At 37.3% G+C, this 219,143-nt stretch overlaps 3 protein-coding genes across 4 annotated transcripts in view; 2 read left to right on the forward strand and 1 right to left on the reverse strand.

Annotated features, from left to right (window-relative positions):
- METTL14 (methyltransferase 14, N6-adenosine-methyltransferase non-catalytic subunit) overlaps window positions 1-6,237 on the forward strand; it is a 17,698-nt gene extending 11,461 nt beyond the window's left edge. For both annotated transcript variants that reach the window (XM_070948402.1, XM_070948403.1), the window contains exons 10-11: window positions 3,340-3,550; window positions 5,732-6,237. In XM_070948402.1, coding sequence (XP_070804503.1) covers window positions 3,340-3,550; window positions 5,732-6,036 — 516 coding nt within the window. In that variant the 3' untranslated portion in view covers window positions 6,037-6,237. The remainder of the gene's footprint in view (window positions 1-3,339; window positions 3,551-5,731) is intronic.
- A 1,283-nt stretch (window positions 6,238-7,520) lies between these two features.
- Window positions 7,521-62,572, reverse strand: SEC24D (SEC24 homolog D, COPII coat complex component). Its single transcript, XM_070948218.1, has 22 exons — window positions 62,410-62,572; window positions 61,804-61,933; window positions 57,087-57,211; window positions 54,776-55,042; window positions 52,933-53,054; window positions 51,624-51,735; window positions 50,797-50,924; window positions 35,409-35,547; window positions 31,618-31,733; window positions 28,081-28,205; window positions 26,638-26,826; window positions 26,272-26,365; window positions 21,940-22,056; window positions 19,311-19,481; window positions 16,923-17,019; window positions 16,180-16,325; window positions 14,422-14,560; window positions 13,788-13,906; window positions 11,521-11,700; window positions 10,368-10,559; window positions 8,800-8,889; window positions 7,521-8,641 (listed from the first exon to the last, which is right to left on the reverse strand). The coding sequence occupies exons 1-22, from the start codon at window positions 62,558-62,560 to the stop codon at window positions 8,501-8,503; spliced, it is 3,090 nt and encodes a 1,029-aa protein (XP_070804319.1). The 5' UTR covers window positions 62,561-62,572; the 3' UTR covers window positions 7,521-8,500.
- Window positions 62,573-79,627: 17,055 nt separating this feature from the next.
- SYNPO2 (synaptopodin 2) lies at window positions 79,628-178,873 on the forward strand. Its single transcript, XM_070949219.1, has 5 exons — window positions 79,628-79,747; window positions 152,830-152,981; window positions 158,384-159,162; window positions 164,508-166,744; window positions 178,171-178,873. The coding sequence occupies exons 1-5, from the start codon at window positions 79,643-79,645 to the stop codon at window positions 178,741-178,743; spliced, it is 3,846 nt and encodes a 1,281-aa protein (XP_070805320.1). The 5' UTR covers window positions 79,628-79,642; the 3' UTR covers window positions 178,744-178,873.
- Window positions 178,874-219,143: the final 40,270 nt, after the last annotated feature.

Here is a 219,143-nt window from a genome sequence, read left to right on the forward strand (position 1 = left end):
CTAAACTGCCTCCTAAAATACCTCTTCCCTAGAGGAAAAAAGAAAAATTAGGTTCCTGAAATACTCAGTATCATTTGTTGGTAATAGTAAATTCTATGTCACTAAACAAAATGTAACATTTTTAAATATATCATCATTCTCATAGAAATTAAAAAAAAAATATTCCATAGTGATGAATAATGACTATGTCTTAAAATTATTTGTTACTATTATGGTTTTTTAAGAGATTGCAAGTCTCAAAGCATAAAGAAAAAGTAATCACTAGATATTTATTTTATTTTTATTTATTTATTTTATTGAATTTCTATACCACCCTACTCCCGAAGGACTCAGGGCGGTGCACAGCCATGAAATAAAACACATAGATATACAAAATTTAAAATCGAATAAAATGAATTAAATAAATTTGGCTGAATTAATAGCCATAATTTAAAATACCCATATTTTAAAATCCATTAAAAATTTAGAATTTACACTTAAAAGGGAAAAGATTTAGGCGAGGCCAGCTTGATGAAATAAAAGCGTCTTCAACTCGCGGCGGAAGGTGCGCAGATCCGGAATCCTCCGTATCTCTGGGGGGAGCTCATTCCAGATCGTCGGTGCCCCCACAGAGAAGGCTCTCCCCCTAAGGGCCGACAGCCGACATTTGGCCGACGGCACCTGGAGGAGCCCCTCTCTGTGGGAGCGTACTGGTTGGTGGGAGGCTGTTGATGGTAGTAGGCGGTCCCGTAAATAACCAGGTCCCAAGCCATGGAGCGCTTTAAAGGTGGTAACCAAAACCTTGAAGCGCACCCGGAAGACCACCGGGAGCCAGTGCAGCTCGCGCAGGAGAGGTGTTACATGGGAGCTCCATGTTGCTCCCATAACCACCCGCGCGGCCGCACTCTGCGCCAGTTGGAGCCTCCGGGTGCACCTCAAGGGGAGCCCCATGTAGAGAGCATTACAATAGCTCATATTTATGAGCTGTATTCTTTTTTTCTTAATCAGTTACTTCCACAGTGGTTTAGTCTTTTTTTTAAAATCAAGGTCTAGAAATATTAGCACTGACATACAGTATCAACGTTCTTTAAATTGGTGATTCCAAATGTATTACCATAATGTTTAGGGATTATGGGAATTGAAGTTCAATCCATCTAGAAGTTGCCAGGTGAGAAAAAGTTGGTTTAAGACAGACTTGCCTAATCCAAGTAGTGTGCTTGCCAGAGATAGTAAAAGTGAACCGTTTTCTATATCTGAAGGGACATCTTCCCTTACCTGGTTTTTCAGAATTTGGAACTTACACAGCTTTTGGGAGAGTTCTGGAAATTGTTATTCATCTTCACTCATAATTTTGTAAAAACCATCTGGTGGCTTCAGTAAAGCAACATTTAATAATTTGTGGAAAATTGGCCTTTTGGATCATTTTTCTGAAACGAGATAAATCTATCCACCCCAAAGGTAACTATGTAGACTTTCCACATAGAGGCCTCTTATACAATTGCATTCCAATATTATCTTTAAAAAGAAGATACACAATGTCATTGTCTGTTTCTTTTCCTTTTTATGGGTGGGGGGGAGGAGGTGTTAAAACCAGTTTGTTCAAACTTCATGTTTTTTTATTTATTTATTTATTTATTTTCAATTTATATACCGCCCTTCTCCCTGAGGACTCAGGGCGGTGCACAGCCAGAATTAAAAACATGAAATACAAATATTAAAAACAATTAAAATCTATATAAATTTGGCCCAAAATTTAAAAACCCACAAACCAATTAAACATTTAAAAATTTAAAAAATTTCTTCTTAAGCCAGCCCGGCTTGCTGGAAAAAGTGGGTTTTAAGGGCACGGTGGAAGGCACTGAGGTCTTGGATTCTCCTTATCTCTGGGGGCAGCTGATTCCAGAGGGTAGGTGCCCCCACAGAGAAGGCTCTCCCCCTGTGGGTCACCAGCCTACATTGTTTGGCTGATGGCACCCTGAGGAGGCCCTCTCTGTGGGAGCGCACGGGTCGCTGGGAGGTCGTCCGTAGCAGCAGGCGGTCTCGAAGATAGCTAGGCCCTATGCCATGGAGCGCTTTAAAGGTGATAACCAACACCTTGAAGCGCACCTGGAAGACCACCGGGAGCCAGTGCAGCTCGCGCAGGAGGGTGTTACATGGGAGCGCCATGCTGCTCCCATCACTATCCGCGCTGCTGCGTTCTGGACCAGCTGGAGCCTCCGGGTGCCCCTCAAGGGGAGCCCCATGTAGAGAGCATTGCAGTAGTCAAGGCGAGAGGTGATGAGGGCGTGAGTGACTGTGCACAGGGAATCCCGATCAAGAAAGGGCCGCAACTGGCGAATCAGGCGAACCTGATAAAAGGTCCCCCTGGTTACAGCCGTCAGATGTTCCTCCAAGGATAGCTGCATATCCAGGAGGACTCCCAGATTGTGAGCCCTTTCTGTGGGGGCCATGTTGTATCCGTGTTGTGTTCTATAAAACACAATCATACTTCTGGGGATGTTTTAGACTCTGAATGTTGACTTCCCTTAAATTGTGATTTATGAGTCTATACAAGGAATATGCAGAGCTTTGAAAATAGCTTATAAGAAAGTATTAATTAGTTTCAAAAGCCTATTTGCAAATCAGTATATCAGCATGGAACTGTATTGAATAAGATGGGTTTGAAGTAGCTCATAAAACATTTTGCAGATTTAATGTGTTTTCTATTGCTTCTGGGGTTGTTAGAGATAATATATACTACACTGAAATTTATATAGACACACACACACACACAAAATGCTGAGTATGGGTTGAGTAATGTGATGGGTTCTTTGACAGATACGAGTAATTTGATCAATAAAATTTACCATAGCATTTAACTCAACTCTATTTGGGGCAATAATTTGGGTGGTAAAACAAGCATTACTTTGGGTCAATCATTTTCTCTTAACCTGCCACATAGGTTTGTGGTTGTGGGGAAAAATTGTAGAAGTGCGGTGTATACTTTCTTGAGCTTTGGAGAAAAGGCAAAATATGTATCTTCCTTAATAACATCAATGTAATGTAGTTTATTGTAGACTTCTTTCTTACCTTGCAGTGTGGCATTACTGGTTTTATAGCAAATATTTTTATTTCAGAACATTTTTTTAGGGTAATACTTTTTAGATAGGGATTTTCATGTTCTTACTGCTGCTGAATGATTTTAATTGTTTTAATATTTTATGGAGGTGTAAGAAAGCCATAGAACATCTTGGCCCATGATGATTTTTGATGAATTACATAATTGAACTTACAAAAAAGTCACATTCTCTTTCAATTTCTCCTACCCCTCCCATCCTTTTTGATACAAAAGAAAAAAATGTTTCTTCTTTTTTTTTTTAGGAACATTGCCTTATGGGCATTAAAGGAACTGTCCGCCGTAGTACAGATGGGGATTTTATCCATGCTAATGTTGACATTGATTTAATTATTACAGAAGAGCCAGAAATTGGTAACATAGAAAAACCTGTGGAAATATTTCACATTATTGAACATTTTTGTCTTGGAAGAAGGCGGCTTCATCTTTTTGGACGTGACAGCACCATTCGTCCAGGTTATTCTCAGTCTTGCTTTGTATTAAATCATTTCAAAAGCTTTATAGTAAATATGAAAATTTCATAAAATTAATTTGTGTGCTTTAGGAAAATGTAGATTTTAGAGGAGTAGTTATGGCTTCCAGTGCAGTATAGTGGTCCAGTTGCGCATAAAGGACAATTTTACCAAGCTCATTTTCTTACTAAATAACTGCAGATGTAATGAGGATATATGCATTCAGCAGACAGGCACAATTTTTTTTTCCCCTCAGAATGTTGCTGAGTGTTCCAAACGTTCTAGAATTTTGCTCTATCCTCAACTGTGTCGTTTTATATAGTAGTAGTTCAGGCATTCTAATCATAGAATACTTGAAACTAGCCACCCAGAGCTGTTTCATTCAGAACACCAAGCAAAACTAATTTCCCATTTGAATATTTGAATATTACAGTATTTAGATCTTAAGGCAGAAATACGGGTATTGACATCTAAGTTGAAATAAACATGAAAGGCAGAAATAAATGTATCACTTCTGGGCGTGATACCTGATTTTCAATAATTTTATTAATAATTAGTGATTACCGTATTTTCCGGCGTATAAGACGACTGGGCGTATAAGAAGACCCCCGAATTTTCCTGTTAAAATATAGGGTTTGGGCTATACTCGCGGTATAAGACTACCCCTCTTCCAACGCACACCAAATAAAAATTAAAAAACATCAAATGGCTCACCCACAATGTAAAAGCAGCTGTGTTAGACCCAAAATGGCCCCTGAAACACGCAGGAACTTCACACAGCCACAAAAAGCCCCAAAAAACAATTTTCACACTTTACACACACACAACACAACACAACTGGCTCACCCACAATGTAAAAGCAGATGTGCTAGACCCTAAATGGCCCCTGAAACAAGCAGGAACCTCACACAGCCACAAAAAGCCCAAAAACCCAACTTTCACACTTTACACACACAAAATTCCACATACAGCTTTGTGAGATTTTGTGTGTTTGTGTAGTTAGAGTGAAACACTACAAAAGCATACTAAATCTCAGAAAGCTGCACAAATATTATTTTATTTTATTTTTATTTTTATATGAAAGCTAAATTTAAAACTTCCTAAACTTTAAATGGCTAGGTCTAAAAAAGGACAACTAAAAAAAACCCCAATTAACTATTTTTTTTAAAGATCCCAAAGGAGAAAAAAAACTTACCCAATAGAACAGGGGTCTCCAACCTTGGCAACTTTAAGACTTGTAGACTTCAACTGCCAGAATTCCTCAGCCAGCTTTGTTTTGCTGGCTGAGGAATTCTGGCAGTTGAAGTCCACAACTCCCTGCCTGCTTGATTGCAGGCAGGGAGTTGCTTGCTGATGGAATGGATTTAGGCAAGCGAAGCAAGGCAAGCGAAGCAAGGTAAGCAAGCTGGAGGGGGCAAACTTTTTTTCTTCTCCATGGCTCTGGCGATCCCAACTGAGTTGCCTGATTAGCAGATCATCAGAGCTTGGATCGTCAGAGCCATGTGAAAGGAGAAAACTTTTTTCCTTCTCCATGGCTCTGGCGATCCCAACTGAGTTGCCTGATTAGCAGATCATCAGGGCTTGGATCGTCAGAGCCATGTGAAAAGAGAAAAGTTTTTCCCTTCTCCATGTTTCTGGCGATCCCAACTGAGTTGCCTGATTAGCAGATCGTCAGGGCTTGGATCGTCAGAGCCATGTGAAAAGAGAAAAGTTTTTCCCTTCTCCATGGCTCTGGCGATCCCAACTGAGTTGCCTATTAGCAGATCGTCAGGGCTTGGATCGTCAGAGCCTTTCGGGCTGGTCTGCCTGGTTACAGGAGAATGACACCCGGAGTATAAGACGACCCCTGATTTTTGAGAAGATTTTCATGTGTTAAAAAGTCATCTTATACACTGGAAAATACGGTATGTGTTTTTAAAATGTCTTAATAGCAAGCTAAAGAGGGAATGTCTCATATCATTGAAATACTGTCCTAGTGGATAAATATTAAGCATCTGTGGTTTTCAAAAATGACATTCAGCTACATCATGTAGAGTTTTATTGCTAATTCTACTTGCTCTTATTTTATGGGAATAGTTGCTTCTGCTAAATTTAAGTAGTATTAAAGAACCAATGAAGAAAGGATTAAGGGGTACAATTTTGTATGTGGCTCACTCTTCCCTTTTGTTCCCTTCCCTCCCCTTAGGCTGGTTAACTGTTGGACCCACACTCACAAATAGTAACTTCAATGCCGAAACATATACATCATATTTCACAGCTCCCAACTCCCACCTGACTGGTTGTACAGAAGAGATTGAGAGACTCAGACCAAAATCACCACCACCAAAAGATCGAGGAGGTGGTGCACCAAGGGGTGGAGGAAGAGGCGGGACTTCAGCTGGTCGAGGAGAAAGAGGCAGAGAGAGAAACCGAACTAATTTCAGAGGGGAAAGAGGTGGATTCAGAGGGGGACGGGGAGGTACTCACCGGGGTGGCTTTCCCCCTCGCTGAGCAATGAGAATCTTCATCTTTTTTCCTGCCTTTATCCTACTGAGTTTTTGTTTAAAAAGTACAGCCTTAGTTCTCCAGTTACCTTTATTAGCAGCTCACTCTAGAGCTGCTCACCAAAATATTTTTGTACCTATTATGAACCAGTCTTGTATAATAATCCAGATCTTACAATAAAGCACATTTACAGTGGAATTCTCTGAACTTGGTTGTTTTGTTGCAGTTGTTTCATTACCCACTGGTAGCATCATGAGTGTATTTACTATTAAGCACATTTACTATCAGAATCGACTTTGAACATGACAGCTTTAGTTTTAATTTTAATCATATGCTTTATCTTCCAATTTTTTTTAAACCCTCTTAATTGGATATTAATAATTCTAGGATAAATTTCTAAGACAAATATTTCTCTTTCTGTTACTTTTCAGATGATTGAATTATATTGCAACTTAGGTTCCAATAATAGAAAATTAGTGCTCCTATTAAGGGAAATCTCAAATATATATTAGTCTCCTAGTTAGTAATATTCCAAAACCACAAAAAATGCAAAAAAACCAAACCCCACACACATGTTGTATGTATGTATAAAACATTAAGTAAATCAGATCAATTTCAGTAATGTTATTAAGAGAACATAGGGTTTTTTTAAAAAAAACAAAAACAAAAAACAGGGCTTTAAGTAAAGTACTTTTGTTTTAAAATGGATATTATACTGTAATGCTATATTGCTTGTTGTCCAAGAAACTTATGGTACAAAACCAGAAACCTAGATATGAGATAGATAAAAACATTTAAAATCCTTTAAGCCAGAATTTTAGTCATGATTGATTGAAAGCCCATCCTAATAGATACCCAATATTAAACTGAAAACCAACCAGGGACATATGGGACCACCAGGTAATCCTTGATCGATGACTACAATTAAGCCCAAAATTTCCATTGCTAAGAAAGATAGCTGTTAAGTGAGTTTTGCCCCTTTTACAATCTTTCTTGCCACAGTTGTTAAGGGAATCAAATTAGTAACATGTTTGTTAACGTGGTGGTGGCTTCGCCATTGACTGTGCTTGTCAGAAAGTTGCAAAAGGTGATCACATGACCCCAGGATACTGCAATAGTCATAAATACATGTCAGTTGCCAAGCATCTGAATTTTGATCACATGACCAGGGGAATGCTACAATGGTGGTATGTAAGTGTAACTAAAAAACAGTGTCACTTTTTTCATAACTTCCAGCAGTCACTAAACAAATGGTTGTAAATCAAAACACTATATAATGGCTTAATAAAATGTGAACGCAGCATTAATCCCCAGATCACGTGATTCCCAAAATGACAGTATAAAACCTGAAAAAAACTGGTCTAATAATTCTAAAGCCGTTAAAAGAGTTGTATATAAACATGTGGTTTTAGTCAAATAAAGAACTTTTATTTTAGGAATAAAGTTAACAATAGTATCTTTCAAGTAATAGTAAATTTTCCAGGTCTGGGAAGTTAATATGTTGAACAGGTTTAAATGTTAATTTACTGCAATAATTATCCTTTAGGTAAATTCCAGTAATAGCAATTGCTACTTTACTTTTTGCAAGGCATTAAATTTTGCTATGACCTAAACAAAACTATTCCAAATTCCTTAATACTGTCTCATAGAGAAAGTGTTACAATTCAGTTGTGACTCATGTACAGTAACAGGAGTTTGGAGTATGTTAAACAAATCTTCGGCAGAAAGGCCATGTGAATATGTTGAGATTGCATCTGGACATGGTCAACACAAAAATATTTTTTTTGTCCTAAATACAAATTGCATGTAAAAGAATTAAATCCCCCCCACCCCCACAAATGACTTCATTCCTCTTTCCCCTTATCAACCCAAGAAATAATTAGTTTTAAAAATATTTACAAAATCAACAGGGGATTGGGAGGCACAGATAGGCCAGCTATTTCCGGAGAGCCACAATTTCCATGGCCCCAATCTTTGGATGTTTTGCTGGGGCTGAATAGTCCACTATTTTGAACTGTCACCGCACCACAGCATGCAAAATAATAAAAAGTACATTAAATTAAATGTAAGCTAGGAGGGAAAAAAGTTATTGGGTCAAAATGTACAGTAAAAAGGACCAAAAATTATATGAGTAATACAAATCATATATAACAGGGCTTAATGCTTTGCAGTTTATTAAAATGTGTGAAATGAGAATTGCATGTTTTACACAGATTCCAGGATTTCAAACCTTGCCATTAGAAAACTTCCTTTTAAAGAAGGATAAAGGCTCTCCCATAGGAGTTATACCTGAGCAAATATTTGCCTACTTTACATAATTATAGATGGCTACATTATTATGAAACAAAGCACTAATCTACAAAATTAGAAACTGTACAATAAGGTAGCAATATAAAGCACCTTGTGATGGTGGTTGGCCATTCTTGAATAGGTTCCGAACAAATGCACAGAGAACAAACATCAAAATCCATTAGTTGAGAAGCTGACATATTTCTTTATGAACGCAACATAAGAAGTCCACATAAGAAGCTCCTCCGTAGATGTTCTTGTCTTCAATTAAAAACTGCTTGAAAATCATCTCTGGTTGCTCTCGTTGCTTCACAATCAGAATCTTTAAAAAATAGTTTAAGAATTAACGAAACGTACAAATGCTGCTTTGAATCTTATTTCTCAGCTTAATTAAAGAGCAAAAAATGTTAAGGTTATTAAAATGTTTTCAAAGGAGGGAATTAGGCAATCATAAGAGCAACGTTTTAAGTAATCTTTTACCTTCATGGAATAAGGCGTTCTGCTTTGGAGCTGATCTATTATGGACCTCAGTTTTGAAGAATAGGGATTATCCAGTTCTGGAAGACGTGACTACATGTAATGAATAAATACACATACAGACTTAGCACACATGAAAATTGCTATTCTGGAAAAACAAAGATTGTATGCCGTATGGATATTTGCAATGGATTTGAAAGGCTAAAAGTTGTTGACTTGTACAATGAAACAAGCAAATTATTTGGTACAGAAAAAATGTCCTTAAAATTCTCTGTGAATGTAATTTCATTGACAAATTCATCAAGATGATTGATAAATATTTTATTCGTGATCAAAGATGAAATAAATTACAAGGAAGATTTGGAAGCTAAAATAGAATTTCATCAAAACAACTATTCAATAGGATCTATTGGCTGATAGGACAATATTCGCATACAATTTGACACAGCCATTAATAAAGGTATTATTAGATCAATGTGCCAGGCCAGATAAAAAGGCAAATATAAGACAGATGTCAACAAACAGAAGCAAGTTCAGTGGAAGGTTACCAAGATAATGAAGGAACTGGAAACCAAGTCCTATGAGCATCGTTAAAGGGTTGTTTATCATGCAGATAAGAAGGCTAAGAGAAGATATGATAGCTGTCTTCAGATATCTAAAGAGTCACACAGAGAACTGAATGGCTTTGTTCCCTTTACCTAGGATGCAGCTGTTTGAAATATACAGGGGATTTGTTTCAGGTTAGTTATAAGCAATTTCCTCACATTAATAGATGTCAACCAGTAGGACAAATATCCTTATGAAGTGATATACTTCCCTTTGCTGGAATATTCAGAGGTTGGATACTAGCTATCTGTCTAGAATGTTTCAGCAGCTCTTGCAATAAGCAGGTGATAGGACTAGGCAATCTTTGAGGTCCCTTCCAACCCTTATGATTCTATAAAACTTTTTTAAAAATGGAATGATAATGATATGCATCCAATTCACATTACTTTCAGCACTGTAATTTGTGTGCTTTATTCTGAAAACTTACCTATACATTAATCAATCCTGGCATATTGCATCTTTGCAATTCAGACTAGTTTCAGGGAGAAGGTAGTAGAGGCTTTGTTTTTGGAAATCAATAGACTTGCAAAATAACTTAGGTATAGAAACCTACCCACTTTTTCTGTGCCTGTTTCTACACATCTGCATTTTCATCTTTATAAAGGAGCAATGTGCTCGGCCTTATTATTATTTTGGGGCATGTGGAACAAGATGGGGCTCCTCTTGCTGTCTTACCTGATTTCCAGCTCCATTGTGTTTCTTGCCATTGTGTGCAGGGAAACAAGTTGTACCATAAAAAAACACTTCTCACGAGTTCAATCAATTAATTCCAACTTCTTGAATTTCCACCCCTTCACTAGGTCTTATTTTCGCGGGGGGGGGGAGGGGGGGGCTTATTTTAGCACATGCACTCAAAAGCCCGGTTGGGCTTATTATCCAGGGAGGTCTTATTTTTGGAGAAGCAGGGTACATATTAAAAATAAGCATTCAACTGCTCTTTCTCAAATACATAAGATTATACTCACAGCCTCTGTGTTGACGTGTGCAAAGGAAGGCACATTAAATATCCCTTGGATAAGATCTGGTGGGGCACTGACTCCAAGCCATAGAAACACATGTAGAGAATTTGCCAATAGGAATACTCCTCCTTCAGAGAGACGTTCTTCTGAGCAGCGAACAGCAGGAGGAATTGTGTCTTTACTTACATCCATGGAATGCTGTGGAATAAAATTTAAGTTCTTAAGATTCACTGCATGTTTTTTTTTAAAAAAAATCTGAATAACTATGAGAGTAAATTTGATGTGATTTAAAGCATGAGGGTCAAAAACAGGAAACCATGAGTTCTAATCCTGCCTTATACACAGAACTGGCTGGATGCCTTTAGGCCACTTAATCTCTCAGCCCTAGGAAGCAGGCAATGGCACACCAATTACATTCTATGGACTTGTCCAGATAGTTCATTGAACTGAACTTTCCTTTTCCTAATAAGCTTGGATACATAGATTCTGAATCAAAGAAATGATGACTATACCTCTATGAATTTAGGAGACAGTGTTTCTAAAGTTTCTGCATTTTCAAATTCCACATTATGACCACAATGCCAGATGACTATTCCTACATTGGCATATTCTACATCTACATATTATGTGGTATATACAAAGAGTAATGCTTTAGGCACAAAAATAAGTGCAATATTCTTAAGATTAACAAATTTTGCAAAATAATTTATTTTTAGATGAAAATATACCTGCAATTATCAGTTTCAGGTTTATGCAAGGGGACCAATTGGAAAAGTTGCTCTGATTTTTCTCTACTCAACAGTCCTGGACAATATTACACTACTATTGTCTGTCTGTTTTTGCCACTGGTAGGGGGTGGGAGGGTCACCAACTACTTGCCTATTGGCAATAGCTTCAAATTAATTCAGAGGAAAGTGTGATTGGCAACATGAACTGTGCTTCATCAGTACCATGATGCTATCTTACTTATATTGGCTTTTTACAATCTCTGCGGGCTGAAGGAATTTAATGGTAGAACCACTAACTCAGACCAGATGGACTGACTAGTATCCGCAAGACTATGTTAGAGGTAGCCTTGTGCCCTAGCCTACCATATTCTCCATGTCGCAGCAACTGCCCTGTGATATTGCCCAATAGCTGCTGATAGCAAAATACTTACAATTGGCAAAAGCTGTGGGTAGAATAAAAGTTGGGTGTTAGCAACATCCATTGACATGACCAGCTGTCTATGAAAAGTTCTTTCATCCGTGGGAATCTCTGACTTGCCCAACAGCACACAGCTTTTCAGAAGGCTATTCATGTAGACAGGAAGTACCTTCATTGAATCAGGAAGAATAAGCTGAAAAAGAAGAAAAGGCATCAGCTAAAATATCTTGCCATTCATGTACTCCAAGTTTTCTCCAGCAGAATTTGCTTCTGATTAGTTCCACAATCAACTGCTTTTGTCTGACAGATTTCTATAAACAAATGGAAGTTTAATTTAAATGGTTTTCCTGTCTTCAAATGTCACAACTTGGTTTATACTTCAATCCATAAATCAGTGTTATGAGAAAAAGTATATTCAATAATTAAAATAAAACAAATACGAAAACCTCTGAAAATATATACAATTTCTGATTTGTTTTCTCCTAAATATTCTTATTTTGTATCTATAATATAAAGGTGATATCTGCTTTTTGGTATCATATGCATACATTACAAATCAGGGATCACATGATTTAGGACTTGATCTAGCCTGCCCAATCAAAACTGCTCTTATGATCCGATCTTGGTAATTACAAAAGGATAAATTTATCAAGTGATTTGAGCCTGAATCTTTCTAATTTTCAAAAGTTGTACTTTTTTAAAAATACAGAAGTATAAGCTAAAAATTGAAGTTCAGTTATAAGACAATAAAATATTTTTATTTTATGAAAGAACATTATGTTAGCCATATGCCATACAAAGCAAAAATTGTTCTGAGATTTATATACTAAATTGCATGTAGTTAAAAACTGCATTGCATTATTTATAGCACAATGACATTTAGAGATTATCTTATCCTGCACATACAGAGATGCCAAGACTGTTGAAGGCCAAGATTTTAAGCAAGCAGTTCCTACAAAATCCAATGAAAATGCAGCACAACTGTGTAGCACATACGGGAATGATAAATCAACATTTAGATCTTTCCTCATAGTCAGCCTGGGTTAATAATGACCATAAAAGGTGCTAGCTAAAGCTGGAAAATAAAGCTTTAACGCTAAATTCTTTGCTGTGCTTCTTCACTGAATAATTAGGCTTTAGGCAAGTACTATTTTTGTATTGTGGTTTATATTACATAATTTACAGTCCTGGCCACAAAAATAATAATTAAGTGAAAATGTGAGCGAGGAAAGATGTTTATTTCAAATTGCAATTTATGTCTTTGCAAGCTTATTAAAAATCAGCATAAGCAAGCATAAATTAACTGTAAATTAGTTAACATCTGGAGAAAACAAAGCACAAAATCTTACAATCTTGACTTAGATTCTAAACATTTTGTTCTTTCAATTGAAAAAAAAAATCCATGAAACACAAACCATCCATATCTACTAGTTTAAAATCAATAACCAGAATAGAGAGGCTCTGGAGGCTGGGGACAGCAAAAAACATCACTTCTTGTCCAATTGGCAGTTGGGAAATGGGCCATTTCAGGCCTCCAGAGGGCCTCCGAGGGGGTGGGGAAGGCTGTTTTCACCTTCCCCAGATGCATAGACAGGATCTGGAGCCAGGTGAGAAAGAGAAATGAACCTACTGGGCCACTGCAAACCAGGAGCAGGGTGGGGGGCTTGCGCACGCATGCGCAGGGTGGGGCGCATAGAATTATGGGTATGGGCACATGTGCACGTGAACCTCCCCCGCCCCCCCTCCTGGCATGCGATGGCAAAAAGGTTAGCCATTACTGCTATAGTCCATCACATCACTTCCCTCTTTGTAGACACATTCCAACATACGTAGCTATCCTATTTAAGACCAAAGAATGAAAATCCTAGAACTAAGAGATCCAAGGATCTGCTAATACTTGGTCTTGCTAGTGTTAAGCCTGAGCCCATTTTCCTCCATTCCAGACCTCAACAGCCTCTTTATTTGCTGAGACAAGACTTGACAGTATCATTCTGAAAATTTAGCACCAGATTCTTAAAATAGAGTTTATATTCTATAATAGATTTCTGCAGCATATCGGCTTACAGTCTCTAAACCAATTTAACTATAGGAAGTGTGGCAGAAGGCTCACTAATGTTCACAAACACCTAGTCTACTTAAAGGAAAAAATAAAATTTGCATATTAAACCCTATGGAGATGCAATATTTCTGAATTTGGTATCACATATTTTTGCTTATATGTTAAAATAAATACCCAAATAATGCTCAAATAAAACTTCTAAAGCTGGAAATATAAAATACCTGGCTCACTGAAGATGGACTAGCACAGTTCTTTCTGTAACATGCCAACATGCGAGCTGTTTGATTCACCAGGATCTCACGAACAGTCTTTAAGGGCTGGCTGAGAATGGCTTTATAAGCTATCATTATATAAAGAAGTGATAAAATATGTTATGTTAACCATTATATCTTTTCACAGGAGAAAAAAAAAATCAGACTTCAGATATTAAAAAAAGTTTCATCTAATTTACCCTTTCTAAACAGAGTATAAAACTTCATATATTAGATTTAAATTATAAACTCTGTGAAAATTATTCACCTTGCATCCATAGTCAACCACAACAAAAAATGCCCAATATTCTTGTTCCAATGCTATCATAGTGACTTAACAATAGTGCTCTATTAATATCACTATGATACATAGAAATTCTGAAGTATGAACTTCATGTATCCAGGAACTTAAATTAGATATATTAAAAGCATTCAGCAACTATTGCCAATTTACATCACTGTCTTGTGACAATTTCTTATATATATATTTGACAGGAATTGATTATTTTGGATTTTTAATACCGTGTGTTTTATCAGATTTTAAATGTCCACTGTCACTTTCCAGCCTCCCTCCCCACTCCCAAATCATGTATTATAAGCTGACCTGATTTTGCAAAGAAGTTTACTAGTGCATCAGTCTCACAGCTCTTGTAGATATCAGCTAACTGGGAACTACAACTGAGTCCAATGTTATGTATGCGCAGTCTTCTTTGACCAGTCATGGATGTGTAAAGGACTGCACACTGCAATGACAAAGTCAAGATGATAGATAACTTAAAATGGTTAAGTTACTTGCATTTTCTACAAAAGTATTTCAACTTGTTTTTAAAACAGTAATTTGAGACACTGACTCAAAAAGTGTAATTTATTTATTTATTATATTTATTTATGCAGCCACCTATCTCACCATTGCAAATTCAAATGGCACACACAAGGTTAAAACCTAGGTTGGCACTGTAACAGAGTAAGATGTGAAATATTACAAGTAGAAAAATTCAGGTAGAGTTTTTTCTTTTGAATATGAGTCCAGATGAACCAAAATAATAGTAACATATTATAATGAGATGGACCAAGAACCATTTTAAGGCAGCATTGCTTAAACTGACTTCCAAGGTACCTCACAGAGGTCTTCTCTAGCCCTACAATTTGACATGCCAGGGACTTACCTATTTCCTTATTCACAAGTACTTTATACTTAAAATTATGTAACTAAAGCCTATGAATTGCAATATTTGTTCATTGATTTTTTGTCATGTAATACGTTTTCCCAGACTTAGAAAATTAAATGTCTCTTTAAAAATTATTATAGATTTTTCTTGACTTACACTCTCTTTCATTTAGTGTACCTGACTCTGTCCTTTATTCCAAAGAAAGGCACTAATCACTTTGGTATGTTGGAGCTTGACATAAGGGCATATTGTACTAAGGAATGGGGCTTTCTTTGCCTAGAATCACTGTTTACCACCCTTACATGAGGATTTCTGATATTTCAAGGTATGTGAATAACTATAATAGTAGCAAAATGTTGAAATAACTTTAGAAATCGCTTATAACCGGCAGGAAAAAAGAAAAGCAGCAGTCTTGACAAATAAGTCTTCATTACCAATTAAGGTTTAGGGTTTAGCTAAATTTTAAAGTAAAGGATGTCTTCATCACTTTTAAAATAAAAAAGCCCATAAACCATAACTATAAAAAAGGCCCACTTACATTTGCTTTCAATGCTGCTGTGTTCCCCTACTATGACAGCAGCTGAAGCAGCAAGTATTGTAAAGATACTAAGAAATAAGCTAAGACAACATGTGCTCATCTGAAGCAGGAGTTTATTGAAGGTGAGTGGGAGTTTCTCTATTGTGATAAAGATTCATAGTCCTGTCGTAAGCAGCTAAGCTTCAGGAAAACAGAAGAGCACTGCATGAACAAAACAGCTAGTTGTGTTAACTGTTGTCAGCAACCCACAATGATCCAATGAAAATTCCAATGCTACATTTGGCATATGTCAATTATGGTAAAGCAGTGGTGGGTTGCTCCCGGTTCAGATCGGTTCTATAGAACCGGTAGTAAAACCGGCAGGAGACTCCGCCCACTGACCCAGATGTCATCAGAAGCAATCTGCGCATGCACAGAAGAGCGCGCGGGCATGATGCGAACCGGTAGTAAAGGTAAGTAGAACCCACCCCTGCAGTAAAGGTAGCCAGAATGATGGCATTTTCGCTGAGGTAAATCACTGCTCATATGTTAGGGAAGTCATATGGCAGCGCAGGTTGTGCAATACTGCCTGTATGTACCAATTATGCATAACGGATCTACAGTAATGGTCATCCAGAAAGACACCAAAGAGGCATGTGACCTAGGAACTTCTTACCTGGATTAAAGCCCCACTATCTTCACTCAATTTATCATCATGCTTGAACTCCACAGTCACAGCTTTGTCACAATCTATTGCTGCCAGTTCAACATCTGTGGTATTGTTCATGTAAATAGCTCCCAGGAAATCTGTTGCTCTAAAACCTAAGTCAGGATTAGAAAAGAGTAAGTTGTACAGTTAATAAAAGCAACCAGCATCATTTTTGTAATAGGTAAAATAGCTGATAGCTTTAAAGGACATATTCCCCTACTCACCCACCCAGTGCCATTCTTAGTACCAGTCTCTATCCTCTTTAATGTGAGAAGTTGATTTGTTAAAAAATAAATACTACAGTCACCTTACTCATAAGAAAATTAACCTGGAACCAGCAAAAAGTCTCATTATTCGTAGCTGAAGCAGCAATCTGGAACCTTACTTTCAAAAAGAAAAGTGTGCTTGAAATAAAGACTGCTGATCATGACGTTTTTTTCAAATGATCCACTATAATTATGCCAACAGTGATGGATTTATTCTGTGCTGTGTAATTGAATGTTTCAGGAAGAAACCTGGGTGGTTTCTCATCTAAAAAACCAAGCCAAATCCAGAATGCATTTGGAAAGATTTGACAGATTTGACAGCGAGGTTTACTAATTCCCAATGCTTCACATTTTGTTCCAGGGGGGGAAAAAAAGACATATTAAAACTATCTCTTAAACAGAGTAAAACAAGCAAATAAAAACCTCTATAGTAATCATTATTACCTGTGCTGGTTCGGACTCTCATAATAGCATCAAAACCCACTTTTTTTTCTATATCCTTTCTCAGGTCATTGAGAAATTGATGGCTGTCAGAATGTATCTAAACAAAAAGAAGAGATTTGGAAAAACTTGACTAAATAATGACTACCACTGGATGGCAGCAGCACAACATAAATTGTTTAAGGATATAGTGCATATGTTAGGAATGAATAGCACTAAATCACTCCTAAATAAATAATTTATTTAGTTAATACTTGCAGGCCTTTCACATTCTCACATGGTCATGCAGATTAAGAGAAAAATCAAACTGCTTGTTATACATAGAGAAAAAAAATACACTATTAGTAAAGAAAACCTATTCTTTTAAAATAGATTGATGAAAATAACATATATTTATTATTATTAAATTATTATTATTATTAAAAAAAACAAGTCAACATTAGAGTAAGCATGTATTTTATGTTAGAAATTTGCTGCATATTATATTCCCAGTTTAATAAAATAATTGTAATTTTTTCATAATTTTACAAGATTATGTTGCGCATTGTCATCATAAACCTAGGGAATGTATAGGAATGCAAAAAAAAAAAAAAAAGGTGTAATATATAATTATTTAACATCAGGAAAAGGACAGAAATGCCAGTAAACATAAATGGTTCCTGGAGGAGTCTAGCACTAATAAGCAAGAGGGACATAATCCATATATTTCTTTATCCTATTTGGAATGGAGAAGAAAATCAGATTAAAATTTTAGTTCCAGTCGTACAGAAGGCTGCAAGACAAAAATTTTATTCACTACTTATAGAAATATGTATTGCATTCTTCTTTATTTGTTCCTATAAGTGCTTGAAATTTCTCCTATTTTTCCACACAACATTGTGAAATAGTTTGGGCACTGACTATGTCCTGTCAAATTTTCAACCCTAATCCTCTGACTGCAGATGAATCTGGACCTTTATCACGTTGGTCCTTGTTCAACACCTTAATTACTGCATCACATTTTCAGAGGTCTTATCATAAGATTTCCCAATGCCCAAACACCACTTTACATTTATCCTACTGTAGGTGAGTTGCTCTCTTGGTAATCTGTACGTCCCATAAGAGTTAGCTTAAATGGTCAGTGCCAAGGACTGTCAGAAGTTAAATAATTCTGCAGCATCTTCATATAGAGGAATTTCAAAGGAAATTGGTAAGCATTTGGGGGAGGGGAGGAAATCCCTTCACTAACAAGATAATTTTATTTTACAAGATTTACATTCTATAGGCCCTAAACCCTTGCCTTTTCAAATTAATAACCTGATGCCAGAATTATTATTGTTTTGTTAGATAGCCCTAATTCTACAATATATTTTGAATATAATAATACTGGAATCTGTGTTTAATCTACATGTAGTTAATTAATTTAGTTCAGTTAACTGGATGGAAGTTATCCCCTGCAGTTATAAAAATTCAGGACAAAGTGGGTGGGCTGTGATTGGGAGTGGGATATGAAGGCTATTATCCTGTGGGAAGCTTTCCAGAACAATATTTTAAGAAGGATTTTAGGACGTCCCCAGCATATTTCTGTGCCTATTGAAGGTGGAAGTTGCATAACCTGCAATCTTGAGCAGAGAATTTGTACTGTATTTTTAAAAAATAGAAACTGATTTCCTATGTATAGATCACTGGGACTACCACATAAGCTTGCTGTTGGCAAATTGTCATCAGGTGACACAATAGTGCTTATGACTCTTTTATCTACTATGCATGCATTTCATTTTCATACATACCATACATACCACCGTACATACATATATACATACAGTACATACAGTTAAAATGCATTGAAATCTTGAAAACCTGGCAAAATCTAATGACATTGCAAGAAAAAATCAGTTTTTGCTACTTACATTTTTTACTTTATTTTTGCAGCTGTTACATAAACCAGATGGTCAAGGCTGACTCCTAATGTAACTCTACTTGCAACTTGACAATAGAAATGAAGGGAAGGGGGAGGAGAATGCTTGAAATATATTGGCAGCTGGGAGGGAGGTGAGGAATTTATGTGAGCTGTTGGCAGCCTGAGAAGCTCCTGATACTTCAAGGCCGTGCGATGGGAACCTTCTGAAGGTGTAGACTGTTTTCCAAAAATAAAAAAAATGTGGACAATGGGTGGACCAAATGGGGAAAAGGGCTGTTTTTTGCACGAAAATCTAACTAACTAACTTCACTTCTTCTGTGCCTATATGAATCTATTGATAAAGTTATACTCTTGGTAAAATAATGTTCCAGGAGTTTCTTTTGCTGCATATGCCAATGGGACGATTGGCTCCATCTACAATATCATCTGAGTGATCTACAGACCTCAGGTTGCAAACTACTGAGACAAAAAAGGAAGCTTTTGTCAGTTACCTGAAAATTATTGTACTTGTACAATGTTCCTCCAGTATGAAAAGTCACAAAGCCCATGGAAGCAATATCTGCATACTGGATTGGGAAAAGAAACAGATTTACACAGCAACCGCTGGCAACACAGTCTTTGGCCAAGGCCTCATAAATATTTGTCTGGGCCTGAAACAGCGTCTGGGGAATATAGAAGAATATAAAATAATTAAGCATTCTAAGTAACCAGCAAACAAAAAAACAAGATGTTGCGAAAAATAAGGAGGCAAACAAAAATATATATGAAATTAAAATATAGTTTTAAGAGCTAAACAATTTTAACAAGCATAAGCATTAACCAAAAAGGCAGTTGCAGGTTTTCTTGACAAGAATATACTATCTATTTCAGATGCTAATCAAATATCTAAATGTATTAAGAAAAATTTAAGTACTTTGCACACAACTATGTTCATTAACGGGAATAAGTAGTCTTCGCTTACCAATGGTTACTAATTCGCTTCGCTTACTAATTTTGTTAACTCTGTTGCTAAGCAATGAGATCGTAAAGTACAATGTTATGTGACTGCAATGATTTACGACTGCAGTTTGGACAGTCCAAGTTGCCATCATAAAGTGAATCCCATGCAGTCACAGCATTCTGCAATCACACAATCGCCATTTGCAACTTCCGGCCAGTTTCTCTATTAACTTTGCTTGTTGGAAGCTGGCAAATGGCAGTTACATGACTGTGAGATGCTGCACTGTTGTAATTGTGAGCTGGTTACCAAGAACCTGAACTGCAACCTAATGACTGCTAGGATGCTGTGACGGGTACAACAATGAGGATCTGTCATAAATCTCCCTCATTCGGTGCCATTGTCACTTTCTTTGCTGAAATGAGTGGATTGTTAAGCGAATATTACCTGTATATATGACTGACACAAATTAATCATTTGAAACAATTTTTTTGTGACACTCAAATGCAACTGAAACTCTTCTGTGAGCAGAAGATGCTGCTGGCTAAGCCCAGAGAAGGTTGAAAGTTCTGCTAAGGTTCCCCATCTCCTAGTAAACTCCTTATTGCCTTCTTGATGAATTCTCCCAGAGAATTCTTAGTATCCCTAAACAACTAACCCTTGCCCTATCTCAAAGGAGGGCAATCATTTTTAATTGAGATAGCTCAGGCAAATGATCCAAACCTTTATATTACTCATTTTACAGTAGGAGTTTTCCACCCAATATTTACTTTCTTCTGCCTCCCAAGCAAAGGTAATTTAAAAAAAGAGAACCTTACATATCAGTGTCCAAACCGACATGGAGATATTGGTTAAAGAATAGATCTTTAAACTGGTTGATTAGGAAAAAAACCCACTTTCCAAGTCAAAAAAATACCAGTCAATGAGTTAGAGGCAATCCCTAAGAAGGGCCTATTCTGGTGCAAGAATTGAACTGTTAGAATCCATGGCCTAATATGGGAGTTTCCCTCATTTGCCATATTATGAAAGGATCTATATATGTTTCCATGTTTTATTTGATCATTAATTGTATGCTACTTTTGGAGTTAGATATCTAAAATTCCTACTACAATGAATAGCTCACTAGGATCTGAATCATAGATTCTTCTATTTCCTCTTAGACTCTAATATATATGCTGTTAGCAGAACTGCAAAGTTGATAGACAAAGCAGTGGAGCTAAGAATTTGTTATATTGAAGGTCATGGTATAATGTAAAGGCGATATATTTATTCGAACATTAATTCTTTGTATTTAACCAGATATGTATTTAATTATTGTATTTTCTTTTATCTATTTTATAAATAGGATTTACATTTTATTTTAAATATGGTTATAAACTAATCAATTATCTATCTCTGTAATTCTCTGTCCGTCCATTTCTCTCTCTCTCTCTCTCTCTCTCTCTCTCTCTCTCTCTCTCTCTCTCGTTATCTAGCTACCTACCTACCTAGCTATCTAGCTATCATCATAGTAAACAGCATACATATAACCTCCTATGCCCAAATAAATAATCCACACTATATCTTAACCTGATAGCCTAGTTCATAAAATGTTGGCCAATGGCTAAATTAATATGACATGCTGAACCACAAATTACTCATCTGCATTTTAATCTACCATAATATTCCCAGCTAAATGAAAAAGCCCAGCACCACCGTAGGAAGTTCTCCAAAATTCTCTTCTTTTTGCTTTTGAAATAATTTCTGCAACTAATTTTATTTGATCAAACTAAATGAAAACTAGTAGAAAAACAATGCAAATTAATTTATATACTTGACAGCAATACATCCTAAAACAGAGTTCAAAAATATTAACAATGCTGGAGGTTCATATCACAGTTGTTAAGCTTTATATTTATTACTACTACCTAACTACTACAGTACAATGCAACATTTATCCAGAGCTATTTTCATAGTTTGTTATCATTGCTAACTGGATGAATTGAATACCTTGGAAGCTTCCCTTGGAGTTTGTGTCAGTGCTATTGAGTCAGAATTCAATAGTGAAACCATCTTGATTGCAACTGTCTCTGCTATACTGAGAATTAAACTGACTATATTATGCTAAATTCTATTTGTATGATTTGTATGATGAAATGCAGAAACACGTTTACTCTTTTATACAGCAAGTTGTAGAATTATACCTTCTCTTTTTCTGTATTGACCAATTTCCTATCATCTCTGTTCTTCAGCTTCCCTGGTGCCTCTGCAGTTGGCAATGAAGAGTGGAAGATAAACAGTTTTCCAGCGCACTCTGCTGCCTGTAACAAAAATAGAAAAAAAGTAAGAAACAAAAATGACCTTTATTCTCCTGCAGATATAAACTTCTGAGATAGAGCCTTATACAGTTCTGTTATTTCAGTATAAACTCTCAGCGACTTTATAAACTAAATAGTCCATTTGTTTATAGTTTGAACTTCATTTGATACCCTAAAACTTCACCTCTACTACCACAAGAAAAAAAAGAAAGAAAAGAAAAGAAAAGATCTAGTATTCACAAAAAATCAACATAGTAGTATCTGGGACATGGATGCAGTTAAAATGTTCTCTCTCTGTGCATCTGTGTGTAGATACATGTGTCTATACATTAACAGGCACACCAGGAAAGCCGAGACTGTCCAGATGCAAAATTTAATTCAGTTAAACTTGAGTGCCTTAGAATGCACTGATGATACTACCTAGTTTGGGTAATGAAACCAGGAGTGGGTTCTAAATTTTTTTTACTGCCAGTTCTGTGGGCGTGGCTTATTTTGTGGGCGAGGCTTGATGGTCATGTGACAATTATTTAGGATTTAGCAGAGATACTGGTCTACCAGGCTTTTAACTGCTTGCAGAGCTGTACCGATCTACACATTTATTTTTTGCAGGCACTGGTCTACCCATTTATTTTTGCAGGCACTGATCTACTCATTTATTTTTGCAGGCACTGGTCTACTCATTTGTTTTCTTTTAACACTGATCAGCTGTAGGGCGGCCCTTTGAAGTCCCACGGCAAGAGTATAAACAGTTTTTTTCCCTCTACCCATCAGCTGGGACTCAGGAGGCAGCAATAGATTAGGGGTGGGGCCAAATAAAAGGTAAGAATAATGCGGGGGTGGGGGGGCACAGGGGGGTGCAGGGGCAAAACCGGTTCGGTGATGTCATATCGTCACCGCTACCGGCTTGGGAGAACCGGGCCGAACCGGAAGGAACCCACCACTGAATGAAACGTCTGCAAAAAAACAACCAACCTCAGAGAGGCCCCAAAGATCTGTCATTTCAACCCTGTGCTGCAAATATTTTCCTTTATTGATTCAGTATAGAACACAGGGTTTACTTGAGCCTGCAAAACCAGTGTGGGTTTATCTTAAAACTGTTAGAGTGGATGTACCAGTTTAAACATCTTTATAATGAAATTAGCTGATGTACATTGCTGTAATAAGTTTATTCAACTGCACTTTACGGGTGCCTGTACAGGCCAGATCAGGGAAGAAAATTAACAAGAGTTAGTGAGACTCTATTGTTGTAAATGTAATAAAAAGTATCTTGAAAGCTTTCCCAATTTTTCCTGTCTTCTCAGTCTTCCTCTGAGTAGTAACTCAGAATTACAGACTTTAAATCAGTTTCTATGCTTCCTACTTTTCCAGGGCTAAGATTTCTTGTACAGTCTCTTTTATCAGTTAATAGCTCTTGAGTTTCTTCACCAATGTTAACTCTGACTCTCTCTACAGATTGCCACACTTGGATTAAATAAAGAAGCAAAATAAATTCACAACATTTGTTTTACTTCAGAAATATTTTCCTAAAGTATCTGGAATACATAGACATATACTATCCATCACTGATTATTAGGGTTTACTTGGTTTTTTCATGTTATTCACAGAGCAATGAAGAAGCCTGTACTTAAAGAAATCTGTATTTATTTAAACATAAATGTCCACTGAATCTTATCAAGGACTGAAATATTGATTGTTTAAATATGAAAAATCCAAAAAATGTATGATGTCATATTTTTGCCTAAATCATGATTACATTCTACTGAGTGTGAATGCAATCTTTCAAAGTACATGGTTCATTGGCTGTCCTTTATAAGTAAATTACATACCAAATAATTATTGGGAATCAAGTTAAATTAGCATTAAAAATACTAAGATTTCATAATCGTTTTACCATAGCACCCAAATCATTCACAATGAAATAGTGAACCACACATGATCCCTAGCGTGAAGATGTATAAAGCATGAAAATGTATAAAGTATAAAGTAATAAAAATGTTTCACGTCAGAAAAACAAAGAAAAAGAGCTATCATGAAATATATATGATCATATATGGGAAAGAAAGCAGTTAAATTTGCATCAATCCTTCTCATATTTGTTAGATTCAATCCTGCATTTGTCACAGAAGAAGTATGATTATTGTGTGTGTTTGTATACACACAGACCATTAATTTATCCACCCGCACATGAATTTCAATAATTTCTTATGAGAGGAAGCCTATCTGATACTTAGTATTTTTATAAGAAGTTTAAATTGTAATTTTTCATTCGACCACCACACCTTTTCAAACAGACCTTATTATTATTATTCAAACATCAATTTCCTCTTCCTGGGAAGATGGTGAAATACAAAAATGCTTGATCATTTGATTTATGTAGCAAAGCATGTGTTACAGAATTTGTTCACAGTTGGCATTGTGAGCAAAAAAACAAAAGAAAATAAATCGAGAGACTAGAAGTCTGCTGAGCCATTGATATCACTTTCATGGTAAATATATACACATACACACCATTCCAGATGGATCCCCTTTGAAGTTATGATGTATTCAGTGTATGGAATTTGGTTTTAATTATCTTGTGTATAAGCATGTTTTGAAAATGGGTGAAGAGAGCTAAACAAGAGATCTGCATACAAATGGCATTAAAAATAAAAGTGATGAGATAAAGTGGAATATAACTGAAGAGAATGCTAGATGGAATATTTTATAGACTCCCTCTTCTTTGTGGCAACCCCTGAGATATTGGAACACTGCTATCATGTCTCCCCTAGTCCTTCTCTTCATTTAATTAGACATACCCAGTTCCTGGGTCACACTTGGAATACTGCATCCAATTTTGGTCGCCACATATAAAAAAGATGTGTGGACTAAAAAGAGTGCAGAGAAGAGCAACAAAGATGCTTAGGGGACTGGAGGCTAAAACATATAAAGAACAGTTGCTGTAACTGGGTATGTCTAGTCTGATGAAAAGAAAGACTAGGGGTGACATGATAGCAGTGTTCCAATATCTCAGGGGCTGCCACAGAAAAGAGGGAGTCAAGCTATTCTTCAAAGCACCTGAGGGTAGAACAAGAAGCAACGGGAGGAAACTAATCAAGGAGAGAAGCAATTTAGAACTAAGGAGAAATTTCCTGACAGTTAAAACAATTAATCAGTGGAACAACTTGCCTGCAGAAGTTGTGAATGCACCAACACTGGAAATTTTTAAGAAGATGTTGGATAACCATTTGTCTGAAGTGGTGTAGGGTTTCCTGCCTGGGCAGGGGGTTGGACTAGAAGACCTCCAAGGTCCCTTCCAACTCTGTTATTCTATTCTATTCTATTCTATTCTATTCTATTCTATTCTATTCTATTCTATTCATTGAGTAAAAAATAATATTTCCTTTTGTTTCTCCTGATTCTTTCAGGATTTCATTGGCTGATTTCTGATTCTAGTATTTTGAGAAAGGGAAAATAGCTTCTTCTTGTCTCTTTATCCACATCATGCATAATTTTTATACACTCAGTCACATTTCCTCTTATTTGGTTCTTTCCTAGACTAAAAAGTTCCAAATTTTACAAACTTTCCTCTTAGGGAAATTACTCCAGCCCTTTTCATCATCTTAGTTGCTGTCCTCTGAATCTTCCTCACGTCTGCTATATCCTTTTTGAGGTGTGGCAACTAGAAGTACATGTGTAAAAAGTATCTTGCCATATCATATGCATTGGAATGCTGAGAATGGTAATGTATATGTGTAAGTGAAACAATTATGGTTTTCTATAGTAGTTTGTCCAGCTATGTGGCAATGCCTAGCCAGCTTTGACTAATCTTGAAAAGCTAATCACGGTCAGACCTGGTTGGTACCTCAGTGGAAGACCACCAGAAAATATCAGGATTGTAGGCTAGACTGAACAGTTGAAGGAAATCTGAATAATTATCTTGACAGGAAATCAATTTCTGTGATCATCAAGAAATACTACAGGGATGAATCCATGAAGTCGCTAGAAACTGTGCTCAACTCAAATGAAATTTTACCCCTTTTCAAATAAATTTTAAACATTTACTTATGTTTACTTTTTGGCTTTGGCTTCTATTAGGAAAAATAGCATGCGTGTAGCAGCACCCAGGTATAGTACAAAATTCTATTGACAGAAAACAGCAGTAGGTTTTATGGTGATCAATATTTTTCAAGGAGAGTTTTTCATAGCTTAGTGAGGCTCTATGGTGAAAAGGAGTCTAACCTTGAGTGCTTCCATGCCTGCTTGAATCACAGGAGCAAAGACAGTCTCACTCTCATTTGTATCTCCAAACATCTCAGGAATCTGGTCCAGCAAGCTAGAGAAAGGAAGAAAAAACTTGTTGTTCAAAAGACTGGACTAGACAGAAGAAACAATCATTCTCCAGGTCTGGTGCTCTTAAACTATAACTCAAATAATAAAAATGTGGCTTGTCTATTATGGGACTTATTTTCAATTAACGTGTTTATGAAATTATGAACATCCATTTTTTCCCATTATCAGTCTTCAAAACTAGTGCATGGGTTTTTTTACAAATATAATCCCTGCTTAGATATTAATATGAGAAAAATGTATAAAATATTTCCTTACTTATTTATAACAGATTGTGATTCTTGGAAGTTGACAAGGAAGCCATCCAACAAAGGTACAAATACTTCACTGACGTCAGTGACTACCATCATTTGAGGTTGTGCAAGAGTACTTTTTACATTGAAGAAGTGAAGGATTTTATTGTAAGTGACAAATCCAACCCGAATTGTTGAAACGTCTTGCTCCTCTCTTGAAGAGAAATAGTTTTAGAAAATACAGTTGCAGAAAATTTTTTACCCCTTTATTATGTCATTTTACCCTAACATTTGGATTTTATCTGAACATATAAGATAAAAGACTACATCCACACATATGCATAGAATCTTTCAGTGAATCCATTTCTAGACAGTTTCGAGACATGAGGTAAAATCTGGGTCTGAGTTAAGAAAGAATAAACAAACAAACTATGGAGAAAACTGACCAACCTTTAAAGCAAGCATTGGGTTGCAGACACCCAATGTTTTTGTTTTCTAAGGGTAACTATATAAATCATGTATACCTCAGAAGTATTTTTAATTATTTTGTTTTAATTAAAGCTATCTTTAAAAAACTAAGTTAGATTGGATAAATAGCCTGGTGGACACCAAAGAGATAAACGCTGGTACCGCTAGGAACTATTCTGGATCGCTGTTATAATAATTCCAAGGCACTTCTTTCTTCAACCCACTTATCTTACTACCTTCTAAACAATACTCCTATTCAGTAGAATCTCCTTAATTCAGACTCAAACCCCTGATGGCTTTATGGGGAGGGCCATGCTACTTTCTTGCTCATAATAAGAGCCTTGATAGTACAATGGTCTAAGCACCCTGTTATTAACACAGCTGCCTGCAATTACTGCTGGTTCGAATCTCTCCAAGGCTCAAGGTTGACTCAGCCTTCCATCCTTTCTAAGGTAGGTGAAATGAGGACCCAGTTTGTGGGGGCAATAAGCTGACTTTGTATAAATATACAAAAGTATGAAGGCTATTGCTTAATGCATTGTAAGCCGCCCTGAGTCTCCGGAGAAGGGCGGCATATAAATCAAATTAAAATAATAATAATAATAATATGGAAGTTATTTGCTTTTAGACCTGGACTTTACTGCTACCTTCCCACCCAAACTATATTCAGGTGCAATTCTGCTTTGCTTTTGGGGTTTGGCAAAGGTGAACTTGATCCTCTTAAATTGGCTTAAGAAAGAGAGAGAGAAGAAGGGGGACAGAATCCAAACAAATTGTAAACGTGGCAGTTTTGGTCTTTTTTATTACATTAAATATCTTCTTAAAACTGAGGGCAGGGGGTTGAAGATGACAACATGATGTGCATCATTATGCGTCATTACAGAAATGAAAGCAGAAAGAAAGCAAACAGATAATCCATCCATTGATCAAGACCTTTATCCCTTTTCTAAATTAAAAATATCACTAGTTTTGCTGAATATTTATTATACTTTTTTCTTACTTTGGAAGTCTGTTCAGTACAGTTTTTAGTTCTTCACAAATGAGCTTAACAAGACCACTTTTTATGTTATTGTATGACACATCAATCATAAAAATATAGGCTGGTGGCTGAGGCGGCTTGTTGTTCTATGAAGAAGAAGGGGGAAAAACCAATATTAATATGACAAATTAGATTATTTTTCCAAGGCTCTCAAACCAACCATGAAATACTACATTACTACTACTATACTATTACTACTACTATTACTATTATATACAGTATTTATAGCTAATTTAAGACTCAATCTCTTTTGGTATTAAGATTCATTTCAGTGAAAGTATTGCAAAATTATAAAATCCAAGCACTACTAATTTTCTACTAATTTTCTACTAATAATCTATCTTTTATTTATTATTCTGTTTTCACACTCTTCTTTGGCATGAAATTTATAATTATGCAGCTAGTGCATGAAATTATGGTCTAACCATATAACATGATGTAGTCATTTCAAACTGTAGTGTGACATCATTAAAAGTCAGGCATATCCTTTGACTGCCAAGTGCCTAATGCAGAAGAAAAAGGAGTGGGAGATTTTCATCAAGATGATGGTGCAAAGTGAAAAGATATAAACACTACGCTGTGTAACATGGGGATGCAGAATACGTGCTTGCTTAAAAAGGGATGTAATTTTCTCTGCATCCCTTCTGTACTTCCCTAATAACATCTTGTTTAAGCTACAAGTCACAAGGGACTGAAGGGTGAAAAATACATTTATAATAATCTCCTGTTCCTCCTCCTACATCTGGAATGTTCTCATATATTTATTCACTTTTATATGTTCTATATGTGCATGTATATATGTTCCCTACATTCTGGAGTTGTGAAATGTTCTCATGTTCCACAATTTTACTTCACTCTGACAGCAGAATGATCAGGTATCTTATGAATTTCAGGTAGTAATAATATTTATCAATAATTTAAGCTGGCAAAAATGTTCGTCAGATCTCCTCTGAAGAAAATACTCAGCATTAAGGCAATTTATAAGAATACTCTTGAGGATATCCGCTATCCACTGCAAGCACTTATAAGTCATCTTTGCTCCAGAAACATAAAAATGATTAACCACTTTCCCTCTACTCCAATCCAACATAGACTATCCCTTGAAGTCAAATATAAAGTTAGAAAAGACTCCCTTATTTCCTCTTTCAAATAATGAGCCTGAACTCTTAGCAGGAGTAGAATGCTTTACGAAAACAATTTCCTGTGCCATAAGTAACTCATAAAGCTCCTCTTTACATTCATAGGTTAATTGCTGAAAACAAACAACAAGGCAATTAGGAATGCAACGCCAAGTAATTGTAGTATAAGCCATTATGTTAACAATAATGACCGTTTCTTCTTCTTTCAGTTGTAGAGGAAAAAATGTCAGCACATCCCTCAGAGAAATAAGGGAACTGCAGAAATTTAGGAGGAGGTCTGAGTTTTTAAAAGTTTTCTAATCAATCCCCAAATACTACCACAAAACACATATCCGTATATTAAATTCTATCTAAATATTTATCATTGTGGTTAATATTTCTACATATTTAGCATCAATAAACACAATAGAAAGTTCTCTTTTCCTCAGATATTGAGGTGGAAAATTCAAACATCTTCTTGCAAATTATAAATGCTCTACACTAGTGCGAAAGTTTCAACACGAATGTCAGTTATAAAAGAAGCATGGACAGTCGGTCATTTAGCTTAATTATGAACATTTTACAAACTGGACAGAAAAAAAAGCAATCCTACAACACTTTATCCATGAGGATTATCTAGAAATTCATGCAAGGTCAAGAAGAACACATACTGTAAAAGTATAGTTGAAGAGAATTTAGAGGTCATCTGATCCACTCATTGCTTAGTGGAGGATTCATTACAGCATCTCTAAGAGAAAACTACCCAGACTTTATTTGAAGACTTCTGGCAAATGATAACATTCCACTTCATGTGACAGCCTGTTCCACTGACTGACACTTCTATATTTCGGAATTTCCTGCTGATGTACTTCCTTGTACCTTTAACCCACTGATTCAAGTCCTGGTCCTGATCTTGGTCCAGTTTCAGCTATCTGGCGCAACAGAGAAAATGCTTATTCTCTCTTTCATGTGATGGGAATTTGAAAGGATTTGAAGATTGCTATTGTATCTCTCTTCAGTTTCTCTTTTATAGGTTAAATATATCCACATCCTTTAACTGTTCCTAATGGGCTGGGCTGGTTTTAGGCAAAGGCTAAGGACCATAGGCACTGGCTCAGGATTATAAAACTTGGGAGAGGGGCAATGCCATCCCTTCTTCCAAATCATTCTAAAAATCCAAATCTTCACATCAGTGCAAGGTGGCATTATCAAACAATATGGCTATTGCCCTGTACTTTTGAATTGATCTTGTTTAATGGCTTTTTCCCCCTAGAGCAGGGGTGTCAAGATTTCATTGAGGGCCGCATCAGGGTTGTGTTTGACCTCGGGGGGGGGGGGGGCAGGATGGGGGGGGTGTGGTCCTCTGCCAACGAAAATGGAGTTTTCGGCCAGGACAGCTTCCTGAAGCCCTCTGCCAGTGAAAACAAGATAAAAAGAATCTGTTTTCTCTTACACAGGGCTGCAGGAAGCTGTCCCAGCTTAGAATGGAGTCTGGGAGGGCCGCACACGGCCCTCCTGAGCTCAGTTTTCATTGGCAGAGGCACTGCGGGCCGGTCCTTCACTGTTTCCAGGGCAGTCCCATGGGCCAGATCTAAGCATCTCGCAGGCCAGATCTGGTCCCTAGGCCTTGAGTTTGATACCCCTGCCCTAGAGTCTTCACTATCTTAGTAGCCACAGTCATCTAGCCACAGTCCTATTTGAATTGAGGTGCCCAGAACTGAAAACTGAGCAGAGCGGAACAATCAGTTATATTGAACTTGATTGTATGGTCCTGTTTAAGGCACCCAACATAGCATTTGGCTCTTAGCAGCCACATCACACAGGTGGTTCATACTAACTTTTTGACTCATGTGGTCAAAAAGAAGAGCCAGACCCTTTACAGATGTGCTTTGAAACATCAGAGATTCCAAGTCAAATCAAAGGGGGAACTGAGCTTACTAGGTTATCACGTTGCAGGTATGGTGGCTATATTTAATTTTAAAAATGGATAAACCTGGTTAGTTTCAAGCCCAATTAATTTTATGAGACTTAGTGTATTCTGTGAAGTGAGACAACTTACAATAGTATTCTGTGCAAATATAAAAAAAACAAAAGAACCAATTTGGCAATCATATTAAGTATGTAACATGAGCAGATGAATTATACAACTGTAAAAACTAAATATATATATATATTTTCTCAAAAGAAATTTCTTAGGGGAAAAATAGGAAAATTGTATTATATTAATATAATTTACCATATATTTATTTGGATTATATTTCATATTGCTCTGGGTGTAGATTTTAATTTTAAACAAACAGATAAATCTGCACTCTTTCTACAATCTGTAAATCTCTGATTTAGCATGTGTTACAAGTTTTTCCATGCTGATCAGACTTACCTTGCAATAATCTAAAGTAGCAACATACTCATATGATCCAAGTGATAGCTCTGGTCTTTCATAGTGGTCTAATCTTCTACCAATGTGATCCAGATGTTGAAAATAAAATGGAGGAACTAAAAAAAGAGAGGGGATTACTTTCTCCTTTTGTTCAACAGAAATAACCACATAAACTCTCAGGATATTGTTCTGAAAGTGATAATACCTGATATGCAATAGATTTTACATGAAAGGAACAGTGTTGCAAGGGATGGAACTCTTTGTATTGGTTTTGCTTTACAACAATTGTTGACAAAGATGAAACCACTTGTAACATTAAGTTCACATTTCTGACCAAATATATCCACCTTAAAGAGACTTCTTTTACTTGTCTCATCCCTATTCTTTCTGACAATCTAATCACACATCTTTCAGTTTTAGGATTTAAGAGAGTTTCAGTCTGTTGATATGCTGCCTGTCCAGTGAGGTACACATCATACAAGCAAATCTTTAACTTTGATGTTACTTCTCTTCATACTGTTTTTCCTCTGACCACTTACATGAAGTTTCTTACTGGTTACTCCAGTATTTGCATGTTATTGCAGTATTGCACTTGCAATAGCCATTGCAGAGCTTTCAATATGGTAAGTGCATTTCCTTTAAAGGTAAAGGTAAAGGTTCCCCTCGCACATATGTACTAGTTGTTCCCGACTCTAGGGGGCGGTGCTCATCTCCGTTTCAAAGCCAAAGAGCCAGCACTGTCCGAAGACATCTTCGTGGTCATGTGGACAGCATGACTAAATGCCAAAGGCGCACGGAATGCTGATATCTTCCCACCAAAGGTGGTCCCAATTTTTCTACTTGCATTTTTTACATGCTTTTGAACTGCTAGGTTGGCAGAAGCTGGGACAAGTAATGGGAGCTCACCCCATTATGAGGCATTAGGGATTCGAACCACTGAACTGCCGACTTTTCGATTGACAACCTCAGAGTCTTAGCCACTGAGCCATCACATCCCTGCATTTCCTTTAGTGTATGCTAAAATGCAAAGGGAGGCAAGAAGAAAAGAACTGGGTAGGGCTTGGGTTGCCTCTAAAAGTATTGGAAAAGGACTGATCCTGCACCTCAAAAGAGCCCAAGAGATTTTTGTTCTCTGTGGGAAAAGCAAAGAGGGGCTGCCTCTACATTTTTGCTTATCTGGTGCAATTAGAGTTTAAGAATTTGAAAAGAAAAAGGGCTTTCCTTAGATCTGTCCTTGAGGAAAAGCAGCTTGCTGGCAATAGACAGCAATTGAAAAAAAAAATCAGCACACCAGCCAAGATGCAAAAAATATACTGGAACAATATATCTTACACTGCATTATTTCATATGTGTAAATAACATAGATAAATAATGGCTGTGAAAATGCAGCAGCTCTCAGATCTCAAACAACTGTTCACTGTGGGAACATCTGACCTCTTCTAACATTCAAACAATACATATTAGTGCACAATCTATCTTTCTGTTATGAACCCAGCAAACATTTTGCACATGCAAAGTTTCAGTTTTAACCATACTTTAGACTACAAATACAAATGTATCACCTGTATCACACTTCTTAGCTGCTGAGTGGGAGGCTACTGTGAACCTGGAACTAAAATCACTATTATTTTACTATGGCCATCATTTTCTCCACAAGATTGGACATTGTTCTCCTGCTTATGATGAAAATCAGAGTGCAAAAAAATAAATAAAAAAAATAGCACAATAAAAAGAATATTGCAGGAATGCAAACAAATGTTTGTAAATGGCAATATCAGTCTAAATGTTTGATAGTTCACTGCTACATACATTTGTGAGAACTTTCTGCTGAATAAACAGTCCCAGCAGCCAACTGCCTTCTCTTTCTTTCCACAGATTAAGCTTTGAGGCAAATAAGAGTTGGCATAAGTCTTTTAAGGTTCATGTTTCACAGCTGAAAAGATTACTGTATTAGGGAAAGCTCTGTGACACTTTGATCCAGCTGAGGAAATCCAACTAGATGCAAGCATCTTGAAAAAGACATTCTGGCAAAGCTTTGGGACTCAGCCAGAAGTTTAGGAACTTGTATTTATGAGTCACATGCAGTTATACTTGGACAAATATGGCATGGCATCTACTGTTCAAAGCAACTCCAAGCCTAGTAAAATTAATGGATGTTTTAACCATGGTAGTCCTCTGACATAAAGTAAGGCAAAGGCCTTAATATTTATTCTTTTCTAAGTGGTTCAAAAATGTATTTAAATCTATATACTGTAGAAAACAGTTTGATTTAATTATAATATCTTTCCTTCCCTGCTTGCCTATTTTACACAGTATAAAATTCACAGCTATTATTTAAGGAAGTGGTTTTACAGAAAAATTCAAGTATTTTTCTAAAGAAAGATTAACTGTTCTTATACAAAAAACAACAGATAAACGTTTTGTCTTTTCAATATGAAATATTTCCACATAATTCCTAAAGCAAAGATTGAGCGACTATTGCACATTTTCAACTGCCAGAATAATACAAGGCTTTGAGAAGTCTACTTTCAATCAGGCAATGCATGAAGGAGCACGCTGGAATCTTTTCAATGGACAAATTCAAAATTTCAGTTCATATGAAGTAAAATGTTTAAGCAAAATACCAATTCATCCTGGCCAGATGCAGATTCTTATTTCAAGATTGCAATTTTATACCTACATGTCTTGTGGTAATCCACAAAAAATACACATTTGAAAATCAGGCATAAGATTTGACTGTAATGTGAATTTTCATATTAGAATAGAAATAAAAAGATGCTGAGAAGAGAATAGGGCAGAGATTGAAGAAAGTTCAGCAGAGTTTTCCAATGGCTCTTACATGAGTAGAAGATTAGCATAATCATCTAATCTTCATTTCCTTTGGTCTTTTTAAATTGATCATTCCTTCATTCTCTGGAACAGGGGTATCAATCTCAATTTCATTGAGGGCCACTTCAGGGTTGTGGTTGACCTCGGAGGGCTGGGCAGGCGTGGCTGATTGGGTGGGCATGGCCAGCTTGACACCAGTCACTGGGCGTGGCCAACTGGGTGAGCATGGCCAGCTTGACGCCAGTCACTGGGCGTGGCCAACTGGGTGGGCATGGCCAGCTTGACACCACTCCCCAAACTGCTGGCATGTTTCCTCTTTGCATTGGGTAGACCAGGCCGTAGCAATGTGGGTAGATTGGGCCAAAGCAACGCAGGATGGCCCCTTACACTTTCCAGGGCGGCCCCATGGGCTGGATCCGACCACATCGTGGGCCAGATTTAACCCGCAGGCCTTGAGTTTGACACACCTGGTCTGGAACCATAGAGTTGGAAAGGGACTATTATGTCATCATGTCCAACCCTGTACTCAATTCATGAATCCAAATTAAGAATCCCTGAAATATATTGTCCAGCCTATATTTGAACAAATAATAAATGCAAATCAATTCTTTGGTCAGGAATGCTCCATTTTAACAACTATTGCAAAACTCAGAAATAGTCATAATTTACAAGCAATAGCTTTATTCAAAAGACAAGAACTGCATTAAAATATATTTTACCTTCTTTGCTCTTCAGCATTGTCTCTGGAAACAGAACTGAGATACATACATTCATCTACACTACTAGATGAAATTTCCACATAAGTGACACATTTTCTAAGAAACAGTATTTCCAGTTGGAATAAAGTGAAAGAAAAAGGTTCTAGGTTTTTTTTTTTTAAATTAACTCAACTATTTTAAAATTTCTTTGGAGAATGAGTTTTCTATCATTTCAAAAACAACCAGAAAAGCAATGCTACTTACCATCATTCACACAGTTACAAAAGCCACACTGAAATTTTCTTCCTCCCTCAATGAACTGCATGAAAGGACACATGTAAGCTTTGCATCGATTGCATCGAATTGGTCCATTTTCCCCATGGTTTACCAAATAAAGTGGTGTCTGCAGAGATTTAAAAAAAATAGTGATGCAACTTGAATACGTCAGTGCCTAGCTAGAGATAGTTACACCTGAAAGATCACTTGTTTCCCATTGATATGAGGAGCTTTTAAACTACCAATGTTCTTAATGAATTTGAATCCTGTGGGCCTTCTTTCGCATAATACTTTTAATATTTTGTAATTTACCGTATTGTTCTTGCTGATTAATTGAATCAATATGAAATATAACTGCATGCATCAATATTTCACAATGTAAAAGTAGCTTTTAAAAATTACATTATCCTTAACTAACACAAACTAGTTTACTAATCATATATCACTCAAGCTTTTCTTATGGGAGAGTTCAGTACAAATCTTTCCCACTAAAGTGAATGGGATTTGAAAGTACTTAATTTTGGGCTGAATCTATCCACTGTAAACAAAAATTAGAGCAACTAATTGTATATAATTGCATAGTATAGCATAGTGACATTTATTCGGAAATAATTACCATTGTAATGACAAGGTTTCTACTAAGAATGTGCAATGTATTTATGAATATATAAATAGCAATAGCCATTGCACTTACATTTATATACCACTTCATAAGAGTTTTACAACACTCTCTGAGAAGTTTACAAATCTCAGCATATTGTCCCCACAAATTTGGGTCTTTTTACCGACCTTGGAAGGATGGAAAGCTGAGTCAACCTTGAACCAGTCAGGATTGAACTCCTGGCAGTGGGCAGAGTTAGCCTGCAATACTGCATTCTAACCACTGTATCACAATGGCTCCTAAATATTTTGTCAATATGAACTTTAGTACATTACATGGACAAGGAACACTAAAAAATTTACTTCAATAGATTAATTTGAGTCAGCCAAGGGGTGGATTATTAAAATTCATTTTCTCCCTCATTTAGACTGTTAATCACTAGACATACAACACATTTCTGTATGAAGGAGATGTGTGTCTCTCTCACAACTGAGTTGATCACAATAGATAACTGATGCAACTACAAGTTATTATCTCAAAGCAGGAGATATAAAGTTAAATTTTAAATTGGTTTGAATAGTCAATTTTGAACGTTTTCCACTTCAAAATCTATACCATTTAATAAAAGAGATAAATATGCATAATTCCTTCTACTGAAACTCACAGGGTAAGGAATAAAGTCTTCTAAACTCAGCAAGAATTATTTTGAATAAAAATACATGAAACTGGACTGTTTGAGCTGGATTGTGTCTAATAAGCCAGTAGTTTGGTCACAGCATATTAAATGGTGTTGTCATTAACACAATTATTTATTTGCTTTGATTTATGAACATTGTATTATTTAATCTACCTTTTCTTTCAATGAAATTGTTTTGCATTGAAACATGGCTATGTTAAGAAAAATAATTTGTGAACAATTTATCTTCCATGAATTATTTCTTCAAATCAGCAAGTTCAAAAGAAATGCTCATAAAAGTCATTGGTTGAGGTTAGCAGGCTGCAGATATATTAATCTGCTTGCTTTTATCTAATATGCCACTAGAGACAGACTGAATAAATCAAAACAAAATAGATTTTTCTAATGATTTCTTATTAGAAGTGGAAAGGTTATCTTTATACTTATTCTGATGCCCATAAAAAACTCAAATTAGCAACATAACGTTTTGGTTTTACACTGAATGTTTTTAAGAATGGTCTTGCCTTTTTAATTGTCAGCAGTACTGAATTTAAATACAGTTATTGCAAAGAAATATTACAACTGAAATATAATTAAAACTAATACTTTGGGGGGAGCCTCTTACATTATCAGAACTATCAGAACTACTTCATCAACTATTTTATTTACTTTATATATACAAATTACCTAAAATACGAAAAATTGCAGAAATCATCTATTTATCCCAAGAACAATAAATTTCAAAGGAAATACGTGTTGTTGCATACTGCTTCCTCTGGAATTCTCCTATTCATATCAAATCCACATTCTTCAAAAAATTACTATAGTTGTTAGAGAAAATTCTTGTTGCCTGAAATGTCATTCCTTTCTAAAAAAAATTTCCAGTGCCTCTATAATTTTAAATTAGCACTGTTTACTATAATTTTTCCAACAATTTCACTTATTTATATTTATGGCCATTCATTTTCTAAACATGCTTATTAATTCATTTCAAAGTGAAAACAACACAGAGCTTGGGGTTTTTTCTTACCTGGTCTAACATTATATGCACTAAATTTATTATTTTTAAGTGCAATATTTTATTTCATTTATTTAAAATAAAACTGAGAAGTTCACATAAGTATGATTTCATCTATAATTGCCTACAATAAGAAAGGACAATGAAGAGACTTCCGGTTTGGTGTCGCGGCGAGACAGCCGGGGAATTAGCGGGCTCCGATGAACTCCGTGAAAACCCCGGCTGACGAACCGCCGCCGATGGGTCTGCAGACCAGAACCATCCTGTAGGGACGGGGAAGAAAGAGAGGCACCTCAGACAACCAAGAGGTACAGGCAAGTTCCTCGAAGGTCGGAGGGAACTCTGTGACTCGGCGGCAGGGGATGGCAGCCATGGCGGCTGCCATGAAGCTGAGACAACCGGACTAAGTATAGAGCTGGAGAGAAGAGAGGAACGGAACGGAGTCTTTTTGAAGCCGGGTGAGTGGCAGCCAACCCAGACTTGAAATAACAACAAGGGAATCATCTTTCAATTATAAGACCCCTAATGAGGAAATAGTGGCTAAGGAGCACGGGGGCAAAAAAGATTTTGAAATGTAACTTTAAAGAGATAAAAACCCGATAGAAAAGTGATTTCTGAACAAACTATTTGGAAACTTTAAACAACTAGATATGGTCAAAGGATTGGAAAGAAATAAAGAGATCCTTTTTTTTCCCCTTTCTTTTTTAAATTTCAAGAAAAACAAAGAGAATGGACAATAAGCTTTAAAAAAGAAGTGGTGTATAAATAAAGAAAAAAAGGGGGGAAAGAAGTGAGAAGAGCTATTTAAATTTGGACTGGACTTTAAATACGATTTGATACTTTTAAAACTAAAAAGAAAAAGAGAAGCTAAGTAAGAATGTTATGTAATTGAAACAAAATGGATACTTGTTAAACAATTGGAAATTGTGGATTACAGAGAGACACCTTCCTAAAAAGGAATATTGCAACTTGGTTTTTGTTTTGGAAAATTGTGAACTTCACAGATAACAACCGTGAGAGCTTTGGAGGGAAAAAAATTAGAAAGAAGGGAACACAATGGAACTCTTATAATTGGAATAATATTAACTTAAAAAGAAAAATGGCGCAGGAATTAGAGAAGGAACAAATTGACTTGGAAAATGGAAATAAGAGAATTAATTATAAATGTTGCACAGAGGACAAAAATTTGAGGATACAGAAGCTGAAAAGGAGTACATGCAAGCGGACAAGAAAATGAAGATGGAGAAATAAGACACAGAGATGGAAAATAAAGAAGATAAAAACAATGTGATTAAAATATGAATAAGTAACTGAATATGTGAATAGTAATAATAAAAAGGAGGTTTATATAGATTCTATTGAGATTAACAATAATATAATGATGATTACATTGGGATTAACAGTGATATGAAAAGAATAAAGGTTGGAAAATATTAAGGAAAATAAAAAAGTCCAGGACTTGGATTTATAAAATAACTATATTGAGATTAACAATGGTAATAGAAATGTGAGAAGAAATATGTTACAGATACTTAGAAATGAAATATGGATTGAAGCTAATAACATATGAGAAATAGACTATGTTAAAAGAAAATATACCAATGGACATAATGAATCAATTTTTATTAAGATGTTAGATGGTATTACTTGAGAAAATTGATGATATTGTTTATATACTTATAATAATTGTAATAATTTGAACATTTTCTACTTAAGCAAAAAAGAAAAGAAAATTGAAACAATATATGATTATGATTTACAAACAAGAATTATTTAATTGGTGTTTATATAAATGATATGGTTAAATAGATAGAATTTAGGGAAATAATTGGGAAATTGTATTATGTAGCATTATTTGAATTAAGAACTATGTTTAAATGATAAATTGCTATATTTTTAAGATTAGAGATAAGATTTAAATTTGATAAAGTAATAATGGAATAAAGATTCAATGAACATTATATGAAGTAATAAATAAATGTAAGGGAGTTTTTAGAAATGGAAATAATTTTGAAATATAACCATGTTTGAACTGTATTGTTAATAATGAGGATTTAGGGTAAGAATTATGAAATTATGAGGTATTAATTGAATTAAGATTTAAGGTGGGTTAATAGAAGGGTAATTGTTTTGATTAGGTAAATATGAGTAAACTTTTTCTAAGATGGTATTAGTTGAGATATGTGATTTAAGATTAAGAAATAAGTGTTATGGCAAAATAGAATGTATAAAATTTTGTTAAAGATGACAAAAAATTGAACAAATTGATGACCGGATCAAAGCTCTGTTCCTAAAAGATGTATTTGTGTGTTTGGAAAAAAAATAAAAAAACTTTTTTACAAAAAAAGAAAAGAAAGGACAATGAGTTAGCTGAGCAAAACCTTATTTGTGCTCTGTGCTATCTGTAGAGGTCACTGTGCCCCAAAGAGATACAATACCCATAATAAGCAACAGATTTGTGCTGATTACAGTACCAGAACAATTGCCATAAATCCAATGAGACTGAGAAAGATCAAACAAATGTTATTCATTTGCCTTATGATAAAATAATGTGCTAAGGTTAATAACTGAAAAACACATTCAGTATGAACATTAATTAATTCAAATTTGTTCCTAATGAAGACCAAAACTACTAACAAAGCAACTGGCAAATAAATGCTATGATATATAATGTTGCTATCCCAGATTTTCCATGTTGACCATATTGTGATTTCTCTAGACTGTTTTTAGAGAGAAAGTGTTTAGAGAGAAGGTGATGTCGGTGTTTCATGAAGTTATTTAGTATATCGTTTACAATGTTGACACATTAATTAGAATGATCTAGTGGAAGCAAATATTTTGTTAACTCTGGGGCAAATAAGCAGTGTTTGACTCTTGGCAGACCAAGATCTGAGCTGCTTTTTGATGCATTATTTATCAAATATCATTCTTTTGATAGAGTTGTTACCAGATTATGGGAATTTAAGATATCTTCTGTGGCTTTGCAGCAGTTGAATAAACAGAATAAGTATCTTATTAGTGTGATATATATTAAGCAAATCAAATGAGATTTGTGAAAATTGTATCAGGAATCAGGTACTATATGTAGCACATAATATATATGTGTGTTATATACAATATATATATATGATACGTACAGTATATATCTATGTGTCTGTGTGTGTATTAAGACCAGTGATAATGTTATACATTATTAAACAAATTTTTTCCTATGAATAGTATATGTTCGCTCTCTGCTTTTGTATCATTCAACAAGTAACAAGGTACAAACCAGGGAAGTCAATACATTTGCAGTTGTCAAGGAGTGCAACATTTACCGACATATCATAAAATCAGAAAGGTAGAAAAAACAGGTTCAAAAGCCACACAACAAAGCCAAATCAATCAAGACATTAGCCATTAACTAAAATGAAACTTTTATACATTCCATTACCAGTTAACACTATTTTGACTGTAGTTACCTGCTATTAATTGCTACAAATTAATGCTAGAGGAACAAAATACACCTGTGAATGTGAATGTATTGACAGTCACTTTCAGCAGTGGTCCATTTGTAGTACTCTGCCTAAATAGGTAACCCACCCAATATCATAAAGGGGATGCACAGCATAGAAATTAGACAGACAGACAGACAGGCAGATGATAGATAGATAGATAGATAGATAGATAGATAGTTAGATAGATAGATAGATAGATAGATAATAACAACGCCATTATTTTTTAAGATTTTCACTGTAAAATACCAAATTCTGAATTCAGCAAGTTCTAGATAATAGAGCCAAATAATAGAGTTAAGTAATTAATGGCTGCTTTATTTTGTGACAAAGCAAGGAAGGTGCTTGGTTCTAGTCAATAGCAATACTCTTATATCACAAGGCTGGTCTTTATTGGTAGATTGCTAATGCGCAGTATATTTACATGACCAAAAATTATATTGGCATTGTTAATTTAGCTAACAAAATTTGTGGCATGAAACAGATAATACTAAAGCATGATCACAACTAACCTTAGTTAGTTAATCTAAAACTAACTTAGTTAGTTTAATCTAAACTTAAAAATAAAAGTCCAGCCCTGCCCCTGCATGGATTATCTGGCCTCTGAGATTCTGAAAGACTACATTGCCTACTTCTGTCTTTTCTAGAACTCCTCTCCGCAAATCATGATGGCCAAAGAATTCTACAAATTGCATGTAGCTTGTTTACCTTGTAGGGAAGATGGACACATAGACATTTAATAAATAAATAATAAAGTTCATTTTCAACTATTATCCTGACATCTTATAGGGATTCATTAATTTCAAGAGTACTAGTTCTAGTTCCAGTCTCCTTCAGCCAAAGTATGACATATTCAGAGTCCCACCCATTCTAATCACTGTAGTAACTAAGCAAGGTGGGCTCATATTAGAATACCAATGACTTTCTTTACTCTGAAAGTGTTGGTTGTTATATGGAAGTTGGGTAGTGCTGTTTATCAAGGGAAGGTCAGTAGTCAGGATTAACCAATGATAAAAACACAAATATCAAAATCAGAACACATCATGGTAATCAAAAGCCTCTACTAGACAATGGATCTCCAAAATGTCAGGGAGCAGAAGCAATCAGAACAAAGGAAATGGAAAGAAAAAATTAACAAGCTAATATGCAAAATATATGGTAAATTGCCATAACATCAGAACAGCAGTTTCAACTTTGTTGCTAGAAGGTCATGAAAATAATTGACTGCAAAGTGCTTTTTTTCATGCTAGTCTTCTGCCTTTCATAGCTTTCACTTAGCACTGAACTGACATTTGGATTATTTGACATTTAGAAGACCATACATAGAGATAGTATCTGATGTGTCTGGGCATTGCTTCTTTTATAAACTGCTCTTGTGAGCCCTGGAAAATAAGTATTTAGTTTCTGCTGAATGCACCATATTGGTTAATTTCCAAGAATGAAAGAAGAGAAAAGGGAAACTTTTATGTGCTTCATTGATCCATTCTAGAAATCATAGTAGTAATCATCTAGTATCATTTTTAGACTACAAAACTTTAAAATTCTACAATCATATTTTCCTTTGTTCCTTGTTAGTAAAAAGAGGACAGTAATATGATTTATGGAAGATGATTAAGATTTATCCAAGTCAAGCTGACAAGTTAACTAAGAAGTGAGGGAAAATCTGTGATTTACTGCCAAGCTCCAATGAGGAACCTAACAGTGACATGTTGTGAATTGCATTTTCTGCCCAAAAATAAAGAGCAGATGCAATGTATTTTGCCCTCACTGGAAATGTAAATACTATTATTTTTACTAATAACAATGCCAATTTAGTGATGTAATAGAGTAACAGAATCGGAAGGAACCTTGGAGGTCTTCTAGTCCAAATGATAGAGACCCTCTATCATTTCAGATAATTGGTTAGTTCATACACATTATAAATTTCTATGGCAAGATGACACTTAATAGAGCATCAAGACATGCTAAGGACTGCATGAGACTTGTGAAATGCCCAATCCTGGCATAACAGGAAGGAATCAATTTTCTTAAAAATTATTGGTTTTTTTAAAAAGTATCACTTCCACAGAATCAGTTTAAGTTTTATAGAAATTCATTAAATGGCTTTTAAAGCCAAACTATTGAAATAGCGAGAGTTAATTTAAAATTTTAATGTATACACAGTATAGACAGTTTTCCTTTATTAAAACATTGTCGTCTTGATTTCTCAAAAAATCAAAACATTCAATTTTATTCAAACTCAATGAACTCTACTTAAGAAATTGTATCACATCCCTTAAGGTTGTAAGTCAAAGTTTGCACTGTGCCATGTTCTTGAATTCGTAACAATTATGATTACTGGATTTTGGCAACTAGAAAATGATATGCTGCTCCATTTCCACAGAAAGAAGCCAAGTTCTCTCCTGTTGACAGTTGCTACGAGGCAATCAATAGAATTTCTTGCCAAGTCGCTTGGAAATTCCCCACAGCAAACTATCCAGATCCATGAGATGCCTGGTACAGACTATCCTAATTAAGTGTCTATTGGACAGTTACTGTCTTTTAAAAGTGCTTACCAGAGTTGCAAGATGGCTAATCTCATTGTTTCTGGTGCTTAAACTTGACAAAAACTATAGTCTTGCATCTCCTCATGGTAGCACCATCTGAGCACCTGTGTGTGTGATCTCCCATTCTCTCCCTTTCCAGAGCGGTTCCCAGGAACCAGTCTGCTCACCAGTTCCATGGTCTTGGCTGAGGCTATTGGCTCCACTTTTGCAGAGCCAATTTTAGTTTGTCATACTTCCATCAGAAGTCTGCACTGTTCATCTAAAATGTAAGGCTAAGGTCACCAGCAACTTGACAATAAGGATGCAGGGTTGGATCCACCACATGGAAATAGGAACTGACAGTATAATATTGAGCCTCCTTTCCCTAGAACAGTCTGCCTGGTATCCCACACTGTGTCAACTCTGACCCATAATAACAGTGATCTGTCCAGTTTCCCCAGTTAGATGGAAACTATCTCAAAAGGCTTCTCAATTGCTATTATAATTCTCAATAATATTAATTCTTCTTGCCAACCAAATCTAGCCAACCCAAAAAACCTCCCATTGTCTAACATATTTAGAACAAAACATAACCCATTTAAAACCAGGTATTTCTACTACATGTATTTAACTTTTCATTTTTTCAGTGGGAAATTTGACAGTTCCTTGCCAGTTCCCACTGAAAAAAAGTTAAAAGTTAACAATGGCTGCACACCTCCAACTGCAACCATATTCTTACTATAGCCACATTTTTAAAGAGGCTTTTAAAAATCAAGCATCTGCTTAAATTTTCTACAATCAGTATTAGTAATTTTTAGAACTATTAGAGTATTACAATATATATATATTAATTTACTATAGAACACTTATTGAAATAACCTAATTTCTTTTAGACACTGCAAAGATTAAAAAGATGGAAAAGACAGGGAAACTTCTAAAGCTATAAAAAGAGATCATATATCCAAGATAATAATAACAAGCAGCATTAAATGTTAAACAAAGATCACCTAGTTTATCCAACTCTGGCTATTATTAATACATTCTAAAAAGCAACGTGCAAAGTGCTTGGACAAACATGTTAGCTGTTGGCTTTTGTTTCTATGATCTGTTGCTAAAGCAATAGTTTGCTAAAAATATATTCTGTCAAACAATTACATTGCTTTAAGGAGAGGAGAGGGGAAGGAAGGGAAGGGAAGGGAAGGGAAGGGAAGGGAAGGGAAGGGAAGGGAAGGGAAGGAAAGGAAAGGAAAGGAAAGGAAAGGAAAGGAAAGGAAAGGAAAGGAAAGGAAAGGAAAGGAAAGGAAAGGAAAGGAAAGGAAAGGAAAGGAAAGGAAAGGAAAGGAAAGGAAAGGAACTTCTGAATATTCCTCCCAGATCACAGAAAAGAAAAACAACTTGAATTGCCAAAATGGAGAAGAAAATCGACAGGGACAAAACAATGAAATATAAAATTACAAACTTCAATTTCTCCCTAGAATTCTATACATTATTTCTACCCAATTCAAGGAAGAGTCTCTACATGCCTGGGTGCACGAATTTATAATGGTACTTGATGACTGTTAGATCACATGTATCTCTTAATATGCATTCTATTGTCTTATGTTTGCTTCGTATTACCAATAAAATTGATTTGTATTTTGTCCTGAACATATCACAACTGAGAGACAGTGCAACTGTTAATACTAAAGGTTTTGATTACTATTTCATGGTTCTGTTGGTATAATATGTTTAAACTAATCAGCCATTATCCTGGTGACAGTTCCTTCTTAGTAGATTCTAGTAACAAACAATTTTGATAACTGCTTTGAAACCTGCTGTTTTGGGGAACAGAATGCTCACTTATTTCCCCCAGGGTATGCATGTATCCTAAAGCCATTGTCCCAAGGTGAGGTTTATTGCATCAGTAGTCAAACAGGCAGCAGAGGGTAAAGCTTGGAAATGCAGTCAACCAACAGGAAAAAGGTGTGTTCATTGGCTACCAGGACTCTACAGTAAATTCTGTAATAGACAGCTTCATTTTTTTTTCAGTTTCCCCTGCTCTTCATAAACTGCCCTATGGTTTCTAGTTAAGCAACATTTAGTTTATTTACAGTGACATATATAAATTGCATCCAATTCTCAGTCTGCTTTTCCTAATTAGAAGGCTGTATTTCACAGCTCTTACTTTCCTTTGTTTAAGACACAAATTATATGTAACCCTCCCCCCCAAAAAAATCTTAATGCTTTCTCTAATGCTCCAATCTCCAATCACCTCTAACAGTATTTGAGCAGCATTATGACCTAATAAATAATATACATAAACTAGTTTCTACAATGTGTAGAGTTTCAGATCATTCTGTTCTAGAATTCACTTGAGAACAATAACTGTTCTAGGGGGTGGAGGTATAACTCAGTCTTAGAATTTTTGTCAGTTGGTTAGCTTATCTCACAACTCATCTCTAGAAGTTCTTGTGGACTAGGCACAAATGTCTTCTATCCCTCAGAATAGTTTCATCCACTTATCGTTTAAATGTTTATTTATATATTTCCATTATTTTTATTCTTGTTCATTGCCTATAGTTCTGGTTTTTAAACCTGCTGGTTCTTGCAATCTATAAATACATGAAAAATACAGCCCATGACAACTAAATAATTACAACCTCCTATATCAAAAACATCAGCTCTAATTATCTTCCAGGTTCTATCTGGCATTGTTGTAATTATCATATTTTTCTTCTGATGAGAAAGTTAGTTTTGTGGGGGAAAAACAAAACCTACTATAATCTGTTCAAGATTTTGACTCATCTATGGCCAAAAACAGATATTCTTGCCCATTCTGTGCCTAAATGAGCTGCCTAAATGATTTCTTTTTCAGTATTTCTTGTTGCATCTCAGCTGGAATAACAACTCTGTTACCATAGAGAATTAGTCCCTGTGATACCATAAATCTTCCCTCTTCAAAGAAACAGTAATAGATTGAGTGTGGTAGGCAAGATGTTTGCATGTGACAGCCAACTAATGTGTATAAAGTTGAACATTGTTTATAGTCCTGGATAAGAAACAATAATGTGTGTACACACTGAAGAAATCTATTAGAAACATGGTAAAGCCTACAATATTTTTTAATGCTTAGTACCTTTCCACTTCTTCTAAAGCAGTGTTTTTCAAACTTTCCACAATCATGGATTACTTAAAAAAACTTTAACAAATGTGGGATTATCCAATTAAACTAACATCTCCACTCCACATGTTTATTTTTAAAAGCATTAAAATTCCTGTTTGTTTTCCTTAGAGCAAATAATATAACTATATTAAATGACAATTATGTGTGCATGCCTTCTCATACCATTTCATTTCAAAAGGTCTTTTTAATATTTCTTAGAAAAAACACATTTATTTAACAATTGTAGTCAGTACTGAATAAATAAATAAGGTTTGATCTAACCAGCTGGTTGATGATGAATGAGAAGAAAAGCAGCTAAGATACTGAGCAGGCACTGAGCAATTAATGTAAGGAGACTCCAGTTCTAAATTTTTGGTGGACTCTGAGGACTACCAGATGCCAGTCTGAAACTTACAATTTTAAGATTAAATGTTTTACCTGGATGATATTAATTGTGAAGGTTGTTTTTAATCATTATATGTCTCTACATTTTATTACTGCATAGTCCAAACTTCTACAATGTTACCTGGAAAGGATGGTTGGTATATTCCCGTTCATTAAGATACTTTCAGAATTGTTTACACACAACACTATACTCTCTAAGAGCTTGGGAATATTATATATCTGGATCTCGGACTATTCTGAAACTGTGAACTATTGGCATCAACATCCCTTCATGATCCTGAAGCAAAACTCTGCCTTTTTTATACTTGCTACCATCAGCAGTCACAACAATATACCATATCACTGACATCACTGGCAGCACCAGTGGTTTGATACTCCTGAAAAATTCTTCTTTAAAAAAAGATTTAAAATAAAAAATAAAAGAGATACAGAATACTACTCAACATGGGATAGGTTTTATCAATGGTTAGACGTAACAGGTAGAGGTTAGAGGTAGAGGTTAGATGAAGAAAGATTATTGTTATGTGCATGTAAAACATGAACTTGTCTATGACTTGTCTATGACTATAAGTATGCTAGTATAATGAACATGACTATAAATAAGCTAATATAACTATTAATATTGCTATAATTATTATTATTATTATTATTATTATTATTATTATTATTATTATTATTACTATATCTATTTTTTTTGGGTAAAATAAAATGTCCGGACAATACACTGTTTTCAAAATATTTATATATAAATAAAGAATTTTTTTTAAAAAAAGACACAAGACCTCTATCAGTTCATAGAATAAAGCTTGTGTTATTCCAAGCCCAAAAAATACCTTTGGTCAACTACAGATTTGAGAAAGTGAATTTCTAAAATAAGCTCCACTGCGGTTGGTTCTGGACTCATTCCACATCCATTTATGGGGGTCCCAAGATATCTGAACTCTTGGAAATAAGAGTCCTTTCTACAGCTAATAGATCTTGAGGCTTGATACCAAACTTTTTTTTCCTACTTGGATTTTCCATCTGTATCTCTTCAATCTCTTCATTCCTTTGGATGACCTTACTATGTGTGGAGTTGTCCCATTAAGGTGCTCTTGTCTTGAATCTGGCTATTGATTAAATTTGTTATCATTCGCATAGCCCCTCCAAAGGTTGAAACCATCTGCATAAGTAACACCTGGGACAAAATCTTGTCCAAAATATCCAGAACTAATCAGTTCCTGTTTTTTTTTCTTCATACACTTATAAAAACCTAGCAGTCCCTAGACTTTTATATCCTTGGATGGAAACAAGCAATATCATAGATCACATTTCCTAAGGGCAAAACAGTTTCCCAAACTACAGAGTTATATATCTTTATGTGTGGCAGCTCTGATGTTGTCATAACATCTTCTCCTAAAAAATTATTTCTGTTTAGCTTGCCTACTCCAACCTATGCTCAAATATTTATCATTAGTTTGTAAACCCACATGTAAAAAGAAAGAGCATTATGTTCACTGATTTCTGTATACACTGAAAATCTTAATATTTCAGTAAAACATTCCTTTTCCGTTTCTTCTGAATGTGAGGATGTTTTAACGGTTATTCAATGCTTATGAATTTTTAATGAATTTATTTCATGCTAAATTGTGATAACTACTTCCAATATAATCCCCAAATATATAACCCTTTGGAATACATTTCACATAACAGTGAAATGATTCTTTAGACCAGTTGTGGATTATGCATGTATCTGCCTAAACTCACAAGGATGTGAATATGAAGAATTTCTGCCAAAACATCCTAACTGTCTCCACTGAAATTAATGGAATAGCATATGCAATCTGGATTTTCTTGAACTCACAACTCCTGCTCACACAGCAGATAGCTGCTGTGGCCAGGAGAATCTTTGCACAACTTTGTATCGTGTGCCAGATTGTGCCCATTCCTGGATTAGGAGGCCCTGCTCATATTCACTCTTATCCTGATCAACTCTTGAATTAATGTAATGCATGGTGCTGCCCTTAGTGAGCATCCAAATGCTGCAACTAGCATAAAATGTGGCAGTGTTGGCATTATGTGTACTCTTTAATCAGTGCACATTACACCTTTGTTCTCATGCTGCATTATCTGTCATTATGCTTCCTGGTTCAGTTCAAGATATTGGTAATATATGGCTTTGTATGATGTGGGACCGATTTATTTGAGGGATCGCTCTTTCCATTTACATCTACTCATTCCATCAAGATAGCCAGGAGACGTTATGGACCCTGTCTATGAAACAGTGGCGGGGGGAGGGGGCAGACATGCAGGAAGTAAGTATTTTCTTCCATGGTACTCATGTAAGATATCATCCCCTTGGCCGTAGATTGGTCCCAACCAGGGGTGGGTTCTATTTACCTTTACTACCGGTTCGCAATGGGGCCGCGCATGCGAGAGAAGCATTTTGATGACGTCGGGGTCAGTGGGCGAAGCCTCCTGCCGGTTTTACTACCGGTTCTATAGAACCGGTGCAAACCGGGGGCAACCCACCACTGGTCCCAACCCTCCCAGCCTTTAGGAACACATGGCTCTCTAGGTGTGCCTGGGGATCTGGCATTTTACAGTTTACAGTTTTTGCAATATTGTGAGACACAATGATGGATTTTGCCACTGATCATGGTTATTTTTGTACAATGTGGATATTGATGATTTTTATATGCTTGTTTAACTTGATCTGATTGTTGTTTTTAATAGCTTTGAGCCACCCAGAATCACTTAGGTGAGATGTGTGTCCATTCAAATTGAATAAATAAAACAACATAACTCATCAAAAATCTTCATGAACATCTGTAGCAACCTAAATACTTATGCACTGTCCAATTTATTAAAAATGGAATTTTAAAAACCTAAAAATTCTATATCTTTGGACTAAAGATATAGAACTTTCATATCATTCTAATAATGTAGACTTTTCTACAAATGATAAACATATTGTATTATTTCACATATGTAAGATTCATGCTGAATATTAATCAGCTAAATAAAAACTTAACGGTTGGTAAAACAGCTCTTTTAGTACATGCCAGATTGATCAGATTATACAAAAGAACCAAGAACTATGCATAAGAGAAGTAACTCTTATGGATGTTCACTCCTTTGCTTTAGTGATTTAATCAGAAAGATAGCTCTCAGTTTTATCCAGTACTTGAAATATATATAAAAATTAGAAAAGAAAGGTTATAGATATAAAGCTTTACTTTAAAGGTTTCTATTCACACAATCAGTATGTTGGAATCCTGAATAGTGAATTAACTTCACAGTCATAATGGGAGAATTCATGAGATTTTCACGAACTCCTGCAGCTGCTCCATGATAATTGAACAATCACTGAACTTGACAACTGATTTTATTGATTCATTCCTGTAACACTGCTTTGCTATGAACAGATGCATTATATTCCGCTCTGCTATAAACAGATGCATACTCTTTACATGTAAAATCACTAAATATGTAATTTATGAACAAATGTATTTTTTGTCAGTTTTCTCACTTACCTCATTTGCTGGAATATTGGCAAAAGGCTTGATGATAGCAGCTAATGGAATTTGAGCCTGTTTTGCTAGGTCTGAAGTTGAAGGAAAGCAATAAGAGGTACATCGAATATAACGAGGACTGGAATTACCTGAATAATTCCAAATAGTGACAATGTTAGTTGATTAAAAACAGATACGTTTTGACCTTAAAATCAGAGAATATTCCTTCACAAAGAATGCAAAATAAATATCTTTTGACTGAGTTCAACCTAATGATAAAACCACATAGGCTCTGTTCCTCTCATTGAAATCTCTAATGCTTCTCTACAAAAAAAAAAAAACCCTAAGAGGGTGAAACTCAGAACTACATAAGTAAAAATTCTTTTTTTTTTTTTTCAGTGTGGTTTCTCCTCCTTTCCAAGCCAGGTACAATTTCTCCCAATAAGCTACAGAAATTTTTCAGTCCCACAGAGAAGATTTGAAATCTCATAGGAATAAAGAATTGCCCAAGAGCTCCTTTCCAAGATAGAAGCAACCAAGAAAATATTAAGTTTTGTACCAAGAAGTTTGGAATCAGTTGCAAAAATATTAAACCCCTAAAGGAATGTAAAAAAAATTGAATTCTTTCCCACTAACGCTTAGTTTTAACTAAGTTACTGTGCAACTACATAAGTTATTTCCAGAAGAAGCTAGATTAACATGAGTTCACCAATAAAAAAAAACCTTTAACATGTTGTACTCCTGTCCTTTTGACTTCTAGATCAATTTAACAAATATTAGAGAAATTAAATATGAATATTCAAATCAATACAAATTGTAATTCAAGTTCACTGATATTATCTATTTACCTTGATCTTGGATCAGACAATCTGTTGTAACAAGAGGAGGGACTTGTCCTCTGATATTGGTAACATAGGTCTGACCTCCTCTGGAAACTTTATCATTTTCAATTACTTGAATCTTATGGATAAAAGTAAATAAACAATATAAGCATTGGAGGCAGACTTTATTTTTTTTTTAAATTAATGTTTACAGACATGTTACCACAGTTCAAAAATCAAGGCAGGTTTTATGGATCAAGAAAGCAATGGGTTTTGATGCTGCTTGGAAGAAATTTTAAAATGCAATTTCAAAAAAATGAAGAACCTTATATACTTCAAAAATGTCTTTAAGCATTATAATAGTACAGTAATTGATTCAAACTCCCACCCATCTTTCACCCATGATACTAACATTCAAGCATATTTTCAAGAACAGTTTTTGTTGTTCTCCTCAGCTCTACAAAGTATGGACAATCTTAGGGATTTTCTGCAGCTAATCATAAAATTACAATAAACAAAATAAAATGAGCAGTTAAATGGCGCAAAAAAATTTAACACAAGCTAAAAGAGGAAAGTTGGAACTTTGTTTTGTTTTTTTTTTGTTTTTTTAAAGGATAATAAGAATTACACTTCCAAGTTTAGAATGAAATAAACCAAGAAAATTCTTTTAGATTAATGCAAACATCTCATCTGAACATTTTAAGTGAGTGGGAGCATGCCAACAGAACAAAACTCCACTATTTTAAATGTCTTATCTCAGAAGCAAAGGAAACTAGTAAAAATGCTTGCTGCTTTATTTTTCATTCATATGTCTTGAAAGTAAATGGGAATTATACCAACCGATTTCCAGAGAAATTTAGCAATGTTTTTTTGTAGTCTGCCTGCATAGTTGTTTGAATTATTCATTCATTCATTCATTCATTCATTCATTCATTCAATTACCCCATGCTTTTTAAAATATAGTCAGTCAGTTGGTAAGTATCAGCACTTAAATTACATTCTGTGGTCCTAGGATTAAAAATAAAACAAGGAAGCAAGAGCTTGTTGAGCAGAATATTCAAAATAATATGGAATTTTGTTTTTCAGCTACTTCGTTTTTACTTTAAGCCACTGTGTCATGCTGCTGTCATGTGATGTTTGGTGACGCTTTTCCCCTTCATGGAGCTTGGGTGGGTGTGGCCTGTGCATGACACATCCAGCCCGCGGGCCGCTAGTTTGGCACCCCTGCTCTAAACACTTCAATGAAAATCTCAGGCTCAGAAGAATTGGGACATGATACAGTGATACAGCTTGCATGCCACATCCAGGGAACCAAAAGGATGAAATTCTTACTCACTGGGCTTGGAATGGAATCTGGATCAAGTTTTCTTTGCTGTGGTCCAGCTAATTGTGCTGGACCTGAGGGAAGGCCACCTGGATAAGACAATTGTGCCCCTGCCATTGGAGGACCATAATTTCCTGCAAAAAAGGTAAAAATGTAATAATCTCATCAATGTTCACAACTGTATTTTATAACCCATGTTTTCTATCTGTTTTGATTTTTATTAGAGAGGTGTTTTTTTTTTAAAAAAAAAAAAAGCAGAAGTGAAAAAGCTATTTCCTGTTTAAAATCCATACTCCAAACAAGACATAACTATTTTCTCTCATATGATGGGGAAGGATAAAGAGTGCTCTCTATAAATAAAGATCTCTTGGGAATATTTCATGGGAAATGGTGAAAAACAAAGGAAAGAATGGTTTAACATATGTAAAATAAAATGCTTTCCAACATTTCTATTGTTTTCTTTAAAAACGGTGAGAAGTAAATGTTATCCAAATATGAAGACATGGGGTAATCCTGCTGACTATTGAATTTTCTATTTCAAAGTTGTTTTCTCTCCTTTGTGCTGGTGAGTGTGTTTGCTGAACATGCATGCTACCTATCAGTAAGCTATCCATCCTATGGAAATCTGATTTAGATAATCCAGCAAACAAAGGTCATTTTCTTAGTGTATGATCAGCAATATTCTGATAATTGGCCAACTGCTATATCCCTAACAATTATTTTTACTGTAATACTGTTAAAATATTATTTTAACCAATTTACACGGGGGTTCATCTTGCAAGAGCAACTCTAGGTGGGTCACGTAAATACAGTAACTGGTAACTGGTGTAAATACAGTAACTGGTAACTGGTAACACATGTAAATGGTGGCATTCAAAGTCAGCATAAATTATTTGCAGATAGCACATCCATTTTACAGACCCAATTTAAACAGTTCTACATGTTCTGTGATGGTCCAGTTAGACCTGGGATACATATACTTATTTTTTTATTCCTCTTCTGCCAGGCCTATAAAAAGGTGAAAAAAAATAATGTCCTATTTTGCATCACTCAAGCATTTTGTCTCTGGGTTCAGAACTCATAAAAGGTTCCAATGTTTCAAGGAGGCCAAGAGAAAAACATCTCAAGTAAAACAGCAATAGGGATGTTTTGTAACAATAAAAGTTGGATCTATAGTGCAGTCTAGTCAACACATTAGGTCTAGAGTTAGTTCTACAGATCATACTGAGCCAATTTCTGTTCACTATGCCACATAAAGCAAGGAATCTATGGACAGAAAAAACCATATTTAAACCTTGTCTGTTCTAAATTACCGCATTAGATGCTTCTCTCATTTCTCATTAGACACTACTCCCTTCTCTATATTCAAAACAGAAATTACAGCCTGCTAATCCTGTGTCAGGGGGATCTGGTGGCTCAATGGCTAAGACACTGAGCTTGTCAATCGAAAGGTAGGCAGTTCAGCAGTTCGAATCCCTAGTGCTGTGTAACGGGGTGAGCTCCTGTTACTTTCCCAGCTTCTGCCAACCTAGCAGTTTGAAAGCACCTAAAAATGCAAGTAGAAAAATAGGGACCACCTTTGATGGGAAGGAAACAGCGTTCCTTGCACCTTTGGCGTTTAGTCATGCCGGCCACCCACATGACCACGGAGACATCTTTGGACAGTGCTGGCTCTTCGGCTTTGAAACGGAGATGAGCACCGCCCCCTAGAGTCGGGAACGACTAGCACATAAGTGCGAGGGGAACCTTTACCTTTACCTTTAATCCTATGCTGCTTAGGTGAGATGGACAGTGTACAAATTTAATAATAAATAAATGAAATGAAATGAAATGAAATGTAGGCATCTACACTTACCATACTGAGGAGGAAACCCAGGACCTGGGGGTTCACCTGCAAATTGCTGTGGCAAGTTGGTGTTCAATGGATTTGGGCCAGGAATCCCCTCCTGCCTGGCCATTGAAGGAGGTAAAGATGAAGTGCAGTGACTATTCAAGTTATTTGGTGGAGAAACAGGAGGACTTGTTGGCAAAGCCATTTGATGTGGCTGAAGCGGTGGACCTTGCAAACGTGATGGTAGGCCCGAAGGTCCAGAAGAAGGTGGATTCTGAGCATTACTGGGACCTATGCAAGAATACAATTATGAAGTATGCATCTAAAACTCAAAATTGTCATGCAGTCACATCTGAGTAATTTAGTCTTCTAGACATTTACAATACATATTTTTGTTAATGATTATATATTACTTTGAAATTACAATAAATTACATACCATACATGTTTGAGTATATTTAAAGTCTACACAGAGGCACGCTGCACCTCAAGTCAAACTAGAGTCCTGATGATTTCATGGACATATTTATATAGTACTGTTGGCAACAATAAAGAAGTGGTTTGCCACTTCTTTCTTCTAGGTTGTTTTTTTTTTCCATCCTTAGACTAGACTTTAGATCCACAGAAGTTATTCAATTATGATTATTTTATTTTCAATAGTTAATCTGCTCCAGACATGATTAGAACTAAATCCAATCCATTAATAATTGTTAGATTTTAAACCAAAATTACCCCACAAGCACACCTATAAAGACATTTACCTAAATTTATTGTTGAAATTTAATACATAAATAAAATTTACTTAAATTTACATAAATTACTTAGATCACATTCCTAGAAGTAATTATTTTATTCCATTTTATGATAAAAAGAAGCATACTTTGGGATATTTAAATACTATGATACAGATGAAAGATGGCAGCTATAAAGATTTTTAATCAATACATTTATTACCTATAGAAAACAGGGCATAAAATATGAGGATCCTTTGCTGAAATGTTAAGCCTAATCCGTAAGTGTCCATGGCATGCATAATATTTCAGAGATCATGTCTGAATACATACAATTTCCAAATTACACGGGAACTCTAGGATAAGCTGATTTTCACATGTCAAATTGTATGCTGTACAATATGTGTGAGCAAATATGGCAATCATTATTTTGTAGATGGCTGCCATTCTTGCATTCTCTTTGATAAAGTCAGATTTATTAAGTCAGAGTTTGTATAAACCAATAATTGTTTGCTTCTTTACACATAAAAGAAAACAGAGGGGAGATATTTTTCTAGTATTATTAACTTTATGAAGTTTGTAAAAATGAACACCCTTCTATCCAATGAATAAATAACCGTGATTTTGACAAAATTGCTTAAAATAGATTTACAATTGATTAAAATTTGCATTAGGAATCTTGTATCAAAGTAAGATTATGAAGGTAACTTTAAAAGTCATGATCCAGGTATTTATTCATTTACTCATACTGCATATCCGATTAGTACTGGGAATTGATATTATTTGGAAGCATCCAGTAAGCTTTCGAACTATCAGGTCTTTGCCTTCACCAAAAATATGTTTAAATGAATAGTACAATCTAGCATTCTAATTCTTTTAAGTATTTTTAAGAAAGGAAAATCTCAGAAAAACTATATTGACTTAAACATACTATATGGTTTGACTCCCTTAGGTATTTTTATACCACCTTTAGATGACATGTATATGATAACCAGTCGATGTGAAGTCTGTGCAATGTAAAATGCTCATTTCCAGGATTCTGATCACAAATTCCCCCATGTTATTATACACTTATCCCATCCCCTTGCTCTAATACTTTTTGTGATGGTGCAAGAATCTCCAATTGAAAGCCCTTAATATAAGCAAAAATCCACTTGGAACAATTGGACCCAATGATTAGATCCAGATTGAATTAACGTTGTTTCTAACCAATTCAATCTGGATCTAACCATTGAGATCTATGGAATTCTATGGAATTTAAATTAGTGTTTCTATGCTAATCTTATTTAAATCCAATTCATATTAAAACAAACCAATGCATAGTTAAAATTCTAATCTGTCAGAAACTATCCAGTGATTTGCAAAATTGATGTTTTAGCAATTTATAAAGGAATAGATTATGCATTCTTATAATGAAATATTGTTATTCACTGAAATGCTAATATAGAACATTTTATATATGTATAAATATAAATAAATATATGTAATGTATGCTTTTTAAAAGTTTTTATTTTATTTTGACTTTCTGCCTTTATTTTTCCTCCTTTTTGTTTTTATACAATAAAAAAGAAAGAAAAGAAAGGAAAAACCTTTAATAGATCATACCATAACTACTTATCTGCATGTTGCCAAGCTGATTTGTCAGCTGTACTGCAGGCAAAGGGGGGCTGTTAGGACCAGATTGTAAAGAATGATGGTAGGAAGGATAAGAAGCTGGAGGACCTGGCAATCTGAAAACAAAAAATAACATTATACAAACTCAGGAAATCATCATACAGTATATTATTTTGTTCATAAAACGTATCAGCCAAGATGCACATGAATCATTCCTGTAGACTCTGCAGAGAAAATACCACACCTAAAATGTCTAGGAAACTAAAAAGAGGCTTTGTCTGTAGCAGGTTTACTCATCACATGCTGTACAGCAACTTCCTGATTAATTATTATTTATAGGGGAACAATTCTAGGTGAGCCATCCTCAGATAAATTATTTATCCCTTGTATTTTTTTTTCAGGCACTTTCAAAGTAAGAGGTTTTCTTCCCCTTCTACTAATAACAGTTTATCATTATGACTAAACCCATATAAACTATGGTTAGCTTTCACTGTGGAAAAAAAATTAGATATAGCCGGGTTGTTTCAATAAAGCACTAATTGACATTAACCAGGTTTTAAAAATCACTTAATACTAAGCTGCAGCTAATCAAATGTCAAAGTTTCCAATCTCTTCTTCATATGACTACTCAGCAGTAATAGAGTTTAAGTCCTAAGTTCACCAAGGCTCATTCTCCTGACAAAAACACAGGCACTGTCAATTGTTAGAATCATTTTGCACAATTGAAATTTCTCTTCTAAAAAAAGGGGCTTCCATTGTGACATTATGCTTTACAAACACAATAGAGATGAGCTGAAATGATTAGAAGTATTTTTATTAGGAGCTCTGTAGGGATTCTCAGTCATCCAAGTCACAGTTGTCCCAAAGGTGCTTCTTCAGGAGGCAACTGGACTTTGTTTTTTTCTTTTGAAGACATTTCGCTTCTCATCCAAGAAGGATTTATATTCTTTGCAGACAGCTGGTAATCTGCATCCTTTTAGAGCAGTGTTTCTCAACCTTGGAAGCTTGAAGATGGGTGGACTTCAACTCCCAGAATCCCCCAGCCAGCGTTGGGATTCTGGGAGTTGAAGTCCACCCATCTTCAAGCTTCCAAGGTTGAGAAACCCTGTTTTAGAGGGTCGCTGAAGTACTTGGAGGTTTATCTGTCTCCTCAGGGTCAATTGATCTTTTTTCACATTGCAAAAAACTTAAGTGGAAAAAGGTGCTTTGCAATTAAATCCAATCTAATACAAATGATCTCAGTTTGCAAAAAGTTTATATTCCCTATGAAACACAACCATGAATTACAAACATTATGAATAATTCTGTATTTAAGTTTTTTTTTTTCTTGCCTTATTCTTTCTGCTCCTTCATTTTTGGTCATCATTTTCCTTTGCAATTTTTTTTCTAATTTATAATGGCAATATAGACAACCCTGTGTATACAGAATGCAGTAGACTGTGCAAAGTGAGAACTATTTCACGTAAGTCAGGCACAATTTGGCTGGTTTGAGACTGGACTAAGCCCTAAGCCCGTGATGGCGAACCTATGGCACACGTGCCAGAAGTGGCACGCAGACCCCTATTTGTGGGCATGTGCGCTATCGCCAGCTACTCTTCTGGTTTCCAGTGTGCACATGTACACTGGCAAGCTGGTCTTTGCACGCGCTGGAGTGCCAATGCGCATGCGCACGCCGGCCACTGGTCTTTAGGTTTCCGGTGCTCCAGCATGCGTGAAGACCAGCTGGCCAGCACACGGGCACACAGACGCATTCCAGTTTGGGCACTCGGTGCTGAAAAGGTTCACCATCACTGCCCTAAGCTATGGTTTGCAAACCACAATGACAGGATTTATAGAATTTGCTAAGATAAGACCAAACATTCACATTTTAACTTTGCATGATGCAGAAGCCCAATATCTGAGTAATCATGAAGAACACTGTGCTTAGCGTGGATTTTACTTTCTAAAAAGTATGACTGAAGTCTAAAAATCTTTCCTTCTATCTTTTAATCCATATTAGCAAACGTGTTTTATTAAGTTCTCTTAATAAAGAGAATTTTCTCTTCCTTTCTCTTCAAATCTTGAAAAAAAATTGCTGAAATAATTAATAATTAACTTGAAGTGATGTGCCGGTGCCTGGAGGCTGTACGGATCTGGATGGGGAGGAACAGACTCAGGCTCAACCCATCCAAGAACGAGTGGCTGTGGTTTCCGACATCCCGATATAGTCAGTTGGTGCCATCACTGACTATTGGGGGCAAGGGCCCGTAACCTGGGGGTCCTCCTGGATTCACAGCTGTCTTTAGAAGAGCACTTGATGGCTGTGGCCAGGAGGGCGTTTTATCAGGTTCGCCTGATTCGCCAGTTGTGTCCCTTTCTGGATCGGGACTCATTAAATACGGTCACTCATGCCCTCGTCACTTCCCGCCTGGACTACTGCAATGCTCTCTACATGGGACTCCCCTTGAGGAGCACCCGGAGGCTCCAGCTGGTCCAGAATGCAGCCACGCAGGTGGTTATGGGAGCGACGGGGCGCTCCCATGTGACCCCCCTCCTGCGCGAGCTGCACTGGCTCCCGGTGGTCTTCCGGGTGCACTGCAAGGTTTTGGTTACCACCTTTAGAGCGCTCCATGGCTTAGGACCGGAATATCTACGAGACCGCCTTCTGCCACCAGTGGCCTCTCACCGACCAGTACGCTCCCATAGAGAGGGGCTCCTCAGGGTGCCATCGGCCAAACAATGTTGACTGGCGGCCCCCAGGGGGAGAGTCTTCTCTGTGGGGGCACCCCTCATCTGGAACGAGCTCCCCCCGGAGATACGGAGGATCCCGGACCTGCGCGCTTTCCGCTGTGCCATCAAAACATTTCTTTTCCAGCAGGCCGGCCTGGCCTAACCTCTCTTTTAAACTTTTTAAACTTTTTAAAATTCTTAAATTTTAAGTTTGTCTTATAAATTGGGGTGTTTTAAATTTCATTTTTTGGGCCAATTATTTAATTGTATTTTAATAGTTTTTTAACATTTATATTATATGTATTTTATTTGGCTGTTCACCACCCTGAGTCCTTCGGGAGTAGGGCGGTATATAAATTCAATTAATAATAATAATAATAATAATAATAATAATAATAATAATAATGAAATGCAACATATCTACTGAGCATATTTTTCCTTAAAACTTAAAACTGGCTTAAATAAAGCAAAACTTAATAGGGTCAGAGAAGAATAATTTCAATTAGTAGGCAGCTCAATTTGAATAATTTTCCCTTATTCAAAAATGATTTCTCAAAGTCATGCATAAGTAATTTAACAACTTTTACAAAATATGACATTATTAATTCTTGCATACACTGCTCATTTAATGACTAAGAAACAAAAAGAAACTGAAATAGATTAAATCTCATCTCATGGCTCACAGACCTTCAGCTTTGATCTTTTAAGTTGGACATAAAGGTCAAAGGCGATTCTCTGCTCACAGAATATGTTCTGCATTATGGCTGCTCAAAACATATGGATTAAATTAGACCTTGGATTCTGATTAAAATAACTGCTTGATACAATAGTAAAAGAATTAGGCTTTTCCTTTTGGTTAATCCAATTTTTAGAGACACTTCTTTATCAATATTCTAGAACTCAGTACAAAAATGATTTATTTTTCAAAAAGACTATGTAACTGTGTGTCCTTAGCATATGCAATATAATAAAAATCTGATTTTAGTAAACTGATTGGGGAGGAGAGTGTCTGTTTTTCCCCCAAAGTCCAGTAAATCAAAGGGTATGTCATTATAGTGATGCAGATTACATTATTCACATTACATTGGCATTATGCAAATGATACCAATTGGCACAAATGTTGTATGTATATTGACTTTACCATATATATATATGTCAGATACCTAATAATATTACACATACAACATAAATTCTGACACAATATGACTGTTATATTCAAATTTCATTGCATTAAAGTTTGTAAAATCAAAGTTTAGTGATACCCAATATAAGTATGCTTCCAATTGACAGAAAGTATTGGTTCCATTGTGTTCTCATTGGTCAGATATCACTTCAAGTGTTCTGTTCCATTTGGGTCATCGTACTTTAAGACTGAGATAAACTGAGCATGGCCTACTGAATTTTCAAAACAAGTTCGTGATAAATATTAACAAAATGCTTTCAGGAATGGATGTATCATAGAACTCCAATATTTTAAAAGTATTTTTGGATCTACCGTGCAAAAACATAAAGCTACCACAAGTCCTCTGAAGGCTTAGTGTATCCTACTCTGCAGCCCAACTACCCCAAAATTTTCTGAGCATGTATGTGTTTGCACAAAAGACATTTCTGGAAGGACAGCTGGCATGAACCAAAACTCTAATGAAGAGCCATCCTGTCGCTTCTGAGCCTGCTTCATGTCACATGAGCAAAGAATTCATCAAAAGGTCTGCGCAGTCCTCAAAAGTATAAAAAATATTCTGAATGTCTATGGAAATTCTGTCATCCAGGTTCATGATTGTCCCAAAGGTGCTTTTTCAAGAGGCAAGTGGACTTTCTTGTTTTTCTTTGAAGATGTTTCGTTTCTCATCCAAGAAACTTCGTCAGTTCAGTACTGAAAAAGCTTCTTGGATGAGAAGTAAAACATCTTCAAAGAAAAACAAGAAAGTCCACTTGTCTCTTGAAAAAGCACCTTTGGGAATATTTCTAATGCTTTATTCTGCTTTGTTTCAAATCTCACCTGTGTGGCTGTTGAGCTGCTGCAGTGCTGGGTCCATTCTGGAAATTACTCTGCTTAGGTGAGTGGAGGTTCTGAGGTGGAGATCCCATGACGGGAGGAACTCCAAAAGGCACATTTGTTTTCAATATACCTAAAGGAAAAGTAAGCATATTGATATCAATGGAAAACCATTACATTTAAAGGAGTACACCATAAAAGTCAAAGCGTAAATAATGTATGTTAAAGAAATACACTAATAAACTAAATTAAATAAATTCCAAATTATTCAGTGTCTTCCATTTATATCAGTATCAGGAAAGAAAAGAAAGCAATAAGCTTTTTAAAACTTTATAGCCATACTAAAAAAGGACAAAGATCTCAGTGAAAGAAGTCCATAAGTAGTGGGTTTTTTTCCCAGGGTTTAAATGCTGAATCACATACAACCTGAGTCCACAGGCCATGATAAACCTTTATTTGTTCTAATTGTAGTTAGTTTTATGATAGTGAACTCTTTTTCCCCAACTCATACGTCCAGAATTCCCCTCAAACATTGTCCTGGCTGAGAATCTGGAAAATACAACCCATTATTTCTAGAAAGAACCAGAATACAACATGAAGTAACTGTACCTGACTGAGATGTAAAAGGTGCTGGATTTGGATCATTATAATGTCCATGCAGAGGTGAAGAAACTGTTTGTCCAAAGCCAGAAGAAAATCCTCCCATTCCTGGCTGGGCCTGGGAATATGGAGGTGCTGCAACATATCCTTGGTGATTCATTTCAGCGGTATTTTTTCCTTATAAAAATGTGAATAAATAGGAAGATTATAATTTTCACCCACTAAAAATGTGAATTGAATTATTACTATTACATTATAATAGTAAGAAACAGAGTCAGCATTTTGGCAGATCAGATCCAAGGAAGTGGTCCATAGTCTGATAATTCTCTTAAGAATGAGGATTTTGATATGGACAAAGCACATGGTAGTTTTTCTATATCAGGGATACAGATGTAAATGGTTTTATCGCATAACTGGATAATATATATTTTCTTTTATAAAATATAGAATTTTGCCAGAACGCCTTCATGGAAGTTCTTTTCAAAATCTACTTTTTCTGGATAAAGTTGAGGAGCAGACATCTCTTTGGTGCCTGGAGATACACATTTTCTTACGAGGGAGAGAAAACAGCAACATTATCTGAAGGAGTAGGAATTAAATTTTCAGTTTTACACTCTCTCTGCAATGGGTTAAAGAAATTGGTAAGTTAAGCCACTGCAGATAATGCACCTTCAAACATGTTTCTTTTGAATATGTAAAACTATGTGACTACAGTTCAGGAGCACAGTCTTAGGATACCCCAAGAGTATAAAGAAAAAGATTGGAGGCCACCTGTTGCTTACAGGACACAAGCGATTCATCTTCACTTAAACTCTACACCTTATTTAAGTAGGACAATCTATGTGCAGCTGAAATAATATCCATTCCTCTTATGACCCATTCCTCAATTTCTTCTGCCCTTCCACTATTTCCTTGTCTCGTTGAAGTGTTAAACCTACTTTTTTATACCTACTTTTGTCAAATGACACAAATATGGTAATTATATATATCATTATATATATATATATAATTTTGTATTCATATAGACATATACCACACGAAAACACTATCTATATCTATATCTCTCTGTACAGTATCTCTATCTCTATAGTGTTGCAACACTATAATTGAAATGCATATCCTTTCCAAGAAGGCAAGAATTCCCCAACGTCCCCTCACCTGCCACAATAGAGGAGCAACAAATAAGTATTTAAACAGCAAAGAAGCTTCCCAAAAAGACCTTAAGATCCAATCACTACTTGCCCTTAACACAGTACTATCATCCCATGAACATAATTTTTACTCTGTTCACCTAATATTATCTCATTCCCACTCCATGAATGAGAAAGACATTAATCATTAGCTGTTCCACTCTAATAGCTTTTTCCACCTTATTCCAATATCATCCCAAGACATCTGCAAGATGAATAAAACATATTATGTTGCTCACCATTACTTTGGAAGCAGTCAGGTGTCCTGATGTGGGGTATTTTGGGAAGTACTGGGAGATGCAGACTTGGCCGCTTCACTCTCTGTTTATAAATCAACCTCCACCTTATTCATTCCCTTCTAGCTTCTGTCCTTCCATTCAAGTTCTTTTTACATCCGCTGTTTTTGACCACAACATCTCTATAGACTTTCAACCAATTCCCAGAATACTGGCTAGGACAGTGATGGCGAACCTTTTAGACACCGAGTGCCCAAACTGCGCGTGTTCATGCCCAAACTGAAAGGTGCACATGCATGCGCATGTGTAGACATACACAGACATGTGTGTTTGTGTGCAAAGACATGCACATGTGCAGACTTGCACATGCACGGAGATGCGCGCATGCGCAGCCGAGACCCGAAGACCAGCTGGCCGGCGGGAGGCGGGGCATCCCAACACTGGCAGTGCGGCAAGAGGTAAGAACTTTTTTTTTGGTGAGCTTCTATTTCGTCGTTTGCAGGGAAACAGAAGCTCACGAAAGAAACGCCGTGGAGATCTGACCTGGGACGATGATGCGCATGCCAGCAGAGAGGGCTCTGCGTGCCACCTCTGGCACACGTGCCATACGTTTGCCATCACGGGGCTAGGACTTCTGGGAGTTGAAATTCAGACACCTTAAAGTTGCAAAGACTGAGAAACATATTCAGCATAAAGAAAGAAAAGCATCCCAATTTTATTTAAGATGAATGCTTATTTGTCCCTTTCCTGGTATTTATCAGTTTCATCCCTAATTTTAGTGTTTCTTGCTTTTAAAATATGAATGCCCAGAGTTGGGTAGCTTCTAAATAAGTCCTCTCAATTCCATGGGGGGAAAAAACCCTAAATTATTTAGCAGCTAGTTTTCTTAGTGCTCCTGCTCTACAAGAACCTCACTAACTGTGAAGGGGTCTGCCTCCGTTCTCTATAAGGTTATTGGTGTACAGCATATTTACATATTTCTGTATTTCATATTCTTTTAATTGGAGGGATGCCCAAATACAGTTGGGCAAAGAAGCAGATAAACCAGTCCAGAGAAGACAAAACCAAAAATGGGAATTCCTCAAATCCTGCTGCAAAGCCCTCACTGGTAGATGTTTTCCCTGCTGCTTGGTGTTATATTGGAAAAGGATGGTATCAAAGCCAGAAGGACACAGCAATCATTTTGCCCAAGCAATGAATGGTGCAAAATAATGCCCAACCAAGTCTTGGAATAATAATAATAATAATAATAATAATAATAATAATAATAATAATAATAATAATAATAATAATAATAATTTTGTTTTGGTAAAACAAAAGCTGAACTGAATTTATTAATTGAAAACACAAAAGAATTCAGCCAAGACATCGGTATGCAGTTTGGAATTGACAAATGTGCAACAATAGCAACCAAAGCAGGCAAGATCATAGAAGAGGATGGAATAGAACTAGAGAATGAAGAAATGATAAAGACAGTAAAATCAGAAGAAGGCTACAAGTACTTGGGGATTTTAGAAGCCTCTGACTTAATGCATAATAAAGTCAAGGAATTAACTTCAGCCAAGTACATTCGGCGAATTCGTAAGATATTAATGTCCAAATTGAGTGGAGGAAACATCATAAAAGCCTCGGCTATACCTGTGATTAGATACTCTGCAGGAATAATTGACTGGACCCAGATGGAGTTAGACAATTTGGACAGAAAAACAAGGAAGCTTATGACAATGAATCATGCCTTGCACCCGAAAAGTGATGTTGACCGATTATATTTACCAAGAGCAGAGGGTGGTCGAGAACTCCTACAAGTAAAGCAGACTGTGGAAGAAGAAAAACACAGCTTGAATGATTACATCCAGAAAAATGAAGAACCAATGATTAAGGAAGTAAATAAAGGAGGCCTTTTAAAGACAACTAAAACAAAAGCAGAATATAAGAAAGAAGTAATTGAGCAGCGAGCTGAAAATTGGAAAAGCAAAACTCTGCATTGCCAATACTTGAAAAGTATTGAAGGCAAAGCTGACCAGAAACTAACTTGGAACTGGTTAAGATCAGGAGTACTGAAAAAAGAAACAGAAAGCTTTATTTTGGCAGCTCAAGAACAAGCCCTAGCCACAAACTGCATGAAGGCAAAAATTCAATATGTTACCACCAACAGCAAATGCCGCCTCTGCAATGAGAAAGATGAGACAGTCGACCACCTGATCAGTGGGTGCAGCAAAATTTCACAAACTGACTACCTACAACGCCATGACCGTGTTGCTAAGATCATTCACTGGAAATTGTGCCAGAAGTTTGGATTTGAATACAGCAAAAACCATTGGGAACATCAGGTTGAGAAAGTTTTAGAGAATGAGAAACTCAAGATCTTGTGGGACTTTAGGATTCAGACTGACAGGCACTTGGTCCACAACACACCTGATATAACAATAGTTGAAAAGAAAAAAGTATGGTTCATTGACATTGCAATACCTGGTGATACACGGATTGAAGATAAGCAGCAAGAAAAAAATCACAAAGTACCGCGACTTGCAAATTGAAGTTGAGCGACTGTGAAAAAAGAAATTGTGTGTTGTCCCAATTGTAATTGGAGCCCTTGGAGCAATACCCAAAGGGCTACCCCGCTATTTAGAAATTCTAAATTTGCTGGACTTGAACATTTTGACTCTACAAAAAACCACCTTACTCGGAACAGCTTACATCCTCCGACGATACCTTAACAGTTCCTAGGTCCTTGGTTAGGACTCGAGCTGCTGAGCTATTAACCAGCCTCAAAGGCTGTGAATCTCACTAAAGATTAAATAATAATAATAATAATAATAATAATAATAATAATAATAATAATAATAAATAGAACTGGTAAGAATTGGTAAAGGAGAAAACAAATGTTATAAGTTTTGTGCCAACTCAAAGGTAGCATTACTTCAACTCATAGATAAGCAAAGACCCTAATTTCTAAGCCACCCAGACTTGCTTAAGAAGGGGGCAGGGGCTTCTAAATTTTTTTAAACAAATAAATAAGTCTCTGACACAGGTAAAATTCACAGGTGTATTTTTCCTATTTGTACAACCAAAATGTCAACTTCTGCAGTTCTATGGCCCACTACTTGCAAGAAAATCCTATTTGCTTGCATCACATTACTTATTCATATTTGATTGGGTTAACACTTATAACTGATGAGGATGTTATTTAAAGTGGCAATTACAGTTGAAAATAATAATTGGGTTCACATTTAGGAACACGTTCTTTGAAAGAGGGAAGTTTCCAATTCACAAGATTTCCCAAATTTCTGTGCAGTATGTTTTTCTGTTTATTAGATTTATAATACCATCCAAATCAAACAATGTGACTTTGGGAGTCATACGACAAACAAAACCACTATATATATCTACCAGTAACATTAAAAGCTATGTGATATAAAAATACAAAACATAAACTACCACCAAGCACCAAAAAAAAAAAAAAAAAAAAAAAAAATCAAGGCTCCACTAATGCCTGGGGGAAAAGCCAAGTCTTAATGGTTTTCCTAAAGTCAAGCAAAATCGGGGCCTATTATACAGCATACGGAGATAGGTTTCATTCCAGAGAACAGAAGCAACTGCAGAAAAGGCACACTTCCTAGGTCCAGAAAATAACAAGAAGCCTTCTGCCGCCCTCTGGGAGCATGTGGGACAGGCAGATGTTCTTGGAAGAAGGTGTCCTTCAAAAAAACTTGGCCCTGTGCCATGTAAGGCTTTAAAGGCAATAAGCAGCACCTTGAATCACATCCAGAAGTCTAACGGAAGCCAGTGCATTCTGGACCAACTCTATAGCAGTGTTACAGGACTTATTGAAGTGCACCCATAGCACTGTATTCTGGACCAACTGAACCTTTCCTATGCTCTCTGAGGGCAGCCCCACACAGAGTGTGTCGCAGTGGTACAATTAGGAGGTGACTAGGTGTGAGCAAACATGAGCTGCTACTTGTAGGGGAACAATTATTGCACAAGAAATAGTTGTAAAGAGCCCCTCTGGCTACAGCTGCCACCTGTTCTTCAAGCAGAAAGTGTGAGTCCAGGAGAGACAACTAGAATGAAAGGGAAAAGATAAAAATTAGTATCTACCACTCTACCTTCACAAATGCAACTTTGGATTCTATAAAAGTTTACCGAGAAGCAAGCCCCACAAATTTCAAAGAGGCTAATGCCTAAGTAAATATGTACAAAAATGCAGTCAAAGGATCAGCTGTCTCAAAATTTCTTCCAATCACTTCTCAACTTTTCAGTGCCAAATCAAAACAACAGGAGAAAGAAAGTAAGTACTTAGGATGAAGTGAAAGAAAAAATTACAGTAGACCTGGTCAATTATAATAATTACAAGTTTTTCTTTCTTTACCATTAATTGGTATGTGCAAAATTACTAAGGAAAGGCTCACATAGACCTTACTCTTTTCTCTGACAGACCACTGTGGGCCCTACATCACCATGTCTAACAAAATAGTATATTTGTAGTTTGCAATAAGTGGATGTACTAAATAAAGTTATCAAATTTCTAGACATGAATTTATGCAAAAATATGAAATGCATCAAAGGTATATAAAAATCAAACAAATTGTATACCTTGTATGTCATAAGAACAAACATGGATTACATACACACACACACGCACACAAAAACCCCATAAGCTTTGTTGATTACAATGACATTTATAGAGAAGGAAAGGTATTCATGGCTATTTACTCACAACTTATTGCTTACTAAAACTGTAGGCACTGAAAAAATAATAACCAATCAGCAGTATTTTAAATTATGAATGCCAACATGTACATCTGATCTGTATCGTTAATTGATTTTCCTGTTATTTCCTTTCATATTTTGAAGACAAATATTTTTGTAACTTAGAACTTTTAAAATTGTGATTTTTCAAGTGCCATGCACATAAAATGAAAAAAATTGTTTTTGGTGAGGTGGCACTAGTTAATTAAATACATTCTATGAAAGAATCAGATTGCTGCCAGTGATTACCGTCTCCCCCCCAAAACAGACTCATAATTCTTTTTTCTTTCAGGATAGAAACGTGGCAGTTTAGAGCTGTAATCATCTCAACAGGTGCATTTAACTGCTTGATAAGCCATGCTGATAGTCACTATAAAGAATTCCATTCTAGCCAGTTACAGTTGATAATATTCTGAGCCAATAAAACTACTTCCTGCACAGTTGAGACAGGAAAAAAATGTGCCACGTCAGAACATCCTAAGCAAACCAAAGGCCAAGAAAGAAATAAAAACATAACTGTGCTTAAATGACTTCAATCTACTTTCAGTTTCATGATAAACAAAGTAACCTAACAAATATGTCTCCCTTCCTTCTTTCCTTCCCTTCCAACAATGTGTACCAACAAGGTGCAAATTAAAACCATTTTATAAATCATCTCAATACTAAGAAGGTAATCCATCAATCATAATTACGTTATACCAAAAAAAAAATTAGCTTTCATAGTAGTAGTTTACATATTAGTTTAAAAACATCCCTGCAATCAGGCTTTCCAACAAGACAACAAAGAAAACATTTTTTTAGGTTAAGAAGCAAAAAAAGTAATTCAGATTTGAAGGCTTAGTTATATAGTTATTAGTTACTACCTACATAGAAAACTATCCAAACAACAGACAAACACTTTCTTAACTAAGTCAGCAGAATGCCTCCCTATTTTTCCTTTTTACACTCTATTATATAGCCAAATCGGATGGTTGATGATAGGTATCAACAGATGGAGGAGGCAGTTTAATTTCTCTAACAGAGCTGATGACTTCCTCTTCTGTCTTGCTATAACCTCTTTGTGTTCCATTATGCAGTACTCTTGACCTCTTCATGTTTAAGGTTCCCATATTAATGATGAAGAGAATCATAACTAACAGTAAATACACACATTTTATGTACCTGGTTATTAAAAACCAAAGAAGATATAAAATATAAATAATGACTAAATTGCACTGAATCGACAGAGAAAGAAAATGCTTCTGTAATGATAGCAGATAAAACAGTATTGAAATGTCAAGTTCCCATATACCTACAGCTGAGAAAATATGTTGCGATTGTCCCATATATTCTTTAATGTAGGAAGACATAAGAGCGTACTCAAAATATACTCAGCTCATAATTAAAGGGTGACTACTGGGATGCAAGTTAAGGACAAAAGATGCATGCCACCACTGCAGCACATATGTCAAAATAACTATTTCCCCATTCTTGTTATACAATATGGCAGGGTCAGTCTCCCGCCCCCACAACACAATGTGGGTTCAGGTAGCTTGTGTATGGTGAAGATTAATCCCAATTGAGAAAGCAATGCCAATATCTTTATTAAATAGCATTTACAGAAAACCCCTTTGAAAATTACTATTTCAACATTAAGTATGTAAAAGCTTGCATGGCATGCAATCAGCCCATTTTTCACAGTTTTTGACTAGGTTACAAATCCTTCAGTCTTGCAATAAAATTAGGGCTAGTTGCACCCAAGCTGGGGGAATGGGGCTTGAATGGGCTTTTTAATTGTTTTGAGTATAACTTTCTAAAAGAATTAAGCCTATTTAGAACCTGAACAGCTTCAAGACAACTGAGCAGGTTGCAGACTAAATCAGCGGATGCCTTGAAAGCAAATCCTGCCAGCCCTCCTAAGGCTAGACAGATTGGCCAGATGTGGATCAGGTACTGCATTCGCAATGTTCCCTATGAGACACCCAATTTGATAACGGAGAGGCTTTTCTGCATCTCTTGCGCTGAGATAAATCTTCTCTCCCTCCTCTTCTATGCAAATTCAGAAGTTTTTCCCCCCAGCCCTAGATGCCCCTTGGTTCAAAGGGATGCTATCATCTCTGACTGCCCTACCGATTGCTTTCAAAGGCACTCTCGGGTCCATACTGCCTGTCCCCAGAGCCTTCTAATTTCTCTTGCCCCCCCCCCCCCCAATATCTGCCCAAGGTCATTCCCCTTACCTGGCCGTCCCCAGCTTTCAATTCGCTACCTCGCCCTGCTTCTAAGCCGGTCCTGCTGCAGGCGCTTGTCAGAGAGCCGCGCGACGAGCCGGCTGCCTTCAGGCTTTCCCTACCCGGGAGCGCTCAGAGAACTGCCACGTGTAACAGTGCTCGCGGGAGCGCGCGCCGAGGCCACAGCTGGCCTCGAAGCGCGCATTGCCGCCGCCACGCAAGCTGTGTTCTGCTCTAAGCTGCCAGTCGGGCTGCGAGCATTACACTCCCCCCCACCCAAAAAAAAAAAAAAAAACACCCGAAAGAGACAGGAAGGAGGAGCGCATGCGTATTGCCTGTGGTGAAGCATTTCGCCCTTAGGTTGCGTTCCAGTAATCGCATCTTGTGAAAATAGCATGCAAGAGAGAAAAAGGTTAAAGCACCTAGGTTTTAACAAGGAAGGAAAGATCGACAGGGAAATTAAACTCCACCATTTGAAGCCAGTAATGGTGGTTGTCTTCATAGTAGTGTTTAACTCACCATGGTTTACCCAATTTTTATGGATTTACATCAGTGGTGAAATCTATTTTTTTTTACTACCGGTTCTGTGGACGTGGCTTGGTGGGCGTGGCCGGGAGAGCATACTGCAAAATCTCTATTCCCACCCCACTCCAGGGGAAGGATACTGCAAAATCCCCATTCCCTCCCCACTCCTGGGGGAAGGATATTGCAAAATATCCATTCCCACTCCACTCTGGGGCCAGCCAGAGGTGGTATTTGCCAGTTCTCTGAACTACTCATAATTTCTGCTACCGGTTCTCCAGAACCTGTCAGAACCTGCTGGATTTCACCCCTGATTTACATGTCACATGGAACTATATCTTAATCACACAGGGTGGATTTGATCAATGTGATCTGTTAAATGTGGTTGAGTGTTTTCTGTTTCAATGGAGTGAACAAATGTACCATCCTTTAGAGAGCATTCAATTGACAAACATTGGACCAAATATTGTCTGCCTTTTTAATAGACTAATGTGTATCTTTGGAGCTTGCTTTGCAGGAGGAATACTTGTTGAATTAGAATGCAGCTAATGAATGGAAATGGGACAGTTGGTACCAGAAAAAGATACAAACACTTAGGATTACTGTCTGATTTACTACGTAATCAAGTAAAATAATACTTGATCCAATTATATAAAATTAGTCTGGTATAGTTTAAAAACAAAATTAAATTCAATTAAAGTTGAAATACTTCAACTTTTCTAATTATTTGATATACTGCAGCTTTCATTGATTGGTCGCAAGCTAGATTGGATATACTAGACAAAATTAGAAATTAAGGCCCATCAATTATGTTTTTTTTAATACTGAAGAAGCAGTTCAAAAGGTCATCTTTGCTAGAAGAAAGGTGGGATGCAATTTCTTCAAATCAAGCAAGCAAGGAAGAGATATAGTCTGAATAGTTATATGAATAGAAATAGAAATAATAGAAATAGAAATAGAACAGAACAGTTGGAAGGGACCTTGGAGATCTTCTAGTCCAACCCCTGCTTAGGCAGGATACCCTAACCACTTCAGACAAAAGGTTATCCAATCTCTTCTTAAAAACTTCCAGTGTTGGAGCATTTACAACTTCTGGAGGCAAGTTGTTCCACTGATTAATTGTTCTAACTGTCAGGAAATTTCTCCTTAGTTCTAAATTGCTTCTTTCCTTGATTAGTTTCCACCCATTGCTTCTTGTCCTGCCCTCAGGTGCTTTGGAGAATAGCTTGATTCCCCCTTCTCTGTGGCAGCCCCTGAGATATTGGAACACTGCTATCATGTCACTCCTAGTCCTTCTTTTCATCAGAATAGACATACCCAGTTCCAGCAATCATTCTTTATATGTTTTAGCCTCCAGTCCCCTAAGCATCTTTGTTGCTCTTCTCTGCACTCCTTCTAGTCTCCACATCTTTTTTACATTGTGGCGACCAAAATTGGATGCAGTATTCCAAGTCACCTTACCAAGGCATTATAAAGGGGTATTAACACTTCACATGATCTTGATTCTATCCCTCTTTTTAAGCAGCATAGAACTGTGTTGGCTTTTTTGGCAGCTGCAGCATACTGCTGGCTCATATTTAAGGATTGTCCACTAGGACTCCAAGATCCCACTCACAGTTACCACTATTGAGCAAGGTACCACATATACTGTACCTGTGCATTTGGTTTTTCTTGCCTAAATTTAGAACCTTATACTTTTTTAGTAGCATCAAAATAATTCATATTTCTACAATGATATTATGAAGATGTTCATGATATTATGTTTCAGATGCCTATCATAGCCATGAACTAAGACTCAAACAACTAAACAATATAATGGCCAATTATGATGTGTGACTTTGGCCGCAGTTCAACTGACAATAAAATCAGGTGTGACTTCATTTTAGTTGTTAAACTTCTATTATGTGGTTCCCAGAAAGCTCTTATATCTCCAATTATTCATGTGTATGGGTTTCATTTGATGTGGGACTTGTTTCTTTCTTGGCGTTTAATCATAATGTGATTTGATAGGTTTTGGCTTAGTGTATTGCTTAAACCTAGCCAGTTCTATCTGATTCAACAAAGCACATTAACTAAACTATAATTTGGTGTAATATGTAAACTCAATCTATATATTTCTACTTCTTTTATTGTTTTGTTTGTTCAATGTTTTAAGTTGCAATACCAAGAAGAGATTTAAAAATGCTGAAAATAAAACCTTCGCACTTACCATACTGGTATTGTTAGGCTGAGCTTTCAGAACCAGAAAAAGAGCAGTACTGGTAAAGTCTGATAATAATAGTAAATGGTGTGCTGAATGCATTGATTGTCAACCCAGTGATTGTATAGAATCCCAAATTAGAATAGAGGTGTAAAGAAGAAGGGGAGGAAAACTGATGGTACCTCTCCTATTATTCAGGCCCTGCAATCTATTATTGATAGCTATAACACTTCTTGGGGAGATATGATGCAGCTGTTAAATATCTTCCTTTGAGAAAAGAAATTGGGATTATAACACAATTGGCATTGGAAGAAATATACTAGGACAAAAGAAAATTTATTAGAAGTCCTACAATAGCTGGGACAAAAACCTTTAAAATGGTCTAGATTCCATCATACAATCCAAAGAGAAGAGAAACTCTGGATACCTTTTGAGTCCGCCTCCTTAAAACTAGAGTTGCCTCTGTGCACCTAGATATTAATAATCAGAAAGACCAGAGAATCTTAGCATCTGTTTTTATAGACCAACCTGCCTGTGACATTAAAAATCATTTTCAGACAGTATCCAACTGGTCATCTTTAGAAATCCCTGAATTATGGAAGATTGTCAACTTTATATATGGCCAAAGAAAAAAAGAAAGAGGAAGAAAGGGGGGGGGGAAGCAGAGAAAGGAATAGGGAGTGAAGGTGAAGGACTCAAAGGAAAGAGGATTTAAAACTATTTGCAGCCCTCCACCAAGACCAAAGGACGTGGGGAGAAAGACGGCACTCTGTTACTTGCTATCAATGTGGGAAGGGAGACATTATAGGCAGAACTGCAGAACTAATTTCCATAGAAAATGCTGCCAAATTCCAAGGGCACCATTAACTTCATTCATTGACAAACAGCATTTAATTAGCTTAATGCTTTAGCCCAGAGGTCGGCAAATTTAAACACTCAAAGAGCCACTTGGACCCGTTTCCCACAGAAAAAAAACACACCGGAGCCACAAAACCTGGGTGAGCGTGGCCAACTCGATATTACTCACTCACCCAGTCACATGACCCTCCCTAGCCACACCTACCCAGCCACAAAACCATTCTGTCTCTCTCCCCCTCTTCCTATCTCTCCCTCTCTCCCCCATGTCTCTCTCCCTCTGTATCTCTCCTTCTCTTTCCCTCTCTCACCTCTCTCTATGTATCACTCTGTATGTGTCTCTATGTCTCTCTCTCTCCCCCCATCTCTCTCTCTCTCTCTGTCTCTCCCCCTCCCTTCGGGTGACCGTCCTCCTTCTCCCCCTCCTCTTGTGATGTCCTGGACGGCTGTGGCTGAGCCAGGAGTGTGTGCATGGGCGGGAAGACCCTCTCCAAACGAGCACCAAAGCACAGCAAAGGCACCCACGGGGTGAGCGGCTGCTCGATTAGGAGGGTCTTAACAGGATGGGACAGGAAGTTCCTCCTGCATCGTTCTAATCCGCTTCGCTAAACTTCCGGTTTCACAGTTCGGCTTCTTGGCGGCAGAGGTAGCTGTAGTAGATGCTTTCTTGGTAGCCTTATTCCGTCTCTTCTTTCTCCACCTCCGTACCTGGGCAAGAGCCCGGCATTTGGCTGAGCGGGAGGGGTCTCGTTACCCCACCATGCCGCTTCTCAAAGGAGCTCTTCAGAGCGCATGGTCCCGGCTGTGGTTGAGGCGGGAGCATGCGCACACGTGGGGAGACCCTCCTTAAGCAAGCTCCTGCCCACCCTGCGTGCACTTTTCCTGAGCTTCAGCGCTCGCTTGAGGTTCTCCCTGCGCGTGCGCACACTCCCGGCTCAGCCACAGCCGACCAAGGCTTCATGAGTGTGGAAGATCCACACTCAAGGGGCCAAAGAGCCGCATGTGGCTCGCAAGCCATGGTTTGCCAACCACTGCTTTAGCCAATTAACAACAAAAGATATTCCTGAGCCTAATAGATACTAACATCAGTGGTGGGTTGCTCCTGGTTCAGTCCGGTTCTATAGAACCGGTAGTAAAACCGGTAGCACGCTTATTTTGATTGCTGTAATTCTCCCTAAAAAGGATATCTGGAGCTTCTCCCACTTTTCTAAATCTTGTTTAATATTTTTGACCAGGAGTACATAATTATCCTCTTTAAGGGCCGAGCACTTTGTTGAAATCCATACTCCCAGATATTTTACCTTCTTAACAACTTGTATCCCCATTGACTCCTCCAACACTTTCTTCTGGTCTTTGGAAACAGGCGCCCAAATTTTGGAAGAACTCGGTAAGTATGGAGAGGTGGCAGGATTCAAACTAAATAAATCTAAAACTAAAATGTTAACCAAAAATATGGTTCTCAACCATTTTTATTTAGATCTTATTTTTATCTGCATCATGACATTTATATCCCCAGCATATTTGTCTAGCTTCCCCTTCAGTATATCCACTGAATTTGTACCCACAGTTTGTACCCATCACTTGTTAGGATGTTTTTTTCTAAAATTTATCAGAATTGCCTACCTGTAACTTGAAACAATTATTTTGTGTCCTCCATTATGAAATAATAGAAGCCAGGTCTTGATTTTCTAATATGACATTTCTTCTTCAGATATTTATATTTTCTCTCTTCTTTTCTCAAGACTGAGAAAGTTTGACATTCCCATTTTTTTCCCTCTGTTTTCACAGGCTTTAGTTTCTGGTTCTGTCATCATCCTCATTACTCTTCTCTGAAACTATTCTACTTTATCTGAAACTTTTTAAAAATTGATGCTGAGAACTGGAGAAAATAACCAAGGTCAGGTTTGACCATTGTAGAATAAAGTGGAAGCATTACTTAATGTGATTTGGAAATTATACTTGTGTTCAAGTTTTTGGAATCAGCTATTCTGCTGATTTGCTGACTTCACAACCCCACAAGTATTCCAAGACTTTTTCAGGAATATATACCTAGCCAGGATCAGGATCCCCACTCCCATTCTATATCTATGAATTTCATTTTATTGCTTTTGTTCCTCTTAAATACCTTTGTCTTATTTCTTAATCAAGATTGGGGTTTTTTTTAATCTTCTAAGGTATTGTCTATCTTATCCAATGTTGTGTCATTGGCAGATTTGGTAAATAGTCCATCTCTTGATTCATGCCATTAATAAAAATAGTGAAGAGCAGAAGATTTAGGATTTAGCTTGCAGGGCCTACTCAGCTTCTCCATTTAATATGGAACCACTGATATCTTTATATGATTCTTGAGCCAACTACATAGCAATTTCATGGTTATGCCATCCAGGCTTTTTATTTTGAACATAGAACTTTTTGTAACTGTTTTCAGTCTCTGCCATTCTGAGCTTTTCTTACACCATATTTGTTGTTCTTCATTAACTGTATAGGGTAATATGTCCACCTTTTCAAGTTACATGTGTGCCTGGAGGCCGTGTGGATCTGGATGGGGAGAAACAGACTCAGGCTCAACCCGTCCAAGACCGAGTGGCTGTGGTTTCCGGCATCCCGATATAGTCAGTTGGTGCCATCACTGACTATTGGGGGCGAGTCATTGGCCCCCACGGAGAGGGCTCACAACTTGGGTGTCCTCCTGGATACACGGCTGTCTTTAGAAGAGCATCTGATGGCTGTGGCCAGGGGGACTTTCTATCAGGTTCGCCTGATTCACCAGTTGCATCCTTTTCTGGATCGGGACTCCTTATGCACGGCACTCACGCCCTCGTCACTTCCTGCCTGGACTACTATAATTCTCTCTACATGGGGCTCCCCTTGAGGAACACCCGGAAACTCCAACTGGTCCAGAATGCGGCCATGCAGGTGGTTATGGGAGTGACATAGCGTTCCCATGTAACACCTCTCCTGCCCGAGCTGCACTGGCTCCCAGTGCTGTTCAAGGTATTGGTTACCACCTTTAGAGTGCTCCATGGCTTAGGACCTGGGTACTTACGAGACCGCCTTCTGCCACCGGTAGCCTCTCACCGGCCAGTACGCTCCCACAGAAAGGGGCTCCTCAGGGTGCCATCGGCCAAACAGTGTCGACTGGCGGCCCCCAGGGAGAGAGCCTTCTCTGTGGGGGCACCTGCCCTTTGGAACGAGCTCCCCCCCCCAGAGATATGGAGGATCCCGGATTTACGCACTTTCTGCCGTGGCCTCAAGACTTTTTTATTCCAACAAGCGGGGCTGACCTAACTCTTTTTAATTGTTTAATTTTAATTTTAATTTGTTTTTTAAAAACAGGGGTGTTTTAATTAGTATGGGCCAAATTTATTTAATATGTTTTTAAATTATTTTTTAAATTTTATATTGTATCTGTTTTATCTTTGGCTGTTTACTGCCCTGAATCCTTCGGGAGTAGGGCGGTATATAAATCTAAATAAACTCAAACTCAAACTCAAACTTTTAAAAATAAGTATTTTAAAAAAGATCTTCGTTTTAATTTTCCAACCATATTGGTTTTTCCTGTTGTTTTCCACCTTTTCTTTCATTCAGTTTGTTTACAGTTGTAGTTTTAGCATCTCTATCTCTTCTTCCTCCTCATCCCCCACCATTTTTTGCAATTTATTCATCTTGACCAGGACTTCAACTGATTTGTGGACTTCAACTCCCAGAATTCATAGCTGGCTGGAGAATTCTGGGAGTTGAAGTCCACAAGTCTTAAAGCTGCCAAGTTTGAAGATCTCTGATCTTGACCTTCTTTTTACATTCTTTTTAGCATTACATAACAAGTTTCTTACAAAATTCCTGCTACTTTTACTTCCTCAACGAAGTCTTTGCTATTGATTATTATCAAATCAAGTGATTCCCCTGTTACTTCCTTTTTCCTCCAAAGGAAAAAACTTGTCAGTAACATAAGTTAAGAATTTCCTGGCATGATCATGCTTGGCCGTTTGTCTTCCAATAAATATTGAAGCAATTCAAGTCTCCAAAAATAAATGTCCATTAGTAACTGTGTTTTTTTAAAAAAACACAAAATGTGCATGGTGACATCACAGTTTATGTATTTGTATCAGGTGGGAATATGGACTTGCCACAAGAATTGAGGAATGGGTATAAATTCCTGTCCATTAATCTTAATTTCAATCTTGAGGTTCCCCCAGATTTTATTTCATCCTTATTAAATTCTGAACCAACATTTCCAGCATAATTCACCATTTCTACTTCTCTCTCATGCTGCTGTGAGTGGCAGATCTGAATGGCCATAGGTATGATCTTCAGTCATTTGAATCATTACCTCCTTTAATATGAAAGTGATCTTCCTCCATTTGCATTAAAATGTAAAAGTTAAGTCTTGCTGTTTGCTTTTTATTTTTTTTTAAGGGAGCAAATACAAAATGTAGCTTTTACACATAACAATGGGAAAAAGAACATATACGCCCGACTCTTACAACATACTGCTTTGGTTTTGATTTACTAGATTGAACTGAGTTTTGTAAAACATGAGTTATTGTTTAGTTCATAGTTCAAAACCAGCCAATCGCTTGAACATACCATGGCTTAACATGTGGGGTGTGAATCCAGGCACTGGAAAATTTATGCCAGAAAGAACCAGGCATATGTCAAAAACTCAGGCTATCATTTGATAATTGTAAACATCCTATCACAGCGGGTCTGTGGGTAATTCTCAGTGGGATGCTTCATGCTAGTATCTGATGAAGAACTGGGGAGGAAGACAACTTTTTTCCTCTTCTCCTCCTACACTTTGTTTGGGTTATAAGAACACAGAATGTGTTGCAACTATAGCTTAACAAGTCTGGTACCACTTACAAAAGTAAACTCTCTGTCTTAAATCATTGCAGGGAGATTAACAAGTCCTTTGACCTGGCTGTTTTGATTTAGCTGTCACAGGCAAATGCTCGTAGATTTAAATATAGCCTTTTTTTGCCTCACAGCCGAGTGCTTTTCATTTGTGTTCCTCTGACATTACCACGAAGGTGGGCTGAACACAGCAAATCTGACGAAAAAGTGGGCTGATCCCTTGGACTGGGAGCGCTTCCTTGCTCTCAGTCAATGATTGTGTTAACCAAGTGCAGAACGCAGGCAGTGCCAACAGCAGTGATCCTGTCTCTCCTCTCTAACACCATCTAGAAGGCAAAGTCCAGCTGCAAATCTCCAGCTGCAGGATTTTTTAGAGATACGTTTTTTTTTTTTTAATGAACATTGACTGATTTTCCCAGAAAGATAATGGGTGTACAGGATTATATTTGCATCACTATGACTGGAGGGGCACCTTGGGGTTTCAGACTTCAGGGTGGCAAAGAAGAAAAGCAGCCTTTGAAGATTGCCAAGGTAAGAAAATAAGAGTATCTCCCTTTCTGTTTTAATCAGAGTATGTATTTGTACATGTGTGTAGAGAAAGAGAAGGAAATAAAAGTTAAGTTTAGTATATTTGAGAGAACAGTTGGAGTACTTACAGAACTTCCTCAAATGTATTATCAGATGCAGTTTTTAAGAAAATTATCATTTTAAAATATTCCTACCTTGATACCTTGGAAAGTACAAAGAGATTCCCCTTATATGTGTGTGTGTATATCTTGTGAAATGATGATTAATTTTAACTTCTGTTGAACTTGTTGAATGGCATTGAAAGGACACTCTGCAGTAAGCACTAGGTTTTGAATGAGCAGAACCTCATTTGATGAGAGATTTGTGATACTTTTTCTTCCAGTTTTGGCAAAGAAGTAAACTTACGGCTGCAAGGGGAAAATTGCACCTAACCTTTCACTTAGTTTAGACAACTCAGTCATGAGGCTATTGTCTCATTTTATGCAAACTGACAATGTTAAAATATTGTTGATGACAAATTGGTATGTATTTTATAGGTGAAAGCAAAATAATAAGTATATGAGTATTCTAACTAATTGCTTTAAAATCCTCCAATAGCATAACCAAAACCAATATTATTGTTTTTTTAAAAAAATATTGACAATAAGTAGTTAATGAAATCAGTGTACTAATATCAAAAGAATGGAACAACAACAGATTTTAATGAATATCTTAGCTTTCTAAAATATAACCTTTGCAAAGCTTTTGAGGTGTGACTAACATTGGATATGTCAAGTCTAGGTCATAATGCAGGATCATTCTACATTTAAAAAAAGCCATAATTTTGAATTTAGGAATCAACAGCTCTGCATTTTGCACAACCAAGTAAAACTCAGCATATTAGTTCTGCATATTCAAGCAAAAGATGCATATATCTCCTGTGCATATATACAGATCCAAATACTTTGATTCGGTGAAATTTATTTTTATTATACAGCTTGCTTTTATTAAGAAACAAATAAGGAATAAGGAGATGTTTTCATTGTCTTTTCAATGATTCATGAATATGATATATTATAGTAGTTGGAGGACTGCCAAAGTTTACTGTAATATTTTGTTGAACCATTTTATATCAGTATTTAGTATTGAAAATAAAATAAAATAAAATAAAGTTTATAGCAACTACCTTTTTTCAATCAAGGACCAGTTGTCTTTCATGTTCTTCCTCTATCTTTAAAGACCAACAGCAAATTCTGTTGGTACTTTGACAATAAGTGGTTAATGAAATCAATATCAAAAGAATGTTATCATTAATTATTTCATACTCTGGAAGTAAATTTTCTTTTGAAAAACCAATATAAAAGAGCTTTCTATTTTGAATGTAATTATAGTTTGAACACAGCTGTGATAATGGAATTCTGCCACCTAGTGACACAGGAAAATGCACTATAGAAATTAACAGAATGAGCACAGTTGTAGGACGAAAGCAATGCAAAGCTGATAGCGTGCATTAAAAGTATTGAAAGACATTGCTGGCTGAAATCCAGTGGATTAAAAAAAAGAAAAAGCAATGTCTCTTTCAACATGGATTTAATGATGCATTCTTATCAGAGTGGAAGCTACATTCATTGTATGCAAAGATTAGGGATGGTTGGTTAGTAGATATCTATAGTCGATATCGCTGCAAATATAAAAACTGTCCTGCTGACTCAAACTGAATCTATATAGTCCAGCAGGACATAAGGAGTTGCCTATCATTTATGTTCTTTCTTTTTCTTTTTTTCCTTTTTTTTTATTTTTAATGATATAGTGCCTCTGCATATGGTGGTTCCTTTTAAGTCTCACATCAGCTTCCTTTGTTAGCCCTTTCTTGCTTTCATTGATTGTTCAGTAATATTTCACCTTTCCTCCAAGAGCTCCTATACAGTTATCATTGCTTCTTTCAGTTTTATCTGCACAAGAGCACATGTGGTGTTCAAGCTAAGAAACTGGACAGTGAATTTTTGTGACAGAAGGTAGACTTGAAGTTGAGGTTCTTGATAGAACCTCATAACCCTTCCATCACACCAGTTTCATGAACTCAAGTAATCGTTTAACAGCAATCATGATCATTTCTGACAAAGTATCAGCAGGATTAGCAGAAGGAGAACTGAGAATCTGAAATCCACAAGAGGCTGATGAGTAGGAAATGTATTCAAATGTGTAAAACAAAGGATTAGTTAAAGGACTGCATAACACAAGTAGAAAGAACAAAAAAATATGTACAGCAACTTCAAGCAAATAGCTAGTCACTGAACAGAGTTAGTTATAATTCATATAATTGCATTTTCTTCCCAAATTATTAATGATGATGCTTTCAAATGAATAACTGCTTATGTAGTGATCTGATAATATTCAAGTTCTTGGTGCTGAGTCTACTGAACAAACTGCTGAAATGAATGTTTCAATGCTTATCTATGGTGGCTATTTGAAGTGAAAATGGAGACATAAAGTTGGGGATGAAGGAAATCCTATTCCATGAAAATGTAGGCAATTATTATTTTCTGTCAGTCTGTAAGATATCTCAAGATTCTGTAATTTTTGGAAGAATGGTTATAAAAACAAAGAGCAAAAAGCACAATAAAATAGCTGTTTTTGATAAAGTCTAATGCCTGTTCCAGTAACTTTCCTTCTGCTTAATGTGAAACGTTACTTACTATAATATATTTACTTTTGCATGGATGAGAAAAAACTGGAGTAAGATATTTTCAATTTTTTTATTTAAAGATAGCAAGCTTTGAAACAAATCCTTATAAAACTTTTCATGACAGTCATGGGACTGCATCTGCTTAGAATCTTTCCCAGCACACTGTTGGCCTGTGTGAGAAGGAAAGTTGCCAAATCTCCAGCATGTTCTCTTATCTAAATTTCCCAAGAGAACTGGTGATTCAGCAGATCTCCTAAGCATCCTGCTTGGACATCTATGCTCTCTGAAAAAATCTGGGGTTTCAGGCATGACTGGTACTGAAAGCTTCTTGAACTACTTCTATCTATTTTGCTCTGCAGTTTTAAACTTAGATTGATGTGACTATTCTCCATTTATTTTGGGAATGTGACCCCCGAAGCTTGTTATAGCCTTTGATCTGTATAAGACGTTCCCTATGAATGTATATTTAAGAGCCTGCCAGTATCCAATGGGATACTGACTAATCTGCTTAGACGCTTTCAGGTGGTTTTCCACTTCTGCTATCAAACCCTGTTGAAGAAGAAGTATAGTTGAGATTATATTGCCAGGCCTAAGTTTCTATTGGCTGGATTCACACACTGTGGGAAGTTATGCTTTCTTTTAGACATAATTAGGGTTATAATCCCAACTGACTGAATTTATGCATTAAACTAAGCGATACACAATCATTTTATGCTTGCCTTCACATAATCAAACAAACTACATAGCATTTGTCACAGTCTGTGAATCCAATAATTTATTATAACTGAGAGAGTTACTTATATATATAAAATCTCTATGTATAAAGATACTATATATAGGATTAAGGATCCAAATTCTTGATCCTGGATATGAAAAATATGGTATTGCAATATTGGCGTACCAGTTGAAAAACTCTTCTGCTGTCTTCAGACTAAACATTGCTGAATAGACATTGTTGCAGTGGACAACGTAGTTACCTGCTACAAAAAGATCACACGGACTGACTACAAGTAAGGGCATGTCAAAGTATCAACAATGGTACATTGAAATATCAGCAAGCAAGAACTGATAGGATTATAAATTACACAAAAGTAATAGACAATGAAAAGCGCTCTGGGACTTTAGAATTCAGACGGATAAGCACCTGGAACATTACACCCCAGACTTAACGATTGCCAATAAGAAACATAAAGAAGTTTGGATAGTGGACATTGCAGTTCCTGGAGAAAGCAGAATAAAAGAAAAAGAGAAACAGAAAATACAATGACCTGCAAATAGAAATGGAACAACTGTGGCAAGGGAAAGCGCTGTGTGTGGGTGTGTGGGTGTGGGTGTGTAACATACACATTATATATATCCACAAACACATATACACACATATGCATAAACATACATATGTGCCTTGGCTGCAATCTCATAACATCTGCAACACTTCTTGAACACCATCAGCAATGACAAAATCACCATGAGTCAATTGCAAAAGGCAGCTTTACTTGCAACAGCTTACACCCTTGACAATATCTTTAACACTATCAGACAATATATGCTTATCCCGGGTTGATAGATGGATAAAAATGCCAGATCGAATCAAAACATCTGGCTGCCCATGCAACCAAAAATCACTTCACTTAATATGGATAACTCAGTCATGAGGCCATATTATACAAACTAACAGTTTTAAAATACAGTTATTTTTGAATGTCTACTGAAGTAAGCTAAAGGACTAGAAGAGGGAATATGGGAGTGTATGAGTTAAATGTCTTGTGTTTTAGTTTAACATTTCCTGTCTGAATATTTTTGCCAAATATTTTCTGTTTGCTACACTCTTGTGAACAAAAAATTATACAATAGGAATAAGGCAGATCTGAACACATGGTGTGAACTTCTGAACTTGTTTTCTTAATGATATCATGACATATAAACCACAACAGAAAGAAATTATCAATAAAACATTTCAAGAAAGATCCTGTAAAGTATTTAGATATGAAGAGCAAAAAAACACTTTGATCCAGACTTAGAATAAACAACTGAACTTCAATTAACTATGACTCTTCTAAGTCCATTAATTTTAATAAACCCACTCTAAAGATATTAAGTTGCATCAAATCCATTGCTTAGACATTTTCATTTTGTCAAAGATTTTGATGTTTTCATCACTTTTTTTTCAGTTACTAAAAGAACTTTATTTTCATCATTTTTAGCAAATCAATATTTAAAATTATTAAGACCATAAGAGGCTGCCTTAAAGATAAGACAGGATTTTATTTTATTATAGAAAATATGAAAAAATCATCCAACAAATAACTGTGAAGGAATTATATATTTGTATTCAAGTAGAGAAGAAGGTGGTGAGCCTATGGATTTCTTAACATCTAAAAACATAGCACTATTAACATTTAGAAACATAGCACTATTACAACTTTTTCATATTCACAAGATGAAAATGCTAGAATCATTTTTCACAGCAAATGTGACCACAGATTTGAAATATAAGGATTCCTATTCTTTTCCATAGGAAAACCCATTGTTCACACAGCAGACATGTATTGAGGTTCCATTTTAATAAATGGTTTCACTGCATATTTATGTTCTATTTAGTAATACTTGGCTGATGCAACTATTATGATTTGTGATTTCCTTTAACACTGAATACTAGATATTCTTTGTGATTTCAAAATCTTTGTTTGTTGGCCAAACAAATATATATGGCTGCCCCTCTACCAAGGAAACTTTGAGTAGCAAACAGGGGGAAAAAATTAAAAGACCAAGTCAAAGCACCATAAAAATTTCATACCCATAGCTCAAATAACTTCCTGACTACAATGCTCAGGCAAAAAGCCAGGTCTTCACTATGTTCATGAAAGCAATAAGATTGGGATCATCTGTATCTCTGGAGGGGGGCTGCTCCATGAGGTAGGTGCTATGAAAGAGAGCACTTTCAGAAGATGCTATGAAAGAGAATTCACACTTTTGAGGCCCCATCAGGTGTCACTGTTTCACTAAGGAAACTCAGACTATGCCCATGCTGCCAGACATAGTAGGGTATGCAGAAATCACCAGAACTTAGTGGTGCTGCAAATAACTTTGCTCTACACCATGGGTCAGCAACCTGTGGCTCTGGAACCACATGTGGCTCTTTCACCCCTCTGCTGCGGCTCCCTGTCACTCAAAATATGCGTCACAATCACCAATGTTCAATACCTGCCAGTACATGATTTATTGAGTTTTTCAACCTCCAGTAGGCCAACCATGGATAAATCCAAGAAAAGAAAAGTTTCAGAAGAAAACAGAATGTTTAATTCAACTACATATGCTAGTTTTGTGGCCGCTCAAGAAATAGTCAGGCACGGGAAGGGTTTTGTGGCTCCCGGTGTTTTCTTTTCTGTGGGAAATGGGTACAAATGGCTCTTTGAGTGTTTAAGGTTGCAGACCCCTGCTCTACACCATGTGATGACCAGTATCTTGATTTGCACTAGGAAGCCTACTGTAAGTCAGTGCAATTCATATAGCAATGATGTTATAATGGGTATATTGTAAAGCACCCATCACTGCATTCTGGACCAGCTGAAGCTTCAAGGGCAGCTCCAAGTGGAGGTCATTGCAGTTATCCAATTGTGACTAACCTATGAACGAGAGCAGTGACTCCTAATCTAGGAATGGGTGCAACCAATGTATATTTTGCAAGGGCTTTCTTGCCTGCAGCTGCAAACTTGAGCAGGAGTTGAGAGTCTAGGAGGAACCAAGATTGTTCACAAACTCTGCTGGGGAAGTATAATTGCAGCCAGAACTAAAGCTGGCAAATCATTAGGTGAGGGTAACCCTAAAATTTACAGCCCCTTAGTCTTGTCAGCAGGTTCTTACCCATCCAGATCATCTAGTTTTCAGACACTGAACAAGCACCTCGACACCATCATTTGGGCCACCCAAGACAGAGATGTAAAACTGAGTATCACCATTATGTTGATGATAATTAACCCTGTGCAGATAGATGACCTCAGTCAGGGGTTTCATATAAACATGGATGCTAAATAGGAGTAGGAAGAGAGCGACTCCTATGACATCTTGGAAAATGGAGATTACTACAGCACCAGTAATATTTCAAAACATTTAGAACATGTCAATTGGAGACTATCCATTTTCTATTGCAGTTATCTATTATTAAAGACAGAAAGAGAGATTACTTTTTTACTCTCTTATATTTTGACAGAAATATGTAAATCATTGCTTAAACATAAATCTGAAACATTGTTAAAGATGAGCAATGTGTAGAAATGTTCTACATTTGTTTTACAAGGTTCGCTGAAGATACTTTCTCAGGCATTTGGGCAATTCAGCCCAAAACGTAAAGACAGTTTAGTCACTGTCATGGCCAGATAATACAGAACTGTAAATAACCAATTGGAACAGGAATGTAGGCAGTTTTGCCTACTCTCAAAGAGAATTATTTTCAAAAATAGCACTAAATGGATTTTATTCATATTTTCTCTCTCTCTCTCTCCCCCTCTCTCTCTCCCTCCCTCCCTCCCTCTCTCTCCATATGACAAAGATGTACCAACTAAACTCAATGTTGAACATCATTTCACTATGTAGTTTGTTTAAATGGTTATTTCAAACATCTTTATGTATAAAGTTGGCATGGTTGAAACCATCTGTATTTACAAGAAAGTAAAATAAGAGTAATTTACTAGACCATGGGTATCCAATTCTGACAACTTTAAGATTTGTGGACTTGAACCCCCAGAATTCCCCAGCCAGCCTATTCTGGGAATTGAAGTCCACAAGTCTTCAAGTTACCAAGGCTAGACATCCCTGCCCTAAACAATAGACAAAGGGAACATAGTATGAGAAACATGACTACATAGAAGTATGATATGAAATATGGTTTGGAGAGTTTTTTATGTGCTAATAATTTTAGAGAAATAAATTCTGAGAAGAGTCAGGGCCAATAAATGGAACCATCTCTTTAATAACTGACTGTGGAATTTGCTGGCGTTCAGTATGGGTGAGGGCTATTGTTCATAATGAGGGACAGGAAACATTTATAAATATCAGTGGCTACTAACTTTAATAACTATTTGGTACTTTCCAGTATCATAGATGAAATAATGGAAGCCAAATAGAAAAGAATTATGCTCTCCCACCTATTTTTATGAAGTTTCTGAATGTATCTTCTTGATCATTGTATGAAAATAGTAGACTGTATAAAGACCATTTGCCTGAACCACCAGAACTCTTCCTCTCTTCTAATGGAGGCAGGGCACAGAGATTTTAGTGTAGAGCTACTTTACCGGAGTATCTTTTTCTAAATGATTCACTGTAATGAGCCATCTCTAAAATAAGAACCATTTTGAACAGATAACTTTCTCTCTGTGATAGTTCTCATCCCATGTTCTCAACATTCTAAATGTGCCCATTTATTCTATAGGACAGTTATAGCCTTGAGAATATGTTATTGCAGGAAGAAGAACCATCTCCTTGGCGAAGAGTCAGGACATATCATAAAAATTATATAGTGAAAATCTTATTCATATGGAAATATCTCCTAATCTGTGAAATTAATAGAGAACTAGTTTGGTATAGTGATTAAGGCATCAGATCAGAAATGGGAGACTGTGAGTCCTAGTCCCGCCTTAGGCACAAAGCCAGCTGGACTTACTCTTAGACCTAGGAAAAATGGCAAACTACTTCTGAAAAACACTTTTGACACATTTTTGAATTAATTTTTTTGCAAACATTTTATACGTATTATAAGACCAATGTAACATATTACTGATATAAGACATAAATCTTATTAAATGTTATCAATTATATTGTAATTTACAGTTTTTAACCATTACTATGTGGTTACATAATTACCTTTTATGTCAACTTGCCAAGACAGCTTTGAAAAAGGAGTATTGGTTCTCCAGGCTCCAAATTTAAAATAATTGCATCTATGCTGTGATATTTTAGGAAATATGTAAGATAATCCATGTCTATGTTTCATTACTCTCATAGTATCCCAATAAAATTGATATTGACCTTGCCCTTTTTTTGATACTATTGTGTTTTTCATGTTGTTCCAAAGTTCTCTTTACTTGGTCTGTTCTGTGTGCATTTTGGAATGAGAGAGATCTCCACTCTCTCTGTGTTTGCATAGCATATCACTGTATTAATTCAAGGCAGGTATACAATGAATTACCATATTTTTCCATCTATAAGACGCCTCCATGTATAGGATGCCATGTTTCATGTAGAGTAAGTAAGCACACTACAAACCATCACTGTGCAGAAACCAACTTATTAGAGACTGAGTACTAATTTTTTTCCTTTTAACTTTTTAAATTGTAAATTTTAAATTTGTCTTAGGTATTGGGGGTGTTTTAATTTGTCCCGGGCCAAATTATCTAATGTGGTTTTATACTGTCTTTTAAATTTTGTAATCTATGTGTTTTTATTTTTTGGCTGTTCACCGCCCTGAGTCCTTCGGGAGTAGGGCGGTATATAAATTTAATAAAATAAATAAATAAAATAAATAAAATAAATAAATAATACAAGAACACGAAATGCATCACAGGAACAATAGAGATGAAACCTAAAGTGGCAATGTGATACAGGAAACAACTACAATAGAGAAGAATGATAGAGCTGCATACAGTCAGGTCCAGAAATATTGGGACATCGACACAATTCTAACATCTTTGGCTCTATACACCACCACAATGGAGTTGGAATGAAACAAACACAATATGCATTAACTGCAGACTGTCAGCTTTAATTTGAGGGTATGTACATCCAACTCAGGTGAACGGTGTAGGACTTACAACAGTTTGTATATGTGCCTCCCACTTGTTAAGGGACCAAAAGTAATGGGACAATTGGCTTCTCAGCTGTTCCATGGCCAGGTGTGTGATATTCCCTCATTACCCCAATTACAATGTGCAGATAAAAGGCCCAGAGTTCATTTCAAGTGTGCTATTTGCATTTGGAATCTGTTGCTGTCAACTCTCAAGATGAGATCCAAAGAGCTGTCACTATCAGTGAAGCAAGCCATCATTAGGCTGAAGAAACAAAACAAACCCATCAGAGAGATAGCAAGAACATTAGGCGTGGCCAAAACAACTGTTTGAAACATTCTCAAAAAGAAGGAATGCACCGGTGAGCTCAGCAACACCAAAAGACCTGGGAGACCATGGAAAACAAGTGTGGTGGATGACCAAAGAATTCTTTCCCTGGTGAAGAAAACACCCTTCACAACAGTTGGCCAGATCAAGAACACTCTACAGGAGGTAGGTGTATGTGTGTCAAAGTCAACAATCAAGAGAAGACTTCACCAGAATGAATACAGAGGGTTCACCACAAGATGTAAACCATTGGTGAGCTTCAAAAACAGGAAGGCCAGATTATAGTTTGCCAAACAACATCTAACAAAGCCTTCACAGTTCTGGAACAAGATCCTATGGACAGATGAGACCAAGATCAACTTGTACCAGAGTGATGGGAAGAGAAGAGTATGGAGAAGGAAAAGAATTGCTCATGATCCTAAGCATATCACCTCATCAGTGAAGCATGGTGATGGTAGTGTCATGGCGTGGGCATGTACGGCTGCCAATGGAACTGGTTCTCTTGTATTTATTGATGATGTGACTGCTGACAAAAGCAGCAGGATGAATTCTGAAGTGTTTTGGGCAATATTATCTGCTCACATTCAGCCAAATGCTGCAGAACTCATTGGATGGCACTTCACAGTGCAGATGGACAATGACCCAAAGCATACTGCAAAAGCAACCAAAGAGTTTTTGAAGGGACAGAAGTGGAATGTTATGCAATGGCCAAGTCAATCACCTGACCTGAATCCCATTGAGCATGCATTTCACTTGCTGAAGACAAAACTGAAGGGAAAATGCCCCAAGAACAAGCAGGAACTGAAGACAGTTGCAGTAGAGGCTTGGCAGAGCATCACCAGGGATGAAACCCACTGTCTGGTGATGTCTATGCGTTCCAGACTTCAGGCTGTGATTGACTGCAAAGGATTTGCAACCAAGTATTAAGAAGGGAAAGTTTGATTTATGATTATTATTCTGTCCCATTACTTTTGGTCCCTTAACAAGTGGGAGGCACATATGCAAACTGCTATAAGTCCTACACCGTTCACCTGAGTTGGATGTACATACCCTCAAATTAAAGCTGACAGTCTGCAGTTAACGCACATTGTATTTGTTTCATTCCAACTCCATTGTTGTGGTGTATAGAGCCAAAGATGTTAGAATTGTGTTGATGTCCCAATATTTCTGGACCTGACTGTATAAGGAAGAGGCTCATCCGGCAGAACTGGAGGAAGGGGATGGGCCGCGCCTTCTCCTCTCGGCCTCCTGTGTATAAGATGCCCCTCCATTTTTAAGTACATATTTTAAAGAAAGAGTAGTGTCGTATACACGGAAAAATACGGTATATGTAGTCTTGTGGCTCCAGAATAAATGAGAATTTGCCAAGATGGGGAAAATTTTCCCAAGAAAAATGGATAATTTAAATTTTACTTTTGGACCCACATGGAATCTTCATCCTGCCCCACTTTTAATGCACAGCTCTTGAACTTCTGGGTAAAGCATGGTGATTTCTGGAGCTATCAGAAATTCTACACCCTTGATGTAAGCAGCGGTGTCATGTTAGTGTTTGCAGAGCAGCATTTGTGTTGGGAAACACTGAACTGAAATGAAACTGTGGTGTATTTTTCATTAATTATTTTTTATTGACTTCAAAGACTGGAAGCCAGAGTTAACTGGTTCATTTACATAGAAAATCATATAGAAATGCAAAATTAATAAATTGATAATGAGAGTAAAATACTGGCAACTAAGTAACATTTAATTTAGTTCTCTGTGTAGCTGATTACACAAAAAAATTTGGAAGATTGGTACAAATAACTCATTTTAGACAAATATTATGTGAGAATAAATGCATTAAGCAAGCTATAATCATTCTATAGTTCATGTATAAACTAAGGTAACAATGAATCAGGATCGTGATTTATTTTCCATAATAGAATTATTCTGAAAAATGAACAAAGTGCTTAATGGAGTTCTATCTTCAATTTGTTCAGATCACAGTATCTACTTTAAAAGTCACTTTGGATAGTGAGATGGCCACATATAAATTTTATAAATAAATAAAATAAACTATTGATGGTTAAGCTTTGAATGTAAATTCTTATTAAATTATCCCCTTAAAGATAATAAAACACAGTTGCATCACTTTACTTACATTTCAGAATAAAATACTGTAATGAATTATCTGTATCAGACTAATACGGACATTTTTCAGTTTGACTGTTCAAATGCTTAGTGTTTAATTAATTTTCAACAGTAGGCAAAGAAAGTAACTAGAATACCCTCAGGATAATGTATGTTTCAGAATCTTGTGAGAACAATTTTGGCTAAAAGATCAATCTGAAATTCAGACTTCAATTTATCTACAATAAATTTCCTTTCTTGTGATAATGGTTAAAACCATTCTGAGTGAAGAAATTAATAGCATTATTGAATGTGAACTGATAGAATCTTTACTAGAATGCATAAACCTGTTATTAAGTTCTAGATTCTGGGAAGGCTATCACCTTTAGCCTTAAAAAATACAGGAATAAACACAGCACTGAAATATTCACCAAGAAACAACATATATTCATGCATATATGAATATGGGCATATATCAGTGGTGTGTTGCTCTTGGTTCTGTCTGGTTCTTGCGAACTGGTAGTAAAAGTGGCAGGAGGCTCTGCCCACCTGCCCAGATGTCATAATGGATGATCTGTGCATGCGAACCGGTAGTAAAGGTAAGTAGAACCCACCCCTGGCATATATGATTATAGAGGAGAAAGGTGGCATAACAATTTAATATTAATATAATTAATGTATTAATTTTTAATAATAATTTAAATAACATCTTTTGTTTGCTCTTTCATCAGCTGTTTTCATCAGCTTTTGCTTTGCCTATCTGCTTTAGAAAAAGTTCCAGTGATCACACTGAACAAAAACATACTGGCAATACCATTTGAGGAAACTTAAAATACATTTCAGTAAACTGTTTAAATTAGACCAAGACATTTGGATTTCAGGATTGTTACTTAGCCAGACTGGATGAAAGAAAGATGAGAGACCTGGGCACAACTGAAACTGTGACAGGATTTGGCTAGGAAAACATAAGCAGCTTTAGGTAAATCTTTGTCATTTTAGAAAAACAACATGATGTTTTATGAAGCATCTGTATTTGTAGAATAGTAACTGGGCATATAGCCTATAAAGAAGAGAACAAGACAAAAATAAATTCTATGCTACATAAAAAGTTAATGATGAGATAAACCCACAATTGTCCATATAACTTTGAAGTGAGACCTAAATAAAAATAGGACAGATAGAATTTAAATACTTGTCCATTCTTAAACCTTAACCATTTTTAAGTGACCTCAATTTTCACAATTCAGTAGTTTACACATGTGTAAAACAGGTTATTTATTATAAGCAGCCTTTTAGGCATATCCATTAAATTTTTTTTGTTTATTTGCTGTGCATGCATATATACTATGTTGGTGTAAGTAACTTCCTGCAAAGTGCAGAAAAGGAATAGGCATTAACAAGTCAAACAAATTAAGAACATGAGGCAATAAAAAGAATGTGAATATAGCTAACTACAATTTATACCAACACTATTCATGTTATGTCTCCACATCTCTCTATCTTTATAAACCATCCTTATCTCTACTATGTGGAAACATTTCATACACCAATTCATATGTTGACCTTTAAAAAAAAAAAAAAAAGTTTGGTGTCTTTCAGAATGTTGGAGTCAGGCAGTACCTAAATTTAATGAAATGAAGAAATAAACAAGTCAGCACTTATTAAAAATCTGCCATTCATCCGTAGTTTCTTTTGGCTTTTTCTTTTACTCTGAGCTCATTTTTTCCCAAGCAACCATTTTGGCAATACCAAATAATAGTTTGTCCCACATTCAGAATATTTCATCACTTTCTGTCTTTCATAGATTAGCATTCCCTATTTATATTAAGGTCAGAACTGCTCTTGCCAGGAGAAAATCTTTCTGTGTGGTTGCTAATGGTTATGACTGACTTGCTGGTACATAAACAGTCAAAGAGGATAGGATAGGATAGGATAGGATAGGATAGGATAGGATAGGATAGGATAGGATAGGATAGGATAGGATAGGATAGGATAGCATAGCATAGCATAGCATAGCATAGCATAGCATAGCATAGCTTGGCATAGCATAACCTTTATTGTCACTTTTTTCTGTGAATAGATTGGCACACATTAAAAAGGAAATTCTGATACCTGCTCTCAAAAGAAAATGAATATATACCCATACCCATATACAAAGATTGATATTATATGGTACAAAGCTATTACAGAATCTAGTTGTTCTGCTTTGGATACCACGAAGCCTGCTTCCAGAAGGCATCAATGAAAACCGGTCATGGAGAGGATGTGTAGCTTCCCTGCCAATACTGTGGACCTTGGTCAAGGGTTATGGTTTATATGCCATGTCCTGAATAGAAAGTGAGCATCCAATAATCTTTTCTGCTCTCTTTTCTGCACAACCTTCCTGTCCAAAACAGAAATACTTCCAAACCAGGGGTGAAATCCAGCAGGTTCTGACAGGTTCTGGAGAACTGGTAGCGGAAATTTTGAGCAGTTCGGAGAACTGGCAAATACCTCCTCTGGCTGGCCCCAGAGTGGGGTGGGAATGGAGATTTTGCAGTATCCTTCTCCTGCCACGGCCACTACATCATGGCCACCAAGCCACACCACGGCCACCAAGCCACGGCCACAGAACTGGTAGTAAAAAAATTTGGATTTCACCACTGTTCCAAACCAAACATCAATACAAAACAAAAGGATGCTTTCAATCATTCCTCTATGGAAAGTGGTAAGGACAGGGGAATAATAATACTAATCTATTAATTAATTAATTAATTTGGTTTAATTATATGGCAAAAACATATGGAATGTTTTTGCCATATTTCTGAGTATATCCCAAGTCCAATCAAGACCAGTTTTTTCCACAAGGATGTTCCTATGCTTTTTTTAAGATAGGATCTCTAATCAACGAACTATTTTGAAAGCCAATATATTGAGGCATACATCCTACTGACATACATATTTATCAATTTATTTTAAATTGGAACTAACTGGGAATTCAAAAAGATTGACATTAACTATTGAGAGGAAAATATTGGGGGGGGGGATTCCTAATTTCAGTGTAAAGCTCAGAGAACCTCTAGTGAAAAATCAAAAGGAATGGTTTCCTTATGTGCTAATTCTCACCTGTAAATATATCCCCCTACATTAGTTTTGCTTTGCTTTGTTTTCGTTTTCTGAAACAGATGTGTAGAATCAGAAGTAATACCAGTCATGGAAATGGGGGAAGAAAGAAGAATGAATTTGTCAGTGTAGAGCAGTGATGGAAAAGGCTAACCTTTTCTGGACCGAGTTGTCAAAGCAAGCGTGCGTGTATGCGAATGTGCGCATGCACGCCTGAAATCCCAAAATGCAATGCACATGTGGCCCCCTGCATGCGCCCTGCCCCCGTGCATGTGTGCGCCCCTGCATGCACCCCACCCCCACGCATGCACCCTGCACCCCCGCATCCCCGCGCATGCTTGCATGCCCCCACACATGCACGGCAGAGATCCAAAGACCAGCTGGCCAGCAGGATGCATGCGCATGTGCAGCGGAGCTGAACTGGGGCAATGGCTCACATGCCATAGGTTCCCCATTATGGGTGTAGAGGAAAGGCAACTATTTCTCCTAATGAATATTCCTTCTCAATATTTATGTTACTTTTGCAAACTTGAATTCAGGAATGTGTAGGTCCTAATTTCTTTTCTAGGGAGAAAATAATATATTAGTTTTAAATCTATTAAATGCAGCATAGAATACAATAAAATCAAGTGAATTCATTGTCCCATTCTAGTCTACCTTGGTCAAACCCCAATTGCAATAGTGTACCCAATGTTGGCCGCTCCAATATAAAAGGGTGATCACAAAATGGAATATATTCAGAAAAGAAATATTACAAAAGTCAGGGTATTATAAATTAAGTCCTATGATGAACATTTAAAAGAGATGGATCTATTTAGTTTGCAAACAAGAATAACAGAAGCCTTGTCATACAGTGAAAGGAATAGACAGCACCAAACATATTGAAACTCAGGAAAACCAGATAATAGAGGTCAACAAAATGCTTTGTGTTCACTGTATTGTCATCTAACCACAGTGCTTTACACCAAGCAGAGCTCTGGATTATATGACCTCTGAAGCCACTTCCAACTCTGTAGTTCTTTTTACTTTGACAGTTATAAAAGTCCAAACCAAACAGTTTATATCAAATCTTCTGTATGTAATCAAGAAAAGTAAAAATAGAAACTGGAAGTTTGAGATATCCCTATTCATAAAAAATGGAAAGATTACAAGAATTAGATAGAATTGACATTGTAGAAACAGAAACTTTGGGGTGGAATTCTCTTTTTAACATTAATTCCATACAGATCCCTTAGGTACAGGTAGATTTCAGCTCAGAATTATAAAAGAAACAGGAAACAGCATACATTTTAACTTTTTATCATCATTTACAATGGCAATTACTTCTGACCTTTGTTTAAAGACTTTCCAGCCCTTTAAAGGTGTTTTATGGAAAAAACGTGAACTATGGTTTTTTTTTTTTTTTTTTTTTGTAGTTTATACAGTTTATACAGTTATAGTTAACTGTAATAGAAAGGTTTTTTTTCTTAGAATTTAATTAATTAAAATGATATCATATTATGTGGCTTGATAATTTAAGAAATAAAAGTGATATAATGAGTTAAACTCTTACTTGGAAATAGTATCCAAATAACTTTATTGCAATAAACTGGAAATTGGTAAATAAACTGTATTTTATTTGTATAGCTGAAAATTAGCTTTGTCAAATATATTCTTTAACAAATAATTTGTCAAATATGAGTTTCAACAAATAATGCTGTCATAATCATGGCTTATTAAGAAATGTTTTTGCAAGGGCGGGGGCAGAGGAAATAATTCTTCTGAAGAATCATACTTGAAATGGCCTCCATTAAATTTCTGTTGCAATCAATTTATTTCATAGTTCCAAAATGATAGGAGATTAGTACATGGCAATGTAAGCAGTGGCAGTTGTGGTAACACTGAAGAATATGTATTAGGATTCTTAAATTCTCATTCATTCATTCATTCATTCATTCATTCATTCTCTAAATCTCTGACTTTTGAACCCTGATACCTTCAGCATCTGCAAATTGGTTGATATCAGATACACATAGATAAGGATATAATTATGATATTGCAACTACCATATTTTCTGTTTTGTTCTTCCTCCCCCCACTTCTGATACAAAAGAACTTGATAGATGAGTCAAACAGACGCCTTCAGGAATGTGTACAAAATTATAGTGATTTGGTATAATCTTAGTCCAGTGACTATAATCATGTCATATAGTGCCACTGATATTAGCCTTGTGAGAATGAGGACAACTTCCACGTCAAGATGAAGCAAAGCTTTTTTAAAAAAAAATCTAACCTGCACATATAATTTGAACTGCATTTTCTATTCATTAATTGATATTGTGTGTTCTGTTCATTGATGAATACAATCACAATATTGAAGCCACCTGCTCCAGTTAATAACTTTATACACATATTGACAAACTATTTCCCCATCTCATCATGTACATTTTTAATAGATGACATAGCAGAAATTTTTGACAGGTCTCTTTGAAAATTATTTCAGGCAAGGAAGAGAGACACTAATCATTACACTTTTTATATTACTTTAAATCAGGGTGGATAAAAATCAATGATTTTTTTAAAAAAATCAAAAAAATCGGATTTTTTTTTATTTAAATCGGATTTTTTTATTCAAATCAGATTTTTTTGATTTTTATTGAATTTATTTTAATAAAAACCTTTTGGGGTAAAAATCTATCGTAAGATAGTTTTCTATTTAAGATACATAAATAATTTAGTTTATTCAGCATGAAATGGAGCTTAGTTATGTAGCACAAGGCTGTATATTCTGCAACACTGGGACTATCGGTGAGTCAACAGCGGGTCAAAGGAGTAGCAGAGATGACAGTTGCTCTTTAAAAATTATATAATTTTTAAATTAAATTTATATAATTTAAAAATTATGATTTAAATCGAGTTGATTTAAATCAAGTCTTTTTACTAGTGATTTAATCACTAGTAAATCAACTCCATTTAAATCAAATCCACCCTGCTTTAAATTAAAGAAAGCAGAAACAAAAGTGGCCTGTTTCCATTGCAAATATTGAAATGAATGATAAATATAAAAATCAGTATGGGACAAAGGAAGAGATCTCTCAGCTTGAGGAGTCTGAGATTCAGCAGCATGGAGATTTCCAACAGTGCCATTTTGGTTTTCCTAGATATAAATGCACCTTCTTTATTTTCACTGGAACTATGCCCAAACCAGATGAATGCTAATGTTGACTATTAACTGGATATGCATCCACCCACCGGGATCAGGGCAGAAAAATTAAAAGCAGTTATAGAGTTCCTTTGTGAGCACTGAAGTTATAAGAAGACTCTTGGTAGAAACCCCCTGCTGGATCCCTGAAATTTATCAAAGCAGCAATGGAGAAAGCCTGAAGAGAAAAATTAGCTACAGGAACCAAAAGTATATAGTGCTAAAGGGGAAGCTCCAGTTCAAATCCATCCTCACTCATCAAAACTCACTGGGTTTCTCTTGAACCAGTCATTCTCTCTTCTGTCATACTACCATTTATGTGAATTAAAATTGGAAGAGGAATATCATCTTGAAGTACTGAGATAAAGAGAGAACTTACATTTTAAGAATATATAAATATTTGTCGAGTGCCAATTAAAGCCAGAGACAGCACAGAGGATGATTCTTAAGGAACACCAGAAATTAAAAGAAAAAGACAATTTATTAAGGAATACAATGGGCTTTGTAACTGCTATGCAACAAACTTGGTAAGAACACTGTTTAATATAAGTTGTTACTTATTCTTTCCTGAGCAGAAGAAAGTCAAATGAAATTGTGATATTAATATCCCCAGACTCATTGTGTATTTTATATTAGGAACCACAAACATTCTGGGAAGGCCATAATGAAGAGGACTAGAGATTACATATCAGATTGGTCTAGTGCAGCTATGCTGGCTGGAGAATTCTGGGAGTTGAAGTCCACAAGTCTTAAAGCTGCCAAGTGTGAAGACCTCTGGTCTACTGTTTAAGGCACTAGGCTAGACACCAGGAGGCCTTGAGATCTAGCCCTGCCTTAGCCATGAAAGCCAACTTGGTGACCTTAGGTCAGTCACTGTCTCTCAGCCCAACTCATCTCACTGGGTTGTTGTGGGGAAACTAGGAGGAACAAGGAGTATAATTTACTGCATTTACTGCATTGAGTTGTTTATAATAATAATAAAGGTGGGATATAAATAAGATAATAAATAAATAATATTTTGTAATACTTCTTAGAGTATATGGCGCTTTCCCAAAAAAATTGATATTTATTTATTTATTATTTATTTTGATGTCAGCAACAGCTGACCTTCAGTTTTCCTTGGATGCTGTGTTTACTTTCCCTGAAGGCTATGTGCATATACCTATATTTCTTGGAATTGCAATGAAACACCATGATCTTGATCCAAATGTTGACGGAGTTGCACCTAATATTTAAAGTTGATGGTGGAATCTAAATGAACAATAGGTTGGATCAAGTGATATACTTGCAACCTGTAACACTGTTCTGCCCCTTTCATAAGTGTAAAGAAGACAAAAACTAAATTTTAAAAAGTTACCTGTCTAAAAGTATTTGCAGAGATTAACCATGAGAACTGTTATAATTGTAACAGTTTGCAAAAAGCTTCTCACAGACTTCTATGCACTAGGGCTTGGCAATTCTTCTTCTTCCAAGTCACAACTATTTGAATCCAGCCTTTGAGTAACAAACTCATAAGTGCAGATAGCTTGTCACATAGTTTTATAGAACAACATTGCATGCTTATATAAACTAAATATGGGATAATAGAAAACTTAAGACATCTCTAGATAATAATCTAATTTTACCAAAGGAAAAAAAACATAAAATTCCATTACAAAGCAAACATGTGTAAGTCATTGCATATACAAATTGAAAAATACTGTAAATCTGTTAAATAAAGTACTATTCTTCTATATCTATATACCTTCCAAATAAAAGTTATATTTTTATCAGTCTTAATTCATAGGCTATGGAGAATGTCTTCAAATAGGACTGGAAAGAAGTTATCACAGCAAACAGATCTGATTCCCTTAAAAGGAAGCAGCTCCGTTTTTCTTCTGCCTCTCTGGAGAACTGGCTACAAACTGGGAATTGTTATTGTATGACTCACTGGAGGACCATAGCTACACAAAGTTCAGATAGGATTTTAATAAAACAGACCCCACATTTCTTAAGGAGGAAACTTTCAAAAGGTTTTAAGGCAACACAGTAAATTAAACTTTCTGGACAAGAAGCAATAGAGTTAAATTTCAAATATTGGTGTTGACTGCGCTGCAAAAATTCTGCTTCTTGTGAAACAAATGTGATGGCCATGTTTTAAAGTTTTGCAAACCACAAAGAATACTGTAAACTGTATTGCATTTAGTAGTGAGCCAACAGTTTAAAGATGCTACAGTTGCTGTTACTGTAATTTCCTTTGCTTGCAATGTTCTTAAGAATATTAGGAGGAGAAGGAGGAGTATCAGCATATTTTTTTCATCCCAAAGCAATGTACAAAATGAACAATTAAACAATATTATATAAAACACTTATGAAAAAAATAATAAAATTCATCTAAAACAGACAATAAAAGCCTAGTTTCTTTTTTTTTAAGTCAGCCTCAAAGAGAAGCTAGTCTTGGAACAATTGTTACTTTGCAAGTGCCTAAGTGTCGTACACTTTAAGGACTTCAAAAAGTTTCACAGCATTGAATCAACAAAAATAGTAGATTGAATTAGGCTATTGCATCATTTCAACTTTGCTCATGCAGAATTCAGGGATAATTAGTTCATGAGCAAAATCACAAATTGTATGATTCCTAAGAGTGATTGAATATCTTCTCCAGGGGCCAATTTTGCAGTAGGAAAAGAAATAAGTGTCCTTAATAGCTAAATTTATTTTCTTGATGCCACTAGATTAGGGAAACCAGATTTAGATTGTAAAAAAATCAGAGCATCTTTAGATAACAGCACAGAACTGCAGAAAACTCTTTGAACTTTGCAGCTCAGATCTAATAATCTTATTTTAAATAAATTTGTGGTTAGCTGAAAACAACCTATACAATTGAATCAATTTCTCCTACACCCTCTTTTTTATTGAAAAGCCCCATTTTTCAGAAAGGTGAGAGCTTGAAAACAAGAGTGGTGATCATTTAATTGGACAAAGGCGAATAATTAAGTGATTGTATTTTCTGTTTTGCAGAGGACAATCTTCTTATTGATAGTCTAACTTAACAGAATCCAATTAAGAGAGAGAGAGTCAAAAGAAAAAGAGTAAAATTGTTCACAAGAATTAGCAACTGGGCAACAGATTCAGATGGCACCAAAATCATCTGCCAGTTTTCCCTGCTATACTAAAATATATGCTTATTTAAATTATGTCTATTATTTTAAAATGTGTGAATATACTGTATATGAATGAGATTATAAATTATGATCATTATTCTGATTTCAATTCTTCTTCGGTACTGTATAACAAACCAAATTATGCATACATTTAGAATTATCTAACATACTATGAATTCAGCATCTTTGAATCTGTAGTGTGTTAGATGTATTAGAGAGAGAGAATGGAGACTCATATTTTGGCCATTGGAAAAGACAGATATAATTAACCTGTTGTAATTTATTTGCAAGATATTGACTGTAATTATAACTCATTTAAACCGCCAACTTACCAACATTTTAACCTAATATGTATAAACCAGTGGTGGGTTTCTACCAGTTCACCCCGGTTCAGGCAAACAGTGGCAGTGGTGGGAGGCTCCGCCCACCCACCCGGACGTCATCACGGACGCTCTGCGCATGCACAGAAGTGCCGCACGCGAGTGAAGCGAACACGAGCACACTCATAGTTCCGAACCGGTAGCGAAGGTAAGTGGAACCCACTACTGGTATAAACCTAGCCAGTCTGCTTAGCTTATCTACTATAGTTAAATTAATTAATGGTGTGTCACACAAACACAGACACAATGTATAGAGAAAATTGGTTGCATCTGTTGTGATTTGAATTTCAATTTGTGGAATTGGTTTGGGACTTTAGATGGACCACAGGCAATGGACACTGATGTTATAATTGCCAAGCGGTGGAGCAGTCATCTGAAAAGAAATATAGTGTATTGAAAAAAAATCTACTTTATAGAAACAGCTTGCAAAGCAAAGGTGAAGAGATATATGGTATATAACTTGCTTAACTTTTGCTATGCGTTCCGATCTATATGTAGTGTTTGTACATTTAAAAATGTGCTTTTGAAATGATTAGTCTGAGTAGAGGTATAAAGTCTGTACTGATGCTTACAGCCAGAAAACCAACCTGCACAAAACCTGGAGAAGAAAATGCTTAATCCTTCATTTAACCAAACCAAGCTGTCCTTTCCACATTGTTATGGATTAAGAATAGGAACATGATGCAAGGGCAATCACTCCATCCTACTACAACCCCCCAGCAGTAATTAAAGTTGTGAGCAAGGCATTTAAATTAAGAAGATATGATCAGTTGACCTCTGTTTGGTGTGTTAACATACTTCAGCTTTAAAGAGGGAGTTGTGTTATTATCTGAAAAAGCAGTCCTGAGGAGGGTTTCTCATGTTTCCTATGAGGGATGGAATGATTCTATTAACTGTACTTGCATAAATGTTTGCTTTTTAAAAAAATTGCAAGCTATTCTGAAGACATTTTCAAATTTTTAAGTTATTATCCACAAGCAAGTAGAAAAGAATCTCATCTATTTGTATTATTCAACTTCACTAGAGACCTAGCTGCATAAAGAAGACCATGTTGTTCCTATTTGAGATGAAACAACCTTATTATTTGTTTGTTGTAGCTGCTTGTTTCACAATAGAGTGACCTAGATAGCAAACTATCATAAAACAACCAAAATAAATAAAATAAACATGAACTTAAAGTGAAGTCTAAGAACATCTCCAGTCTAATCCAAAGATTGAGACCGAACAGATCAGATCAAAAAGCTCAAAAGGGAGTTGTTTGTATTTTGCTTCATTTCTCTTTCTTCCTCTCATTTCTTCTCTCATTTTCTTTTGTATGCTTGCAAATTACATAGATATATGAGTCTAATAATTTATCCCATTGTTACTTCTGAATTGATAAAATTCTTAGCAACATTTTCTCTCAACATGATTTGTCCTCCCTTTCTGTCCATTACATATACAGGTATTCCTTGACTTATGACTACAATTGAAATCAGAATTTCCATTGCTAAGCAAAGCGATTGTTACATGGTCACACCTGATGTTATAACATTTTGTCACAGTTGTTAAGCAAATCACTACAGTTAAGTGAATCACATGGTTGCTAAGTGAATCTGGCTTCCCCCACTGACTTTGTCTGTCAAAAGCTGCCTCAGAAAGTCACAAATTATGATCATACAGCCCCATGATGCTACAACCATTGTAAATATATGCCAGTTGCCAAGTGCTAGGATTTTGATCAGTGGTGAAATCCAAATTTTTTTACTACCGGTTCTGTGGGCATGGCTTGGTGGGTATGGTGTGGTTTGGTGGGCATGGCTTGGTGGGCATGGCAGGGGAAGGATACTGTAAAATCTCCATTCCCATCCAAGTCCAGGGAAAGGATATTGCAAAATCTCCATTCCCACCCCACTCTGGGGCCAGCCAGAAGTAGTATTTCCCGGTTCTCCAAACTACTCAAAATTTCCGCTACCAGTTCTCCAAACTACTCAAAATTTCTGCTACTGGTTCTCCAGAACCTGTCAGAACCTGCTGGATTTCATTCCTGGTTTTGATCATGTGACCATAGGGATACAATAGTGGTCATACTGTAAATGTGAGGACTTATTGTAAGTCACTTTTTTTTCTGCGCTATTGTCACTAAATGAATGGTTGTAAATCGAAGACTACCTGTATCAACAGAAATCTGTGGAAAAGGCCATGGGTATTTATCAATGTAATTATTTCAGTCATGTAAAAACAGGTCCCAAAAATGGTTTTCTGTCCTGGAAGATTCCAAAACCTGTAACAATAATTCTTAATTATTTGAAATAACTGGATCTTTTTGATAATTTGATAAGAAAAATTGTTCTTCAATTCCTGCCTGCTTTATGTGATAGTCAATTCATGTTTTTTACCAAAAAGGATTTTTTTCCCCAAAGTTTATCCACAATCAGGCATGATGAATGTATATTGGACAGATATCTGGGATAGCAATTTCTGTGAGGAAATCTCTGCCTACAGATATATTACTAGAGGATAATTTTTCAATAATTTCAATCAGGGATACAGATCCTTATGAAGGCCAGTTCATTATTGTATGGGTACTAAAGGTTTTTGCTACGGTAATACTGTGTTCCCCTGAAAATATGACCTATCCTGAAAATAAGCCCCAGCTTGATTTTTACACATGCACCCAATATAAGACCTACCCCCCAAATAAGCCCTAGTTAAGACTCCACCCACTCCATTGCACCTGGTTGCATGGGGTGGGGTGAGGCACATGGGTAAAAATCAAGCTAGGGTGGGAATGGGGGTGGAGCTGCTTACCTCGGACAGTTGCAGCCAGACCTTATACACCTGACTCGCCTTGCCGGCCCACTTGTGCTCATCGCCCCTGGCCTCTATTTCGCTGTCAGAGGCCTTCAGGAAAGGCCTCTGCAGCTGAGAAATGAGCTCTGGATTGGCGGACATGGCACCCCCCAACCTCCATTTCACCAGGTGCTGTCAGAGCTCAGCTGTAGAGGCCTTTCCTGAAGGCATCTGATGGCAAAACAAGGCCCGGGGACACCCTGTGCATCAATCCGGAGCTCGTTTCTTGGTCACAGAGGCCTTTCCTGAAGGCCTCTGATGGCGAAACAGAGGCTGGGGCGCCTCACGCGAGTGACGGCAAGTGGCTGCAGAAGTAGTGTGCCAGCAGTGGCTACATGGGCTCCTGCTGGGTGGGGCTGTTGGTGCCACCACTGTAAGGTGAGACAGTGGAAAACCTCCCCTGAAAATAAGACCTGGTTCCTCTTTTGGAGGCAAAAAAAAGGAAAAGAAGACCAAGTCTTATTTTTGGAGAAACATGCAATTGATATTTTTTTAACAGTGAATTTTGTTTTAAAATGTTTTATGGTTTTAATATGTAAGCCACCTAGAGTCTTGATAAGTAGATGGCATGCCAATTATTTTAAAAAAGGAAATGATGAATGAAATGAAGAATATCACAGCTGGTCATTAAACCTAGATTTATTAAAACAATACTGTGAAAAAGAGCTATTTTATCACTATTTCATTATGGTTCCTTATGTGGCAGCATTTCTTATTTTCCAGAACATTATTTGGTTTTATTGTTGAAAACATTGAACTCTTGAACCTAATCCTCTGAAACCAGACAGACTTTATCCCCTCAGAAGGGATAACATTCACAGAAACTCATTTCAAATTCTGCCTCCAAATCAAAATGTTATTTGTAGTTCTTTAAAAAAGACATAAATTGGCATGTATTCTTCTCACAAGAGGGAATATTTTCTGTAGATACAGCTCAATTCCAGATTTCATTTATGGCTCCTGTTATACAAAATGGGAAAACATGGAGGTTTGACGATTTGCACCAAGTTTAAGATTTTTGCTAAGACTCACCCAGCTGGTGTGATTGTCACTGGATGAAATCAGCCAACTTGGAGCAAAAACTGGAACAAGCCCTGCCCCTTGGGGATACATGTGTGGGAGTAATTTAGTGCCAGGAAGAAAGTAACTAGTTGTGCTAATCTCCCATATCCATGCACAGATTCTGAGTGATGGGCAAGGAGGATGAGGAGCTTCTTCTCCTTGGCACAATATAGCTTTCTGGGGTCACATCAGAAGGCCTTCCATCTTCCCGCCTCTTGGCACAGTAAAATTTGCTCCTCTCCCAGCCAGATGTGTTGGTGTTTGCTGAGAGGCATTGCACCTTAACTGCTTCCTGCTTCTGCCTCTGTTCTTGCTGATTTCTTATGCCCTAAGTAATAATACAGAGCCAAAGCAACTCTGAGTACTGCCAATTTCACTTTGTTTATCCATATGGCTGTGTCGAGGGAGGCCTCTGAGCATAAGGAAACCTCTAATAGTGAAAAGTGGCAGTGGAAGCTGGCATTCCCATTTGCCTGCTGCCTGGCACTTTTAAATTCCAAATAATATCTGGAAAGGTAAGAGGAGATAAATGTAAATAACAAAGTGATATGCATTTAACTGAACACAGGAAGAGATCCAGTTTGATCTAGTGGTTAAAGCATCAGGCTAGAGATCAGGAGAGACTGTGAGTTCTGGTCTTGCCTTAATCATAAAAGCAAATTGGGTGACTTTGAGCCAGTCACTCTCTCTCAGTCCACAATGTCAGGCTCAGGTGACAAGCCAATTCATTAATTCCTGTCACAATGGATCAACACTCAATTGATTTGAAAAAAGGCCTGCATTTGTGAGAAAATGCTAGGACGAAAAAAAAAATTAATTGAAAACAGAAGAGGTCATGAAAGTGCAGTTGCTTCCATATCTTACATTCATTTATTTATTTATTGTGATTATGAAATTTCAGTGCATTTCGCCATAAAGAAGTTCTTCAGATCCAAGTCCCCAAGTCCCCTCTGAATGTACTGAGTTAATGCTGCTTTAAACCCCAGAGAGCATAGCCCATAGCTAGGATTATGAAAGCTCTAAGTCCAAAACATATGAATACCCCAACTTCCTTAACTCTGTTCAAATCACTTTCATTTGTAGTGTGAATATTCAGAAGACACATACAATACCTCTTTACGATGAACAGAGCAATAAACTATGTCGAACAATATAAGATTAAGATACTGGAGACTCTTAGATGATAAATCATACATTTTAATGTAGTTGGCAACAGTCCCAAACCACCAGGTGCAGAGTGTGTTCATTTGAGAGGCAGTTTCTCCAGGAGGCCTTGCTTTGAGTCTTTTAATGTAGTCAGTTTTAAGTTGAAGATCATCTATGACTTCATGTTTTAACTGTTTATTTCTGTTTAAACATAGCTATTATCTGAATGGAGAATCCCTCGGGAAACCATAAATTGGTTCAGTTTGCATTTTAAGATGAATATAGTTAATTTTGCAGTTTCAGAGTAATACACAATCCGAAACTCAAATATCCCTTCTAATGTTCATCATACCAAATGTCATGGATCAATTCTCCAATCAAAACATATATTCTCAAAATTTGTAATAGTTAAATAATTGGAATTACCCTTCATTAGGAAAATTGCTCAGGAAAATTCGATGCTAAGCAAATTAATGTACATTTTACAATGTAGACATTCCAAAAAAAGGGAACAGAATATTTTTTTCTACTACAAATGTGAATGATTTTTAATCGTGGCTAGATGTAAAAAGTAAATAGAAAAAAATGCCCCAGACACAACTTTGAATTCCATACTAGACAAAAAGTAAGAAATAAATAATTTAACTACTGTATATTATAAAATGTTACTATGGTTGATTGCAAGCCTCAAACAATATCATCTTTTTAAAGATTTCATTTTAAGGATAGTAGAGAACCCCATATTGCCTTTAAGTTGTATGATTTGTCAGGTAACTAAATCCATTGGTTGGGCAAGTAGAAAACAATAACTACAGTACATATTTGCAAGTCACCATAACATCTGGAAAATATGGAAAGGTTAACCCATTACAACCAAATATCTGCTCAAGATATTGTGCCACTGTTTGCTTTTACAACATTTTCAACTTCCAATTATTTTCAAAAAAGCACAATGGGCTCAGTTATCATCTGAGAGCATTATTTTGTTAAAACCAGCTGCACAATTCTTACTGAATTTTTACTTGAGGGCAGAGGTGGGGGTGGGACATTTCTGAGGCATGGCTTTGAATATTTAAATAAGTGGCCACATTTTAAACCAAAAAGTAACTACAGGGAGACAAGATTATTGATTTCTGAGAATGAATTATCTGTGATTGTATTCTGGACAGCATTTGCACTAAAATGTGCTTACTTTGATTTATAGTCATTAAATCCGTTAGGAGCTTGAATGTTTTTAACTAGAAAAGCAGAACAAAATTTTAATATATAATTGTGTTTGGTACTGTTGGCATACTTAATACCTTCATTGCCTAGATGAATCCTTAATTAAAGCAACATGTCTCCTCAAAATCCTGTAGGTTCCTTTCATGGCCATGCTATGACTTATTTGGGCAAAGATTTTGAGATTAGACAGGGTTATTATTAGTGTCTATGAGTTCTCTGAACCCTATGGGTTACTCTCCTTGGTGATTTGTGTTTCCACTCTGATGTATTCAAGATTTCAAAAATAAACCTGTGTGCCTACATTTGGTGATAGCCAGGATTGCATTTCTCTGTTTTTGAAGATGCATTCATATTGAGCTTTAGTATCTGAGTCCCTTATTAATGCTTTTGTTGACTGATCTATGTCTAGGGCCAGTTCAAAACTTCTTAAATCAAACTGCTAATTATATATACATATTCATGTTCCTGGCAACAAAACTGAGCTTTTTGCTATTGTCTTTTCCTGGATTTGTTTTCAACTACAGCACTGAAATCCCTTCCTTCCTTCCTTCCTTCCTTCCTTCCTTCCTTCCTTCCTTCCTCCCTCCCTCCCTCCCTCCCTCTTTCCTTCCTTTCTTCCTTCCTCCCAATGGACAAGCTTTGTTTTGGGTCCTGCTATCAGCTGTAACATTTTATAATTTGTAATAAAGCCCTATCTGTGTCAGCTGCTTTGTTTTAGTGAACTAAAACTAATAATAAATTATTAATAAATCAAACCCCAATTTTGAACCATAGGGAGATGAATCATACTGAGAGCAGGACAGGTAAATATTTAACAAGCTTTATCCATATGAAAAATCTTGAGTGTTTCTCTTTTCCACATTACTTTAGCAACAACAAAAGAAACTCTAAACCATGCGACAGCTGGTTCCTTTAAAATCAAATAAATGTTCCTCCTATCAGATAGGAAAAACATTGTTCTAGGTTCCTTGCATATTGTCCAACAACACTCACATCACTAAGGAAACGTCTGGGTAGACCCACAAATGAGAGTCAACAGATGCAATTTATAATCATTCGTTTTCCAACTACCAAAAATACGAGTGCCAACATTGACTAAGAATGGGAGATTTCATTCTCCAAAAATAATATGACTAATTTTGAAGCATGAAGACATTTACCCACCATTTATAAATGGTACAGATGCTGGTCCTCCAGTTCAGGTCATGGCATTTTAAAAATGGTTTGTCTCACAGCAATGTGCATATGTTTATGCGCAGACATACACATTTACCACACAAACTAAGATCACTGTCAAAATGCAAAAAACAAACAAACAAATAATGTACATTTCTAGCCTGAAAGAGCACGGCTGATCTGAGCAAGACTCATGTTTTGTCCTATTTAGGACATTTTTATTTTGTGCTCATGTTGCATTGAATTTAGCATGAAAAGCGTTGAAAAAATAAACAGCAACAAGTTTTATTCATTACACGAAGAAGCAGACTTTCTCTGTTTAGCTAGATTCAGACTGTCCAGATTTTTGAAAGGAGGTTCTGCGGGCATCAACAGTTTGCTAGTTTTAAACATACATTTTTGCTTCCTTCTTATGGAATGTAGTGATCAAAAATTTAAAAAGGCAGCTGAAGATTGCTACCTGGTCTGTTAATTATGGACAAAACTAAAGGCAAGATACAAGTTATAAAACAGACACGTGACTTAAAGAAAAGAGCCTGTGAGAGGCCGAAAGTACGATCCAGGGGGGAAAAACATTTAACCTGTCTTATACTACAGGTAGTCCTCAACCTACGACCACAATTGAGCCCAACATTTCTGTTGTTAAGTGAGACATTTGTTAAGAGAGTTTTACATTTTACAACCTTTCTTGAGAAGACAATAAACTACAAAAAACTAAGAACGTTCAGCTAGAACTGTTTCCAGCAGAAAGTCAGTAACTAAAGTTTTTAATTAGGAAAAAGTAAGAATAAATTTAAAAAGCAATGGAATCAAAAATCAGCATGTCATTTGTAAATTTCTAGTTATTACTAATGGAAGCACAATATAGGCATCATCATTCAATGAAAAATTATGAACAGCAGTAATCTTTCCTCCTAGAACAGTGATGGCGAACCTATGGCACGCGTGCCACAGGTGGCACGCCGAGCCATATCTGTGGGCATTGCCCTAGATCAGCTCCAGCCTGCATGCTTGCACTGGCCAGCTGACTTTTGGGCCTTTCAGGCCCACTGGAAGTGAGGAAACAGGCCGTTTCTGGTCTCCAGAGGGCCTCCAGGGGAGTGGGCAAGGCCTAGAAAGCCTCTGGAGCCTGGGGAGGGCAAAAAATGGGCCTACCGGGCCTACTGTACCATCATCTGCCAAAAGCGGGGTGGCACGGGGGGGGTCGCATGTGCATGCAAGGGGGCGGGGCACATTGAATTATAGGTGTGGGCACGTGAACGCTTGACCCCCCCCATGCTCCCCATTGCTTTTGGCACGCGATGGCAAAAAGGTTAGCCACCACTGTCCTAGAGCCATTCTCACAAAGAGTACTGTAACAAAAAGATCCCAATATTCTAGTCTGTCCCTTTTCCTTCTTTTAAAGCAAATATAGTGTTAAAGAGCAGCATCTGTAACTCATAAACTATATTAATGGTCTATATTTCCAGTTCATATAAAGTAGCATGCAGTCCTAGTCCTGGTTGGTGATTAATCCAAAATAATGATGGACTGCCAACACTTCCATATCTTTCATTTAGTGCATATGAATAAGCTCCCTAGATATGCTTCGGGGAAGCTGAAGCTGGGATATCTGCTCTGCAGAAGCCAAGATATAGTTGAAGGAATTCATTTCTATACCTAAAGCAGTTTCCCAAAACTACCAAAAAAAAAAAAATCACATACTCTTGGTGACATTTTTAGAATCTGCTCCCAGCCCCCTTCCCAGCCTTCTCTCCATCTCTTTAGTTTCATGTGTCACTGATGGACTGAGCCTCTTTCATGCTGACATCTCGAACCCTAAATGCAATCCAAGGTTGTAATGTCTAAGGAATTTGCTAAATCATTTTCAGGTGCTTTTAGACCTGTGTGGCCTCCGCAGTGAAACTGAGCACAGGAAAGACGTGTAGGGTTACTGTTGGGTTTTGTCATAAAGAGCCAATCTTTTCTTCCTCGTAGCTTCTCGCCTGCCCTATGGGTTGCTACCCCCAGGAATCTGAATTTAAGGAAGACCAGCTGCACATGCACAGTCACCTTAGGGATCCTTCTTCCCACTAGTTCTTGGGTTCCCCCCCCCCATAGGGCGAGGGGAGAAGAAAAGCAAAAAAGAATGATGTTAGAACATATGGGTATTTTTACTTTAAAAATATTTGGCTTAGAGAATGATTGGCAGATGTGTGTTTAAGCATCTTTGCTTCATGTCACATCAAGAATTGATGCTGCACATGCTTCGTTTGAGGAACATTTGAGCAAAAAGAAATAACCATAACATTCACATTCCCATAAACATAGAAGAGGCAGAGACTTGTTTTCAGGTTGTAATTATTCCATGGAGAGGCATTGTTTTTTAAAAAAGCAAGATTTATCTTCTGCTTGGACTAAATTAGGTTCCAAAAACCAAAAAAGACACATTGGTATTCATTTAAGCAGTTTTCTTTATTGTTTCTCAACTATAGACTAAAGTCTTGCCAAACTAAAGCAAGCTACTGGCACCGTAAATATATATACTCTGGGAACTATTAGGGAGGCCCTGTCTTCACTTTCTTTCTCTCACACAAACTATCCGGTGGTGGTTCTTAAGAAGGCAGATTACAGATTAACAGAGTTGGAAGGGACCTTGTAGGTCATCTAGTCTAACCCCCTGCCCAAGCAGGAGACCCTACACGATTTCTGACAAACGGCAGTCCAATCTCTTCTTGAAAGTGATGAACTGCATTGTCTCTTGCTTCTCTGGAATGCACTTCCTCCCTCCTGGGAATCTGAATAATATTCCAGCACACAAGAAAGACGACTGAAACTGGAGAAAAGGCTAGATTACATATGCATTTTAATGAGCAAGGATGGAAATGTCATTCTTTCCTTGATTGGAATGGTTCATTTCTCTTTTAGACAGAAATTGGTATTAATTGGTATTAATCTCCTCCCAAAAATAAATCAAATATGAGTTTAATACTTTTTTTTTCAGGACAGCAACAGGAAAGGGAAGGGAATTGATATAACTGGGTTCCCAGAAAATTACGAGAAAATATCCAAGCCTAAGGCAGTAGCAATAGCAATAAAACATATTCAAGTCGTGTGGAGTTTGCTGCCTATTTATATGCAGTAGCTTGTCCTGCCAGTGCTTGTGGACATGTGGCTTCCTCCTTGGTAGAGCATTGAGAACAATGTTTTCTGCCTGTTTGTCTGGTGTTGATCTCAGAAAGAAGCTCCATAGTTTAACCCAGAGCTATATACAGGTAGTCCTTGACCTATGACCACAGTTGAGCCCAAAATTTGTGTTGCTCGGTGAGACAGTTGTTATATGAACTTTGCTCCATTTTATAACCTTTCTTGCCACAGTTGTTAAGTGAATTACTGCAGTTGTTAAGTTAGTAATACGGTTGTTAAGTGTACCTGGCATCCCTATTGACTTTGCTTGTCAGAAAGTTGCACTCGCAATAGGTATAACCCTCAGACACTGCAACCATCATAAATATGAATAAGTTGCCAAGTATCTGAATTTTGATCATGTGACCATAAGGATGCAGCAATACTCGTAAGCAGGGGTGGGCTGCTGGGGGTTCGCAGGGGTTCAGGAGAACCTCTAGCTAAGATTCTGTGCAGTTTGGAGAACCCCCAAATCCCACTCCTGGTTGGCCCCGCCTACCCCTCCCCGCCCCTCTCAAGGAGTCCCCAAGCGGCCTGTTTTGGATGCAGGTAAGTGCAGGATGTGCACAGAGGTTCGGGGAGGGCAAAAAACGGGCCTACTGGAAGTTCGGGAAGGCAAGAAACGGGCCCATTTCCAGGTTCCAGAGGGCCTCCAGAGACTGGGGAGGCTATTTTCGCCTTCCCGGGGGCTCGAGGAAAGCCTCCAGAGCCCTTGGAGGGCAAAACTCTCCCCCCACCACCACCATGGTGCAGGAGGCCGACTAAGCCATGCCTACCATGGCCATGCCCACCCAGCAACTGGGCAGAGAACCCCTTGCTAAAATTTTTGAAGCCCACCCCTGGTTGTAAGTATGAAAAACAGTCATGAGTTACTTGTTAATTACCGTTTTAACTTTGAACAGTCACTAAATGAACTGTTGTAAGTAGAGGACCACCTGTATATATATTATCTTCTATGACACTCCCTTTCTCCTTCTCTGATCCTCTTGTCTTGAGAATGGAAAACTAAAATATGAAAAGGAATCTTCTAAATTACAAACCTCATGACTGCAATGTATAGAATTATATGACAGACACACACAGATTCCTTCTACCATCCACGGCCTTTTCATAACTCTTGTTTGATGAAGATATAACTTGAGTAAAGAGAGAATAATATCAGCATGACATTTCCTATCCCCATTGGTGATCCCTATCCTCCTTCTACTGCCTCCATTTCAAGGCACTCGAATGTTCCTGTAACAAAGCCTAACAGATTTTATTCAAATTAAAGTAGCCTTTTTTAAAACAATGGAATAAAAGTCGAAGTGCCCCCTTAATACTGATTCAGCAAAGGTTAACCTAAGCCTCCACTCATGGGCTGGAGTTAGGGTGAAAGTTACAGCAAAAATTTAAAAAAAGGTTTTGCTAGGACATTGTTATGTCATGATATGAACGAGTCAGGAAGGAAACCCAATAAGAAGAGGGAGAGGGAGATAATTTGTTTCTTTTTTATATTGTATAACAAATATACAGGATGTACTTTTTGTATAAGGTAAATATAAATAATCCCTTGAAGCAAACCTAATGAGATAGGAATATCCATGAATTTTTAAAAGCAATAATGAAGAGTTTTGCCACTGCCTTTTTATTTTTGTTTTATTTCCTGCTCTAGATTACAATCCTGGGATTTCTTAGTAATCTCCAAGGTCCATCCAGATCCTGTTTTGTTTTCTTTTTTTGTTTGTTTTTTTAGATGAAATAACATCCACAAGATGCTGCCAGTTGGCTGGGCTTTTACATCAAATGCCTATGGCAGTTTTACAGAGGCCATGGCGCTAAAAAATAACCGTTTCCTCTTACAGTAACACATGTGCTTATCAAGAATAAACACGATGGATAAGCAGCCTTTCAGATGGTTTGGATTACAACTCCCATAATCTATAGGCAGACAGAAACAAAATCTGAGAAAAAACTTTATTGGGAACTATAGTCCAAAACTTTAGAGAGCATCAGATTGCTTATCTTGTCAAAAAGTTGTAGGCACCGTTTATGAATCACCTTTTATGGCAAAGTTACTGAAGAGTGAGATTTATCAAGACAGGAGGTTTAAAATACCAAAAAGGGTTTTGTTAATTCCCATTAAAGTAAAGGATAGACATAGCAGGAGGACAATGTGTACTTTTGACCTGGCAACAATGATACACTCATAATGGAAGTTAAAATAACTTGTTCTAATCTGCAGTTTCTTGACAACCAGTAAAGAGATAGGTAGCACAATGTTCACAAAAACATTGTGAATGAATGTTCTACATCTAAATCAGAAGTCTTCAAACTTGGCAGCTTTAAGACTTGTGGACTTCAACTCCCAGAATTCATAGCTGGCTGGAGAATTCTGGGAGTTGAAGTCCACAAGTCTTAAAGCTGTCAATTTGAAGACCTCTGATCTAAGTGTTCTAGTTTAATATTCTATTTTGTAATAACCCCAAAATATCTATATATCTCTGTATATAAAATAGTCCACAATATTCTACGTATTTCCTAATCTGAGGGTTAACACCACTAAATAAAACAGCTCTGGGTTAGTGCTATTAGTTAATTGAACTGTTAGACCAATAAATTAAATATGTTTGTATGCCAAAAGAATTACCTAGGCAGCAGATTCTTAACATTATTATAAATGTTATAATACAGTTTGTATAACTGTAATTATACAGTTATCAAAACTGTAGTTTGAAAACATGATCTTTAAAATAGGCTTTGTATTTTGTAAAGATAGTCCATTCTTAGCAACCACTTGAAGTTTCAATAGACCTACCTGGTCTCGCGACCATCCATCTGTCTATGTTTTGACAGTCAGAAACACCCTCCCGGCAGTCACATACTCACACTTTGGGCATCAATAACCTGACCACATTTATGGTTGTTTACAGCATCTAATAGTCACATGACTGCACTTTATGACAGTTTTGCCAAAAACTGGCATTGTCATGCCCCCATCGGAACCTGGAGGAGGATGGGCTGGGGCCAATGGAAGTCAAGGGGGTGGTCTCATTGGCTTCGGAGGAACACGGGGAGGAGCAGGATCAGGCAGCCCCAGGTCCCTTGGACTTGGGATGGTTTCCAGCAGGGAGGAATAAGGGCAGAACAACCAAGAGAGGGCAGGCAGTGGAGATGAAGAGCAATGAAGCTCAGGCGATGAGCAAGGACCGCCCCCTCCTGATCCCTGAGCACAGAAAATGGAATGAAGTGGGAAGAGCGCAGGCCGACCCAACAGCTCAGGACGAGAGCAACCTGCCTCTCTTTACAAGGCACACTTGGGGACTGAGACTTAAGGAGACGCTGTGGGGAGGGGTGTTTGTCAAGAACAAATGCTGAATTTGTGGAGTTTGGTGTGCCGTTGCCAACATCTGGAGTTTGCAGGACTTCTTGCCTTGTTCCTTGCTTCATGGACTCATTGTCTTGTTCCGTCCTTCATGGACTCTTTGCCTTAATTCTTGGTTCATGGACTTTGTCTTGTTTTTTTGCCTCGCTGGACTTCTTGCTTTGAAGCCATCGTGCTAACAGTGTTTTGCTGGACTCCTTGCAGCCAGAGGCTGCTGTATGTGTGTGTAAGCTCTTTGCTCCGGGACTTGCCAGAAATGTGGGATACATGCTTGAAAAAATAAATAAAATAAATAAATAAATAATAAAATAAAGAGAACTTTTGAACTATCAGTTGGCTGTGTTGCTTTTGTGCCTGGTCCCATGTCGTCACAGGCATTTACTTCTGGTTTTTGGTAAAACTGCACCCACATAAGCCATTGATTTGCTTAACAACCAACACAATAAAAGTAATAAAATCAGATTGGTTACATGATCAACCATTTAATGACTGCCACAGGTTACAACTGTGATGGTCAAGCTCCATTATGGTCATACCCCAAGAATTACCGGTATAAGAAACAGGCTCTTCGTCCTTAAATGGACACTTCCTGTCTTCAAATGAAAAACCATATTTCAGAAGACGAGATGGGGAATCCATGGCACTGAAGACACTCTTGGACACAGAATTCAACATTCCCAGGCCTACTTTCTTAGGGTAATCCCACTGAAATGAATGGGATTCATTTTAGAAGAGACATGCACAGGTGAGATTTTAAATGTAATTTTCAATATACAGTATGTTGGTGCATGTTTACAATAATTCAGTCAAGTTCATTGGGCCTCATGTTGTGTATGTATCTATTTTGTGCGGGAAATTCAAATGCATAGTGAATCCTGACTGGTTATTGGTCACCTCTGGAAAGTATATAAAGAGGGCTGTTGCCTGTGAGTTTTTGCTGAAGTCTCACCCTGAATTAAAGAGCTGTTGTAACTAGCCTGCTTGTGCCTCTCGTTATTCCCGCGCTACAACATTGGCGACGAAGGTGGGATAGAGGCCACAAGAGGCAAATCGAAAAGAGCTTGGAGTTTCAGCCAGGGTGACTGGCGAACACGGAGATGCGGCATGTCTGCCTACGTTCCACCAAAACCCTTCGACCCGACCCGAGAGAAGTGGGGATCATATCTGACAAGGTTCGAGTGCTCTTTGGAAGCGAGCAAAATGCAAGGGCTCTCCGCAAACAGAAAACGGGCTCTGTTCTTAAGCCACTGCGGGCCAGATGTATTTGAGATGGCAGAATCCCTCTGCGAGCCAACCCCAGTCCAGACGGTCCCCTGGGATGTCCTTCAAGCCAACCTGAAGGCTCACTATGCTCCAGTTCCGTCCAAATTCATCCAGCGCTACGAACTCTGGCAAAGAGTTCGAAAAGAAGGAGAGCCGGTCAGTGCTTATGTGGCCGCGCTTCGAAAAGCCGCTACGCATTGTGACTACAGAGACTTAGACAATGCATCGCTTGAACAACTGATTTGCAGGGTTCGTGATACCCGGTTACAAAGGCATCTTCTAGCCAAGCCAGACCTAACGCTAGCCGGCACGCTAGACGAAGCCCGAGCACACGAGACATCAATAAAGGCGTCGGAAGCGCTGCAGCGTCCCAATTCAAGCAAGGACGGGCCGAAAACAGCCCCCGTCCACAGAGAAGAGGTGCGAACCAGCACAGAGGAAGAGTCAGACGAGGACGTCTTCCATACAGAAAAGAGATCAAGTGAACAAAGCCGCCGCCACGAGAACTGCCCCAGCTGTGGCGGGGATCACGAGAGACAGTTGTGTAAATACAGAGAAGCCATCTGCAGGCGTTGCAATAGGAAAGGCCATCTAGCACGAGTTTGCAGAGCTCAACTTCCGCGTAGTCGAAAACCACATGACTACCGCGACCAACCAGAATCGGCTCGTTCAAAACAGCCAATCAAAGATGACGGCGCGAGAAAATGGCGCAAACCTCAAAAGCGGGAAACCTACAGCACGACAATCGGCCAAGCCAGCACACCTGACGACGAGAAAGTCTACACGAAAGTAGAAATCGATGGCAAATCGTGCGAAATGGAGATCGACACCGGGTCTACGCTATCGATCATGTCCTGGTCGACACTCAAGGCACTCCTGCCCAAGCTTCAGAAAAGCCAGCTATCCCGACAGAAAATCCGCCTACTCGACTACCAGGGAAACCGAGTTCCCGTTGAAGGAGTGGGCACGTTCCGGGTCACCTACAGCAAGTTTCAGAAAGAGCTGCCTCTGACCGTCATCAGCAAGCCCCTTCCAAGTCTACTGGGCATGAAATGGTTCCGAGCCCTCGGCATGGGCTTCACGGGCATCCACAACATCAACGGATCATCACTGAAAGAAACACTGCTTCACGAGTTTTGGGACGTTTTCGAAGAGACTCTAGGCAAATACGTGGGGACCCCTATTTCTTTCAATTTAGACCCCAACGTAGCACCAATTAGACTGAAGGCGAGGCGAGTTCCCTTTGCCTTAAAACCCAAGATCGATGCGGAGCTCGACAAGCTCATTAAACAAGGGGTGCTAGTTCCTGTATATCACGCTAAGTGGGAAACCCCAATAGTTACTCCAGTTAAAGCAGATGGCTCAATTAGAATTTGCGCCGACTATAAGTGTTCAATCAACAAGGCGTTGCAGCAGAGCGCCTATCCGGTTACTATAGTCCACCATCTACTACACTCCCTGGGCCCTGGCAAGCTATTCGCGAAGCTAGACCTTGCGCAGGCGTACCAGCAACTGCCAGTAGATGACGCTATGGCAGAATCACAGACTATAGTAACCCACAGAGGTGCCTTCAAATGCACCAGGCTTCAGTTTGTCAGCATCACCCCAGGACTTTTTCAAAGTACCATGGAGTGCCTTCTACAAGGCCTTCCAGGCGTCGTCCCCTATTTCGACAACGTTTTGATTAGTGGCCAGGACGAAGTGCAGTTGGGCCAAAGGGTTAGACAAGTCCTGACCAGATTCAGAGAAGCGGGACTCAAGCTTAAACAAAATAAATGCAGGATAGCAGTGCCATCAGTGGAATTCTTAGGCTACAGAATCGATGGCTCAGGCATTCACCCCACAGAGAGCAAAGTGAGGGCCATCCAAAGCGCCCCCCCCCCCACAAGTCAAAAGCTGAGCTGCAGGCCTTCTTGGGCCTACTCAATTTCTATACGATGTTTTTGAAACAAAAAGCCACCATTGCGGAGTCTCTGCACAGGCTCCTTGGGAAAAACGTTCCGTGGGTTTGGGGCAAGCGAGAAGCGACCGCTTTCAACGCAGTAAAGAGACTTTTATCTGAGGACAGTTTCCTCATTCAGTACAATGCTGAACTACCTCTGATGTTAGTCTGTGATGCTTCCCCCTTTGGCGTTGGTGCAGTTTTAGGCCATAGACTGCCGAATGGGTTAGAGGCGCCCATCGCCTATTACTCTCGCACTCTGTCTAGTGCTGAACGGAACTATAGTCAGCTAGATAGGGAGGCACTAGCGGCTGTAGCGGGGGTCAAAAAATTTCACGAGTACTTGTTTGGCTGCACTTTTGAACTCATTACAGACCACCAGCCTCTTTTGGGACTTTTGGCTGGAGATAAACTGACCCCGGCAGCTCTCTCCCCCCGGATGACCAGATGGTCCATATTTTTAGCCGCATACTTGTACAAACTGCTCCACCAACCAGGCAAAACCTTAGGACATGCTGACGCCCTCAGCCGATGTCCTCTACCAGAACTATTGGACAACCCGACCCCGAAGCCCCGGTTTTACTGCTAGACATTGTTTCCCCGGGCCCCATTTCTTCAAACGAGGTGGCGAGGGCTTCTGCCAGAGACTCTGTGTTGTGCACAGTAATGGGCTGGGTGACGAGGGGTTGGCCTACCAAGGTGGACGGTGGTGATTTCCAATTGTACTTCAACAAGAAAAATGAACTGCCAATGTTGGGGGGTTGCTTGTTGTGGGGTGACAGGGTGGTCATTCCTTCGCGATTGAGGCACAGGGTCCTAGAAATGTTGCACGAGGGTCACCCTGGGGTTGTTCGCATGAAAGGCCTAGCTCGTAGCTATGTTTGGTGGCCTCATCTTGACCAAGATGTCACTGAGTGGGTAGGGAAGTGTAGGCCCTGCCAGGAGTCCCGCCCAGATCCCCCCATTGCGCCCGTTCGGGAGTGGGAGAAACCAAAAGGACTGTGGGGGAGGATTCACATAGATTTTGCTGGCCCATTCCATGGCCAAAACTTTTTAATAATTGTAGATGCATATTCTAAGTGGCTCGAAATTGCCCTAATGCCATCGACCACTTCTGAGGCAGTAATCAAAGTACTCAGAAAACTTTTCGCAACACACGGGTTGCCGGACACACTGGTGTCTGACAATGGGTCCCAATTCACGGCAACGCAATTCGAAGGCTACCTAGCTGAACTAGGCATTAGACACGCACTATCCGCTCCTTTTCATCCGGCTTCTAATGGCCTTGCTGAACGATTTGTAAGAACGGCCAAAGAAGCCCTCTCCCGATTCGATGCTAGGGACTGGCAGGCTAGAATAGACGAGTTCCTAGCAGTGCAGCATGCCACCCCCTGCCCCACTTCGGGCCGCAGTCCGGCCAAACTTTTAATGGGCCAAAAGCTACGATGCGTTCTAGACAGACTGCATCCAAACTACTCCTCTGATAGTTTCACCGGGGAAGGGGGAGGACTAAGACACTTCGAAGTAGGTTCACTAGTCTTTGCTAGAAGCTACACTAATGGACCACTATGGCTAGAAGGAACCATCGTAGGAATTACTGGTCCAAAGTCATACGCAGTAGATATTGGGCATTGTAAAATCTGGAGGAGACATATCGATCAATTACGAAAACGTTTACCTAACGAAACACCATGTCCTAACTACCCAAGTCTCTCCGACACAGCTACCTCAAGCCCGAGTAAGCCGGAATACTTATCTGGCAACCCTGAGTTCCAACGCCGTCCCAGCGAGCTGACACTCCCAGCCAGAGATCGCCACACCTCCGGAGAAATCCAGGAGGTTCCATTGGCGGAGCCGGGAGAGACGGGAGGTCCCTCCGACCAGCTTGACGCCTCGCCAACAACTGAACTGCGCAGGTCAACCAGGATTAAGACACGCCCTGGTCACCTGCGTGATTTTGTATGTAAATAGATAGAATAAGTGCCTTCTGGGAAGGGAGGGGTGTTGTGTATGTATTTTGCGCGGGAAATTCAAATGCATAGTGAATCCTGATTGGTTATTGGTCACCTCTGGAAAGTATATAAAGAGGGCTGTTGCCTGTGAGTTTTTGCTGAAGTCTCACCCTGAATTAAAGAGCTGTTGTTACTAGCCTGCTTGTGCCTCTCGTTATTCCCGCGCTACAACACCTCACTCTGGAGAAATCCATTGTAGGAGAGGACCAGGCTGTGCCCTAAGGCTGGGTCAAATGGACCATCAGTTTGGAGTTACTATGCACAAGAGATCGAAGTACAGCCCCCTGTGAATTCTGTTCATTCTTTGCCAATTTGCAATGACCATTAGTAGCATGCACGCATAAATAGCATGAAATAAACTTATGATACTTTTGAACTCTATGCTGGCTCCTGGTTTTTTGTGCCTGACATTAGTTTTTCTATCCACAATGCAATTCCTCTACATTCTGAGCAAAGAAATCCAAATGTTCTTCTTTTATAATCAAAAGCATATGCATTACAATGAAGGAAACAGAAAATGACGTTAAGTTAAATAAAAGTACAGTTTTAGCCAAAAACTTTCTCCCTGTCATTATTTTTTCAATTCTCTGTGTTATCTGTAATGAAGATTTCCTTCACAGGCTTAGTTTTGAGCTAGAGAACAGGGGAAAAACTTTATTTTCCGTTTAAATCCAAATGTATGAAAAACAATTTTCCCCTAGTAATGAACATGCAGTTAAGACAAATTTCATCATACAGTCTAAAAATGCACTGGATCTAATTCAGGCAAGTTAGTCAGTTTGGTCTAGTGGATAAGGCATCAGGCTAGAAACTAGGAGACTATGAGTTGTAGTCCTGGTTAGGCATGAAAGTTGCCTAGTAATCTTTTTTTCTGCCCACAGTGTCAGGTCAGGTTATAAGACAGTTAGTCAATTAATTTTGTAACCAATGAATCAATACTTTGTAGATCTGGGAAAAAAGTAGACACTGAATTTACGAAAAAAAATGTTAGGATCAAATAAAAATTCTGAATCAGGAAATATCACGATCAGTAGCGGGATTCAAATCCCGGCGTTACCAGTTTGCTATCGGTATCATGCAAGGGTGTGGTGCTTCTGTGCATGTACAGAAGCTTCTGTGCATGTGCAGAGTGTTTTTGATGACATCTGGGCAGGTGGGCGGAGCCTCCCACTACCGCCACTACCGGTTCACTCCGGTTCGGGGAGCAACCACCACTGATCATGATTTTGGTAATGAGATACAGACCTTCTAATCTAAACCACCTTCTTGGGGTTTTTTTTTTGTTTTTTGGTGATGGAAAAGTGGTGTATTCCTGCATCTTCTCCATCCTGATCTGTTTAGATATAGTTAAGATACAACTCCTAGAATCCCCAGCCAGCACAGTCAACTGTATCATCAGTGAGAACGCTGGGATCTATAATCTAAACACAACTGGAATATATCATGTTGGGAAAAGTTACATTAAAGGGTAATATAAATGTGTGTATTAAAACAACCCGTCATTAGTTAGATGTCTTAAAACAGTGACTTGATTTAATTCAGATACCTTTTTTTTTTTTCATTTTTGTACATCTGAATCATTCTAGCACTTTTTCTTTTTTTTTTCCAAGAGAAAAACCAGCTTGGGACACTTTTCATTCCAATCAAAGCTCTCTCTCAAACACAGAGCAAATCGTCTGTTTCTTCTTCACAACACTAGCTTGGATGTCAATTGGATGATTTCATTAAAGGGGGAGAAAGATGATAGAGACACATGGGAAGAAATGCTCTGCCAAAAATGTTGAACTGAATCATGCAGGGTGGGGGCTTATCTATTTATTCATTTATGCATATCTCAGCTAGCTGAAATGCTCCATCATGTGCCTAAGTAAACTTAAAGGAATTAAATCAGTAGGGAATTGCATTCTTTTCCAATTTCTGCAAGAACTCATAAAGCTAGAAAGCACTACTCATATTCAAAAGGGCAATAAATCTGAAATATTAGACAAGACCAAGGGGTACCCGTTGTATAGAAATATTAGTTGCCTAGGCAGTAACATTTACAAGAAGACATGGGGTTATTGTAGCTAATGAACTGAACATGGATCAAGAGTATAATGCTGACAAATGACACATTAGATACATTAGGACATAGATTTCATCCAAGTCCTAGGAAGTAGTGCTTGATTAAGATCAGGAAAGCCATGTTAGGCTTATAGTTTACAACTATAAGAAGCAGTAATACAGATAGACAGCAGAAAGCAGTAAGCAGAAAGAGTAGCAATGGTGCCATTTACTCATATATAGGCTATAAAACAATTGGCTTATATTTACAAGGAAATTTGAAGGTGATTTCTGCTTTTTCTAGCTCTTAATTATGTCATTGCCATTCAAATAGTTAGGAAACTCCATATTTATCCCTACACAATACTTTATTTAATCTGATTTAATCTCAGACAGTGAATTCATGTTGGGTAGACATTTTGGAAATTACAAACCTAATAGAGGTAGTTCTCAACTTATGACCACAATTGAGCCCAAAATTTCTGTTGCTGAATGAGGCAGTTGTTGACTTTTGCCCAGTGGTGGAATTCAAGTAATTTAACAACTGGTTCTCTGCCCTAATGATTTCTTCCAACAACCAGTTTGCCAAACTGCTCAGAAAGTTAACAACCGGTTCTCCCGAAGTGGTGCAAACTGGCTGAATCCCACCACTGCTTTTGCCTCATTTTACAATCCTTCTTGACACAGTTGTTAAGTGAATCACTTAACTGCAGCTATTAAGTTGGTAACGTTGTTAAGTGAATCTGGCTTCCCCATTGACTTTGCTCCTCAGAAGGTTGCTAAAGGTGATCACAGGACCCTGGGATACTGCCACCATCATAAATATGAATCAGTTGCCAAGCATCCAAATTTTGATCAGGTGAGCATAGGGATGCTGCAACGGTTGTAAGTGTGAAAAACAGACATTTTTTCCAGTGCTGTTGTAACTTTGAACAATCACTAAATGAACTGTTGTAAATCGAGGACTATATGTACACAAACAGAAGGCAACTGGTTGATAGAAGCTGGTCTAGATGGAAAAAGAATTTGTTCTTGTTAAAGTCTGATTTCTATATTTTTCTTTCATGAGTGAAAAATACATGAAACATCTTAAAAAGAAGGTATTTTAAACATAACAAAACATTATGTAAATGTTCATTAATTACTACATTTGTTGTTTCCTTACTTAAGAGTGCCACCAATGCACCTGAATACCCTTTAAATCAGTTCTGCTTTATTTTTAAAAGATCAGGCTGATTCCACTGGAAAGCCTGTATATTACTCTTCCTTGATGTTTGCCTCTGATTAAGAGTTGTAATTAGAAGTTTCAGTGGAACTCATACTTTTGAGATTCTTTGACTAATCAGGTTGCTGGTAACTCAAAGTCTATCCAGTTTTCTAAACCAGCCTCCTTAAAGCACAACCCCAGTATTTGGCAGGCTGAGTCATACTCCCACACATCTGGAGACCACCAGGTTGGAAAATGATGGTCTAATCCTTTTCAAAATTACCCAGATTGAACTTTATAAATATCTGCTAAAAAATAAACCTGTGGAATTTAATGAGATTTATTGCGTATCAAGTTTCTTCATTATTGTAACCTTAGGTGAATTTGTGGCATTCACTGTATCTTGTGCTGCTCATAAGTTCCAGAAATCAGTTGTGCATTGTTGGTGGATGTACTAACCAGTGGTGGGTTGCCCCCAGTTCAGACCGATTCTATAGAACCAGTAGTAAAACCAGAGGGAGGCTCCGCCCACTGCCTTGATGTCATCAGAATGCTTCTGCGCATGCGCAGAAGAGCGTGCGCGCTTGCTTTTCTTGCGTGCGCGCAGCCCCATTGTAAACCGGTAGTAAGGGTAAGTAGAACCCACCCCTGGTACTAACTTATGAAATGTGGCCTACTCAGAACCATCCTTTGAGCTGAACTATACGCTACAAACAACAAGGGGGAATCTGCTTCAAAATGTTGCATTGTGGACCCACTCCTATTAGGAATTTTAGCCACTATATTCTATGCTATAGAGTGATGGGCTGCAACCGGTGTAATAACTGGTTCAGTGAGTGGGCGCCTAATGCACTTGCGCACAGCATTCAAAATACTGCAATTTGAGGCTCAGCTGCTTACCTTCTAAGGCAGCCCCAGTAAGTAGAACAGCAGAGGCGCAGAAATCAGCTGTGCCGCGTGAATCAGCTGAGCCAGAAAGAAAGAAATATAGGACAGGATAGGGCAGCAGCTGATTGTCAGAACTACCGGTTCGCCCGAACTGGTCCAAACCAGCAGCAGCTCAACATTGACTATATTCCATTTTCCTTCCCTTGTTGCAATTTTTATCTCAGGAGTCCTTTTTTAGGTTATGTGTGGTTCCTATATATGTTTATGTCTTGGAATCTTGGATTTTGCTGAGGGTTTATCCTCATTCTCAGACACATTAAGCAAAGACCCAACTCTCTTGAAAAGGCACTAATGCTGGGAAAGGTGGGAAAGCAAAGAAGAGGATGACCAAAAGCAAGATGGACAGTCTCAATTACAGTGGCAATGAGTGTACTAAGGTTAGGGATAGATCATCAGAGAGAAAATCTACCTATCTAGTTGCTACGAGTTAAAAATGATTTGATGATCATAATAAATCAATAATCCTCATGTTCTTTAATCTTACAGGTGATTTTTCTGTCATAGTGGTGTTGGTGTTGTGTTTGACACCCCTAGCCCGTATACCTGAAGTGGCTAAAATTCATTCTTTGTTGTTTTCCAGTTTTAAAGTAATGTGTTTCATATTCTCCAGCACAATTTCTGCTGTGGATGCAATATGACACACAATTAACTGATCATATAGTTGTTGACACAACCAGGATTGAAATCTGCCCATATGTAGGCTGTTGCAGGCTTCTTTTCCCCAGTCATTGGTATCAGCTCTTCATGGCCATTTTATTCATTTAATTATTTAGAAGTGTGGATGCCTTCCCATTTTATATAGAATAATCCTACGTTCAGCATAATAGTCAAGAAAAGTGAAATAAATTTACCCAACTGAACCCCAGAACAACACTATATATCCCAACAACAGCACTGCAACATTCCATAAACTCTACATTTACACTGCATTCATTGGGCTCACTTCTATCCTAGCCCAATGTCTGGTTGAAGAACTAGATCTTCATAGCTTCCAGAAGGCTAATAGGATGGGAACCTTTTGAGTCTCATGGGGAAGATTCTGTGTTTCCCCAAAAATAAGACCAGTCTTATTTTTTGGGGACCTCAAAAATAAGCTTATTTAAGGAGGGTGTTATTTATTTATTTTTTTCATATATGGGAGGCTCATTTCTTCTGCTTGCTCGCAGCAGGGCAAGAAGCTGTGCAGCATGCCAGTGCATTCCAGCTTACCTCAGGGGCCCCACAGCCAGGACACTCACGCCCAACAGCTGCCTCACCTCATGGCGGCAGCTCCAGCAGCCCCATCCAGCAGGACCCTGCAAGGCCACCTCACTTCTTCTGCTTGCTTGCGGCTTCAACGGAGCAGAAGGCTAAGCGATGCATCACTGCCCTGACACCTGCCTTGCCTCACGGCCATGGCACCAGCACACCACTCAGCCTCCTGCTCCATTGTGGCCGCAAGCAAGCAGAAGAAGTGGCTTCTGCTGTACATGGCTGCCGGTGCTGCGGCCACAAGGCAGATGTCAAGACATGGATGGCCTGGCTGTGGGAGCCCTGAGATAAGTGGTGTGGGGTGGGTGAGGCAGCTATACCACTCCTCCTCCTCACCTCGTGGCCGCAGAACAATGGGCAACCAGGCGGAATGGGCAGATGGCCAGCTGCGCAAGCCCTTAAGTGTGGCTTATTTTGGGGGTAGGGCTTATATTAGGCACAGACATAAAACATGCTAGGGCTTATTTTCAGTATAGGTCTTATTTTTGGGGAAACAGAGTTGTTCCAAAAGGTAGGTCAGGCAGACATAGAAAAGATGCCTTCCACTAGATGGCAACATATAAGGGAAGAGAGCTGGTGCTTAGACCACCTAGACAAGAAGCAGTCCTGCAAATAACATAGGCCCATAAGATTTAGGGCTTTAAAGGTGATAACACTTGGTAAACAACTGGAAGCTAGTGTAGCTTGAACAATGGTAGCAAAACTCAAAACTCACAGAACTGCATATCCTGCCAAATTCTTGAACAATTGTAACTCCTGGGTGGTCTTCAAGGATAGCCCATGTAGAATGCAATGCATTAATCTAACTAAGAGATAACTAAGTCATAAGGCTTCCCAGTCCAGGAAAGGACACAGTTAGTACATTGGCCATACATTTTGGCTTGGGCTGAAAGAATGATATGGCAACTGATTTCCATAGAGTCATCTTCTCATATAATACCTGGTGGCACCTTCTGAAGTGCTTCTGAGACTACAAATATGGATTTAGAATTCTTTTGGTATTCTGCCACTCTTTTGTTAAATAGAAAGTTGACTTAAATTGGGAAGCTGCATATTCTTATTTCAATTCAATGCAAGCAGTGGCTTTCCTGCTGCTTCCGACATCTTGATTTGATTTCATTACATCATTTGATAAAATACTCCATGACTTGGTGAATAATATGGAAGTTGCATAGCACAAGGGTTAATGATATGCAAGTGATTAAAAGAGCTTTCATAGGAAGATACCAAATCAAATGCCAAAAAGTTTAGACCTGAGTCCTAGAATCATCAATATCTTTATTTATTACTTCCATGAAAAAACAAGAGAAAAAAATTGGAGATGACAAAATTCTGTCAGATAACTATTTATTTATTTATTTATTTATTTATTTATTTATTTATTTATTTATTTATTTATTTATTTATTCCTTCATTCAATTTATATAGCCTATTCTATAATGTATTGTCTAGGACAGGGGTGTCAAACCCATGGGCCGGATGCATCACATGCTGGCCACCCCCACCCCCAATTTAACGAAGGAAGGAAAAGCCACGATATGTCACGTGACAACAACATGACATCGCGAATTTGACATCCCTGATCTAGGATGATCTAATATCATAGGCAACACGAATAAAATTCAAAGTTACGCTGATAGATGAGAGAAGTGGTAAAAATAATCAAATTTAAAAGAAATTTAAACATTTAAAAGAAATAAATGAAAAGTTATGTATTCAGGAAACCAAACTTCAAACCACAGATACCTTGGCAATAGCACTTGTAAGAAAAAAAGTGGAATAATAGTTAATTACATACTGAACATGAGATAGAAGAGTAATGTGCTTGCAAAAAAAGAATTGTATTGACATTTAGATGCAATTTTAGTTGCATCAACAAAAGGATAAACAAGGGAATTATGCTCTGTCCTTCACAGGATAGGTCCAAGTAGAAAATTGACAATTATCTCTTCCTAATGGTTTCATTTGACTCCTGAACAAAGCCTAGAGTCAAACTTAATGATTTGAATGCCCTCTTTCACCACTGGAATTCTATACATTTATCCTACATTTTAAAAGAAAGTACCATATAATTATACTCATTTTTCATCTCATTGCTACCTTTAATTGCTTCTTTGCCAGAACTTTCCATATACCTTCTTGCTTTATTCTTATTCATCAGGTTACTGATGAATAGGAAATCTCAAAATATTTTTCAACAGATCTGGAACAATTATTCAAAGAGTAGTGACTGAATTCAGACAACAACTGAAGTTTCTAACGAGTGATAAAATGAACATTTATTGAATCAAAGCACACTATTCATTGTGGAGTTTCTCTTGAAAAAACATCATTTGAGTCATTTTAGTGATAAAACATACCTTCAGGATGATAAATAGATGCCATATGGTGCACATTCGAGTACATATAGTAAGTAGAACGTAGGCTAATATCCAGCAGTCATCCATATATTTCTTAATATGCTCAATGGTCTGTATATGTTCAGAAACCATGTACTATCCAGGTAACTTTCTGGGCAATTTCCTCAGAGGTGAAACTTGCTAGCCTCTCACTCTCTCTATGGATGGTTTGGGTACTTCTGGGGTACTTCTGCACATGCACAGATCACTGATGATGACATCCGGAGTGGTGGGCAGGGCCTCCCACCAGTTTTACTACCAGTTCTTGTGAACCGATCCAAACTGGGGGCAACCCACCACTGCTCTGCATGCTGACCAGATTGCTCCTCTGCCTTTGTTAGCTGCAAAAAGTATACCCTTGACCCAGGGGTGGGTTCTACTTACCTTTACTACCAGTTTGCAATGGGGCTGGATGTGCATGCATGCGCGGAAGTGTTCTGGTGACGTCGGGGTCAGTGGGCAGAGCCTCCCACCGATTTTACTACCGTTTCTATAGAACCAGTGTGAAGCGGAGGCAACCCACCACTGCCTTGACCGAAGATCAGTACACTCCTTCTACCTGGGATGGTTGTTCTCTTCCACCAAGTGCACAGCTTCGGAAGGGACACACATGAAGTGGTTAGGGATGAAGGGGACAGCCACCTAGCCAGCCAGGTTAGCTGAATCAACCCTGGCGATCAATGGAGTGACAGATGTCGCAGCCAGATCACCCTCACATCCATAGCTGCAAAAAGTAAAATTTCAACTAGAAAAAAAACTGCAGGGAAAAACATTGGGCTCACTTTCTTATTTCTTGCTTGTTCTTAATTCTCTTCTTGTTTCTGCCAATAGAAGGTTCTGAATACTCTTCCTTTCTTCTTTCTCTTCTTTCTTTATTTTTCTTTTGCCCTGTTATTCTACCTTGGCTAGAATAGTATTTTAGTATTATTTCTGAACAAATTCTGCTTATTCTACATCTAACTTTTTCTCTCCCTTCTATTTCTACCTCTGCAGCTACCTCACCTAACAAGTGATCTAACAACAAGGAAAACCTATTTGAATCTTTATTTTCTAAATTCTTAATGTTTTAATCTTTTCCTGGCTTGTATCAACTTTATTCATTCAACAGAGTTGCAAAAATCATCCTGACTGCCAAACAAAAAATATACCATCTTTCTGTCAATACAGTACAACAAAAGCAAATTAAGAAAAAAAAGGTTGCTGTAATAAAATAGAACTCATCTTTACATTTGATTTTAATAATTAATTGTATGCTACATGATTTCATAAATCTACATGCCAGATAGATAGCAGGAAACAGAGCCTGGCCTACAGTCTCTTTATAATCCCAGGGTAGATTGGTAAAGTCTATCCTCCTATTCACCCAAAATGACACTACTACTGTCAGGCCTGGAAGCCATCTTTTTCGTAGGATCTTCAGGCCTACCACATTTACTACTGTGGGAAACTGGGAGGGGGGATTGTATGGAGCATGGTTGATATATAGTCATAATAACATTCCTTTCTCAGACAGTCAAGGACATCTTGCCCTGCACCTAAAGTGGCGTGACTGGGAGGCATCTCCAGTTGGGGCGGTGCTTTGATTGGACCATGTGAGGGACATGTGGGTGTTGGGCAAGGACTTGAACTTTCCTTTGGGTGAGGAAAACCTGGAAACTTTCAGATTCAGATGCGCCAATATGACATCTCTAATAAAATGGAACTTTAAGGAAACTCAGGGCTTGGAGTTTTCTTTCGTTGTGGGTGTTACTTGGAACCCTGACATTAGTATGGCAAAACTTTGAAATGGTAAAAGCTTTTGAGAGTTTGAAAAATATAATCTCTCCCTCTCCTGGACTTCAGCGCCCATAAATCCTAGCTGGTATTTCTATTAGTTATTTATTATGACACTTATGGGCGTTAAAGTTCAATTTAGATTGTGAACTTTCTCCTCAAGAAACAATTCTTATTCTCATTAGAAAAACAGCTCCAATTTTCTCACATAGGGGGTCCCTGTTCTGGTAGATAAGCTAAAAAAAAAATAGCAAGGCACATTAATTCTATTTCAAGGAAAGCTAATCAACATACTTGAATAGTTTCGCAAAGGAACACAATTTGAAAGCAAAAATCTTGGCTGCTGTCCATGACCTCTATTAAAGCCTTTACTTCTGATAAAAGAAATGTTCACATTGTAATGAGAACCCCCATTAATTAGAAATGCTGGTGGGCTAGAGTCCAAAAGCTTGAAAGGTACATAGAATAAAGTTTTCTTAAATATCCTCTATCTAGGCCAGAAATGGTCATATGGACTGATAAAATAAATATCAATTTGTACCTTATTATTTTACATTTGGAATTGAATTAATGGAGCCATAAAAATGAGAGAAGATAAATATATAAACATCTCTTGACCCATTGAAACAAATAGGATGCCAACTAGTCAGAACAATTTTGTGGTAATTAATTTCAATGGGACTATGACTAAACCTGGATCCAACTCTTTTTTCATACCTGTTTAAACAATAAGATGGAATAGTTGGATACCAGAGAATCCGTAATGATGTAAAACCATCACTTACAAAGCAACTCTAGTTTGGCAGCATCATTAGAAGAAGAAAAAATATTTCTTTACTGTTGCTGCAAGACTTTTAAAGCTGAGGAAGAACGGATTATCTATTTAGGATTTACACAAGCTAAAAGTATATTGATCTAGTAGTGTGATGATGCATGAAGATCTAGTTTAGTAAAGCATAATACAATTAATATATCATCAACATCAAAGCTGTTGATATTTCTACAAGAACTTTGAATCTGGAGAAAAGAGTTAAATTAACCATTTAATGCCTTAGCAGAAAGTACAAGAGAACCAAAATTACAGGTATAATAGAAATTTAGCTGAAATAATATCAGTGTTGCTTTCAACAGTATCACGCTAATATATCTACAGCTATGTAATACAAACTTCTTCAGTTTAGAAGTGCTAGGAATTGCAACTGTTAGAATTCATGACCAGGAACAAGAATGGGAAGGTACAAGAATAGGAAGGCTAATTTATCATTGATATATTCAACACATTTTTAAGGAAGTATAAGCAAAATGATAGTGACAACAGTTCTACCAATAGCATTGATACATGTATACATCTAAACTGTCATGCGCAGATTGTATTACATTATATTATATTACATTATATTCACCCACTAACATTATGTTGCCCATATACTTATAGAAAATAGCAGTTTAAGAGATTTCTTTGCAACTCATTTTAAACAGGATTCTCTTATCTAAAAATCAGTTTTCATATCAGATTATCCAATTAGTTTTAACATGAATCAGAAAACCATATGAATTACTTAAACTGAAACTGAGAAGACCATATTCAATCTAATGCTGGAGTGGCTCACAGATTGTAGAATCAAGATAACATATAAAATCAAGATAACAACATAAAAATGCTGTTCCAAAACATTATCTATATAAAACTGGATGGTTGCCTGCAATTTAATAAAAGCAAATCCAGAAAAACATACAGATTTCTTTACAAATAAATAAGAACAGCATCAAATCGCTACTCACCCACTGAAAATAAGAGCCTATGTATTTATAAATTCAATTGCTCTTAATTCATAAATTTATTTTCTCTAAATGAATAGTTATAGCTTGGATGAGCTAGGGTTTTGTGATCCCCTCCTCCATAAAATTTCTGTATGTAAGGTAGTCCATGACTTATGACCACAATTGAGCCTAAAATTTCTGTTGCTAAGTAAGATATCTGTTAAGTGAATTTTGCCCCATTTTACGATATTTCTTGCCACAGTTTTTAAGTGAATCATTGAAGGTGTTAAGTTAATAACACAGTTGTTAAGTGAATCAGGCTTTCCCATTGACTTTGCTTTTCATAAGGTCGCAAAATGTGAACACATGACCCTGGGACACTGAAACTGTCATAAATATAAGTCAGTTGCCAAGTGTCTGAATAGAGGTGCTGCAACAGTCATAAGTGTAAAAAGTAGTCATAAGTCACTTTTTTCAGTGCCTCTGTCTAACCAATTCAAATAGACTCATTGTTTTTCAGGTCTCATGTTTATATTGAGCCTTCCCCACCTTTGGAACCCTCTTTATATTTTATTTTTATTGATTGATTGATTGATTGATTGATTGATTGATTGATTTGTATCCCACCTTTATTATTTTTACAAACAACTCAAAGTGGCCAACCTTCTTCCTCCTATTTTCCCCACAACAACAAATTTCTGAGGAAGATTGGGCTGAGAGAGAGAGTGATCAGCCCGAGGTTACCCATCTGGCCTCCATGGCTAAAGAAGGACTGAACTCATGGTCTCCTGCTTCCTAGCCTGGTGATCTAACCACTAAACCAAATTTTTATATAGAAATTTTGTCATCTCTGTCCCTACTGGATTTTCAGAATGCTGTCAAGATTTATCCGTAATATCTAGCAGAGGAGGAGGAGGGTCTGATATGATTGTCTGTAACGTTCACAATGGCATGATTTTTGTATTTTCTGTATTTTTTTTATTTTACTTTTTTATTCTGATTTTTTTTTCATGTAAGTATTGGGTTGTATTTTCTTCTACATTTTATTATGAGATTGTTAGCCTCCTGGATCATTTAGGATTGAGCAGCAGGCAAATGAAATAAGTGAATTAGTGAATAAATAGATCCAGATGATTTACTAAAATGTAATACCTTGTTTATGTTAGTAAGTAAATAACATGTAATCTATGTAACCCAATTCCTTTCCTGGATATTTCAATTGCTACATGCATTGCTGCTAACAACAAAGCTAATGCAGTATCCCATAAGCACAAAGTCCAGTTTTATCTCCAGCTAACTTGCCGTTCTATGCAAGTGAATATTTCTAATCTAGAACATGTTTGTATCTCATTAGTTAGGAGGTATATTCAGCATTCGGGATGGTGTTTCATGAAAGGAATCTATAGAAACATAACATTCAAAGAGAACTTCAAATAGAAAGCTTAGCATTCATTGAGAGAGAGGTCTGCAGCAGTGGTGGGTTGCTACCGGCTCGCCCCAGATCGGGCAAACTGGTAGCGGCATGGCAGGGGGCTCCGCTCACCCACCCGGACACTTCTGTGCATGTACAGAAGCTTCGCATGCACACGAGCATGAGCGAACTGGTAGCGACGGGTTTTGAAACCAGCCCCTGGTCTGCAGGCATTTTTGTGTCCATGAGGCGATAATCAGAACTCAAGATGATTGAAACATAACTTTTTTATTGGTTTCCAACACTGTTACTCTATTAATGGCTTAGAATCCTTAGATTCATTTATATGAATCAAATAACAAATGGTAAGGAGCATGAATGAATAAACATGGAATAAAAATAAATGAAGAAGAGATTATTTGTGTGTGTGTGAAACTAAAAGAAAGAAGATTTGTAACAGACTGGAATAAAAGTAATCTGATCCTGAGGATAGGTAGTAATAAATGCTTGTAGGAAATGAAAGTCTATATTTAATAATTACAGGTAGTCCTTGACTTTTAACAGTTTATTTATTGACTGTTCAAAGTTACGACACTGAAAAAAGTGATTTATGACCATTTTTCACACTTAAGACTGTTGCAACATCCTATAGTCACAAGATCAAAATTTAGGTACATAGCAACTGACTCTTATTTATGATGGTTGCAGTGTCCCAGGGTTATGTGATCGAATCTTATGACTTTGTGACAAAGCAAAGTCAATGGGAAGCCAGATTCACTTAAAAATCAGATCACTAACTTAACAATTGCAGGGATTCATTTAACAACAGTGATAAAAAAAGGTAAAATGGGGCAAAATTCACTTAACAGCTATTTCACTTAGCAACATAATTTTGGGCTCAATTGGAATTGTATGTTGAGGACTATCTGAAAAAAAAAGATCAAGAATATTTTAGATTATACCAATTGGTATCTATGTTGTTGTGGGTGCAAATTAAGAATCCATCTGAGTTGTACATTTACACTCCAATGAATAGTGATAATAGAAGAGCTCAACATCTGGAAAATCTCTGCCATTCTGAATGAATTCAGTCCAGTGAAAATTATTCTGCTGATAATATGAATCGATAGCTGAAAACAAAACTAAGATAGTAAAAAAAAAATCTCAGATCACTAATAGGTTGTCTTGGAAGATCATCTCTGTCTCTTTTTTTCTTTCATACTTCTTTTCACACATGTCATCTTCCTTAATGTCAAAGTTGGTGTAAGACCCAAGAGCAAGGGGAACAAATCTCTGCCAGAATTATACTGCCCCACTCACACCAATTTCTTAGTAATGCATGCTACTTTGGGCCACCTCTCATCCATTAGGTGGGATGCATTTTATGGAGCTAAAAGAGTTGACAGAGAGCAATCACGTTTAGTAAAGAAGTGCGACCTAGAACACTTGTTCTGTCAACTAATTTTGAATATGCAGCCTCTCAATATCAGTCATTCTTTCTAGCCTAACATTATTTTAAAAGTCCCATTTTTAATGAGTATCATAGATATCATACTGTTTTCTCAGGAATATGCTCCATGTATTTGATCAAGAGGACTATCATTGTTGAAAGTTGATGAAATAATACATGATTTGGGGTTTACTTTACTTTACTTTTGATTGATTTAAGTTCAAGGCAGTAAGAATATTCCTTTTCCCTTTCCACCCCAGGAGAAAGTTTGAATTGAATGACATTGCCACAGGGTGGCAGTATTGTCTTATTTTAAGATGCTTTGACCTAAATTATAGTTCTGTATTTTAACCTTCATTGTCTCACTTGATGTCTTGCACATGTTAGTGAAGACTGATGGTCCCTTGTGTTATGATATTCAGACCCCTCCCCACTCAGAAAACATAAACTTGAAATAATAAAACTTTGGGAGTGGTGGTGGTAATCTTCAAATCATATTAATGGATTTCAGGTTTTCCCCCCCTTCCAAATAGTTTTTTTTTTTTTTAAAGAAAGGAAGAGTTACTCAATTTGGTAAGATCTGGGTAAGAATGAGAAAGAAGCAAAATATTCGAATTGTATGTATTTCTTTGCTGCAATCTAGTGGCCATCTGGATTTTTGCAGCTTAGGTTTACTAGCCCTAACTTAATGAAAACTTACTGAGAGTTCAGATTGATTGAGGGCCATTTCCTTCATGGTGAAAGAAATTACAACAGCCTGCATTGGGGAAAATCTATGAGATTTTCTGTTTACTGCTGTAATCTCAGTTCAATAAAATTTCTTTCCAACACTCACAGTTGCACTGGTACTCACTAAAATAAAAGAGAACAAGTAAAATTCAGCTTTTATTAGAATGAATTCTGATAATTCATGCTTTAATTTGTTACTATCATTTGTTCAGTTCTTCAATTTCTTAAATCATTTTTGGTTGGTTTTTATTATTCATGTTTGTACAGCACATTAATCCCAATTTATACAGGGGGACTAGTTAATGCAAACGTTGGGTGTGTTTGCCACTAGCATAGTGTAGTATAACTTAAGTATAACCTTCAGTCCAGCTCATGCTTACAATAGAGCAGTGCACAAATCTCTTTTTTATTGTTGTGCTTAGAATAATTGTTAAATCCAGACAAAGGATGTTAAGATATTAGCTGCAGAGTAAAGAAGATACAGGGGGTGTGATAGCTCAGCAGTTAAAGACGCTGCACTTGTCAGCTGGAAAGCTGCCAGCCTGGGTTTGAGACCCGAGCACTGTGCAATGGGGTGAGCTCCCATTACTTGCCCAGATGTTGCCCACTTAACAGTTTGAAAGCATGCAAATGCAAGTAGATTAATAGCTACCACATTGATGGGAAGGTAACAGCGTCCATGCGCCTTTGGCATATAGCCATGCTGGCCACATGACTGTGGAAATCGTCTTCAGACAATGCTGGCTCCCTTAGCCAAGAAACAGAAATAAGCACCACTCCCTAGAGTCAGACATGACTCGACAAGGAAACCTTTACCTGTAAAGATACAATGGACCAAACTAAACTAAGCTAAATAGCACCAATATATATCAATTTGTATGTGTGCATGTTTCAGATCTAATTATACATGCTTGTTCTGGTGCTATGAAGATAAGGAATAAAAATGCTATGCATGGGGTTTAATTCAACCCCAATCTACAATATTCAGTGTCATGGTTTTGGAGCCAAATTTTGACTTCTAGGGGTTTGAAATTTTATACATCCCAGTAACTGCCACTAGGCTTAAAATTATTCTTCTTTTGCCTGTAATTTCTCTGAAGCATCTTCTGATATAACATTCATGGAAAGCATGGAATTTCTATCCTTAATTCAGCCTTCTTATTCTATCTAACTGGAGTGTTGAAGGCCAGAAGTTTTCTGAAGTCTGATTGTGAACTATTGCAGGGGTCTCCAACCTTGGCAACTTTAAGCCTGGTGGACTTCAACTCCCAGAATTCCCCAGCCAGGCAGAGTTGAAGTCCTCCAGGCTTAAAGTTGCCAAGGTTGGAGACCCCTGAACTATTGCTTCTATTGCTGCTGCAAAGGTTTGGGGCTGTTCTCTACCTATGTGCAGTGATTAAAAAGCAATCTTACTCCAAGGGACACGGTGGCTTAGTGGGTAAGATGCTGAGCTTGTTGATTGAAAGGTCGGCAGTTCGGCAGTTCAGCAGTTCAAATCCCTAGTGCCGCGTAATGGGGTGAGCTCCCGTTACTTGTCCCAGCTTCTGCCAACCTAACAGTTTGAAAGCACGTAAAAAAATGCAAATAGAAAAATAGGGACCACCTTTGTTGGGGAGGTAACAGCATTCCGTGCACCTTTGGCATTTAGTCATGCCGGCCACATGACCACGGAAACGTCTTTGGACAGAGCTGGATCTTCGGCTTTGAAACGGAGATGAGCACTGCCCCCTAGAGTTGAGAACGACTAGCACATGTGTGCAAGGGGGACCTTTACCTTTACCTTTTTACTCCTTAAAGATTAAGGCAGACAAAGCATCTGAATCAAGCTCCAGTCCAGATGTATTATATTTTTCAGTGTCAGTGCACTGTATTTTGAGGGAGGGAGGTTTATATCTTTTGCTAGGGCTTATATTATTCAGTACACTGAGAAGTACTTCATTTTGGTAAATATGAAGCTTGGCTCTTGGTGATTACATTTTCATGTCCATGTACTTCTTTTGGTAACAATTTGAATTGGTTTGCCAATGCCATCTTTTTGTTCGACTTTCTAGATACAACCTTGGTATTTTTAAATTGTTTTCTATTAAAATACTAACCAGATCTAGTCTTGCTTAGCTTTTGAGAGATTAGTCAAGATTACTAAACCACTTTAAACTCAATTGTCCTAATTGTGCTTTCTGTAAAATGAACTGAAAAAGCTGTCCCCAGCACAATGCCTTCCAAGTGCATTGATCTCCACAGCTTGCCATCCTTCAAATGGTCATTACAGTTAACCATGCTATTGTCCATTTGGGACAACATTGGGATGACATTTTTGCTTCATAACTTGATAGGATTTTCTATTGAAAACAAGTCATAATTCTAATTCAGTTTCATAGATTATGTTTCTGTATTACCAGAATATAGAATTGTAGCCTCTAAGACACACTTTCAGTAATTTTTTATAAAGCTAAATAAAATACGTGAATAATAGCAAAAAGTCCAGGTCGATTTGCCTGTCAATATCTTTATTTCATCATGTGTCCATAATGTTGCTTTCAGTGCATTATTAGTACATGAACGAAGCAAGCTAAATTATCCTTAGTTGTTCTGGTTTTAAAGCAGTGTTTTTCCAAAGAAGCCATTGGCAACCTGAGATAGTTTTCTTATTTATGAAACCTGGCTATTCTATCATAGTTGTGCTGTGCAATTTGGTCATTTCAGGATGGTGCAGTCATATCCTGTCCTCTTGAATCCTGGAGAATCTCTTCTATTCCCCCCCCCCCTTCTAGGTGGAAAAAAATGATACCCAACTAGTTGATCAATGGCTGGGAGAATTGTAACATGAAGCTGGAAAAATGGCTTTCTAGCCTGCTGAAGATTTGAGATACAGGATGGTTTGGATGGGCTTAAAGTGGGAAATTTGTAGGACCCAACCTGGGAGCTAGGCCCAGAGCTAGAGATTCTCAGGGCTAAAATGTTGGTTATGTCAGCAACCAACAGCTACTTAGTTCTGAGACTGCACAAGGAAAGGGTTCAATTAAGCAGTAGGATAGGCAGGAAAAAGAAATGTCATAACGAAATCACTGCAGGTAAAGGAAGTGGCTTTATTTCATTTGGACAGACAACTGCAATCAACTGCCACATAAGTTTTCATCATGGTATTCAATACAGCAAATATTTTAATCATTGGCTTTGCTTAACATGTCTTCACAGCAGAAATGAGAAGACCAGCAACCCATGTAAAATGGAATAGAAGTTATAAAGACCGGATAGGGATCAGGAATGAGGGCAGCAGCTTTTATGCTGGTTTAGTTTTCTGTTGGCTCAAGTGAGCAGCAGAGAAAGGCCCCAAGTGAGTATTACCTGTTTTCGAAAAATTCTTAGTTTCAGATATTGCAGAATAAAAAAAAATGGAAGACATGCTTATATTAACATTGTTTACTTGTTCCTAGATTTTAAAACAATTAAATAAATCTATGAGAAAAAAATATGTGGCACTAGGAAGATAGGAAGGATACACACAGTCTAAAAGAAACAAATAGGCAAGTGCATTTGTAAGATTAAAACACTATTATAAATGCTAAATTGTATTGACTGATTTGATATTAATACCAGTAACCTCTCCTCTAATTATGTTCTTGTTCCTAGGAAGAAAACCAGTTTTTTTCTCTGTCAAATAGCTGTCGCTTGCATGTATTATACAAAAGCACCAACCGCTCTAGCACAGCCTTATATAGGTGGGTGAATGGGATGCCCGTCTAAAAATAGTGTTCTCTTTGGCTTTGAGTTGACAGACAACATGAAAACTGCTATATTTCATGCTGACATTTGGAACATGTTCCTGGGATTATTTTAATTGTCTGGCAACAGAATAAAATAAACGAGCTAACCCACGAAGCCTTATGAAAATAGGTAACCACAAGTGGAAACATTCTTATTTGGTGTGATTCAACAGGGTATGACTTTGATTTGAGGCTCCTCAAGTTACAATTTTGGAGGTTAAATCTTTTCTTGCGTACAATTCATAATCCCCAGAAGCCACATCAGTGAAGGCACTGAAATGGATTGTATTGGTTATGGATGCAACTTTTAACCCTAACAGGACACTGATTTTATTCATGCAGGGTAATTTAAGAAAAAAGACCAGGCCAAGCCAGACCTGACTAGGCAAGGCAACTTATTCCTGAAGTTTGCCAAGATGGGTTTAACAGCTGCTTCATTCTACAGAAGAGAAATAAAAGAGGATAATCATATTAGCTATGAGAACATTGCCTCAACATTTCTAAAGTTTGGTTTCCAAGTCAGAACAGGTTTTGTATGGATAAAGTAGACATGGATATGAAAATGGATATGAAAATGGATAATGTAAGCAGTTCTGGTAAATTACAAGCAGAGACAGGGCAGGGCAGGGCAGGGCAGGGCAGGGCAGGGCAAAGGCAACCAAAAGAAATAGATTAGAAATACAATCTAGGAATTCTGGATTGAGCTGTTGAGCAATATTCCAGTTCCTTTTCTTTCTTTTTTTTTATAATAAAGGCTGCCTGGAAATATACTAAATGAATAAATACAGGGAATTTCAGCTGAGTTTCCAGTTCAAAGCAGGGGCAAGGTCAAATGTTTGGGAAAGCTGAATCTTACCCGTGGACCTAAACTACTAAAGACTGACAAACAATGTTGAGTCATGAACAGAAGAATAAGTGCTTAATATTTTGAAGAATTTTCTAAGGGAATCCTGTCCTGGGCCTTCTGCCAACTTTAATCTACTCCTGGAAAGTAAATATTGATTCCTTAATGCACCAAACCAGCATTTGTCAAGTCAAAAGTCCAAAAACAAAGAATGCAAAGAGACAAAATTATTGTGAACTAATGGGCATTTTTTTATGTTCCACTAAACAAGTGTAACTTAAGAGAAACATGTGTCAGGTTGGGATGGAACTTGGGGCTCTAATGTCTTGAACTTAAACTAATGTGTTTATCATGCATTTAAAATGAGAGCTATCCTTTTGAAAGATAGTGGGTTTCTTTTTTCTTGATAGCCCCAGGGAATTTAGTAGCATGTTTAGAGTAAAAATATTTCCAACCTGATACTAATAGTATATGGTGATAAAACACCCTACTCCCTTCTCTGTATATTTTATTCTTCTTTGTTAAAAACTTGCCTTTAAGAACAGCAACTATAGGAAGTGTTGCAAGAAGCAGCAGACAGAGACTAAGCCATTCGCCAGAAATCTGAGCACTGTGTTAATTCCTGCTATAACCGCCTTCCTTACAAGCTAGGCACAAACTGGATTTCTGTCTGCTTTGTAGCTCCTGGTGCTAACTGGAAGGCTACTCAAGCAATGAGGCAAGTAGCAAAAAATACCACTTTGAGTGCTCGTTTCAGCATTAACAAGTGACATCACCATGAGTGATAATTGCATACTGACTGAAAAAGATCCTTATAAAATATATTTACTTCTCTTTGTGCTGTTTCCAGTATTCCCTCTGGGCAAAAGGAAGTATGTCTTCCTGGTTTATTTGTGTCACCATGGACAGGAAAGCAATACCCATTGGAAGAAACAGGCCCAGGGGACTGAAGATACAATGAGCAGCTACTCTGAAGCTTATTTCTGCTGTAATTGTGATCAAGCATAATAGATAGTGAACACGTTTCCAACAATTTTGGAACTGATGCTGCATAGAAAGCAAAAATGCATTTAAGTGAAAACAAGCATTTTTGTTTGAGTTGGACAGAGTTCCAGCACTTCCTTATTACAGGAACCTCCTTTGTGTGGAAGGAGTGTACAAAAGTATACTTTTTTGTACAAAGAAAGTTCTTTAATGATCTCCTTAGTCCCAGTCCTATAGTTAGAGGAGAATCCAAGGACAGATTTTCATCATATTTTCTTTTCATTATTTCCCTCTTTAAAACCTGTGTGAAAAAACAGGAAGAAAATAATTCCTTTCCATTAGTACTCCAAAATAATGTTTTTCTAAGAGGTTTATTAAGAAGCATATCTTAGTGCATAGATCCAGCAATAATAAAGGCTGTATAGGTAAGTTGATAGTGGTATCTTAAGAGTAGTACTATCTGTTATTCTTTTCCCAGTCATAAACTCTGAAAGCATTAGCAGGGGAGGTGATGTAAATGTTATTTCTATAGAAGATATTTGAGAGTAGAGAAAACAAGAACAAACGCCATTTAAATAGAAATAGAGACTGGCACAATATCGTCTCTTAAAACATGGAGCTCTAGTGTGATGCATGGTGCTCACTGTTCAGAAATGTGCTGTATCTTCAGTTTGCCAGATAATATTTTGAGGAATATTACTTCATCCCTCCTCAGTTGCTCACCCTGGCCTCCTGCCAAAGAGCATTCATTAACACAATGATAATAAGTACCCATTTAGATATAACATTTGAAACTTAAGCAAATCTTCAAGCAATTGGTTATTTCTTTGCCCTTGTCAAAAAGACCCCTTTTGGCCTATTCTTGAATACTGATCCATATGTTTAGAATCATAGAGAAGGAGACCAGTAAAAGTAATACTATATAACCATGATGGCAAACCTATGGCACGCGTGCCACAGGTGGCACCCATATCAGTGGGCGTGTGCTGGCCAGCTGATTTTTGGGCCTTCTGGGCCCACCAGAAGTAGGGAAACAGGCTGTTTCTTGCCTCCAGAGGGCCTGGGAGGTGGGGAAGGCCCGTTTTTCTTTCTTACCTGGCTCCACATCCTCTCTATGCATCTGTGGAGGGCAAAAACAGCCTTCCCCACTCCCTCGGAGGCCCTCCGGAGGCCTGAAAGGGCCCATTTCCCAACTCCCGGTGGGACAGGAAGTGACCTTTTTTGCTGTCCCCAGCCTCCAGAGACTCGAAAAAGGTCACTTCCTGTCCCACCGGGAGTTGGGAAATGGGCCCTTTCAGGCCTCCGGAGGGCCTCCGAGGGAGTGAGGAAGGCTGTTTTTGCCCTCCACAGATGCATAGAGAGGATCTGGAGCCAAGTGAGAAAGAAAAATGGGCCTACCAGCCATCGCGTGCCAGGAGCAGGGGGGAGGGGGGTTGTGCATGCATGCACAGGGGGGGCGCATAGAAATATGGGTGTGGGCACACGCACACACAAACCTCCCCCACCCACCCCTCTCCTGGCATGCGATGGCAAAAAGGTTAGCCATCACTGCTATATAAAGTACATAGAATAATGAAAAATAAGGTTGCTCAGAAGGCCTAAGAATGCATTCATCCCAGGTAATGTTTCTGCGGGATCCAGAACTATGTCTTACCCCATTTCACTGCCATATATTTAGGTGTGATATTCAGCAATCAGACAGTAATTCATCCTTCAATAGTTATATGGCAGCAATACAATTAAAACCCAGATAAAGAAAAAGGTAGTTAAAGAAACAACATGGCTGTTCAAAATACTAATGAACTTCTGAAATTGGAGATGAAAGAAGAACAAGTCCTGGACTGGAAGGCCTTGCTCATAGTCACCCATGCCTTAGACACCTGCTGTTTAGATTACTGCACTGTACTCTATACATTGTAAGCACATTAATGGAAGGATAGTTACTAAATAATAGGAATTTTTTTAAAAAAAAAATTTGACTCATTCAGTCCCTTTCAGATTCTGGGTACTTCAATTACAATTCAAACTAAATTTATGAAGAGAGAGCAAAGGATCTGGGCATGTTTAGATTTGATTAGACAGCTCATGACCCATTGGGTCATTGCTTCAGAGATATTTTCTTACCAAATTCCATAACTATGGCCTTCAACAATGGGAGAGCTTCTAATGTACTGGAGAAACTCTTAAAAATTCAGGAAGATATTCAGATATTTATCTGCCCTGAAAGTAGCCCATGTTGAACAGTGCAGCACAGTCAAACATTAGCAGTTGACCAAAGGTAACTTTTTATGATATTTTATGTCGTAAAATGTTTTATAAAATTTGCCAAATTTTAATTCCACAGGAGTTCTAGATCCAAGCTTTGGGACACAATCTGTAAATTAGCCCACTTGGTTGAAAATGTTGTGTGCTATGATGCACCATTTTGCCCAACATAAGAGTTTTAGTAACATATAGATAGATCAAAGAATACTTAGGGGAAAAACTCATGTACCTGAAGTTATGTCATATTGATCATTAATCAGTTACCCAGAGAGATGGTGGAGTATATTTCACAGGACCAGCTTATGAAAAGTTGGACCTATATCTGTCTGAAATGCTTTAATTTCTGTCTGCAAAACAGGAACTGAACTCAGTATTTTAAAAAAAAACCTCTTTTGAATTAGTTACTCCCATACTGTAAATTGGGCTTATGGGACTGATGTTGCAGGTGCAACAATGAGTGGATTTTTGTCTTCCAGAATTCCAAACCCATTCATAGTAGTGAAAAATAATCAGAAGTTCAATTCAAATTTCTTTCTTATATTTGAGCCCTGAGATATTATTTTGCATATTGTTTCAGATGTAAAACTGAATTACATGTTTGTTAGAGTTTCCATCACTTTTCACCTGGGACATTAGGGAGAGATCTGTGAGACAAAATTTACAAGGTGATTTTACATTCACTAGCATACTAGAATGATTGCATAGTTTGAGATTTAGCAATTGGTGAGAAGCCAACCATTGCCTTAGCATATTGTGTGAACTAGGCCAGGGGTCTCCAATCTTGGCAACTTTAAGACTTGTGGACTTCAACTCCCAGAATTCCTCAGCCAGCAAAGCTGGCTAGTTGCCAAGGTTGGAGACCTCTGAACTAGGACATTGTGTTAAGACATTATACGGTTTATTTGTTGGAACATAGCATGTTTTATATTTTGTAGCCCCATTTAGAACCCAAAGTAACTGAGTCATCAAGTCACAAACATTTTAATTAAATAAGGAGAGGCAGCTAGAATAGGTGTCAAAAATAACACGTATTAATGTACTATGATAACTGTAGACATGTATATTCAAATTTCCTCCTTTATGATACATTTGCTATGTCACTTCTGCACTGTACTGTTATGTATTAAAGCAAACATCTGTTTTAGCCATAAGCAACTCTCATCTATTCAGGGAACATATAAAAAGTGACCACATTTACAAATATATAGATGGAAGTTTTCACGCAAACTATAATTTGGTATATTATGATGTGAGTTTAATCTCAAGTGATGCCTTCCTAATTCATTACCAAAGTTCTTATTTTCAGGTTAGAAAATAAGTGACTTCGAATCTGCCACTGATCAGATTTAGTGCAGTATTTCCTGAGGCACCTGAGGCATGCATTATTCAATACTGCAAGCAATTTCTGTTATCATTCAGTATGTTATTGTATTAACAGATTGACAGGTTATCTAGGATGACTTCTGCAGTTTTCCAACATAGGTGAAAAAAAATGATAGTTTGTGCTAAAGAAAATATTTATACAATTAAATTCTAGCACAAACTGCCTAGGTTTATTTATCCTTAATTTTATTTTTCAAATGAAATGGATGAGCATTGAAGCATGTAGGCAGAACAATTTAATTGTTCAATATAAATTCATTTCTAAGCATTTATCTGAAAATAAGAAGTAGAATTATTTTCCAAAATAAACATTCTACATGGCCTCAGCATATCAAGTTACTAATGAAAATATACAGAAGAACCAAAGCAAATCCTCAATTTTTTTTCCAAACATCTGTTAGCAGAGCTAGATTTTCATTGTCACTCTAACCCAATGAATTCTTAAATGCTCAAGTCTTACTGCTCTGTTGCTTCAGGTGAATTTTTTATCTTAAATACAATTTAGACCTTTCTACTCAACTGCAAGGCTTTTGGTTAAGAAATTCTTATTTTAAAATATTTATTGATCCTTTGAAAATATTGCAAGTGAGTGTAATATAGAATACTGGTTCTCAATTGATAGCTGGTGTACCATGTGTAGGAAGCAGACAAGATTTAAGTGGTACTCTTGCTAATTGCCCCAGAATTTCTGGATTTTAGTGACAGAGCCATTTGAGAGAATGACTCCTTTAGTTGCGATAAGACAGAAAGCAATCTCCAGCTAGCTAAGTACTTAGGAATGGGCTGAGGGATGAACTGCAAGGCATGATGGGAAGAAGAAAACTGGGCAGACAGGGAAAAGGGAAAGCCTGAGTTCCACTTGCTAATTGTCAATCAGGGAACATATGTGCATTCAGTAGCAACTCTCTGGATTCCCTACTTGGAAATGTGGGAATACGGGGGTGATTACAGTCAGTAACATGTGGAATGGAAGAAAGACATGGAGCATTTTTTGCATGTTTTTTGCATTTGGTCAGTGTTTATTTTTGAAACCCTTAAGACTTGAGATAATGTGTGTTACGAGATGGAGAAGAGAAGTATAAATAACTCTTTTGAGTAATGTTAGTTAAGTTAGAAATTCTTGATAAAAGTGGGAATTTTGTTTCAATCATGATAAAATTCAGATTCTTTGATAGAATGGTTGGTAAGGTGAGATGACAACTGTTGATTTGGAAAGCCTTGTTGGAATGCCTATGAGTCAGTGTTTCAGTTCAGTTTTATAAATAAGAGACACCCACTTAAATTGGAACCGAAAGTGAACTGGGAACCAATGCTAGTAAAGGTATCACAAGAACGTAGCCCATTACTCACATGATTTCTAAGGTCTGCTGGTATATACTATATTTTCTTAGCTTGCAGTTATTGGTCTGTATTTAGCCAAATGCAAAATAGTGTTATGCCTGTTCATAGGTCAGGCTCTGACTATAGGATGGACTACAAAAAGATAGAAAGGTAATCTCAAGAAAGATAGACATTATGTTCCAGAAATTTGGTCTTGGGTTAATGGAACATATTCCTGTGCAATACTCTGTGACTGACCGAAGATGCTTAAAAGAAAACTTTATCTTCTGGTACTCACCTTTCACGGGGAACAACATTCTCTGCAACAGAGGAAAAGAAGGGGAAACCTTTGAGACTTCTAGTAGGCAGACATCAAACTATTGTCTAGACATCAAACATCAGGATATTTTAAGATACGCAAAAAAGTACGCTCTTGTCAGAAGGGATCTAGCATAGAAAGATAATGGTATCTTAAATGAAGGGAAATTGTCTTCTCCAGAATTCTATTTAAAAAGAGGCCAAAACAAAATGTTAATATACTGCACTGTATATTAACTGTATTCCTGGCACAGTTACTGTGATGAATTAAAGATCCTCATCATTATTATGAAAAATTTTGTTTCATCTAGATCCAGAGCCACTGTGGATAAGATATGATATATTTAATAAAAAAATTAAAAAAAATGTTTTAAAAAAGCCTTCTCAAACCTGGTGACCTTCCAGATGTACGTGAGTTCGACTCCCAGAAATCTCAATGATGCTTATGATAGGTGGGAAATTCTGAGAGTCAAAGTTCATAAAACTGGAAGGAAGTCAGTTTGAGGATGTCCTTTTTAAAGCATCTTTTCCAGTGGTGGAATTCATTTTTTTTTTACTACCAGTTCTGTGGGTGTGGCTTGGTGGACGTGGTGGGAGAAGGATACTACAAAATTTTCATTCCCACCCCACTCCAGGGGAAGGAGACTGCAAAATCCCCATTCCCTCCCCACTCCTGGGGGAAGGATATTCCAAAATCTCCATTCCCACCACACTCTCGGGCCAGCCAGAGGTGATATTTGCCAGTTGTTCAAACTACTCAAAATTTCTGCTACTGGTTCTACAGAACCTGTCAGAATCTGTTGAATAGCATCCCTGATCTTTTCATAAATTGCTGTTTTCAGACAACTCTCTTTAAGTGATGCTATCAAATACAAACTATTGGATCAAGGTTTAGTACCCTGAAGTATAAAAGCCATATGAAATTATCCAAATTCTTCCTCCTGAACCTTTGCTTTCTCTGGAGAGACAGTAAGAAGGGATTAAGTGGGAAATAGAGAATTTAGGGCTGTGGGTTTACCTTTTCAATCACAGTAGAATTTTTGTTTCCAGTGTCCTTTTTGCTGAATATCATTGGAAGCTATAATCCACCAGAGAACACAAGGATGGGGAAATTGCCTAAAACCAGCCTTCCATCATAGTCTTTAATTAAATGGGATATGGAAACTTGCATATTCTCCTTACTTTATTTTTATCTCACTTTTATTATTTTTACAAATAAGACAAGGCAGCAAACATATCCAACATATGTTGTTGGTTTGAGCTCCGAGCTTGGCAATTTGGTTGCAAACGTTTCGTCCCCATTCGAGAAGACATCTTCAGTGCGCTTTGGATTGTGTTTATCTGGGAGAGCTCTGGTCTTTAAATACCTTTCTGAGTCCTGTTATGATTTTGGTTGTGTGATTGACTGGATGTAGTTGTTGAGTCATAGACCTTGGTTTTAAGTACCATCTGTGTGATGTAAATTAGTGGTGGTGGTGTTCTTCGGATGTCTTCTGATGATGTCATGGTCTGGTTTCAGGTTGATTTGATCGGCTACGTGTGATGTGGTCTGATTTCTTATGATCTGTCAAGTTATAACTTTGTTTGCAGTGTGACTGTTTGTTGGTCTTTAAATGCTGCTTTTAGGATGATGGTTGATACTGTTCTTTCATTCTAAGTGGTTGGTAGTTTGGGTCAATGTCAGTGTGTCTGTTTATTGATTTATTGGTGGAAACTAGGCTTCCAGCAATTCCCTTTCCCTCCTTGACTTTGCCTGGATTACTGTCGTGCCCCTGTTGGAGCCTGATTCTACGGACGAAAATGAGCTAGAACTGGAGCCGATAGAGATTGAGGGGGCAGCTTTGTTGGCTTTGGAGGAAAATGGGGAGGAGCAGGCTGAGTCAGGCCAGGGCCTTTCAGGATTGGGATGGCTTGTAGGCAGGGAGGAATGGGGGCAGGATGACCAAAATAGGATAAGCAGTGAACATGAGAGACAGAGCTCAGGTGATGAGCAAGAACCACCCCCTCCTGAACCTCGAGCATGGAGAGTGGAGAGAAGGCGGGAACAGTGCAGGCTGACCCAACTACTCGGTAGGAGAGCACCCTGCCCCTCTCCACAAGGCACCCACCTGAGACTTAAGGAGATGCTGTGGGGAAGGGCATTTGTTGGGAACAAACGCTGAATACCTGGAGTGTTGAGTTTGAAGTTTCCTGGATTTCCTGATTTCTTCCTGGCTTCCTGGATTAATTGCCTTGCTCGTTTCCTTCCTGGATTCATTGACTTGCCCTGCTGGATTTCTTGCTTTGCAGCCATTATGCTCACAATGTTGGGCTGGACTACTTGCAGCCAGACGCTGCTGGAGGTGTATGTGTTTGTGTGTGTGGTTTGAACTGCCAACTGCCTCTGTGTCATGCCCCGGATCATCACAGTTACAACTGTGTCCAAGCACTATGACTCAGCAACTATATCCAGCCAATCACAAAACCAGAAATCATACCAGGACTCAGAAAGGTATTTAAAGACCAGTGCTCCCTCAGACAAGCACAATCCAAAGTGCACTGAAGATGTCTCCTTGAAAGGGGAGCAACCAACCAACGTTTGTAACCAAATCGCCAAACTCGGAGCTCAAACCAATAACATTACTACCAACCCAAGCTACTAATATTCAAAGACCTATCCAACATACTTTCTTCCTTTTTTCCCCCAAAACAACTCTGTGAGGTGGGTTGGGCTAAGAGAGAGTGACTGGCCCAAGGTCACCCAGCTAGCTTTCATGCCTAAGGCAGGACTAGAAATCACTGTTTCCTGGTTTATAGCCTGGTGTCTTTAACCACTAGGCCAAACTGGTTCTACATCATTTGTTCCTTCTTTATATCATGTTATAGAGGGAAATATTCCTTTAATATTCATTATTTTATAAAGTATACATACTTCTCTGTTGTAAGAGAACAAATACTAGTACATTTGCACATATCTATTATCACATTACCACATATAAGGTTATTTTAAATCATACTGGAATAGTATACAGTGTCTCCAACTATAGTGGATTTAAGTTCAAATGCTATGCTGGCTAGAAATTATGACAAATACAATGCAATACTACTGAAAGGTGCAAAATGGGAACAAATTGTATTGATGTTCCAAGAAACAACCGTTCTATTTAATAGCAACTGGTATCAAACAATTCCAAAGTTTGCTTTTTCCAAGGCAGCATGAATGTTTATGTATTTCCTCAAGGAAACGCATTCACAGCATACCACACCATATTTGTAAATGTTTATCTTTGATGGAAGGAGCAAAAAGCTACAGAGTGTGCTTTGTTATTGTCCCAATCAATGCCTGGTATTTTATACAATTAAGATGAATGGCCCACAATAATGCCAAGGATTTCTAACTTGAAATTGTTCTCAAGAGACTTATGATTTGCAGTTTCTTTGAAGAATGGATTCATAGGAGCTTAAAGCATGCTTAACCAAGCTTTGGCTGCAAAGCAATATGAAGGTGGTAAAATGGTATGGAGGTGAATTGTAGTTTTTAACAAATTGAAATGGATTAAGTATTGATGTGACTCAGGTGCCACAATTGTCACCAAAGGAAAGTTGCACAGTGGAAACAAAAATCTAACAGAATTCAATGTTCTGGAAAGTATACCTGATATCAAAAAATAAGTGATACAATGAACTCTGTGATAATCTCATTCTTGAACTAATTTATGACTTTTTAGCTTTTTTATGTTCTTCAACATCAAGTTTTTATTTAACCAAATATTATATAGTGTCAGTTTTTGCTGTTGTGATGCTGTTTACAGACTGCAAGGAAAAGAAGAAAATACTAGTATAAAGCTCTTGTTGAAATACCAATTCCATTGGAGAAAACACTTTATTTATGAATTAAGACTGAATCTATACCACATATTGATATTTCTTTTTCTATTATCACTTCATTTAACTTTGTGTGTGGGTGGGTGTGTCTGTGTTCATGTATGTGTGTGTATCAGTGGTGGGTTGCTCCCAGTTCTGCCTGGATCTTTAGAACCGGTAGTAAAAGTGGTGGGAGGCTCCGCCCACCCACACGGACATCATAATTTATGATCTGCACATGCGCAGAAGCGCGCACGGTGTCCCATTGCGAACCGGTAGTAAAGATAAGTAGAACCCACCCCTGGTATGTATGTATGTATGCGTATGCACACACACACACACACACACACACACACACACACACACAGAGAGAGAGAGAGTTGGGACTGGAATTGCAGTCACCAAGCAATATAGTCATAAAGCACTGTGTCACACCACTTAGCAACAGCAGTTTATTAAAGCAGCCCTATCTGATAAAAAAGTTCATCTGGTTGCTTCCTGGAAACAGATATAGTTTTATTATGTCACAGTTAGGTGCTGTATCTACACTTCTGCACATTCAAAAGCATCTCTTTCGTAGAATTCTGAAGCGTTGCATAACCTTCCTGATGAACCTCTTGTGTGAAATCCAATGAGTTTTGACAATAATTGACAGGTCTCACTCTGCAGAATGCAATTATTATATGCTTTATTTTTCATTAAGATAATTATAGTGTAATCAATTAAACATATTCATGCACCCCAGCTCCACCACACATAGTTTCAGATATGCCATTAAGTACAATGTGCAATGCAGAGGTGGGTTCTACTTACCTTACTACCAGTTCGCAAAGGGGCCGCACGTGCACTTGCTTTGCTCGCACGTGCGGTCTTCTGCGCAAGCACAGAAGCTTCTGCACATGCACAGAAGTTTTCTGATGACGTCGAGATCAGTGGGCGGAGCCTCCCGCCAGTTTTACTATAGAACCGGTGCGAACCGGGGGCAACCCACCACTGGTGCAATGCCATAAATTGTGCAAACATTTCCATCTTTCCTCCATTCCTCAATGTTGTTCTCGCTTGCCTATACATTTATCACCAAATATCATTTTCCAAATTTTCAGGACTGCCTGTATTCGTGGAACTGTATGTACAAAAGTTCCTTCCCTATTAATGTTAATGCCTAAAGCATGATTTACTGAGTAAAGCAGCATCACGTATAGGGTATTAAGAGGGCATAGCAATTCAGGGTTCTTTAATTATTGAAACTATTATTTTTATTATGCCTGGGTTACTGCACTACTGGGTGCTCTTCAGACTATTTTCCAAGTCTTTGCAAATATACATGCCCATATTTGATAATATATCTAGTGTTTATGCAACAGCTAGTGTTGCAGCTCATATCAACATTTTATACTATTTTATTATGCAAACATACAAGAACATAGATTTTAATGTTGGCCTTGCAACCCATAAAACATTTTAGGTGTCATTTAAAGATGGAAACGCTTTGATGAAGACTTGTATCTTTTTAATTGTACTAAAATTCCAATCTATGTCTAACCCAGTCTGTGTAGCAGCTGAGTTTCCAATGAGCCAAGAGTTTGGGTTTTAAAGTTATTTTTAATGCAGCTCAGTATGACTCATGCTTAGCGAATCTTGCAGGAATGTTGAATATTGGTAGGGCAGGAGATGTCACATTTGGAAGAAAGATCCCCCCGCCCACTCCTCTAAGGCTCTTAAGTTCACATTAATTCCATTGATACCAAATCAGGCCTACATATGCAACAGGATAAAATAGATTAAAGTAAAATATTGCATTTTATCATTTTAGATTGAAATTTCGGAATATAGAGAGACACATTATATGATTACAGAAAAAAAAAGAAAGTATTTCCTTAAGAAGGAAAACATTTATATATATTCTGCTCTACAAGTTAATGCAGTATTATCAACACTCAAGTACAATTACTGTTGATTTAATGAGCTGCATTTAGAGATAGAAAAAAAAAGCTGGTTGCAGATATTCCCTATTGTATGTTAAAGTGATATTCAAATATTCAGTTATTTCTTTAAATTAACATTTTTATTTCTCTTTAACTTGCAATGGTGAGATTTATATGCTATGTGAATGACTAGTTAGCTTCATAGTCCATCCTCCCAGCCTTCTTATATGTAGCTGAATTTAAATATATACTGAAGTACTATTATACTAATGAACTAATTGAATTATCTGTTCGTTCATACGACAAATCTCTCACTAGCATTTTGAATGCAGGACAAAGCAGAGTCCAGTGCTGAAATAGTTTCTGAGATTCTTGGTTGGTTAAAAAAAAAATCCTGTACAATTATGTATTGCTAAAATCTAAATTTGAAACTGATGTTACAAAAGTATTTTCATGGCTTAAAAATAAATAAGGAATCTATTTCCTCACTATAAAGAAAAATATCAACTTAGATGTTTTGACACATCTATTTTCTCTAAATAAGCCAAACACACTGGTTGATGAATAATGATTTTATTTTTTTTATTTCAAATCTCTTTTAGATTCGAAATAAGAGCAAAGCATCCAAGGCTGGATTATGTGAAGGAGATGAAGTGATATCTATCAATGGCAACCCTTGTGCTGAGTTGACTTATTCTGAAGTTCTTCTTCTGATGGAAGGCCTGACTGACACTCTTCAAATGCTTATCAAAAGGTAAAAGGAATTCAGATTTATTTCTTATCCTGATACGGCCTCAACCATTAGCCTATAAATCACATTCTTTTAATTATTTATTTAATTTTATTTATTATGAAACTTATATGCTATCCATCTTGCCTAGAAGTGATTTTTAGATTGTGAACGTAACAAATCTTAATGCCCAGGAAAGTTTACGTATTTGTAAGCCGATTCCTAAGTAGCTGGTCACAATCATTTTGAACTGAATCCACAAACAAACAAACAAATGTCAGGTTGTGTGTCATTGCAAGTTGAGCAATGATTAATAAGATAATGTTTTTCCATATATTACTGTATGCAACTTTATTCTATGTAATGATATTTCAGAGCTACAGTATATAGAATTTAAATCCCTAAAAATAAAGTTTGTAGAGATAGATGGTATTTCTGTTAGGCAACATTATTAATGCAAATATATTAGCTAATCATAAGGTAATGTATCATGATATGAAGTCTTGCTGGTTTTCTCTTCTAAATTACAATTCTTGAATTCCTTCCTTCCTTCTTCCCTCCCTCCCTCCCTCCCTCCCATTGAAGTATTGACTAAATCAGTTCAATAATTGCATCTCAATTGCACCCATCTTAAGTACTGTTCAGATCAGTGGTGGGTTGTCCCCGGTTCAGACCGGTTCTATAGAACTGGTAGTAAAATCGGTGGGAGGCTCTGCCTACCGCCCCTGACATCATCACAAGTGATCTGCGCATGCGCAGAAGCAAGGCGCGTGTGCGAGCTCGCTTCGCTCGTGCACAGGATCCCATTGCAAACCAATAGTAAAGGTAAGTAGAACCCACCCCTGGTGCAGATACTGTAACTTATATAACAGGGAAGGAGAAATAAGAAGAATCACCCATGTCTTCTTGGCCAATTTAATTCCTACTGCATTGCATAATCAAAGTAATATTAGCAAAATATTAGAACCTATATTATCAGGACAGAGAAAAGGTGCTTAGGGTATCTACACTAAAGTCCTTTCCACAGAACCACTGGCTTTACATAACCTTTTCCAATTCTAAGCAGAGTTTTGTACTATTGCACATTTCTCCTTGTCTTAAAGTATCCAAACAAATTAAAAATGAGCTTCAGGAGAAACCAGAAGTGTCGTGGCAACACTGGCTGGGAAATAGTGAAGCTCCGCCAAGCTTCACAAAAACCCAGGCAGACAAACCACTGTCGGGGGGTCTTCGGACCAGAACCGTCTTGTAGGAACGGGGGAGAGAGAGAGGCGCCTCAGAAGACCAAAGAGGAACAGGCAAGTTCCTCGAACGGTCGGAGACAGCTCTTTGACCCGGCGGTGGGGGAGGCGGACATTACGTCTGCTACAAGCTGGGGCAACCGGACTAAGAAATGTGCAGGAGCGGAGTTTTGAACAGAGTATTGTTACCCGGTGATTAATTGGCCAACTCACTGGTAAAAAGAAAAATACCTTTTAATATCTTAAAGAAATCCCAGCGATAAATTGGCGGCTACTTAGCACAGAGGAATTTAAGCGGAGGGGGGGGAAAAAGAGGAACTTTAAAATCAAACCTAAAGCCCTAAAAGGAACCTTCCACCTGGATTTAAAATTGGATTTCGAAAGAAAAAAAATATAAGACAAGGAAAAAGGAGACAGAAAAGTATTTTTTAAATAACAAAAGGATTTAATTTGGAAAAGAGAAAGTAAGCATTTTTGTGGATTACAAAATGGATATGTTGTTACTAGAAGATTTGTGAATCAGAGAAAGACATCTGCTGGAGGAAAGAGCATGAGAAAGAGACATGGGAGTACATATTTGTGCAGCTGAAGCAAGATTAAACAGAAGTGAAGGATAAAGATTGAAATTGTGTTGGCTCAAGTGAATATTTGAAATGGACATTAAAAAAAAAGGGACATTATATGGACTTTGAAACCTGAAATACATGTAAATGAAAAGAACAAATTTAAAAATCCTAGTCTTTTAAATTGAAAATATGGAGAATTGGGAGGATGAATATGAGATACTGAGGGAGATGTTTCAAAAAATAAGAGAAGCATTTAAGGGAAATAAGAAAGCAGAGGATTGGTTAGAATGCAAAAAAAAAGAGAAAAGATGAATGAGAAGCAAAAGAAACAAGGAGATAACATTGAAAAGGAAACAATTGAAAATAAAGATGATTACACTGAGTTTAACAGTGACAGAATAAAAATAGAGAAAGGAAATTACATCTCAAATATGAAAAGAAGAGAAATAAATGGGGAAAGATTGAGAAGGAAAATTAACAGAGTTAAAATTAAAGAAAAGAGGCTGAAGGGGAGAAATAAGAAAAGGAAAAAGAAGAAGGTAAGGGAATGGGAGAAAGGGAGGAAAGCATCAAGAAATGGAACTGTGGAGAGTCTAAGAGAAAATGGTTAAGAGTCAGTGAAAATGTTAATTGGTTAATAGAGAGAAGAATGTTAGTTGTAGAAATTATATGTGAAAATGCTGTTACTGTAAATGAAAAATATACTAGTAGATGCAATGTGAAAGAAAGAATGATATTGAGGAAGCAAATAGTAACATAAGGATTAATTGAAACTAAGATGGAAAATTGAAAATTGAATGTAAAATTGAATGAAATTGAAATGTTAAAAAATGATTTAAATGTCATACTTGTAAGGGAATGGGAGAAAGGGAGAAAGGGAGAAAAGCATCAAAAAATGGGACTGTGGAGAGTTTAAAAGAAAATGGTTAAGAGTCAGTGAAAATATTAATATGTTAATAAAGAGAAGGATGTTAGTTGTAGAAATTATATGTGAAAATACTGTTTAATGTAAAGTAGTTCGGTAGATGAAATGTGGAAAAAAATGAACTATGTTTTTGATGTTGGAGGAAGCACTAAGTGGAGAGAAATAAAAGCAATAAAAGAATTAATTGAAATTAAGATGGGAATTGAAATTGAAATGTAAAATTTAATGAAAATGAAATGTTAGTAAATGATGTAAATGACAGACTTGTAAGAAGTAAAATGGAAGAAATACATTGTTAAAGGGAAAAAAGCAAGGATTGGAAGATTATTTTAACAAAGGGTTCAAGGAAAAAATGCACTAAGTTGAAATATTTGTTAATAATTAAAAAGAGGAGAGGAATTTCGAGTAATATTTTTAATAAATGAGAATGATTGGGGTTACCTGGACACCATAGTGGAAAATATTAAATTGAAAATGAATACAGCAATAGAGAGAGATGAAAGAGGAGTAGAGAGATGGTAAGAGAAGGGGAGAAGAGAGAGGGATGGAAGAGAGGGGAGGAAGGAAGAGGGGGGAATCAGAGTAGGAGAGAGGGCTAGACAGGGAGGAAGAAAGGAGGAGAAGGAGAAAGGAAGAGGAAGTAGAGAGGAGCAGGAGAGAAGGGGAAAAGAAAGTAAGAAGGAAAGAAGAGAGGGAGATGGCAGGATTGAGAAGAAAGATTGCTGTACAACAAAAAAGATGAAATGGAAGAAAGGCAACCCCGAACATATATAAATAATACTAAGATAAAAAAATGAATGGTTAAAAAATAAAAGAGAATAAATATGAATAAGCAGGAAAATTAGAATTTGAGGGCGAATGAAGATGTTGTTTATATAAGTAAGCAAAGAAATATTGAGATATGATTAAAAAAAGGGAAAAAAGAAAATTGTGGCAAAAATTGTAATTGAGTAAAATGTATTTGAATTTGATAAATTGTATAAGATAAGATATGGCCAATACTCTGTTCAAAAAAGATATGGGTGAATGTGTGTGTGTGGGGGGGGGAACCAATAAAACTTGATTTAAAAAAAAATTAAAAATGAGCTTCTGTGGGGACATCACAACAATGATTTTTCAGGGGAGCCAGAAGGTAATGAGAATGGGGGGGGGAACTGCCCCAGAGCTGCAAAGGAGATCTTGCAAAACTGTTTTCAGCATTTTCTCTGCAGAAGGAGCTGAACTAGTAGATTTAACTGGCTTAATAAATGCCCAGGCCTCACGGAGACACTCACAGGTGATACCAGTTTTGAATTGGTGCAGACTTCATATAAAGAAGGCTCCAGACCAGAGGTGGGTTTCAGCAGGTTCTGACCAGTTCTGGAGAACTAGTAGCGGAAATTTTAAGTAGTTCGGAGAACTGGTAGTAAAAATTCTGACTGGCCCCGCCCCCATCTATTCTCTGCCTCCCAAGTCCCAGCTGATCGGGAGAAAATGGGGATTTTGCAATAACCTTCTGCTGGATTGGGAAGGGAATGGAGATTTTACAGTATCCTTTTCCTGCCATGCCCACCAAGCCACGCCCACCAAGCCATGCCACGCCCACCAAGCCACACCCACAGAACCGGTAGTAAAAATTTTTGAAATCTACCACTGCTTCAGACACTTTGACACAGAGAGAATAACGAGTGTAAAAGAATACTGAAATGATCTCCTGGGTCATCTTTACCAATTAGCAAATATATAATGAATTTGAATTTCTGTCTGTCTCTCGGTCTCTCTCTCCCTCACTTTCCTCTCTCTGTCTCTGTCTTTCTCGCTCTCTGTCTCTCTCTGTCTGTCTCTGTCTCTGTCTCTCTCTCTCTCTTTCTTTCTCTCTCTCTCTCTCTTGACATTTCCCTGCACATATGCAACCTAAGAACCCAAGCTACCAATAAAGATTAACAGTTATCTGGCTTAACCCCAGTCTTCCTTCTTACAAGGAAATGTTTATGAATTTATTGTGTATATGTATGAAGCACAAGCATCGATTATCCAAGTAACACAACGTGATGAAAACCAGCTACAATCACAGGACTTCATAAAGTAATATGTTTGTCTTTATGGCTAGTTCCATAATGTTTGAATAAATGTTATGGATTGGTCCTAAACCAAATTGTATTTCCAGCAACTGGTACATACTAGTTATGAAGTATCACTCAGCAATACATGGTTTTCATTTATCATATATAGCTTTTCGAATGACTGTGCCATGTAATATAATAGCTTTAGACTCTCCAGATTTATAGCCCACTTTTCATTTTATTTTACATTCACCTTTGGCAAAAAAAACTATACGGACAGGTAGAAAATGTGCACATTATTATCCAGAATTTTAGCCTTAGATGTATAGTAAAAATAGTATAGCCTGTAATAGGATTTGCAATGACACTTCTTCGATCAGCCATTCTTGGTGTCCAGTGCTCATTCCCATACCTCATTATAAGGAAGACTATTGCTCTAATTGCTTTTATATTTATATCAATATATCTGCTTTTCCAGATCATATTTATATTAGCCATTGCAGTGCGGCCTCTCAGGTTTAGCCTGACACTTTAACCACTACACCAAACTGGTGATTTTCTATATATGATACTAATACGTAAAATTGCAAGGTCATGAATATAAAATTATGCACACTTTATACAATTTGTTGTGTTACTTGTATACCTGCAGATTCTCCAATGGGACAAATGAAACTTTAAGTCCTGAACTAGAAAATGAAAACCTTGCTGACATTAAAAATAAGGAATATAAAGAAAGCACAACCCTACAAATCAGAACAGCAATGCCAAGTCCCCGTCAGGAATTGCAGATCATAGTTCCAACTGAGGAAACACTCCCAACAAATACAGAGCAAACTATTGTGGATTTTTCTGGAGCAAAGCAAGAAATAATCTCCTGCTACAAAATCCCTCCCAAAGTGATCGAAGCCTCTAAAGTACACTGCACGGAGGCGTCTGCCTTCACTGGAGGCAAGCCTGGCTCTACAGTTGAATTACAGTTGTCCTTTCCACCTGACAGGAATAAAAGCAGCAGCACTGGGTCTGGTCTGACTGTTGTGGAAGTCAAAGAGAGCAAGCCCCTGGAGACAGGATCGGTCCTAACACAAGAAGCGACTAGCTGGGTGAAAGAGCCTTCTGCCCAGTGGACAGGCAAGATAGTCCAGATTGTTGGTGGCAAAGAGATCCAAGGGACTCATGAAGGTGAGAGAAAGGAACCCTCTCTAACTAAGGTTGAAGTGATTCTGGACTGTTCTGACCAGGCAAAAGAAGCATCCAGGTTTCTGTCCGGAAAGGGGTGTGTAGAGTCTCAAGTGGAAGGAGGGCAATCAGAAGCACCTCCTTCTGTAGTCTCCTTTGGAATCTCATCAGAAGGCACAGAGCAGGGGGAAGACGAACAGCCCTCTGAAAAGGAACCCAGCAGACCTCACAAACACCGGGCAAGGCATGCCAGTAAGTACAGCGTAGCTAAACTGGTTGGCAGAGCATGAGGGTTATACTTTGGGAAAGGCAAACTGGCAGAGAACAGTTGCAACTATCTGCTTACTAGCAATAAATATTTCAAAGAGGAATTAACTAAATATGTCTTCTTTTTCGTCTTTCTTCACTCTTCTTTAAACAACTGCCGTTTCTTTGTTTATACTTTGAAACTGTTTTTGCAAATTCCGTTAAAATGAATTATGACAAGCAGGCAATATGCTTTGTAACTCTAACTGCAGAGCACATTTTGTAATAGAAAACCTGTTCGTGTCTGAGATATTAATTACTAACTTTTTCCTTCTGGATATGTTTGTATAAAAAGCCTATTAGATAATTTAAGAAGGGCTTAAAAGTTAACTTTTAAAAAATCCCAGAAGGAAAGGGAAGGGAAGGGAAGGGAAGGGAAGGGAAGGGAAGGAAAGAGAAGGGAAGGAAAGAGAAGGGAAGGAAAGGAAAGGAAAGGAAAGGAAAGTCAAAAGGGAAGGGAACGGAAGGGAAGGGAAGGAGAAAGGGAAGGAAAGGGAAGGGAAGGGAAGGAAAGGAGAAAGGGAAGGGAAGGGAAGGGAAGGGAAGGAAAGGAGAAAGGGAAGGGAAGGGAAGGGAAGGGAAGGGAAGGGAAGGGAAGGGAAGGGAAGGAGAAAGGGAAGGAAAGGGAGGAAAAGGGAAGGAAAGGAGAAAGGGAAGGGAAGGGAAGGGAAGGGAAGGGAAGGGAAGGGAAGGGAAGGAAAGGAAAGGAAAGGAAAGGAAAGGAAAGGAAAGGAAAGGAAAGGAAAGGAAAGGAAAGGAAAGGAAAGGAACGGGAAGGAGAAAGGGAAGGGAAGGGAAGGGAAGGGAAGGGAAGGGAAGGGAAGGGAAGGGAAGGAAAGGAAAGGAAAGGAAAGGAAAGGAAAGGAAAGGAAAGGAAAGGAAAGGAAAGGAAAGGAAAGGAAAGGAAAGGAAAGGAAAGGAAAGGAAAGGAAAGGAAAGGACCAAATAGTGAGGTTTGATGATGCTTGCTGAAAGTTACTTTGACAGACACCAGCATGTGTATTTTTGGCTAGTTATATGATCCTTTCAGTTTTGCAAGGCTTCCCTAGTTTGTAAAGTGAACTTACTATTCCTTCTGCTTCCTATACCTGAAAATGAGTACAAAATCTAGGCAAAGACTGCAATTTGAAGTAACCTAAGGACCAAACAGTAATAAAATTGGAAAAGACTAACTTGAAAAAATATTTTGTCAAAGCATCTGCTTGTTTATTCAATTCTATTGTTGGCATCTGGGCAATCATTTCTGACTATTTCAAGAATTCCATCAAGGGATTTCATTGCAAAATGGCCAAGGCATGATGACATACTCTAGCCCTGAACTATCTTAACAGAGCCTGCCAGGTTAGGCATGTTCGCCCATTGCAAATTCTTCCATGTGCGTATTTTTAGGACAACAGCCATTTGTAGTAATCAGTGGATTAAACTGTTGCTTAGATATAAAGTGTCCATATGTGAGCCACATATTTATATTATATTAAATGATGTATAAAGGAAGAGCACACATCCTTGGCATTTTGGCCCACTTATGCCTGATAGATTACATCATTACTTTAAAGAGAAATGAGTAGAACAAAGCAATCATGCTAATATTTTTCATCTGATACGTGGAGATACTTCAGTTTGAATGCACTTACAAGTCCAAAAACTTAACTTGAAAAGAGAAAAGATAAAGATAGATTTCCATGTCACAAATTAATTTAGGAAGCACTGACAGTTTCAAGGACACCTTGCAAGCGGTTATGAGAGTACACTTATGTGACTATACCTACAACATAGCAAGGTAACAATAGGGATGGTTTATGGAGCCTAAGAGGTAAAATAGCAAACTGAGCCAACTATTAGGATATCTAGGATAACTGGTATTTATTTTTATTTTTGAAGCAACAGCGAATTGTTACCTATAATGTATTATTATTACATTTTCACTACCATGGAAGAGATCTCAAATTCCAAAATAGCCTAACTGGTTGGGATGGAGCTAGTGCCATTTTATACTTCTAAACTTAATCTAACTCTCGAGCAGCTTACAGTTGAATAAAGCAACAGAGCATCTATGTGTTTTGTGGTATAAAATCAAATAAATAACTACCCTACACTTTATCATTCTGACAGAGCTACTTATGACAAAAATGTGTGCAGTTAGATTAACATTTCTCTAACGTCTCTAATATAAGAATTTCATTACAATTATCTGCTTCCTTTATTTTTTGCCAAATATATGGGAATTCTATGAGCCAATCCTATGTATGTGTTCTCAAAAGTATGTTCCTATCCATAGGACTGATCCCCAGGTAGTGCACATAAAATTGCAGCTTAGTTTCTATTTCCTAATATTTGGACAAATATCTTTGCATTTTAGAATGAGTGATACTTGCACTAAAATGTGAAAATGTAATACTGTATAACAGGCAACGTAGATTTAAAAAGGGCAATTTATCTTATGATAAACATAACATTAACAACATCTAGCAGTTGTTTCAAGATAAACCCAAGTTTCTATCCTCTTCAGTTCTTAAAAAAACATTATTAGCAGCCTGATTGTATATAAAATTTATGTTCCTTTTAGATTATAAACTCACACTTTCGTTTAGTATTTTTGTTCCATATTAGTTTAGCTTTAAACTTTCTAAGTCAGGTATATTCCCAATCAACAATCAGATTGCATTCATAAAGCATTTGGCCAGATTTGGGTTCTCGCTTAAAAATAAATGTGTTAGAAAACATGCTAAATATTTGTACAAGTCTCACTTTTAGGGAGCAAAGGGAATCAAAAATAGGTTTTCATAATATTTTAGGATTGTATCTGAAACTGGACTATGGACTCAGTAAGTTACTCTGTTTTATAATGAACTGCTTTTAAAAACAGTTGCAAATACAATTTGTTACATGTTATAAAAAGCTACACAGACTTAAACCCTCTTTGGATGTTCATTCCTACTTGGGCTCCAATAATACATCAACTTATTTTTCACCCTTGGTTTAATTTAAATTACTTTCATGATTACTTTCTGACAGTTTGATAGGAAGATAGCCAATGTTTTCTTGTAGCATGTGCACATCATCAGTAATACATTATATAAGCCAATCTACTTGTTCCCTTTGAATCTGATCTTTTAATTTTAATGAACATCATATCATAACTTGGCCATAATATACATATAGTTTGTAGCCTATATAGTCTATAGCCTGTATCCATGAGACTTTATCCAGCCATCTATATAAATTTGCAACCTGCTTGACCTGAATGCTCAATATGGACAATAATGCATTTCAAACCAGATAGCAATTATTAAATAAAAAAGAGTGGGGTGGGAAATAAAATATATTGCTTATGAAAATAAATAAATTTTATGAAAATAAATTATCAATTCGTTTACATGTCTTCCAGTTCACCATTGTCAATGATCTGGTATTCCAGAATATATTCCTGACAGGGACATACTGTTCATTCTAAGAATATATGTTGGCAAAAATATTCTCTCTAGAGTCTAAAGAAAATGCCAGACTAAATGGCGAAGGATCCATTGCGTGCTGTCATTTCCCTGCTCTAGGAATGGAGACCTCAAAATGTCACCTAGAGACCTAGTATGTAATCTTTGGTGTTAGCAAGCTTCCTTTTCCCTCGTGGCCTTTCAGATGTTTCATACTATTTAAAAATTAAAAGAAGGGAGTATGCAAATATGGCAGTTTCAGAATCATTTGAAGAATGCTTCTATGATATACATCAGGCCCTCAAGAATATTTAAATTGTGGGTGGCCACAGTTCACTCCTTCGTAAAAAAAAAAAAAAAGTAGCACACTATCCAGAAAATGAGGACAAGTAATTGTATTAGGCCTTCAGACCTGCCACAGAGAGGAGGTGACAGGGAACATTTTGATAACCTGGCACCTTGAGGCTGATTATTCTCACATGATTGAATTTTTATGAATGAACAAACATACATATACACACACACACACACCTACCACCCAGTGGTGGGATTCAAATAATTTAACAACCGGTTCTCTGCCCTAATGTTTTCTTCCAACAACCAGTTCATCAAACTGCTCAGAAAGTTAACAACTGGTTCTCCTGAAGTGGTGCGAACTGGCTGAATCCCACCACTGCTACAGCTTCTCCAAATCCTGCACTCGTGTTCTCAAAATTCCAAATAATCAAGGTTTATTTTTATATTTATTGGTTAGGAATGGCATAAAATATTCCTACTTTATTTTCACATACACACACACACACACTTTAAGTCCCACTGCTACCACTTCGAATCTAGATATTGTGGTCTGATCTCATAGTATATTGATGTTATTAACTCTGAAGTCTCTGCCTGGATGTGCATTATCTCAAATACTGAGCTAAAAGATATTTATTATATTCTGCTCACTTTTACTCAGTAATAGATAATAATTAAACAGTGTAATTTCATGGAGAGTACTGTAGGATTCTCCTCCTTAAAAAAGGACTCCAATAAAACACTTCTGGGTGGGTGACCTTGGGCCAGTCCCTCTCTCTCAGCCCTAGGAAGCAGACAATGGCAAACCACAAATAAAAACTTTCATAAAACTGCAGGGGCTTGTCCAGGCAGTTTCTAGGAGTCAAAAAACAACACAAAGGCACAAAATAAATAAAAATTAAAAAAATAACTTACATTTTTAAGTTTAAAAAAATTAAAATTAAAAATCAAATTCTAATACAGCACAGAACAAGAAAAAACTCATTCATTCTAGAACCTACTAAATAAATTACTTAAATGTGATTATTATATTCCAAAAAGTTGTCCATTATATAAATTACATTGCATGTATTTTCATCCAGATAATGTTTCAACAAGAAAATTTCCTGTATGAATTATTTATTATTACAGAAATTAGTTCTGTTTGAATTAGTATATCTAAATCCTAAAACCTCTCAAAGCGCTGCAGATCCAAGTTAATATCCATCATAAAAAATACACCTCAGTTATTTATCTTCTACCTTATTTTGTCCATATATCTACTTCTTTCTGGGTAGATATTATAACACCAAACGTTTGTGTAAGTTGAAATAGCAAAACTGTGAGAAGAAAAGATTAATCAAAGAATGTCACTAATGAAGGAATGCTTGCTATGGAATGGTCATGGTTGCAACTGTGGGAAAAGATTAATCTTAATGCCCTGCCCATACTTCCTTTATAAGGGTGAGGAATCAGACTCTAAAGAAAGAAGGATTTGTATTACAGTCTTATAACCCAAATAGCTATTGTTAAAATTGTTGTCATGTTATCCACTAAAATACGTTCTTTATTCTTTTCCTTCAGGGCTGAGAAGGAGCGAGAGCCTCTCAGAGAAGCAGGTGAAGGAAGCTAAGTCTAAATGTAAAAGTATTGCTCTCTTACTGACAGCAGCTCCAAATCCCAATTCCAAAGGAGTGTTGATGTTTAAGAAGCGTCGCCAAAGGGCCAGAAAATATACGTTAGTTAGCTACGGCACTGGGGAACTAGAACGTTACGAAGACGAAGGTGAAGAAGACGAAAGTGAAGAAGGTGAGAAGGAGAACACTTTTGAAGTAACTTTATTTGGCACAAGTGAGTCAGAAATTGATGAAGATTTCTTCTCTGACCTGGATAAAGAAGAACGGATTGTGACATTTGATTGGGATACTGGACTACTTGAGATTGAAAAAAAAACCAAACGTGGGGACGAGATGTCACAGCTGCTTCCAGAGACCAAGGGCAAAGGGGCACTCATGTTTGCCAAAAGACGTCAAAGGGTAGACCAGGTCACTGCTGAACAAGAAGCAATGAAGATGCAGGGTATGCACAGAATTGAGGCACACCGAGAGGCCACTTCAACAGAAGCCATCCAAAATATGAGTTCTTCCTTTTATCAAGCCAAACAAGAAGAATCTGCCAGAATGCAGAAAAGCCACATAAGCAAAAGCTATATAGAAATGAACCATAGTCCTAGGACAATAGTTCAGCAAAATGGCATCAGGGTTGTCCCAGAGATAAATATGATACATCCACCTCCAGAAGCTTTTAGCTCACCTACTTCAAACAGAACAGCCAAGCCTTTCCCTGGTGTTCAGAACAGAGCAGCAGTTCCATTTTCACCCCCAAGAAGCATGGTTACTCATCCCTCCGAGCTACCTGCCCCACCTCCTTATACTTCAGTTAGCCCACCACCTGAAGCATTATATAGAACTGTTTTGACTCCAGTGGCCACAAGCATCAGTCAGTCAACATTGTGGTCTCCAACAGAATCAACAGAGCAGATTGCATCCAGGGATGAACGGATTGCTGTGCCTGCAATAAGAACTGGAATATTACAGGAGGCCAAGAGAAGAAGCACTGCAAAGCCTATGTTTACATTTAAAGAAGCACCCAAAATGAGTCCAAATCCTGCTCTTTTGTCCCTCGTACAGAATACAGAAGGCAAAAAAACTGCCACTGGTGGCTTTGAATCAGGTCCTGAAGAAGACTACCTCAGCTTGGGAGCAGAGGCCTGCAATTTCATGCATATCCAGGCTGCCAAACAAAAGATCCCACCCCCAGTTGCTCCCAAACCCTCAGTAAAGGTTTCTCCGACTGCCACAACACCTATTTCACCAGTCTGGTCACCTCCAGTGGTGGCTGTTACTCAAGCTCCCATCTTTCCAGTTCCAAAATCTCCAGAAGTAGCAAGCCCAGCAGCCATCAAAGTAGCACAACCAGCTTATCCCCCTCCACAGCCTCCACAACCTCCACAGCCTCCAAGTACTCTTAACCTGGAGTCTTCCTTTAAGGGTGCTCAAGTTTCATCACCCCACCAAAATTATACCCCCAAAACAACACCCATTACTCCATTAGGAAATGCTGTTCTTGCTGGTGGAATGGGGCCAGCTTTTGAGATGCCCCCAGCACTGAGTGGTAAGGGGGCTCAGCTCTTTGCTAAAAGGCAATCACGGATGGAAAAGTATGTAGTAGACTCAGAAACTGTGCAGGCCAATCGGCCCCGGCCTTCATCCCCAACTCCATCATTACCAGCATCTTGGAAATACTCATCAAATGTTCGAGCACCACCCCCTGTGGCTTATAATCCCATCCAGTCTCCATCTTATCCTCTTGCTGCTATCAAATCTCAGTCACAGCATCCTGGAGCTACCAAAACTACTAAGAAAAAATCTAAGAAACAATTAAGCTCCTTGGAAGTGATGAAGCATCAGCCATACCAGCTTAATGCATCTTTATTTACTTTTCAACCTCCGTCTGATACTAAGGAAACTCTCCTTCCCAAACATCCTTCAAAGATTGATTCAGTGTCTGCCTTGAAACAAGCTGTACCATCAAGAGTACTCAATGCTGGTTCTCCCTCTAATGTTCAAGCTTCTTCAGTATATTCTGTACCAGCCTACAGCTCACAACCATTCTTCCCATCGAATGCTTCTAGTCCTGTAATTGAGTCCTACACATCAATGGGCTGCCCTACATTTTTGAAGCAAGAACCAGCAGGATCTCCTGTATTTTCTGTTCCCAAGCCAAAATTCTCAGCCAAGAAAGTTGGTGTCACAGCACAGGTGTGGAAACCGGCAGTCATTGAAGAGTAAAACATAGATACAACTCACTGTTCACTTGCCATGAATTCTTTATAATCATAACCTGACACCCAAAATGATCCTCAACTTACTTAATAATTTTCAAATATATCACATAAAATCGGGGTCCAAAAAAGGCTTAAGCCTGAAAATTTATGCACATTTACCATGATGTAATAAATTCAGTGATAATTACTTCAGGTAACTGTGCATATGTTAATTATTTTACATGAATTAAAATGAATATTAATTTGCAAAAATTGTATGCATTTATGTATACAATAATTTTATTACTATTATCCAAGCAGGCACATAGGATATTCTATAAGTCATGTACTAGTATTAAATGAGTAGTATGTTAGGCGTTAGTGCTTTGATACACACATGCTCAGTGGATTCTGTTCCTGCATTTTATCAATTAGAACATGGTTTTCACCAAGTTTTACTGTTAGGGTAGGAAAATATGCTAATCTAACAGCCTGAGTATAGCCACCCAGTTATTTCCCGAAAATGGCAATATTATCACTCATGAATACAGCTTGTATACAACGCAGATTTGACCCAATTCTGCAACTGAATCCTTATAAAAATTTAAGCCTCCTCATTATAATGGGGTGAGTCCTACTGTTAACTTTTTGTACTGCATCTATAAGAGTGGGACTGTATTTCTTTCTTTTTATGTTCCCACAATCAAAAGTTGAATGTGCAAAATTGTAAAATCAAAGCAGCAATTCCTTGATTCTCAGCTAAGATTACAAACAGGCCAGCAGAAGTACATGATTTTGAGAATATCTCTATGCAAACATTAAGCCTGATGTAGACACTCAGATAATAAGGCTGTGTTTCATATAATTCCTATCCCCATAAGAGGATAATTTGTGTATGTTAAGCACAGATAAGTTGCTCTTTTTTTTTTTTTGTTCAGTTATGATATTTTCACAGAATGGGATCTTCAGCTTAAATATGACACACTGTCATAAATTACCTCTGATCTCCCACTTATTGCAACTATAAGTATCCTTTAAGGAAGATTACAGCAAGTTTTGGAAAAAGAAAGACATTAGGGAAGGAAGCTTAGGCTGTTTCTCTTTTAAAATAATGTTGATCTCTTCAACATTAGCATAGTTCTTTGACTGTCATATTATGTATCATTAGAAAAAAAAACCAATTAGAACTCTTGAAGAGCCAAGAAAATAAGCTGGCTTCTACAGCTTTGGAAATGGTGCAATATGTCGTTGTGAAAGCAGAGAGACTAAAATCTGAAAGGACATATCAGTTTTGCAACCAGAGTAGTGATGTGCCTAAAACATGATTGAAATATGATATGGCTTGACTCCTGACCTCATTGCTGATTTCTGGGGCACATTCTTGTTTTCACTTGGGACTTTCTAATCTTGCTTCTTTCACTTGTATTTCTTTTCACTATATTCTTGTTCTCACTCTGCTTTCAATTAATATGTGGTGGACCAGGAGGATCAAGACACTGTTACCATGCTATCTTTTGTTAAGATTATACCTGCTTATTTCAGTCTGTGGATACAAACGGACAATATTTTTATGTCCAGTAATATTTTGATCCATCAGTGGATATTTACAGATCAATGCACTCAGATGAGTTTAACTTATTTTCACAAGAAGTATCTCATTGATGGACTTTTCCCCTTCTTTCCCTGAATCTGTTTGCTAATAATTACTTAAACTAGTACAACAAACCAATAGCATAGTCCTATGTCTTTTACAAGGTAATTCCTACTATTGCCTGAGGAATTTACTCTCAGAATATTGTCCATAGGATTGTACCTAAATAGTATGAATTAATTTTAAACTACAAAAATTCTATTCTTAGTTTAAGATAAGCCACAAAGATGGTGAAACATCTTGATTAATAACATTTTATGTAAAGGCACTTACTACTGACGGACAAAACATATTGAGGTCTGCTTTGGGAACTGCACAGTACCCATCAAGATTAGTGTTGTCTATTTTGACTCTGAAGCTCAGGGTGAGATCTTTGTCAACACCTCTACTTTGTCCTGTTAATTGGAGATGCCAAGGAGCTCTGCTGTCAATCATCTACTGAAAATTCTTGACTCCTTGGATTTCTTTGAAAATGAAATGAACTTGTGCTCTGCCTGTTACTCTGTTCACAGTAATCATTTGGCTAGGGCAACCCAAAAAAGCGACATATTATAGTAATTTGTCCAACCATTAAAAGAATGCTATGAAATTAATTTCAGAAACTTCTGAATCAATATTACTAAAATATAAATGGTTGTGAATCATATACATGCACCTATTCACCTTTACCAATAATCATAATTAAAATGTCTTTATAAACAATTTATGCCCTGACACACAGAAATAAACCAAAGTATAGTTTACTAGTTTCCATTTCCACCATGGTGGCATGACATCATGGTTAAAAAGAAAAATGTAAGGGAAGCCATAGAATATATTATGTGAACAGATTGCTGGAGACTGTGAAATTATGGACACAAGACAAGTGAGAACAACATTTCCTCTTATAGTATAGATTGGGGGGGGTTGTCTTTGTGAGATTGAAGATTTGGGCATGTTGAAGATCAAATTTAAAAAGGAAAAAGTTGCAAAATGTGCCTTATAGTGTTATGCATTTTGAAGAGATTTAAGATTTTATATATGCAGATCAAGCATTCCTTGACAATACATATCTTTATCTATATTGCATAAACAAACTGCTGGACTAGCACTTTGGCCTTAAATATATTGATCAAGTATTTATCTTAATTACCACAGGACCTATGTCTGGTGTTCCAAGTGCTAGTTGGCTTTAGATAAATTATTTTATCTGAATTAGCCAATACTGGAAGTCAAGGGTGATTGTTTATCTTTTTAAAATGAATCAACATATTCTGCACAGAAATGTATACAGAGGATTCTTTTCAACACAAACTAAGATTATAAAGTACCAATATTTTAATCCTCTTGAGATCTTTCTGTTCATTTTCCAATTGCAACTTGCTGTATTTTTCTCTAACATTAAAATTGTTCCTTTCTTCTTTGTTTTTATTTTTCTTTCATTTCCCAAATATTCATCTGCAATTTTAAAATATTAGCTTTTCTTTCTTCCTTATTTGCTCCCTTCCCTAAAATAACTCAGAATACTGCATTAAAGTAGATCAATAACTCCACTGAATTCATATTCTTGAATCTGAATAAACTGTCACTTAACTATATTACCACTAGCAAACTGGCTCTTGGAGTAACATTATAGTCTTGTGTCTTTCTGCCAAATGCTGGACCAAGGAATTAATCAGAAAAATTTCCCAGTTCTGCTGACCCATAATGTCATTCTGTTTCAGTGGCTTATCCTCCCAAGGGTGGTCATTCTGCTTCTATGTATTTTTTATTATTCTATAATTTCATATTTCTGTTGTTCTTCTCAAGCTCTTCCCTAGAGAATTCCTCAGCTTTGAGTATGGTGAATGGCTCTTATCATATCTGTCAGAATTGGAGTATGAATTGAAACTAATAGGGCGAGATTCTGTGAATATGCACATGGAAATTTTAATGTAGATACATGGATCTGATCTTATTTATTTATTTTAAAAAGGTGTAATGTGTTAGCATGAATTGCTTTCTTATTGAAATCTATGCTTTCTGAAGTAGATTAATGAATGCTTTGAGGCCTGAAAGTGTGACTGAACCAAAAAAGTGAAAACAGCAGTCATGATCTTATAACCAAAGCTCCACTCCTTTCTTGTGTGTGATATGAAGAAATATACAAAAGGATTATGATCACTGTCTTGATTTTTTTTTATCCTGGCTCCCATCTCCCACTGCCCACTGACTGACCAAGTTATTGAGAATTACAATTCTGACATGACTTCATTCATAGCATTCATAACTTAGCATGATTTGTCCACAAAAGAAGTGTGCAAAATAAATTTTGTTTTAACTTGTTGAACATAATTGTTCGAATCAAATATTGCTTCTATATAAAGGTGTCTTTTATAGTAATCTCTCTCCAAGTTTTTCCTAAAAAAGAATATTACACTTACAATTATTAAATGCTCTTTTCAAAATAACCAGCCAAATATTTATTTAAGAAGATATTGTGGATGTGTCACTTCAATGTTTACTTTTAAAGAGCATTTTCTGGAAACACTATTATGGCCTCCTATATATTGCTATGGCCCTGGGAAAGCATGTTCTCTTCCTGAGTTAGAGAGAACTTTAGAATGCTTTTCATATTTTACTTCACAGGGAATGGTTCCCAAAGGGGATTGGTAATAGAATACAGTGCTTCTCACCTCTTGGTCAAATATGGCCTAGGGATAGGAATGACTGAAAGCCATGACCAGCTGCTGAGTAGTGTGAGTGACTTCAATGAATGGTATCTGTTCCTACTGTTTAAATAAACCAATTACTATCACTCCTAACCAGAACTCCAATAAGCATGAACTGGCATTCTTATTGAAAGGCACAGAAGTATCAAGGAAAAATAGAAATCATGACTTAAGGTTTTCTAGAATATTCTCAAACTCTGAATTGTCAAGAAATTGCCATGCTTTGTTTTATTTTTGACGTATCCACGTTTTCACATTTTGGGGCAATTTTGTAATAATTTCACTAGAAAAGAAACAGATTGAGAAACCAGAAAATAAGATAAGGAACAAAAAACTTTGGAGAGTTGTGGAAATTATTAAACTTTGTGGAATTTTGCCACTGTTGCTCTGTCAAAAGTATTCTCTACATAATTTTCAAATCATGATTAAGCTTCAAATCATGATTAAGCTTCAAATGTTAAATGCAGAAATATACAGTATATATTTATCCTACTCTTTCAAAAGCTGGCATGACATAAGGACAACCTGTGAAATCGGAGTTGGATATTATTCTGAATGATAAGAATGAATGTTGTGAAAGGACCTTTATAGTCATAAAGCAGTGAGTGTTTTCCAACTAGAGCTCCTTTAGGTGTCTCTCTTTCCTATTTCCCAATTTTATTACACAAAAAGACCCAATTGGCAGACTGGCCTATAGAAAGTGATTGTGGAGGAAATTAATAATTAACATTTAAGCATGCACACATACCAGATAGCCACTCTCATCAAATTCTTGCAGACCCAACATTCATGTTGCAGTCTCTGACAAATATGAGCTTGTGAAATAAGTGCTTTCTATAGGTTCTCACTAAGGAAGGAGGAAAGCTTTAAAGTAAGAACTGAACTGAAGAAGCTTCTTGTACGAGAAGTGAAACATTTTCAAGGAAAAAAACAAGAAAGTCTAGTTGCCTTTTGAAAAAAACACCTTTGGGTGTAGAGCAAGATATTTTTTCTTGACAACACAAAAAGTAGGAAAATGCTACTGCATTCAGTGACACTGAACTCAGAAAATTCCTTTATGTGTTAGAAACATATTGTTGTCTTTTTTCAAACTACTCTACTGTTCTTTAGCATGTAGCATAGGAGGGGGAGCAATGGCTAACCGCTGAACTTGTCAACTCGAAAGTTGACAGCCCAGGTTCGAGACCTGAGTGCCATGCAACAGGGTGAGCTCCCATTACTTACCCCAGTTCCTGCCCACCTAGCAATTTGAAAGCATGCAAATGAGAGTACATAAATAGGTATCACTTTGGTGGGAAGGTAATAGCATTCCATGCGCCTTGGTGTATAGTCATGTTGACCACATGACCATGGAAATGTCTTTGGACAGTTCTGGCTCCCTCAGCTAAGAAACAGGTGAGCACTGCCCCCTAGAGCCAGAAATGACTGGATAGGGGAAACATTTACCTTTACCTTCTATAGCAGTAGTCCCCAACCCTTCTGACTCCATGGACAGGTGGCAGCAGTAGGGAGGATGGTATTGTACGGTCAACCTAGATCTTGCGTGTGTGCAAATGAAGCTTCACATGCTCACCTGCTGCTTATGTGGCCCAGTTCCCAACCAGTTCATGGACCAAGGGTTGGAGACCCCTGTTCTATAACATATTCATTTTTACAATACAATTAGAATATATTCATGGCACACTTTTCCAAAATAATCCTCTCATCGTAAAAGGATAATGGTAATTAACAGAGAAATTAGAGCAATAGAATTCAGAGGGTATTTTTTGGTGCCCTCATAGTCTTTCATACTTTTCCAATCCCTTTAGGATTACCTAAACTACAGAAATCCTAATATACTTTTCTATTGTGAAAGTATAAACAGTCATGAGATATCTATACCCATAATTCAGAACAATGTCACCACATTTCTAATACTTGTGAGTAAATTCAAGGCTACTATTACCACAAGTATTTAAGACTTCGTTCTCATTAATCCCAACCAAGGGCAATAATTTATGGTGATGTTGACTAAAATATCTGGAGATTGCCAAATATACTTTCCACTAGAAATGAAAGAAGCAAAAGAGAAAAGCATTCTAATTGAAATTACAAAGGTAAATGTGTAGATAGACTTGTTTGTTCAAGGACATTCTTTGAAAGGAGATATAGAAGTGATTTATAAAGAAGAGTGAAGCAAAAGAAGATTGAAGTGACATATTTATTTTATTTATATCATGAAAAGTTATGTGTTAATGTGAAGATATAGAGAATACTAATCTAGATTAGAGTTGCAGCACAGAAAAAAAGGTTAAAATGATCTAATGTGTCATATTAGTGGTGGCGCAGTGGTTAGAATGCAATATTACAGGCTACTTCTGCTGACTGCTGGCTGACTGCAATTTGGCAGTTCAAATCTCACCAGGCTCAAGGTTGACTCAGCCTTCCATCCTTCTGAGGTCAGTAAAATAAGAACCCAAATTGTTGGGAGCAATATGCTGACTCTGTAAACCACTTAGAGAGGGCTGTAAAAGCACAGTGAAGTGGTATATAAGTCTAAGTGCTATTGCTATATTAGGAGTCTAATTCAAATAGGAAGAACGGGAAGCTATATTAGTTATTTAAAATATATAAAATTTCTATCAGTCATCCATCCACTTTCATGATTTATAGAAGAGACTTTTGAAGATAGATAATCAGTGGGAAGACAAATTGAAATAAAGCAAAGGTAAACATTAATTTGTTAAATGGAACAATCAGATATATTCAGCTATGTTACCAAAGAAGCCTACTATTACTTACTAAATATTAAATTATGTAATAAATATATATATATTAATGATCATTTTTTGTGGTTTGGGTTAGGGCAGTGATGGCGAACCTTTTCGGCAACGAGTACCGAAAAGGGAGGATGCGTGCGTGCGCATCAGGGATGCACCCTGGAAGAGAAACTGCCTTGTGGGCATGCGCACCAGGAAATGAACTTCCGGTTTCTGGCACGCGCATGCGCACCGGCCAGCTTGTCTTCTGGTTACTTGCGCGCATGCGCATACAATGATCAGCTGGCCGGTGCGCATGCGCACAACAGAAAATGGAAGACCAGCTCTTCTGGTTTCTGGCACTGCCGAACGTGCAAAAAATAGCTGATCATCGCGCACACATGCACGCCAGAAACCCGGAAGAGGACCGGGCGACACTGCACATGCCAGCGGATATGGCTCCATGCCATTCACAGGGTTAGGGGAATTCAAAATAGTTTACCTTCACAACACATTCTGGTTTTAAATGGTATAGGCAAACATTTAGAAAAGAAATTCCATTGTTCTGAATAAATTAGTTACAGATTGAGATGTGCAAAATGTTAGAAATGCCAAATATTCTTGCACAGCAGTATTTATTTTATCCCCTATGATAGTAGCATTTCTACAGGTGTTTTAGATTTAAATCACTATAATTCCTAGGGGGCACAATAAAATCTAGGAGAAATATAGCTCTTTCTACCTGGTAAGCTATATGTGCTTACTGTATGAACATTTCTCCATCAGGTCTTGTAAATACAATAGTTGTTGTTTGCAAGGTCTCTTTGCAGACAAAGGAGTCTCTTTGCAGGCACAGGGAAAAGCACAACTTTGAAAGAGAAAGATGGCCCTCAGAGAGAATTTCTTCCATACGGTATCCATTCCCATACCCTAATGAGCTCTCTGAATTACAGAGATGCTCAGCTGTTTGGGCCTTTCAAAGAAGAATCTCCCAGTATATTCTAAAAACGTTAGAATGCCAGGATATCAGACAATGGTGCGAGTGCTGGCAAGAATACTGCAAGATCATTTTTCCATGATATGTTTCAAGATTGTTTTATGCAGTCATTAAAAATCATGTAATTCTAAGAAATATGAGACTGACTCTACTCTTTCAGGGTATGGCTGTGTGTCTTGTAAGTCATCATTGCAGAAGATTCTTTTAAAAAATAATAGCGAAAGAATTATGCTAGCCTTAATGTATATATTAATTGACATAATCTGCCAATTAATTTCTGACCAAAAATAATAGTTTCAATAACTGCACTCATTTGCAAAAAAAATCTTTAATATCTTGTCCTAAGTAATTCATTCTTGTGGGATATTATTCTTGGTTTCCAGAGGGTGGCAATGCTGAATGTCTTTTTATTGTACAACCTAGACAGTTACTTATCTTTAAACAACATAATTCAAGTGAGTAATACTGAATTATTATGAAATGCATTTATTACAAGCAGGAAGCTTGTGGTCTTTTAAATTAGTAATGGCATAATTCGATGTAATTCTAGTGTTAATCCATGTTGGGTTTACATGTATAAGCTTCAAGTTTTGTGTTTCCATTTTCTATCTCCTCCTTTCACTATGTCTAAATGTTTACTCCCATTAATTAGACATCTTTTTTTTATTCTATCAACCCCAAGGCTGTGGTTAACCTTAACTATGGATCATAGAGAAAATTCTGAATTATTATTATTATTATTATTATTATTATTATTATTATTATTATTATTATTATTATTATTTTATTTCTATACCGCCCTTCTCCCGAAGGACTCAGGGCAGTGTACAGCCAATTTAAAAAGCACAGGACACAACAATGATTAAAAATTAAAATAATTAAATAAACTTGGCCGGATTAAAACCCCAAAAATTTAAAACACCCCAATTAAAATTATTATGTTGATAGGCCAGCCTGGCGGAACAACAGGGTCTTCAATGCGCAACGAAACACCCGGAGGTCGGAGATCTTACGTATTTCCAGGGGCAGTTCATTCCACAGGGTTGGGGCTCCCACAGAGAAGGCCCTCCCCCTGGGTATCGCCAGCCGACATAACTTGGCTGATGGCACCCTGAGGAGACCCTCTCTGTGGGAGTGGACTGGTCGGTGGGAGGCTATTGGTGGCAGAAGACGGTCTCGAAGGTACCCGGGTCCTATGCCATGGAGCGCTTTAAAGGTGGTAACCAACACCTTGAATCGCACCCGGAAGACCACTGGGAGCCAGTGCAGCTCGCGCAGGAGGGGTGTCACGCGGGCAAAACGGGTTGCGCCCATAACCACCCGCGCGGCCGCATTCTGGACCAGTTGGAGCCTCTGAGTGCTCTTCAAGGAGAGCCCCATATAGAGAGCATTACAATAGTAATAAATCATGGATTGAAATAGATAATTCTTTTTCATTTTATTTAAAAACAGCTTTTGGGTTTGGACTTGATATAGCATTATTATTTTAAGAGAACCATTTTTCAACCATGGAGGAAGAAGCATTGAAAAGCCCAAGATTCTCTCATAGAAAACTACTAAAGTATGGCCACTATTCTATTTTATGACTATGAACTAAACAAAGCTGTGAATGCACAAGCTATCTTAATTGTAATGTATTAGCAATTGCTGTCTTATTTATTTTAATATTCTAAGAATTCATAAGGTTGCCAAATTTTGTCTATTTTGCCTTTTATCATCAGTTTGAACAGGATGAAGAAAGCCATGCAGCTAATTTTTGCAAAACATGCTACTATTTTTGGTTCAGGTGGATACCGCCATGAAAATGTGACTATTCTGGTGCTACGCCTTTGTTTACCCTTTTGATCCTTTGCTGAGATCTCATTCCAATAACCTGATTTACAAGTATTATTGCCATTATTTATAAGACAATTCTTTCTTTCAAGCATCCATTCCCTGCCAAGAAAATTTTCTACAGTTATTAAAAACTAGATCAGCAATGAAGTTGCAAATCTTGGTATGGGTCATCAGACCAGAATGAGAATTGCTTACAGGTTTTCTAAAGCCGGGGTACATTAATAAGCCCGGAGTAAGTGCTTCCATTTCAGGGCTGCTTATATAACAGTGTAGAAACAAAGAACATTAGAACAGATTTTTTAAGGCACTGAGACAAGCACAAAAGGCAAGTTGGATGCAAATTTTTATTTAGAAATAATATATTAGAAAATGATCAGCAGCAGCAGAAAAATACCTAGGAAAATCTTGATATTCTTTTTCAACCTCCTATTGCTCTAGTTTCTTGGTGCTTCTGATTATAAACTGGGTTAACAAGTTACACATTTTGTTTTAAGATCTTATAAACTGTAACTGGCATAATACTGTAGACTTTATTGACCATTTCAGCACAACATCTGCCATTTTCTTAATATTACCTTTAGATCAAGCAATTGTAAAGCCACCCAAGTAAATGTGGGACATTAAAGCAGTCTGGTTAACAATTGTGGTTTTAAGCTGATGCAACAGTGCAACAAAAATATAACATGATATCATCATCTCTTGACATGATGACCTTGGGTTATGATCTGTTGGCAATGTTGCATCAGAACAGTAATGCTTGCGCAATGTTAAATTAGAATGTTAGATTGCAGATAGTGTCTACAATTTATTTTTAGATTTTCATAGCTTGATATTTAAAGCAATGATTTTTACCTTCCAGTATTTTCTTTGCTTCCATAAAAAAGGTCACAGAACCAGACAGTGACAACTCTGTAGTTTGTTACACTAATTCATTAATTCATCTTTATTACAAAGACTAGCATAAGAAATGAAACAAAAATCAAACAACAGAAAACATCAATATTGATTTGTTTCCATATATTGGTATATCGTAGTAGAATATGCCATTCTAAAGTTAGAATATACTACTGTCAGTGCAACTCTGCTCTTCATTTGTTTCCTGACTGAATGTGACACTGCCATGGACTAGATAGTATAAAACCTTAGGCTATCTCCCAAAATGCACTAGTTGTTGACACTGATATTTGGATTTCTTATTTTAATGCTTTCTTGAATTTGTTAATAATAGCTGATCACAGATTCTGGAGATAGTTTCATTAAAAAAGAAAAAAAATATGAAATTATATTTTCCTTTGAACATATTTTTCAACAAAAATGCACCAGCTTTTAAAAATGTTTTACAGAATGCTTAATTTTTATAACACTGAAAAGCTACTTAGGTATTTAAAAAAGCAATCTTACTACTTCAGATAAATACTGTATATATATATGTATATATTTGCTCTACTTTTGGAATCTTTGTCACTAATATTCAAGAATATAATAACTCTAAAATTTTACTGTTTCTAGGAAAGGGCCCATGAACGATCTTTATCAGTTCCTGGATGGCTACCTTCCACTTCTTCCAGATCCATGTCCCCAGTATCTCCTGTGATATTCCAATCCACTCCTGATTATATTACCAAAGCACCAGCAGCAGTTGACAAGCCTGGGAAGAGGCTGACTCCTTGGGAAGCAGCAGCTAAGTCTCCCCTTGGATTTGTGGATGATGCTTTTGGTCCCCAAACCATTCAAGAATCTATAGTTGCAAATGTCATGTCAGCGGCTCGTAGGAAAACATTATCTACACCACCTGATGACTGGAAGAGAAAGGTGGCTTATGAGCATCCAGCTCCAAGTGTCCATGCTAAATTAGCTTCACTTGGAAGGAGCTATTCAGTGGCCACATTACCTGCCAAGATCTCAATGTCTGCTCCTAGCTCCATTGGCCATTATGGTTCCCGTCTTCAGCCTGCATATTGTAGCCAACGTGCCCAAACTGATCCTGGTATGATTTCCATGGAATCCAGGTCTGATTATTGTCTATCAATGTCTGACTCCAACTATAATCCACATCCAAAGGGATGGAGGCGTCAAACATGAAAAGCAAATGAGTCTGCTGTAGTTTTCTTTCTTGAAGGTCTAGAATGAGAATGAGAAGTGTGAATAGATGTTTTCTGGCCTGGTAAAATCAAGATTTATCTAGAATGGGACCCAGTGCTCATGATTTGTCAGTATTATAAAAGACATTGATTCCAGATTTTCTTTGCCTTGTATGTGTTTGTGTGTGTGTGCGTGTGTGTATGTCCCTGAGAGAAACATGCGTAACAGACATAGAATGAAATCTAGTTTATATAAAAGCAAATCACAACATGGTGTTTTGATGTGCTTCCATATGTAAACTTTTAAACTCGGAAGGTTATAATTGTGCAATATCAACACCTGTGAGTTATCCAATTAATCATTATAAAAATGTAATCTTAGGGGACATGAAAACAGTTATTTCCTTTTGTTTCTTATACAAGCCTACTTATGGTTAACTAAGTGTCTATTTGTACCACCGGCTAAGTTGTGATATGTTGTGTTTTGGTCTTTGTTATTGGCTATGCAAATATTATTCCTAACCGAAAGAGTTCAGTTGCATTATTTTTATCTTTCTGAGACTCAACTAGGATTTTTTTTTCTTAACTGGTTAGGGAAAGATACTGTAATAGGGTCTAAAGTTTCATTAGGCTGATACTTTGAAGTTTTCTAGCTTGAGAAACACACTTCAGTAGATGAACACAGATTTTGCTTTCAGAAGCTCCTAGATGAATTCTTAGCATTTCTGGTTAAAAATCTTAGATAGCAGTTGAAGGGAAAGTCTTCTTGCTGAGATTCTGGAAAGAAGCTGTCCTCTGAATAGACAATCTTACCTTCTTGAAGGCCTCTACAAACTCATGTTATGCTCACTCATTCCAAGTTCTTTTTGCTTATATTACCAGCTTGGGGAAACACATCAGCACAAATGTCTTCAGCGTCAGAAAATCATTTTTATGACTAGAGGTATAACAACAAAAGTGCAATTAGAAATGAATAACATATAGCAGATGACAAGAAATGGAAAGACATTATATTTCCCCAATTCAGTTTGTGATCAGTCTTTGGAGCATGAGTGAATCAGAATCAGAATGAGCTAGAAGGGACTTTGGAGATCTTCTAATCCAGCCCCTTTCTCAAGCAGGAGATCCTATGCCATTTCAGATAGGTGACTGTCTGGTCTTTTCTTTAAAACTGCCAGTGATAAAGCACCTATAACTTCTGAAGGCAAACTGTCTGGTTAACTGTCCTCACTGTTATAAAGGTTCTCCTTAATTCCACATTGCTTCTCTCCTTGATTAGTTTCCATCCATTAATTCTTGACTTGCCCTCTGGGGCTTTGGAAAATAAATTGACCCCCTCCTCTTTATGACAGCCTCTAAAATACTGGAATACTGCTATCATAGCCCTCCTAGTCCAACACAAGTCTATTATATAAATATAAGTGGACAACTTGTATCTTCCAAAGAGTGATACATTGCAATCCCAGCTTCTCTCACATTGGTCATGCTAGCTACTCTGAATTATAAATCATCAATCTCTGTAGGATGACAGTTATTTTATCACTGCCTTGGAATATATTATTACTGATTGCACTCTGACTGCAGTACAATATACTACAATCCTGGAAATTTAAATTCATTTCATTTTCTTCTTTGTTTTAGACTTTAGCTATGTTGTTTTTAATTTCTTTCTAAAAAAAATCTAATTAGACATTCCAAAAGCAAATAAAATATGAAGATACCTCTTTTTACATATATTCAAAGGTAAACAAAGCAGATTCTAATATGTTCACTGTTTCCTAAATAAGAGAGGGAGAAATGACTTTAAAAAAAAAAATCCTCGACTTACGACAGGTCAGTTAGTGACCATTCACTACAATGGCACTGACCATTTTTCACACTGACGACCATTGTAGCATCCCCATGATCACATGATTTACATTCAGATGCTTGACAACTGACTCATATTTATGATGGTTGCACTGTCCTGGGGTCATGTGATCACCTTTTGCAACTTTCTGACAAGCAAAGTCAATGGGAAACCAGATTCATTTAACAACTGTGTTACTAATTTAACAACTGCAGCAATTCACTTAACAAATGTGACAAGGAAAGTCATAAAATGGGTCAAAACCCATTAACAAATTAGCAAATTTCTCACTTAACGACATAATTTGGGCTCAATTATGGTCATAAATTGAGGACTACCTATATTAGGTCTTCATTTCTGCAGCTAGAATCTCATGAATGTTAACTCAGGAGCAAATACTATTAAATTCAATGGTACTTTCTAGTAAGGATTAAGGTTACAGCCTATCTTTATACTGTCTGGTATAATTCGTTCCTTTCTAAAGAACAATTCAACTTTTCTAAAAGAAGGAAACTTACATTACTGTAAATTGGTTATGCAGCTTATGTTTTGGTGCCAACATCACTCTTTTTTTCTAGCTCAGTATCTGAAATACTGTTTCAGTTAAGATATTGGCTTTTTAAACTTTAAAAGTAAAGTTTAAAGGATATTGACTTTTTAAACTTTAAGACACTGAATTGGCTAAACAAACATGCCGGGCGCCTGAAAAACGTTATTCTCATAACCAGCACAAAGAAAGATGAAGCATGAGAGAAAAAGACATTCAGGATGTAGATATAAGCAAGGTATATGCCTTAGTGCAGAGGTCTTCAAACTTGGCAGCTTTAAGACTTGTGGATTTCAACTCCCAGAATTCTCCAGCCAGCATAGCGTAGAGTTTCCTACCAGCTTCTGTATGAAGAACCCCAGTTAAATGGGTTTCAAGCCACAATTTGATGAATATATGAAATGGGCTCTTTATCCTGACTAATCAAAATTCTGTCACCATATCAATCCTGAGAGCAACTGCTTTTGGCCTCAAGGCAATCTTGGGTTACCTCAGGTATACAATATAGAATGTGACAGAATGTTATCCAGGATATATAAAGCTCTCCAAATCCTTCTCTGGAACCTCTTTACATTAACTGAATACACAAAGAGGGATTTTGTTTGAAGAAAAATATGCAGTTCAGAATACAGCAATTTCCTTTATTACAGTAAGATATACCATTTAACTTTAACCCAGAGATACGGCAATGAGATGGACAGCTATATAAATTTAATAAATAAATAAATAACAAACAAGACCTCACAATATTCAGAAAGGTAAATAAAAATGTTCTTTTTCATGAAATCAACTGAGTATAAAAACATTTTGCAATGCTTTTAGGGCTAATCTTTCTTTTTATTAGTTTTGTTGTTTTAAATGTGGTTTTATATTCTTTAAGCTGCCTTGAGTCGCCATGGGCGAATAGGCGGCAACATAAATTAAATAAATAAATTAAATAAATAAACTATTGTGACTTACAGTTTCATTTTAATAGCAGAAAAACAGAAATGATCATTTCAAGTGTAAACATGGTAGGCTATTTTCAGAATGCCACCTGTTTAAGAATGGTATGGAAGATTTGGTATATGAAGAAATTATATGTAGTCATATGGAGGGAATGACTTGAGGATGTCCTTGGTAATGTAAGAGGAAAGCAATGGTATGGATTTCAGTAAAATGAGTAGGAGACATATGTTGCAATACTTATGAAATATGCAAGCCCTTTGGTGACTAGGGAAGTTGCAGGCTTTTTGTAAAATACTTATGTTGTAATGCAGTGAACCACATTCTCCTGGGTCCCTAGTACTGTAGATCAGTGTTTGTCATATCCTGATTTTTTTTTATTTTGTTTTGTTTTGTTTTATGAGCAGAGGCTATAGAGCAAGAACGATTTAGCTTATAGGAAATGTGTTTTTGGATAAAAGTAAGTGTTCTGTGGTTTGAGGGTAGCTTAAAGAAACTCATTAGAAAAGCATATATAACTTATGGATTAGTTTAAGCAAAAGATTTGATTTTAGCCATCTGAGTCTCTTTGATATCAAGGCAATCATTTTTTAAGTGACAGTGCGATCCCTAGAATTCTGGTAATTTTTCATAAGAATAGAATAGAATAGAATTCTTTATTGGCCAAATGTGTCTTTGGTGCATATACTCTCAGTGTTCGTAAAAAGAAAAGAACAAAAAAAAATACATTCATCAAGAATCATAAGATACAACACTTAGTGATAGTCATAGGTTACTAATAAGCAATCAAATCATACTAGGAAACAAATAAAACAATATAAATCATAGAGATACGAACAACGAGGTTATAGTCATAAGTGGGAAGATAGAGGTAATAGGAAGGATGAGAAGAAGAATAGTAATGCAGTCTTAGTAAATAGTTTGACAGTGTTGTGGGAATTAGATGTTTAGCAGGGTGATGGCATTCGGGAGAAAAACTATAATAATAATAAAAAAATCAGAAGTTAACATAGAATTTGTGGGATATGTATATCCTAGAGTTTCCAGAAATTTTAATTTGTTTTAATCTGTAATTCTACTTTTACCATATAAGTGATGTGTTACTTTTTTATTGACCTCACTGGAATGTCGTCAAGTCTGATTGCAATGTTTTGCTTTTCTCTTTTCTGCAATCAATTATTTTCTGAAAATAAAAATATTTCTAAATTTAGGTTTCATGGTTCAAAGCACAAAATAATATCTGATCACAACATAGATTACTATGCTTTCTGATTTGAAGGAAGAAGATAATTATTTTCTTTCTTCATCTGAAAGACAGAAGAACTGCCAAAGAATAACAGGTGATGCGGTTTACCTTTCCTAAACTCTCAATTTCTTATTTTTGCTAGGAATTAAAGGATCAATGTAGCCTTTGGTTCTGGAATGAGTTTCCTGTTGTGCCTTAAAGGAACACAATGGTGGCTTTATATTTGTTTGCATATGCATTTGATTATTAGATCCATCATCAGAACAATAATTGTGGGTGTTGAAATTTTAAGCCTACCATGACTATAACAGGCCAAAGAATGTCATGAGATAAGTAGAGGATTGAGTGTTTCTAAGTATCATGTGACAGGATGAGACTGAGGTTTTGCTTCATTTATTCTAATGAAACTACTCTGATTATTCTGTGGTTTGATTGAAATTGTTCTTCTCTTTCTCTAAGACAGTGGTCTCCAAACATGACAATTTTAAGACTTGCGGACTTCAACTCCCAGAATTCCCCTGCCAGCCTTAACAGTTGTCAAGTTTGGAGAGAACTAGCTATATTCTAAGAAGTTAGTCTGACTATTGTCACTATGCTGTGACAGAAAAGCTTGAGACAGGAATAACCCTTATTAAGACAAACTAAAACAAATGTAAAAGTTTTTTTAAAAAAACTTAAATTTCTGGCTGCAGACTAATGCATTTTTTTCATGACAGTTTTGTTTAAAGTTAAAAGAATAAAAAATGAATATCCAAAGAAGATGACAGTACTAAAGCAATATGTAGAAATATGTAGAAATGTACGTAATTATATAAGAGCCCATATATAGAACTAAATAAATTAAAGAGCCGTGGTGGAGCAGTGGTTAGAATGCAGAACTTCAGGCTACTTCTGCTGATCGCTGGTTGCCAGCAGTTCAGCAGTTCAATTCTCACTAGCTCAAGGTTAACTCAGCCTTCATCCTTCCGAGGTCAGTAAAATGAGGACCCAGATTGTTGGGGGCAATATGCTTACTCTGTAAACTGCTTAGAGAGGGCTGTAAAGAACTGTGAAGCGGTATATAAATCTAAGTGCTATTGCTAAATAGAACTCTCTAAGATTGCAGTTCTCAGTGTAATTTAATTCCATGAGGATATGAATATATATATTTCATATAAAAATTCCTACTTTTCGTATTGATAGATTCTTATCATTATTCCAATGCTGGTTTGAGTGTCAATACAGTTCCATTAGCTTTAGAAAAATATTTCTTAGTTTCTTACTAAGTATTTCTGACAGAAAGAGGAAATAATGTCTATTTTTCTTCGTATAAGCGAAAGGTAAATTTGCCTACTTCTGAAAATACAAATAAATGAGATGTAAAAACCAGTTGTCTACCCTCTATCCATTTTACTTTTGTACAGATTGAATATTATCTGTGCCAGTTCTTCTCTTAAGAAAAAAAGTAGTATTTTGAGATTTGCATTGATTTATATTTTACTCCTAAAATGTGTGGTAATACATTTGTATAGCATTCAAACAAAAATATAGAGGCAATTTCTACTCCTGTGCTTTATATCTGAAAAATAAACTGATTTAAATATTCTACTGTAGTAAAAGATCTTACCTAGATCTCATCCATCTACTGACAAATATATAAAAATGCAGCTTGTAAGATTCCTATTGTGATTCAGAAGGAATTCCCATCTAAGAAATCACATTAGTAAAAGTTTAACTTGCTTGCTGAGATTTACTGTATATTTTTGTCTGATTAGGAATAGTAGGCTGGACTGCAAAAAGTTAAGCTACCATTTGGCAGAAATAGAGTTTATTTGGAATTATGGTATAGCTGCCTAGAATTTCATAGTACAGAGCTAGGCGCCCTAGATCTGATCTGATAAATTTACATCCCCTTAAATTTAGTACTTAGCTGAAGAAAAACATACCTTGCTAGCATTGTCTAAAAAGGTTATGCAAAAGCAAAATATGTAAGATCTAACAGACTTTCTCAATCTGATGCCCTACAGATGAGTTGAAATGCTACTCCCTAAATTCCCGGACCTGGAAAGTACCAGAAAGCTATCTTAAAACAGAAAACAGATGTTTATCTCGAGAGCATATTGATTTCACCTCTCTTTTCTTCCAATGTCCCCATTGTCATATTCCTTCCATGGTCAGTGGGAAGGTACAAGAATCAGAAGGCAGCTGTTCCCACCCCCACAGCCCTCATTTTTTCCATGCTGAAGAAGTTTTAAGTGGGGAAAATGAAATATCCTACCAACCACTGTGTTAGAGAAGGAGCAAATCTGTTGTTGATGCAACTTTGGAAGACAAGAGAGTAATAGTAAGGTGCGTTGGTGATTTCCAGCTAGGGGAAGGGGGAAAATCCTGGGAGCATAAAGAAGGTGAAAGTTCCTACTAATTTAAAAGCCTTCCACTGCTATTCCAGGGGATCTGCTGTATTTTCAACATTTCTTCTGAAATAGGAATCAGGCTTTGCAAGCCTTAGAAACCCCAATGTTATGGAAAGAAGGGCACCAATCACAGATTAGAGCAGTCCTCACTTGAGAAGAGCCATTCTCACTTAAAGAGCAAACAGGTGTGAATTTTAGTGACATATAGTTTGAATCAATGATACTGTATATTTATTGTGTATGGTATGGAGCCATTGACTGCACATACAATGATTACCTGCATAGCTCCAATATGAGTGGCCATTCAGTCATTTTCAAAATTTGCTAAAGGGTACAACAATGCACAATTTGACTATCACAGTAAAAGCAAAGTTCCCAGAAAAGAGCAAATTAACAACAACAACAACAACAACAACAACAACAACATTGTATATTTTAAGAAGATACTTAGTTGATATCTAGGACGCAGGCAGCAACCTGTATCAACCATTAGCACCAGTCAATGGTATTTATGATACATTTTTAAATGTTCAATTGACTGAGTTTCATGTTTAATGAATAAAATAATAATAATAATAATTTAAAACTTCTAGGAGCTAGTGGTTAGAAAATTGAAAATTACAGTAGTGTACATTCATTACACTTTGTTAAAACAGAAACATAGATTTCTAGAAATAAATTCAAATGAATCTATGGCATTCATTTACTCATTTCTAAGATGACGCTGCAATGTTCTTTAAAAAGACTATCAGAAAAAGTCATCAGGGTTGGAAAACATATGGTTGTAAGACTTCATTACGGATATTTTTTGTTCGTTTTGCACACACATACACTTTCCATCTGTTTTTGAATGAATACCTTTCTACTGAAATAAGCATGAGGTTTATATGAATTTTAAGCCACTCAAAGTATTATTTTTCCTCACTTTGTATCATCAAATATGTCCATTAGTGTTCAGGTATCTGTTACAGACATCCTAATATCTCAGAGATCCCTGTATAACCATCCCATGGATTGTGAGAGTTTATACAAAAACAGAGATATCTTTGTGTTCATTTTTATTAGCTTTGGTGCAAGTTAATACCTATTGCCACTGCCTCTATGTAACAGGAAACTTTTATACTGTTATTAACTAATTGTATCTCAATTTCACAAACTGATAGATTGAATGAGAAGACACTTTATTAGAATGCATGATAGAGATGTAAAACTGTATCATCTAATAAAAATACTTTTGTCAATCAGGTGAAGGACCTAATTTTATTTTCTCACAATTCATGTTTTTCTCAACATAATTTGAATTCATTATTTTGACCCACATATTTTCCATATGTCTTTAATCCCTTTCTATTTTCAGTCTTCAAATACAGCAAGGGTAAGCTATGCACTAGAGAAAATGCACAGTATCATAACGTCCGTAGCATTATTAAAACATATTTAAATATTTCTTTCTGCAACTTAAAGGGATTACTTTTGAGATTAGACTCAGTATTTTTCTGAATTGTTCATATATAATATTTCTACATGAGAATCAGTGTGGTATAATGGTTAAAATATCAGGGTAGAAAGTATGAGATGTGAATTTTAGTCTCAGCTGAGGCAGAAAAGCCAGCTGGTTGACCTTGAACCAGTCACTGTCAGCCCTGGGAAGGAGGCCATGGCAAGCCTCCTTTCAAAATCTTGCCAAGAAAACTGCATTTTGCAAAATGATTCCAGTCAAAAATGACTCAAAGATGAGGGAGGGAGGGAGGGAGGGAGGGAGGAAGGAAGGAAGGAAGGAAATCTATATAAGCACTTCTGCATTTATTCAAAAGCTCCTGCAGAAACCAAAATATATACATTCACAGAAGTTAGATCTGTGAATCTTACCTACAGTTTTCAGATGCCATTATCTGAGTTATATCATAGATCATTGATACATCTATCTGGAGATTAAACTTGTCCTAACCCTGTTGGAGTTTTTTAAGATTATACATTATTATATCCTCTTTTTTTAAAAAAAAATATTTACTAACATAATTCTTTTTGAAGAATTCTTCTTCTTGGAGTATTTAAAGAAGTCCCATTACTTTAGGAGTCAAGTCTGTGCACTGATGTTCTCTTTTAGGTCCTTGGCAATCTCTAAGGAAGTTTCTGAGGTGAGATAGTGCCACTTATTTAACTTTATCTGCAGATAATTTTTAATGGTACACTTTTGTGTGAACTGGGCAAGACCTTACAATGTATGAATAAAGAATGAGACCCTGCTCCACTCCCCACTGCCCACTGTCTTATGGAACTTTAGAGAGTTCCACAAACTAGGAATGGACTATGGTTTGAGGGTTACCATTACTCGCAGCATTCTATTTCAAATTCGTATGTAAAAGTGGACCAATTGGTTTATGCCCTCAACTTGTTTATTTGGCATCTTATGAAAAAGGAAACAGGGAAAAATAGACATAACACACGCAAACATATTTAAGCAAAACATTTTGCCTGTCGAAGATTTTTCTTTGATATATCTATTACTGCCCTGTTGTTTGCCTTTTTATGTGCTTTCTCTAGAAGAATATATAAAGTTCCTATGCAACTTTGCAATTCTGAATTTAATTTTCTCTTACATAGAACAGAATCAATTACATATTTTGGGGCTTTATATGAGGAGGGAAAGAACTGGGATGTTGCAGATAACTATTGCAATTTTAGCTACTTCTCAAATGCATAGGTAGCAAATTATTAATTAGTTCTTCATTACATATTTAGTAGAATATTCAAAAACTTCAATTCATTTAATTGAACTGATTTTTTTTCCTGCCAGGATCAAACAAGACATAATTAAATCATCAGTCTTGATTAATTTTGGTGAGTCAAATAATATAAACTTCTCCAAAGGAAATGTATGCCGTAAATTAACTAGTTCCTTAATTGTGAATACATTGATTATTTCCATGATTAACACTATGTTTAGAGGACTGCAGATTATATTTAAAGCTGTTCAGTATACTAAGCTCTCTTACATTTAATCAGGTACTCCGTGATATTAACAGTCAGTCTTGGCTTTTCTTTCTCTTGTTATCAACTACTATGTCCATAAGTTGCCTGAATATAAGAGGCAAACTTGATATGCTTAAAATCTGACTCACTGCTTAAGATATATTGGCAAATAAAGAAATCTGTCTTAATAGTTTCTTTTTATTGAGAAAATATGAACCAATGCTATGTTTGCAATATGCCACTGGGTTATTACATATTTTATTTACTAAATCTATTGTTTATAGATATATATATTTAATAAATTTATTTTAAATATGAAGGGGAAGCATTCATATTAAGTGGCCAAAATACTGATTGCAAATCTATTTTTGCCCATGAGAGGGCAGCAATACCTTAGTATCATAAACTGTATTCAAACTATTTAAAACATGATTATATTCACACCCAATTCAAGTAATGTAACCTTGTGTCAGCTCTTATATTTATGCTCTTTGATTTTTTGCCAAAAAGGATACTTGTAATCTGTCCAACAGGCAAAATATCTGAAGAGACTAAAGTGGAATGGAATCTGGTTGAGATTCATTGTTTCTTTTTCCTTCCTTTCTTCCTTCTCTTTCACAATTGATTAGGTGAAATGTGTTTGCCTCAGAAGAATTTGCTTATTCAAGGATTGCCTTTTTTTATTTAGGCAATCAAACTTATCTTCACTCATGAAAGGCACCCAACTAGTCTTCTCTTAGCTTTCCTGAATGCTAATAATAATAATTTTAATCCAACTTTGTTAGAGTGTGACAGGTTGAAAAAAGGTACAGAAATATACATCTAAAAAGAACACATAGCTTTACTACCTTGAAATGGTGCTAAACAAACATATTTCTATTTTAAATTTTAACAGGGAAACATCTGAGAATTTAAACTAAAAATGCTTATTTTCTAAAGATCCCACAGTAGTTTTATAGTCCTTTGAATTTGTGGTATGAATGCTTCAGTGCTGAAACTTCATATAATTTAAGGATGAAACTTTCTTTCTTTCACTGATCTATTTATCATGAGATATAGGTATTTTTACTATTGTTTTCAGCTACTTCCAATACTGTTGGAGAAGGAGGCAAAGCCTGGTGGGAAATTAAGGGGGGAATCAGTCTGGAGTTCCTACATCCCCACAAGCAATTCAAGTCCAACCCCCCCCCCCCCCTTGAATTCCATTGACTCTTATCTAGAACCACTTTCTTGTGTGTAGGCATAAGCAATAAATCTTCTTAACTGGAACTTAATGTGTGGTCCTGATTCTTTGCACCTGACAAATCCCGAGTGATCCAATGGAGATCACTTCGCCAGAGTCTGGTAAACTCATGTAAACTCATCAATTATAGCATCCATCCATTTTGTCTCCTACTGGACGAATGGGTCAGTGGCATCATGCCACAAGTTCTGCCCTTTTAAAACCTAGTTTGGTGTAGTGGTTAAGGCATCAGGCTAGAAAGAAGGAGATTGTGAGTTCTAGTCCTACTTTAGCCATGAAAGCTAGGTGACTTTAAGCCAGTCATTCTCTCTCAGCCCAACCTACCTCATAGGGTAGCTGTTGTAGGGGGAAATAGGAGGAAGGTATGCTAGATATGTTTATTGCCTTGAATTGTTTTTAAAAATAATAAATGTGGGATACAAATAAATGAAATGTGCATGACATTGCCCAGAGTCACTCTATCAGGGAAATGGGCAGTCTTTAAATATGATAAATAAGTAAATAAATGAGACCTCATATTTCACATAGAGAAGGGGTGGGACTTTCATCACAACACTGGTTTTGTCAGGCTGTTCCACTGTGAATGTCACTATATTATCTTTTGTTTTTGTTCTTTGTCAATTGCCTTCAACAATTCTGAGCGTAGGTATCTACGATAGGCCAAAAAAGCCACTATGAATTAACTATGAGATTATAACTAATTTTCAAAGTTATTTTTGGCATTTATGCATTCTTTAGCCTTGGGCAATCATTTGAAATAGTTTCATCATTATTTCCCTTTGTTTTGATTACAATAGTTACTTGTTAGTTTTATACAGTAAGATTAAATTGTTAATGTGAATCAGATCTGTCTAACATTACACAGAATTCTTGTGACTGTGAATCAGAAGATATAGCTTTTAGTTCAAGGAAGGGCTATGACTAAATAATATTGAAAGAACACATGGGAAAATATGTAGTACAAGCATTGGATTTTTGCATATGTTTGAAGAAGATTCCCACTGTGGGTTCTCAGTTCATATATTGTTCAACTCTGTCCTAGCTACTCCCTCATTCTACAAAATAAGGAAATGAAGTAAGTGGCATTGGCAAAGGGCCAACCTCTTTTAGGCACTCACGTATGCCACATGCCTGGCTACAGGGCTGTTCAGACTAGTTTTTATTACTTTTTTTTAAAAAGCAGCTTTAGTTGGCCTACCAGCACCATTCTTACCCGGAGAAAACCCTCTGTCAGGAATGGCATTACATTCCCATTCTCTTGATCTTAAGGAAAAAAACCAATAAGATATAAATCTTCATCCAGACCTGTTTTATGAAGTTTTCTGTTTGAAAGTTATGAAGGGTACTTTAAATACATTTTAATGATGTCTTTGTTGATATTTAGTTCACTTTTGTGACCTCAGCTGAGTTGATTATAGAACTTTCAGAAGAATTTTGTAAAATAATAGATCCTTGTAGCATCTATTTTGTTTGTTGCTTGGTTGCTTGAGATTCCACAAACAAGATGCCATAATGACTGGAGTCAGAGCAAATTAGTCATCTATACTGGAATATTCACAGGTCGAATGAGATATTTTAGAAGTTTCAAGGGTTGCCTGTGGTTATTGCTACTGTTAAGAAGTGGTGGACAAACTCTTGTCTAATAGTATATCAACAACTTGTAGATCATACTTTATCTATTTCCTCCCCCTGGTTAAAGCTACATTAGCTGAAATCTTGCTTATTGCTTATATCAGGTAGGCACTATTCAGAAGTACTGTATATCTTTCTAAGGTTTAAGATTTAAAACCAAGAAATAGAAATATCAGTAAACACCACAAAATCATTTCAATTAATAACCAGAGAAAACAAAAATCATTTAAAGACTTTTTAAGGGCAGCCAAATGGAGTCAGGCACATTAAGAGGAAATTCTGTGAAACAGATCCTACTGTGAAGAGGTTGCTATATATAATATTGCAAGCTAACATATGAAGTGCTTTCAAAGACAATACTGCATATAACCATGGTCATACAGATATACTTAATCCTTCAGTGATCAATGTGTAACATTTTTACAAATATTATAAATAACAGACACCAAGACTTAACTGTGAAACAAACCATTCCATATAAGAGCTTTTTTCCATAGACTTGATAATTTCCATAGAGTATTTCTCTTTGTACCTGTTCACATTTTAATCCATTGTATTATGGCATGGACTATTTTTCTGTTACTCAAAGTAACTGGAATATGTGTTGGAATCTAAAACTGAAATTTTTGTTTCTTTGTTTAATTACTTAATTACTTAATTATTTACTTACTTACCTACTTACTTACTTATAGTATTTTTATTTTACTCTGCTGCTTGGCCAGAAAGGATATTCAGATGCTTTATACAATCTGTGGAAAGGTTTCTGCTTTTAAATTTACAACTTTAATGTATTCCACAAAAGAAGAAAAAAAAAAGGGGGAGGAGAAGAAACAAGGTAATCCAGGTACCCATCTTTATTTTATTTTATCTTGTACTTATTTTTGTATTCTATATTTGATGAGATATTTAAGAAATTGCTGAAGAAAGAAAAGAGTAAGAAAAATAACCAGGAAAGGGATTTACAAGCATTATATGGTTAGATAAAAAGATTTTTTAAAGAAACATTTGCTTTGTCCCACATTTTTAAAAACATTGTATTAGTAAGACTAGTGAGTATGAATTAGGAATCAAATTATACTTTACAGTAATTTGTTTTAGCAAAGCAAACAAAAATTTAGATAATAAAAATTTACAGTATGTTAAACCAAACCTAAATTTTCAGATTTGGCACCAGTTTTTAAAAGTTGTATGACATTTATTAAACATCAGCAGTCAAATAGAATTAAGGATGGTTAGGTGGCCTAGGGGTGAAGACTCTCACCTCCCACTCAGAAGGTTGAAATCCTCCATCCTAGGTAGCAGCAAATGTTTCTCATCTACGATGCAAAGAGAAAATATCTGCTGCAAACTCCACGTAGGCATCAGGAGGGGTATCCAGCCAGTAAACACTCAATTCCATCCAGTCACACCAACTCTACTCCAAATAGGGACTAGAAGGTCATAAAAGGAAGGTTTTTTTAAAGAGCTGAAGGTGTATCCGCAGAGTAGATAGATTGGCCTTCCTTTCATTCTTTTCTTCTTCTACTATGACCTGATCAAATGGTTCCCCATTAGTGACTTTGTTGTGTGTTCATTTTACAAGATAATTTGAAATATGAAAATACAACATAAATATGATATGTTCAAACACATACATACACATAAACTGAATCACCGCAAAATTGCTAAAATCAAGTTCGTATGTTTCTAAATGGACTATTTCTGATCATACAGGTGATTATTCTCAGGTGGCTGTCCCTAATACATATGAAACCACTGGCTCTTTCTCTGTAGGCAGAGGATATCTCCCCAGGTGCACTTTCTGTCTACTGCCATCATGTATGAATTGTTAAAAAATTAAGACAAGGCGCAATACAGGAAGTGACTAACTGCACAAGTCAGGTGCAAATGTGAGTAGAGTTGTAGTTATGACCAGAGGTGGTATTCACTTACCTTCGCTACTGGTTTGCAAATGTGAGCGCCCGCACACGCGCAGAACCAACTCCGTCTGATGACATCCGGGCGGGTGGGCGGAGCCTCCTGCAGCCACTTCTACTAGTTCACCCAAACTGGATAGAACCAGCTGAATACCACCACTGGTTATGACTTAGGTCAATGCTGGATTATCTCTTTTGCAGCCAAGAGCAAGAGGCTTGCTTGAAGGAGGAGCACTGCCTGTGTAATGTAATGTACATTCAGTTTGGTCTTCCAGCTCCATACTGTTACACTATCTCCTCTAGGATCCTTTTCTTCAAGCACTTTGAGTCATTGTCTCTGAATGAAAATACCTTCCAAGTCAAGCAATGAATTTCCATGGCCAAAGTGCACACTCTATTAGCATTTGTGCTAGACTGTTTTGCTTTTAAGAAAGAGTCATTATAGAGGGTGTGCTTTGCATTCTTTTTCCACTCCCACGTCTTAAGCCACTCCTTGCCTAAAGCATGTACTATTTTATTTCTTACATAATTATTTAAGTTTCGGTCCTGAGAGTACAAGCTGGGTTACAAAGTGTTCCAGAGCTAAAAAGTTACAAGCAATCCACCCAAATCTCACAAACTCCAAATGTTATTAAGATTGTAATTTTATCTGCATCTACTTGGGAATAAGCATATTTTTACCAAGGAACCGTTAATTTAAAATGTGCATACTTGTTTTTCCTATGCCAATGTAAGAATGGCCCCCTAAAGCTCAACAGTGTACAATGCAATAGTTTCAAAGTATTTTTTCAAATATTTTATCTTAATTACATGGAGACCATGCAAATATTTGGAAGAGCATTCTGCAAAGTGAATGAATCACCCTTCAAAATCAGAACATCATGGTGACATACCATCAGAATTCCAGATGAAGTAGAAGTTTTCATATTGTGCAAAAACTTCCACCAGTAGATGACTGTGTAGCATTTATGGTTCATCATGAGAATGATTTAGAGAACCAGGGACTCCTCACATATCAAATGAACAATGCTGAAAGTATGCAATTTTTGTGGCAGTTGAATTCTGAGTTTTAGTATGTCCTCTGACAGCTCCATGTCAAACAAATAATAATCATGCTAGGACTTAAAGCATATTCTATTAATTTAACTTATTAATTTTAATTATAACTAAAGATACAAACTTACAGTAACATTGTTAATACAAACTGATGATTGCTCTTCGTTATCACAAAATGCTGCATGTAATCCAGGTATGATAATAGTTGGTAATGAAGTGAACAATTTTTGTCTCCCTAAAATTAACCAAACCATTATGAAAGGCAGATACAATTATCTGTGGTACTTTGGGTGAGGAATTTGGCAGGTGTACAAGAATTGCAACTTGGAATGTAAAAGGATTAAACAATAAAGAGCATGAAATAACAAATTAAGGAAAAGCGTAAATACAGCTGTAACACTAATAGAAAGAGAAAAGATGTTGAGCAATTGCTGGGAATAAAACAAAAATGCATGATATCTCATTAGTTATATATACAAACTTTATATGGAGTGTTATTGTGATGCTAGTTAGGGGTAAGAATATAATGTGTAGAGAAGTATGCAAGTTGATTCATGTTAACCAGAAATTAACAGCAAATATTAGATCATATGATGAATGAGCACTATAGATAATGTTTCAAAATAATGTTTCAAAATCATGATAGAAACTCCAAACTCTATAAAGTTTAGAGAGATGGAGATAGGGAAATGAAAAAATGATGGTGTAAACTACATTTATTATAGCTCTATTTCCTTTCCCCCCTTTATTTCATTTATCTTTTTATTTATTTAGGGAATTTATATTGCCATCTATTCGCACATGCCAACTCAAGGCGGCTTACAGAATATAAAACCCCGTATAAAAACAATAAAACTAATAAAAGGTAATATAATAAAATCAACCCTCACCCTGGTGACAGCACCTCACACGAGCCATTTAATGGGCTCCATCCTGTTCTGGGTTCCCCAGGTCCATTCAGCATCTGCCGGAAGAGTGCTAGAGTGGGGGCCGTTCTAATCTCTGTGGGGATGATGTTCCAGAGAGAAGGGGCCACCACGGAGAAAGTCCTTCTTCTGGGTCCCACCAAGCATGAAATAACAAATTAAGGAAAAGCGTAAATACAGCTGTAACACTAATAGAAAGAGAAAAGATGTTGAGCAATTGCTGGGAATAAAACAAAAGTGTAACTCCCTAGGGGATGGGACCTGCAACATTCCCTACCTCCTCGCTCTGATGGGTCAGGTAGATGTAACGAGCAAGAGATGGTCCCTGAATAACCTGGTCCCAAGCCATGAAAGGCTTTAAAGGTGACAACAAGCACCTTGAATTGCACCCGGAAGCAAATCGGCAGCCAATGCAGCTCCCTCAGGAGAGGTGATACATGAGGACACTGGGGTCTGCACAAAACCATGCAGGCCACTGCATTTTGCACCAACTGGAGCTTCTGGATGCTCTTCAAGGGCAGCCCCATGTAGAGCACATTGCAATAGTCAAGACAGGAAGTGACTAGGGAATGAGTGACTGTGAGTAGGGATTGTTGGTCCAGGAAAGGGCATAACTGGTGCACTGCTGCGCAAAGGCCCTCCTGGCCATGACAGCCATGCTCTTCGAGCAGGTGTCGTGAGTCCAGGAGAACCCCCAGATTACACATAGGGTCTGTTTGGGGTAGTGCCACCTCATCCAAGACCAGAGGTGGCAATTCTCCCTGAGCCAATGAACCCCAAACCCAGAGCCACTTGGTCTTGCCAGGGTTTAGTTTAAACGGGTTGAAACTAAAGTCAAAGGGTTTAGTTTCAACAGGTTTGCAAGTCAAAGGGTTTAGTTTCAACGGGTTGAAACTAAACCCTTTGATTTACATTTCTTATTCCTTTTCTGAGTTTGTACAATGTTGCTTACCCAAAAGCAGAATCAACAAAAGAAGATACAAAGTAATTACCCTGGACTTTCTGGATTGATATAGAGGAGATGGTGGAGAAAAGAGAGAACAATTGCAAAACGGTGACTTTGCTTTAACGGATATTCTTGGTGGATGATTTTGGAACGATCTACCTGATTTGGTTTTGGAAAGGAGATTTTGGACAGAACCAGAGAAGTAAGTAAAACAACTCGATACTGTGGATTTATAAATAACAAGAATGACAACAAAATTTGAGACTGTGTAGGACTGGAAATAAGGAAGAATTGGACGGGGGTGTGAAGAGTGGAGGGAAAAAAAATCTGAACTGGACAATCTGATGCAATAAGGAACGGAAGGAGTGGATGAAGGCGTCTAGGGAAAAAAAACCTCTGGCTTCGAATTTGATTTAAGCCATCTTAAGTAACTATTAAGGAATTATTATTAAGTAATATATTTGAAAGACTTTTGTAACTGGGGAAAAGGGGGATATGTTTTGCTGATCGTATGAGCAAAAATTATAGGCTTTAAAGAAAGGAGTAAAATTATAGACTCTATAGGAAGGAGTAAGAATTAAAGGAGATCAGACAGTGGTGAAAAAGGGATTGGTTTAAAAAATACAGTGAAAAGAGAGGGGAGAAGAGGCATAACAGTTGATAATTGATGTTTGAAAGGTACATTGGAGAGAGGTAGCGATTTTCTAACTGAGTACTAACGTTGCAAAGTAAACTAATGCCTAAAAATGTATGATATTATGGAGGAATTGGACTAAAAATATAATAATGTCAACAACAACAATAACGAAAACGGGGAAAAAAACCTATAGTAAAACAACTGTAATGCCATCACCCACAATGCAGCAATTGATTGAATCCATGCTGGGAAAAGAAAAGGATAAGATGGAACCAACTATGAGCAGCATGCAAAATATGCTACAAACAATTCAAGAAACTTTGTTGAAATCGCAAGAAAAAATGGCAGATAACCAGGAGGAAGCCAGAAGAAATTACCAATAAATTAAAGATGAACTAAGAGAGCTAAAGGATGATTTGAAAAGTATGAAAGAGAAGATGGAGAATATTCAACAGACAGTAGCAGAGAACGAGCATAAAGTAAAAAAAAAAAGAAGAAGAAGATAAAGTAGAACATTTGGATTTAAAGTTAGAAATGGCAGAACAGAAATTACAACAAAAAATACAAAACTGGTTGACTCAATTACTTTCCTAGAAATGGAAAAAGCCTCCTTCTTCCTACGCTTCCAGAATGTCACTGAAGAGAGAGAAGAAGATTTGGAAGAGAAAATGTGTGATATAATAGCAGAAATAATACAGAAAGACAAAATAGAAGTAAAAGACTCGATAGATGAAGCATACCAAGTACACAATAACTACATTAGAAGGCACCGATTACCACGGGAAGTACATATCAGATTTTGCAAAAAAAACAAGAAATGAAATATATAAAAGATCAAGGGATGGAAAAATAACCTACAATGGGAAAGAGATTATTATCTTAAAGAGAATAGCAATAGCACTTAGACTTATATACTTTACAGCCCTCTCTAAGCAGTTTTACTGGGTCAGCATATTGCCCCCAACAATTTGGGGCCTCATTTTGCCCACCTCTGAAGGATGAAAGGCTGAGTCAACCTTGAGCCTGGTGAGATTTGAACTGCCAAATTGCAGGCAGCTGGCAGGCAGTGGAAGTAGCCTGCAGTACTGCATTCTAACTACTGCACCACTGCGGCTTGAATAGTGTCGCCATTATATACATATGCACTTACTTAATACATTTAATACACTTACTTCTATTTCTCATTCAGGAAATTCTGTGACCAGAAACAAAAATAAGGTACAATATCCCAAGTCCCAGACAGATGTGATAGGACAGCATCTTCCTCTGCACCTCAGGAGACAAAGCAAACTACATTAAATAGATAATGCTGTTCTTATTAAGAATAGAGAGAGAAAATTGCAGCAATAGTTTTCTTTTAATTTCTAATTACAGTTGCACAACTGAACCCCTAATAAAGTAGGTGGTAAACTCTGCTATAATGGGTGACTAATAGGCTTCATTTAGTTTATTAATTACATTAAATCAGATTTATTTATTTATTTAATTTATTTTAAGCTAAAAGTGTACAAACAAGCTTCTGTTTCAATAACAAGCCCTCTATGCAGTTCTTCCTGTGCCTATTATGAGTTTTCCTCACTTTTATTCTGTTTTTCACATTTTTGAAAAACATCTTTTGTTTATCAAGTAAGCCTCTTGATAATTTTAAAAGGACTGGCTTGGCTCACAGGACCAAATTGTTTTCTTCCCATCTGTAAACAAAAGGAGTTGTTATGTGACAAGTTTGTGTTCTGTAGAAAGCAAATAGCCTTTCATTGCTGGGCTGCCCTTGTAGCTAACATAACAGATTCTTACAGCCTTTCGGTCCCCTACAAGTTTTCAGGTAAGGTTATTTCAGTTTTTCCGCCATGCCATCTTTCAAAGGAATCAATGTTTTTAATTCAGATAATAAGATTGCTGTTAAAGAGTTGTGCTTGACCAGTGGTGGGTTGCTCCCGGTTTGGTCCGGTTCTTGCGAACTGGTAGTAAAAGCATGGGAGGCTCTGCCCACCCGTCCAGACGTCATCATGGATGATCTGCATATGCACAGAAACGTGCACGCTCCCGTTGTGAACCAGTAGTAAAGGTAAGTAGAACCCACCCCTGTGCTTGACCCTTGACCCCGGTAACTTGGAGCAAGGAAAAATGTGTTAAATATATCTTATATATTTATATTTTTAGCTATTTAGCAAAGATAACTAAAGCAGAGGCAAAATCCCACACTTAGTGAATGAAAGATGAATTGCTAGGGAGAAAAATTCTGCCCAATATGTTTCAACAGAAAGTCTTCCACAAGGACAAAATATACCTATCAGTGAAGATACAATCTGGTTAACATTTATGTCAGAAACAGCTAGGAGCTGCCAAGGAATCGCTCTGTCCCAAGCTGAGGGACAAAGTGGAGCTGGCCCAAGAGAAGTCATCTTCCCTGACTTCCCCATTTCAGTCAAGATACATTTTAACCATTTTAGCCAATAATGACAAGTGGCATTACTTAAATGTGAGGCATAGAATTCCCTACTTGCATCTCCCTTTCTTGGGTAGTAACAACAAGTGGTTGTTTCCTTTTAGGATATCCTATTAACTTTTCCATAGCAAACAGAGTTTCCTTTTCCAAGTGAAAGGAGACTCTGCTCACATGACATATTGGTAGTAGGTGGAGACTTACAATTGTAATAAATCATATTTTTAATGTTTTATTCTGGTTTAATTTTATCACCAGCAGAAGTAGTTTCTTTTTTACAAGCTATCCCTTGCTGTTGTGATCACCTCTGATTGCCTCTATCTTTTTAATTCCTTGGGACATGCAGTCAGCAACTATTATAGTAACTTCCTTGCAGACTTTGCTAAAGAGGCTTATTCTAACAATACTGTGTTGTTGTTTTTTTAATTTACAGAGCAATAAAGCTTGAGAGTCTTAAGCATTTTGAGTTAAATCCTTTTTTTTAAAAAAAATCCAACTATTTAATTAAACAGAATTGAATACAAGTGCCCTATTTCTTGAACTCTTTACCTATATCTTCCAAACTTTTTTTTTTTAAAGAACCGGAGAGTGGATATTTAAGATAGCTTTCTTGCCCATTTTCAAAACACAGTCCTTTTGGATAAAAGATCTCTGTAGTGATAACAAAGTTGCTCCCTCTAAGAAATATTTTCTTTATTCTTTCATTGCTGCCAGATATCATTGTCATATACCAACACATTTTTAGTCATATAAGATAGCCTTTCAATTATCAATTACATCCTGTTTGCTTTTCAGTTTCTGGTTTCTTTCATTGTTTTGCCATCTTGTGGTAAAAGACAAGATGTAAAATATTATATATATATATATGTATGTATATAATGAAGCTGGCTGATGAAGCACATTTACAAACAGAATTATATACATTAACTAACGTACTGACATCAAATGGGTTCTGTAGAAATAAAATCATCTGTATGATCCAGCATGCAACACCCAGACAGAAGAGAAATCAACAAGAGGAACAAAACAATGGGAAAGCCATCTTGCCCTATATAAAAGGAACAACGGATAAAATTAGCAAAGTACTGCATAGACACAACATTAAAACCATATTTTGCACAGATAGAAAGATATCGTCCATTCTGAGAAACCCTAAGGACAAAATAGAATTAGAAGATCAAGGCATATACGAAATCCCATGTGCTTCCTGCCCCTCAACCTATATTGGACAGACCAACAGAAGAATGAGTGTGCGCATCGAGGAACATAAAAACTCAGTACAAAAGAAAGAACACACATCATAATTAGTACAACACATAAATGCCACAGGACATAATATTAATTTTAATAACACAAAAACAGTTGCAAAAATAGAACATCTCAATGGCAGAATAATCAGAGAGGCCATTGAAATAGAGAAAAGACCATATTGTATGAATAAACGTGATGACACTTCCTTTCTGCCTACTATTTGGAAACCTGCTCTCACAGACAGACGAATCTTAACACAAAATATAAACCATAGATCAAAGGTTCATCAAAATGCCTGTGTTGCCACCAGTTCCAGCATAATTTATCCATTGACCCACAACCAAGCAACTGTGCTTCCACCCAATCAAAATACAGCTACGTCATCAGCCAATCAGAATACAACAATACTGTCGACCAATCAGAATACACCTTTGCCTCTTTTCATAGAAAAACGTCAGTTACAATCACACAGTTTGCCCATAAGCACCAAACCAAGAACATCAGCCAGAGAATGACGAATGCGATTTCGTCGAAACGTCGCTACTACCATTTTAAGGATATGTTTACAATTATACGGGAAGAAACCCGAGATATTAACTGTACACACACACACACACACACACACACATATATTTTATATATATATATATATATATATATATATATATATATATATATATATGTATGTATGTATGTATGTATGTATGTATGTATATATATATATATATATATATATATATATATATATATATATATATATATATATATATGTTTTTCTTCTAGCCAGGTTTTCCCTACGTAACCAAGGTTTTTTGTAGCTCCAGCTCAGTAGAATCACATCTACTCAGTTCTGGGCTTTTTTCCTTTCTAACAGCTAGCAAGCTCTAACTGCTAGGTGGGAGACCTAAATAGATCCATTTCTAGCTCGTTTGCTTTCATCAGTAGGCCACACCCATATCTTATGTATCCTCCCTGTAAAGGTACAGTATCAATTTTCTTACTTCTTCGTAGGGTTTATGTGTGTTTTTCTTCTAGCCAGGTTTTCCCTACGTAACCAAGGTTTTTTGTAGCTCCAGCTCAGTAGAATCACATCTACTCGGTTCTGGGCTTTTTTCTTTTCTAACAGCTAGCAAGCTCTAACTGCTAGGTGGGAGACCTAAATAGATCCATTTCTAGCTTGTTTGCTTTCATCAGTAGGCCACACCCATATCTTATGTATCCTCCCTGTAAAGGTACAGTATCAATTTTCTTACTTCTTCGTAGGGTTTATGTGTGTTTTTCTTCTAGCCAGGTTTTCCCTACATAACCAAGGTTTTTTGTAGCTCCAGCTACAAAATATATCAGTATAAATAAGCAGATGGATGCTGATCTGAATAACAGCACAAATCTAAAGTCTGTCACAAACCATGACTTATTTCTGTATAATTTTGATATGTACACGTTGCCCACCTTTTGTTAGAATTAACATGAAAGAACCATGATTCTTTTAATGGTGACTTAGAATCTGACCCTTTCAGGAGCTGCTCCTAAGCTTTGGAATGCACTTCCTCTTCCTGAACTCCATGGGGTTTTACAACATGGTTGGCTTTTAAGCTGTTGAAAAGTTCAATCAAGTTTTAAATTGAAAACTTTGATCATTTTTAATTGCACTATTTCTACTGTATATTAGTGCTGATAGTTGCCAAATATCCTGAGCTATTTGCTGATGAATGCTGGAAAATGGAGAAAGTGTGTCTATATATGTATATCAGTGGTGAAATCCAATTTTTTTTACTACTGGTTCTCTGGACATGGCTTGGTGGGTGTGGTGTGGCTTGGTGGGTGTGGCTTGGTGGGCATGACAGGGGAAGGAAAATCTCCATTCCCACCCTACTCCAGAGGAAGGATACTGCAAAATCTCCATTCCCTCCCCACTCTGGGGCTAGCCAGAGGTGGTATTTGCTGGTTCTCCAAATTACTCAAAATTTCCGCTACCGGTTCTCTGAATTGCTCAAAATTTCCACTACCGGTTCTCCAGAACCTGTCAGAACCTGCTGGATTTCACCCCTGGTTCATATGTATATATAGCAATAGCACTTAGACTTCTATGCCACTCCATAGTTCTTTCCAGCACTTTGAGCAGTTTACAAATGTCAACATATTGCCCCAAACAATCTAGTTTCTGCCAGGTTTGAACTACACAGAGAGAGAGAGAGAGAGAGAGAGAGAGACAGAGAGAGAGACAGAGAGAGAGAGAGAGACAGAGACAGAGAGACAGAATCATTATGTGCTTGATTGACAGAAAAGCCTTTGACTGTGTTGATCTCATCTAGTTCTGGAAAGTGCTCAGAAAAAATGGCTCAAATTATTCATTTTGGACACATTTCTGAAAACAGCTCTCTGGAGAAGGCTTTGATGCTAGTAAATATGAAAGAAAAAAGACAACAAGTAGTAAAGTGGATGGATTCAGCTACAGACATGATGGGATCATCATGGGAAAAAAATCTATGTTGTCATTGAGTCAACAACTACTTGATGATATGTAATCATCATTGCCATCAAATGTCATGAGATATCTGATTCTTGAGAGATTTTTGTGTAAAATGTCCTTTTAATGGTCATATATGGGTACTATTATGATAGTATAAATCAACTTCTTAAGCCAGCGGGGCAAAATGTACAGTTTGGAACCTTTACGCAGCCCAGCAGAATCTGTCTTGAAGACCCCTGTACCTTCCTAGAGTTGGAGAGTTATTTTTTTGCACTTTTGTGGTTTCATGGATTACAAAAATTTCTCAAGCCTTACAAATGTTTATATTATGCATTCATCTCCTGTTCTTCTAGCCTCCCATCTCTAAATGGTTTCTTGACTTATTCACTTTTAAAACAAAGACTTTCACATGTCACACAAAACTCAGTTTGCTTTTGATCCATCTGAAGATGTTTTTCTTAAATCCTTGGGCACCTTCATTGTGCTGAGTGATTACACTGGCAAAGAGCAGCCTAAGGACACAACCAATTCAGGCGATACTATCTTGCTTCAACAACTGCAAAAGTTAGGTTATTATATTACTTAATTCAGCACAAAAAGTAACGAGCATAAACTTCAAGGTCTTAAGGCAAGTTTAATTATGCAATTGTTGGGGATAGGACCTAAGGATGGAATGCACTTCTGGCATGATCAGGCTGTTGTAAATGGGAAAGCATGTGCTAATGAAATCATTGTTTTCTGTTAATCATTTGGAAAGAACATGGCTTCAGATGGTGAAATACTTAACTAATGTAACATGTTTATCCTTTTCTTTTCTGAGGGAGGATAAAACAGAATTGAAAAATGGCTAATAAAATGAAGTGCAGGAACATGCTAAGTTTCATATCACCAAAAAGCCTATAAAAATTAGGAGTAGCTAGTCAGAAGTAATTCAGGAGTAAAGGATAGTTGCTGAATCTATTTTTCCACAGAGGTGGAAGCACTGAAAGAGATGTGATATTTCATTTCTCCTTTGAAGTTTACAAATTAAGCACTTAATAAGATAGACCACTTCAGTCTATCTACAGGGAAGACATGTTATCCAGAAGAATCAGTGTTACTGAAATAATTTTATCAGTTGTGAGCACCTTTGCCTCCCAAAATTGTAAAAGCTTTTTTAAAAAAATGTTTACTGAAACTAAAACATTTTTTTAAAATGTTTACTGAAACAGCTAGTCCTAAGAATCTTACATCTACTTTTCTTTTCACAAGAAATAGTGGTAAATAATAAAACTAACCATATGTTCCATGTGATATTGCATGAAAATGTATGTATGGAACAGTGTTTATAATATTAAAATGGAATAATTGGGGGGGAATCATATACTTTTGGCTCAAAAATGAGAGTTAGGTATTTTAATATCTATCAATTTCAAAGCCAAAAAAGAGCCAGTCCATGTTGCTTATTGCATTTTATGTCCGAGGATATTTCTAACATGAACTGAAGAAGAGACACCAAAACACAAGGATGCATTTCAAAAGATGATTTTGTAGGCAGTGGTGGGTTGCCCCCAGTTCGCACCGGTTCTATAGAACCGGTAGTAAAACCGGCGGCAGGCTCCGCCCCGCCCCCTATGTCATCTGAACACTTCTGTGCATGCGCAGAAGAGCGCGCGCGTGAGCGAAGCAAGTGTGAGCGCACAGCCCCGTTGCGAACTGGTATTAAAGATAAGTAGAACCCACCCTGGTTAGTAGGTATTTATTTGTGAAGTTAAACTGCAGCTTTATTTGTTGTGGTCTACTTCAGACCACAGTTCAGTTTGTATTCATTACACCCTCCCCAAAGATATGAATTGGCTCTACATTGTTGCTAAATATGTGTGTTTGTGTATATGTGTACACACACGCACACACACATTTCCAGTCAAATTTCATCTCCAGACACTACACAGAGCTACTGAGAAGTGAATACATACAGTATTTTGGTAAATTACTCCTGCTGGCAGCACTGCAATTCAACATAGCTTCATATCCCACATAAACCCTGTTGGTCCATTCTATTCTTGTTCTTCAACTTTTCCTTTCCCGTCTCAACCATAATTTTTATTTATTTTAAATCCCACTTGAAAAGTATTATAAATTGTTCACCAAAGATAGAAGAGAGAGAAAGATCAGCATGATGAATGAACATGTATTTCTAAAAAACCATTCATACCCAGAAACAATGTGACAATTCAAAAGGAGATGGCATTTCTTGTTCACTTCTTGCTGGTACAATGTGCATACCCTTAACACAGTGGGGAAATTGACACATATAACATAAGCCCCTTCTTTGTTAACTTAAAAGAAATATATAATTAACAATATACTGTATGTGTTTTAAAAATAAGATTGTGTTTCAGCCAGCTCATTGTTTCCAATGTAACCTTGTCCAAATAGTTTTGCCAAAGCACAAAGAGCATTCTGCAATTCACTGAGGTCACAGCCCAGCATAGAAAGGATTGAAGTTGATCCCCAGTGCTTTCTCATTCAGTTCTACAAGCAAAGATATCTCTGATAAGGGCTTGTTCCAAGTTGGGATTAATACAGTAAAACCACACCTATGCTGCTTCATCAATACTGAATTCACTTATTGAGGAATTATTAGTATTTAGTCATTTATATATGTGAATAATAACAAACACATGGCACATAGAAGTAGTTTATGAAAAAAAAAATTTGAAATATTTATATTACATTCTCAAGAAAAATATTCCATATACATCCAAGTTTTCCTCCAAGAAATTCATAGCAATAGATGTGGTAGTTTTCCCATTTTATCCCGACCCTAATAGTATTACTATACTATTGGTGGTGCAGCAGACTAAAGTGCTGTTAAGTAACACCAGCTGCCTGCAATTACTGCAAGTTCAAATCTCATCAAGCTCAAGGTTGACTCAGCCTTCCATCCTTTCAAGGTAGGTAAAATGAAGACCCGGATTGTGGGGGCAATAAGCTGACTTTGTATTAAAAAAAGAACACCGCTTAGGGGGCCCGAAAGCCCTACTAAGCAGGTATATACAAAAGTATGAAGGCTATTGCTTAACGCAATGTAAGCCGGCCTGAGTCTCCGGAGAAGGGCGGCATATAAAGTACAAGAAGTACCAGAAGTCAGCATATGTAGTACAAGAAGTCAGCATATGTAGCCCAAATGCTAAACTGTCAATAATGCAATATGATAGATAAAAAAGTAATTCAGGATGCAGTGAAAAAGCATCTAGTTATGAAAAGCAAATGTCCAAATGGTTTTCTCTAAGGCCAAACTATCTTATTTTGGGTTTTATAAAAATAAATATGACACACCCTTGATTTTCTGAACTCAATAACACACCCCACGTTCACCAGAAGCCGCACCCCATGCTTTGGCAGCCCAGCAAAATATGAAACTGAGTTGCAGGCCATAAATAAAATCCTTGGAGAATTTTTAAATATTAAGCAAAAGATTGTAACATAAGAAATAATTTGTATCTATCATTAGGATCTGCATCTGTTGGATTACCAGGATTATAATCAATATCTCACCCTGACTATTTAAGAATTGCACTTCTTTCATCTTCCTTTGCTCTCAAAAATTAGTACCTCATCTGTGGGATAATATGGTTGTTCTCTGGGGTGATGGCCATTCAAATGCTATGTTTATTTCAAGGTATTTTTAAAACTTCTGAAAATCCATTTGTGGCCAATTCAGAAACTATGGGAAATAAATCTGGAGAATAAATTACGTAATAGTTTGTTAATTTATTCTCTATAGAATAAACAGTACAGAATGCAAGTAGGAGACTTCCTATTCTGAAGGAAGGAGGAAGGCATGCTTCCTACCGGCATGCTACTGGTATGCTAAGCAGATAGATCCATGTCTTCTTCTTAAGTAAATTTTATGATGGGAATGGGATGAGCTGTGCTACATGCACAATAGAAGGTATTGCTTCTTCTAAACTATATGTTTTAATGGCTAGATTAAAACATTGTAGAAAGTTAGCACCTATCCCTCTCCTAGAAGAATGAAATAGTCTAGGAAATATTAAAAAGGCAGAATATTTCCCCTAAAAGAGAAATAAAAACCTTAAAGGAAACAGAAACCAAAGACCCCCAGCTCCCTGATATTTTGGTGCCAGCTTATCTACAAGACAAAAGACTGGGCCAGTCTATCTACAAAACAAAAGACCTCAGCTCCAGGATGATGGGATTATCCTTCAGGGCAAAGCCATTCAGCCACAATAGGAAATTGCCCTTCATTGCATTACCTGGCAAGATTCAACCCTGGAAGGCAGGGCGGAGGATTTCGGACAATACCTGTATGACAAAATCGCTCAGATCCGGGGGGATTTGGACTCTGACTGGGTAGATCAGGGCAGGGTGACGAGGAATAGTCTTGAGAATGTTACCTGGGAGGAGTTTGATGCTGTGACTCCGGATGATGTGGACAGGATTTTGGGGAGACTTAGTGCGGCCACATGTTTACTGGACCCGTGTCCCTCCTGGTTGGTACTGGCCTCCCAGGAGGTTACACGAGGCTGGCTCCAGGATGTTATCAACGCTTCGTTGAGTGAGGGTCACTTCCCCGCCGCCTTGAAAGAAGCGGTGGTGAGGCCTCTCCTCAAGAAGCCGTCCCTGGATCCGGCAATATTGGCCAACTATCGTCCTGTCTCCAACCTTCGCTTCCTGGCGAAGGTTGTTGAGAGTGTGGTCGCGCGACAGTTTCCACAATTCTTGGAGGAAACATCCTATCTAGATCCGTTCCAGTCGGGTTTCAGGCCTGGACACAGCACGGAAACGGCATTGGTCGCATTGGTTGATGATCTCTGGAGGGCTCGGGACAGGGGTTGTTCCTCTGTTCTGGTCCTGTTAGATCTCTCAGCGGCTTTTGATACCATTGACCATGGTATCATGCTGCACCGGTTGGAAGAGTTGGGGATGGGGGGCACCGTATTACGGTGGTTCTCCTCCTTTCTCTCCGACCGGTCGCAGTTCGTGTTGGCAGGGGGGCAGAGGTCGACCTCAAGGCCTCTTATATGTGGAGTGCCTCAGGGGTCGGTCCTCTCGCCCCTCCTGTTCAACATTTATGTGAAGCCGCTGGGCGAGATCATCCGTGGCTTTGGGGTGAGATACCACCAGTATGCTGATGACACCCAGCTGTACATCTCCACCCCAGGCCACCCCAACGATGCCCTTGAAGTGATGTCCCAGTGCCTGGAGGCTGTGCGGATCTGGATGGGGAGGAACAGGCTCAGGCTCAACCCTTCCAAGACTGAGTGGCTGTGGCTCCCGGCATCCCGATATAGTCAGTTGACTCCATCACTGACTATTGGGGGCGAGTCGTTGGCCCCCACAGAGAGGGCTCGCAATCTGGGAGTCCTCCTGGATAGGCAGCTGTCCTTGGAGGAACATCTGACGGCTGTAACCAGGGGGACCTTTTGTCAGGTTCGCCTGATCCGCCAGTTGCGGCCCTTTCTTGATCGGGATTCCCTGTGCACAGTCACTCATGCCCGTCGGAACATTACGAATGGCCTAGGAAACCCTAATGGCCGCCCGGACTCTTAATCCAACTCCCCTCTTACTTTTGCAGGTCCCTTCAGTAGACCAACCGGTAGCGGAATTGTCAGCCCCCTCTAATTTGACGGGGCCTCCTGATGAAGGTCTACGCCCGGAGGATAGACGGCTGGAGCATTCCCTAGTTAGATCACACCAGGCTACTGCCTGGTCGGTCAAGGCCTCCTTGGCCGCCTCCTTTTTTAACCGAGCCTCTATCTTATGGCTTCGCCAACTCCAGGCCAGACTCCCGGTCTCCGACCTGAGGACCCACCAAGATATAAGCAAGGTTATAGTTGCCCTAGACTTTTCAGCGGATGCTACCTTAAATTCTTCTCGCTTCGCTGCCAAGGCCATCGGTTCCTCTATAGCTGCTAGACGCTTGCTCTGGCTCCGACAGTGGCAAGCTGATGCTAAATCTAAATGGCGCCTCGTCACCTCTCGCCTTGACTACTGCAACACTCTCTACATGGGGCTCCCCTTGAGGAGCACCCGGAGGCTCCAACTGGTCCAGAATGCAGCAGCGCGGGTAGTGACGGGAGCAGCCTGGTGCTCCCATGTAACACCGCTCCTGCGCGAGCTGCACTGGCTCCCGGTGGTCTTCCGGGTGCGCTTCAAGGTGTTGGTTATCACCTTTAAAGCGCTCCATGGCATAGGGCCTAGCTATCTTCGAGACCGCCTGCTGCCACCGACGATCTCCCATCGACCCGTGCGCTCCCACAGAGAGGGCCTCCTCGGGGTGCCATCAGCCAAACACTGCAGGCTGGTGACCCCCAGGGGGAGGGCCTTCTCTGTGGGGGCACCTACCCTCTGGAATCAATTGCCTCCAGAGATAAGGAGAATCCAAGACCTCGGTGCCTTCCGCCGTGCCCTTAAAACCTTCCTTTTCCAGCAAGCCGGGCTGGCCTAATTTTTTAAGTGTTTTTAAGTGTTTTGTTTATTGTTTTTAATTAATGGGGCCAAATTTATATATGTATATTTTAACTGTATTTTAATATTTGTACTTGATGTTTTTACTTAGCTGTTCACCGCCCTGAGTCCTCAGGGAGAAGGGCGGTATACAAATTCAAAATAAAATAAAATAAAATAAATAAAAACCAAGTCTGGGACACAGACAGCCTACAAAGTTAGCTAAGACCCCTGCCCCTTAGGAGTCTGAAATCCAATACGATACATTTCTTGCACAGGAACAGGAAGTTCAAAGGCAAGGCCCAAGAGAGGGTATAAAGATACATATATCTTTCCTCCATGTGGTCAGCTATCCAGGACATCAAACCTATGTGGTCCTGTTCACCATAAAACCATCCTTCCAAGCAGCCTCCATGTTTCCAGTGTCCTTCTTCCCACTTGGAATTGAACCCAGATGGACATTTCTTCCAACAACATCAAGCTAAATATTTTTTGGTTTTGGGTCAGCAAGATGGATGAATCTACCCACTCATTACATTCATGTGGCATTACATGTGAGCCCAGCTAGTGTGGTTTATTAAACAGCCATGGTTTAAAGCCTGTGGCTTAACATAATGTATACCGTAACTTATGACTTATATTCAGACTAAAACATTTCTGTAAAATATAGATAACATCAAATCATTAGCAATAATCTAAAACTCCTTGTAGTAACTCTAGTTCAACATCTAAAGAAACATAAACAAGAATAGATTTCAGACCGTATTTTACATCACAATAAAAATCTGTTCATATTGTTTTAAAAAGTTCTTAAAGAAACCTGAAAGTGCTTTGGTCATGCACTTTTATAATGTAACATTTAAGCACATGCACACTGCAACACAATGAGCAATATAAGAACTAATTAAGATAAAGGACAACCCGCAGCTAGCTGATATGGCTTGGTCCACCCTTCCATATTTTCTTTGAATATGTCTCTGAATGGGTAAAGCAATAATGATGTAAACATTTCTGTAGAAAATATAAATGCCAGGGGGGAAAAACACACAAAGTAAGTTTATTTTTCATTCCAGTAGCATTCTTCACAAAAATGACCCATCCTGTGTTCTTCAAACCAGCCACTCCAAGGGTCAGAAAACAACCTGCAGTTAATAGTGCCCTTAAAAGCACATTTCAAACAGGATCTTTTCCTGTGACATTTCACCTCCACTGAAAGGCAGAGACTTTGCCAAGTTGAGCTATTTGGTTTTTCTTTCTAAAGAGAAGCATGAATACTTGGCAGAACATGCTGACTCTGAGAAACTTTGCTTTGAACTTCTACTTCCTTGGGGAACGAGAGCTTAGAAAAACTAACATAAAACGGAAACCATTTTAAAAAATACCACAAAAAAGATGGAATATCAAAAGCTGTTGCATATTAAGCAGGTATTTGATTCCTTCAAAAAGGAATCAAAACAAAAGGGAATTTTTGTTTGGAACAGATTTGCAATAGTCAATATTAAAGGCAAAATAAAAGAGACATTTTAAGAGGACACTTTCTTACAGCGGTAGATTTCAACAGAAAGTGATTTTTCTTTTCACAAGCCAGACACCAGATTTTCATTTCTCCTCACTACTTGTTACAGTTCTGAAAGCAAAAACTGTTTTCTTTTGTCAACTATAAATTTTTAGTATATATTAGCCAAAGTATTCATAACATCCACATATTTATTTATTTAATTATTTATTACATGTATTTATATGCCGCCATTCTCCCGAAGAACTCAGGGCGGCGAACACAAGTTAAGAAACAAGTACAATAAAATCATAATTTAATCCAAATAATTAAATAGTAGTAAATAATAAAGCCCGGAATCAGTCTCAGCCTATTTGTTTGAAAAGCCAAGTCTTCAAGTCCCGATGGAAGGAGCAGAGATCAGGAGCCGTCTGGAGCTCAGTAGGTAATTCATTCCAGAGGGTGGGAGCACCCACAGAGAACGCCCTACCCCTAGGCACAGCAAGGTGACATTGGCTTGCCGTCAGAACCCTGAGGAGAGCGGCCCTATGTGAGCGAACAGGACGGTGAGAGGCAGGCAGGAGAAGGTCATGCAAATATCCCGGACCTAAGTCATGAAGGGCCTTATAGGTGAGGACTAGCACCTTGAAGCGGACCCGGAGAACCACTGGTAACCAGTGCAGCTCACGCAGGAGGGGTGTTATATGGGAGTAATGAGGGGCTCCCATAACAACCCGTGCAGCTGCATTCTGGATCAGCTGGAGTCTCCAGGTGCATCTCAGGGGCAGGCCCATGTAGAGGGAATTGCAGTAATCCAAGAGGGAAGTAACCAGGGCATGAGTGACTGTGCGAAGGTCATCTCGGTCCAGAAAAGGGCACAACTGGAGCACCAGGTGAACCTGTGCGAAGGCCCCCCTGGTCACGGCCGTTAGATGGTCTTCTAGGGACAGCCGAGCATCCAGGAGGACACCCAAGTTGCGAGCCCTATCAACGGGTGCAAGTTTTTCCCCATCTATCAAAAGTAATGGAGCCTCTGAAACCCAAGATGCAGGCATCCACAGCCACTCAGTCTTAGAGGGATTGAGTCTGAGTCTTCGATATTGCCATCTTTAACTCAATACAGGCCTAAAATGGTTCATAAAATCTCAACTGAAAATAAAAGCAATTTAAATTCATATATTACAAGAAAAGCTAATATATATGGGATGATCAAGTAATATCAGCAATATGTGATATCAAATTATTACAATTACAGCAGGTTTGTTTTTAAGTGTACAACTGTTCATAAAGGGCATGGTGATTCTTTATAAACTTTGAATATTCTTGCATATATTATTACTGGGCAATATAATCATTGTGAAGTTGATATTTATATGTCCTATTTTATTTGATCAATAAAAAAGCAAATAAATGAAAATTTCCTCTTATGTCACAACTGTTAAAATATAATCATGATTCTAACATTATCCCCACAACAACAACCTTTTAAGGTAAATTGGGGTGAGAGAGAGGAACTGGCCCAAATTGGCTCTTGGTTCAAAGAACAATTGAAAGAGGGTGAACATATATATATATGAATAATTTAGTATTAGGATTTATAACTTTAGTTTCCTAGTCTGTCTTAAAGTTCTTTTCTACACACACAGAGAGAAGGGGATATTTATGCTATTCTTTAAATGTTTTAAACAAATTATTAAATTTTTAAAAAGAAAAGAAAAAGTATATCAGTATTCCCCCAATGATGCTGATTCCCCAGCTTTCAAAGCAAATTAAACATACTTTCCAGGAAATTCCTATCCAGATACTGACTAGAACAATTTGTAGAAGAGTGCCTTGTATCAAATATTGCAGGGTCATTTCTTATAAAAGGCCATTCATGGATACTGATTGCCTTACAGGTGTTTCCTTTAGCACCTGTCAGGCTTTCTGCCCCACTGAGCTTGTCTTTTTTTTGTTTGTTTTAAAGGAAATGAATGGAATGCGAGCCTGTTGCAAACCCAATCAACCTACATTTACCATTAACGTATATGCAGAAAAAAGAAATTTGAGAGCGGTAGTGGAATTTCTTGCATTTTGAAGACATAAATTAGACAAGAATGCTTGGGTAAGATTTTTAAGAAGGCAAAGTAATATCCTAATTACAAATCACTATATGACAACAGCACACTCTGGGAGACAGGGGCCCTGGCATGCTATGGTCCATGGAGTTGTGAAGAATCAGACACTACTTAGCGACTGAACTACAACAAATATGACAACAATGACCAAATACCAAACATTTCAAGACTTTGCTGATACAAAGCAAAAAACCTAACTAGTAATTACATGGTGTACATGAAAGGCTGATGTACTTAAGGCACCATTGCATTGTTGTTGATTGAGATGGGAAATCTTCTTCACTACAAAAGTGACTATGCAATAGGATATAGTGCTTGGGACAGAAGGGAAACCTGTTTCCCTGGAGATTTTACAAGTGGAATTACATAAACAAAGAAACTATGGATTACTTATCATGGGTTCTCTGTGTTACATAAGGCTTATCACAGCACTATGGTTGATTAAAGATCCATGTCTGCAACCTGCATTTTATTGATATAGAATTGAGTGTGAAATATAATAATTTGCATTAAGCAAGTGTCTATATTCGTTTTTGTAACAGAGTTAGGAACTGGGCCTCCAAAATCTTCCCAGACTTATAAGACTCATTTTAATAACCACATCTGCTAGTCAGCAAACCCCACAACTGCTAGGTACTAGATTTTCTACATATATACAGTATTTATGCCTGACAAACTCTCTCCTCTTCTTTACTTTCAAATATTTTAAATATTAATTTTATTCAAAATTTATAAAGGAAACGTAATGCAAAGCAAGGCTCTGATTCCTAAAATGTTCTTTATTTTCCAGAATGGTTTTGAATGTTGTATTTATTAATTCAAATTAATGGCTCATTATACATCTTGGACAATAAAAAGGATATATGACTGAGGGCTAGATAATCTGCTTCATCCAGAGTCCTCTGAAGCTACTGCACGACAACCTTTTAATCACCTTTCCAAAAAATGGGAAGTTAGGTACTGAACTAAAATTGTCCAGCATATGGGTCCACAGATGACTCCTTGAGGAGGGGGAGAACTAAGACTTCTTTGAGGTAAAGGAATAATTTCCATCCTAAAGAAAGAATTCAACACCACTAGAACCCACTCACATGACAATTCTTGGATTGCTTTAACAAGCCGGTAGGGTCCTACATCTAAACAGGCTGAATCATAATCATAAAGACTCTGCCCACTTCCATAAGCCCAATGGGTTCAAACTGTTCCCAGATACCAGGGCAAGACTCCTGTCAAGGCAACTCTCTTGGACCTGCAACAATGCTTTGAGCAAATCTGAATGACTTTGTCCAACAGATGGTGAGCAAACTTTTTTGCATGATACTTCAAGGTGATCCTGATTAGGAGCCCTATACCCAAGAGGGTTGTGTTACCTTGAAACGGGGCTGTTGGATAACTGTCCATAGAATTGCTGCTTTGCCTCTCTTACCACAACAAGGTAGGTCTTAATAGTGGCTCTAACCAATGTCTGGCTGAGTTCATCCCCAGTTGATTGCCAGTAAAGCTCTAGATCTCTCTTCTCCTATTCTATTCTCTATCAACCTCTGTAAATCATGGGGAATGACAGGATCCACAAGAGAGGAAAGGTTGCATAAGAATGATCTAGTCCAAATCCTCAGTTGCCCTCTTATACCAATCGGCAACCAAAGCTTCAGATGGACTGTGCAGCAGATCAGCAAGAATAACCCCAGGTCTCTCTGAAATTCCTCTGAGTCCATTATTTTCATTTCATTTCATTTTATTTAATTTGTATAATTTGTATACATTAGTCACCAAGGGCAGCTCAGTCCAAGAAGTTCAGCTTCCCTGCAGTGGATAGTAGTGCTAGAGAATAGTGTACCATAGTAATCAAGATATGATCTAATTTATTACTGATTTATTACTGAAACTCCCCCACTTCCAGATCACATTGTCGGTCTTTCAATAGGAAGGTACAGTAGCAACAATCCAACTGATCCCTAGAGCCCAACTTAATGAATCCCCTCTTCTGGACCCAGCCAGGTCTCAGGAATACATGCCTGGTCAGCCCTCTCATGAGTGATTAAATCACAGATGAGGGAGGCCTTATTAGAAGCCCACCTGTAATAACAGGTGGTAACCTGTTCAGCTGCTGTTACGGTAGTAACAGCATCTGAAAGCCAGGCTCTTTCAAGGTCTGGTGGCTTGGTAAGGGGCTGAGGTCAGGGAGCTAGAATGCAAAACCGATATAAACTGAGCTGCAGTGGCACAGTGGTTAGAATGCAGTACTGCAGACGACTTCTGCTGACTGCCGGCTACCTGCAATCTGGCAGTTCGAATCTCACCAGGCTCAAGGTTGACTCAGCCTTCTATCCTTTTGAAGGTCAGTAAAATGAGAACCCAGATTGTTGGGGGCAATATGCTGATTCTTTAAACTGCTTAGAGAGGGCTGTAAATCACTATGAAGCAGTATATAAGTCTAAGTGCTATTGCTATAAGATATTGTGTTCATATTCACCAGCACATCTTTCTCCCTGTCTCCTGGCATACCTTCTGATGCCTATTATTACCATGATATTCTTGAAAATAATTTTCATAGTTATTTGAATTTAATAGTAGATAAAACAGGAGGTTTTGAGTGCTTATAATCTGCCAAAAGGTAGAGTTGATAAAAACTAAAACAAAAATCAGAAACAATAAAATAACATCCCACCATTCAAGTAAAAATAAGAAATAAAAATAAAAAATGGCCAAGGTTAACTAGAATGCCTTGCAAGGCAGCTTGATTTTCAGTATCTTCCTGAAGGCCATCAGATATGACACTTAGTTGCTTTAAAAGTTGGACAGTAGATGCATCATTCTCCTAGAATCAATCCTGTAATCAATAAGCAACAATCTTGAAGAATCAAATAAGCACTGAATCTGAACAGCGTGGGCCACAATAACCCTTGCAATACAGAATCAAATAATGCCAAATAGATTTTATTTACAGGCTGACCGCCGGGATTAATGTTGTACTATATGGAGAGCACAAGATTGGAATAAGCAATTCTAGGAAGTTCCATATATGTTTGCAAAGAGAAATGTAGTTGAAAAATGTTGAAAGGAAACTCTTCATCTTCTTGATTCAAAGTCTGTAATATCAGACTGATACTGTTGCATTTACTAAGATAATGTCTAGTGAATGCCAATGAATAAATTCATTAAATGAATCAGTTTCATTAAATTGTGAGGTGCTGGGGTGGGGATTCAGGCTAAGCTTAAAATGAAATTGCATTTATCTGTTTATTTTTACCCCTGAATGTTGATGTTTTACTAAGGCAAGGCTGTGCAGGAGTGGAGGGAGGGAGAGAGGGAGGGAGGGAAGAAGAAGAGGAAGAAGAAGGAGAAGGGCTGATTTTGTCCTTGTTTGTCTCTCACCAAGCTTGTTTTTCTTTTCTGACTAATTCTGCAAACTGTGTGATGAAGATCTTCCCATAAGGAGCAGATGTGGAAACTGTTGGCTCATTTAGGCTATAACTTTTCAGAGGAAGAGCTGAGGTCAGTATTGCCCTGGCCTCCAGATAGACAGATGTCTGCCATCTAGAAAAGTATTTCCTTTCACAGCAATCCAATTCATTTATGGTTTTTCCTGCTGTGCCAAAAAAACAGAGCTTTTGTAGAGCATGTTAATATGCAACTAGGTCTTGTTAGCAAGTGGAACAAGTTGGCAACTTCTTAAAAGTCAGAATAAAATTAGAAATTGATTAAATTGGTTAAGTATTTAATGTGTCATTTTTATTGCACCCAGCCAGTAGTAACTATTTGCTATTGTTATCAACAATTTACAACAATTGTTGTTGATAGATTACTTTAAGTCCCCTTGAGTGTTTTCTTTAAAAAGAACCTGAAATAAGTTTCATTAAAGAAATGTTAATTGCCAAATAATTTATAATGAACACATTTCTCTGTAATGCAAAAAAAAAAAAAAAAGAGGGCTTGATTATTCAGAAGATCAGAAGGTAAGATGGTATGGAGAATATACCAGGACAGACAGAAAATGGATCACATCACCATATTCATGGTTGTCAGATTCTGAATACTTTAATGTTAGCCAATAATACTATTAGAAAATATCTGCCATAGCTGGTTTACACTGACTACTTTTTCAGTCTTAACATTACGTGTCTGTATATCTTCACTACACCATAATTAATTAAAACTTGCAAACTGGACTTATAAATTTTAAGCTTCTTTTCTAGGCTGGTTAACTGTCTCTCTCTCAACCACTGAGCTCATTCTGAACTGGAATAATTCTTTCTGTGACTTTTGAAGACTAGTCCAACAAATTTAGAATTCAGCTCTTGATCAAACACTTAATTAGGTTTCTTTGGATTCATGAGCACTTTGGTAGAAAATTCCTGGCTGAACGAATCTTGTTTTATTTAAATGTGGCTCTGTTCCCAAGGTTTAAAAAAAGGTTCCTAGAGGCGTTTAACGAGATTGTTTAATGATTAACATTAAGTCTATAGGTAAAAGTTCTCTGTGCCTAATGGATATCCCTTTCTTTTTTGAATTAAAGCATGCCAGAGTAGGTAAAAAGATAAGAAAGGGATGCAAGGCATGGCTTCTAAAATTCTTTCCAATTCTGTTTTGGAGGGAAAGGGATAAGAATAAAGCAGGGTCCAGCATTCTGTTCCCACATACAAGGGGGAAATTTTCTGGATATTTTTCCCCTCAGCACAGTTCAGTCCCATCCATCCCATTTTTGAACTTGGTGTGCCAGTTTCTTCTGTCAGACCGAACTTGGCCCCATTCTCTTCTGTTTTCTGAGTGTTATCCAGCTAATGGATAGAAAGAATTCTGAGACACTGAACAAAATTTATTTCCAGAATTCTATTAAATTTGAAAAGATTAAAAAATAATAATAAGGTGAATAGGTTGAGATTTTGAAGAAGAAATATATTTTCAAGAAGAGTGGTCAAGCCCTCCACATTATGCCTGCAATGTGGAATGCTCCAGGGCTTGGGTCTTACCTTTCTTCTTTTAGCATCAACATGCAATTGCTGGGGGAGGTTATCTGACAGCATAGAGTAGAGTATAAAAAGTATGCTGATGATGCCTAGCTAGACATCTCCATCTCTAGCCAGACAGGTGATGCTGTTGTGGTGCTGACAGAATACCTGCAAGCTTTAAGGGTCTGGATGGAGAAAAACAGGTTTTCATTCAACTCAGGAAAGATGGAGTAGCTTTGGGTTTTTGGCCCCACAAGTCTGGATGATATATCATCTTTGAATCAAGATGGGGTAACACTCCCCTTGATAAGCTAGCGTGCAATTTGGGAGTCTTCCTAAGCTCATGGCTCAAGAAATAGGTGGGCAACTGGGGCTAGAGGCTTTGCAGATTAATTTTGTTCACCAACTACATCCATTCCTGGACCCAGATGTTCTGCTGTCAGTCACTTATGCTTTGGTCATTTCCTGTTTGGATTATTGTAATATGTTCTACGTGGGCCTGTTTTTAAGACTACCCAGAAATTACAATTAGTCCCCTAGGCTTGGCCACATTGTTGTTTTATTTTTTAACATATTTTTTAATTAAACTTATGAAAATGATGAATACAAATGAAAATGGAGTGGGAAAGTGGGGGAGCATAAAAGGGGAAGACAGATGTGTGAGATAAAATGGGGGGAGGGAAGAAGTCTTTGTTTTAAAAATGATATAACCATTAAAATGCTGAACAATGTACTTTTCTATTTTTCTTGCCAAGCCATCTTCCTCCTGAAGTAAGGATGGCCCTCACTCTGCTGGCCTCTAGAAAGGCAATCAAAAGCTGGCTCTTTTTCTGGGCCTTTAGGTCACGTTGAGCTGAAGCCACAATCAAGTGATGGTATTATCATTTGATTGGGGGCCATTTTGCTGTTTT

This window comes from Pituophis catenifer, unplaced genomic scaffold (assembly GCF_029215685.1).
Source record: "Pituophis catenifer annectens isolate HBS135680 unplaced genomic scaffold, rPitCat1.0.hap2 SCAF_8, whole genome shotgun sequence".
NCBI classification, from domain to species: Eukaryota; Metazoa; Chordata; class Lepidosauria; order Squamata; family Colubridae; genus Pituophis; species Pituophis catenifer.

Excerpts from the sequence above, each read along its gene's own strand:
- SEC24D (XM_070948218.1), bottom strand. The coding sequence starts at position 62,560 with ATGAATCACCAAGGATATGTTGCAGCACCTCCATATTCCCAGGCCCAG. Across the intron at positions 31,734-35,408 it reads TTGTAACTGTGTGAATGATG|TTCCTCCATTTTATTTTCAA; the intron begins GTAAGTAGCATT and ends CTCTTTTTTTAG. Across the intron at positions 13,907-14,421 it reads AAACTTCTTTGCAAAATCAG|CTTATAAAGCCATTCTCAGC; the intron begins GTCAGCTTATAA and ends ATATAATGATAG.
- SYNPO2 (XM_070949219.1), top strand. The coding sequence starts at position 79,643 with ATGGGTGTACAGGATTATATTTGCATCACTATGACTGGAGGGGCACCT. Across the intron at positions 152,982-158,383 it reads CTTCAAATGCTTATCAAAAG|ATTCTCCAATGGGACAAATG; the intron begins GTAAAAGGAATT and ends GTATACCTGCAG. Across the intron at positions 159,163-164,507 it reads ACACCGGGCAAGGCATGCCA|GGCTGAGAAGGAGCGAGAGC; the intron begins GTAAGTACAGCG and ends CTTTTCCTTCAG.